Raw genomic sequence first — 288,358 nt, forward strand, 5'->3', positions numbered from 1 at the left:
AGAATCTGTGAAGGATCAGAGCCATTTCTTCTTTAAATGTTTGATAGAATTCACAGGGAAGTCATCTTGTCTCATCTAGGTAAGATTTTGTGATTGAAACTCCGTTCTTAAACACTCCACACATTGTTGCAGGCCTTGCTTACTTTCCAGAATTCTGAAAAAAGTTAATTTGTATTACTTTTTTTTAGTGTTCTAATTGCTTTCATGAAGGAGGGGATTTTTGGAGGTACTTCACAATTCCCAAAGACAGTACTGATAAAGTTGGTGTAAAAGAAAATGCACATTCTAGATCAGCGATTGCACGTCAGGTGCCAGGACATCGTGTCAATGTTTCTCCAGGTACGGACCTGGAATAAGCACTGGGATTGAAACGGTTTTATCTGACAACCTGTGTTCACGATCCAAGACCCACTCACCAGCCACTCAGGCTAAAGAGGCAGGTGAGGAGGGGGCGGAAGGAGCCCCCCCTGCACCTCTCATGTCTGAGCAGGGCCCCATCTCTGCAGCCCCCCAGGACACAGGAGCACTCTGGCTTTACTCTGGTGAGCAGTGGGGGTCCAGGGACCTCTGTGGTCCTGCCTGGGGGATTCTCCTCTCTGCACCTGGGGGAGGAAGATGGGGGCTCTGGCTGCTGCTGGTGTGTCTGTCACAGTTACATTTTCAGGCACTGAGAGCTTAAGTTCTCAGTACCTGAATTCTGCTCAAAAACAGCTGACATGTATTTGAAAGCATTTTCTATGGTAAAACTTTTTCAATTTTTCATGCCATCATAGGAGCGTCTCCTTAATCCCCGTCTTCTGTTGTGGAGGCCCCCTGGTCCTGTGAAGCTCGTGGAAGGCAAGAAGGAGGGGGTGCTCTGTGCAGCCCCGGCGGGGGTAGAGCGAGTCAGCCTCGCAAATGCAGCACAGACCTGTGGGGCTTCATGACCATGGCCTGTACCCAGTGACAGTGTGCACTGCTCATGAGGGCTCCAAATGTCCATCAGCCCCTACACTTGGGGAGAAGCAACACTTCAAACCAAGTTTTCACAAAATATTACAGGAAACACAATATTTTTCAAAGAAAGGAAAATGAAGATTGTGGGAATGCTTCAATACAATGTGGGCACAGTTAGATGAATAACTAGCTTTCTCCAGCTGATTTCATAAAAGCTCCCTGGGGCCTTCTCAACCTCTGTCTTGCTTGTTTTAACTTGGGGCAGTGCCAATTGCCAGCTACAGAGACACTGTGTTACCCCAGGAACAGTTTACCGATGAACCAGATGGTCACAAGACCAAGTCACCTGAGATTCTGAGACAGAAATAACAAAACATCAACTTCAATAACTACCTACTCAGGACTTTTTAACTTCTGCATGGTTCTAAAGGAAAACCCATATGAGGGCATGAAAAATTGAAACAGTTCACCAGCCTTCCGCACTTCTCCCCGAGGTGGACAGACAGGGTGGTGGCCAGAGGATGGAGACCAGGCTTCCCCACCTCTCCCTGAGGTGGACAGACAGGGTGATGGCCAGAGGACGGAGGCCAGGCTTCCCCACTTCTCCCCGAGGTGGACACACAGGGTGGTGGCCAGAGGACGGAGGCCAGGCTTCCCCACCTGTCCTCGAGGTGGACACACAGGGTAGGTACCCAGAGGACAGGTCTTTTCCGAGCTGGCTTTATGGGACCTTAACAGGGGCCCCGTGTGATGATTCGTTGATCAGAGATTTGAAATTAAGTGCGGGATAGAGGGTAGTGGGTGAACCTCCTACCCGCTGTTCTCCTGGTTTGCACACTAAGAAGGCATAGACCTTGCACCCTGGTTTTGGAAATTCTAAGAAATGGACCTCCACATCCTGGAACTGAGGCCAGAATCATGGATTTCGAGATTTTCCTGGTGGTCCTAGTAAGCACAGGATTGCAGCTGAAAGTCCAACACGCGCAGGGCATTGTGACAGCCAGCAACGCACGCTGGGGTCGCAGCCCGAAGCAGATCCAACCTCTGAAAAGGAGGCACGACACAGCCAGAGGCGCTTCAAACACTTGGGAGTGGAGCTGCCTGCGGTCCTGTGCCAGGACAGCAAGGAAAGTCATGAGAGCCCCGGGGAGCGACAAGTGAACACGCAGCAAAAGACAGGAGCGTTTTATCGCTACAAAGAAAACCCACATAATCACCCAAGAGTTTAGGGAAATAAATTTACTATTATGTATCATTCAGGTATTGCAGCTGCAAATAAAAATACATCTCATTATTAAGAATGTGTCGTTCTACTGCTCTTCAACCTTAGTTTGAAAAAGAGAAAGCAGAAACCTTTGTGAAGTCAGCATGAGTCAGGGCACAGCTGAGAGGCTGGAACCATCAGTACTGGTCTCGGTGACATTAGAAGAAAACAGAGCAGAGAGCGTGCGCGGTTAACTCCGGAGTGTTGCTCCACGTGGATTTTCAGTTTCACAGCTGAAGACTGGCAGTTAGTACTAGACATTTCCATATTCATCACGAACATTTGAATAGGAAAAACTAAACAAAAGCAATGCAAACAAACCAAAAAATAAAAATCTCAACAGAGGAGTAACACTTTGCATTGGCCAGCAGACAGCAAGGCAGACAGGCTGTTGATTTTTGGCCCCTTGGCTATGGCTCACAAAAAGACCTAAAAATTCAACAGACACAGTCAAGAGGAAGCTTGGTTCTGTGGAAACCAATAGCAATGACTATAGGCAGCCTGTGTGTGTAGACCAAGTGAAGCTGCAGGTCCTACTGTGACAGAGAACTCAGAACTTGAGCAAGTTTCCCTTCCAAAACTCACAGTCGCTAAGCAGGTTAAACGTCCACGTAAAATCACATCAGGGCATGGGAAACTAACCCAGATTATAAAGCTGTCTAACTCACGGTCATGTGAAGGGCATGAAGGAGGGTAAAGGACAATGTCTCGGGACGAGGCCCCAGGCCCTCCGAGGGGGCGTCTGTGCAGCCTGACTGCCTTGAAGCCTGTTGCATTTGCAAAGGTCATTTCTGGCCATGGAGAGCCCTGGTGAAGCGCCGAGTCACTGCAGTGAAGTGTTGCCCCTCGTTCCCGCTCAGACGAAGTGCCCCTTCTGGGTCCCCCGCGCTGTGTTCTGCACGCTGAGCTCGCGTCGGAGCACTGCCTCGCTGGTGCCGTGGCTCTCTGGTGGCGCCTCTTTGGGTGTGTACAAGTTCTTCTGCTGATACAGGCGGACAGCAACGGCGGCCAGACAGAGCAGGAAGAACATCACAACGGCAATCACACCTGAGGCAGCAAAAGGGAACCCTGGAGTCAGGATGTGCACGCTGGCACCGTGCCCAGCACGCACAAGGCTGACTGCACTGCCCAGAGCCAAAGCAAAATCACTGTGCATTCACCAAGCCTATGCTTTATTGTAAACTGGAAACATCACAATTTCAGGGATTCTAGGTCAGGTAGAATCCTAACATTTAGTTGACTTTTCAGTTCTAGCAATCTGCTGGGTGTAGCGTTGTTTTATGCATTTACTCTGTGAGTCTTAAGAGAGTAATTGGAAGCTTCCAGAAGAAAACACACGTTTGTCTCCCAGGTCCCATGCACTGCGTGCTCACAAGCAGAGACTCACATAGCTTTTAGAGTACAGGATGCACCACATCATGCCTTCAGGACTGCTTTTCAATAACCTGGGCAGGGCATAGTGAGTCACAGCAATATGTGATTGAACCTGTTCACACGTGAGTCAGTCTGCACAGATGTGGACATCCTCGAATGGTTCCTGCTGCTAAGTTTACTGTAGGAATATATGAACTATGGGAGTTTATGGGATCTAAGTTATTTGAAATTGTCTGATTAAAACCAATGCCACACCTGTAATTCCAGCACTTTGGGAGGCCGAGGCAGGCGGATCATGAGGTCAGCAGTTCGAGACCAGCCTGGCCAACATGGTGAAACCCTGTCTCTACTAAAAATATAAAATTAGCTGGCCGTGGTGGCACCTGCCTGTAATCCCAGTTACTCCAGAGGCTGAGGCAGGAGAATCGCTTGAACCCAGGAGGCGGAGGTTGCAGTGAGCCAAGATCCCGCTACTGCACTTCAGCCTGGGTGACAGAGCGAGACTCCGTCCCACAACAAAGAAACAAATAAACAAAACCCAATGCCTGTGGGTCTCAATCTTGCAGCACAGTCACCTCCAATCACTGCGGAGTCTCCCCTCGTCTCGCCAGCTATGGGTTCGCCCTCATCCACCGGACCAGGATATTCTGCAGGGGAAAAGCAGGGTGGGCAATGGTGAGACATTCTCGGGAACCTGGAATTTGTGTCGTTTCAACTTTAAAATTGTCAGCCACAGTGAGACTGGATATCATCCGTCAATTTTAAAATATGTGGGCAAGACAGTGGAAGGCTGAAGTTTCAGGAGCCGCCGGCGTCTCCCCGGGCCTCCGGCCTCTCACCTGAGCCCCCCGCCCGGGGCTCCTGTCTGGGCCCGCGGTGCCCACCTGCTCGAGCGTGCGTGCGTTCCCGCGCCGCGTCCTCCCCGGCTCCACAGCTCGACCTGGCCACGGGGCCCCGCACCGAGGCGCGCCCGGAGCGCCCTGGAAGCAGCGCAGCCTTCAGCGGGGCCACGCGCTGGAACTGCAGCGCCGAGAGGCAGCCGGAGAAGCCCCGCGCGCCGGCCCGTGCAGTCTCCGCGTCCACGTGGTCGCCGGGCTCTGCGGGACAGAGGGAGAGGTTAGCAGGCGCGTGTGCGTGGGGGTGCGTGCGTGGGCCTTGGGTACCCGGGTGCAAAACAAGGGTGCCTGGACAGCGGCTGAACACCAGAGCAATAGCTTCAGCCTTTACCCTCTCCCAAAAAATAATTATCAGTTGATCACCAAATAAACTGAATACCAACAATAGCAAGGAAATAAAGCAATCTGTGAAAAAATTCCTAAATTTTAGATTTATAATTATGCTGCTAAAAATAAAATCATACTGTGTACAAAAATGATGGATTATACTGTTAAATTTACATCACATTAAAAATTACATTAGTGCGTATTTATTGGCCGGGTTCATGAACTAACACTAACATTATGGTTTGTGTTTTTGAACCTTAACTATTTTAGAATTTAACTAGAATTTAGTGACGTTCAGCCAACAGTCCCTCAGCCTTCTGGGTGCGGATCAGAGCACACAGTGGACCTGCGTTTACTCACAACACCCATTTCCCAGCCAGGTATCCGGGTATCCTCAGCCACTGAGGCTGAACTACGGAGAAGTAAGAGTGTGTGCCAACAGGGACCAAAAGGTCCCCTCCTCATGCGTGTCCCCCCTCCTCATCTTCCCTTGTTCATTTCTGCTCCAGTTTGGCTTTAATTGATCAGAGCAATTTCTCCAACATTTGCTTCTGGGGGGTGGTGGGGTTTCAGTCGTTGGCTGAGGACCCAAACTTGATGCCCTGAGGAGCATCACGCCATCTTCCTTTGTCATCACAGCATCTTCATCATCACGCCACCTTCCATCATCATCATGCCACCTTCTGTCCTCATTTCGCCACCTTCCTTCACAATAATGCCATTCCCTCCACTGTTGTGGAGATGTCTTGTGTCAGTCTGATGTTTTATCTTCATAATGTTTTGTTTCTGCATGACAATCCGTATGGCTTCCTCTATGTGGAGTTTACACATTTATCAGCTGTGCTCAGGCATTTCCATGAATGCCACCTGGGACTCCTGGATCCCCTGTACCCCGTACACATTGAGGTCTCAGTCAGCCCTGGTGCTGTCACAACACACAGACCAGGTGACTTAAACAACATACATTCATTTCTTACAGATCTGGAGGCTGGAAGTCTGAGAATGAGATGTGGGCAGATTCGGTGTCTGGCAAGGGCTCCCTTCCTGGAGTGTGGACGGCAGCCTTCCTCTTGTATCCTCAGATGCCCAAGAACAGAGGAGGAAGAAGGGAGAACTCCTCTGTCTTCCTGAAAGGGCACTAATGCCAATCAGGAAACCTAATCACCTCCTCAAGGTCTCACCTCCAAACATCATCCCTATTTATCGCTTCACCTTGAAAGTTCCCCTCATTTCAGAAGAGTTGATTTATTAGAACTCATGTTTGTTCCTTCACAGAATTAACAGAGTCCTAATGGCACAGAATTCTTCAGCCTCAGGAGAAGCTGCAGGACCCAACCAGGGTGTGGTGCTTTATGAGCATCCCTATTTGAGGCATGTATTCCTGGAAAGAAGAATACATGCCTGTATTCCTGGAAGAGTTTAGGTTTAAAGGAAGCTCACTCTGTGACCATTGTACAGAATGAGAGAAGACAACCAGAACAGGCACCAGTGACTGAGACCCTCCCAAGTGGTGACACAAACATGCATTTCAGTCGGACCATGACCCTGGGCTAGTCTGTTCTCACACTGCTAATAAAGACATACCTGAGACTGGGTGATTTATAAAGGAGAGAGGTCTAATGGACTCACAGTTCCACATGGCTGAGGAGGCCTCACCATCATGGCAGAAGGTAAGGGAGGAGCAAAGGCAGGTCTTACATGGCAGCAGGTAAGAGAGAGTGTGCAGGGGAACTGCCCTTTATAAACCCATCAGATCTCATGAGATTTATTCATTGTCATGAGAACAGCATGAGAAAACCCACCCCCATGATTCAACTACTTCCCACTGGGTCCCTCTCATGGGGATCATGGGAGCTACTATTCAAGATGAGATTTGGATGGGAACATAGCCAAACCATGTCAGCTGTGCCGTGTGAGGAGCTGGACAAGCCACATCTTCATGCACCTGCAGCCACAGCCCCACCATGCCCAGCCTGCACTGCAGGCTCTGGGAGGGAGGGCAGGGGTCCTTGGCAGGGATACTGGCTGTGAAATCCACATGGGAGATGCTCACAAGGGCCAGCCTAGGGAAGAAATGGAGCTCGAACCACGGCTCCCAGGAAGGAGTGCCGGCCTCCAACCTCCATGTAGAACACATCCCTGAAAATGACTGACTCTTTTCTCAGCAGACCTCAGCAGGCTTAGGTGAGGAGGCACTTCATGCACCCCTCTAACCCGGGACATAAGGCTGGAGTTTTATTGGGCTTACAAAATGGTTTGGAGGTTTATTAGGCTTATGGTAGAACACATCTTAAAATAAAACTATCAAAACATGAGAAGTGTCATTAGAACTTGGTCAAAATCCATGCCCTAGCTGTATGGTAAATGAATTTTATTTAAAATTTCATGAAATCCAATTGCCTCAAGCTATAAAATTTACAGCTCAACTTTAACTTCAAGCTTACATTTTCAAGTCTGAATAATACACCAGTGAATATAAAACTCTTGCATAAAAATATCAATACATTCAAAGTCAGTCTAATGTTCTTTACTCATTTAATTGGAGGGAATACAGGTATATATAAAATTAATTTTATACTTGCATTTTCATTCATTCGTTACACTCACATGTGGTTCATTTTCTTTGTCTGTTACACAACATATTGCCCATTACTTCGCAGAGGTGTTTTGTCCATCACTTTGACATGAAATTTGAATCTAAGTTGTATTTCTTAAGAAATCCTCCTGTGAACTTTTAAAATAAGGTGCAATGCTGCTTACCTTTGTGAAGCTGTGTATGTGTTTTATCTTACTGCTTAGACTGTGGCGTCTGTGAGGTCAGGGATTTGTTCATGTTTAAGCCACACCATTCATCATTTACTGAACTGAGAAGCACTTAATCAATATGTGTGTCTCAATGAATGATCAGCCAACTTCCTGGAGAAAGTCTCTTCTCAAATTCCCAGAACACCTCTAGTCAGTGAAAAGGCAGCCTGGCCTGTGGGTGCAGAGCTAGGACACACCTGTGACTCCCAGGTGTGGGGCAGAGGGAAGAGCTTGGCAGAGGACAAAATTGGGCTATGTCTGCTGGGCTTGGCTTCCTTTCTGGGGAGGCCGCCCTCCCGTTCCTCCTGGAGGTGCCCCCACTGCAGGATCTAAGGCGTCCAGTGGCCCCATAGCTGGAGTGTCCAGGGAGCAGGGGAGGCTGAGACAATACTATGGCTTTTGATTTTTTAGGACTTTTCAAAAATTTTCTGTGCCATAATTTCAAAGATGGAATAAAATAGATGCCATTATTAGAGATAAAATGAAAATCATATAAGATGAAACAACATAGCCAGAGTTGTAAATGGGGCCCTGCTTCTCACTGCACAAAGGACTGTGAGTGATAAATATCTCCCCACCAGCTACACACCTGGGATGCCCTGACATGTCCCCGCCCAGACCTTGGCCCCGTTCCACACCTGCTTTAGCTCTCGGTGACTGAAAGGCCTCTCAGTTCTGACCTCCAGAGGTGGCTCTGCCCATGGCCGGGCTGCTGCTGGTGAGGGCAGGGCCCTGGGCTCCGTGTCCATCCCACTGGGGGGTCCTGGGTTCCATATGCACCACATCAGGGGGTCCTGGGCTCCGTGTCCACCACATTGGGGGGGCCTGGGCTCCGTGTTCATTGCATTGGGGGTCCCTGGGCTCCATGTTCATCACATCCGGGGTCCCTGGGCTCTGTGTCCACTGCATTGGGGGGCCCTGGGTTTTGTGTCCTCTGCATCAGGGGGTCCTGGGCTCCGTGTCCACTGCATTGGGGGGGCCCTGGGCTTTGTGTTCATCACATCAGGGGGGCCCCAGGCTCCATGTCCATCACATTGGGGGTCCCTGGGCTCTGCGTCTGTCACATCGGGGGTGGTCCTGAGCTCTGTGTCCACTGCATCGGGAGGTCGTGGGCAGGTTCTCACTCACTCTGCTGCACGCATGGGTCAAGGGCATCATCCTTGCCTGGATGACTAAGCAGACCCTGACTGGACTCTGCAGCTCCCATCCCACTGCAGCGGCCAGGGCAGCCTCACAATGAAAGTCCTTGACCTTCAATGGCCCCACATTTAACAGGAATAAAGTCCGTGTCCCTATAGTGGTCTTAATGCCCGTAAGGCCTGCGTGATCTGCATCCCGCGTCACTCCCTCCAGCCCCACTGGTCGGTCTCCTGCTCCTAAGTCCTTGGGTCACACGCCCAGGCTTGGGGAGCTCACCTCTCACCCCCTCGCGACACCACATGGTCGGCCCTGGGGACAGTGCTCCACGCTCACTTCTGTGTGACATGATCCTGCCCCCGGACAGGAGCTCCTCGAGGGTCCTTGCCTGCTCGTCCACTGACATGGCCTCACCACCCAGGACACTGGCAGGTATTGGCTGATCAATCGAATTAGTTGAGCTGTCAATATGGAATACAACCCCCCCTGTTTTGTTTGTGCTGCTGTTGCCATTTTCTCAAGGGAGGGTTGGGCCACTGCGTGTCCAAGTGCGGCTTAAGAATAAAACTTGTAATCACAGGACAGGATTCAGTGTGCAATCCGTGCATGTGTTACTAAATTATCAGGGGCCGGAGTTTTAATCAAACTCTAAGGCATGTTCTCAAAGCAGATTCAACACTTTAAATCAACTTTGGTATTCCATGTTTTTCCTGAAAGCAACTAATCACTGTAGCAGTCATCGGAGCTGTGTGTGTGTGTGTGTGTGACATCACAAGACCCACTTTGAATATTCAATTAGGCAACATAGAAGCAATGCCTTTCACATACTTTTCCTCTACCCAACAAAGCAACCTGGTGGAGCGTGGCAGGTCATGACTGTCCCCAACCGAAGAATGGGAATGTCTCGCTTCAATGCCCCACGTGGTGTTTGAAAATATACGGGCATTAATAGAGTTGGAAACCTCGTTACCATGCTTTTCAGAGATTGTATCGGCTGCCCAAGTGTCTCCTCATACACTTGGGATTTTCAGCTTATGTCTGAGGAAGAATATGAATGAATAAGAATATAGGTACAAATAACTGAAAAGATTAAAACATCATTGTCTTAGACAAAATGTATCACACTAGTGCCAACATAAGACCAGAAGTATGAAACAAGCCTCAAAACTATCCTCCGCAGAGTGATACGTAAGTATCCATGATGTTTATAGCTCATTAATTTTTTAAAAAAGCAAACTTTAAGACGATGTGCCGGCCTTTTCACTGTGCGGCGTGGAAACGGGAAGGGAGCTGTGGCGTGTGACCCGCCGTGGCCCCGCCTCCCTGTCCTGCACTACGCCCACGTCACTGGCAGTGTGATGAGACTCAGGTCATTGAGAAATGCCTGCACTTGCCAGCAAAGCCCAGTGGGGCCTGCGCCACTGGCCTGAACTTCAGGGCAGCAAACACGTGGTTTCTAAATTTCTCCTCTCAAATGTCATCCAGGCAGGGTTTCTGAATCTGCACTGTTTGATCTGTGACCTGTGAACTGCATGCCTGCCTTGATCACTGTTTTTCTTTGGTGTATGAGAAAATCACTGCAGCCCCTTGTGCTTGGCTGCCAGAGAGAGAAGCGTGGAGCTCCTCACCCGTCGCCTTGGAAGCATTTCTCCTGCAGCCCCTCACGACTGTGTGCGCACGAAGACACAAGTACAATCTCTGCCTTGACTGACACCAGTGGTGTAACTGACATGAAACGAGGGCCCGGCCTGTGCACTGGTGACCAGCCCCATGCATTGGTGGCCAGCCCATTCATTGGTGGCCAGCCCCGTGCATTGGTGGCCGGCCCCGTGCATTGGTGACCGGCCCCTTGTATTGGTGACCAGCCCCGTGTACTGGTGACCAGCCCCGTGTATTGGTGACCAGCCCCGTGCATTGGTGGCTGGCCCCGTGCATTGGTGACCGGTCCTGTGTATTGGTGACCAGCCCGTGCATTGGTGACCAGCCCTGTGTATTGGTGACCAGCCTGTGCATTGGTGACCAGCCCTGTGACCTGGGGTTGGGGGGTGTCTACTTGCCTAAAATCCTGCCCAGCACCAGGGATTTGATGGCTTTGAATGCTGTACCCGATGACAGACTCACTTGTCTCCAAGTTTTCTGGTTCACCTGCGTGGGAGAAACAAACACCAGATGTTCTGATTCACCAGGGATAAGGCAGGAAGTGAAGGAAGAGAATAAAGAAAAACCGATGAAAAGCCTGTGGTGCCCCGTGGAGACAGAACCGCCCGGGAGCTCAGGAACCTGATGGGCACCGGCTCCACAGTTTTCATCTCGCAGACGCCCTTCCCCGCAGCCCCTTCTCTCCCATTTTCCTCACAGCCCTAGCTATTTCCATACAACGCAAACCACCAGGAATCTACAGAATCCACGAAAAGATGCAAAAGCCCAGGGTGTTGGGTTCAAGACCAGAACTTTTACAAATCTCAAAATAAAGCCAGAAATATGAAGCCAAATGATGCTTTCCATGTAGACAGAAAATATGCCAAAACTCCCTTCAAAATCCTGACAGTGCACAATTTCACTCGCTCTGCAGCAAATCAACTCTACTTTGTTAGAACAAAAATGGAATCATCATCATTTTCTGTATAAGCTGTCTCTTTAAATTATTATAACATTTGTACCCATGGATTCCCACTGGAGAATTATTTAAAAACATACACACACACACACACACACACACACACACACAAAACTTCCAGCCATGCACGGTGGCTCACGGCTGTAACCCCAGCACTTGGGGAGCCTGAGGTGGGTGGATCACGAGGTCGGGAGTTCGCTACCAGCCTGACCAACATAGCAAAACCCTGTCTCTACTAAAAATACAAAAATTAGCTGGGCATGGTGGCACACACCTGTAATCCCAGCTACAAGGGAGGCTGAGACAGGAGAATCACTTGAACCCAGGAGGCGGAGGCTGCAGTGAGCTGAGATCGCACCACTGCACTCCAGCCTGGGTGACAGAGCGAGACTCCACCTCAAAAAACAAAATGGAACAAAACAACAACGACGACAATAACAAAAACTTCTAGTAATTTACCGTGAGAAAACAGGCATTTCCCTAGTTAGTAAATTAAATAAGGAGACATATGAGTAGGCATAATTTTATACTGCAAGTGGCAGATTTCCATTGCTAAAAAATAAAAAATACCAGACACAGTTTTGACTTTTTGCCCATGACACCTGAGAATAAAACGGAAAAGGGACCAGCACTGGGCTTCATTACGAAAATCCTGCCTTAGGTGATGCCGCGAGCGGGACTTATGCCAGGAATGAGCCGTTACCTCCACAAAGACCACCGCTTCTTCTCTGCTGATGTTCACGTGGTAAAGTTTCCCATCTGCCATGTTCCTGAAATTCAAGTTAACGACATCAGGGTCTTGATGTGTGTCCAGCTTGTACCTGATCTGCAAACTCCCTACAGGGGAAAATAGAACATTTTTAAAACAATGAGATATTTTTACAGCTGCCTTTCCACACTCCAGAGAAGTTGTTACTACTCCTGTGCTTCCAGAGGAATGTTTTGCAGATGGAGTCTGTTTAGGGTTCCGCTGGGATGCACCCCTGCGTTCCCAGTCCTCGCTCTCCCCAGAAAGGCGTTGCCTCCTGGTGCCACCGGCGGCCACCGCTGCTCACATCGTGCTATTTTAAGGTCAAGGCAAAGTTGCTGTTAACAAGAACTCTCTTTCCTACAACGCTTAATTTTCTAAAAGTGAACACCTGAATTGCACACATGCTGGAGTCTAAAGCCCGTGCCACTTTTGCAAAAAGAACATGGTATTAGGGAATGCTGAAGTTGCAACTTTGTGAAACGTTGGAATCATTTTCTGTTTGTCTGTTCCCGTCTCCTTTATGTGCACATCCAAGATTCTGAAAGGTGAATAAGAGACACGCACAGCCGGCCCTGAAACATGTGTTGTTGTGAGGGTGCTGAGTTCCTGAAGGGCTGTGATGAGTCCAGCTGGTGGTGGCCACGGATTAAACGCTGGCCTAGACTCCATCCTCGTTGCCTCTTTACTGGTTAAGAAGGCTACCACTTTCCAGGTTCCTTCCAGCCTGGGGACGAAATGTTCCTACTGCGTTCAAGGTTCCAGCCATACGTCCTTTGGATGCCAGAACCCCGGGCTGCGCTTGAAACGGCAGCATGTTGGTTTGACACGCAGTAGATTTCAGTTCCAAAGTCACATCGGGAACCAGGACGTGGGGATGTGAGTACTGTGGTATGTTTTTGCCAGGAGGCAAGGTCTCTGTGGATCCACAGCTCCTGACAGCTTTACCTGCTTCAAGAGATTCAGACCTGTGTTCTGATGGCCACAGGGGAGGTACTAAAATTCTGTTAGCCAGACATTTTTGTAAGTTCCTCCAGATATTAAATCAGCACCCTGACATTCCAGTTAAGATGCTTAAAGCTGGGCCTTATTTCCCACCGTGGAAACGCAGGAGCTGGTTGACGCTTGTGATTTTGTACTTTCATTGTCGAGTGGATGGGGCCGGGCCCACCACAGGACCCTGGACAGGGCAGGACACTGCTGCTCAGGACACCTGCCTTGCCAGGCTCCCACCACCTCAATTCTTCTCCTCTTTCCTTAGAAGAAGGTGAAAATATTTTCCACATATAACCGGACACCTTATACTTCTAATGAAGACCTTCCAGGGATAATAAGAGTTCTCTTTACATGAGATATGCAAATTTATCAAAAACTTTACAGAAAGATCTTACACAATTACTGAAATGACACTGTTGCAACAATGTTTGTATAGTCCCACAAAATAAAACACATACAAGCAAAATGACATTTGGAGAACACACAATTTTTTCCTCATTTATAATTTGAGAGGCATTAAACATGTCGTCATATTACAGTTCTAATAATTTACTTTTCTGACACCAAAATGACACTCACCATTTTTGGCAAGGATGACAGAAAGGTACTCCTTGTAGAAAGAGTCCACATAAAGCAGCAGGCTCGGGGCTTGCACTGTTCGGAAGCTGAATGCGATTGTCTCTTGGGTCAACGTCGTCTCTCCCTGGAATGAGGCAGCGCGGGAGCTGGCATTCGTACTTGGGGAATGATATTCCTGAAAATTGTAAGTCACCGAGGAGCCAGTTCCAAAATATGCAGAAATCTCTGAAATAATATGCACATTTTAAGTTGTTAAAGACTAAAGGCTCATTGCAAGTATACCTATTTTTAGAACATTTGAATAAATAGAAGAGTAGAAATTGGCCTAACAAATGCTCATATATCTCGGAAATGACTATCACAGTTGACCGTTGCAGACTTCAGGACAGTCCTTATTAAGTCTCAGTGTTAAAATCACACAGGCTTATCCTTCTGGGCAATGTTACCATTTCAAGCTCAACGCGCTCCTGTTTGGTTTCAGGCGAAAGCCAGGCTTCCTGGCCATCACCTGCTGGGTCTTCAGTTTCCTTCCTTAAATCTCCCTCCATGTGAGGCTTTGCTTTGCAGGTGTCAGTCTTCTCCAGCAGTGACAAAGGAAGGAGCTCAGAGGGCCCCTTGCCCTTCAAAGACCCAGGGACAAATGTCCAGTTATTTCAGCCTGACTTACTTGACGACCCGCAATTAAAATTAGGATAATGGCAGGTAAAATAGTTCACACAGTCTCGATTTCTTGGGCATCTATGGTGCTAGTATGAGTTAGTTTTGTTGTCAGTATTGGGGAAATAACATATAGGGCCAGGGAACTAATTAGGGAAATAATTGCAAGAGCGTGGTCACGGAAAGTGAGCAGTTCTTCTATAATAGGGATGTGGCATCTTGAAGGCCTAATTGAGCAGGATAAGCAAGTAAGACATATGGGACGTAACCTATAAATTGACAAAGTTATGCAATAATTTTACTAATATCTTATTGAGAGAGTCATAGAGGTTATGGGATTGGCTTGAAACCGGTTTCTGGGGGTTCAATTCCTTCCTTTCTCCTTTGGGCTTTCACACAGGTGAGCTCTTCGAATGTGAGCTGAGGGCAATACCACGAATTTGGGAGAGGAAAGTGGTCATCTGCGCGTCCAGGCACCAGACGGCCATGCAGCTGTTCCTACGTCAGTTCATGAAAGGGTGTTTTTGGCATTAAGTGACATGACCCCAGATGCAGTGTGTGTACGTGGGGACAGGAGGGCACTGGTGGTTCCATCACTGCACTGGCTATTATCTCTCTGGCTATAGCAGGTTCCTACCTGGCAGGCAGGGTCATTGAGTGACCTCCCCCAAACCCACCCCCAGGTCACACCGGTCACTTCTTCATTGTCCACAATACAATGAAAACATTCTGACTGCACTGAACAGAGGCAGATATGGAACCATTAAAAAGTGAGATCTGTGCTCATGTGGAAGGGACAAAACACCTTTTCGTTGACTTTAGTGGGACATAATTAGTACAATAAACACACCCAAGTAGAGGAAAATAGGAAGAGATTTAGGAGATGTATCCACCCATGAAATTACTGCCACGACCAGTATCAGAACATCCCCAAGTTTCTCCTCTGTGCTCTTGGCAGTGACTCCTTCCAGAAGCCCGTGCCCAGGCCTCACAGATTTGCTTTCTGTGACTCTACACTGATTGGCATTTTCTGGATTTCTTGTAAATGGAATCACACATTGGGAGCTCCCTGTTTCTTTTTGCCTGACGTCTTTCACTGAATGTGAGGATTTTACATTGATCCGTGTTGTGGAAGAGTAGGACCTGACTGGACCAGGCACAGATCCGCTCGCCCCTTCAATCTTCCTAATGTTCACATTGCTTCCAGGTTTGGAGATGAATCAATCTGCCGTAGGCCATTGTGTGCAACTTCAGGGACCTCTACATTTTCACTTGTGTTGTATGAACACTTAAGAATCACAGCAGAATCATTGATGTTTCAGAAACTGCCCAGGAGTTCTCCAAAGTCACTAACGTTTACCCTCCTACCAAGTGTGCGCTGGAATTCCAGTTCCTCTGCATCAGTTCCTATACTTGGCAGTGTCAGTCTTCACAATTGTAGCCATTCAAGTGCTTGTGCAGTGGTATCTAAATATGGGTTTAACCTGCATTTCCCTCATGATGATGACGCTGAGCACTGCTCGGGTGCCCATTTGCATCTGGAGCTCTTCTCTGGTGGAGTTATGATTGTGAAAGTTACTCATATATTCTGGACCTAAGTCTTTCAGTAGATACCCATTATGTGAGTACTTTAATCGTTCTATCATAGTAGTTTTTTAATGAGTGAAAGTCATTAACTTTGATACAATTCAATTTTTTTGATTCATGGTTTTTTTTTGTATTCTAAGAAACTTTCCTACCTCAGGGTGACAATTATGTTCTCCTTGGTTTTCTACTAGAGTTTTTATAAATTTAGCTTTTACATTTGTGTCTACTACCCATTTCAAGTGAATATTTGTAGTGGTATGGGTTAAGGGCTACGTTATGTATATTTTTCCCATTTGGCTATCCTGTTGTTCCAGAACCATAGCTTAAAACACTCCCCTTTTCCCCTTTGAATGCCCTTAACACTTTATGAAGAATCAATTGAATATCTGTGTCTACGTCTATATCTATATCTGTATATACATGTACGTATCTTCTGTCTCTTCTTTTTAAAAAAATGCCTTGCAAAATCATGATCCCATGCATTTCCATTTAAAATTAGAATTAGCTGGACAATTAGGCTAAAATTTTGTTTGGAACACTCAGTTTATAGATCAGCTTGGGAAGAAATGATACAGTAATAACACCGAGTCTTCCAGTTCATCCACACGTTATATTCCTCATTTGCTTAGACGTTCATTTATTTTAGCAGTTTCCACTGTAGAGGACTTATACTTATTTTGTTCCATTTATCTGTAAATATACCTTTTACCATATTTTAAATAGACTTTTATTTTGAAAATTGTCCCATTGTTGTAATAGTAATAGAAATTCAATTAATTTTTGTATATTATTTTCTGTGACTTTTAGTTGTAGTAGGTTTTTGTAAATTCCTTATGACTTTCTATTTAGATGATTATATGTCCTATGACTAAAGAGAATTTTATGTTTTCTTTCCAATGTGTGGCTTTTTATTGTTTTTCTTGTCTTATTGCACTGGCTAAGACTTGCAGCATGTTGAAAAGATGTGGTGGGAATAGAGATCTTTGCTTTTTTCTCCATTTTAGGGGAAACCATTCTTTCTTTCACCAGGAAGCATTTTAGTAAAAGGATGTTAGATGTAGTTAGAAAACTTGCCTTATATTCCTAGTTGTCATACTGTACTTTGTCAAATGTGCTTTCCACTAATATTGAAATTATTATCTATTTTATAGCTTTTATTCTGTTAATATAATGACTGTCCTTATTTTTGAAAATTAAAACAGCATTGCACTTCTGATATTAATACCACTTGATTGGGGTGTTATTTTTTTCACATTATTTGATTTGCTTTGCTAACATTTTGTTAAGCATTTTCATGCCAGTATTTATGAAGAATATTTCTATGGTTTTTGTTTTGTTTTGTTTTGTTTCTTGTAGAGTTTTTATTAGATTTTAGCATCAGATCTTTAGTTGGCTTAGAAATGGTGCTGGAGCATATCCTCTCCTCCTTTCTATGCTTAAACAGCTTGTGTCAGACTGATATTGTTGTTTTCTTAAATATTCTCTAGAAATTAATAGTTAATTATCTGAACCTGAGATTTTTATGCTGAGAAGGTCTTCACTTAGAAATTTAATTATTCGTGGTTACAAGTTATTCATTCTTTGTGGGTCAGTTTCATAATTTGTGCTTTTAAAGGAATGTGCCCATTTAATCTAAGTCGTGACATTTATTGTCATGATGCTGTCCATGATATTCCATGGTTATTTTGGAGTCTGTAGCCTCTGCCTTGACATCATATCTTTTTTCCTGACATTTGCAATTTGTGTCCTCTTTCCCTTTTTCTTTTTCCTGAGTGTCTTCATAGAAATTTATCAATCTTATTTATCTCCTCCATGAACCAGCTTTAAATTATAGGGATCTCTTCCTTTGTCTGTATTCTATTTCATTTATGTCTACTCCATCTGTTTTTTCTCTTTTAATTTTTTTGGGTTTATTTTGGTTTTCTTTCTCTAAATTCCTAAATTAGAAACTTATATTATGAAGTTTGCACGTGCATACTTTTGTAAAAGAATAATTTGAAGTCATAAATTTTCCTCTAAATACTGCTGTAGATGTTAGCAGTCAAATTTTGATGTGGTGTATTTTTATTATTGGTCCATTTAACTATTTTCTAATTTCATTTATGAGCTCTTTGACGCATGGATTGTTTAGAATTAAATTATTTAATTATTGATGTGGTCACACAAGACTCCAAGGCTCTCTTCACTTTCCCTCAGAATCTTTCCTTTCTAGTCTTCAGTTGGGGGATTCTTATTGCCCTGTCTTCAAGTTCACCGATTCTTTCTTCTGTTGAGCCCACAGGAATACACAACTGGTTCTTCAATTTCAGTAATTGTATCTTTCAGCTACTACATTTCCATCTGTTTTCAAAAATGGTTTCCATTGCTCTGTTGGAGTTCCACATCAGCTTATTCATTGACGGTATATTTTCTTTATTTCTCTGAACTTCATTTTCTTGGAGTAATATATAATATCTATTCAGTGTCTTTGCTGAAACAGTGAGAAAAATGGGCCATTCAGAGTCAGTTCTCAGTAACCACATCTTCCCCATGTATGTGGAGTATAATTTCTTGATTGTCCGCATGTGTGGTGTGTATTACTGAAAGCTGGACACTGCAGAAGCCTCGCTGCAAATGCCCTTCTTTCTTGCCCTTGCTGCCTCTGCATCTTTGCCCTGCTGTTGGGCTGGTGGGTGGTTCACATGCCCGGATACCGCTGTGAGTTTGTTTCCCCCTGGGTTGCCCTCCGCTGATCCCTGCTGTCCTGGCGGCCTCTGAAGGTCTTCCTGAGGCTGTGGAGCTTGGGGATCAGGCGATGATTTGGGCAGAGATTGCATTAACACTGGGGGCTCGTTCATTCTGCTGTTCCTTTGCTTCTAGTGACCTGCCTTTCCCAATGTGTACCTGCTCTGCTGCCCTTGGCTCTGCGGGGAGGCTTGTGCCACCAGCCCCTGTGCTGACATCATCTGAGGGTTTTTGTTGGAACAACTGGATTTCTCCTGTGTCTTGAAATGGTGAGAGATGACTTGGTTTGTCAACACAGAGTTTTCTTGAAGTATAACATATAATTGTGTTCTCACTATTTCTAGGCAGTTAATTCTTTTGAAAATCAACAGCTGATCCAATTTGGCATCCAAGCTTATACTCCAAAGCCCAATGAATGATGCTGCACAGAGATTCCTGAGTGAAAGCGCTGGGCTTGTTTCATGGTGTTTTCTGTGCGTGCCCACGGGTGCATGAAATGCATCAGAACATTCCCAGAATCATGCACATCTTACAACAGGCTCCTTCTATCTTGGCAAAGCATGGCTTGTAACTTCTTAGGTGAGGGAGGCTGAAAAATGTCCTATCACTTTGACTGTGTCACAAGATTATCAACAAATCCCAGAGCAAGAGGTTTAAGTGATTCTGTTACACTTGTTTTGATATTTAATGGAAAATGTATTTATTATACTTGTCAAATATATTTTTGGAAAGCATTCTTCTTGTGACACTGGAAGGTATTACCTTAAATAATAATGTCATCTGAGTAGGTTTGAAACAGTCAAGGGCCATGTGGGGCAGATTTTTAATAACTCGTGATCTGAAAACATAAAATACACAGATAGTATTTCAATAAGACCATGGGATCAATACTGAATTTTACAGTAGAGTCACATTTCCTTCTAATTAACAAAAAGATTGGCTGTAAAACAGTGATTTACCACAGGAATTTAGGAATTGAGATTATTTTATGAAGTAGCTACACAGAAAATGTGTATTAAATCTTAAATGTCCACACTTCCCACACACTGCTATTGGCCCCGGTCCCCACTGGCACTCACCACTAGAGCAGAAGGGCCCCGTGTATGCAGACAGTTCACAGTCACAGGAGAAGCCCTGGTGCCTCTCACGGCACTGCCCTCCATGGAGACACAAGTGTCCGTAGGTGCTGCAGTGCCCAGGGCACCCAGGCTCCACACCAGGCGTGACCTTGGCCCTTCCCTCCAGGTCCAGGGTCCTCCCGTTCACCTGCAGTGCCCGAATGCAGCCCAGGAAGCCTCTCTGCCTCGCGGCTGTGCCACCTGAAACAGAGGCACAGAGCACAGCCAGTGACCTCGCCCGGGGGCTTCATGGGATGTGTAAGCTTCGCAACTTTCAAAGGCTTTAGGAACAAACATAACTTTAGAAACATAAATTTGGGGAATCTCCAGGAACACTGAAAAATTATTCCTTTCTTGAGAAAAGTTGAGTTTGGTTCATTTTATTCTAAATAATTCCATCTTAATTAACCAAGGAATTATTCTTAAAGTAGTCTCATTAGAATGAAGGACAAAATTTAAGAAAACACCAATATTACAGCAATAACTGTAACGCGATGTAGTGTACATTGATACGATTAGCTGAAGTGTGAGAATTTTTTCACATCATTGAAAACAAGCTTCTGTGGATGTCTGACAAAGACAGAGTGACAAGGACTAGGTTTACTCTCCCACTTTAAAAACAACGTAAAAAGCAGCTAACCACACACAAAAAGCAATAGTTCTGGAGACGCTGCACATGAGATGCAAATGTCAAGGATCCCTGGGAGACAACGGGATAAAGATGGAAGCCACAGGCATCTGCCTGGAGGGGTTCCCAGGACAGGAGGGAGGTGGTGAGAGCCAGAGAGGCCAGCGGCACTCAGCATCTGAAAGAGGGGTGGGGAGCAGGGAGCTGGGGAGCAGAGGGGTGGGGAGCAGAGGGGTGGGGAGCAGGGAGCTGGGGAGCAGAGGGGTGGGGAGTAGAGGGGTGGGGAGCACAGGGAGCTGGGGAGAGAGGGGTGGGGAGCAGAGGGCTGGGTGGAGAAGAGTCCGGGCATCTGGAAGAGTCCACACCAGCACTGAGCTTAGCACTGGCTGACATATTCCACAAGAAAAACATCAGGGGCCAGGGACAGAGGGACTCAGAAGTTTAAAGGGAGCAGCCTTGGGATGCACAGGGCCGTCTCCACAGCCACAGCAGCGATGAGCCACAGACTTCAGAGGCGTCTGGTATAGGACAGAACGAAGTTTTCTCTCAATAGTGAGAAACATTAATACTAAACTAATTGCTCTTCAGTCACACCTAAAAAAGCTTAAGAGCAAGACCACAAAAAACCAGGCTGTTTTCAAATACCTTCATTTCATTCCAGAAGATAGCTAAAAAATTTGCAAAGAAGTACACAAATATCTAACATCCAGCAAGGTAAATTCACAAGGCCTAGTATCTGATACAGACAGACAGGTGTATAAAGAAGCAGGGTTGAAAGGCAAGTCCTGGGGAGAAAAATCAACCGATTGACACTTATCTAGAAATGGCACCCATGATGGAATTCACAGAGACGAATATTTTAAAAAGCTATTATGACTAAGCTAGAGGAATAGTTGAACATTTAGAGACGTGAAAGATATTTCAAAGCCCAAATTGAACTTCCAGAGATAAAATCTATAATTTTTGAGAAGGAAAAACCACATCAAATGAGATTAAATATTAAACATTTCAGAAGAAAAGATTAGTGAACCTGAATACTTGGCAATGCAAAGTAGCCAGAATGAATCATGGGGGCCAACAGGCTGAAAACAGTAGCAGAAAAGTAGAGAGCGTCCATCAGATCTGGGGAGATTTTAAGCAGCCTAACGGATGCTAGTGGCAGGTCTCGAAAGGGGAGAAAAATATTATGGCTGAAAATTGTCTGAATTTGATTCAAGCTGTAAACCTACAGTCTATAAAACTCTCTGAAATGCAAACACAACAAACAGAAAGGAAATAAACTAAGGCCCATCACTAAAAGTTGCTTAAAAGTTCACATACATAAAAAATAATAAAATGAGCCAGAGACCAAACATCAAAGACAAGGACCACAGGAAAAGGGAAGCCAAAGCCAGGCCACTGGGCGGTGTCTGCGGAGGACGGGAAGGAAGCCGCTGCCCGCCATAGAATTCTTCACCATAAAGGCAGCTTCCAGAAGTGGACGTGAGAGAGGTTTTTTCAGATAACAAAATCCGAAAGAACTCCTCGCCCGCACATCTGCACCAGACAAATGCCACAGCAGAAGGAAGTGTTGCCCGATGGAGAGCTGGGTCTCCACACACGGTGTGGGTAAATCAGAAAAACATTTCTGCATTATCGTTAAAATATAGTGGACTATTTGAAAATATTCACATTGTCTTTTTTTTTTTTTTTTGAGACAGAGTCTCACTCTGTCGCCCAGGCTGGAGTGCAGTGGCGCGATCTCGGCTCACTACAAGCTCTGCCTCCTGGGTTCACGCCATTCTCCCGCCTCAGCCTCCTGAGTAGCTGGGACAGGCGCCCGCCACCTCGTCTTGCTAATTTTTTGTATTTTTAGTAGAGATGGGGTTTCACTGTTTTAGCCAGGATGGTCTCTATCTCCTGACCTCATGATCCACCTGCCTTGGCCTCCCAAAGTGCTGGGATTACAGGGGTGAGTCACCACGCCGGGCCACAGTGTCTTCTAAAGCATATGTCATGTAGAATTACGATATCTGACAACAAAAGCACAAAGGCAAGGGGAGGAGATAAAAATGCACAATTCTAGGTTTCTGCTGCTGTCCATGGAGTGCTAACAGGTCACCTGAAGTTGGACTCTAATATGTTAAAGACGACTATACACCCAAAACAACCAGTAATCTCTCTCCCACACACACCTGAGCTACCACTAACAAGCCAGTGAAAGAGAGAAAATAGAATCCTATAAATTATTCCATCCAAACAAAAGCTGAAAAGGAAATAGAAAAGGAACAGATGGGACAAATGGAAGATAAATAGTAAGTTGATAGATTTAAACTGAGTCGTGTGAAAAATCTTATTAAATATAAGTATAAACACAAATGCAATTAAAAGACAGAACTAGATTGTTTAATAATACTCCACTAAATGTTGCCTAAACACTACCCACTTTAAATATAAAGAATAAAGAGGTTACAAGTAAACAAGCTGAAAAAGATACACCATGGTAGCACTAATTGAAATGAAGCTATAGTGGTTATAGTTATTTCAGAAAAAGTCCATTTCAGGCTGGGTGCAGTGGCTCATGCCTGTAATCCCAGCACTTTGAGAGACTGAGGTGGGTGGATTGCTTGAGCCCAGGAATTTGAGACCAGACTGGGCAACATGGCAAAACCCCATCTCTTCCAAAAATAGAAAAAAGCATTGGTGTGGTGGTGCATGCCTGTAGTCCCAGCTACTTGGGAGGCTGAGGCTGGAGGATCAATCCCTTGAGCCCAGGAGGTCAAGGCTGCAGTGAGAACAAGACCCCATCTCAAAGAAAAAAAAACAAAAAGAAAAGAAAAGAAAAAATCAATCTCATTTCAAATAAAGGAAATCCCTAGAAAATGTCCAAGTAGTTGGAAAATAAGCACAACACTCATAAAGAACACATGTGCCAAAGAAGAAATCAAAAGGAAAATTAAAAGTATTTTGAATTGAATGAAAATTAAAATACAATCTATGAATATTTGCAGGTTGCAACTATAGCAGTATTTAAGTGACAAGAGTTAGCAGTATAGGTCTATATTAATACAGAAGAAAGGCTTCCAATCAATTGCCTCACCTTCTAATTTAAGAAAATAGAAAAAGAAGAGCAATAAAACCTAAAGAAAACAGAAAAAAAAAATCAGAGTATTAATCAATGAACCAGAAAACATAAAAGTAGTAACCAATGAAACCAGAAGCTGGTTCTTTGGAAATACCAGTAAAATTAATAAATGTCTATCAAGACTGATAAGGTGAGAGGGAGGGAAGGAGAGAAGGAGTTGGAGAGAGTGAGCGAGTGAGCCGGCAGATTACAGGGCTCGTCAGTGGGGAAGGTGATAACACCCCAGTTTTAACCAATACCACTAAAGGAATGTGAACATTTTATGCCAATAAATTTGACAAGTTGGCAGAAATGGAAAAATTCCTTGAAAGACTCAAAACTACCAAAGTGCTATAAAGAATAAATACATAGCCAGAAAAGCTTTGTATCAATTAAAAAAATAAATTTATACTTGGAAACCTTCCCACCATTGAAACCAAGAACAGAGAGGGCGTTAGTGTTGAATTCTACCAGATATTTAAGGAAGAAATAATTCTAATTGTACACAAAATCTTCTAGAAAAAAATAAATAAGAGGGACTATCTCCCAACTTATTCTATGAGGGAGCATTACACTAATACCAAAACTAGATTGAGTATTAAAGGAAAAGAATATTACACAGACATTCCTCATGAAAACAATGCAAAAATTCTAAACAGAATTTTAGCAAATCAAATCCAACAATATATATCAAAAAAGGATAATTCAGGCTGGGTACGGTGGCTCACACCTGTAATTTGGGTGTGAGCATTTGGGGAGGTCAAGGTGGGTGGATCACCTGAGGTCAGGAGTTCGAGACCAGCCTGGCCACCATGGTGAAACCATCTCTACTGAAAATACAAAAATTAGCTTGGTGTGGTGTTACATGTCTGTAATCCCAGCTACTCGGGAGGCTGGGGCATGAGAATCGCTTGAACCTGGGAGGCGGAGGTCACAGTGAGCTGAGATGGTGCCACTGCACTTTAGCCTGGGTGACAGAGCAAGACTCTGTCTAAAAATAAATAAATAAATAAATAAAATAAAATAAAAAATAAAACAGAATATGCATCATGAGATCAAGTAGGTTTTATCTTAGTAATGAAAGTATTTTTCCTTTTTTAAATCAATAATATCTCAATATAATTCACCATATTAATAAAATCATTTAAAAGTACAGACATCTGATTACAACAATCAGTGCAGAAAAAGCCTTTGATGGAATCCAGCGTCCACTCCTGATAAAGTCTCTCAGCCAGCTAAGAATAGAAGAGAGGCTCCTTAACCTGTGGTGAGGACGTTGCCAATATTACGGCACTGGTGAGAGGCTGAGACCTGTGAGGTCAGGCAAAAATTCTGTTCTGAGCACACCTGTGCAATTTGTACTGGAGATTCAAGCCAGTGCCATAGGCAAGAAAATATGGGAACAAAGCATCTGTCCTGGAAGGAAGAAGTAAAGCTGTCTTTATTTGTACATCCCATGATTTTCTACGTAGACCATTTGCTGGAATCTACAAACAAGCTACTAGAGGCAATAAGTAGATTTAGCAAGTTTGTAATTAAAATCAAAACAGAAAAAAATCTGCTGTATTTGAAGTGTCACTTACAGTGACATTAGAATATTAAATGATCAGGAATGCATCTAATTAAAAAGGTGTAGAAATATTTTACATGTCAAACTAAAATATAGTATTGAGAAAAGAATTAAAGAACTAAAAGATACGCCATCTTCATGGAACAAATTATCAATAATGTTAAGAAGTTAATCTTCCCCCAAATTCACTCACAGATTCAACACAATTCCAATCAAAAGTCAAGTAAGGCTATTTTCTGCAGAATTTGACGAGGTGATTCCGCACTTCATGTGAGATGCCGCGGGTTCTGGGATAACGGGAACAACGTCACGAGCTTGCAGAGTGGGTGCATAGTTTCCCAGTGGGTTTGGTGCCAGCCTGGCACATGCCCCAGCCACAGGCACAGAAGGCATATGTCAGTAGACTTCCCACTGTCTGATGGTGACTTTTGGTGGAAATTTACTTTTTCTTTTGGTTGCCCATGTGGAAAAAATTTGCTGTAGTCCATTTATCCACTTTAAAAACAGAAATTTTGTGTCTTTTGATCAAGCAAAATGGAGGCATCGCATCCCTTATTTCGATTCTGCAGTGGCTTCTCATTGCCTTAAGCCGACTATTCAATGGGCCGTGGGACTCGCAGGCCTGTCTGTCCAGGGCCTTGCTCCCTTCCTGACACTGGGGCTTTTGAGGCTTTCTTCTGCTTTCCTTGGACTGTGCTCCTCCTGCCACATGAGGCTGCTGGTGCCCCGTCTGTGTCCAGCTCTATTTACAGGAGCCCAGCTGGGCTGAGGCTTCCTGGGCCCTTGGCCGGCCCTCAGCCAACCCTCCCTGGGGGTCCCAGCCTGCCCCTGGGCCTGGCCTTCCTGGTGCTGGAGCATCTGGTGCTGAGTGGCCAGGCCCAGGCACGTTTCCCCAGGTTCCTCTGCATCTGTGTCTCAGTGCTGGACACAGAGTGGCAGGTGGAAAGGGAAGTGTCCTCACGGTGTCAGGTGGAAAGGAGAGTGTCCTCACGGTGTCAGGTGGAAAGGGGAGTGTCCTCACGGTGTCAGGTGGAAAGGGAAGTGTCCTCACAGTGTCAGGTGGAAAGGAGAGTGTCCTCAGGGTGTCAGGTGGAAAGGAGAGTGTCCTCACAGCATCAGGTGGAAAGGCGGGTGTCCTCACAGTGTCAGGTGGAAAGGGAAGTGTCCTCACAGTGTCAGGTGGAAAGGAGAGTGTCCTCACGGTGTCAGGTGGAAAGGAGAGTATCCTCAGGGTGTCAGGTGGAAAGGAGAGTGTCCTCACGGTGTCAGGTGGAAAGGAGAGTGTCCTCACGGTGTCAGGTGGAAAGGAGAGTATCCTCAGGGTGTCAGGTGGAAAGGAGAGTGTCCTCACGGTGTCAGGTGGAAAGGCGAGTGTCCTCAGGGTGTCAGGTGGAAAGGAGAGTGTCCTCACGGTGTCAGGTGGAAAGGAGAGTATCCTCACAGTGTCAAGTGGAAAGGGGAGTGTCATCATGGTGTCAGGTGGAAAGGCAGGTGTCCTCATGGTGTCAGGTGGAAAGGAGAGTGTCCTCAGAGTGCTCTGCATCTCCCCAGCCTGTGGCCTGTGGCCAGGTTTAATCACCTTTGTGTCCCCAGTGCCCTGAGTGTCACCTGGACATGGTAAGAATGCAGTCACTGCAGGAAACATGGGCTGTGATCTGTCTGTACCTGGAAGCGGGTGCTCCTGGCTTCCCATGAACTCAGAAGGAGGAAGGGCGAGGCCACAGGGGGCTGGGCCAGGGCTGTGCAGGCAGCATCTGGGAGGTGACCACCCTCCGCTCTCTCCCCCGCACGGCCATGTGGCGGCTCACACCGGCTGGGAGGAGGCACAGAGCCATCCCAGTTCATGTTTCTTCCAAGTTTCTAGCTCGACAGAAGCTTGAGCACAACACGTGATACTGAGAACGCCTCTGTGAGGTCCAGGGTTGGGACCAACGAAGAAAGTGCCAAAAAGACGGGCCGTGCACAGGGTGGATGCAGGTGGCTGCCAGGCCGCTCCCGCCCAGAGCTTCAGAGAGGCCACTGGCAGAAGACAAAACCTCGCTGCTGCTCACAGGCTCAGCAGTTATGAAACAGGATTGGTGATTTAAAAACCAAATATACACAACGGTGGGTAACTTCATTCATAAATGATAACTCATTTTTATTTTATTTTTTTTACTTTTAAGAATTTAAGAGTCTCTAACCAAAGCTTTGACTTCATTTTCTCAAGATACGATACCTGGATGAACATATAAAGTTGAACTTTTTTTTTTTTTTTCGTTTTGAGATTTCTTAGTTTAAGTAAAGGTCACATTTAATTTTAAATACTATTTTGGGACATGGAGTAGTAGGTAGTAGTATCTTTTCAAACATTTGGGGAGAGAGGCATTGCCGGCTGGAGTGGGCATCAGTGCTTCAGTCAAGATTTCATCTTTCTGGCAGGCTCTTTTATGGGGGTTAACGATATGCTCCCAAGAGCTGGTTAGGAAAACATGCCCAGGGTGTCCGTGGCCCCAGGCCTAAGGGAAGGAAGCAGCTGGGACTTGACCCTCTTCCCGGAGACACCTGTCTATGGAAGCTGCCGGGATGAGCCGTGCAGCCCTGACTGGAGAAGGACGGTGGAGGTGAAAGCCCAGACCATGCGGGCCCTGCGTCTCCTCCATTTACACCCCAGCACTGCCTTGTAGGGGCAGCCCAGCCCCACAAAAGCACCTACGAGGGGAGGCGAAGGAAACCTTGAGGGGCCACTCAGCTCACGAGGTCGCGCTGTTAACCCTGGAGCGGGGGCAGGAGGGAAAACCCGGCTGGGTTGGTGGGGACCTGCGGCCACAAGAGCAAATGCCATTTAATTATGCGGCGTCCACTGCAGGGGCCTTTGAAAACAGTATGCTGAGAATAGATAGGGCTCAAGGACAGTATCTCCAACTGAACTTTTAATGAACTCCCGTAGGCGCCAAGAAGGCGGGTAGATAAGAAAGAATATAGAAACAAGGTACTGAGTAGAAGGTTACATGTGGGAAAAGAAAGTTTGTTTTACATTACATTCTTTCTGCTGACCTGAGGTTTATGGAGTATAAATAAAGTGAGGCGGAGGCTCTGAGTGCGGCCGCCATGTTCTCTGTGTGTCTTTGTCTTTGTGTGTGTTCTTTCATTCTCCACCACCCCCGGTGCGGCCCCCAACAGTCCACCACATTCAAGCCTCTCTTGTAGAGACAACGGGCATCTGACTTCTTAAAAATGACGTTGTTTTTCACATATATAATATTCTTCCTCACTGGCATTTGATGGCACAGAAGACGGCTTTCTAGAATTTGTTAACTATGGGCTTCAGTTACTGTGTCCAGCCCCAGAAACCTCTTGAATTTGTATCCTGTTAGAGACCCTGTTCCAGCCAGCACCATCTATGAGATGCTGCTCTGCTGGGCCCACATCCTTCAGCTGCTGTGGGTCTCTGCTTCCAGCCAGAAGGCGGCAGGTCCTTAGCCCACTGTGGTGCCCAGAAAGGTCTGAATCTCCTCAAACGCAGCAGTGCCACGCTATCACGGGGGCCTGGATACCTTACACAGCCCAGTGAAATTGAGAATGTAATTTAAATAAAAATAGCGCTTATCTAAATAAGACAACTAGTGGTTTTTTTGATGAAACTCTTAGAGGTAACATCTCGTGACTTCTATCCCACACGAGGGTGAAACTTCCTCCGTTTCATATTTTTATGCTACACGAGAAAACAGTTAACTTTCTATTTTTTTCAGTGTTGTCTTATGTTTTTAAAGATGTTTCTTCTGTGTAGTCTGCGAATAAATGCTATTATTACAAAATAAAGCAACAGCAACTCTGAAAACACAGCACAGTCTTCGTGACGCCTGCGTGTGTCCCAGCTACAGAGGACAGCTCAGTGCAAGCAGATAACGTTCCCGAGGAATTGGTATCTGAGGCACAAGGCACTGTGAGCTGTGACTTTCGCCCTTGCAAATAAGGACAATTTGAATTTCTCTGAGCATTGATGCTACAGACATCTCACTCTAGACCAGATTCTGCCTCCGAAGTCAGGGCTGGCCGTCAGAGGGGCTGCCGCAGTCTTCACGGCTGAAGCTGATAGCAGCTGTCTCAAATGCTGGGTGAGCCCAGGGTGAGCTGACCCCAGAAAGGTGGGCTGGGTGGCCCAGGGAGGGCCCTGGACACTCCTTTGGATGGGAAGAGAGGCAGGTGCTGCCTATACCCTGGGGAATGAGATGGGAGGCAGCCGACCAGCGGTCCTCAGAAGCCCACCTCTCAGCCATCTTGTTCTCATTATCAAGAATATAATAAAGACATTGTAAATTTCCCTGAAGATAGACAAAAGTGCAAACGAGCAATACAGTCAAGACAAGGTGGGACCTGTTTGGAAGACAGTGTTTGGTGAATCACTGAACCAGAAACCAAATTGCTCTGCTAGGTTTATCTGGAAACTGTGGCATTTTGTTTGCATTGAGGCAACCTTTTATTTTTTCTCATCAAAGTAGGTAAAATATTGAGTTACTGAAATCAAACCCAAATTTCTCTCATCTTATATAAGATTATATAATTATAATTGAGAAATAAATGACATTTTGAGAAAAGCAATCCTTTCAAAAATGTGTGTTGTGCTCACTTAATTTCCTATAAATAATACCTGCAATTTTATTTGCATTAAAGAACTGAGCCACAAACATAAGATTAAATTAAGGGATTCCATACAAATGTCTCCCAAAATGCATATACTGTGTGTGCGTGTGTGTATGTGTGCATGTGTGTGTGTGAGAGTGCTTGTGGGTGTGAGTGAGAGAGCATGTGACTGTGTGTATTTGTGAATGTGTGTGTGCCTGTGTGTCAATGTGTGTGTGCCTGTGTGTGAATGTGTGTATGTACTTCCGTGTGCACGTGCCTGTGTGTATGTGTATATACTTCCGTGTGTGTGCCTGTGTGCACGTGTGTGCCTGTGTGAATGTGTGTATATACTTCCATGTGTGCGTGTGTGTGTGCGTGTGTGTGAATGTGTGTATATACTTCCGTGTGCACGTGCCTGTGTGTATGTGTATATACTTCCATGTGTGTGCCTGTGTGCGTGTGCCTGTGTGAATGTGTGTATATACTTCCATGTGTGCGTGCGTGTGTGTGTGTGCGTGTGTGCCTGTGTGTGTGAATGTGTGTATATACTTCCATGTGTGGGCATGGTGCATGTTCGTAACTACAACCGAAGTGCCCTGGAAGCAAATCACAGAGAGGAGCCCTGTACCTGGACACAGCAAAGTGCTCCATCCCCAGAGCTCCCTGAAAATGTCTTGGGTTTGATTACGTTTGGGAATTCAGAAATTGAAAGACTTGACTCATTGGGAGGGTGTTTTAAAACATCAGGGACTGGCAGATGTGGCCAGTCTCTGCCCTCACAGGCACTGGCTGTGCAGGGGCTTCCCTGCTTGCAGCAAATCTCTCCTGAACTCAGCCCTGGGAAAGCTGTGGACAACGGGCATGGTGGAAGCAGGTGCAGCTCCTGGGACCTGACGTGGGCGGCCACAGCCCAGAGCAGACTGCACTTGAAGTTTGAGGACAGTTCCTGTCTGCTCCATTTTTCAAAGTAGAAAGGCCACTTCTATGGTTTTAATTGTGGTGCCAGGCTCAGGAGAGGAGATGTTGATGTGAGACCCAGTCTGAGATTTCACGTTAAGGCAGATGTCCATGATTCAGGAATTTACCACGAACTCACCAAATATAAAAACCAAGACAGCTGGCCGGGCGCGGTGGCTCACGCTTGTAGTCCCTGCACTTGGCCGAGGCGGGCAGATCATGAGGTCAGGAGATCGAGACCATCCTGGCTAACACGGTGAAACCCTGTCTCTACTAAAAAATACAAAAAATTAGCCGGGTGTGATGGCAGGTGCCTGTGGTCCCAGCTACTCGGGAGGCTGAGGCAGGAGAATGGCATAAACCCGAGAGGTGGAGCTTGCAGTGAGCAGAGATCGCACCACTGCACTCCAGCCCGGGCGACAGAGGGAGATTCCATTTCAAAAAAAAAAAAAAGAAAAAAAAAAAAAAACCCGAGACAGCTAAGTGGGGTTGAAAGACTTTTCCTCCTCAGAACACAGGGTCCCAGCGGCAGAGTCACCCTATGAATTTTCTGCATAGTATTGTAGAAATTGTGTTATTTTATTTATAGGTACTCATAACTTATACAACTATATATTACACACATTATTCAAATGTGGCCATACGATCTCAATTAGGGCATTCGGCATAGTACCTTGGGCATAAAAACTTCCCTAAGTATCTCTTTAATAGACTAAAATAGTTCAAAAAAGTAAAAAAAATACACAGAAAATACTAAAATTAAACGTTTGTAAAATTAACAATAAGCTTCATTTTTTTTTTTTTTTGACTAGCGAAAGCTTGTAAGAGATGATTGCTTAAGCACAGAAATGTGTGGGGATCCTAAAAGTTCAAACATCCGCCTCACTGAGATTCCAGCAAGAGTCCGTGATTATTTTTCATTGATTGGAGTTCCTGATAAATAGCTTTTTTATTCTTTTGAAAATGCGGAGGAGTAGTCATAGAGGGGGTAATCCTTCTGTCTTCTTGAAGCCAAATGAGAATAAAATCATTTGTGGACAACACAACACAAAGCCAAAACCAACCAATAAGTCAGGGCAGGAGGCCCCAAAACCAACCAGTAAACCAGGGCGGGAGACCCCAAAACCAACCCTTAAACCAGAGTAGGAGGCCCCGAAACCAACCAGTAAGCCAGGGCAGGAGCCAGGGCCCACTCCAGGCTGCAGGGCAGTCACAGCAAATGGCTGCTGAGGGTCTGGCTTGCCTGGAAATGTGAGCAAGCGACGGGGTAGGGAAGGAGCGGGGGGACCAGGAGGAAGGTGAATGGGCCGTGGCCACCTCCCTCCTGGTTTCCTTCTGGCCCCAGTATTGGGGCACCCAGGGGAGCACCTGCTGCAGCTTCCGGGCGGGCGTCCACCTTCAGGTAGACACCAGTGGTTGGTAATGGCTGCCACACCATTCACTGGGCAGGACGCAGCCGGAGCAGAGTGCCCCGGAGCCGGTCCTGGATGAGCTCAGCGCCAAGCACCCGGCCGGAAGTGGGGACGCGGCCTGGGGGATGAGCTCACCGCCAAGCACCCGGCCGGAAGTGGGGACGCGGCCCTGGGGATGAGCTCAGCGCCAAGCACCCGGCCGGAAGTGGGGACGCGGCTCGGGGGATGAGTTCACTGCGGAGCACCCGGCCGGGTGTGAGGACGCAGCCCGGGGTATAAGCTCACCACCGAGCACCCGGCCGGAAGTGGGGACCCGGTCCTGGATGAGCTCACCGCCAAGCAGCCGGCCGGAAGTGGGGACGCGGCCTGGGGGATGAGCTCACCGCCGAGCACCCGGCCGGAAGTGGCGATGCAGCCCGGGGTATAAGCTCACCACCGAGCACCCGGCCGGAAGTGGGGACGCGGCCCGGGGGATGAGCTCACCACCGAGCACCCGGCCGGAAGTGGGGACGCGGCCCTGGGGATGAGCTCACCACGGAACACCCGGCCGGGTGTGAGGACGCGGCCCTGAGTGGTGCCTCAGCTGTCACCCAACCCCGTCTGCTCTCTGCTTCCTCTCCAGCCGTCTCTACAGCACCCGCTGGACTGGGAAGCCAGCAGCGCGGCTCGCACTCACCCACGAAGAGCTGGCTGTTGAGCTGCAAGAGCCTGTGCCCATCCTCGGGGGCCTGGAGGGTGCTGGGGGGCAGCAGGTCCACCTGCAGCAATGCCTCCTTCACGTTCCTCTCGGCTCGGACCAGGTGCCACCGGTTGTCACTGAGGGGAGTGGGCGACTGCACCGTGAGCTCGCAGGGCCCGTTTCCCACGTCGAACAAAAAGGCCACTTCTGCGGGGGCTGGAAACATTCCACAGGGAAGCGGTGTCAGCGACAGCCGAGGAGGGGCCTGAGCTTGGACCATGGGGAGGGCTCCCCGGTGGCAAGGGCGTGGGGCCCTCAGGCGGGGAATCGACTTTTGAAGTCGGGTGAAAAGGCAAAGTTAACTTATGTATACGGGAAAATAAATAAGCTCAGAATGTACAGTTCAGTTTACTAAGTAAGGAACTGGAAAGGTAATGACCTATGGCAGAGAAACTCTAAACCACCTCGGTCTGTGGAGAATTTCGTCCTGAACCTCACACAGTTTGATGAGCAGGTTGGGGGCATTGGTCGTAACATGGCAGGTCTGTGCCACGAAGGGACTGGGAATTCAGGAACACCCTGTGGACGCCCTGGTGGAACCCAACGCCCTGTTTGTACCCAGCTGAATGCAGACAGGTCCTGCCCACGGGCTGCCAGCTGTGCTGCCGCGGCACATGGCCGGTCTCTTTGACCAGCGGTGAGTGGAACTCACAGACCTGAGGGCTGGAAATGAACCAGTCGGGGTGGAGCTGATGACAGGGGCAGGGGGTGCTTCACACACAAAACCGCCCAAGAGCTTACAGCAAAGTAACAAGTGCCCCGCAGAGCTTCCCAGACACTCACAACGCAACTCCAGGCTGATGAAGTCCGTGATCCCCAAGTTTTCCAGAAACACCCCAGAGGAAGCCGTCGTCTTGAAAAAGAATGACACGTCAGCGCTGAGCTCTCCATGGAAGGTGGGGAAATGCAGGTAGGAGGCCTCCGTGTGGAAAGACGCCGAGTTCCAGAAGGACCCTGACGGGAGAAGGGGGAGAAGGCAGCAAACCCATGAGGCGTGTCAAACGTTCGCTGCTGAGTGCAGCCACAGCCTAAGAAGGCAGCGTTTGTGTTCTTTGTGACGTTTTCCTGAACATGAGGTCTGCGCGCAGAGTCGGCGGTTGATGAGATCCGGGAGGTGCGGGGCCGGCACAGGAAGGAATTCACCTTCGATATAAGAAGTGTCTTCACTCTGAATGCCTTACCCAGACAAATCACTTCGATAATGTTCCACCATACTTTTATTATCAAAACATTGGTTTGTTCATCATTTGATATGTTAAGCACCTTTGTAAATTTAAGTTAAAGAAAATATCCTGCAGAAACCCCCCGAGCTGGCCACGCTCACCTTCCCACCCAGGCGTCGGAAACTTCTTCACACCCAGTCAGGGCCACCTTCACGTGGCAGGAGCCCCGGCTCTCATCCAGGCCTGGGTGGTAAATCCTCCTCCAATGAGAAGATTGATCAGCGGAACCCTCGCCTCATGCTACGACCGTGTCTCACAACACACGCTTTTCATCCAACGATCTCCACGGCTCCTCAGAAAACTGTATTGGAAAATAACCACTTTTCTTATACTGGTTTCTGTTAGTGTAATTTATTTTATTTTATTATTATTATTATTTTTTGAGACGGAGTCTTGCTCTGTCTCCCAGGTTGGGGTGCAGTGGTGCGATCTCAGCTCATGGCAAGCTCTGCCTCCCATGTTCACAACATTCTTCTGCCTCAGCCTCCCCAACAGCTGGGACTACAGGTGCCTGCCACCACGTCCAGCTAATTTTTTTGTATTTTTAGTAGAGACGGGGTTTCACCATGTTAGCCAGAATGGTCTTGATCTCCGACCCTGTGATCCGCCCACCTTGGCCTCCCGAAGTGCTGGGATTATGGGCGTGAACCACTGCGCTCGGCCTGTTAGTGTAATTTCATATCACTTATGATCAATGCAAAATAAATGGCTTAAAACATTGTAACAGTGCTCAAGTTGATAAAAGCATCTTCCTGAGTGATTAGCATGTTAATGGAAACGGAATTCCAAAGGCATGTAATACAATCCTGTCATATGTAGTAGATTTAAATGACTGTCCACTCATGGTTTTTATCTGGACTTTCATTCCCTCTATTTTATCTGGTTGTCCACAGCTGCCGTTCTGAGGCAATGCTGTGAGCTTCTCTGGATTTAGCTTGACGCTGGCTTTCGTGGAAGGCCTGTGGTACGGCGTGGTGGTGAAGTGGGACCCAGCGGCTGTGCATGACCCTGAAGGCTCAGCCAGGTACTGGCCATGCTGTCCTGGACTCCAAAGCTGCTGGTGTTGCCTCAAAAGTTCTGGGGCATCCATCGTAAGCATACATCGTTATGCGAACACCCCATTCCTCGTCACTCCCCAGACTTCATAACATCCTCACACCTAAATTACTTTTCCTGGAGAATGAGTTCATGCACGGGTGTCAGAAAAACAGCCAGATCCCATTATCCGTTCCCTCTGTTACCATGGGGAGGGAGACCCCAGTCGTCTCTGCGCTGAGCGGGTGCGGATCCACGTTCGGTCCCATGTGGAGCCGAGGATGATGCTCCGCTCATCCACCTCTCAGCTTCACCTGGAGGAACTCATATTAAGGAGTCCGTGCTCAGGTTTGCGGCAGCTCACATGCAGCCAACTGCCCCTGCTTGCTGGGTTTCCGTTGAGAATTCTGTCTGAAGATGTTTCATTTTTCTCTGGAGCATTCTCTGGTTAAATGAAGCTACAAGCACATTTCTTAACTTCTGTGTTACTGTTGTTCCTGGGCTTGGCCATAGTGAATGTGAATTAAGGTGATGCCTGGCACCCGGCTGGGATGTGAATTAAGGCGATTCCAGGCACCCGCCAGGAAACCCCACATTTGTAGTCTCAGGCGAGTCCCTGGAGATGCCTCGAGATCATCACAGTGCTTTTAGTTGAACAATTGCGGAAAAAAAAAAACGTGATTTAAGATGGCAGGAAAGACAGAAAATCAGGCCTATTCCCACCCTGGCCACTGTCAGGAGTGTCTGGGTTCCTTAAAATCCCAAAGAAGAGGAAATCATGAAAGGATGTCTCTTATTTCATTTTAGCTTTGTGAACGGGGGGCTCGTTTAGTCCAGTGGATGAGAATCTGCTCCACACGCTGCCCGTTTACACAAGGGCCACTCCAGGACTGAACCTTCGGCTCCCTGAGGGGCTGAACCTCACAGGAAGTTGGTCAGCTGGGAACCGGAAAAGCAAATGCGGCTGCCCCCACGCCGCTCCACACACACCTGGAGCCCTGGGGTCCTCTGCCCAGCACACAGGAGGGCAGGAGAGGGTGCCGAAAGCTCTCTGGGGAGTGGCTCCAGGGTGTTCCTGGCAGGAGCCATGGCCTCTTGTGCTATACAGGGCTCAGCTGGAAGCACAGTGGGCCCGAGTCACCCACCAGGAAGGGCTCGGCACAACCACACGAGCCTCCGCACAGCAGGGACTTGGTGACAGCCCTGCTCCAAGGTGTCTTCGTGTGTGTGTGTGTGTGTGTGTGTGTGTAATGCAAAGGGTTACAGAACCCAAACACAATTTCCATACCAGAGAGGGGGTGGAAGCTGCATTCACTTGTGTGTGTGTGTGTGTGTGTGTGTGTGTAACGCAAAGGGTTACAGAATCCAAACGCAATTTCCACAGCAGAGAGCGGGGTGGAAGCTGCATTCACTTGTGTGTGTGTGTGTGTGTGTGTGTGTGTGTGTAACGCAAAGGGTTACAGAATCCAAACGCAATTTCCACAGCAGAGAGCGGGGTGGAAGCTGCATTCACTTGTGTGTGTGTGTGTGTGTGTATGTGTGAGATGCAAAGGGTTACAGAATCCAAACGCAATTTCCACAGCAGAGAGCGGGGTGGAAGCTGCATTCACGTGTGTGTGTGTGTGTGTGTGTAACGCAAAGGGTTACAGAATCCAAACACAATTTCCACAGCAGAGAGCGGGGTGGAAGCTGCATTCACTTGTGTGTGTGTGTGTGTGTGTGTATGTGTGAGATGCAAAGGGTTACAGAACCCAAGTGCGAATTCCACAGCAGAGAGGGGGTGGAAGCTGCATAGTGGAGATGTGGAAATAAACTCTGCAGACACAGGGTCTAAGACGGGGCACCCAGGGACTGTGCACGTACAGTGTGGATGACGTCTGTGCATGTGTAGTGTGGATGACACACAGATGTGTTCACCTTTTACACGAAGGGTGGATGTGTTGTGCGCACATTGTACATAACTTGGTGAACCTCCACTCACAAAGTTAAAATGAAACAAGAGACTTGTCTTGAATGTTTTTCTCCGATAGACATTGCCCATTCAGGAAAATAAGTTTTATTAGCCCTATGGGATTAAGGTTTATTTCATAAATATTTTCTTTTTTAAATTTCTATTTGATCTACAAATAAACCTTCCAAATAATAAATTAATTATTTTTTAAAAGGAAGAGAAAACTTGTTAAAAGGCAGGTGGTTTTATAAAGCAAGGATGCTTACTTCCAAGATCAATGACACACACAATGTAACCATATGTTTTTTAAAACTAGGAACAGAAATTATAAAAATGCTGAGGTAGTAACTTTTTCTTTTCAAATTTGCCTTTCTGATTATTTACAAAAATGAACTGGTAAGCCTGGCTTTTTAACAAAAAGAAAACACCAGGAGTGGTTATAATTTCCCTCTTGAGGGCATAGATACTCTTGATTTTAGACTTCAATGGTTCCTCTTTTGAAATTTGTAATGCTGTTTCCTAATGTTGGGGAAAATGATAGGAATCAAATATAAAGCAAAACAAAATGAAAATCATGCCATATGCTGGATGTAATTACAGTTTTTGGTTGGTAGAACAGCTGGAAAGAGAACAAAGCTATTCACGAACATGTGCATAGAAAAGCCACCCTCGTCCGAGACACGTGCGCATGAAACTGTCAACGGGGAGGGATCATTCCTCTCTGAAGTCATCCCTGACGGCAGCGCTCAGGCCGACGGGGAGGGGTCATCACTCTCAGAAGTCATCCTGACGGCAGCGCTGAGGAGCCAGCTCAGCAGACGCACGGCCGGGTCTTCTGTGCACACCTCTGCCTCCAGGTTAGAGGGTGGCGCTTCTGACATCAGCAGCTCAACACGGACTCCGGAGGCACAGGCCTGCGTCCATCACCTGCAGCAGAGCAGCACACACCGGGCCGTTCCTTCCTCTGTTCCGCCGCTGTTCATTCTCACAGCCACCAAGACTCAGCCGGTCACAAAGGAGTGGAAAGAAGCAATTCTGGACCCAAATTTCGTCCGTGCTCCCGTGTGATTGGTGCAGGACGTGGCGTGGAGGGAGCCCCGGGCCTCTGTTCAATGTTCCTGTGGACTCCCTGGGCTGCCGCAGGCCCCTTGCTGACAGGTTCGGGGGAACCTCTGTCCTGCAGTGTGGCCCGGCGGCACCAGTGTAACTGGGCACTCTCTCCCTGCCCTGAGGCCCGCCGGGGTCCTCCTCAAAGCACCGCTGCTCAGAACTTCTGGCCCGTCCCACACGCCCACTGCCCTCTGCCCTGGAGGGCTCTGCCCTTGGTCCTTCCCTTCCCCAGACACCCACTGCCCTCTGTTGCCTCCCCCTCCAGCCTCCCGAGTCCAACACCCCTCCCCCCGCTCTGCCCATGCCCATCTTGGGCTTTGGAGCAGCTCACACCTGAGCTCTGCACACAGGTCCCAGGCTCTGCCACTCAGACCCAACCCTCAAGGCTGCTGGACTCATAAATCACATCCACTGCCCATTCAATCTTTCTGCTTTTATCTTCGGATCCAGCCCCAGTTCGATTCTTACCACCTGGCCTCTGTTGAAGCTGCTTCAGGCTCAGACTGGGTCACAGCAACCCTCAGCCAGGCCCCACATGCTTGGTTCCTGTTGAGCAGGACTCTCTTCCTCGTGTGCTGGATGCTGGACGCTCCCGTCCTCCTCAATCCAGGCCTCCTCCCGGACTTAGCCTTCTGTGGAGCTCCCCCTCGACCCTGCCCCTCCCTCCTCCCTGGTCCCTGGCACCTTCCTGTGGGTGCAGGGTGCACCTGTTCTCTTCCTCACTGTGGCCCCCAGGAGAGCGGTGCCACCATGGCCTCCCTGTTGCATCACTGGAGCCACTCACACATTGTTTCACTAAAGGACTTGGCAACGTTTCCTGTTTTCTTCAGCCACAGAGAATTCAGAATATGCCTTTCGTTCGGTTTTATAATGTGCCCCCCAACAAACCCTCCTGTGCTTCACGGATCAAATGGAGAGAGGGAGGCAGGGAGGAAAGAAGAGGAGTGGGCAGGCAGGTGACCAAAAGAGAACAGCTCCAAGCAGAGTGAAGGACTCAGAATTTCAGACAGGGATGGATTCCTGGCTCTGGGCAGGTGGCCCCGGTGCAGCCCCAAAACCCTGTTGTGAGGGCAGGGTTGATCCCCTTCGCTCAAAGTGGTTTAGGCACAGCAGTGCCCGAGGGGAGAGAATCAAGGACAACATTGTCTGAGGGGCGGCCTCCTCCGGGCTGCACGGCTGCACGCCCTGAATATTCACGCTCTCTGGGCAGCTAGGATTTCCCAGACAGCTGCTCCAGTCACGCAGAAGAAATGAAAGAGCCAATTCCAGCAGCTCAGCTATGGTTTTTCCTCCCACAGGACACTTAGAAGAAGGTTTTCCAATGCCAGGTAGCAGCAGGGCCGATGTTTACATTAAATTTAAAATGATCAGAATTCAAATGTCAAAGATTTATAATGGCTTTTCAGGTTAGATCATCAAACTGAACATGAAAATAAAGAGTATCTCTCCCACTTGTGAAAGGTTGGCGCGGCGTACACACCTCTGGGGAAGGAAGGTGCCGTGATGGAGCCAGTTCACAGAACTTATCTCCCCGAAACACTGACCAAACAAAGAGCGATTCATAAAAATGCAAAAGCACGGCGGATGACGAACAAAGCAGCTTTCAGGGACTGCCCGAAACCCCGTGTGGCTCCCGCCTGATTTCCAGGCTGACATCTGGGCCTGTTCTGATGGCCGTGGGCTGCTTCTGGTGGCCAGTTCCAGCCTGTGCGGCGCTTACCCAGCACAGGCATCCTCCTTGCCAGGACCCACAGACTAAAAACCTAACAGAGATGTGAACAGAAGAGACCCCAGTTCTCTCACGAATCATGTTGAGCTTGGAGCAGTGGAGGACTGCTCTGAGCCAGGCAATCAGAGAGAATCTAGTGAAAATCTTGGGGGAAAAGAATCTATGATCAACACAGGGCAGACTGAGGGGTCACTGAGGCGCGAGGATGGAGCCAGAGGCAGGGGCTGAGGGCGCAGAGCAGGAGAGAGCAGCCGTCAGGGAGCGCCTATGACGAGCAGGTGCATGGTGGTGCTTGCATGATCATCGATCACATCTGTTCTTCCAAACTCTACAATCCTACAACACATCAAAAATGTGTGCTAAGGTTTTAATTTAGAACAAATAATTGCTCTGTTTTTAAGTTCCAGTTAAGAACTTGGACCATAAAATCTCTGAAAAAGGTAAAAAAAAAAAAAAAAAAAAATGTGGGTGGTGAAGCCACTGAGGTGCGTCTGAAGTCACCAGATGTCTCGGAGGGAAGTGAGGTTGGGCGTGCACTGCCTCACTGTGGGGAGGTGCTCACAGAGACCGGGGACTGGTCTCCACCTGGGAAGCTCCTGCTGCAAATGCATAGTGACCACGAAAGCGGCAATTACATTTAAAAATATTGTGAGAAGATGAAATCACAGGAGCCACTGTTACAAAGGGGGGAGAGAGAGAGAGAGAGAGAGAGAGAGAGAGAGAGAGAGAGAGAGCGTGCGCTAGAGTTGCAGAAATCAAGAAGTGAAAAAGCGAAACGCACTTGGTTAGCTTGTTTCCAGCCAATGTTCTGATCCCACCATCCTGGTAGTGAGAAGCCGAATGCATGACTGATTTCAGGCCCCAGTTCCCTGACCAAGCGATGGAGACAGGAGGCTGGGTCCGTGGACAGATGACGCCCGTGGAGTCCGTGGAAGCTTCTCTTGCAGGGCGTGCTGCACATACCTGCAGGGGCGTCTCCCTCAGCCGATGCCTGGGATGTTTCCAGCTGATGGGGAGGCTTCTCAGGGCTCCCCTTGCCTCTCCCGGTAACGCCTTAGACCAACCACTGAGTAACAGCCACGCGGCATGTGCCACTTCCCTAATTTTAAAAAGGCGCACAACTCCTCGTTTTCCATCAACCCCCCCATGGAGGCGGTCTTTGCGCGGACAGGCGCTGTCAGGAAAGAGGTGTGGGCGCTACCTACCGTCTCCCTGGCACTGCAGTGGTCCCAGCTTGTAAGCTGCCTCCGAGCCCGGGCGGTCCGCGTCGGTGATGACGATCTGTGTGACCGGCAGGTGCTCGCGGTGGGAAAGCACACCCACGTCGCTCGTCCTGGGGAAGAAGACACGGCGTGATGCTGGGCAGGGCCGGGGTACCCAGCTCCACATGCAGGGACATGCCAGGCCTGGCGGGGCCGCCAACCAAATGCCAGGCCCAGTAACACCCTTGATGGGTCCTTTCGTCCACATGGGGACCACAGAGAAGGCAGGCAGCAGACTCTGAAGGTGGCCATCTGCCAGGCCGAGATTACAGCTTCAGCCGAAATGAGTGGCAGACTGCGCTTCTAAATGTCAGAGACTAATAAATACTGATAAATAAATAATAAATAATAAATGCTGTGTGGAATGCAGTGTTACGTGCCTTGTGGGCAACTAAGTGAAGGGGATTGTTAAATATTAATAAAATATAGTAGTCTATGTAATACATCAATAAAAATGACTTTCATTCAGATTTTTATTTTAATTATTATTATTTTAGAAAGCTACCTTGTGTTTGCTTTGTCCTTCTTTATTGACTTTTATAACCAAAAAAAAAAAAAAAAAAAAAAAGAAAACTGATTTGAAACCGAGTTGGAAATCCAATGCAATGCAATACTCTCTAAATTTTGATCAGTGGGATGATCTGAGAGTGAGCGCTCAGTCAATACCTGTCCCTAGAGGTTTCTTCCAACCTGAACTGCCCACTCTCTCTTCCCACAGGTGACAGGTGTGATCCTTGCCCTGGTGACCCCCAGTTCCAGGGATGTTTGCACACTCATTCCTGCTATGAATGGCTTTATAAAACTGAGTGTGTGCTGGAGATAAATGAGCATCTCTAGGAGAAACGCAGAGATGGCTGGGATGGGGCGGAGAGCCTGACCCCGGCTGCCACCCCCTCCTCTCTGGCTGGTTTCCATATTTCCCAAATAAGTGCATTGTTTACATTTTTGCTGCATCTTTGTGATTTTATGATGGACTTCACTTTCGTGTGGATTTCTGATTTATAGACCATAGAGAATCTGATTTGAACCAGAAATACCCTGAATCACAGGGAGAAATAAAGCCATTTCTACCATTGAGATGCTGCCAATTCTGCCTCCATGTAGATTTGGAAGAAAGGGCCAAGGTGCTGAATGTGTGGCTATTCCTATTGTTTTATGCAATTAAAAGTTCCTCATTTAACAGAAAAAAATGTTATCAGAGTTAACAAAATTAAGCATTTTACTTCAGATTAAGCTTAAAATTGTGGCTTAAATGTTTTATTTCAGATTAAACTTAAAATTGTGGCTTAAATGTTTCCTCTTACATTATCAATAGTATATCCGCTATATTTAGTGCATATACTGAGATACAAAGGAATAAAAGTTAAAATATAAACAGTAAGACAGTGAAGGAACTGGATCATTTGCCAAATTTAACCTCAACAATCCACTAATTTACTTAGTTAAGCTTCTACTTCTTTTTGGTAACAAAGAAGATACAACACAGGTTTTCCAAGTCTATTAAAGCTTGATTTTGGAATCCTAGAGATCAGGCACCAGGAGCACGGCTTATGGGGAGTGTGAGGGGCCAGCCTGGGACGTCTCTGGTGGTGGACAGCAGCCACATTAATCACTGTCTGACCGTCCGTCGCTGACAGCACAAACACTCAAGTCCCGGGAGGCCAGGAACACTCCCTGGAAATGCAGAGCTTGTGGTCATTCAAGGTCAAACCTTGAAGTTTTTAAGCATAACTTTGCAGAATGCATGCCTTTTATTAAGAGTTTAATGTCAGCAATGTATGTAGAGTGCTGAGAATAAGTAAATGCAGCTCAGTGGATGCATGTGTGTGGAGAAAGGTGATGAAATACTAATATGTCTTTGGTCAGCGTTGGTTTGGAAACTGTTACTGTTTGGCTGCAGGGAAGAGTGGCCTTCTACATTGTCATGTGAGTGCAAACTCCCCGCTTCATTCAGGGGATTCATGATAGATTTGCCAGGCTCACTGAAAACTGCTGGTTCACAGCTACGCCTGACTCCTCTATGTTCTCCTTGCAGATTTCATTGCAAGATAGACACAGACACAGTGAAGCTGCCACGGGTTCCCAGAGGTCTCCAGAATTCAAGAAGACAGCATTTAAACTTCCTTCATAGACACTCCTAAACTACAGAAAATGTTAAGGGATATTTTTAAACATTGGAAAGGAGGAACGTGGAGAAATGTCTGGCCAACTCTAACATTTACTAGAAGAACAGAAATGTTACCATTGTCCACAACAAAATCATTCAGAACCTTTTTTTTTTTTTTTTGAGACGGAGTCTCGCTCTGTCGCCCAGGCTGAAGTGCAGTGGCTAGATCTCAGCTCACTGCAAGCTCAGCCTCCCGGGTTTACGCCATTCTCCTGCCTCAGCCTCCCGAGTAGCTGGGACTACAGGCGCCGCCACCTCGCCCGGCTAGTTTTTTTTTTGTATTTTTTAGTAGAGACAGAGTTTCACCGGGTTAGCCAGGATGGTCTCGATCTCCTGACCTCGTGATCCGCCCGTCTCGGCCTCCCAAAGTGCTGGGATTACAGGCTTGAGCCACCGTGCCCGGCCTAGAACCATTCTTAGGATCAAATTTGAAGACAGCTCCAAGTGAATGGAGCAGTTTTTACTTTCTTATGAGAAATGTGACTTACAGAAAAATATATCATCACCAAAAACTTTCTTGATCAATTAAAATTTTACTTTATGAGAAACATCTCAGGCATTTAAATGGCTTAAATGAGAACATAAAAAACACCGGCCGGGCGCGGTGGCTCACACCTGTAATCCCAGCACTTTGGGAGGCCGAGGCCGGCGGATCACAAGGTCAGGAGATCGAGACCATGGTGAAACCCCATCTCTACTAAAAAATAGAAAAAAATTAGCCGGGCGCAGTGGCGGGCGCCTGTAGTCCCGGCTACTCGGGAGGCTGAGGCAGGAGAATGGCGTGAACCCGGGAGGCGGAGCTTGCAGTGAGCCGAGATTGCGCCACTGCACTCCAGCCTGGGTGACAGAGCGAGACTCCGTCTCAAAAAAAAAAAAAAAAAAAAAAAAAAAAAAAACCAACGTACCCATCTAACTTAATAACTAGAATATTATGATTGTAAAGGAAAAACCAAAATTACAATAATTGTGGATATTATATATGCAGAAAATACAAAAGAATTTATAAACCATAAATATTAATGAGTCTAGCAGGGCCAATGGATAAAAAAATCAATGACACGAAAACAGACTGTGTTTCCATACGCCAGCAACACTAACGCGAACATGAAGTGCAAAGCGACTCGGCTCTCAGTAGCATCCAAAACACAAACTCCCAGGAGTAAAACCAACGAAGGCACGTGAGACCTCTACACTGAGCGCTATACAAAGGTTAGTGAGGGAATATTCAAGAGACTCAGTGCTGTAAAACTGTGAATTCCCCAGATTTTTCTGAAGCGTCAACACAGCCAATGAAACTAACGTCAAGTGTCAGCCGCGGCAGTGGAAGCTGCCCCAACAGTGCTGGCGAGATGGGGAAACTCCCAAGGTGTCCTCCGAGACAGAAACAGAGAACAAAAGGCTAGAGAATAGCCCCCGGAGCCACACGGCCCGCAAAGCTGCGAGAGGAGCCCTACACGGCTGCTGTGCACACACAGACGGTGCAGCCAGTGAGTCGGGCCCAGACCCCGCCGCAGACCTCGGCAGAGACAGGGCAGCTTGGAGAGAATGCATGTGAAAGAGAAAAGGGAACCTAGAACTGATCTAAAATCACTGCCAGAGAGAAAGTCCACTTGAGGGTGAAAATACTGGAAAACGGTACATAGATCGGGGCACTGGCCACAGGAAGGGACTGGGCACACTCACGCGCTCAAGAAGGTGGCTTTGCCAAGACAAGACTCTGGGGGAGAGAGGATGGAAAGGGAAGTGCCCTTTGGAAACCATGTGGTATAATGGAAGGGATGTTAGAGAGAAACTCTAGGATCCCACCAGGAAAAGGAAATTGTGAAAAGCTAATGACGGCCACAAAACCCTTCCCCTTACACAGGACTCCATGCCAGGACCATGCTGACTGGAGCAGTGCCCGTAACCCAGGACCCAGATGTCAACCATTTTCCACAACCAGCCCTGCCCACAGAGATGCAAAGACACCGTCTTCATAAATGTAAAACAAAACAAGGTGAAAACCACCTGGATGAAAATCTCCCTGGGACGCCAGTAATGAGTGAAAAAAACACAACAGAATCTTCCAAACGGACTTAAATGTCTTTAAGCAAGCATAAGAAGGTGTGAAAAGGTACTATGAATCCGAAATTCACAAACTAAGAAGAAACATGGACCGACCATCTGGAAGAAAGAAAGCAAGGGAACAGAAATTACAAAATAAACCCAAGAAAACTACAAAACCATAGAAAATGAGGAATAATTACAACATGCCCAAGAGAGAACAGATTCAGATAAAAACGTAATAAAGGTCATTGGAAAAAAGCAAAAACGAACAACTCAAAGAAGGAAAATCAGATAAATAAAAAATCAATATGGACCAGAAAATAGTGGAAATAGAAGACAGATAAAGAAAACCCAATTTATATGTAGCTGGAGATAAAGAAAAAATGAAACAGAACTAATATTTAAAACTATAACCCAACAAGCCTTTCTGAAAGCAAAGGAAGACCTGAGCCGCACACACGGAGGAACTTCACCTGGAACAATCAACTCTGCGGTTTATCCTAGTAGAAGTGTTAGACTTAAAACACAAGGAAAGGGCCGGGCACAGTGGCTCACGCCTGTAATCCCAGAAGTTTGGGAGGCCAAGGCGGGCGGATCATGAGGTCAGGAGTTCAAGACCATCCTGGCTAACACGGTGAAACCCCATCGCTACTAAATATACAAAAAATAAGCCAGGAGTGGTGGCGGGTGCCTGTAATCCCAGCTACTTGGGAAGCTGAGGCAGGAGAACGGCGTGAACCTGGGAGGCAGAGCTTGCAGTGAGCCGAGATGGTGCCACTGCACTCCAGCCTGGGCAACAGAGTGAGACTCCATCTCAAAAAACAAACAAACAAAATAACACACAAGGAAACAATGACCAGAGTTTCAGGTCAAAAAGGTGAAACAATGTACAAGGGCCTCAGCTTTCTCCAAAATAACATACATCAAGGTAATGGTAGGAGATTATTTTCAAAAGTGTGAAGGAAACATGAACCAAGGGCTTCACATCCAGTCACCTCCCTTTGGATGCCAGGTCACAATACGAGGCGGGTGCTCCCCAGAGCTGCAGGGATTCTACACCCAGAGACATCTGGTCTGCCTTTGAAGAATCTGCTGCAGCACGAACAGCAGCCAACCGAGATAACTGGGCAACTCCAGCAGAACTAATAACCGTGAGGATGGAGGATGTTTAATTGCAGACCTAAGAGTGACATAGAGCTGGCCACGTGCATGGCTGGTGTCAGTGGGATGCCTGTGGGCGTGGTTAGTTTTATTTTTGCAGAACAGAGAGGATGCAACGGGGAGGAGGCAGGAGAGGGAGACAGGGCTGAGCAGCACTGAGGGCTCAGGAATGAAGGAAAAATTAAAACCTATGAGCCAAATAGCAATGGATTAGATGAAAGAACAGTAGAATAAACTCATCTTAAAATAAATAACTGTAAAGGTAGAAAGCAATACTCCTTAAATACTAAAATTGTTTTAAAGACCAGAGAAATATACACCATGTAAGAAAGAAACAGCAAACACAATAATTTGCATAATAACTATTCCATAGAATAATATGATGGTGTTGAACCCAGACATATGAGTTTTAATAATAAATGCTAATGGGCTCAACTCACCTTTTGAAAGTCAAAAGGTTTTAAATTTGACCCCCCAAAGAAAGACACAACAGCACACTCTATATATCAGAGACACAGAGTGATTTTGAAAGGGTGTGGTGAGAGGACAGAGGCCTGCCACCAACAGACAACAGAAAGAGCGCCCCTGGGTACCAAGCAGGGATCAGGAGTGGAGGGCAGCAAAGCCAGCAGACGTCCAAGTCCCTGGTAAGAATATAGCATTTGCTGCAACCTGCACCCATCTCGCCATCTAGAGCATCCATGGATCACTCATGACGCCCAATGTGATGTAAATGCCATGTGAATAGCTGTTATACTGTATTACTTTTTTATTTGCATTACGTTATTGTTGTATTTTGTTTTTGTTTTGTATTTTGTGAGATGGAGTTTTGCTCTTATTGCCCATGCTGCCTCGCCTGGCTAATTTTATATTTTTAGTAGAGACGAGGTTTCTCCATGTTGGTCAGGCTGGTCTCGAACTCCCGACCTCAGGTGATCTGCCCACCTTGGCCTCCCAAAGTGCTGGGATTACAGGTGTGAGCCACCATGCCAGGCCCTGTTGTATTGTTGTCTTCATTGTTTTTTTCTCTGATATTTTTCATCTACCAGTGGATGCAGAGGGTGGACTGTGAGCAGGTGGTGGTCAGGCTGTCACAGCAGTCACAGCCCATTTGCGGGGGTGACAAGGACACACTCCACTACCCTCCTGGATGCTGGAGTCACAGCCTAACGTGGAGGCAGAGCTGTGTCAATACCTTCACACAAATGGCAGACCAAGGCTCTTTAGGAAGCAAAATCAGCAGCCGCAGCAAGACCTGCCCAAGGAGAGTCTGAGCTCAGACATGCCAGCCTCACTCCCACCTGATGGTCCTTCCCTACCCACTGTGGTAGCTGAAGACAAACAGCATATACTCTTGGGAGTTCTAGGGCCCCGCCCACCAGCAGATCCTCTCCATCCGACCGCAGCCCATGCTCTCTGGAAAGCGCCACCTTCTGGCAGGAGGCCAACCAGCATGAAAATAGTGCGTTAAACAACCAAAACTAAAGACCCTCACAGAGTCCATTTCAGCTCCTGCCAACTCCACCAGCGCAGGTGCTAGTATCCATGGCTGAGAGACCTGAAAACGGTTTACACTGTCTGAGCAGACAATCCCCAGTACAAGCCTGGAGCCTGGTAGACTTGCTGGGTGGCTAGATCCAGAAAAGAGAAAACAATAGCTACAGTTGGGCTCTCAGGAAGCCACATCCATAGGAAGAGGGGGAGAGTACTACATCAAGGGAATGCCCCGTGAGTCAAAAGACTCTGAATGGCAGCCTTGAGCCCCAGATCTTCCCTCTGACATAGCCTGCCCCAATGAGAAGGAACCAGGAAAACAATTCTGATAATATGACAGAACAAGGTTCCTTAACCACCCCCAAAAATCACACTAGCTCACCAGCAATGGATCCAAACCAAGAAGAAATCCCTGATTTACCTGCAAAACAATTCAGAAGGTCAATTATTAAGGTAATCAAGGAGGCAACAGAGAAAAGTGAAGTCCAATTCAGGGAAATCAAAAAACGATACAAGAAATGAGGGGAGAAATCTTCAGTGAAATATAGCATAAATAAAAAACAGCCACAACTTCAGGAAATAAAGGATACACTTAGAGAAATGCAAAATGTCTGGAAAGTCTCAGCAGTAGACTCGAACAAGCAGAAGAAAGAACTCAGAGCTCAAAGACAAGGTTTCTAAATTAGCCCAATCAAACAAAGACGAGGAAAAAATAATTTAAAAATATGAACAAAGCCTCCAAGAAGTTTGGGATTATGTTAAATGCCCAAACCTAAGAATAATTGGCATTCTTGAGGAAGAAGACAAATCTAAAAGTTTGGAAAACATATTTGGGGGAATAATCAAGGAAAACTTCTCCAGCCTTGCTAGAGACCTAGACCTCCAGATACAAGAAGCTCAAAGAACAACTGGGAAATTAATCACAAAAAGATAATTGCCTAGGTACATTGTCATCAGGTTATCTAAAGTCAAGAAGAAGGTAAGAATCTTAAAAGCTATGGGGCAAAAGCACCAGGTAACCTATAAAGGAAAACCTATCAGATTAACAGCAGATTTCTCAGCAGAAACCCTATAAGCTAGAAGGGACTGGGGCCCTATTTTCAGTCTTCTTAGTCAAAACAACTATCAGCAAAGAATTTTGTATCCAGTGAAACTAAGCTTCATAAATGAAGGAAAGATACAGCCTTTTTCAGACAAACAAATGCTAAGAGAACTCAACACTACCAAGATGGCACTAAAAGAACTGCTAAAAGGAGCTCTAAATCCTAAAACCAACTCTAGAAACACATCAAAACAGAACCTCTTTAAAATATAAATTTCATAGGACTTATAAAACAAAAATATGATTTAAAAAATCAAGGTATACAGGCAACAAATAGCACGATGAATGGAATAGTATCTCACATCTCAATACTAATGTTGAATGTAAATTGCCTAAATACTCCACTTAAAAGGTACAGAATTGCAGAATGGTAAGAATTTGCCAATCAAGTATCTGCTGCCTTCAAGGGACTCACCTAACACATAAGGACTCACATAAACTTAAGGTAAAGAGGTGGAAAAAGACATTCCATGCAAATGGACACCAATAGCGATCAGGACTGACTGTTCTTATAAAAGACAAAACAAACTTTAAGGCAAGAGCAGTTAAAAAAGACAAAGAGGGACATTATATAATGACAAAAGGCCCTGTCCAACAGGAAAATATCACAATACTAAATATATGTCCACCTAACTCTGGAGCTTCCAAATTGATAAAACAATTACTACCAGACCTAAGAAATGGAATAGACAGCAACACTATAATAGTGGGAGACTTCCATACTCCACTGACAGCACTAGACAGGTCATCAAGACAGAGAGTCAACAAAGAAACAATGAATTTAAACTATAACTTAGACCAAATGGACTTAACAGATATTTATAGAACACTCTCCCCAACAACTGCAGAATATACATTCTATTCATCAGCACATGGAACTCTCTCCAAGATAGACCATATGATAGGCCACAAAACAAGTCTTACTACATTTAAGAAAATCAAAATATATCAAGTACTTTAGACCACAGGGGAGTAAGACTGGAAATCAACTCCAAAAGGAACCTTTGAAACCAGGCAAATACATGGAAATTAAGAAACTTGCTTCTGAATGGTCATTGAGTGAACAATGAAATCTAGATGGGAATTAAAAAATTCTTTGAACTGAATGATAATAGTGATGCAACTTATCAAAACCTCTGGGATACAGCAAAGGCGGTGCTAAGAAGAAAGGTCATAGCCTTAAATGCCTACATCAAAAGGTCTGAAAGAACACAAATAGACAATCCAAGGTTACACCTCAAGGAAATAGAGAAACAAGAACAAACCACACCCAAACCAACAGAAGAAAGGAAATAACCAAAATCAGAGCAGAATTAAATAAAATTGAAACCAAAAAAACAAAAGATAAATGAAACAAAAAGCTAGTCCTTTGAAAAGATAAATAAAATGGATAAACCATTAGCAAGATTAACCAAAAGAAGAGAGAAAATCCAAAGAAGCTCAATTAGAAAGGAAATGGAAGATATTACAACCTATACCACAGAAATACAAAAGAGCATTCAAGGCTACTATGCACATAACTAGAAAACTTGAGGAGATGGATAAATTCCTGGAAGGGTACAACCCTCCTAGCTTAAATCAGGAAGAATGAGAAACCCTGAAAAGACCAATAACAAGCAGCACGACTGAAATGGTACTAAAAAATTTACCAACAGAAAAGTCCAGGAACAGCTGAATTTTACCAGACATTCAAAGAATTGGTACCAATTCTATTGACATTATTTTACAAGAGAGAGAAAGACAGAATCCTCCCTAAATCATCCTGTGAAGCCAGTATCACTCTAATACCAAAACTAAGACACGACATGACAAAGAAAGAAAACTACAGACCAATATCCTTGATGAACATAGATGCAAAAATCCTTAACAACATACTAGCTAACCAAATCTAACAGCGTATTTAAAAGATAATCCATCATGATCAAGTGGGTTTCATACCAGAGATGCAAGGACGGTTTAAAATATGCAAGTCAATAAACGTGATACACCACATAAACAGAATCAAAAACAAAAATCACATGATCATCTCAATAGATGCAGAAAAAGCATTGGACAAAATCTATTACCCCTTTATGATTAAAACTCTTAGCAAAATCAGTGTACAAGGGACATATCTCAAGGTAATAAAAGCCATGTATGACAAACCCACAGCCAACATAATACCGAATGAGGAAAAGTTGAGAGCATTTTTTCTGAGAACTGGAACAAGACAAGGATGCCCACTTTCACCACTTCTGTTGGTACTGGATGGAAGCCCTAGCCAGAGCAATCACACAAGAGAGAAATAAAGGGCATCCAAATTGGTAAAAAAGAAGTCAAACTGTTGCTATTTGTTGATGATATGATTGTATACCTAGAAAACCCTAAAGACTCTTCCAAAAAGCTCCTAGAGCTGATAAATGAATTCAGCAGTTTTAGGATTCAACATGAATGTACACAAATCAGTAGCTCTGCTATACAACAACAGCTACCAAGCTGAAAATCAAATCAATACCTCAATCCCTTTCAAAATAGCAATAAATAAATAAATAAATAAATAAATAAATAAATAAATAAATACAATACAATACTTAGGAATACACCTAACAAGGAGGTGAAAGACCTCTACAAAGAAAACTACAAAACACTGCTGGAAGAAATCACAGATGACACAAACAAATGGAAACACATGCTATGCTCATGCATGGGTAGAATCAATATTGTGAAAATGACCATACTGCCAAAAGCAATCTACAAACTCAATGCAATTCCCATCAAAATACTACCATCATTCTTCACAAAACTAGAAAAAAAAAAGTCCTAAAATTCATATGGAACCAAAAAGGAGCAATGCAAAGCCAAAGCAATACTACACAAAAAGAACAAATCTGGAGGCATCACATTACCTGGTTTCAAACTATGCTATAATGCTATATTCACCAAAGCAGCACGGTACTGGTATAAAAATAGGCACATAGACCAATGGAACAGAATAGAGAACTAAGAATCAACCCAAATACTTATAACCAACTGATTTTTGACAAATCAAACAAAAACATAAAGTGGGGAAATGACACGCTATCCAACAAACAGTGCTGGGATAACTGGCTAGCCACATGTAGAAAATGAGACTGGATCCTCATCTCTCACCTTATACAAAAATCAACTCAAGACGGGTCAAGGACTTAAATCTAAGACCTAAAACTATAAAAATTCTAGAAGATAACATCGGAAAAACCCTTCTAGACATTGGCTTAGGCAAAGATTTCATGACCAAGAACCAAAAAGCAAATGCAATAAAAATGAAGATAAATTGCTGGGACTTAATTAAACTAAAGAGTGTCTGCGCGGTAAAAGGAACAGTCAGCAGAGTAAACAGACAACCCACAGAGTGGGAGAAAATCTCCACAATCTATACGTCTGACAAAAGATTAATATCCAGAATCTATAATGGACTCAAACAAATTAGCAAGAAAAAAAATGAACAATCCCATCAAGAAGTGGGCTAACGACACGAATAGACAATTCTCAAAAGAAGATACACAAATGGCAAACAAACATATGAAAAAATGCTTAACATCACTAATGACCAGGGAAATACAAATCAAAACCACAATGTGATACCACCTTACTCCCTTGAGAATGGCCATAATCAAAAAATCAAAAAATAACAGATGTTGGCATGGATGTGGCGAAAAGAGAACACTTCTACACTGCTGGTGGGAATGTAAACTAGTACACTCTCTATGGAAAACAGTGTGGACATTCCTTAAAGAACTAAAAGTAGAACTGCCATTTGATCCAGCAATCCCACTACTGGTATCTACGCAAAGGAAAGTAAGTCATTATTCAAAAAAGTTACTTGCACACCTATGTTTATAGCAGCACAATTCACAGCTGCAAAAATGTGGAAGCAACCCAGGTGCCCATCAATCAACAAGTGGATAAAGGAACTATGGCGTATATACATACATGATGGAATACACTCAGCCATAAGAAGGAATGAATTAATGGCATTCACGGCAACCTGCATGGGATTGGAGACTATTATGCTAAGTGAAGTAACTCAGGAGCAGAAAACCAAACATCGTATGTTTTCACGCATAAGTGGCAGCTAAGCTATGAGGACGCAAAAGCATAAGAATGATACAATGGACTTTGGGGACTTGGGGGGAAGGGTGGGAAGAGGGTGAGGGATAACAGACTACAAATTGGGCTGGGCGCGGTGGCTCACTCCTGTAGTCTCAGCACTTTCGGAGGCCAAGGCAGGTGGATCATGAGGTCAAGAGATTGCAACCACCCTGGCCAACATGGTGAAACCCCATCTCCACTAAAAATACAAAAAAAATTAGCAGGGCGTGGTGGCGTGTACCTGTAGTTCCAGCTACTTGGGAGGCTGAGGCAGAAGAATCGCTTGAACCCAGGAGACGGAGGTTTCAGTGAGCTGAGATTGCGCCACTGCACTCCAGCCTGGTGACAGAGAGAGACTCTGTCTCCAAAAAAAAAAAAAAAAAAAAAGACTACAAATCTTTACTGCTTGGGTGATGGATACACCAAAATCTCACCAATCACCACTAAAGAACTTACTCACGTAACAACAACAAAAAACTTGATAAAACTGAAAATATTAGCAACGCTTTTAAAGAAGGTCCTTTAACTTGAAAATTTCGAAGCTATTTTTTAAAAATTGCCATAAAAAGGGAAATACACATACAAATTACAGAAGTACTAAAATACTGGTAAATAAAGCAATGCATTTCAGATTATTTAATGCATTGAAATTGGTGAACAGAAGAAAACCCAAACTCTGAAATATTTTTACCAACCAGAAGTAAAGAATGAACACAAGTATATTTACTTGGCACCATAAAGACTGGTATAAGCAACACAGAGAATAAAAAAAAGCATAAAGAAAAATTTTTAAATGTAAAAATTAATAAGGTGAAGAACAGAAAAATAATACATCTAAATAGTAAATCAAAATACTTTTAAAAGAATAACATACTACAAAGACAAATATATTGTGTATCTGGACAGCCCCAGATAGTATAATCAAGAAAAAAGGCAGAAAGCACCATATACAAAATAGTAAAATGTTTAAAAAAGGGAAAATTATTAAAAGGGAAAAACCATAAAAAATAAACTACTTTTCAGACCTCTATAGGAATGAATTTATATTCTTTAATTTTTTAAATTAATTAATTAATTAATTTATTTTGAAATGGAGTTTCACTCTTGTTACCCAGGCTGGAGCACAATGGCATGATCTTGGCTCACTGCAACCTCGCCTCTCAGGTTCAAGCGATTCTCCTGCCTCAGCTTCCCGAGTAGCTGGGATTACAGGTGCGCACTACCATGCCTGGCTAATTTTGTATATATTTTGGTTTTATTAGAGACGGTTTTCACCATGTTGGTCAGGCTGGTCTTAAACTCTTGACCTCAGGTGATCTACCTGCCTTGATCTCCCAGTGTGCTGGAATTACAGGCGTGAGCCACTGCGCCTGGCCCTGAATTTATCTTGTTACTAGTGAAAAGATAATTTACTAGGAAAATTAAGTTTAATGAAATTGATTCCACTGGGTTTATGTAGTTTAGTGTATCCAATTCTGTAGAAACAAAACAGAAACGTATCGAGAAAATGTGCCACAGAAGTCCCTGGTTAAGGCGGATTCACAGAAAAAGTCTAGTAAAACTTCACAAATCTAGTAGTCCCAATATTCCAAAAAAAGAAAAATTCTTCCAGAGCACTGAAATGAAGGAAAACATCCCAATTCCATGAAGCAAGTGTGACCTTGACACCTAAATCTGATAAAGACGGGAAGAAAAGGAACGCACAGACTGGCCACCTGCGAACGTTGACACAAACCTTCTAGCTGTATTATCGGTGCATGAAGAATGTAATTCCACACAAAGAAAGACAACATGGCCAGTGATCTATTCCAGTTTCAATATTAGGAAATCATTAATATGTTTTATCGAATTAAGATATCTAAGGAAAAAAATCATTTGATTACTTGCATAAATGCTGAAAAAACCTTTGATGAACGTTAACACCCATTTCTCATAAAACGTTCTGGATGATAATTATGAACAGACACTTTCTTGACGTGATTCCGTAAATACACACGTGCACATGATCAGTGTCTTTATTGAGGCGTACATGGTATCTACATGCGTGACATTCACATGTATACCCTCTAAGTGCCTCAGCCCTAAAGACAGTGTCTCACCAAATGGGCAAGAAGAAAGAGTTCAGTGGAACCGGATATGATGAGACCATGCTTTCACATACACAAATAATCAAGGACTTAAACGTAAGACCTGAAACTATAAAAATTCTAGAAGATAACATCAGAAAAAACATTCTAGACATTGGCTTAGGCAAAGATTTCATCACCAAGAACCCAAAAGCAAATGCAATAAAAACAAAGATAAATAGCTGGGACTTAAACTAAATAATAACCAGTAAGAAGATAGAATGATAACTCAGTTTACAACATCAGAATGGGAGATACAATTGTTTAGGGCTGAATTTAACAGAAAATGCACCAAAGGAGTGTGAAAAGAATCTTCTCCAGGAAGGATGAGCTTAGAGCAGGACGCGCCTGGAACCCGTTGGGTAAAATGTAAGAAAGTGCTCAGAGGAGGATGGGGCCTGGCAGGAGGACACGGCTGAAACCTGCCTCACCTGGGACAGCTGCGGCCCTAGATGACGTCAGGACAGGAGAGAGGACACGTTATGAAGAGGGGGAGAGACCCCGACAGTCGGAATGTCGACTGAGAAACGTGCATACGAGGAACAGTGTTACTGAAACAAAATAAAACAAACAACAACAACAAAAACACCACTATCTGAACAACAATCAATAATAATTGATTCAGGCAAGATTAATTAACGGATGCTGAAATAGGTGGGCTGAATCTGAGGCATAAGAGAGTAAGAACATGGTTTCCTACATCCCTGCACAAAACACTATTGATCACAAATGTAAAAATGATCATTCATAGTGGGGAATCCGGCAGACATCACCCAAACCAACCTGTCAAATTAACATCAACAGTAATGGAGCATTATGGGAATAATTAGAGAAATGTAAATACAAATTATGGGTTACAAAATAGCACTGGATCAATATGAATTTCCTGATTTTGATTTTTTGGACTCTGGTTATGTAAGAAAACAGCTTTGCTTTTGAGAAATACAGGGCGAAATATCTGAGGTTAAAGGAGCATCATGTCTGCAACGGACTCTGCAATGATTCAGGACCCAGATACTTATGTGTGTCTATATTGAAATAGAGTGAGAGAGAGACGGAGGTTGAGAGGCAGATGGGAGGCAGAGGAGACTGAACACGCTTGGAATTACAAGATGGAATTAGAACCCTTGGAGATCTGGATCAGGGATGCTCTCTGGTGCTTTCTTCTAGAATTGTTATTCTTTTGCCTTTCATATTTGATCTGAAATCCAACTGGAATTGATCTTTATGTGCTGTGAAGTAAATATAAAAGTTTACTCCTTGCACGTGGATATCTAGTTGACCCGGCTCCATTTATTAAAAAGACCAAACTTTCCACACTCCCTGGTTCTGCCCACAGGACTGTGCACCTGTGTCTGGACGCTACTTGGTCATTTGATTGTTTCTTCGCACCGACGCCTCCACACACACCACACACCTCTGTGTCATTTTACAAATTTTTGATCTTTTATTTTGACCAGTGTCAGACTGGCAGACACACTGCGCGACAGTGGAGAATCCCCGTGCACGCCAGTCCTTCCCTCGCACGCTGTGGGTTGCTGGGTTGAGGCTGTCCCTGGTGTGCATGAGCCCTGTGGGCATCCCTGGCCGTGTCTGCCACAGTCCGTCCCTCACGCTGCCCGGGCGCGCTTGTGGCCTGGTTGCATCTACTCTGCCCTGTGGCTGACTTCAGCGTCACAGCCGAGCGATCCTTACTGGCTAACCCACGGCTCCCGTGTCAGCCCTGGGGTCTTCAGCAGATTCACCAGCTCCCTCCTTTGCTACCGATCCCGACACCCAGCAGGGTCCCAGGGAGCGTGCACCGTGGGACCCTGCATGAGGGCAGCTTCCCAGTGACCATCGGTCCCAAGGCCGCGTGGGCAGCAGCTCCCGTGCACTGAGGACTGTGGGCTGACGAGCGGCCCCTGCCCATCCCACGCAGGCTGCAGCCTCCATGGCCAGAAGCCACCTGCAGGCAGAGCTCCTGAGGTCAGTCAAAACCGGACACAGATCAGGGCCCCAGAGGCCGAATCTCACCTCTCCGGGTGGGTGGGGTCCACGTTGCCAAAACATTCACTTCGCCCTGACCTCTATGTCCAGGGAACATGGGCGGTGCAGCCCCGGGTGTCCGAGGACTGAGGCTGGCCTGTCCTCTGCAGACGGGGCTCCTGGTCTGGCAGCTTCAGCCTTGGCTCCATGAGGAGACCGCAGCCCCCGCAGGCCCCGCAGGCCCCGAAGGCCTCCCCCACAGGTTACTTCCAGACTCGCACCTTCCTGGGCACTGACCAGCAGCTGCCCACCTGCCGGCGGTTCCCGCTCGTCCTTGCCGAAGGGACACGTGTGGTGTCTAGGGAAACGTGTCCTTCCACACCTGCTTCAGGACCGGGGTCCGGCTGTGCGCACTGCCCTGCCCTTGGGGGGCGGGGTGGGGGGCACGTTCCTTCATTCCACTCCGGAGGTGCCCCTGGACCCGCAGCGCCTGCTCCTTCCTCTGCACCACGCAAGGCTGACCCCAGGCTTCTCCTCCACCAGCGGCCCCAGCAAGCCTCCCACAGGCCGGGCGTGAGCCCTGGGGAGCATCTCTGGGGTGGACATGGCTGTGGCCGACAGGGCTCTCCCTCTCCCGCACCAGGACTTGTCCAGGCCCTTGGGCCACCTTTGCGTCCATCCTGAGTCCCCAGCTCCTTCAGCAATGGGTTGCTGCTGTGCTCACCCAAATCCACGAGTTGGTGGGCCCACAAAAGCCCGGCCCGCGATGGGCAGGGGCAGGTGCCCAGGTAATTGACGCCCTGTGGCTGCCTCCAGAGTTCTTCCCACTGGCGTTCTTGTCGGGCTAGCGTGGCCTCTTCCCTGAGCTGCCGGGACAGTGCTCTGAGGGTGGCCTCACAGACGGAGCGGGTCAGCACGGCCGGGGCTAGACGCAGAGGGATTTCAAGGGCCCTTCCCTACTGATGTTGAGAATAACGTTTTGCTGAATCAAGAGCCGGTTTTAGTAAAGGCACCGCACCTATCGCACCGCTCTGATGAGGCCTCTTAATTTAATCCTCAGGATCCCCCATCTTCCACTATCATTGGTTTTGATTTTTCAGGCGCCCTATCAGTGATTTCAGGGGGAAAGGATTGAGACCACCGACTGCCATTCTTCAGGTCTGCAAGGGTGGCGGGGGTCTCCTCACTGCTCCTGGGAGATGCTGCTCTGCGTTTAGTTTCTGGGGTGGGGAGGGGCTGTTTCAGGAGCTTCCATGTGGGTCTTCTCACCGTGAGGTTTCTACTGCCCAGGTCAAGAGGCCTTGGGAGGCTCTTCTGGCAGGTGCACGCTCCTTCCAGAGATTCTCAGGGACAAGAGAAAATACGGAAAGGAACGGAGAGGGGACTAAGTCCACTCACTGCCTGGCTGCAGACGCCCACCCTCAGCGGGCCCAGGTGGTATTTCCAATCCCAGTCTCGGCATCACATGGACCCTATAAGACCCAGCGAGTGTAGGGCACTGGCTGGGGCTCTCGGCTTCCCTGGTTGGGGTGGGGGTGGCTCACACTTACTGGGCATCACAAGGGCCTTCCTGTGTCACTGGATCCTGCGTCCAAGCCTGGACGAGGGCTCAGGGCCCTCCACTGCAACCTCCAGGTCCCCAGGCTGACCCTTTCTGCCTGCAAGTCCAGCAGGACGGTCATGGGCTGCCCTTTTTCCTTATCTCCTCTGGGTCCACCAACCGTCCTGCGGCCCCTCTGACCCTGGCCTGGCCACCACCCTGGCCGGGCCCCCTGGGAGAGGGTGCGTCCACCTGGTTCCTAGGCTACAGGATTCCAGAATCTAAATTGCTCCTGCGGCATTTAGCCCTGCAGCTGCATCCCTGGCCACCAGCCTGGCCTTCCCAGCAGGCCAGGGCCGCCCTGACTGGTGCCCTCTGCCCGTCCTGGGGACCACGGTCAGGAGGTGGGTCCTTGGGAAGTCGCCCGATTCCAGCGTGTGTTCTGGTCTGGGTCTCCCATCCCTTCCCAGTCTCAGGGACTTGGCTCCAGCACGGCATTCTCCACAGTAGATCAGCACCGTTTTCTGTAAAGGGCCGGATGGTAAGAATTTCAGGCTTTCAGGCCACAGGGTCCCTGTCTTGACTCAACCCAGCCGTGGGACTGAGAGCAGCCGTGGTAAAACGTGAAGGAAGAACGTTGCTGAGTGCCAGGAGAACTTTGGAAGATCAGGCTGCAGGCAGGACTTGGTTCACAGGCCAGAGTTTGCTAACCTCTGCCTGGGGCCTTCACTGCCGCCATCTCTGACACGTGTATTTCCGCAGATCTTTCAAATTCTTTCAGAATATTCTTAAACCGATGTGGTCCAGCTTTTGTTCATGCCAGGTGAGCAAATGAAAACCTTGCAGTTACAACTGTGAGATCATTTCTGAATGAACTGATTCCTAAGCTTGTAGACATTCTGTAGCCAAATAAATCATATTGACCGAATTGTATGTTTTTTAAAGTGATTTTGGTGTTCATGGCCCATATTAAAAGTGCAATAAAAATACAGTATCTGAAGTATTTGAGCTATATGAAATATTTTTTATTGGTGATAAACATTAAAATATGAATCTAGAGATTTGAAAACATTCTCACTTTATAAATATTGTCTTGTAAGTAAAAACATAAAATCAATGGGGATTCCAATATTATCCTCAAATATAATAAGCTTTCTGATTTCACATATTGTCTACACACATGAGGCAATTCCCTTGTTTAGCCGTTTTGAAGACCATTTTTAAGCCCTTGATGCTCTGCATTTCCAGAGTCTGGGCCACACTGAGAGATGCTTTTCATGTAAACATCCGTAAGTCGGACCAGCGGCTTCATCAGATCACATGGGACGACTCCCACGGGTCCAGCAGTATTTATGCAGGACTTCTCAGAGCCTTTGCTGTGAAAGCACACACTACGCCTTTCAGAGGTGACACCAAGGACGTGTCACCCCAACACCCAGGTGATCGTGGACACTGAGGACGTGTCACCCCCAACACCTGGGTGATCGTGGACACTGAGGACGTGTCACCCCAACACCTGGGTGATCGTGGACACTGAGGACGTGTCACCCCAACACCCGGGTGATCGTGGACACTGAGGACGTGTCACCCCCAACACCTGGGTGATCGTGGACACTGAGGACGTGTCACCCCAACACCTGGGTGATCGTGGACACTGAGGACGTGTCACCCCAACACCTGGGTGATCGTGGACACTGAGGATGTGTCACCCCAACACCCGGGTGATCGTGGACACTGAGGACGTGTCACCCCCAACACCTGGGTGATCGTGGACACTGAGGACGTGTCACCCCAACACCTGGGTGATCGTGGACACTGAGGACGTGTCACCCCCAACACCTGGGTGATCGTGGACACTGAGGACGTGTCACCCCCAACACCTGGGTGATCGTGGACACTGAGGACGTGTCACCCCAACACCCGGGTGATTGTGGACCCTGAGGACGTGTCACCCCAACACCCGGGTGATCGTGGACACTGAGGACGTGTCACCCCCAACACCCGGGTGATCGTGGACACTGAGGACGTGTCACCCCAACACCTGGGTGATCGTGGACACTGAGGACGTGTCACCCCAACACCTGGGTGATCGTGGACCCTGAGGACGTGTCACCCCCAACACCTGGGTGATCGTGGACACTGAGGACGTGTCACCCCCAACACCTGGGTGATCGTGGACACTGAGGACGTGTCACCCCCAACACCCGGGTGATCGTGGACACTGAGGACGTGTCACCCCAACACCCGGGTGATCGTGGACACTGAGGACGTGTCACCCCCAACACCTGGGTGATCGTGGACACTGAGGACGTGTCACCCCAACACCCGGGTGATCGTGGACACTGAGGACGTGTCACCCCCAACACCCGGGTGATTGTGGACACTGAGGACGTGTCACCCCCAACACCTGGGTGATCGTGGACACTGAGGACGTGTCACCCCAACACCTGGGTGATCGTGGACACCGAGGACGTGTCACCCCAACACCTGGGTGATCGTGGACACTGAGGACGTGTCACCCCCAACACCCGGGTGATCGCGGACCCGTTGGTAGTTGAGAGTGTTGGAGGCCACACTTTGGAAATTGGTTTAGAAAACATGTCCCGTCCACATGAGATTACTTAAATGGACTAAATTAGGTTGAATTTAAACCTTTTAATCCTTTAATGAGGTTATTTTATTGAAGAAATAAAATGTGCACGATTTGTGATAAATTTTTCACAACGAAACAACGAAGTGTTGACGAATGAAATGATGTGATATGTGGGTTTTCTCCACAATCATTGGGACGGGGTGACGAGGTGGGCATATCTACGGCCAAAAGTTGGCCATGGGCAATGGCTTTTGAGGTTGGGCGATGGGCATGTGGGGGTTCATTAGTACTGTCGTCTCTACTTTTGCATAGATTTGACCTTGTTCATAATGAAAAGGTTAAAAATGATAAACAACAAACCAAGATAAGAAAGAAAGGAAACCAGTAATTCATTGACCGTAATTTTTAGGCTTCTGGTCACTTGTATTCATCAGCGTACACGTCTCTTAACTTGTGAGGACGCGATGGAACCTACATCTGTCCTACGCTTCAAGCAATAACAAAAGCACGTCTTACAGAGGAAATCACATGCAATTCACCATTCGTCCCGGTCGGCATCACAGTTACAGCCGTACTGAGGATCCAGGCAGTCCCTCTCTAACCCACAGGCACACTGGTGGGCGCCGGGAAAAGATCCTCCCCAGTAAGTGTGGGTCTCGTTGGCTCTTCCAGCCCACCAGCTCAGTGCCGTTCCATCTGAAACACAAATCGGAGAAAGGTGACAGCTGCCTGGCCCACTGCCCACCACCCCCAGGGACCCCTCGTCTCCCAGCTCATTAAGAAACCCACAGAGCAAAGAGAAACTCTGCTTTAAAATGGTTTTATTCTTAACACTGTAACAGAATATTGCTTCTTTAAGAATTATAACTGATTTATCTGATTACACTGTATTTCTTAACCCATCACTGGACCATGTATTTTATTAGAAAGTAATACCTAACTCCTTTCGTCACGGTAGTACATAATTTGGAACAGCAAAGTTGTGAAACTTCGTCAGGAACTGCATTAAGAAGTGAGTTGCCATCAAAATAAAAAAATGAACAAAAAATCGAAAAGTGATTTGGAAGCTAAAGTTAACCTCTGTGTGAGATCCCGAAAGGCCTGTTGCAATAGAAACAGAACGAAGGCAGCACGTTCCTCTGAGCCCTCAGTCAGCCCCATGGGTTATTACCGAGCAGCCCTGGCTGCAGGTCTGACCCCAGCATCCTGTGACTCCCAGGTGGGGTGCACCCTGCTGTGGCCGGGGGGTTGTTTGGGGCTGAGTTGCGCTTCCTGTTCTGAGAAGGCGCCTGTTCACCTGCAGAGCCGCAGAAGGGAGGGGCAAACCCTCCACCCGCCTGACACAAACACCGTGTTGGGAAACCAGCAACCCCAGTGCCCTGTCAGGGATAAACAGGAGCCTCTGCGTCCTGCCTGGGATCCCACGTCGGAGCCGGACCTCTCCGGAATGCTGCAGAATGAGAGGGACCCGGGATCCCACGTCGGAGCCGGACCTCTCCGGAATGCTGCAGAATGAGAGGGACCCGGGATCCCACGTCGGAGCCGGACCTCTCCGGAATGCTGCAGAATGAGAGGGACCCGGGATCCCACGTCGGAGCCGGACCTCTCCGGAATGCTGCAGAATGAGAGGGACCCGGGATCCCACGTTGGACCTGGACCTCTCCGGAATGCTGCAGAATGAGAGAGACCTGGGCAAGCAACGCCCGCAGCACTTAGGAGAAGACGGCCGAGAAGGGAGAGGTGGAGTCCAGCATATGCCGACCCGGGAAGAGGGCCCCACCTCAGAGAGCCGGGCAGGAGGCAGCTGCTTCCGAGGCGCTGGCCATTTTCTGTGAGTGAAACCAAGGGTCCCATGAGGACCCGGAGCACGTGCCAGTTCCCGGTGCCTTCTGACTCCACCCAACGAAGCAGCCTTGGCTCACAAGCCGTCGCCTCCCTGGCCAGCGGCTCCCAGAGGTGCTGGGATGAGTGCTGTGAGCATCACCCATGAAGACGAAAGCTCACCACTGGGAGGCAGGAGGCGTTTAAAATATTTAATAGATATTTTTGATAATAACACTTTAAAACTTTAATTACTTCGCCATTATGCTTTCAAAAATCAGAGGGAGGACACTATTGTATTCCAACTTATAACTGTATTTTTACCATCTAAATTACTCATCTAATAACACTGGAATTATAAAATGGCTATAGTGGTATCAAGGGCCTTCAGTTGCATTTGTGAGTTTTTAAGCATTCCAGAGATTTGGGGAAGGTTGAAGAAATAATTAATAGAACAAGACAGCAGAAAAGAAAATAAGAAGAGAAATAGGAACCAGTCTACTGAACCGGGAAACGCACCCCACAGGCTCCTAACCCAGTCCCGGCCGGGATCTCCCGCCCAACTTCAGGGCCTCAGCCTCACACCCAAGGCCCTCCCTGCAGGGCTGGCCCCGGCCTGTGAATGTGCATTTCTGTATTCTTCACACTCCTCCCACACCCATCACGGGGACCTGCCGGAGCCCCCACTGCCTCCTTCGCCTCGTGACCTGCACACCCCGACCTGCAGCCCCACCTGGACCCCACTTCCCAAGTCCCCTTTCTTACCGCCCTGTCTCCACGGGGACCAGCCTGTGGGCACCCTGGATGCTGGACCCCAGGGACCTCCCTTGGATGCTTTTCTGGTCCTCTGGCTGCACTGAGCCCCCCCAGGGCAGCCTTGGTGACAATTCCCTCAACACGCGAGGCCGGGGCCTGGGCCGTATCCATCCGAATCCAGGGGCACCAGGCACTGCCACCGTCACATAAAGCCCCAGGTCCTTATCTGCCTATTCAAGGACCCCCGCCCAGACCACGTCCAGTCCCTGCTCTCCCTCCTCATCTCTGCTGTTTCCTCCAGTGGCTTTGTGGGACTCCGCATCCCAGATCTGCCCCGCTCCTCCTCTTCTGGGGCTCCCCTGGGGCCTCCCCATCACCATCCAGAACCTGCTTCTGTGCCATTGTCCTTAAGAACACCCCCAGAGGCCGGGCGCGGTGGCTCAAGCCTGTAATCCCAGCACTTTGGGAGGCCGAGACGGGCGGATCACGAGGTCAGGAGATCGAGACCATCCTGGCTAACCCGGTGAAACCCCGTCTCTACTAAAAATACAAAAAATTAGCGGGGCGTGGTGGCGGGTGACTGTAGTCCCAGCTATTCGGGAGGCTGAGGCAGGAGAATGGCGTAAACCTGGGAGGCGGAGCTTGCAGTGAGCTGAGATGGTGCCACTGCACTCCAGCCTGGGCGACAGAGCGAGACTCCATCTCAAAAAAAAAAAAAAAAAAAAAAAAAAGCGCCCCCCAGACCTCCAGATCTTCCTCTGGCAGGAACGCTCCCCACTCTGGCTTCCCAAACACCTGCCTGTCCTCCTGCACTCGGCCGGGGGCACTGTGGCAATGGGGCTAACCTGCGTCCATGGTCACCTGTGAGATTTGCATTGAGCTCAGCCACACCAGGGAGCTGGGAGCTGAGCCATCTGCACGGGGACACCATGGAGGAGCCTGTGGGACTGTGGGACCACTCTGTCTCCAGGCTCCACACCTGCACGGTTGGGGGTCCAGCCTCGGGCCACATATTCAGCCCAGAGGATCCTCAAGTGTACCAGGTAGCCCCCGAGGACGCGACGGCGCACCCTACCCAGCCAGGCCAAGGCTGTCACAGGACACAGGACCCACCCCAGAGTCCCCTGTGGTCCCAGCACAGGCTTCGGGGTGGATGCCCCACATGGTGTGTGCAGCGCAAGGGCCGTTTGTGCGGAATCATGAACACTGAAACCCGAGTGCTGACCTCTCCTGTGCTCACCCCAAGTTCCAACCCTGAGGGAAAGGCCGGGCCCCCTCCCTGCACCCCTCTCTGACTCAGAGGGACCCAGCACAGCCCTCAATCCCGCAGCTCACTGTGGCCGATGTGGGACCTGGCCTCTGATATTCCCGACATGAATCCCAGGGTGGCCTGAGCCCCAGAGTGTAGGGGGTCCGGGAGGAGGGCTGGCATTTGGGGAGGGTGGCAGAAGGGCCGCATCCACAGCAAGCTGCCCCAGGCTTGGGAGACCCGGTCCCTTAGTGTGCATGAGGCCAGCAGCTGGCCCAACAGGACGGGGCTGAGAGGGCGGCCGCCTCCAGTCTCACGGGACACAACACACACACGTGTGATGTTCACAGGCCATGCTTCTGCCAAGGGCCAGGCGCCCTGTGGGGTGCTGCCCTCAATCCTGTAACTCCATCTTTTGCCAGAAAAAGCGCTGAGTGAAAATGACATGGAGCGGCAATGGCTTTATTTGAGGCCAACTTCACTCTGCTCCAGTTTCTCTAATTTGTGAAAGGATTGATTTGCAAAATCCAAGGGTGAGTGATCACGGTTATGGATCAATTACAACCTGACACACCCACACTCCAGGCTGAGGAAAAGCATGACGTGCAGCAGGGCTAAGGCTCGGTGGGGTCAGCCCGGGGTCCCTGTACACTAGGTGGAGGGGTCTGTCTGCTCAGCAAGGCTCTAGAACTTCCTAAATAGGGCAGTGCCCTGCGAAAGCAGAGCCCACAGAGAGACACGTCTGTCCTTACAGAGGAAATATGGGATTGTTTGGAAAACCCGGGGGGACCAGCAAGGTCTCAGGATGGTGAAGACCTGGGGCATGAGGAGCGGATGGGGGCTGAAGAAAGTCGGCACCTCAGTAAAATGTTCTAAAGGGAGAAAACAGGGGCATGAGGAGCAGATGGGGGCCAAGGAAAGTCACTACCACTGTAAAATATTCTAAAGGGAGAAAACACAGCATCCATCAGGAACGTCTCTGCCCGCCATGGTGTTCTGTGAGCTGCTCCTGGATCAAGCTCTTCCTGAAACCCTGGACTGCGACACCCACACCTCCCAGGCTCAGGTCAGGAAGGGCTGGGAGGGGCTGCCTACCTCGAGGGTCCTGCAGCCGAGACCTCCGACAGTGGAGCTCCAGCTCCTGTTGGCAGTGCCTGGCGCGGTCTACGCTGGCCAGCAGCTGCTCTGCACTGGCCGTGTATTGGAACACTGCCCGGTGCGGGTTCTCCAGGCTCGCACCCTTGACCCTGGTTAAGGCCGAGCCGTTGTGCTGCACCACTGTCCACGGAACATCTCCAGGGTGAGAGCAGGAGAGAGAGAGGAGAAGGAGTGTCACTAGCAGCACACACAGACCCTGGGTGCCCACTGGTCCTGAGACGTCGGAGTCCAAGAATCAAATTAATAGGATTCTAGAACATTAGGTCCTGGGAAGGGGTGGCCTCTTGTTACGATTTGTGTTACTCAGTATCCAAGGGGATCCAGCCACGAACATGCGTGCTTCTAGGTATTTAGCCAGATGGAATGTTATAGGCGAAAAAGAGAAGTAGAAGAAATGGTCATTAACATTTTGTAATGATCTAAAATTATGCAAACCACACCTTCTCTACTCCTAAAATGTGCTTTTCACTGCTGCACAAGAGCCCTGTGGGCACCCCTGGTACCTCTGCAGCCCTGATCCTCTGGGTGTTCCCTTCCTTCCTCACTAGGCACCACTCAGGAGGCCACTGGCCCAGAAGGATCGGCTCCATGGCTTAGGCCCGGAAGGGCAGGATGAGGCTGGTCCCTCCTGTGCCTTGGCCCTGGCCCAGCTTCCCTGGTGTTAAGAATGAAACCTGCCCTGCACGCCGAACGCTGTGCGGGAGGAGGCAGGTGGCCGCTCCAGCCCCACCCTGCGTGTGCAGTCCAGACGCCTGGCACCACCCGAGACTGGAGGTTATGCAGTATGTTCTCATCGGGACTTGTCAAATTAGAGCCCGTGACACCGCCATTGGACTTGGATTTGTGCCTGCCCCTCTGTTACCTTCTCCTTGCAGAAGCCCCTCCTGCGTGTCCTGGCGAGTGCAACCTGGACCAGGGGAGTGAGACGCAGCCACAGACCGCTGCCAGCTGCATTCCAGACCACTCTACCCTGAGGCTGGACCCCTAGCCCTGGACCCTCTACTGGTCCCAGTGTGACTGACAGGTGAGGCCTCAGAGCCCAGGAGAGCAGCGAGGGTGAGGCCAGCAGCCAGAAGGGTCCCTGGAGAACCACGGCCTGGAGTCTGCAGAGAAATACGCATGGGCCATGAAGGCTGTGACTTAAGGGGGCGCTGCCCACACAACCCAGCCAGCAAGTGGCTGGCCTGTTTTCCCCGCCTGGGACTCCCAGACGCACCTCCTTTCCCGTCCTCTCCTCTACCTGAAGCCCCAGTGTTTCATCTGGCAGAAAGGTGGGGTCCCAGTGACCCCAAGAGGGGCCGGGTGACATTTTGATCATGGGTTCCGCGCCTGTGGCTCGACGGCAGGAGTCGTCACGGGGCTCACTCTGTCCTCAGTGATAGGGTTCCCTCAAGGCAGAAAATCGCCCACCCGCTTTGGAGGCAAAAGTGTTCTTGGCCGAGTAGAGGCATGAGTTGCAAACAGGGCGGGGCTCTGCCTGCACGACCCTGGACACAGTGCTCCTTTAGGGGATGTGGCCACTGGAGAAGCCAAATTACAGCACAGCCAGGGGTGCTTTGCGTTGCCAGCCTAAGTGTGGCTCCCAAAATTCATGTGCTGACATGTGAACATGTGGAAATCTGAGGTTCTAACCCCATGACCTCGAATGTGGCCTTATGAGGAGCAGGGTGGCTGCAGATTAGACAAGGCAAGGCCATAGTGGAGCAGGGCCAGCCTGATCCAACCCCACTGTCCTTGTGAAAGCGGAGATTTGAACACACACACACACACACACGAAACAACACCGTGGAAAGATGCAGGCAGAGATGGGGGTCTGGGGGCCCCTAACAGCCATGAAACACCAAACACTGGGAGAAACCCTGGGAGCAAGGGAGAGACCTGAACAGAGGCCCCTCAGAGCCTCGGTGAACGGGGAGAGGCCTGAACAGAGGTCCCTCAGAGCCCCAGTGAACGGGAGGGTGGCCTGAACAGAGGCCCCCTCAGGGCCTTGGTGAATGGGCAGAGGCCTGAACAGAGGTCCCCCAGAGCCTCGGTGAACACGGGGAGGCCTGAACAGAGGCCCCCTCAGGGCCTTGGTGAACGGGGAGAGGCCTGAACAGAGGCCCCCTCAGGGCCTCGTGCCCCGACCCTCCGAAGCCTTGGTCCTAGATGTCCAGCCCCCGGACTGCACGAGAATGCGCTCCGGTTTCTGCAGCTGACCAGTCCCACTGCTTTCTTCCAGATCCCAAGCCGGCTGCCATTCTAGAGTCGGACAAAATGGAGCTGGAGGGGCCTCTGGCGTCGCCCACCAAGTCTCCCCGTCCCAGTGCCAGCCTGACCAGGGGCCACCTGCCTGTTGCCGCCACCCCATCCTCAGGCTGCTCCGTACCCTGGCCTGGCTTGCTGTCTCTCCAGCGCACCTGCCCGACTTCCTGCAGACGCTGGGCTACAGGCAAAAGCTGTCAGACTTTATGGGGGGTACTGAGGGGAAGAAAGTGAAAAACTTCCTTAGGACTTTTTAACCTATTCGAGTCATCATAGGAAATCTACCCATAAATGAATATTTTAAGGGAAATTAAGTTCCTTACAGGCCATATTAGTCTGCTTGGGCAGCCCTAGCAAAGTACCAGACCAGGGGGCTTGGAACAGAAATCTCCCCCAGTTCTGTAGGCCACGGGTACAAACTCAGGGTGCCAGCCGGGCCGCGCTCCCTCTGCAGACGCTGGTGACGCCCCTTCCTTGCCTCTTCTGGCTTCTGGGGGTGCCAGAAACCCGTGGCTTTGTTTGAGTAGCGGCCACATCACTCTGGCTTCTGCTGGTCTTCACACAACCATGTTCCCTCTGGGCAGGTCCGGGTCTCCAAACTTCTCTTTCCTCCTAAGGACACTGGTCACTGCGTCTGGGGCCCACCCTAATTCTGTACAACCTCATCTGCACTGATTAAGTCTGCAAAGACCCTCTATCCAAATAAAGTCCCATGCAGATTCCAGGTTGGCATGAATCTGGGGGGCGTTGTTCAGCCTTGTGCGTGGGAGACACTGAGATCCGGGTGGACACCTGCACCTGCTTTACTTTTTGTTGTTTCTATGGTTCTGAACACTGACCCAAAGCTTGGCAGAGTGGAGAATTTGCAGAGGTAAACGTCCCCCTGCCAGGGGCGGCAGGCGGGTTGCCTGCTCTGTCGCAGGGCAGTGAGGAAGATACTTCAGGGTGGAGGCGTCTGAGCTGGACCAAGGGACTCAGATAGGCATTGAGGGGAGGGGAGGCACAGTCGCCGGCTGGGACAGGGCACACGGACATGGACATCATTACAGAAACAGACCCCACAGTGCTCGGGATCCAGGGTCGGGCTCTGCTCAGGCTCACAAGAGCTCAAATGTGAAGGCATCTCTGCTCAGGCTCAGCTAAAGTGCAAATACTCTTCCGACTGCACATCCACTCATCCAATCAGATAAGTCAGGAAACGTTTTGTTTTGAAATTTGATAGGCCAGGTTTTACTATTAAATATTTCACAAAAAAGAGCACTTGCACAGAAATAATATAATTATGGATTTTTGCTTTTGAACTATCTGTTCAAGTTTTATAACTATGACTTTTATTGAATAATGACTTACCTAATATACCTTCTAACCGGGTAAATTTCTACTAGGTGAGCTGCAAGTGTGAGTTCAAGCTGTCACGCTTAAATCAAACATTTTAACTCACCTGTCATGTTACAAAATGCCTGGAATGGCTTCAGGGGTCCGCTGCCATCTGGGTCGATGTTGTAGAATCCTGAGGCGTGGCCGAGGTGCTTGTAGGCCTCACAGGAGGGCTCGTAGAGAGCTGGGGGTCATCCAATCATTCGCCATACATGAAATAAAATGTAACAGAACTCTCAACATTTCAAATTAGGAGATGAAGGAGGTTCCAAGTCCTGCCTTATGGTAAATATCCACCCTCCAGGGGAAAATGTGAACATGTATTAAAATACAAAACTATTTTTAACATAATGTGTGCTAATATACTTAACTGTAAAGAAGAGGAGTGTTGCAACTATTTTTATAACACTTGTAAATCCCTAAAGTCAAATAAAATTACCCAGTCCAGTGGAAAGTTCTGTTCACTGTTACTTTAAGTGACAAGGAAACAGGTCGAGAGCTGGGCTCAGGCGCACTCACAGGTGGGAGCGGCGTCTTTACTGTCACAGGTGACGGGATTCCATTTGGCTGGGCCCCCTCCTGCCGCCTCATTTTTGAGAGTGGCCTCCCCGCCTCACCTCTGAGAGCCGACTCCCCGCCTTGCCTCTGAAAGCGCCCTCCTCGCCTTGCTTCCTAGAGCCGCCTCCCCGCCTCACCTCCGAGAGCCGCATCCCCGCCTCACTTCCTGGAGTGTCCTCCCCGCCTCACCTCCGAGCACGGCCTCCCCGCCTCACCTCTGTGAGCATCCTCCTCGCCTTGCTTCCTAGATCCGCGTCCCCGCCTCAACTCCCACATCCACCTCCCCGCCTCACCTCCCAGAGCAGCCTCCCCACCTCACCTCTGAGAGTTGACTCCCCGCGTCACCTCCGGGAGCGTCCTCCCTGACTCACCTCCCAGAGCAGCCTCCCCGCCTTGCCTCTGAGAGCGTCCTCCTGGCCTTGCTTCCTAGAGCCGCCTCCCCGCCTCAACTCCGAGACCCACCTCCCCGCCTCACCTCCCGGAGCCACCTCCCCGCCAGCCACTGGGGATTGGCTTCCCCTTCACCTCTCTTTGCTCTCCTTGGAAGAGCCACAGTGAAGTCGGCTCAGTGTGAGCTCGCTTGTGGGTCACAGTTAAGAACCACTCTCTTATCTTCTGGTGGTTTTCTCAGAGTGCTTGGAATCACAGTTGCTGATAACCATTAAGAAAAGTGGATGCCCCAAAGCATATTGATGGGGGCACCTGCTCTGTGGGTGATGCTACTGGGCATGACAGAGGATGACTGCGAAGAGAGGATGGTCCTTGTGCCAGCGCCTCCGCCCCGGCCAGGCAGTGAGGCTTGGGTTCCCAGGTCTGACCTCCAGCATCAAGTGAGGGGAGCTGGTCCCAGGGGCTCCCCGTGCAGGGCCCTCTGGTAGGTGTGCAGGGTGAGGGCAGGTGCAACGGGCCCCCACCATCGCCTCCCCTCCCTCCCCTGCGCTGAAGCTGCTGTGTGGACCCGCAGAGGGAAGTTGCTTATGGAGGTGACGGGTGTGGACCCCGGGGAGAGAAGCCGCTTACAGCGATGGCACGTGGCGCCCGTGTACCCGGTGCTGCCGCAGTCACAGTGGAAGGCCGTCCAGGTCTGGGAGCAGGTGCCCTCGTGCTCGCAGTAGTTGGGTAAACACCTGAAAGAAGGACAGAGATGGTCGTGTTCACACTTGGTCACTGTGAAATGTGGGTCCTGTGGCAGGGCGAGTCCAGCTGTGGGCACAGAGTTCAAATGGCCGGGGATGTGGAGGGATGTCCTTAAGAACTTTTCTCCCAACCCTGAACCCCAAGCCAATAAATCTGTCAGGCTCAACCGACTGCCCTGTGTTTGGCTTTGAGGCAGCGGGACTTGCAATTCTTCCCTTGATGTTGGAGAACTTTGTTTTTTATGTCACAATAACACAACATTGACCTTACATGTGGCCAGGAATGACAATTTCTTATGGAAAATAACAGTGGTATTTTATCATATTGAAATGTTCTGTGACATTAATTCCTAGAAGGAAGACTGGAAGGGGAGGGGAGAGACTGAGAGGAGAGGAGGGAAGGGAGGGAGGACAGGGGCCGAAGGGACAGTCAGGTACACTTCCGTCTACACATGGCGCTGGCCCGGGACCCACGGATCCTTCATTGTAGGCCTGGATGCCATTGTTATGATTCTTTTTCCATTTAGAATTTAGAATAAAAGCCAGCTACCACCAGAGTTTTATGTGCATTTTGTTTTCCCAAGAAAATTGAATAAATCTGGAAATGGAAAACCCAACGGCCATCTAAGCATGATGTGTATTTTGCCATAGGCCTCATTAACGTTAAGATTGGGACACTTAAAATTTCACTTACAGGACTTTTGTAATTTTAGTAGATTATGGTAAAACTAATTTTCTTGAATATAAAAAAGTAAATATTTTATTATTTTTATTATTCAAATAACCCAGAAAAGTACAAAAAAGAAGGTAAAAGTCATTTGAAATCCTAGTATATAAAATAACCACTATAGTTATACATGTGTTGATGCTTATATTTAAGTATATACAATATAAATGTACATGGCAATTTTGCAACCTATCAATGATTCATTAGTAAGCATGAGTATTTCCGTGTCGACAAATTTATATTAGCAATTTTGATAGTTCAAAGAAATCTATTAACATAGTTATCATCATGGATTTAAAACATTACATATTTGAATTTAATAGAAACCAAGGGTGATAAAGAGAATTGATGAACAATTAAAATCAATAGCAAAGACACTAACACTAGTGATTGATCGGATACACAAATGACGAACTGTGTGTTTTTCTAGATGTAAAAGAGATTTGAGCCTGTGAGGAGCTAAGTTCCTTGTGTCGAAACTGAAGCCTGAGTCTCTGTCTGCCAGCAAATGTGCTGTTTCCTCACTCATCTGTGTTTCCCAATCCACTGGCTCAATCCCTTGTTCGTATTTTAGGGTTGGAATGAGACTGCACTGTTGTAAAATAAAAGGAGGAGGCTGGGCGTGGTGGCTCAAGCCTGTAATCCCAGCACTTTGGGAGGCCGAGACGGGTGGATCACGAGGTCAGGAGATCGATACCATCCTGGCTAACACGGTGACACCCCGTCTCTACTAAAAATACAAAAAACTAGCCGGGCGAGGTGGCGGCGCCTGTGGTCCCAGCTACTCGGGAGGCTGAGGCAGGAGAATGGCGGGAACCCGGGAGGCGGAGCTTGCAGTGAGCTGAGATCCGGCCACTGCACTCCAGCCCGGGCTACAGAGCAAGACTCCGTCTCAAAAATAATAATAATAATAAATAAATAAATAAAAGGAGGAAGAGTTAGCTCAAGACCGTCCCCCTGGTGCGCCTGGACCTGGATAAATCGCTGCCCTGTGGCCTCCACCCCACCCAACGCCCTCCAGGTCTCCACCCCAAGTCCTTCCAGCCCCTAAAGCACTTCCTGAGACGTCCCCATCATGATTTTCATCTTGTGTGAACTTCTCCAGATAAACAAGCCACCCCTCAGAAGGCGAGGTTGTGTGACGCGCACCAATTCCCTCCCGTCTCTTTGTCTTCATTTCCATTACAAGAACTGGAGTGGGGATTCCCGGAAGCCAGTGGGTGTCCTCTGCCTGCTCACGCCTCCCCTCCGGAGTCCAGGGATGGGGAAGGGGCAGCAGCATCTTCCCAGCCCCCAGCCTGGCAGCACTTTCTTTCCTCCCACCTGAGCCCCTGGGCCCGCGGCTGGGAAGGAGGTTCCAGACTGCACCCATTGTTTCTGGAAACAGGAAGGAAGGACGCGCAGCCGGTGCTGGTGGGCGTGAGTGTGCATATGTGATGTGTCAGCGCCTGTCACACTGCGTGTTCTGCCTGTGTTTGTGTGTGTGTGTGTGGAGACTCCTCCCTCAGTGTGCAAGATCTGGACTATAGTGATTGATGAGTTTATTATGACTTAAAACATGGATTCTGCACACACAGAGCGGGGCCTTCCCTTTCTGAATTAGTGAGGTGCCGGTGCCGTTTCACAGGACGTGGTGTTCCCATCAAGTCCTGTCCTGGCAGGAACAGTTGTGGGGGGTTTTTCCCCAGTTCTGAGGGGCAACGAGGGGCCGGACCGATGCATCGTCACTGGGCAGAGGCACCTGGGGCCTGCAACTCTCCTAACACAGAGAAATGAATACTTACGGGGACTTTAATCTGGAGAAGAAAGTGTTCAGAAATCAAGGTTTTCAAATACTTGAACTGCGAATGTGTGCCAGAGGGCGCAGAGGCGGTCAGCTCAGCCAGACGTAGACAGAGGTAAATGGTGCTCAGCTCAGCCAGACGTAGACAGAGGTAAACAGGTAGACACACAGAATGGAGTCACCAGCGATGGGCAAGGCGAGGTGACAGGGACAGGGTTTACCTGCCACTCGACACAAGCACACACAGGGGACATTGCACATGCGTGGTCACTTGTTTTCCAGACACTGGTCATCAGGCAGGGGGGCCGTCATTCCTACGAGATGGGCACCTGGCAGGCGTGCCCTCTGCTCATCCCAGGCCCCTCTGGAGTCTTCAGACTGTGAGGAAGGAAGGCAGTGGGGTCCTCGGGAAGCCTGGAGACCCCGAGTTAAGGAAGGCAGGAAGGGCAGCTCTGACAGCCAGGGAGAGCTCCACAGATCCAGAAGGGCCCCCAGAATATTCAGTGCTGGTCACCGAGTGCAGAGGGGAATCCGCCTGGGGCCAGGGAAAGGACCCCCAGGATCAGCAGGAGCAGCAGCCTGGCTGGCACCAGGCAGGGCACCGGCTTTCACAGGAAGGAGGGCAGCCCGGCCACACAGAGCGTGGACTCAGAGCATCCGGCCTCAGCCCTGGAGAAGAGCGACCCTGAGACCAAGTGCTGCTCAGACTCACAGATCTCACAATCGAAACAGAAGAGACGTGGCTGTGTCCGGTAACAAAGCTTAAGAACACTGACAAGATGCTTGTCATGTCAAACAGCACCAAGTAAGGCGAACCCCAGAGCGTGGGCCCTGCACCGAGCGTGCACAGGCGGGCAAAGGAAAATGAATCAACCAAACCAGCCCCAAATGTAGATGCTGCTCTCATAGACAGGGAATTTGTTCTCGTATGTTCGGAAATTAAGTGGAGACATGGAAGTTATTAAAAAGCACCAACTAGAGATGATATTACAAGTCTAACATGAAAACAACACTGAGTGGCTTTAAGATTAGACATTGCCATAAAGATGAGTGAACACAGAAAAATAAAAAGAAATCATCTGAAGGAGACAGGAAAGATAATTTTAAAAGCAAAAACAAAGCATTTGTGGGCTGTAGGACAACTCCAGGTGGTCAGTTCTACATGTCATTAAGTTCCTAAAGACGGGAAAGAGGGAAGAAGAAAAAAATAGAATAAATAATGACAGAAAATTCCCCAAATTTGAAAAAATTAGAAACACACAGATCCAAGAATCCTAATGTCCCACAAGCACAACATATAAATAAAGCTACCCTAAGGTACCTCATAATCAGATGGCTTAAAATCAGTAAGAAAGCCAGAGATCTTACATGTGTCTATAGAAAATGGCACATTTTGTCCAGCGGAACTCAGGCAAGGCTAACGGAAGATTACCTGTGGGCGGCTGCCATTAAAATGAGGAGGGAAACCCTCTTAGGACTTTATGCCCGGTGAGAATATATTTCAAAACCAAAGGTGTAGGAAAGATGTCACCAGGCACAAAAATGCTGAATGAATTCATTCTCAACAGCCCCGAAAAGTGAATGTTGGAAGAAGTTCTGGAGAGGGATGGAAACGGACGCCAGACGGTCACATTCATCTACACAACGCACCCGGGGGCAGCGGGGGCACTGACGTGTGTGCGAGTGTGTGTTGTTATGTAAAATGTTTTATAAAAGACTTGACTGTTTAAGCAAAAGCAAAAACGTGTGAGGATTGACAATGTAAGCGAAATAAAACATAGCAATGATGCACGCAGGCCAGGGAGGAGTGAGAACACAGGTCTGTGGTTCTACAGCTGCGCTGGAAGTGCCATAATCTCCTTAAATTATCTGCAGATTCAACAAAATCCTAAGCAGACTCTCAGAAGAATCTTCTAAAGGAATTTACAAGCTACTTCTAAACTTCATATAAAAGCGGAAAGGCCTAAAGTAACCAAAGTGATTTTGAAAAAACAAAGAGTAAAACAACCTGATTTCAAATATTATTGTTCAGAAATTATAATTTCTAAAATGTGGTATTAGCATAAAGTTGGAAAAATAAAGGAGCTCAATGCAGAGCCCAGCTATGGACCCAGATGTGTTTATGGACAAATGGATTTCATGAAGGTGCACAGGCGGTGAAATGGGGAGAGGACAGGCTTTTCATCCAGTGGCGCTGGATATTTGCATGCAAAGCAGAACAAAATGAAACAAACCAAACTCTGCATAGCTTGCTCCATCTATAAAATAATCCAAAATTAATCACAGACCTAAATGAAATCTAAACCACAAATCTCTAGAATTAGACATACAGAAAATCTTTGTGACCTCACGTTAGTCAAAGATGTCTTAAGAATAATCCATAAAAGAATAAAAAAAACTTGGACTTCATCAAAATTAAGAACTTGTGCTCTTCAAGAGATACTTTGTTAAGAGAATAAAAGAACAAAAGGAAGACTGGAAGAAAACATTTGCAAAGCATGTAAAGAGCTTCTATCCAGAATATCACAACGGACTCTCAACACTCACTAAGAAAACAAGGGATCCAACTCAAACAAATGTGCGCAAGGTTTGAGTAGACATTTCTCTAGAGCAGGTGCTCAGATGGCAGGTGAGCCCATGAGAAGGCCATTCACGCCATTCGTCACCAGGTACACACAGGTGGAAACGAGGGTGACAGACCGCCGCACACCTGCTGAGTGGCTGAAATTGAAGATGGACCGGACCACGTGCTGGCAAGCATGCAGGAAAACTGGAATTCTCACACACTGCTGGTGGGAACGTGAGAGTCGCAGTCGCTTTAGAAAAGTGTAGCAGCTTCTCAAAAAACATTCAGCAGCCTCTCCATAGTTTTCAGCTATTTCCTTACCGATGTTTACCCAAGGTCAATGGAGCCATTTCTACAGAAAGGCTTGTCCTGGAATGCCCACAGCTGCTTTGTGTGCAATAAGGCCGAAGCGGGCAGATCACCTGAGGCCGGGAGTTCGAGACCAGCCTGACCACCATGGAGAAACCCCAACTCTACTAAAAATACAAAATTATCCAGGTGTGGTGGCATGTGCCCATAATCCCAGCTACTTGGGAGGCTGAGGTAGGAAAATTGCTTGAACCTGGGAGGTGGAGGTTGTGGTGAGCTGAGATCATGGCCTTGCACCCCAGCCTGGGCAACAAGAGCAAAACTCTAACTTGAAGAAGAAAAAAAAAAAAAGGAAGAAAAATTGGAAACAATCAAAATGTTTATCAATGTGGAAACGGAGAGACAGACGGTGTCCTCACGCACAACAGCAGGGCTGTGTGGCTAATGTGTGGGCTTCCTTCATTATCTCCCAGAGCACACAAGGATAAGACATGCTTTTAAATGTTAAAGACAAAACCTATCGAGACAGAACCCGGTCCAGGGTTACTACCATACATAACTGTATCTGTCGTGCAAAACGCTACTTCTGCTTTGTATCACTTCCTTAAATCTCAACCTGAAGTTGGATTTTAAAAACTAAATTCACATCCATGATCTTTGTCTAAGTTCATAAATATTCGAGTATTTTATATGTGGTACTATAATGACAAATTTGTCCATGCGATGTTTAAAATCTACTTTACTTAAATGAGTTTCACATCAAACTGGATTAAACAGATTCCGTATGAAGAACTGTCATCGTGTTCGGATATTTTCACACACAGAGGTGGGTGCGTGAATTGCCAAGTTACTAAAAGAGCTTCCCATGAGCTGAATGTCGGTGGGCACAGTGAAGCCCCAGCACTGCCTGCGGGTCAAGACACAGGGAGTCCCCCCGGCCCTGCCAGGCCTGTTCACTGCGAGGCCCTCCCACCGCCAGGGAGCAAGATGGGGAAGCCTCGTCCTCAGCAGGTCTGTGCCCCGGAACGGCGGGGCCGTGACTGACATGTGAGGCCACAGTTTTTACACCCAAACACCACTAAATCAAAACCTCGAAGTTCAGGTTTACTGGCTAAAGTCTTCCTACACAAATTTTTATCAGAGAATTTTCCACTTAAAATCAGTGTAATGTGTACATATGGGGAACTGGCTCTGAGTTTAAAAAGTGGCGGGAAGTCATTTAAGTGGTGGGAATTGTGTTTTCTTTATTGTTGAAGATGATTTGTAAATGGTAATACATTTGGTGAAACACAGCACTGGGTTCCTATGATTTTTTAAACTAGGACTAGGAGATTCGATACACCTGAAGAGAGATTTAAAAGTATTTGAAAGCTTTTTCTGACTGAATTCCTTGCCCAGGTGAAAAAGGAGGGTTTTTGAACTGCAATGTTTATTCAAAAACATATTACCACTTACAACAGGAAGGGCATGGGCCCAGCTGTCCTGTCTGCCCACGTGATTCCGGTTCAGAGCCTGATCGTTTCTGCCACACTTCAGCTTTCCCAACACTTCCCCGGGTTTTGCCCTCCAGAGGCTCCTCTTCAAGGACCCACGGATGCCTGCGGCGCCTTCCACAGTATCCAAGAGCCGTGCCTTCCACCCAGCACTGTCACCTGAAACAAGCTACTGTGTGCAATTGTTGACACTGTCTTCCTGACTTTTCACGGGAAACAGCCCTCTCGCTTCCTGTGATGCAGGCTGGGGAGAAAAATCGTTTCCCTTGTGGACGTCCATTCTGAACCCTTCCAGTGGGGGAGAGAAACCGTTTCCCCTGTGGACGGCCACTCCGAGCCCTTCCAGGTGGGAGAGAAACTGTTTCCCCTGTGGACGGCCACTCTGAGCCCTTCCAGGTGGGGTAGAGACCATTTCCCCTGTGGACGTCCACTCCGAGCCCTTCCAGGTGGGGGAGAGACCGTTTCCCCTGTGGACGGCCACTCTGAGCCCCTGCAGGTGGGCTGCCCTCACACTCTGAGCCCTTCGCTGCCCTCACCTGTCCAGGATGCCGCAGGTGTCAATCAGAAGGTCGCTGAAGTTCCCCACAGCGCCCTGCTGCACCGAGATCAGATCCACCTCCTGGCCGTCGATGGAGATGAGCCGCAGACACCCCTGGAATCCGCCCAGTGGTCCCAGCGATCGGCTGCAGTCAGAGCCAGAGCCGTGAGCGGGGCACCCTGAGTTTCAGAGGCACAGGAGGCAAGAGGAAGAGGGTAATGGGTGGACACAGTGTCGGGGTGTGGGCGGCCGCGTACACTCCCCCTGACACCAGGCTGCTTTCCATCTGCGGGCGGGGCTGCCTGCTCATCGGGAAGAGGGAGGATGAAAGGTCAGCAGAGCATAAAATAACCCTGGAGGCAAGAATGTAAGAAGATGAGAAACCCTGTGAATTTAAAATTCACCCTGAACTCAATGCTCTTTCTTAAAGTATACTAGAAGTTTAACTCCTTTTACCATGACAGATCTTAAGGGAAAAACCTAAATGCACATGGATTTACAATTAGAAACGAAATAACAGGTCTTATCATTGTACATACAAACAGCTAAAATGTTAGAGTCTGGAGAATATCAGGCCAGAAGGTGACTGGGCACCCGCACTGAGGCGGGTGTGCCAGCCACACACCACAGCAGCCTCGCCCGTCAGCTCAGGTGTCCCAAAGACTTGCTTCAGCAGAAAAAGAAAAACTTACACGTGTTTTTATAACAACCATTTTTGTTTTGGGTGAGTTGGTCAAACATATAATCAAAAATTAAATTTCAACATGACATCTTAATACCGTCAAAAAGTAACAGTCATGCAATAGCAGATACATCATCCAAACGTGTGGTGAAAGAAGGAAGCGTGCATTTGATTCTCCGAGTTAGGCCAGCATCGTTTTCCAACCACAGCCCTGGACCCCAGGAAGCAGCTCCCGAACCTCACCTCTGCCTGGCCGCCTGGGACCCGTGTCCAGCTTCCTGAGGTCTGTCCTACCCCCTCCCTCCCTGCCCCCAACCCTGCCAAGGAGAAGGAGCCGCCGCCAGAGGGAAGCCTGCAGCCACAGGCCAGGAAGAGGGGCTCAGCAAGGCGGCCGCTGGGGTCCCTGCGTGAGGAGCACACGACACCCCAAGTGGGTCAGGGGGTTTCCTAATCAACACCAAATGCAGAGAGGCCCGGTCCCATGCATCTCAGCACTCATGTGGTTTCATGCCTGTGACGGTTACTACTGAGTGTCCCCTTGGTTGGACTGAAGGATGTGAAGTACTGATGGGTGCGTCTGTGAGGGTGCTGCTGAAGGAGACCCACGTTCGAGTCAGTGGCTGGGGAAGGCAGATCCACCCTTAGGCTTGTGGGCACCACTTAATCAGCTGCCAGCAACTATAAAGCAGGCAGGAAAACATGAAAGAGATACGGCCTAACCTCCCTGCCCACATCTTTCTCCCGTGCTGGACTCTTCCTGTTCTCGAGCATCGGACTCCAGGTTCTTCAGCCTTGGCACTAGGACGGGCTCTCCTTGCTCCGCAGCCTGCAGACGGCCTACTGTGGGACCTTGTGATCGTGTGAGTTCATGCTTCATAAACCCCCTTTCGATAGTTCTGTTCCGTTCCTCTAGAGAACCCTGATCCAATGCCAAACATTCTTGAGAGAATCTTGTTTTCAGACCTTGGCTCTTCTACCTCACAAAATAATGACTCATTAACCTCTAGCACCAGAGCATGATTTTCCCCCTAATTACAGATAAAAAGTACTCGATAATTGTTTTAAATTTAGAAAAGCTTCCACTTATTTAAACATGAGAAAGTACTATACCATATTCCTAGGTAAAACGTAGGTTTATGATCATTAGATGCTCTCTGCTTAACTGAAATAGTCATTTTGGTAAGCATGGAGTTCACCCACCAAATGTAAGGGTTTTTTTTTTTAAGAACTCCCTTGTGGCCCTCTGTTAATTGTCAGTTGTAAATGTCTAAGAACTGAGGATAAGGGAGTAAGAATCACACTGCATCTTAATTCTTGCCCCAGTCATACTGGTTTTCCATGAAAATTACACGCTAAGTTTTCCTCTATGTTTCAATAACAGTCGTAACTATTCAACACTTTCTCTCCCAATAATTTACATTCGTATGACAGATGAGCTCATGCATGCCTCGCCTCTCTCCAGTCATTGTAAAGCACATTACTCTGCTTTATATCAGCCTCATGGAAATTTGAGATTTGAAATTAAAAATGAGGTCACAGGAACCTGGGTAGACTCTGAGGCCTTCCCTTGGTCATTTTCTCACTTTAGGGGTGAAACCCGAAGTTCAAGTGGTTCGGCGTCCACCGAAGCTTGGGCATAATAGATTTGGCTTCTCTCTGTGGACAGAGTCTATTTTACTTTTTCATGATGGGTTGAGCTCCCTTATCAAAAATGCCTGGGGCCCAAAATGCTTCAGATTTGGGATATTTTCAGATTTTGGAATATTTGCATTAAACTTACCAGATGAGCACCTCAAACCTGAAAATCCAAGATGTAAAATTCCCCCATGCTGGCCGGGTGCGGTGGCTCCGCCTGTAATCCCAGCACTTTGGGAGGCCAAGGTGGGTGGATCGCTTGAGGCCAGGAGTTCGAAACCAGCCTGACCAACGTGGCGTAACCTGTCACTACTAAAAATACAAAAATCAGCCAGGCATGGTGGCGGGTCCCTGTAATCCCAGCTATTCAGACACTGAGGCAGGAGAATCACTTGAACCTGGAAGGTGGAGGTTGCAGTGAGCTGAGATTATGCCACTGCCCTCCAGCCTGGGTGACAGAGTGAGGCTCTGTCTAAAAAAAAAATGCTCCCATGAGCATTTCTTTCGAGCATGATGTTGGCACTCAAAACGCTTTGAGTTTTGCAGCATTTTGAATTTTGGGGTTTTGGATGTGGGGTGCTCCATCTGCCTTTAACCGACCAGGGCTGGAAGGACAGTCACACCGTACAAACCTGGAGTAACCTTCAGATTCCAGAACAGTAATGGCGCTGAGCTTCTCCCTTTTTCTTAAAACATATTCTCTCACTCTTTCCGAACAAACTCAGTTCTGAAACTTTGAACAAAAGTGGCGATGGCGGTCACAGGGAATGGCCGTGTGGCTTCACGGAGAAATGCGTGTGCAGCTGGCTGACGGCTCCACCAAGAGGGAGCAAGGAGAGCCAAGAAGGGGTCGGGTCCACCCGCCCTCCGCAGACACGAGAGCCCCCAGCACCGAGATGTGCGGCAGAGGCGTCCGGCCTGGAGCCCACTGCGGAAACACCGAGATGTGACGATTCCTGGGGAAAGCCTAATCCTGGCTCCTCAGGGAGGCCGCAGGTTCTGCAGCTCCGAGGGGGTGAGCCGACCTGTGACCTGGTGTCTGCACCAGGAATTCTGACCCGGGACACTCAGAGAGCTCAGAGGGCAGCCCACAGACCAGGTGCCACCTGCCCAACACCAGCACAGCGTGAAGCCGATGGCTCTGGCACCCACCAGGGTCTACGGGGATTTGCCATCTGCATCCTCTGCTCAGGGTCTGATGGAATAAACATGGAAAGTTGCCCCAGAATGCAGTGGAGCTGCCTGAAGCTCAATTCACGAGGAAAGGAAGGGAAGGTGACCAGTAAGCCAGTGACGGCCCCATGTGCGCGTGACAGGGTGGCACTGCTGTGTTCCTACCTGGACCGCCTGCGGCCTAAGGAGCCCGACTGAGTAGCTGGAGGCCAGCGCGGACCGCCGACGTGTGGCAGTCACACTCAGGGCCGGCCACACATGCCTCCCGCCGCAGCATTACTGACCGCCGTCCTGACTCGAGGGCAGTGCTGGAGCTCTCGGTCAGGGCTGTGCTGCAGGAGAGGCAAGGGGAAGGACCCCAGGAGGGTCTCCAAATGTGGCGTACGTGGTATGAAAAGACTCAGGCAGCAAGCCCTGAAAACACAACCTGGCAAACGAGATCCTGGTGGTGAGGGGCTCTCAGCTGTTAAATGTAAATTACACTCAGTAGAGCTGCTTGGGAAAAAAGTGAAGTTCTTTATATTTGCTGAACTGCTGGAGAATTAGCCACACATGATACAGCAACAGTAACAAAAACAATCCCAGCCACCACGCGCAAGGCGGGGAAGAGGAACACGAGGAGCCTGCGCATTCTCAGCCCCTTCACTCACCTCCAAAGTGGTAGGCATCGCCCGGGTGGACCCCCACAGGTACCGTGCTGTGGACGGTGGAGGCCACGTCATCGTCCACCATCACGCTCAGGTGGCCCCACGTGGACGTCACTGAGACAGAATGCCATTGCCCATCATTTAATCCAACACCTGTGGAAACCAAACCAGGTAAGACACAGCCATAAACCACAAACCTTGTAATTAGCTAGTTTGCTTATTTAATTAATTAATTAATTTAGAAACAGAGTCTCATGATCTCAGCTCACTGCATCCTCCACCTCCTGGGTTCAAGCGATTTCACCTGCCTCAGCCTCCCAAGTAGCTGGGATTATAGGCGCCCACCACCATGCCTTACTAATTTTTGTATTTTTAGTAGATATGGTGTTTCACCATGTTGACCAGACTGGTCTCAAAATCCTGACCTCAAGTGATTTGCCTGCTTCAGCCTCCCAAAGTGCTGGGACCACAGGCATGAGCCACCATGCCCAGTGTAAGTACTTTTAAAAAGTGACACAAATCAGTGATTACAACAAGCACAGAAACCCGAACAAGGAGAGTGGAGGGAGCTCAGCCCATTCTCTTCCCCCGAAGGGCACATTCTGCCTCGTCCCTAATGTGTGACATGCCCCTCACCTGGCCCAGGACACCTTCCTGCTCCCACTCATGCAATTTGACTTTTGGGGAGGCACACAGAAATATCAAACTCTCCTCAACTTCAGCATACATTTTAAAAAACCTTATGTGATTTTTCTCCTATTTCACAAACTTCAGGTAAGGACCCCGAATCTCCGTAGTAGCTACTGTGGTAGCTGAACCACCATGCGGCTGCGCTCTGTAAGGCAGAAGGTCAGTCCATGTGGCTCGTCTCTCCTCACACGTCTGAAACGGCCACAAATCCCTCGCCTGGACAGAAAGGGACTGATGCCTCCAGACCACTCATGTCAGCGCACAGCTCCGCTGGGAGGCTGTTAATACTGAACCTCAGCCAGGAGCACGGCTATCAGGGATGCGTGGGGTCCCTGGAAGGTGGGGCTGCACCAGGGGTCAGGGAGGTGGAGGAGGCTGAGGAGGCTTGGGGCTGGGGGTCCTCAGTGCCTGACCTGGGGGACCTGGCTCTGGCGTTGCTGGTTCTGGGCAAGATAGGCTTTCTCGTGTTTTCCACCCTCCCTGTCCTATGCTGACATGGCAGGGGCTGCAGCGAAGGTGCACGGCTGGGTGGGCTGGGTCGGCGGAGGAGGGCACAGCTCCACGGGAAGCCGGGACTCCTTAGGGTCACCAGATTCCCAGCCTGTCAGACGAGGCCAGACATCTGGGTTTCATTGCTGAATATCTTGATTTTAAAATGTTGGCTGTTGTTTTAAAATATTATTAAAAAAGAGAAAAAGCTCTGTCCAACAAACACATAGCTGAGGGCAGCCGCTGCCCAGGACTGGCAGTGTTGGGAGCCCTGAAGGCAGAGGCAGAGCCAACCAGAAAAGGCATCCGTTAGGCATTTACTCATTCAGTACAATCTCAGTCGTGAATCGCTCTTCAATTACGGGTTATTCCTTAGGATCCCATCGCCTTTCAAATGACTTTCAGTTTGATATTCACACGGGGAGTAAAGATTGAAAAGCAATTATGGGCTATTCCTCAGGGTACCATTGCCTTTCAAATGACTTTCAGTTTGATATTCACACGGGGAGTAAAGATTGAAAAGCATTTTATGGCATGCATAATTATATGTGACCCCTAATTGGTTGAAATAATATTTTTAAACAGTTTAGCATAAAAATTTTGCAAAGTTGGAAATTATGTTGAAAACTTTACCTTCTAATTCAAAACTTTGTGCAAAATTAGAACTCAATCCAGCTCCATGCTCAACACAATTTAACTATGATTCCATGTAACAATCTTAATGCATATCAGATTACCAGTTTAAATCTCTAATAACTAAGAAAAAAAACCTTATTTAATAGAAAATTGAATTTATTATAATAATTCATAAGTATGTTATTCTAGTTAAAAAGTCGCTCTATATAGTTCTTATAGCTGTGCTTAAAATAACACCTGAATTATCAAATGCTGATTGTGTGAGCCATAGGTTAAAAAATTTTGCTGGGCGCAGTGGCTCAAGCCTGTAATCCCAGCACATTGGGAAGCCAAGGCAGGCAGATCATGAGATCAGGAGATCGAGACCATCCTGCTGGTCAACAGGGTGAAACCCTGCATCTACTAAAAATAAAACATTAGCTGGGCATGGTGGCAGGTGCCTGTAGTCCCAGATACTTGGGAAACTGAGGCAGGAGAATTGCTTGAACCCAGGAGGTGGAAGTTGCAGTGAGCCAAGTTCACGCCATTGCACTCCAGCCTGGGTGACACAGTGAGACTCTGTCTCAAAAAAAGAAAAAAAAAATGTGTATATTGTGAGAAAACTGTCAAATCATCTATGGTTTAATCAGATATGCTTCAAATATAACATTTGCTTGCTTTGCTAAATCTAGCAATAAACAAGAACTTTTTTAAAAAAGAAAACTAAAAGGTGGAAATTGGTAGGAAAAATTCTGGTTAAATTGTCCAAACTTTGATTTATCAGATGAATGGGTTCTGAAAATGCATGCACAGCATGGGAATGACAGTGAATCATGACCGTCCCTTGTTGGGTCTGGCTGGGGACTGCCCTTTGTCCCTCCTCACGTGAGCCTCTCCATGGAGGGCTCACAACACAGCAGCCAGCTTCACCCAACAGAGCGAGAGCAACTCCCCAGTCAGAAGCTCTGGCTCCGCATCTTAACCTCCTAAGTGACAGCTATCACTCTGCCACCTTCTATCTATCAGACAAGCCACCAAATCCAACTCACCCTCTGCACAGAGCCGACTGGTGGCAGCAACCCCAGGGGATGGGGTCCCTAGGGCCACCTGGGTGCCCACCAGAGACTCATAATAAACTCCTTCTGCAGGAGAGTAACGTTATTATAAATATTGAAAAATCTATTATAATCTTATTCCCAGCAGTTTTTCAAATATTTACACCAATAGACTAGTTAAAAATGAGACTGGCTTCGTGGTGCTTATTAAAGTAGCATCGCACTGATGCAGGTTCTTTCAGACGTTTAAAATTAAGCCATGCTTGAAATCTCTGCCAAGGACATCAGATCCATCACCATGAGCCATGTGATCATGACACACTTACTATAAATTAACATTTTTCTGATGATAATCTCGAAAGTTTGCTCACTGCTAAGATAGTGAATCTGATTTCTTTCTTTCTCACAAACCTAACTCATGTCAATTTATCTCATTATTAACATTAAGCAGGTGATCAAAGGACGGTGCTTAAAAATATCAAAGGGACTAGTAATTTTGGAGCCTCCACTTATTTTTCTGTGATGCAGGGAGTAGAAACAGAAGTAAGTTTTAGAGCTATCTATAGAAGCGTGCATGCCTGCTTTTCTCCCCATTTCGCTTCCAAATCTCTTTCTTGCTCAGTTTCTGGCGATGTCCTATTTTGTTGCTTTGGACACAGACGATGAGACAAGAGAGAGTGGACCCAGCGTTCCTTAAACATTCATGTCTGATGATTCCATGGAAGGCCTGGGCGTTATTCTAAACCAGCAAATGTGTGACCCTGATCCCTCATCAAAGATTGCAGCGGCAACATGCAGAAGCAGTGCAGCCCTGCTAAAAGCTGTGCCCCAGCGTGGACTACGCGGGCCACAGCCTGTCAGCGATGGCACACCTGACCGTGCCAAGGGTACCGTGGAACTCAACCTCAGGGGCAGCACCCAGCAGCCAGCGCTCCCTCCATCCTGTGGAAAGGTGTTTATCGAGAGGATGTACGTGAAGGAAAACGTGTTACTGTGTACAGATCACCTCCCTGACACCTGCCTCGCCTCCCCAGTGTAGACACTCCATCCCAAGTGTAGACCCTCCAGGCCCCAGCACCTGCGGGAGGAGGCAGAGCTGGCCTGGGCACTCCCTCCGGGAAGGGCATGGGGAAAGGTCCCTCTCTTGGCCCCGGCCTTCACGCATCCCCTCTCCTTCATCTCAGTCATGGCAGCTCTCTGCGTAATGGAGGCATCTCTTCCCGCAAATGTGCAGACACCAGGGAGACCGCAGCCCTGGGCGCAGCTCTCAGATGCGACGCCGCCTGCAAACCCAAACGGGTTGGGCTCCAGGATCCCACTTCCCGGGAGCGGGCACCCTTTCTCCGGAACCCTGGTGCTTCCCGTGGTGTAGACAGCGGGCGCCTGTGTTCCGGGGAAGCGGGGCTCCCGGGGATCCCTAAAATCCGCGCTCCCTGCAGAGCTGGGCCCGGACCCCGAGTTACCTGTGCGGCCGCCGCTCTGCGCCTGTCCCGGGGATGCGCGCGGACCCACGTGGAGCCTCCCGTCCTGGAGCGCGAGGAAGAAGCCCCCGGAGCCCAGGCGGGTCCCCCAGCACAGCAGCAGCCCGGCGCGGTTCCACGTGCGAAACTGGAAGCTGACGGAGGCCCCGTCCGCCCCGGGGGAGCCGGGCAGCGCCAAGTGGCTCTGCGCGCTCAGAAACGTGGCGGGCACGGTCTGGGGGTGCGCACAGGCAAAGGCGACGGTTCCCTGGGAGGGGGAGATGGAGGGGGGCGCTGAGGGTCCTCCCGGTCAGGCGATCCCTCCTGGCCCCACCAGGCTTAGCCTGTTCCCATCTGGATGCCCCGCGTCCCCTACTCCACGGTGCCCACGGACCCCACATTTGCACCCAGCAGACCCCAGGACCCAGCCGAGCCCACAGCCCCGCTCCCAGCCTCTGCTGCCCTGGGTCCGGCCCACCCTCTTCCCGGAGACGCAGACGTGGTAAAAACGTGTTTTCCACTGGGCGTGGGGAGCTCGCGTCCTGCGTGCCGGGGTGAGCGGCCCAGGGTCCCAGGGCGGAGCCACAGACGGACCCGGATTTCGGGGCAGGCCTCAGTGGCCGACTCCTGCCCCGGGGCTCAGCCCACGGTGAAAAAAAGATAAATTTCAGGAGTGGACCCCATTAACGAGCCCGGAAGACTGGGGTTTTAACCAGGATACCAGGTTAAGGGATCCGGGTCAGGACAGCACTGAGGCTGCAAATGTGCCCTGAGGCTGGTCCTGGGTCCAGCCGGCCTCCCTGGGTGCAAATGCACCCACCCGTTCCCTGTCAGTCAACGAAACCGTTGCACTGGCGTGTTAGCGACATGAAAGCACAGCATGTTAGTTTCATGCTCATGTTCAAACTTCCATGGCAGAAGCGTTATTCCAAATGTCTCGAAAACACCAAGATATTTAACCCCAGGGAACCAGGGGCTCCGGTATGTGCCATGGTCCTGAAGCAAAGCTGCTTGCAGGGAATTATGCGCCAAAAGACTGGCCTCTGGGGAGGGATGATGCTTCCACGGAAGGAAATCATGCACTGAGGCTTAATTTTATATTTTAATCAAAAACAGGTCTCTTCATCTCATGCCGGAAACAGCATGAGTTGTGCTCACGCTGGTCTGCTTGTGCTCGCGGCTGCTCGGAGGAGGCTGTTAAAGTCACGAGCCTCACCTTAGACAAGGACACGGTTGGGAGTTGGAGGCACCGACTTCCTCGGGGGACTCTTACCATGACGAGGATCTGTGGTCCCTGCTGCTTGGCCAAACCAATGACATCCTCTCCATTAAAATTAATGTTTTCTAGGCATCCACGAAAGTTTTTCCTTGGAAACACCATTGGCTTTCCTGGCGCTAAAATCCCTCCAAAGCTGATCTTAGAAAGAAACATAACATCAGTAATATTCTTTAGTGATTTTCTGACAATTTGCTTAAAACATTTATGATTCATAAATGGGGCAGGCTTGGTCTAGATGGGTTAATTTTGTGTACTTCTATAAAATTATTCTGTTAATTTTGAATGACTCTAAGACATAGATTCTAAAACATCTTACATGAGCTGATGTCAACTGGCGCCAGAGCCTCTGCGGCTGTCATTTGGGGAAAAGGTAATTTAGCATCAAATGGAGCCCTTGGGAGGGGATGGGGCTGTTTGTACCGGAGCTGGACAGCAGGTGGAGGGTGGCCGGGACTCAGGGCCCTGAGGACAACGGCCCACCCTGCCAAAGGGAAACATTGCCAAACTCTTCCGGTTCTCTTAGAAAGTGATTTCCCAGTTACAGGGCTCATGATAGTGGTGAGGCTCACGCCCATGCTGCAAATGCTCCTGCGAGGGGACGGGGACGGCATCTGCAGCCCTGAACATCATGAAGGGCCCATCCACTGTGCTGCTCCTCCGGGGCCTAGATGGAGTTTGAGCTGCCAGGTCTGTGCAAAGGATGAGGAAGCCGCACCTCAGGGTCCAGGTCCGCATGGCACAGCTCCGCTGGTGCCCCGATGGGTCTCGAGTGCCTGTCCACCGTGAGGTTCAGGCCCTGGCCAGAGCACTCCAGCCGCACTGTGTGCCAGTGCCCATCATCCAGCAGGCTGCCCAGCGCCAGGCCACCCTGGCCAGGTGGTGAGGGTTGCGTGGCGTTGCCTGGGCAGAAGGAAGGAGATGCTGTCAGGTCCCGTCCAGAAGGGGAGGTCAGCACCCTGGCCCTGGGAGTGGCTGCATCTGACCTGGGCATGAGGTCCTCCCACCCTGGCAACCCCATCCTTGACCCTCTCTTTTCACCACCTTTCACGAGTCTGTCACAGACTCATTTTCCTGGAAAACCGTTGTCTGTGTTGTGGACTCTCCTTACTGCCGTGGCCGCCTTGTCCTCTGTAGCATGGGACAGTGGTGGTCAGTCAGGGATCATTGTCCCCAGGGCACATCGGGCCATTCTGGAGACATTTCTGATGGTCATGGCTTTGGGGCGCTCCTGGCGTTGGGAGCAGAGGGGGCAGAGAGCAGGACACTGTCCACCCCCCGCCAGTGCACAGGAGGGCCCTGCCCAGAGCATCATCTGGCCCGAAACGTCTGCTGTGCTGGGGCTGGGAAACTGTGGGATGGAGCTACAGAGTGGCATTGAAGGACGTGAGAGCCCAGTGATCCCCTCCCGTACAGCGGCCCCACCTGCACCATTTCCATGAGCCGACAGAGGCCCTTGCATCCATAATGACTGCTTAAAGATTACATGCAAAAATATTTCGACATAAATTATGTCTAAGTAATCAGATTATTGAAGTCCTTGACTGATAATTTTACCTGAATTTATGAATAAAATGAGTTTTCCTTTCACTAACTCCAGGGTGATGCAATTTCCATTCCGTCCGTCCCTGTGGAATAGAATCCCCTCACTCTGCAGAGTTTTAAATTTCAAAGAAATGACGTCTGTTCCTGGACTCCTGGTATTTTGAATAAATCGGTAAAGCAGGGAACTTTCTCCGTCAAAATCAATCACTTCTGATCCTGCAGAAGAGATAAAAGTTGTGCTAAGTGTTAGCATGCTGCCATTAACACTCTTAAACACACAGAGTCTGTAGGCACACGCAGGCACACACACACAGGCACACAGGCAGGCACACACACACAAAACCATGCACATACAGGCACACACACATGCACATGTATATATAAAATCACACACAGGCAGGCACACACACAGGCACATGTACAAACTAAAATTAAACGTAACAAAACTATGCACACACACAGACACGTAGACATGTGCACAGAAAACCACTCATATGCACAGGCACACAGACATGCACATGTATACACAAAACCACACACACAGGCACACAGACACACATACAGGCACACAGACATGCACATGTATACACAAAACCACGCACACAGGCATGCAGACACACAGGCACACAGACATGCGCATGTATACACAAAACCATGCACACACAGGCACACAGACACATATAGACACACAGACATGCACATGTATACAAAAAAGCCACACACACAGGCACATATATACACAAAACCACACACAGGCACACAGACATACACACACAAAACCATGTACACACAGGCACACACAAACACACAAAATGTGCAGCACACACACACAAATGCACTCACAAGCACACACACACAGGCACATGAGCACACAGGCACACATACAGGCAGAGCCTGTATGTCCACACAAAATACACGTGCCCACAAAGAACGCATTTCCAGTCCAGCCATCAGACGAGGCATCTTTCCTTCCAGCAGGTGTTGATGCACCTAAAGATACATTTTTTTCAAAGTCCGCCCTTGGGAATCTTTGTGCCGCTGCGTGAACGTCTGCGGCCTCAATCGTGGATGCCCCTCACCCTGGCCAGTGTCGACCACACGGAAACTCTTGGTGCAGCAGCCTTGAAAAGTTTTCATTTTCTGGCGACTGGTGACATTCAAACGTCTCAGGGTAACGAGAGTGCTGCTCCTGGCAGATCTGACTTCTCCTAATTCTCTGGTCCATCCTCCCTGGAAGGGCTGTGTTTTCCCTCTGTAATGGATCCTCACCTGGTGACACCCCCTCACCCCGGACTCATCGCAGGAGACCCAGGCACACGTTAGGGGCCCTCCACGGAAGGGCGCGTCCTCCTCCCACCGAGGCTGGGGGTGACCACATGAGCTCTGTAAAGGGCCCTGTCCTTATGGGCAAGGGCTGCTGGGCGTCCTGCGGTTTCCTGGCCCAGGCGCTGCCACGGTTCTCCACCCGGACAGCATCTCACATGCTCTCGCTCCAGGCCACATCACTCATTCCTCTGTGGAAAACGTCAGGGCATCGCTGACACCAAGGGAGCAGCTGCTGTGTCGCAGGAAGGAGCTGCAGTCCCTTCCGTGGTGCACAGCTGGGGAAGGGGAAGGAAGGAACGCCTCCTTGGGAAGTGGCCGTGCGTCCTGTGGGGTCACAGGGAAGCCTCGGAATTCTCAGAACAGGGTGGTGTTTGCAAAGGGACCATTTGTGAAGTCCTGTGGTTGGGAGCCTGGCAGGGTTTGGCTCTGTCTCCACCCAAACCTCAGAATGTTACTGAACTGTTATTGAGTGTTGTTGAAGTGATATCCCCTGTTGGAGGTGGGGCCTGGTGGGAGGTGACTGGATCCTGGCGCGGGTCCCTCATGATGATTTAACACCATCCCCTCCGTGGGGTCCTCGGGATAGTGAGTGAGCTCTCCCGAGATCCTGTTGTTTAAAAGTGCACAGCGCCTCCCCCGCCCCTTGCTCCTGCTTTTGCCATGTGAGACGACTGTTTACCATTCGCCGTCCACCATGAGTAAAAGCTCCCCGAGGCCTCCCCAGAAGCAGATGCCGCCATGCTTCCCGTACAGCCTGCGGAACGTGAGCCCATTAAACCTCTTTTCCTTATACATTACCCAGACTTGGATCGTTCTTTACAGCAATGCAAGAACAGACTAACACAGATCCCCAAGCAATGGGGCAGTGGGCAGGACCGGGAGGGAGAGTGGCCGCCAGGGGACCCCGCGGGGCCATCCCGAGTGGCCCGGCTGCAGTCACAAGGTGACTTCTTAGGCAAGGAGCCCAGAGCACAAAGGGCTCAGCCGCCCTCTCCATGACCTCACTCCCTCCGAGGGCTCCCCACACTCCAAACCCAACCTGCAGGAGGGTCTCTGATGCACACAGGGACCCGCAGAGCCTGCTACAGCCAGAGACACTGACACACACCCATGCACAAGCGCACAGACACAGAAACAAGCATGAACGCACAGGCACACACAGAGACGCACAGGCACACACAGAGACACACAGGCACACACATCACACACAAGCACACAGGCACACACAGAGACACACAGGCACACACATCACACACAGGCACACACATCACACACAAGCACACACAGAGACACACAGGCACACACATCACACACAAGCACACACAGAGACACACAGGCACACACATCACACACAAGCGCACAGACACAGAAACAAGCATGTACGCACAGGCACACACATCACACACAAACGCACAGACACAGAAACAAGCATGCATGCACAGGCACACACAGAGACGCACAGGCACACACATCACACACAGGCACACACATCACACACAAACGCACACACATCACACACAGGCACACACATCACACACAAGCGCACACACATCACACACAAACGCACAGACACAGAAACAAGCATGCACGCACAGGCACACACATCACACACAAACGCACAGACACAGAAACAAGCATGTACGCACAGGCACACACATCACACACAGGCACACACATCACGCACAAACACACAGACACAGAAACAAGCATGTACGCACAGGCACACACATCACACACAAACGCACAGACACAGAAACAAGCATGCACGCACAGGCACACACATCACACACAAACGCACAGACACAGAAACAAGCATGTACGCACAGGCACACACAGAGACACACAGACACACACAGAGATGCACAGGCACACACAGAGATGCACAGGCACACACATCACACACATGCACACAAATGCACACACACAAATGCACAGACACATCACAAACATAAACACATGCACACACACAAGCACACATACACAGGGATGCGTGCACACACACACACACACACACAAATGTTGGGAGAGAAGCTGAGGCAGGGCTTCCATGTCTGCTAGACGCGCTGGCTCCTTGCTTCCAGCACTCCCATGATCTCTCCTTCACTTGATACACTGTTTCCTTTTAACCCCCACATCCTCACTAGCTGTTCTTTGAGCACCAACAAACAGCGTGGGCTCCCAGAGCTCGGGTGCAGCCTCCGCACTGGCCATGGCCCCCGGTACCACTTTCTGGAACTGTCTTTTTCTTATTCCTTTGACTCCACCGGACTTCATCGCCCTCGGGACCCGGCGTTGGGTCTGATCACCACGAAGCACAAACACACACACACACACACACACACACACACACACACACACACACACGGGAGAGCTTGTAAGTTACATGTGGATTTTTCAGGAAGGGGTTTTCTAAAACCTGAAAGCCTCTCAGGGGGTCCTCAGGGTACCGTGATTGGGAACTCATCTCAGGCCTCTGGTTGGAAGGTCCCCACTGCCCACGGTGGGGTGACAGCAAATCGCCCACCTCCCTCCTGTGTGAAGCCCACGCCTGTCACCAGCTGTACCTAGAGCCGTGCCCACACCTCAGTCACCGGCTTCCTCTATGTAAAGCTGGTGCTCCCCACTGTTGAGTGGCTGTGATAACACCAGCAGCAGCCTGGCCCCCACCTGTGGCTGCTACAGAAATGCACCTTTCCCAGGCTCCAGGGAAGGTGGCTGCGGCTGTGTCTCCCAGCTCCTGTGTGCCCTGGATGTGGAAGTCCTTCCACGGGTGGGTGCACACAGATCCACACGGTTCACACCACGGAGGACCCTGTTAACTGCCAGCATTTTCCTTTTCAGGGTGGGTTCCTCTCCCTCCCACACTGTTTTATGTCCTCTCGAGGTTTCCCTAATGGAAACCGACAGCAGTGGACCCCGGGCCCACAGCAGGCAGCAGGCAGGTCCGCCATGGCTCCGGGTCTGTTTTTCTCGTCCTTACGAAGTGCACCTTCTCATTTTAAACAGCTTTGCTGCAGTGTTGATTGTAGACTCATGATCAGAGCTGGAGAACCCGTGCTCCCTCCGCGGCAGGTGGCGTTTCACCAGATGCGCCTCACGCCTGAAAGCTGCTGTTGCTGGGTCCACCCGAGCCTGCCCGCCCTTCCTCGTTTGGCGTCTGACCTGGAGCAGGTCTCGGGGGCTGCCTCGGGCCCAGGCAAGCCCTCTCCTGGGCCACACCTCTGCTCTCTCCACCTCCCCGAGGAGGCACTCACCTGCACATCCACTTGTCCATCAGGAGATTCACAAGCGCCTGCCGCATGGCCCTGGGTGGTTTCAGTTACCATGGGGATTGATCAGGTTGCCACGGGGACACAGCCAGTTGCCAGGGGAGCATGTAGAATGACACCTGGCCTGGAGGGGCTTGCGGGGGACCCGCGTGCTAATGGAGGAGTCGGTGGGTAACGGAGGGTGCGGTGAGGGAAGACAGCAGAGAGGCACCTGCCGAAGCACCCCTGTGTAAGGAGTTCGAAGGTGGGACGTGTCCCCGCTAAACTGGTGACTGGTGGGCGAAGGGTCAGCGCTGGGCACAGGGAGCCTCAGGACGGCTGACGCTCCATTCTGTGGTCGGGGGATGCTTGTGATGTTGTGAAAACTTAGGCAGCTGCACATATTTACGCTGTGCGCACATTTCCGCATGTACCTCAGAAAACTTATTCCCAGAGAGTAATGACTGAAGGTTGGGTTGGGGACTGTGCAGGCATCGGTGGGCGGCTTGGGCGGGGGGCCTGACGCTACTGCAGACGACTCAGGGAACCTGGGCCCCAAGGAGCTAAAGAGACGATGAGGAACAGAAATCCCGGAGTTTTCAGGATGTCAGATAAGAGAAGAAACAGCTTGCTGAAAGGCAGAAGCGCCCTTCTCTCGTAAGAAAACAAAACTGGCTGAGATGGGTTGGAACCCAGTGGTCAGCTGAGTCCAAACGGAGAGAACTTGCCGACATCACAGCCTGAATTTCCAACGCAGGTTTCGTGGTTTCCCCCCAAGTCTGCACGTGTGACCCACCAGGTAGCGTAAAGAGATCACGGCACCTGCCCCGGGACAGTCCAGACTCCGCTTCCTTCCACCCATCACCCGCCCATCAGAGTCCACCCCCTGAGGTTCCTCTAGTGAAAATGCTGCCTGGAAGCCACGTGTGTGGGAGCCTGTGTGTACTGGGGCCTGTGTTAAGGATGTGTGTGGAGATTACTGCACAGAGCAGCCCGGGCCTGAAGGGGCTTCCTTTACCTGGTGGAGCTTATCCTGGCAGAACCATCTGCACCCAGCGGGCAACACACCTCCCTGCTGGCCCAAGCTCCTGCTGGGTCCCCTGACGCCCTGGGCAGCCTCCACCTGCAGCCGGGTCTTTGGCCTGCACATCCAGTTCAGGGAGAATTCTGCTGGGTCAGTGTCCAGAGAACCCTGGGCCCTGAGATCCGACCCACTGGGCTGCCTCAGTGGGTCTCCTGTGAGGTGGGCTTAGCCAGAATCCCCCACCCTGAGGTCTCTGCTTCGCCATTTTCCATCCCGACCTTGATTCCTGACCTTGACCTTGCCCGTGTGTGGGCTGCACCCCCTGCTGCTTCCTCTGCTACACCCGGTGGGAGCCCGTCTCTTCTCCATTGTAACCGCCCTGCAGGATGTCTCTTCACCTTCCCAGCAAGGTCTTCCCCGTTGTAATTGTCCTGCAGGACGTCTCTTCCCCTTCCCAGCAAGGTCTTCCCTGTCGTAATCGCCCTGCAGGACGTCTGCTCGCCTTCCCAGCAAGGTCTTCCCCGTTGTAATTGTCCTGCAGGACGTCTCTTCGCCTTCCCAGCGAGGTGCAGGACACAGGCTTCTTCAACACCAGGAATCCAAAGCGTGTACGAGGAAGCCTGGGGTGTGATGCGGAAGGGGCATGGGAGACCCACAGAGCCCTCAGGAGAAACCGCAGAGGTGAGACCCAGGGGATGTCCCCCTGCCCGCTGGGCCTCCAGGCCCCGAGATGCCGCTGGGTTTATCCCAGTGCTAAGGATGGGTCTGGAAACAGCAGCGTGCGCAGGACCGAGGCTGGGGGAGCTGGACAGGACCCAGGCTGGGGGAGCTGTTTCCTCCACATCTTGCCGGGCGAGGATGAGCATGGAAACCTGGGGGGCGGGGAGCAGCACGAGGCGTTCTCCCCAGCTCAGGACAGCATACGGAGGACGGGGCCTGCAGTGGAGTTGGAGGGTGAAGTGGGAAGAGCTGGTCTCCTCTCCAGCTGTGGCAAGGCCTGGCATTTCCACCTCCCGGAGCCGTCCCGGGGCCACTTGCAGAGTCCTGCTGGGGCACTGTCTTCCGAACTCCTTTTTGCCAACCCCCGTGTTGCCGGCAGCGCAGTTGATGAATTTAGGGGTTTTCTGATCCTAGGCCCTGAGGGTGCCGTCTGCTCATGCAGCCAGGGAGTCACGGGCTGAGAGCGAGCGGCCCAAGGCCCCTCCTCCCCAGTGGGCGCTCTGCCCGGGAACAAGGAGCATGAAGGTGCTGATAGGGCAGGGAAGCCACAGCCATGTGTTCCCAGATCCAAGAGACCCTGCATGTGGGGGTCTCAGCTGGAGGGAGCGCCTGGTGGACTCAGAGGTGTCCAGGGGTGTGTGGAGGTGGTCAGAGGAGGAAAAAATGGCTCAATGTCCCTGAGTCAGCGGCCAGGCCAGGAAGGACGTCTGAGCCCGCTGAGGGGGGCCGGGCAACATCAGCACTGCCGGCCCTTCTCGGGGCGTCTGTCCTGACAGTCCCAGTGAGGCTCAGCTCCGGGAACCCCCACGTCAGATTCTCCTGGGACAGGACAGTCTGTTCTGTTGCTTTTCACAGCTGCAAGCACCCCTTGGGCCCTGAGAAGCAGCTTCTCGTCCCTCCACTGAGCCACTGGGTCCCCCCTGCCGTTTCTCACTCTGGTTTGCACAGTCCCAGCTCTGCTCCTTCCTTGTGAAGAAAACACTGTGCACTCATCTTCCACATCAACCCAGAACATTCTCTTCCCATCACCAGCTCCCGACAGACGTGGATGTGGTGAGTGAGTGATAGCACAGCCGCCACCGGTCGCAGGCAGGCCACCCCCGGACCTCAGCACCCAACCAGATAGGCCACCCCTGGACCTCAGCACCTGGCCGTGCCACCCTCAGACGTCAGCACCCGGTCAGAGAGGCCACCCCAGGGCCTCAGCACCCAGCCAGGCCACCCCCAGACCTCAGCACCCGGTCAGAGAGGCCACCCCAGGGCCTCAGCACCCAGCCAGGCCACCCCCAGACTTCAGCATCCGGGCAGAGAGGCCACCCCAGGGCCTCAGCACCCAGCCAGGCCACCCCCAGACCTCAGCACCCGGGCAGAGAGGCCACCCCAGGGCCTCAGCACCCAGCCAGGCCACCCCCAGACCTCAGCACCCGGTCAGAGAGGCCACCCCAGGGCCTCAGCACCCAGCCAGGCCACCCCCAGACCTCAGCACCCGGTCAGAGAGGCCACCCCAGGGCCTCAGCACCCAGCCAGGCCACCCCCAGACCTCAGCACCCGGTCAGAGAGGCCACCCCAGGGCCTCAGCACCCAGCCAGGCCACCCCCAGACCTCAGCACCCGGGCAGAGAGGCCACCCCAGGGCCTCAGCACCCAGCCAGGCCACCCCCAGACCTCAGCACCCGGTCAGAGAGGCCACCCCAGGGCCTCAGCACCCAGCCAGGCCACCCCCAGACCTCAGCACCCGGGCAGAGAGGCCACCCCAGGGCCTCAGCACCCAGCCAGGCCACCCCCAGACCTCAGCACCCGGGCAGAGAGGCCACCCCAGGGCCTCAGCACCCAGCCAGGCCACCCCCAGACCTCAGCACCCGGTCAGAGAGGCCACCCCAGGGCCTCAGCACCCAGCCAGGCCACCCCCAGACCTCAGCACCCGGTCAGAGAGGCCACCCCAGGGCCTCAGCACCCAGCCAGGCCACCCCCAGACCTCAGCACCCGGTCAGAGAGGCCACCCCAGGGCCTCAGCACCCAGCCAGGCCACCCCCAGACCTCAGCACCCAGTCAGAGAGGCCACCCCAGGGCCTCAGCACCCAGCCAGGCCACCCCCAGACCTCAGCACCCGGGCAGAGAGGCCACCCCAGGGCCTCAGCACCCAGCCAGGCCACCCCCAGACCTCAGCACCCGGGCAGAGAGGCCACCCCAGGGCCTCAGCACCCAGCCAGGCCACCCCCGGACCTCAGCACCCGGGCAGAGAGGCCATGAGGGGTTGTGGCATGACTGGATGCAGAGAGAGACAAAGAGAAAGAGAGAGACAGAGAGACAAAGAAACAGCGAGAAAGAGAGAGAGACAGAGAGAAAGAGAAAGACAGAGACAGAGAGAGAGAGAGAGAAACAGAGAGACGGAGAGAACCGCAGGCAGCAGGCTGTGGGCTGTGAGCAGACTCGCAGGGGCCGGTCCTGTGCCCCGTGCCCCGGGGCCAAGCACTCACTGTGGGCACATCCGTAGGCCTCCACGCGCATCCCAATCCTGCTGTCTGGGTTCCAGGCCACGGGCAGGAAGCGCAGGTGCCGGGCCTCCAGGGGCGGCCGCAGCCTGTGCTGTACCACGCTGTCCGCATTCGAGTTTCCCAGAAAGCCCTGCAAGAGAGGGGGCTCAGTGGCCGGGGTCTGCCCCTCCAAGGAGAATAGGCTGCAGGCAGGACCCTCCCTCCCCGGGGTCTCTGCCCCTCTCCTCTCTTCAATCTCCCGTCCCCAGCTCACCCACTCCCCAGGCAAAGCAGCTCTCAGATCACTCGGACTGAGACGGTGCTGCAGCCACAGGCCTCCGGGTTCCTACGTTGAAATTTAACCCCCAGACAATGGTTTTGGAGGTGGAGCCTTTCAGAGGTGTTGGGGTCTCAGGGCAGAGCCCATGATGGGATGGGTGTCCTTGTGGACGAGCCCAGGGAGAGGTAACCACCAGGGGTCTCAGGGCGGAGCCCATGATGGGATGGGTGTCTTTGTGGAAGAGACCAGGGGAGAGGTAACCACCAGGAAGTGGCCTGGACGTCCACCCTGACACCAGGTTTGCCATGCCCTGACCCCGGGCTGCTGGCCTCCGCACTGAAAAGCGAGTCTCAGTCCTTGATGAGCTGCCGCACCTGTGCTGTTTTGTTGCAGCGGCTTGAACAAGGGACCAGGGCAAACCCCATCAGGAGGCAGGAGATGGGAACTCCCTCCAGCTGTCCTGGGGCTGTGGCAGTGACAGGGGACGGCCTCCAGCCCTGACCCACAGGGTCTCACAGGTCTAGGCCCCAGCGGGTGCCAGGCTAGGCCTCAGCTCAGCAAAGCCTCTGCCTCTGCCCCCGTTTCCCTCCTGGTCACGCTGTTCTGAGGCCTGCGAGCCGGCCAGGCGGGTTCACTTTCTGAGCGGGAGATGCTGTCTGGCTGCCCCACTCCCCACAGAGAGGCTCCGGTCCCAAGGCCTTCCCTGGTACGAGGCCACTCTAAATGTTCTCAGCACCATCCCAGCGCCCTGACCAGGGCGTTTCTGTGAGGCTTGTCTTTGGAAAACAACGCGTGAGCTTCATGCCTAATCTCCAGGTCACAGAGTTTCACCGTAAAACACACGCTGAGGACGCGCAGGACGAGAACCGCAACGGTGAGACCCCCGGAGTCCCAGTCAGAGGAGCGTGCGCCGGGGCGGGGCGGGGTGTGGGGACCACAGTGGTTCCAGCCTCTCCCTCCCGTTCCTGCAGCCTTGGCTTAGGGCACAGAGGGTGGGGTAGGCGGGAAGGCCACGCACTGACTCGGGAGGCAGCCTGGGCATCGGGTTTCCCAGAACAAGACAGACTCCTCAAGGATCCCCTTTTACAAGTCTCTATCAACGCTGAAAATACTTAGCACAATGCGTTATGATATCAGGATGTGAGGACATCCCCGGACACCAATATCAAACGCCATTCACGAAGTCAGAGTCAAGGGCACCTTGGGAGGGGTTATCTGCAGCGCCGTGAGTGAGGAGGACGCGTGTAAATTCGGGTTACTATTAAAACACAGAGGCAGCGCTGTGAGTGAGGAGGACGCGTGTAAATTCGGGTTACTATTAAAACACAGAGGCAGCGCTGTGAGTGAGGAGGACGCGTGTAAATTCGGGTTACTATTAAAACACAGAGGCAGCGCCGTGAGTGAGGAGGACGCGTGTAAATTCGGGTTACTATTAAAACACAGAGGCAGCGCTGTGAGTGAGGAGGACGCGTGTAAATTCGGGTTACTATTAAAACACAGAGGCAGCGCCGTGAGTGAGGAGGACGCGTGTAAATTCGGGTTACTATTAAAACACAGAGGCAGCGCCGTGAGTGAGGAGGACGTGTGTAAATTCGGGTTACTATTAAAACACAGAGGCAGCGCCGTGAGTGAGGAGGACGCGTGTAAATTCGGGTTACTATTAAAACACAGAGGCAGCGCCGTGAGTGAGGAGGACGCGTGTAAATTCGGGTTACTATTAAAACACAGAGGCAGCGCCGTGAGTGAGGAGGACGCGTGTAAATTCGGGTTACTATTAAAACACAGAGGCAGCGCCGTGAGTGAGGAGGACGCGTGTAAATTCGGGTTACTATTAAAACACAGAGGCAGCGCCGTGAGTGAGGAGGACGTGTGGACGCAGCTGAAAGTTCTCTGAGCCTGTGAGTCGGCGAGCGGTGAGAAGGGTCTGACAAACGGTAAAATGCTCAGCTTCACAACTTCACAATAACAACAGAAAACAAATATAAAGAGCAAGAAGACCCCATGTTTCCTGATCAATCTGAGACAGCTCAACAGGCTCCTAAGCCTGGGTGAGGGGTGGGGCGGACACCCTGGGAGGGGGGTGAGGGCTGTCCCTGCGGAATCTACTGGCCCCGGCAGCCGGGAGGCCGGGATGCTCAGGAAGCCGAATGAGCTCCCACAGCCTCCAGTCCTCGTGGCATACTTTGGATCACATGTGAAATGGAATTTTTTCTGAAATATTTGTAAATTGAGGTCTGTGTGCGTGTGTGTGCAAGGGTGTTTGCGTGTGTGTCTGTGTCTACGAGTGTGTGCTTGTGTGTACGTGTGTGTGCATGTGTTTGCGTGTGTGTGCATGTGTGTTTGCATGGGTGTCGGGGGTGCATGTGTGTACGTGTGTGCATTTGTGTGTGTGTTTGCGTGTGTGTGTGTGTGTGTGTGTGCATGGGACCTCTCCATCATGTAGGCGTTTCTGTCTTCCATGGACAGGGGTTCTAAACTCCAACATGGATCAGAATCGCTCTGTGGGGATTTCTACGTGGAGACTCTGGACTCATCACTGCAGGACGGTGGAGGTGGCAGCCGCGGGCTGGGAAGGCCCAGCTTGGGGATGGTCGTCCAGCCAGAGCCCTCACTCCGGCCCCTGCAGGCTAAGGTGGGTTGGTGTAAAGCTGCAACCGACTTTCAGCTTTAAAAATAACCGTATCATTACAGTGTAAATAATTCACTTAAATTTAAAAAAACAGTTCAGTGAAAAAAGTAAAGATTTAAATTTTGCTGATGTCCATCAAAAGCAGGAAAACACTTCTGTGAGAACTCTCCATCGGCGTCCCTGGGTTTTCTGTTTTGAGGGTATTTTTTCCCATGAGGATCACACTGATGAAAGAGGCGCGTTTCACCGGGGTCACTCTGACAGGCACCTTTCACCAGGGTCACAGGCGCCTTTCACCAGGGTCACTCTGACAGGCGCCTTTCACCGGGGTCACTCTGAGAGGCGCCTTTCACTGGGGTCACTCTGAGAGGCGCCTTTCGACTCTTAGTTTAATTGTTACTTAATAACACGAAGCAAAATACAGTCATGTAACTTCCACGCAAAAAGCTCCATTTAGCATTAAAATTCCAAGCAACGGCGGCATTCTCAGCATCATGCCAATCATCCTGACAGCTGTCAGTGCTGGAGTCCGGCCTCGGAGGTGCACGAGGGACCCGGGTTTACACCTGAATCACTGCCTGGTCTGGGAGAGCATCCGCGCCTCCAGTTCCGTGAGCACAGAGCATCCTGGAGTGCTCCAATCCCTGTTTCGAAAGTCAATTGAGTATTGAATAGTTTTCCCAGGTGGAAATTTAAATTTGCATTTTAGAAAGAGAATCAAAACTGACAAAACGTTCCAAGTGTCCTGATATTGTTCTTACCCTGCAAATAATACGTTTAAGTGCCTTGGATGAAGGATTCCATCAGCCCCTCTGGACCTTTTAAATCCAGCCAGAAGCCCTCACTTTGGGCCTGTAAGCTCTGTTCTTGGTATTCAGTCAACGGCACCACACGGTGACATGATCCTGATGTGCTCTCCCATGCTGGGGGTGGAGAGAGGCCCCAGAGCCTGAGTTAAGCTTCCTTCTACCTGGAGCCTGAGCAAAAACTCCACATCCAAGCCTCCATCACGTGTCAAAGGAAGTCACAACTTAAGCCCAACAGCAGCCCTGCTTAAGCCTCCAACATTAGAGACCCCGAGTTCCACGCGCTGCAGAACAGGAAGGCAGCAGTGAAATGAGCCCTTTATTGGATGTGCCCCACCTTCCGATTCTGTACATTTTGATCACATAATCACAGTTCACTGCACTGAGGTCAAGGAAGGAGGATCTTCTATTCTGTAATAATTGGATCAATGAGCATGACTTCCTGTCTATCGTCTTCTACTCCAGTGAGAAGGTGCCCTGAGTTAGCAGGTCACTGCCCTGCCTAACGGAGTAACCCTGGGGACTGGTGTCTGAGCCTAGGAGTCCTCATCAAACAGGACCATGGACAGAGAGCAAGAGCTCACCGTGGGAGCACGGTACATGCCAAGAGGTGTCACCACTATCGTGCAGCCCCCAAGGCGAGGACTGTCCGGCCACACCTGTGAACGGAGACTTAAGACTGACCTCGCAGGATGATTTGCTAATGAGCCTTTTGGTCCCAAGCACCTGTGAGATTCCTCACTGCCAGCCTCGGTTTTGTGTCTGTAAACAGGCCTGGAGATGCCTCCGTCTCGCGGCCACCAGGGCGGTGCCCACTGTGAGGCCTCAGGTGAGCGGCCACTCCAAGGCTGCTGTGTGGCTACTGTCACCGTTCCTGCCGCTGAACTCACTGAGCCAGACTCGGGGTTCATATCCAATACGTCCCTTTCAAGAGAGAAGATATAAATAGCAGCTCCTATAATCAAAAACGTATCATTCAATGCTTATGATATCAAATGCAAATTTTATTTAAAACTACTAGCAATTTTGAACCCTAATGACAAGAGATATTAAGGAAATCAGCCTAGGCTGTTGACCTCCCATTCAGAAAGCAGGGCTCTATTTGGTGGGATTAGAGGCCAAAAGGGAAAAAGGGCTCTCGAGCTGCCCATTCCATCGTTAGTTCAATGGAAGCAAAATACGCTAATTAGTATTTTTATTTGCTTGTTTGAGAAAAGATTTTGTATTTCATTTCCCTAAAAGGAAAACTTAAGGTTTCTAAATTTGGGGGGAAAAAATTTAAACCTTTGTGTTGACTACACCAAACAATGCACAGATGGTGTAGCTTTCACCTGTGAGCCCAGAGTCGCTGGTCTTTGGCTCTGTCACACCCTCTCTTTGTACACAGGTGTGCACATCCATGCATTCACACACACACACACGTGTGTGTATGCACATGGCACAGATGCACACACATTCATACCACCTATGCACGCACAGACATGCACACATGTGGCTGGTAGTTGTGGGGCCATTTGAATAAAGCTGTAGACTTCACCATCCTTCATCCTAAACTCACTGCACATCTCCTAAAAACAGACCTTCTCCAAAGTGACTAGAATATCATTGTTGACACCAAGCCAATAATATATAGGATATAGCCCATATTTAAATTTCTCCCCAAATACAGGACAGAGCCCATCTTGTGTTTTTGGCTCATGGTTTTGATGTTTTGAAGTGTCTAAGTCGGGGGACCCATAGCCCCTGGCATGTTCTGGGTTTGTCTGAGGGTCCCTCATGGCCAGGGTTGGCCACACGTTTTTGGCAAGAACACGACATGAATGGGCTTATGGGTCTTTTATCGTGGCTCATGAGGCACAGACTCAGACACACCACTTCTGTTGACATTAATTCTGATCATGTGGGGAAGGAAGTGACTTTTCTCTTTGCAAGTAACTAATAAGGGCGGTCTGATTCTCTGAGAGCCTGCGAACATCTTGCTCAGGAAGCAGCGCATGCAACGGTCTCAGCGCCAGCTGGGATCCTCACCTGGGTCAATGACTGCACTGGGTCTAGAGGACGGCAGTTCTCTATCGTTAACGTTTTTACAGCCAGGGACCTCAATGTCCTCCCGTCAGACCGCCCTCCCTCCTCCTCCCTCTGACTGTAAGATGCTGATGGTTTAATGTTCCCATGGGATCCATTGTGGTTGTTACCGTTTCCTGTGTTCGAACGGCTCCACATCTGCACACGAGAATCCCTTAGGCGAGTACTTTCAAGCACCAAAGTGCTTTCTTGTCTGGTGTCATCAGAAGGTGCTCCCAGCTCAGCCTGCGCATTACCTGTCCCTGCTCAGAATCAGTCACTTTTCTAAGGAGCCCTTAAAATACACATTCCAAATACACATTCTGACACTGTCATCTGCTTTAATATTTCATGAGAAGTAGCATACAAATGTGTCATTTCATAAATTTTGTTTCTGTTAAAAGAATATTTAATGTATTTATATTTGTTTTAAATATATTCGGGTCTTATATTCATATAAATGCAACTTATTTGAATTTTAAGAAATTGCATTCTGAAAGTTATATATAACTGTAGCTATTTCCTTAAGCTCTCAGACAGAACAGTTGCTCTTATAGATAAATAAATGGAATCAAGTATGTTCTGAAGAACCTGGTGACCTAGATTTTGGAACTTATTAGTGTGATGGTCTTATCTCTTCACCAAATAACGATTGTCTAGAAAAAAAACAATACGTAGAGTCTGGTGTACCCTATATTCAAACCTTGCTTTGAATCTTCCAAAGCGGGACCGGATTCTCATGAGTAAGACAATTATGAATGAGTGGACAGCCACAAAGATTTATCCTTGCTTTATTTTCTCAAGTGTGAAGATGTGTTTTCTCTAATAAATGGAAATAACTTTTCTCTTTAAACATACAGTGCCTTCAGCCATCCTTCAGAAGTTCAAACCCTGATACAGCAATGCAACTGAAGAGTGAGGCAGAATTGCAGGGTTGAAGCTCAGCTCTGAGATGTGTAATTAAGAGGTGGTGTGATTCCTGCTCTCTTAACAGATGGGGACTGAGGGTTTGTGTTGCGGCAAAGCTGGATGAAGGGTTTACCTGAAGGGGTTGTAAGGATCGATGGGTTTGGTGCTAACGATCGGAGCCTACTCACACCTGACACTTTACAGTTTTTACTTACTGGAGACATAGGAAAATCTCAGTTCTGTCCTCAGACATCAGATCAATCTGCCATAATATCTACAGTTAGCCAATAGCTTTACCATCTCCACAATCACTCTTAAAATTCAACAATCAAAACCAATTATTCCTGAATAAATGATCTGTTTCAGTAAGTCATGGTCTTTGGTGATGTATAAGAGTGACCTAAAGTAGGGTTTTCCATCTGCTTATTTGCTATAACTAGTTTTAAAATAATATCTTCAGGAATTAATGCCCAATATTAAAGATTAGTCAAATCCTTATTTCCCTTTGTTTGTCAATCCTGCTACTAAAATCTAAACAACCAAGCATAATATCCTAACTCAGGATATCTAAATAATCTTACATTTTCTACACAATTAAATTGAAAATGGGAACAAATAAAAACCAATTATATTGTCCCTGGGCTGTTCAGATGGTCTCTGGAATTCTGTAACCTGTGCCTTCTGATTGGGGTCCAGATAGATCATCACAGCCCAAAATGACCTGTCAATGAGAAGCTTATTGATAACAATTTCCTTTCAGAAACTTTCACGTTTGCCATTTTTGTTTAGAATTAAAGAGTTAAACTCCACTTATTTCTGAAGCACGTATGTCTTCAGAGAGCGTTTGATTTAAATACATGAGGGATGCTTGGTTAGAATGATGAATCCCATTAAAGAATGTTTTTGTTTGTTTTTGATAAACATGCGTTAAGTTTCTAGATGTGAATACTGATCAGTTGCACTTGTGATCTCATTTTTATACTCAAAGAAAATGTTGTAGAAAGCGTGTACCAAGCCACAGGCGTGGGTTCCCACGGGAACATCATTGGTGATGATTTTAGAGGGATTCTCCTCTCACTTACGCAGCTCACTCTGTTTAACACTGTGCTGGTTGGAGAGCAGGATGCCATGTGGACCTAGAAGCTCACTGGAGTCAGGCATCCCCTCTGGCCTTGGTGTCTTCCCGGGCTGCCCTGGCCAGCCTGGTCTGAGCTCTGCCTAGTGTTTTGTTCAGAGTTTCAGCAAAGCCGATGGCACCTAAAACCCAGTCACAAGAGGATGGGGAGCCAGCAAAGGTGCAGGTGGGGGTGAGGAAACCAAGTGGGTGCTGCCAGCACCCAGGGAGAGGGTGACCCAGGAGCCGAGGGCGTGGCTCATGCAGAGCCCCATGCTGGAGTGATGACTGGGGGATGCACAAGCCTGGCCCAGGGGAAGACAGCGTAGGCGAAACCAGAGGAAGAGAACTGTGGGTGAAACCTGCTCCCTGACTCTGCACCTTCCCCCTTCCAGCACCCTCCACGCACTCAGGGGCCTGGCCCGGCTGAAACCACCAGCAAGAGCATCACTGCACAATTTGGGAGGGGTGGGGGTGCAGAAAACGGCTCTGGGGGAATCTGCAAAGGCCCCTGTGGGCCCCACTGTGGTTGCCTGGACCACGGTGCTGGGTATGGGGTCTGCAGAGGCCCCTGTGGATTCCTGGACCACAGTGCTGGGTATGGGGTCTGCAGAGGCCCCTGTGGGCCCCACTGTGGTTGCCTGGACCACGGTGCTGGGTATGGGGTCTGCAGAGGCCCCACTGTGGTTGCCTGGACCATGGTGCTGGGTATGGGGTCTGCAGAGGCCCCTGTGGGCCCCACTGTGGTTGCCTGGACCACAGTGCTGAGGATGGGGTCTGCAGAGGCCCCTGTGGGCCCCACTGTGGTTGCCTGGACCACAGTGCTGGGTATGGGGTCTGCAGAGGCCCCACTGTGGTTGCCTGGACCATGGTTCTGGGTACGGGGTCTGCAGAGGCCCCTGTGGATTCCTGGACCACGGTGCTGGGTACGGGGTCTGCAGAGGCCCCTGTGGGCTCCCTGACCACAGTACTGGACACAGCTTGTGTCCTCCAAGGGCTGTAAGAGTCCATGCAACGTGTTAAGTACACTGGCTTGTGCACGTCAGCAAGATTGCTGTTATCTGGTTAAAATAACTTGATATTTATAAATCTGTTGTATGAAGACACTAATTAGTTCAAGCATTAGAAACATAATTACCTTAGTGCCAGCGCTCCGTGGAAAACTGGGAAGCAACTAAAATGCCGCCACTCTAGATGCCTGAACACAAGTCACTACTCGTGTGATCACGTTTATCACGTAATCATGTGACATCATCACACGAACAACATCAGCACCAGCGTGTACATCAGCTGGCTTCCTTTTCCTGGTTTGGGGATGCAAGGAGTTTGGAAGTCGCCACTGTGTCCTAACAACAAGTAAAAAGCTGAACAAACTGAAAAATCAGCAACCCTTTGTAGATCTGGTGAAGAAGTGAAGTCACAGTGCAAACCACCGCCTCCTAAACAGGTGGGCACAGAGAATTGCCACTTTCCAGAGCAGTGACCCACAGGGCCTGGCACCAGGGCAGGGGCTGGAGCTGGGATTCACACACACCCTGCTGCACACTTGGTGTGGGCCAGTCTGTGCATTAAAGCTTCAGGGGACCCTGTCTCAGTGAGTCCAAAACTTGTGTGAGTTTTAATTCCGAGAGCTGCACCAGATTCTTACAGTGAATAGTAGAGAAAAAACCCTCATGCTTCTGGCAGGGGAGGGAAGAGGGAATCTGCTGCTCGTAGACTGGCCTCTCAAGAAACTTTAGAATAAGTTTCCTACAGAGAAGAAAAATAACACAGGTCAAAAACTTGGCTCTGCCAGAGCCTGGGGTTCTCCTTAGCAAGGCCTGCCCTCCAGAGACAACAGGTAACAGAGTGTAAACCACAGGGTCCCATCAGGACCCAACAGCCCCCCACCCATCCCGTACCACCCAAGGGGGAACACAGAACTGACCTGCCCCGGGGCACAGGCTCTGGAAGGCTGAGGCTGATCCAGCTTCCCCTCCCCATATCTCAGCAGCCCATGCCACTAAAAGCTGCTTTGCAGCCATTTCTATTACTTATTATATCATGTGGGCTATAAACACAGCATTACAAGGCACACCGCAAAGCAAAAGGCAGTTTAAAGAAACAGTTCAAACATCGTGACCAGACTCAGATACCACAGGGATGCTTTAATTCTCAGACCAGAAATTTAAAACACCTGTGACTAATCTGCTACGGGCTCTCATGGATAAATTAACATCACAAAAAACCATGGACAATGTAAGCAGACAGGTGGAAATCCGAATAAACAGCCAAAAAGATCAGGAGCTGTCAGTCAGCAGCAAGCACCGTGACAGGAGCTGTCAATCAAAGCACCGTGACAGGAGCTGTCAGTCAACCACAAGCACCATGATAGGAGCTGTCAATCAAAGCACCATGATAGGAGCTGTCAATCAAAGCACCATGACAGGAGCTGTCAGTCAACCAAAGCACCTTGAGAGGAGCCGTCAGCACAAGCACCATGACAGGAGCTGTCAATCAAAGCACGATGACAGGAGTAAAGGGCTTGGTCAGCCTTGTGAGTGGACACCGCTGGAACCTCAAAGCTCAAGGTTGCAAAAAAACTGAAACAGAAAGAGACAAAGGCTGAACAAAAAACCAGTAAAATATCCAGAACTATGTGAAAACTAGAGGAGAATAAACAGGGAAAGGAACAGAAAAAATATTTGAAACAATGATGACTGAAAAGTTTTCCCAAATTAATGTCGGGCACCAAACCACAAATTCAGGCATCCAGACCTATCATTTTCAAGCTAAAGAAAATCAAAGATAAAGAAAAAGTTCTGAATGAAGCCAGAAGAAAAAGAAACACCTGACTGCCAGAGGAGCAAAGATAAGAACAGCGCCTGACGTGTCCCCAGAAACCACACAACAAAATGAGAGTGGAACATTGAAAGAGACTGTTAAGAGAAGAAAACCACCAACCTAGAATTCTGTTCTCTGTGAAATTATCTTTCAAAAATGAAGGAGAAATAAACATTTTCTCAGACAAACCAAAGTTGAGGGAATCTGCTGCCCGTAGACTGGCCTCTCAAGAAACTTTAGAATAAGTTTCCTACAGAGAATGAAAATAATACAGGTCAAAAACTGGGATCCACATAACAAAACAAAGAGCATCAAAGAAGCAATCAGTGAAGGTAAAATAAAAACATTTTTATCATTCTTATTTGTCCTAATGGTACAGTTTGTTTAGAACAATAGAAAAGTGTATTTTCTAAAGCATGCATATATACATATACATGTGTATATTATATAATATAGGTATGCTTACCTGTCCCACATACAAGTGAATGGACTGGAGCAATGATATCATGGATGGGGAGGAATTAGGATTCCTTCACTACTATAAGTTACTGCCAATACTGGTGATGTGGCATACTGTTATCTGAAAGTGGACTTGGATTAGCTGTAAACGTATATTGCAGAACCTGGGGCAACTATTAATTTTATCTTTAAAGAAGTATAACTGAGGCCAGGCATAGTGACTCATACCTGTACTTCCAGCATTTTGGGGAAGCACAGGTGGGAGGATCACTTGAGGCCAGGAGTTCCAGACCAGCTTGGGCAACATAGCAAAACTCTGTCTCTACAAGAAATGTTTTAAAAAATGTAGCCAGGTGTGGTGGTATGCACCTGCAGTTCCAGCTACTCAGAAGGCCGAGGATTCTCCCAGAGAGATGCCCATCCTGGAGGTGTTTTTCCCAAGCCCCGGGACCTGACCTCCCCATCAAAGCTCTAGGGGTGTGACCTTCCACCTCAGTGGGGCTGGACGAGAGCTCTGACTCGAAGAAGATTATTCTCAAGCCTAAAGGTTTGGACGTCTTGGGCAGCCACTTTTCTTGCCGCTCTCTCCCTTCCAGAGCGGGAACATCCGTCCCGTGCCTGTCCCACTTCTGTACTTCGGAAGCACGTGAACTGTTTGACTTCACAGTTTCACAGCTGGAGAGCAGTTTCCCTCAGAATGAGTTGCACCTTGAGTCTCACTCATGCCTGATTTAGGTGATCGGTAGAGGAGACTCTGGACCTTCGATGCTGAATTGATGGTGGAATGAGTTAAGACTTTGGGACTGTTTGGAAGGGAAGAATGTGCTTGGAATGTGAGTAGGACTTGAACTGGGCGGGGGAGGACAGAGGCAGAATGCTGTGTGTTAAATGTTTGTGTCCCCCCAGATTTCACAGGTTTCACAGGTTGACGTTTACCTTGGGGGGTGATGATATTAGAAAGCGGGGCCTTTGGGAGGTTGTTGGGTTGTGAAGGCAGAGCCCTTGTGAATGAGGTCAGTGCCCTTGTAAAAGAGGCCCCAGAGAGCTCTCTCTCCCCTTCTGCCTCGTGAGGACATGGTGGGAAGACGCCATCCAGGTACCAGCAAGTCCTCTCCAGGCAGCGATTCTGCCGGCCCCCTGGTCTCGCACTTCCAGCCTCCAGAACTGTGGGAAGGGAGTGTCTGTGGCTTAGTCTGCACCCTCAGCCACGTTTCATTACAGTGGCCCAAGGGGACGGACATGGCCACTAAACCACGTCACTGTCACGTGGTCCTGCTAACAAACGTCCCTCGGTCCAAATGTGAGCTGATGAAGATGATGCCTGGAATTCCTCTCCCAGATCAGGGCACTGCAGTGCTGCTTTCCGGGGCCCCAGACTTGGCCCAGACCTTCCCCCCCCAGACCCTCCTCAGTCACAGGGAGGTACATTTAGGAAGACACAGCAGAACCCTCCACACCAAACCCAAGCAAGCTCCCAGCACAACCACGTTTATCCTCAAAGGCAGACAAGGGGCATTGCAGTTGCTCAGGAAGGTTCATATTTTCCTTTGATCCTGATATTTCTCAGATGTTCTCCCAAATGCAGTGGAAATATAAGAAAACCCATCAAAAGAGTGGACCGAGGCTGGCGGTGGGAGGCTGAGGCTGGAACTGCTTTCCCCTCCTCACAGGCCCTGTAAAGGGCGGTGGACGCAGTGGGGGTCATTCCCAGCCTGCCTCCGTGCCGTCTGTGCTCCCCAGCCCTGATACCTGCCTCGTCCCCTCCAGGGTACATGGACAGTGAGAATCATTGTTAACTTTGAGTCAAAAATGCAAACGTTAAAATTAATACGCAGATGGCAGGTGCCATAAGAGCTTGGAGTGCTCCAAATTCTCAGTCTCTGGGGCTGAGGGAGACTTGGTTCTTTCTGTTGAAAACATCCGCAGTTTTGGCCGGGCGTGGTGGCTCACGCCTGTAATCCCAGCACTTTGGGAGGCCGAGGTGGGCGGATCACAAGGTCAGGAGATCGAGACTACAGTGAAACCCCGTCTCTACTAAAAATACAAAAAATTAGCCGGGCGCTGTGGCGGGCGCCTGTAGTCCCAGCTACTCGGGAGGCTGAGGCAGGAGAATGGCGTGAACCCGGGAGGCGGAGCTTGCAGTGAGCCAAGATCGCGCCACTGCACTCCAGCCTGGGTGACAGAGCGAGACTCTGTCTCAAAAAAAAAAAAAAACATCCGCAGTTTTATAAAACTGAACAGCCTGTGATGAACAGCATTGAACACATTCCACCAGCCGCATCCTGATTGAAATTTCCACCCTCATCGTGATGATACTGGTTCACACTTCGATCTAAAAATAAAATGGAAGGTCCGGAAAGGAAAATAAGCATAAGAAGCAGCTTGTGTGTGAGCACAGGGCTGTGTCAGTGCCGTTCCAGAGGCACAGCTGGGAGGGTTGGGCACGGAAACGCCTCCTGTCTGAGAGACGGTGATGACACCCAGCGCCACACTGGATTACTGTAGAGCAGACGCAGAGGCACTGTGCTAACTATTTCCCTGCTGGGAGATGACCACAGCACTGATGGCATAAATAGCCCAGAGAAGGGTCTCCGCACAGTCTTCCTACATCACTGATTTTTTGGAAATCAGAAGACTTGAGGTTTTGTGCCAGTTGATCACCAATAAATTTGATCTTTGTCGAGTAAATTAAATGTATCTGTCCCAGTCTTCCGCACCTGACCTAACGTAAATGACATGAATGAATGAATTATGCTGCAGGAACGAATGGATTACGCTGCACGAATCATAAGATCTTTGGCAGCGTTCACAGCACGCGAATGAGGTGAGGCCAGCAGTGTCAGCAACATGGCCGCACCTGCTTCATCAACAATGTAGAGCAACAAAGACATTCTTTAATTTGAGTTCAAAAATCACGTTTGTAACTACCGTCTAGCAGCTTGGTTCCAGTCGCTTCTGCAGCATGACGTGTCCCGTCACAACAATCTCATCCTGTAGACCCTGTCTGGGACCTGGTGGGAGCGGAACAAACCGTGTGCGTTTTTGCTGAAGGCCTTTCAGGCAGCAGCTTGGTTGGGCAGTAGCAGCGATGGCGCCCCATAGTGGCCGAAGTTGATCCCCGTGGGGCACCGTCACTCACGCTCAGTCTGCAATTCAGCTCAGTCGCCTTCCACGTGGCTTCACCCTCTCTTCCATGGAGGGAATTAACTGCACGTGGGAGAGGCTCAGGCAAGCGTCTGCCCAAAAACTAAAAGCAAGGGAACATGGTCCCGAATCTGCTGTGATCTTCATTTCCTTGTGTATCAGTTCCTGTTGTTCGGAGAGTAGAAATGTAAACAAGATTACGAAACCATCACTGAAGACCTCCGTGAAGGCGTGGCAGGGCTTGGACGGACTTCTCAAAGACACAGATTGAACCAGACAAAACTCATAAGCAACCATCCAGGGCTCTGGAAACCAACCAAGGTACTCAACACACTGAGAGGCACTTAGGAAAAGCTGTGGAGCCTTAGCAAGAACGGTGACGTCTATGGCACTCCTCACGGAGAGGCCTCACCCCCGGCTCATCCATGTTTCCATAAACGCTTGGGGTTGGCCCTGAAACGCACGGGCTTCCGGCCAAGAGCTACCTTCACCTGGTGAAGGGAAGACCCCGTGCCCAGCAGTGTCGTCAGCACAGCGGGGACCTGCGAGGCAAATGGGAGGGCTGGGGCCCAGGGCTAGGGTGTGGTCTGTAAGGCGACCAGCTCGCTGCCCAGACATTTCACAGAAAGTGCTGGAGGAGGAGACAGCAAAGAGTCCTAGTGAGCCCCACTCTCCTCACCTGCTGGAAAGCCTGGGCTCGGTGGAGGTGCCTGTGTTGCTTCTGCATCCACACTGACCATGGGACCAGGCACATGTGCAGCAGGATCCACCAGAGCCCAGCAGCAGGGAGCCCTGGGCAGAGTGAAAACCCCAGCGCCCAGCAGGGAGCCCTGGGCAGAGTGAAAACCCCAACACCCACCTCCATATCATGGGGAAGCAAATTCCACAGACTTAGCACACACAGGTAACTAAACAGACAGAAACAGCATAACAACCACCCCTCAGCAGAAAGGAAAATTAGAATCCAGGGTTGCATAATCTACTGTGTCAGAATGTTTAAGGCCTGTGAAGGAGCAAGAAAGCACGAGCTCAGGTCCAGGTGGCCACGGACTATCTTCATGGGGACCCAGATGCTGGGCTTGGTTGATAAATACTTCAATACAACGATTATAAGTTATTTATAAATAAAGGAGAATGTTACAAAGAATTAATGGAAAGTGTAGTAACAACGGCTCAACGAATGGAGACATTCAACAGAGAAAGAGACACTTTGACAATGGAGTCAGACTCTTTATCACAATTTGCCTCTGAAGTTTGACTGGAAGCTTCCCAGATCTGGGCAGAGGGGATGAGAGTGGCGTGGGGTTCATGTCTGATGTTGCTGGCTCTTAAGCCCATCCCTCCCTCTTCCCCCTGCCCTGTCTGGGCAAGATGAGAAGAAATTCCAGGTGCTCTCTCTCTTCCGGTGCTGGTGGGAGGCTCAAAACCTGCAAGCCTGGCCCATGTGTGGAATACTCCCTGCCTCCCGTAAAGCCCCTGATCAGCTTCCTTTTCCTCGCCTCTTAAGGCACTTTTGGACTCACTTGAGAAGCCTGTCAGGACCTCCCCAGAAAGCCTCCTCGTGTGAGCAATGAACAAGGTGGTGCACCTTGACAGGCAGGCAGGATCATCAGCTCAACACTGACACCGGATTCGGGCAGGGCCCATCTGTTCTAAAGGGCATCAACATCAGAATGTGAGGTAAGGGTGTACAGAGCAGTAATCACAGTCACCACACCTATGTGCTGCTGGGCTCACAGCATATGCAGATGCCATACTGATGGTGGTAGGAGCACAGAGGTGGGTTGGGGCTCGATGCACTGGAGCATGCTCATGTTTCACCAGAGATAGGTGAGCACTGACCTGAATTAGAATAAGACAAGGTAAGACTCACAGTGTAGCCAATAAAGTAACCTCTAGGAAAGTAAGTCAAAGTAAACAATGACAACAAGGCAAGGGAATGAGCTAGTTGCCCTGAAAATTCCTGTGGTAATTTTTAAATGAATTACAATTTTAAAATTCCTATGGTAGAGCAGTGGCCTGTGGTAATAAATGCAGCTGTGCTAACACACAGCCACACCCACTTGTCTACACAATGCGTTTATGCTGCTTTTAGGTTACATACAACTGCAGATTTCAAAAGCAGTAACAGAGACTGTATGACCCATAAGCCTAAAACAGGCATCATTTGTCACTGTAAGTAAAAAAAATTCTGACCCTTGACTTAACTCCAGAAAAGCAGTAAGAAAAAAGGAACAGAGGAAAATTTAAAAATGTAAAACTTAGAAACAACAACTAGCAAATCATTTACCCATATCAATAATTACACTTGAATCAACCAAATACTGCTCCAACCAACAGGCAGAGGTTTTCAAAATAGATTAGAATAATTCAACATATATTGTCTATAAGAAAAAATACATTAGTTGCAAAGAAATAATAGATTGAAAATAAAATGATGGAACAAATTATTCCATGCAAGCAGGAAGCATCAGGACAATACTGTCAGGTTATCTGAACAGATATTGTTAGCACGGATGCCCAATGGAAGCAGGCTGGGCTGCACAGTCTTTCTAAGTGCAAATGAGGTGTTCTCTAGGGTGCCTCATGGACTAGGATGTAACGTGTGCAGAATTTTTTAAAACAAAACCATGAAGTATGTTCTCTGACCATCATACAGTTAAATTAGAAGTAAACAATTTAAAAGAACATTTTGGAAGTCACAAAGTATTTGAAAATTAAACATTCTTTTTAAAAACACAGGTTAATTAAGAAATCACAAACAAAACTAAAATGTACTTTGAGTTCAATGAAAACAAAACTCAACATATTTAAATTTACACGATTATAGTTAAAACATTTCTTAGAGGAAAATTTTTAGCTTAAATGCCTTTAATAGATAATGAGAAAAACCTTGCATCAATACCGTAAGCTTCTACCTTAAAAAAAAAAAAAAGATAAATAAAAGCAAACTAAACCAAAAACCATCAGAAGGATAAAAATAATAAGTGACAGAAATTTAAAAAACATAAAACAGGAAAAAAATTAAACAAAACATGCTTCTTTAAAAATATCAACAAAATGAACAAACCCAGAGCTGAACCCATCAAGAAAAAAATGAGAACACACAAAATGCCAAAACCAAGAATGAAACAAGGGCATCGTGACTGACCCTGTGGGATTAAAAAAATGACAGCGGAATACTAGGATTCCCATTACACTAACAGATTAGACAACTTAGATGAAATAGACAAATTTCTGGAAAGACACACATTATGAAAACCGACTGAAGAAAAAAATATAAAGTCTAAATAGAACTGTACCAAGTGACAAAATCGGATGAATAATTAAAAATATTTTAATAAGAATAACTCTCTGATCCAAATGGCTTCAATGGTGAATTCTGTCAAATGTTAAGAAATGAGTAACGCCAATCCTTCTCAAACTCTAATCCTTTTAGAAAGTGCAGTTGGAGGAAACGTTTCTCCGTGCATTCTGTGAGGCCAGTGTGACCATGGAGAGAACCACAGAATAAACCAGTTATGAACACAGATGCAGCAACAGCTAACAAAATATTACTACATCAAACCCAGGTACGTATGAAAACATGTACCACAGCCCAGTGGGATTCGCCCCAGGAATGCAAGGCTGGTCTAGAATGAAAATTAATTGGTGTAACAGACACTTTTTTTTTTTTGAGACAAGAGTCTTGCTCTGTCACCAGGCTGGAGTGCAGTGGTATGATCTCGGCTCCTGACAACCTCCACCTCCCGGGCTCAAGCAATTCTCCTGCCTCTGCCTCCTGAGTGGCTGGGATTACAGGCGAGTGCCACCATGCCCAGCTAATTTTTGTGTTTTTAGTAGAGACGGGTTTCACCATATTGGCCAGGCTGGTCTCAAACTGTTGACCTCAGGTGATCTGCCTGCCTTGGCCTCCCAAAATGCTGGGATTACAGGCGTGAGCCACCACACTCGGCTGTAACACACCATTTTAAAGGACAGTAATACCCATGTGTTCATGTTGACGGATGGATAAAGAGAATCTAAAAACCTGACAACCATTAATGATAATTGTCCCAACAATCTCACAATTGGAAGGTCCTCCTCCACCTGATAAGGTGCCCAGGGACACCTACCCCAACCCCCTTGTCACCAGCGAGAGGCCTTTTCCAGTAGCACGGTAAGTTTCATGTTATCTGGAGTTTCTGCAGAAGAAATCGAGCCTTAGAGTCATGGTCTCACAATCCCACCCAGGCTGTGAGGCACAGAGCAGGTTCACCATCTGGACCCCAAGGGGCTCTCAGGCCCAGCAGGGCACACCTCTGGAGAGGTGCCACGGGGCTGGGTGGGAGTGAGGCTCCTGCTCCATTCCAGAGCTACTGACGAAGCCACTCCCAGGGAAGCCGGGACCTGCCCTTATCCTGCCCAGCGCCATGGGTGCCGGCTTATTCACAGTGAAATTTGGAAACAGAATTGTGCCGTGAGTAAGCTTGGACTAGGGCACAAAGAGCCAACCCTGGAGTGTGGAGTCTCCTAAACTCTGTAACTTGGAAATAATTTCAATTTCTAGGACTAAGGCCAAATGATGATGATGACAGGACAGAATTAAAGGCGCATGGGACGGATGTCAGCAAATGTTGCTAAGATGAGGCCAGCTCTCAAACATGGCTGAGGCACTATGTGCTAGGAAATAGTTTTTTTCAGTGAAAACACATATTTTCAATTATAGTGGAAGTCAGGTGATATGAAATAGTCTCTTTATTAATATATTTTAGAAATACATTAATTGCATTGACAAGATTCATTGAGAACTTAGCCAACTGTATTAATTATAGAGGAAAAATCTAATTTCAATGTTTTTATGTTATGCAACATAAATTTAAAAATTTTTTAAAACATGTCTTAAGCAGTTCTGTACTGTGAATCTGAGGATGCTTCGGGGAGTTTATTCTCATCCTAGCACTGTTGAGATGCTTCACATGGCCCCACTGGCTCGTTCAGAAGTGCAGAGGGCAGCTATGCGGCGGCGTCTGTGAGAGACTTTCTCCTGTGTCAGAGCTGGATCCAACATCTGTAGTGACCTTCCCCAGCTCCAGCACAAACACGCACTTGGGAAAATAGTAGCGTCAGTGTGTGTCTGAACAGCCATGATCCTTCGACTTCACATCCGGGTTCTGCCCTCTGACTGTTCCCACCCGTCACAGACCCATGATCCTGCGACTTCACATCCGGGTTCTGCCCTCTGACTGTTCCCCCCCGTCACAGACCCATGATCCTGCGACTTCACACCCGGGTTCCACTGTCTGACTGTTCCCACCTGTAACGTCCGGGTTCTTCCATCTGAGTGCTCCCACACGTCACTGACCCAGGATCCGGCGACTTCACATCCGGGTTCCACCGTCTGACTGTTCCTACCCATCCCATGCGGGTTCCGCCGTCTGACTGTTCCTACCCGTCAGGGACCCAGGATCCTGCGGCTTCACAGCCGGGTTCCGTGGACTGATTGCTCCCATCCGTCACCGACAAGGCAGGGTTGTCATGAAACGTGGGCTCCCTGGTTGATGTGGCCACATCCAGCCTGCAATGTAGATTCTGCCGTGGAAAAATCAGCAGGATGTGGCCCCAGGTCTTTCAGGCCCCGTGTGTTCCTCCGTCCGGCCACTTCCTGCAGGCCATTCTGCCGGCACCCACGGAGCCTCCGTTCACTCCCAGGGCACGCTGGGCAGGATGGAGCCGTTGCAGGAACTCTGAGAAGGTGGGAAGAATGAATTAAAGCGGATCTTCTTGGAGAACTGCTCTTCCTCCGCCTGCGGGAGGGCACAGGCCTCTGTGGGGTGCCTCGGTCCACTCTCTGCCACCTTTATTAGTCTCTAGACAGCCGTGTTAAATATCGACATCCGTTGCTGATTTAGGAGAAATCTCCCCTCAAAGCATATTCCAACAAAAACCTTTAAAGAACGCTTTGAATTTACTGCTCAGACTAAGAAACACACCAAAATCATGAATATTCATGTCATCCCACTGGCTGCATTCAGCGTCTGCGCCAGGCCTTAACCTGAACAGGGATGCTGAGAATATCTTTCTCTCTGTAACTCGCCAACTGCGGCCGTGTTTTACCTCAGCTCCCTCAGCGAATCCCAGCAAGGCTTGGAATGGGAGCAAATGCACACGGGAATTCTCCAAGGAGATGTGCAGTGGGGACGACGGACCTCATCCTGCGTGGCTGATCTTCTGCGGGGATGATGGACCTCGTCCTGCCTGGCTGCTGGGGAGGGCGCTGAAAGCAACAGGAGCTGGCAGAATGTTTCCGATGACATCATGAAGATGGTATTTTTTTTCTTTTTTCTTTTTTTTGGAGACGGAGTCTCACTCTGTCACCCAGGCTGGAGTGCAGTGGCACGATCTCGGCTCACTACAACCTCCACCTCCCGGGTTCAAGCAATTCTCCTGCCTCAGCCTCCTGAGTAGCTGGGATTACAGGCACCTGCCACCACGCCTGGCTAATTTTTTGGGGGTTTCACCATGTTGGTCAGGCTGGTCTCGAACTCCCAACCTCAGGTGATCGGCCTGCCTTGGCCTCCCACAGGAAGACAGTATTTTTAACGCATTTGTAAAAGCGATGGGTGGAAACACTGCTGACGTATTTGTCTGCACTTCAGTGGGTCAGTCAGTCCTTACTTAACAGTCAGCTTGCAATGCCCCCAGGAGGCCTTGTTAACTCCATATTGAGATTGACAAGGTTGCCCCAGGTCCCTTTGACGCAGGTTTATCACGCGATGCGGCCAGGTGGTGCTGCCCGTGTCCTGTGGCATCCAACGTTCTTTAGTGAGGACCCTGTCCCAACCGCGGTCCGGGCGAGAGGAGCCAAGCCTGCCTCCTTCAACCCCGTGCGGTCCTGTGGGGACTCTGGCATGAGAAAGTTATCCTGTGTCTGCTCCGTGCAAAATAAGGCCCATTGCCCAATGTGGCGCTTGAGTGAGCACTTGAGATGTGCCTGGGCAGCCCTGGAATTGAACTTTTAACTTGATTAGTTTTAATTGATTTGAATTTAAATAGCCATACATGGCTAGCAGCTGCCACAATGGTCAGTGTAGGTTTGGAAGCCCCACAGCCCGCGAGAACAGTATCTTGGTGGCAACATCATCCGCGATTTCTGGGTCCTCACGGGGACAGGTGGTGCCTAGGTGTCTGGCACTTGGGACAGCCTAGAGCTGTCTTCCCAGCAGGTGTCGGGGTTCACAGTTCACAGTACATGGTTCATACTCTGTCGGGGGTCACTTGACCCTAAGTGACGTCACAGCTGTACCCCACCATTATGGAGTATCCGAGGACAAATGGCTAAAATGTTAACTCCAGGTCAAATTTATCCATCGAGAAAGAAAAAGTGTTTTGTTAATCTTTTACACATACAGCTTATTTGTGAGAACCAGATAATTTATTTTAAAAAATATAAAGTATATCTCATGTTAAAGAATTCAAATAAATCTTTATATCTGATGATTTGGGGAAATACAATTTTCACTTGACAGTAAGTTTGTTTATAAAGAATAATTCTTTTATTGAAATAAGTAACTGTAATTTTGTCATACTGTTCATGAATAATTGCTACCTTTATACAGTTATAGTTCAGCATATTGTTTTTAAAAGAGCTACATTAGTAACCTTTCAACATAGCTATACAATATACTCAGGGTACAACATGGTCAACAGTGTGTGCGTGCTGACTTCCGATAACTCAAGAACTGCTCATCCATAGTGACACAAACCACTAATGGTCCTTCATGGAGACCCAGATAGCAAGGAAGACAGAGCTGAGCCACTCAGCCTTCGGTCAGCATTGAGTGAAATCCGATGCAAAACGACTGGCTTATTTCGAACAGTTTAGCAAGATTCTCATTAAGGGAGTGCCATAGATCTTAAGCAACATCAGTATTTGTTTGTTTATACATAAGAACATGTCTTTTACACTGTTGGTGGAAGTGTAAATTAGTTCAACGATTGTGGAAGACAGTGCGACAATTCCTCAAAGATCTAGTAGCAGAAATACCATTTGATCTAGCAATCCCATTACTGGGTATATGCCCAAATAAATATAAATCATTCTGTTATAAAGATACACACATACGTATGTTCATTGCAGCACTATTCACAATAGCAAAGGCATGGAATCAACCCAAATGCCCATCTATGATAGACTGGATAAAGAAAATGTGGCACATATACACCATGGAATACTGTGTAGCCATAAAAAGGAGTGAGATTATGTCCTTTGCAGGGACATGGATGGAGCTAGAAGCCATTATCCTCAGCAAACTAATGCAGGAACAGAAAACTAAACACCATATGTCCTCACTTATAAGTGGGAGCTGAACAATGAGAATACATGGACACAGGGAGGGGAACAACACACACCGGGGCCTGTCCAGGCGGTGGGGAGGGAGGGAGAGCGAGCATCGGGACAGATAGCTAATGGATGCTGGGCTTAATATCTGGGTGATAGGATGATCTGTACAGCAAACCACCATGGCATAGGCTTACCCATGTAACAAACCCGCACATCCTGCACATGTACCCCAGAACTTAGAAACAAAACAAAACCTGTCACTGAAAAAAAAAAAAAAAGAGCACGTGTCCAAATGAATGTTTTCCATAATTCACCATTGAGACATGTTCTGAAGGCAGCTTGCTCTGCATTTTTCAGCTCTTTGGGATCCACAGGCCATGCACAATCCCTTGCGATCTGGGAGAACCTGAGTGTGGCTGGGGAAACGTGTGGCTGGGGATCCTGAGTGTGGCCGGGGGATCCTGAGTGTGGCCGGGGGATCCTGAGTGTGGCCGGGGGAACCTGCGTGTGGCCGGGGGATCCTGAGTGTGGCCGGGGGATCCTGAGTGTGGCCGGGGGATACCTGAGTGTGGCTGGGGAAACCTGCGTGTGGCTGGGGGATCCTGAGTGTGGCTGGGGGATCCTGAGTGTGGCTGGGCGATCCTGAGTGTGGCTGGGGTATTCCTGAGTGTGGCTGGGGGATCCTGAGTGTGGCTGGGCGATCCTGAGTGTGGCTGGGCGATCCTGAGTGTGGCTGGGGGATTCCTGAGTGTGGCTGGGGGATACCTGAGTGTGGCTGGGGGATCCTGAGTGTGGCTGGGGAAACCTGAGTGTGGCTGGGCGATCCTGAGTGTGGCTGGGCGATCCTGAGTGTGGCTGGGGGATACCTGAGTGTGGCTGGGGGATCCTGAGTGTGGCTGGGCGATCCTGAGTGTGGCTGGGGGATCCCTGAGTGTGGCTGGGGGATCCCGAGTGTGGCTGGGGGATCCCGAGTGTGGCTGGGGATACCTGAGTGTGGCTGGGGGATCCTGAGTGTGGCTGGGGGATCCTGAGTGTGGCTAAGGGATCTTGAGTGTGGCTGGGGGATCCCGAGTGTGGTTGGGGGATCCCGAGTGTGGCTGGGGGATCCCGAGTGTGGCTGGGGATACCTGAGTGTGGCTGGGGATACCTGAGTGTGGCTGGGGGATCCTGAGTATGGCTGGGTGCTGTCTTTGGTCTTGGGGACCTCACAGTGGCCAGCCAACTTCTAGTCTTTGATGCAGAGTCTCCAACTCTAAACCTCCAACGTTGCCTTTATTAGACACACTGGATAGTCAGAGCCTTCTTATGAATCTTCATTTATTTATTTACTTACTTAAAACATTCATTGCATGATTCTCGTTGAAATGCTGCAGGTGAGCCGGCACTACCCTCTGGGGTTCAGGTGCTGTTCCATCATGGAATGTACACCTGAATCTGTGGCAGACAATTTTTAGGAGCCTCATCTGCCCAGCCCTGGTGGTTTTTGCCTGTTAGCCCTGATACCCTAGTCTTACTTCCTCGGGCACCTGGCAGGGTGGCTGCATTTGCCACAGGTCAACTCTGAGGGTGGCAGGCCTCAGAGCCACGGTGGCAGCCCCGTGTGCTAGTCTCACATTGTGACATTTTCCAAACGACGACGTTCCCTTCACCATTTTGCTTCTGCAGCCAAGACCAAAGAGCCCTTTCACTCACCCTCAGTGATGAGCCAGCGAGGAATTTCAACCGCAGACACTGTTGTTGATGCCTGGCCACACGCTGGCGGGGGCACACCCTGGAAGGGGCTGGAGAGCCATCACGCATGGACAGTGACGAACATCGTTAAATTCAGGACCTGAGAAAGTCACCATTCTAATTGAGAAGCTTGCCTGGTTGGTTTATTTCCTAGCCAGAGAGAGTATCAATAAGATGTGATCTATTTAACTTATGTAGGTGCTTTTTCACCTGAGATTTGCAGGAAGCCACACTTTCTGTTTAAGCCACGCCTCATTCTCACTGGGTATGGGCTTTAAATATTAAATTAACTGGTAAGTGCTATGGATAATGATCCAAGAATAGTTAGGGCTAGCAGATCCACAGAAATCTTAGAAGAGTTCTTCCAATTAAAAGGTTTGATTTCTAAGTATAAAGAAATACTTGTAGAGGAAAAGCTGGGCCTGGCTCAGCATTGGTGCCATGTTCATTCTCCTCGATAGGACGGGAACCTCCTCTGTGGATGTGAGACACGCAGGCTGCTTCCCAAGGCTGTGGCTCCCACCTGACCCCTTCATGCAGGGCATGAGAACAACCATGTCCTGAGACAAGGCCTCTGTGAACCTGGGCACCACCAGCTGACAGGCACCTGCTCACTGCTAATCAAAAACAGTGGCATTGGCCGGGTGTGGTGGCTCAAGCCTGTAATCCCAGCACTTTGGGAGGCCGAGACGGGCGGATCACGAGGTCAGGAGATCGAGACCATCCTGGCTAACACGGTGAAACCGCGTCTCTACTAAAAAATACAAAAAACTAGCTGGGCGAGGTGGCGGGCGCCTGTAGTCCCAGCTACTCGGGAGGCTGAGGCAGGAGAATGGCGTAAACCCAGGAGGCGGAGCTTGCAGTGAGCTGAGATCCAGCCACTGCACTCCAGCCTGGGCGACAGAATGAGACTCTGTCTCAAAAAAAAAGAAACAAAAAACAGTGGCATCCTGAGCCCTGGCCAGCCTCACATCTTTGACGCGGAGCATGGAGCTTCTGCGAGCGTGGTTTAAGCGCTTGACTTACAGCACACATCACATGGCACTTAAAAGTATTGGGATTGTGTGTTTATCAGAATTCATTTATTTAATCACCAGGTATTGCTTTTTGAGTCATTATTTATGTGATTAAATGTTGACATATTTAGAGAAACATAAACTTGGTTAAACTCTGAGCAGAAAAGGCAGTGAAGCAGAGGCCAGGGGACACACGAGGGGTCCAAGTTGCGAGAGGGAAAATCTCAGAGAGATCAAGGGAGAGCAGCAGACAGGAAGATGCCTCGGGATGGGTTCAGCAGAAAGTCCAGCTTAAAGTCCAGCTTCAAGGGTTGCCCGTCATGCTCAGGGAAGGCCACGATGTGAGTGGTGGGGCCACCCCTGTGGCCCCAGACACCCTCCCCTGCTAAGACAGACGCCCCTGCCCCAGGCCTGGCAGAAGCAGCCCATGCCACGGGCAGTTCCTGCCTTAACCTTTATTCAGATGAACATGCGTGCTGCTCTCTCAGGTTCTGATTACGAGACTTTGAGAATTTTGTATTATAGAAGAATGTTACCATTAATTGCGCTTAATAAAATGTGTGAAAAATTGATGAAGCATGTTGAGATATTAATACCTATTAATAGGTTCTATTGCATTGCGCCACACTTGGTGTAACTAATACTTACACAACCCCCGTGGGTGACGGCACACCGGAAATGCGGATCATTGATAAACAAAATGTTTTTAAAGCTGCTGTTTAGCCATAGCTTTAGAAAACATTTTCTAGACAATAACTTATAAACCTAGACTACATAAAAGTACATTAAATTACTTAAAAATACCTAGAGGACAAGACATCATTGTTTATCAAAATATTTATTGCATTAACAACTGTTCTCCAAACCTAAGTTTCAGAGCTCCTGGATCGTTTTCCATTTCTTTGGGGGAACCTGTTCATTTGGAACTGGGGAGAGCAACACACGACCCATAAATAGCCACACGCACAACCTATAAACAGCCGCACGTGTGACCCGTAAACAGCCGCACAGCAACCACGTGGCCGGTAATGACCCTCCCAGGATCAGCGCAGGCCCCACACGCCGGACAAGAGAGAAGCACTGATTCCAAGCTCTTGCTATTGTTTATGCGAAAATGCCTATTTGTTTACAAGTGGTGGAAACTTTTGCATTTGAAGAAAATGTTAATCAGTCAGGGTCTAACCAAATACATTTGAAAATATCTGTGAAAATCAAATATCTACTCTTCAACAAATGTGTCTCCGAAGCCATGCTGGGCTTTTTCTTGAAAAAATAAAGATGCCTCGAGTCAGCAATTCTATTAAACAAAAATAACTACAGCCCTTTCATTTCACTCTAAATTCAAAACAAAATCTTGCAGCGCAGGCAAATGGGAGGAAACAGGAAATAAGCCTCCGCTCCCTGGGGAAAGGGACCTGGGAAGGCGGAGCTCAGCCGCTTCCCTCCGTTCCCTCTGGGCCTGCGGTGCAGTGACCGGCCTGGCGTGAGGGAGGCCTGGTCTTCGGGGCCCTGCCTGCCTGTCCGTCTCCTCCTGGGCTTCCAATTGGCCAAATCGCTCCTGTTCGGTAAAGACAGTCACACATTTGGGGTTTTTTCCTTCTCTCTTTAAAATCTTCAATCCAAAGTCAGCAAAATACCTGTTGAGCATCCGGTTGGTGTTGGGGGACGGCAGCCTCTCAGGGGTCCAGCACAGGCTTCCCCGAAAGCCCTCCCGAGGTGGAGAAGGGACACCTCGCGCTGCAGGAGGGGGTCCTGGCCTCTCCCCGAGAGCGTCCCATGCTGTGTCGTGGGGAGAGGGGTGGGCAAGGCCTGCAGCCCCAAGCACACAGATTCTTGGCTGCTTTGTCTGGCTTTTTCTTTCTTTCCAAACTTTTTCTTTATTCTAACCCAATTCTTGCTGGTTTTTCACTTCTCGGGGTTCTGAGCATTTGAGCTGAGAGGGAGAGAGGCCTCCGTGTGTGGAGGGCGTGTCCATGGGGGTGGCAGGAGCTCTGTAGGTGCCTTGGCTCCAGACCCAGCCCTCGTCCCACAGGATGTGTCATCTGCTTCTGTGGAGGGCGGCCGCCTCTGCCGATGCTGAAGTGAGGACCTAACACGGCCAGCGCAGGTCTCCAGAGTCATGTCCGCCCTCACCTGTCTGAGATCCTGGGGTTTATGCCTGTGCCAGGGGCCGGTGGGGCAGTAGCAGCCTGCAGGAGCTTCTAGGTCACTGGGATGTGGAAACTGAAGACAGAGCCAGTCCACCTGCTCCAGGGTTCGTCCCACAGGCCCTGCATCCCGCTGGGAAAGAGCCAGTCCACCTGCACCAGGGTTTGTCCCACGGCCATACGTGTCCCACTGGGAAAGCAGCCAGGATGCCCCTGGGGAAGCTGGGAGCTTGGCCTGTGCATGGGCTCAGGGTAGGTGGGGCCTTGGCATGGGCAGGGGTCTCAGGGTTGACCGAGAGCTATGTCCACACCACACCTTAGTCATGAGACTCATATCCATGAACTTGCATTGAAACCACTCGCTGAGGGCATTGCAGTTCCCTCCCGCCAGGGAATGCGATGGTGTGGACACGCGGTGCCTCCCTTGTGGTGTGACATGCACCATCCGCTGCTCCTCCCAGGCCTCTGCAGAGGGGTCAGCCCTGTCCCAGCAGGACCCAGAATGTCCACAGCCCAGGGCACCTGGGACCGCCTCCTCACCAGGAAACCCGGGCGGGACAGAAAGAATGGCGGGCAGTGGTGGAAGCACAGCCCCGCAGCCCCGAAGCCGCTCCGGAGAGATCTGTGGGGCACGTGGATTATTTCTGCTCCGAGTCAATTGTTTTCTGCAAACACCCTGACGGTCGCTGTGAGATATGGCGCTGAAGAATAACACAGGGCAGGAAATGTCAGGAAGCCAATTTGCCGGTTCCCCCTCAGGAAAAATAACAAACAAAACCAAATCCAAAGCCGCACCCCACACAGCTCTCTCCCCACTCTGCAGAAACGGGTCTTCAGAGCCAGACAGGAGCACGAGGGGACAATCAACTTTCCCATCGAGAAACGTCCATAGAAATCGGCTAATTATCTTTCAAAAACTGATTTTCTTTCCATTTGGCAAGATGAAAACATCTTTAATGGTCTCTGGGCATGGATAAGAGAGAAGCCACTAAGTGTGTGCAAAGCAGTCTCAGCGGCTGCCTCTCCAGAAACAGGAGCTTTGCTGCAGGCCTGGAGCGGCTGATGGAGAACAAGCATGTGTCCTCCCGGTGCCAAGCCGTGCTTGGTGCCCCGGTGTGCGGTTGGGCCTGGCTTGACTTGCACCTGACATTTTTTAAAGCAAAAATCAGAATCGTTTTTCAATCCTAGGTGTTAGAAGCAAACCGCGTGTGTGTGTCTGTACCTTACAGGCCACACAGATTCCCAGACTTGTCAGGTGCAGACCCAGGTCGCCTGGATCTGCAACCCCCAGCGGCATCACCGTCACCCAATGCTGGTTCCTGGGGAACCCGCCCCGGGACGCTCTTCTTAACTTACGCATTTGTCTGAGACACGTTTCAAACAGAGCAAGGCCCCAAACTGTCAGAAAAGACGATTTTAGTGTAAGTATCCCACAGACCCCTTGCTCTTGAGCTGCTTGAAGAAACCCTGGCTTATCTCTGGGATGATTCCTTCTCCCGGCTTCAGTGGGCGTTTCTGTGTCTTCCCACAGACTCTTGGAAGAATCATAGGTGCTGTGGTAAGCGGTGGAGACTGTGCGTTCCTGGGTGGCTCAGCCCGAGGTCGCCTCCTCGGATGCCTGTGGCCACCGCTCGGGGCTTCCAAGTCCTCATCTTCCCTCCGCAGCTGGTGCCTCTGGAAGGGTGGGACGATCACAGACTGAGGGATGAGGCCAGGGAACCACATCCTCCTCCTCTGTGCCAGGGCAGGCAGGGTCCAGCTCATGTCCACAGAGGGGATGAGACCTGGGGCTCAGGGCGGAGGCACCTGCTCCCAGGACCCAGGGGCACAGACAGAGGCAGGAGAGGGCAGGTCTGGGACTGCCTAGAGGTATCTGGGATTCCCCTGCTAAGGCAGCTGTGGCCATATCAGGAGGGTGAAGCCACCTGTTCACCCTGGGTGTCCCCATGACTCCGCACGTACACATCGGTTTGCCCTGACCCCATATCAGGACTCGCTGGACACAGCCTGGAACGCATGGCACGCCCCACTCTGTTCCACACAGCCAATCACTGAGCAACATCCAGGCCTACACAGAGGGCGAGGCTCCAGGTGTGCCGCTGTCAGGAGCCCAGCTCTAGGGCACTCACCGTCACCAACACATTCCCATCTCAGAGATTATTCACTTAAGCCACAGAAATGTCGGGGAGGGAGAAAGACAGGAGAAAGCCAGACCATCACCCTGCAGCCCCGAGCAACCAGCAGCGTCTCCTCCAGCCCCCTGCCGTTGTTTCTTTGGCCACAGCTATACTAATACATCATTTTCTATCTATAAGTTAATACCAATGGCTGCTGTGTAATCTTCATTACAGAGAAATAGCAGTTGGAGAATGTGTGAGATGACTCACTCAGAATTCTGAGAGGGAGAGAAGAAGAGAGACAGGAAGATAGAGAGACAGAGAGAGAGAGTGAAACAGAGACAGAGACAAACAGAGTGACACAGAGAGAGATAGAGAGAGACAGGGGGAGACAGAAACCCACAGAGAGACAGAGACACACACAGAGAAAGAGACAGAGGCAAAGACACAGGGGCAGAGGGAGGGACCCACCCCAGCAGAACACAGGCCATTTTGTGCACGAGGCTGACCTCCAGTGCCACCTGCTCTCTTTCATGATTCAGGTGGAATTCTCCTGCTGGCAGAGGCCATACCTGCTTCTGTAGCTTTCAAGAAACTGTAGGGTTTGTGTCCTTTCCAGGGCAGAGTCAACTAAAATCTTTCCTGTGATGCCCTCCTTCCAGTTTGTTTTCTGGTTGCATTTGGAAGACATCTGAGAACATTTAAGTTGTAAATGATTCAATAATCCTATTGAGTTTTGTTCTGAGTACATACTGGCATATAATTCTTGGAGGCAAAAAAGAAAAGTGTCTATTAAATAAAACACTGTTTTTATTCTAAAACTGATGTTTGCTTTAATGAATTTGCTGTCTGTTCTTTTCGAATATATTTTCCCACAATGTCATAGACGGGTGTATTCATCACAGAAGAACTTGCACCATGGGGAAAACCTAACTTGAATTTTAAGTAATCAGTGAATCCCGAATAACTCACATCTCAAATTCATAATAGGTGACTTTTAAATGAGGGCTCTGACAGGCTCTTCATGGGAACGGCACAGCTCCCATTTTTATTGCAGAAACTACAGATTCCCCCGAAGCACAGCCTCTCGGGTTCATTCAGGAAAGCAAGAGGAAGCCACATTTCCAGCAGCCCCGGAGACACAAACCAGGTGTGCGGTGGCGGTAAGCCACGGTTCCCCCACGGACTGAGTTCTGGCAATTCCTCAGCAGACTGAATTCTGGCCGGTGACACCTGGACAGGGTCGGCCACGTCCCGGGGCAGGTGGGGCTGTGGGGGGCATCCCAGGCTGGACAGGGTCAGCCACTTCCTGGGGCAGGTGGGGCTGTGGGGGGGCATCCCAGGTGCAACAGGAATTTCCTTTCTAGCAGCTAGAAGTCGCCCCAGGGAAACACTGCAAAGGAGCTGCTTGCTCCATCCATTGTGTTCCTGGCGCCTGCAGGGGCAGTGGCATCCCTTCACCCTCGCCAGCCCCTGCCTTTGTAGGGGAAGAGAAGAGCCACAGTGGGAGGCTTTAGAGCTGAACGCAGAGGTGGGCAGGGAGAAGGGAAATAGGTGTGAGGGCATAGCCCGCCCGTGGTCGGGTGGGGTCCCCACGGGCAGGTCGGGGGCATCTGGCTGATGTGCTCTCATAGCTGCAGCTTTTCCCTTTGCTGAGGGTGAAGACACAGGGACGTCCACGTGAGCCGGCCAGCCATGCCCATCCTGGGCCTTCCCTCCAGAAGCAACTCACCAGATAACTAACTAGCTACCGGTTAGATACCTAGAGGACTGGTTTTCCAGCAGTGGGGGACACACCACTGAAGGCTCAGGTGACTCGGAGTGAGACAGGAGGTTGGAAGGACGGGTTTCCCAAGACAAAGGTGCCAGACCTCTCTGGTATAACAGGGTGGGGACTGAAGGTGGCCAAACCCACCAGAACCAAGACAGCAGCAGAAGTGACCCTGGGTACCTTGGCTGCCTGTTATACCTGATTATAATGCAGTCGCGGCCGAGGACATCCACCAGCACCAGCACAGCTGACAGATACCCGGCAACCTCGAGAAGTCACCCTGCATGGTCTAGAAGGGGAGGGACCCTCGGTGAGGGGAAGACTGTGCCCCTTTCCCAGAACACCCGTGAAGGCTGCACCCCTTTCCCAGAACACCCGTGAAGGCTGCACCCCTTTCCCAGGACACTTGTGAAGACTGAGCCCCCCGTTCCTGGAATAATCGTGGAGGCTGCACCCCTTTCCTAGAATATCCATGAAGGCTGCACCCCTTTCCCGGGACACCCAGAAATCACCCAGCCCCTGTTTAGCATGTGATCAAGAAATGAGCATAAACAGCTACCAGCAGGCCTCATGGCTCCGCCTATGTGCAGCCTCACAAACTCATTTCTATTCTGACCTGTCGCTGGCTCTTGAATTCTGGCCTGTGATAAGTTGTGTCTAAAGCAAATGCTTATGGAAAGCAAAGTCCTAGTGAACATGTGTGACTCACTGTACAGGCGGATAACCGAAGAACTGTGTGGATGATGTCAGTATCGTGTGTAAGTCACAGGCGGACAACCGAATAACTGTGTGGAAGATGTCGGAATCGTGTGTGACTCCCTGTAAAGGCAGATAACCGAATAACTATAACTGTGTGGAAGATGTTGGTATCGTGTGTGACTGACGATAATGGCAGATAACTGAATAACTATAACTGTGTGGAAGATGTGGGTATCATGTGTGACTCACTGTACAGGTGGATAACCAAAGAACTGTGTGGATGATGTCAGTATTGTGTGTAAGTCACTGTACAGGTGGACAACCGAAGAACCGTGTGGAAGATGTCGGCATCGTGTGTGACGCACTGAACAGGCAGACAACCGAAGAACCATGTGGAAGATGTCGGCATCGTGTGTGACGCACTGAACAGGCAGACAACCGAAGAACCATGTGGAAGATGTCGGCATCGTGTGTGACGCACTGTATAGGCGGATCACAGAAGAACTGTGTGGAACATGTCGGTATCGTGTGTGATGCACTGTATAGGCAGATCACGGAAGAACCGTGTGGAAGATGTCGGTATCATGTGTGATGCACTGTATAGGCGGATCACAGAAGAACTATGTGGAGGATGTCGGTATCGTGTGTGACTCACTGTAAAGGTGGATAACGGAATAACTACAACTGTGTAGAAGATGTCGGTATCATGTGTGACTCACTGTACAGGCGGATAACCAAATAACTGTGTGGAAGATGTCGGTAACGTGTGTGACTCACTGTACAGGCGGATAACCGAATAACTGTGTGGAAGATGTCGGTATCGTGTGTGACTCACTGTACAGGTGGATAACCAAATAACTGTGTGGATGATGTCGGTATCGTGTGTGACTCACTGTACAGGTGGATAACTGAGTAACTGTGTGGAAGATGTCGGTAACGTGTGTGACTCACTGTACAGGCGGATAACTGAATAACTGTGTGGAAGATGTCGGTATCGTGTGTGACTCACTGTACAGGTGGATAACCGAATAACTGTGAAAGATGTCGGTATCATGTGTGACTCACTGTAAAGGCAGAAGTCGGTATCATGTGTGACTCACTGTACAGGCGGATAAACGAATAACTGTGTGGAAGATGTCGGTATCATGTGTGACTCACTGTAAAGGCGGAAGTCGGTATCATGTGTGACTCACTGTACAGGTGGATAAACGAATAACTATGTGGAAGATGTCGGTATCATGTGTGACTCACTGTAAAGGCGCATATCCGAATAACTGTGTGGAAGATGTCGGTATCATGTGTGACTCACTGTAGAGGTGGATAACCGAATAACTGTGTGGAAGATGTTGGTATCATGTGTGACTCACTTTAAAGGCGGATAATGGAATAACTATAACTGTGTGGAAGATGTCAGTATCGTATGTCACTCATGGTAAAGACAGATAACCAAATAACTATAACTGTGTGAAAGATGTCAGTATCATGTGTGACTCACTGTAAAGGCAGATAACTGAATAACTGTGTGGAAGTTGTCAGTATCATGTGTGACTCATTGTAAAGGCAGAAGTCGGTATCGTGTGTGACTCACTGTACAGGCGGATAACTGAATAACTGTGTGGAAGATGTCAGTATTGTGTGTGACTCACTGTAAGGCGGATAACCGAATAACTGTGTGGAAGATGTCGGTATTTTGTGTGACTCACTGTAAAGGTGGATAACCGCATAACTCTGTGGAAGATGTTGGTACTGTGTGTGACTCACCGTACAGGTGGATAACCGAATAACGGTGTGGACAATGTTGGCAGGCATCGTGTGTGACTCACTGTAAACGCGGATAACTGAGTAATTGTGTTGAACATGTCAGTATCGTGTGTGACTTACTATAAAGGCAGATAACCGAATAACTCTGTGGAAGATGTCAGTATCCTGTGTGATTCACTGTAAAGGTAGATAACCGAATAATTGTGTGGATGATGTCGGGATTGTGTGTGACTTACTATAAAGGCGGATAACTGAATGATTGTGTTCAAGATGTTGGTATTGTGTGTATCTCACTGTAAACGCGGATAACTGAATAATCATGTGGAAGTTATAAGTATCAGCCCTGTCTTATTTTAAATGAGGATCATAGTATAACATTAACACTAGTAATTATCAGCTAGAGATTTTGCTTCTGTGAAAGTAAAAATATCTATGATTAAAAGAAAATTGAAAAGAGAAGACATTTAGATTAGAAAGTAAAATGGTAATTATAGCTCAGCTGATATTATATATGGAGAAATTATTCCAGCATAACTTGTCAATATCCTTTTAAAATATAAATAAAGCAGAACAACAAAAGGCGGAACAGAACCGAACACATCAGAACTGAACATGCAGGTTCATCGAAAGACGGTGTCAGCCACTAAGAAGCCACTCATGGAACAGGAAAAAACCCAGGCAAATAGAACTGAACTCGCTGGTACATCAAAAGATAGTGTCAGCCACTGAGAGTCCACTCACCGAACAGGAGAAAACCCAGGCAAATAGAACCAAACACACGGGTGCATCAAAAGATGGTGTCAGCAACCAACACGCCACTCATGGAACAGGAGAAAACCCAGGCAAATAGAACCAAACACGCAGGTGCATCAAAAGACGGTGTCAGCAGGCCGGGTATGGTGGCTCACGCTTGTAATCCCAGCACTTTGGGAGGCCAAGGCAGGTGGATCATGAGGTCAGGAGATAGAGACCATCCTGGCTAAGACAGTGAAATCCCGTCTCTACTAATTAATGCAAAAAATTAGCTGGGCGTGGTGGCGGGTGCCTGTAGTCCCAGTTACTTGAGAGGCTGAGACAGGAGAATGGCATGAACCTGAGAGGCGGAGCTTGCAGTGAGCTGAGATGGCGTCACTGCACTCCAGCCTGGGTGACACAGCAAGACTCTGTCTCAAAAAAAAAAAAAACAAAAAACAAAAAACTGAAAAGAAAAGAAAGATGGTGTCAGCAACCAAGAGGCCACTCATGGAATGGGAGAAAACCCAGGCAAATAGAATTGAATACACAGGTGCATCAAAAGACGGTGTCAGCAACCAAGACACCACTCATGGAACAGGAGAAAACCTGGCAAATAACACAGATGACAGAGGGTGAATATCCAACATACAGAATGAGCTCCCACAGTTAAACAACAGCAGTAAAAATGATCTGATTTTAACAGTTGACAAGGGACCTGAATAGACATTTCTCCAAAGAAGACATGCGGAAGCTCCACCAGCAAGTGGGACACTTGGCATCACTCACTGTCCAGAGACGCAGCTCAGAGCCACAGTGAGACAACACCTCACCCCCAACAGTGCTGCTGCTACTAAACAACACACGCCACACCAGTGTCGGTACAGCAGAGCGGCGGTGAGAACTCTCCTGCGTGGCTGGGGAATGTGAAATGATGCAGCCACTATGGAAAACAGTAGGGCGTTTCCTCAAAAGATGAAAACATGGTTCTACCACATAATCCAACAATGCTGCTTCTGGATATGTATGCAAAAGAATTGAAAGCAGCTTGCAAAGAGATGCTTGTACACCCATGTTCACAGCAGTATTATTCATAATAGTGAAAACATAGGAACAACCAAGAGTCCCTCAATGGGTGAACGGACAAACAAAATGTGGTCTATCCATACAACAGAGTGATTTACTCTTCAAAAGGACATTCTGACACATATACGATGTGGTGAAACCTGAGGGTGTGGTGCTAAGTGGAAGAAGCTAATCATAAAAGACAAATACTGTCTGATTCCACTTCTGTGACGTCCCTAGAGTCGTCAAAGTCACAGAGATGGTGAGTGGGATGGAGGTGCCGCGGGTGGAGGGGTTGGATAGGGAGTGAATGTTTAATGGGGACAGTCGTGGTTTGGGAAGATGAGAAAGTCCTGGAGATGGATGGTGTCCACGTTTGCACAATATGACACTTAGGTCACTGAATTACACACTTGAAAACGAATAAAATGGTAATTTTTTTGTTATCTATATTGTGCCACAATTTTTAAAAGCCAAACAATACATGGCATCTGCTTATAATTACAGGGGCCTCGCAGGAATACTGGACAGATGAGGACGACGATGACAGTGCAGTCACACCCTTTGCAGTTGGTGCATCCCTCTCAGTGTGGCCTGGGCTTGGTCCTGATGCTGTTTCCCCTGAGGAGTCAGCAGGAAGAGGGATGCCGAGAGCACAGCTGGAACAGGAAGGTGAGAATTCCCACAGTGTCTCCAGCTCCCCTTTATTCTTTTTAAATTGTGCCAAAACCCAATCTTAATATAATTAGTGCTGACGTGCATCCCGCAGTGGTGGCCTGTCTTTGAAGTTACTACGCGATTTGTAACTAGAGTCATAGCTGGTCTGGCATCTGTTCCCAGGACGGGGGTGGCTGACCCCTCATTCATGTCCCCTCCCTCTGCTTTAGCCAGGGTGGTCCCAGTCCTGGCTTATCCCAGGGCCAACCCAGCCCACGTCCTCCATTCATGGAGGACACAGAGCTGGGGTCCGGGAGGTCCATGCAGGGGACGTGGTTGACCCGTTAGAGCCGCTCCTGGGCTCTCTGGCTCATCTGTGCTGGTCACCGGAGCTGCGCCGAGAACCTCTGTTTTCCCTTCTTGTCAGGGTGTTCCCGAAGAGGAAATGCAGAGCTGCCCAAGTGTGGCAAGGAGCTCGCAGCCTCCTCCAGTCCCTGTTGCCTTCAGCTGGTGTTTTAAGTGAAGGCTGATGCCCTGCCCTGGCCACAGCCCCTCACATGAGCTCCCCTTAACATCCACTCACAAACATCCACCACCCGAACCCTCGGTTCTGTGGTGGCCGCTGTTTGTAAACAACGGCCACCAGTGTCTCCTTTACTGGGGCCTCACTCCAGCCACAAAACCGAACATTTTAAACCACTCTCCGAGCTCAGCAAGGTTAAACTAATGTGTCTGAGATACTTCAGTAATTACGTAATGAAAGATATGTAGAAAATCGCATGTCTTGTTAAAAGTCACAAGCTAGGCAAACAAAAACATTTTGCCCCAAAGAAGCACAGGTGTGTGACAGTTTAGGGACCAGAGACACAAGGTCATTGAATCTCAAGGCAGTCTCTGCCCAAAAACCTACTGAATGTGGCCGTGGGACAGAGGACAGAGTCCACAGATGGTTGTCCACAGGGAGATGGGTCCATCCGTGTCTTTCAGAAGTTTAGGCCAAAGAATTTGGGGTCAGGCTGTGCTCACTGGGTTCATGTGAAGCGATGTGGCCCCAACACCACCCTCCACATGACTGTGCGAAACACAGGCTAGTTACACGTGATCCTGCCCATGGTTTTAGTAGAAACCCCAGGTTTTCTTCCAGTTTCCCACTATGCCATAGAACTGTTTTACATACTCACTAAATTGTGCATGTTTTGTGCATCTGAAAATGCAGGAAACCTTGGCCAGGAAATCCTGGAGCTGCTTTTTCTCTACCAGAGCCAAACCCTCCAGGGCTCCCTGGGGACATCCCTGCAAGCCAGGCCCCAGGAGCCAGTGCTGCCAGGAGGGGACCTACCGAGACGCTGTCCTCCCGTCAGGAACCTACTGAGATGCTCTTGTCCCACCAGGGACCTACCAAGACACTGTCCTCCTGCCAGGGACCTACTGAGACACTGTCCTCCCACCAGGACCCACTGAGACACTGTCCTCCCACCAGGGACCTACGGAGATGCTGTCCTCCCACCAGGACCCACCAAGACGCTGTCCTCCCACCAGGACCTACAGAGATGCTGTCCTCCCACCACGACCCACCGAGACGCTGTCCTCCCACTGGGGACCTACTGAGACACTGTCCTCCCACCAGGACCCATCGAGACGCTGTCCTCCCACTGCAGACCCACCGAGACACTGTCCTCCCACCAGGACCCATCGAGATGCTGTCCTCCCACTGCGGACCCACCGAGACACTGTCCTCCCACCACGATCCCCCGAGACGCTGTCCTCCCACCAGGACCCACTGAAACACTGTCCTCTCACCAGGACCCACCGAGACACTGTCCTCCCACCAGGACCCATCGAGACGCTGTCCTCCCACTGCGGACCCACCGAGACACTGTCCTCCCACCAGGACCCATCGAGACGCTGTCCTCCCACTGCGGACCCACCGAGACACTGTCCTCCCACCAGGACCCATCGAGATGCTGTCCTCCCACTGGGGACCCACCAAGACACTGTCCTCCCACCGGGGACCTACTGAGATGCTGTCATCCCACCAGGACCTACAGAGATGCTGTCCTCCCACCAGGACCCATCGAGACACTGTCCTCCCACCAGGACCCATCGAGATGCTGTCCTCCCACTGGGGACCCACCGAGACACTGTCCTCCCACCAGGACCCATCGAGATGCTGTCCTCCCACTGGGGACCCACCAAGACACTGTCCTCCCACCAGGACCTACTGAGATGCTGTCCTCCCGCCGGTACTGCTTCCAGTTGCTGCCGCTGTCGCTGAACATCAGGATGTAGCTGGTCACCCAGTCGGAGCTCCCGTACCCGCCCTGCGTCGCCACCGCTGTGACCTCCACCCTCTCTCCAAGGTCGATCTGCAGCCATTGGTTCTTATTTGATACGAGTGGGGTCCAGCCCCCAGCTCCTGTTTGTGGAGAAAGACACAGGAAGAAAACGGGAAAGAGGAGAAACTATTAAAATCCATCTTAACTGGGTGAACCCTCGGTACAAACACACCCCTATGCTGCTTTTAAGAAAATTCCTTTTCTGAAACCTAGAAAAAAACGACCTCATGGTTATACGTCTCATATTAAAGGACAGAACCTGAATTATTTGTGTCCTAGGTTGGGTGGCCTCCTCCTACCGAAGTCCAGATGCCCACTGAGGGGTCTGGGTGCTCAGTGTGAAGTCCTCCCAGGCCTGGCCGACTCGCTGGCTGCTGCTAGGCCTTTAGACATCACAACTGGATACAGGGTGCCGTGAACGGAGGATGGCACAGGACATCTGCCTCAGACACCCCTGCCCGAGCTGCGACCAGCACTGGAGATGCAGAGACCTTAAGACCCGGCCCAGCCTCCAGCAGCTCCCAGGCTCGGGAAGCCCCGCCTCCAGCAGCTCCCAGGCTCGGGAAGCCCCACCTCCAGCAGCTCCCAGGCTCGGGAAGCCCCACCTCCAGCAGCTCCCAGGCTCGGGAAGCTGGCATTTAAGGCAGGAGGAGGAGCTCGGGGGTGCAGGCTGCCTGTGAGTCCCTGCAAGGCCCGATGAGGAAAGGAGGTTGAGGAATGCCCCTGGGAGGGGCAAGCATCCCACGTCCCCGGAGGACAGAGAGTCACTGAGAATGAAGGAGGCTGAGCCACAGACCTGCACAGATGCCCTTGAGAGGTGGAGCCGGGGCCAGCGTCACTGAGGCCCACAGGGCAGGGAGCAAGCCCAGGAGGCAGAGCCCACCCATTCACAGCCAGACCCCAGGGCGGAGGCCTGACTGACAGTCCAGTCTCCCAAACACAGAGTTCCTGGGGGAGGAGAAGGGGAGCAAAGGAAAACAGGATGACGTTGGGACTGCAAGGCAGAAGCGGACCCCACAGCTGAGGTGCAGACCCTCCCGCTGAGAACAGCAGCACAGAAGCCCCCGGCACTGCAGGACTGGAGGAGCTGGGCGCCAGCAGGCCAGAGCCTTCTATGCCACCCGCCGTCACCAAAGAGAGGGAGAAAGACAATTCACACAGAGCTGTGGCGGGAAACCAGGGGCGAATGTTCACCAAAGCCAAAGGAAGAAAACTCCCCAAAAACAGCCACGAGGCAGAGAAACGTGTAAGTCAACACCCCTGAGAAATTAGAGACCCTCAAGCCAGCCTTGGGAGATCTGAAAAGCCACCTTGAATCAGAAATGTAAAAATGTAAGATATGGGCGAAAAACAGAGTAATAAAAATAATTGATTTAACGCAGGAAATAAATGGAAGAAAAAGACAAAGTTATCTTAGAAATAAAGAACACGTACCACACACAATAATACTACTTCCGTATGAGTTATAAGAACTCTTTGCGTAATGAAGGAGCACCTCATAGAACAGCTTGACTCCAACCCGAGCCCCACCAGCAGCCGGCAGGGACGTGGAACAGAAATGCTCATTCCTGCTGGGGGGAATGCAAATGGCCCAGCTGCTGTGGAAGGTGGTGTGGGGGCTTCCTACAAAACTGTGGTACGTCAGACACTGCAGAGAATCCAGCACTGGAAAGAGCTGGACCACGAGCCACGCACACTGTGGAGGGCTTCAGCGCACAGTCGTAGTGAAAGCAGCCCCTGTGAAAAGACCCCAACCTATGGTTCCAACTGCAGGACCTTTGGGAAAAGGCAAAACTCTGAAGACAGGGAAAGAGATCCACGGTTCGAGGCTGTGGGAAGGGAGGGGTGAACCGCTGGAACACAGAGAATCTTAGGTGGCACTGTGGTAGGGGGCACACCTCTGCGTGGCACACGTCATTACACATTTTCAAAACCTCTGGAATGTGCACCAAGTGTTAACACTGACGTAAACCATGGACATTAATTAACGATAATTTATCAGTATTGGTTCATCAACTATGGCAAATGCACCACACTAATGCACGGTGTCAGTAACAGCACCATGTGTGCCTCAGAGGGGGTCATACGTCTATGTGGGAGCTCTCTGCACCACACCAATGCAAGGTATTAATAACAGGACCATGTGTGCCTCAGAGGGGGTCGTATGTCTATGTGGGAGCTCTCTGTATTTTCTGCTCAGTTTTACTGTAAACCTAAAAGTGCTCTTAAAATAATACATTTAAAGGTGCCTGAGGAAAATAGACTCAAATTTCAAATGGAAATGTGATAGGGGACATCAAAGAAAGGCAGAAAAACTACCAAGAGAATGTAAATGACAAAACAGTGTGTCAGGGAAAGTGGTGGTGACAGGAGGCAGGAAGAGGAGGACTCGGGCCCACATCATCAGATGCCTGAGAAGAATGAAGCGTGTACAGAGGCAAGAAGAGGAGGACTCAGGCCCACATCATTGGATGCCTGAGAAGAATGAAGCGTGTGTGGAGGCAGGAAGAGAAGGACTTGGGCCCACATCATCGGATGCCTGAGAAGAATGAAGCGTGTGTGGAGGCAGGAAGAGAAGGACTTGGGCCCACATCATCGGATGCCTGAGAGGAACGAAACGTGTACAGGAACTAATGTTTAAAAGTAAAATCTATGAAAAGCTTTTCAGAAATAGAGGCCCCATCAGACAGTACCACAAACCTCTAAAATTATGGAAGTGTGGTTCATAAACAGAAATTCCAGAAATAGACCCAAATACGGTGAGAATTTAGTCCATGACAGAGGGGAGTCTCTAAGCTCCGGGACGAAGATGGTCATTTTCTTAACGGATCCTGGGACTACTGGGCAGCTGTTTGGAAAAGGACAGAATTAAGTTTCTATCTCACATTGTACATAAGAATTAACTCCCAATGGACCAGGGATCTCCATGTTTAAACATGAAACCACATAACTACTGGAAGAAAACAATGCGTAAATACCTTAACGTTGGTTCAGAGGAAGTTTGACTATGACTCAAAATCCAGAGGTAACAAAGGAAAAAGACTGATAAATTTGATAAACCACTTTAAACGCATGACCAAAACAACAAGTCAGGGGCAACTAACAGAGAAAATACTTGTCACGTACATTGCACATTCTGTCGTGTGGAAGGGTGGGTTGAATGAACAGGTGAATTCACACGACAGGGCGCTGTGTGGTTTGAGGAAGGAGGAGGGTCCCTGTGAGGAGAAGCAGATGGGTTTCCAGGGTGGCCTATCCAGTGAGAGTGGAGAAGCCCTAAGAACATCTGTCTCCAGTGCTCCCACACGAGAGAAGGAAGGGGAACAGGATCACACACAGCTGCTGCCTGATCACTCATTGAACCAGAAGCCTTAGAAACCGGTTCCTGCACAGTGGGGGTACCAGGGAGTGGGAAGGGGTGTCAGGACGGGGAGAGGCTGAGCATTTTTGCTGAGTCTCTTTTCTGATAGCTCTGATTTGAAGAACAATCATGATGTTCCCCATCCCTCCATCTGCTCCAGAAACGAGTGACTGTGACCTACCAGGACCTTAGCTGGGGGGTAAGCTGGGATGGACGATGGTCACAGACAAATGAGTCTCACACACTGCAGAGGGAAAGATCCTGGAGGGCAGGGAGATGCAACCGACCCAGGCACCCCGGAAACAGCCTTGACTGGGCGCAGACACTGCAATCTAGTGAGTAAAGGTACTTATTGTAGCATGTGGGTTTGCAATTCTGAAACTAGAATCAAACAATATGTAAAAATAAACAAGGAGAGACATCTTTTCACTCCTGAAGACAATGAACAACTCAGGCTAAAATAAACCCTGTGTTGTTGGATTGGAATCAATGAGACCTGGGGTCCTTGGAGAACTGACGGGTGCCAGGGCTGAGGCAGGGAAAATCCAGGACCAGCTTGGAGTATCTTGTGTTCCGGGAACCAGCGACGTGCCCCCAGAGAGGGTGTGTGTTTGTCAAAAGAGCACAACGAAGAGCCTGTCCAGCCTGAAGGAGCTTCCAAGGGCCAGCGTGGGACAACTGAGGCAACAATATTTTTTAAAATGTATTTTGTGCCATAGCATATAAATACTCATGAGTCCATACTGATATAAGTAAATAATCAAATAAATGCATGTGCAGAGTGGAAGGGCCAGCTCCTTCTCACTGGAGAAGCCCACCGGTGATTCAACAGAGAGCCACGGTTAAACTCCAGTAATGAAGGGGCGGGGAGGTCCCCCGATGGATGTGGAAGCTGCTGGGTGGAAGATGGAGAGAAGCAGCATTCGCATCTCCGAGAAGAGCAGCTCCCCAAGATGCTCATCACCATCGAAGGATCCCGGCCCATGTCCCCACTGACAGACGACCCCACCTCAGGACGCCGCGACTGGACACTTGGGAGGCGCAGCTGGGCTCCTGAGGGGCTCCCGCCAAAATTCCACAGCCTCACCCCAGTCAGGAGAAAACACGGAGCAAATGAAACCCAGGCCGATTCTGCAAAACAGCTGAACCGCTGCACAGCAAGAAGCGTGTAAGTCACAAAAGACAAGGGGAGCCGGTGAATTCTGGAGGATGGGAGGAGACGAGGGGGAATATGGAATGAATCACGTGGGATCCGGGACGGACTCAGGGAGGCGCTGGCGGGAAAAACCGGAAGTGGCTGCGTAGGGGCCGCCCTTGCTCTGCGCAGTCGCACCAGCGCCGGCGCCCAACCCGGCAGCGCCAGACGCCAGCCAGTCAGCGAGGGGCGCGCGAGCCCGCGCTCTGCGGCCGTCCTGTGAGTCTCTCGTCAGTGTAAAATAAAACGTTTGGAGAGCGTGGGATGAAAAGGGAGAAAGCTGTAAGGACTCTGCACTGTGCATTTTAGGAAGGGGGCCCCATCGCCACCATCGAAGGCAGCAGAGTGAAGAAAAGCAAAACGGACGCTGGGCCAGGAGAGGAGGCCGTGATGCCCACGGCGACGCCCTGCTGCCCACGGCGATGCCCTAGCTGCCCACAGCGATGCTCTGCTGCCCACGGCAACGTCCTGCTGCCCACGGTGATGCCCTGCTGCCCACGGCGACGCCCTGCTGCCCACAGCGCCACAGCCAAGGCATTTGTGTGTGGGAGACACAGCATCACCCTCCCGAGTGTCCTGTATAATAAGATTTTATAACTGACCTTTGAGACTTACTGCACAGCAGGACTTTTTAAGCTGGGTGGTGCCCGAGTAAAGTCTGTGGCTCACCAGCTCGGCCTCAGCAGCTTTTGCAAGTTGCTTTTGTTTTGTCCCCACTGCCCAGCTGCCCTAAAATTCAGAGACGCCCCTGCTTACAGATGAGCTCTCACCACGTGAGGGTCACCTTCTAGAGTGTGTGAAGTCCCACGTAGTGATGAAAACATCATCCTCCCATCATGACTTGAATAATGAATCGTACAACGATGAGGGTCAGATGAGACCTCATCTGCAGAGATGAGACCGCTGCTGAGTCTCTTTTTCCATAGCTCTGACGTGAAGAACTGTAGTGATGCTCCCCATCCCTCCATCTGCTCCAGAGTGAGCGAAAGGAATGGCTACTCCAAGGGCTCCTAGTAAGGAGTGAGCTCACAGAGGGCCTGCTGAGTTTTGCATTAAAAATATCCCTATAACCAGGCATGGTGGCATGGCCCTGTGGTCCCAGCCACCCAGGAGCCTGAGGCGGGAGGCTCACTTGTGCCCAGAAGTTCAAGTCCAGCCTAGGCAGCATAACAAGATGCTGTCTCTAAAACAATAAAAAATAAATAAAAATAAAAATCCCTAAAAGGCCACAGGTGCAGCAGCTCTTTCCTTTCTTGCCTGCCATTTTCAGTCTGTGAGGGGCTGAAGTTGCTAACGCCATGTCATGTGCTTTTCAATGACTAAAAGAGTGGACACCTCCATTGTGTGCAGAGCGATCTTCTAGAAATTTCTGTGTACACCATCTTAACTCCTCGGCATTTCTAGAATGACTCCTCAAAAAGTTAAACACAGAATCACCATATGGGCCAGCAACTTTACTCCTCAGTATATGCTCAAGGGAGCTGAACACAGGTTCCTGAACAAATGTCTCCGCACAAATGTCACAGAAACACTACCCACAACAGCCAGGACATGGAAGCAACCTCAGTGTCCACCCCCAAAGGACAGAGAAGCAGGTGGGGGTCTGTTCCTACAACTCAGCGGTGTCCGGCGCACTGAGGGATGAAGTGCTAACCCGGGTCCCCCACGGATGAACCTGGAACACAGGACACAAAGGGAAAGGCGCCGGGCACAGAAGCTCTTATGCTGGGTGACTCTTCTTATATGAAGTATCCAGAACAGTTAAATCCAGAAACAGAAAGAGTGGTGGGTGCAGGGGTGGGAGTGGGTGGGAAGAGCCTGCTGCAGGGTGCAAGATTTCCTTCTAGGGTGAGAAACATGTTGTGGAACTGGACAGAGGTGGCAGTTTGCATAGCACGGAGGGTGCTAAATGCTACTCAGTCTTGTAACTTAAAATGGTCAATTTTATGTTGTGTGCATATAAAAGTATCTAGAGGACAACTTATCATCCCTCATTTACAGATGAGATGATGGATTCAGAGATGGAGCAAATTTGACCAATTTCCTGCAGTTAGTGGTTGTGTTGTTTGAAAATTTCGAGCATATTATTTTAAAAGCTAGACTTTGTTCACTTAGCCAACTTCGTAATTATATAATGATACTCCTGCCACTCCTAGTGGTGCCTTCTATTCCAAATGTGTATGTAAATACTTCATCAATTATGCCTGCTATCTGGCTGTAAGTGGTGTGGCCAGATGTCTTTATAAAGTGAGTTCCTGTCTGGTTTCTGCTCTGTGTCCGCCTCAGTAGGGAAACGCTCCCAGCAGGAGGGGCTCTGACATTGCCAGGGGCTCACGGGGGACCTTCAGGATGCTGAGCACAAAGTTCCCTGGGAAGTGGGTGTCGGAAGGTGAAGCTGCAGACCCAGCCTCCTTGGAAATGATGATAGATAGATGATGGACAAATGATAGATAGATAGATAGATAGATAGATAGATAGATAGATAGATAGATAGATTGACTGAGGGACAGACTGATAGACACATAGATACATAGACAGCCAGATACTGGCCTACCTGGTCACCTTTCTGAGAGCCCAGTGACGTGCGTCATTTGAAACCAATGCCAGCACTAATGAGCTTGGGGATAAGGGAGGAGCCAAGTTGGGTCCCCCAAGGTGCACCCAGTGTCCCCCAAGACACCACAAGACCTCTGGGTCTCCTCCCCACAGTGGCTGTCCTGCAGGCAGGTGCATGCTGCTGGTCTTAGCCACACGCACTGAGCCCACCCCCCAACCCAGCCCACAACAGAGGAAGAGCCACCCACAGGAGATCCAGGCTGCTACGGCTCCTCTCAGTGCTTATGTTTTCAATCCAACGTGTGTTTTCTGATTTGTACAACATTGCAACAGAATTTCACTAATGATTTGCATTAGGAATGAAGCATGAATGACCCGCAGAGCCCCAGGGAGTTCAGGATGGGACAAAAACAGTTATAAGAGAACCTGGGCAAGGGTGTTTATGTGCCATGAAGTCTGGGGTAAGCAGCTCACACTGAGAAAATCACATTTGTTCATGCAGAAGACGAAAGACCAACACCCCTCCCCAAGTAACAGATGGACAGAAGGCAGGTCCCTGCACCCTCCCTCAGAGTCTGGGTCCCCTGCCCTTTCTCTTGGTGATTTGGAGGGACACCTGCCATTTCCCTCTGGCCCACTCGGGATGGTGGTGGCAGGACCCCTCCCCCCTCCCAGGATGAGCCAGTCGTGGCTTCCCTGTGGCAGCATTTCCCTGGGAAAGGGACCTGAGCCACTCTAAGGAGACTGGCTCCATTGGGCAAGCACATTCTTTGCCAGGTATGTGTGTGGTGAGTGTTTTCTCCAAGTCCATGGCTTCACTTTTCCCTTTGCCAATGGTGGCTATCAAAGAGAAGAAGGTCTATTTCATTAAGTCTGCCCTGCTTTGAGTGTGAGTCCCAGAGTTCATGTGAGGGAAACTTAATTCCAAATGCAACAGCGTTGGGAGGTGGGGCCTTTGCAGGGTGAATCTGAGCTCTCATGAATGGATTCCTGCTGCTATCACAGGAGTGAGGTAGTTATCACAGGAGCAGGTTAGTTATCCTGAGAGTGGGTTAGTTATTCTGAGAGTGGGTTAGTTATCCTAAGAGTGGGTTAGTTATCACAGGAGCAGGTTAGTTATCAGGGGAGTAGGTTCGTTATCATGGGAGTGGGTTAGCTATCCTGAGACTGGGTTAGTTATCCTGAGAGTGGGTTAGTTATCATGGGAGTGGGTTAGTTAGCCTGAGAGTGGATTAATTATCACAGGAGTAGGTTAGTTACCCTGAGAGTAGGTTAGTTATCATGGGAGTGGGTTAGTTATCATGGGAGTGGGCCAGTTATCCTTAAAATGGGTTAGTTATCATGGGGGCAGGTTAGTTATCCTGAGAGTGGGTTAGTTATCATGGGAGTGAGGAGCCTGGTCCCTTCCTTCTTGCTCTCTTGCCTGTCCACCTTCCTTCATGGGATGTGGCAGCAAGAAGACCCTCGTCAGATGCTGTCCTTCAACCTTGGATTTCCCAGCCTCCAGAACCATAAGAAATAAATCCCTGTTTTGGGCCGGGCACAGTGGCTCACGCCTATAATCCCAGCACTTTGTGAGGCTGAGGTGGACGGATCACAAGGTCAGGAGTTCGAGACCAACCTGAGCAACATGGTGAAACCCCGTCTCTACTAAAAACACAAAAATTAGCCAGGTGTGGTGGTGCACGCCTGTAGTCCCAGCTACTCAGGAGGCTGAGGCAGGAGAATCACTTGAACCTGGGAGGCAGAGGTTGCAGTGAGCTGAGATCACACCACTGCACTCCAGCCTGGGCAACAGAGTGAGACTCTGTCTCAAGAAAAAAAATAAATAAATAAAAGGAAATACATAAATCCCTGTTCTTTACACATTAGCCAGTCTCAGGTATTCTGTTATAGCAACACAAAATGGACTAAGATAAGGTCCAAGTTATTATTTCTGTTTTATGTCTTATACTCTTATGTCCCATTTAATAAATCATTGTCTAACCAAAGTTCATAAGGACATTCTTCTACATTTTCTTCTAGAAGTTAAATACCTTTAGGGGTTCTGTTTTATTTAGGATTTTATCCAGAAGATATAAAGGACTATTACAACTCAAAAATAAAATTATCACTTAAATTAATGGGCAAGCGCTATGACTGGACAATTTATGAAAGAAGATGTAAGAATAGCCAATAATTTTATGAAACAAATCTTGACACCTTTAGTCATCTGAGAAGTACAAATTAAACTAAAAATGGAATACCACCACATACTAGAATATGGGAATTTAAAAGACTGATGGCATGGGTATTGTGAGAACCTAGAGCAACCAAAATGCTCACACACTGCTGGTGAGAATACAAAAGGCACAGCCACTCGGGAAACTGTTCTGAAAGGTCAAACACCCACCTACTTACTATACGACCCAGTCATTTAGTGCTTGGCATTCACCCACGAGAAATGAAAATATTTCCGCAGAAAAACTGTAAGTGGATGTCTGCAGAAGCCTTATTTGTAGGAGCAAAACACTGGGAATAACCCAGTATCTGTGGACGGATGGATGAATTTACTGTGGTTTATTTCAGGTTGAGATGCAATGGAGAGGCCTGAACTCCTGACACCCAGAGCGCCTCGAGGAAGCTCACATGCCCAGGTCTCACGCACGCCCCAGCCGAGCCTCTGATAACTGTTGAGGGACCTACTTCTCTGAATTCACCAGCCAGTCCCACCTGGCTCTGGGCATATGATCACGGCATGGGGCTACCTGGGGGCATGACCTGTGAAGGGCGGTTCACTGCAGTGAGGCCCATTCATCAGCAGGGCACAGATGGCAGAGCTAACATCGAGGGACTGCGGGCTCCGGGTGAGTGACTATGGAGAGGCCAGGATGCCCGGGCATGGCCCTGAGGGAGGGCAGGGTTAGGAGAGGGAGGCCTTGTTTGTTTTGTGCAGAGGGAGTTGAGATACTTGCTGTGAAGTAATGCACAGTAGCTTCTATCCTGAATTTAGGAAGAGAAGCCAGGCCTAGAAATGTGGAATCCCAAAGACTTGGACATGGAGACGTTGGTGGAATGACCCAGTGGATGACGCCAATGAGAAACACAGGGGAGGGCCCAGACATCCCTCAAGGCCAGAGCTGACGCTGGGGCCAAGTGGGGGCAGGGTGGGCAACTCCACCTGGCTCAGGGAACTGGCAGCTGGTGACATGCTGAAATTAGTCGCTTCGTACCCTTCTTGGACCAGGATTGAACCAGGAGACCCCTATGCCGGCCCCTGGTATGACAGGACAGGGTGGCAGGTGCCGTCATTGCCCAGGTCAAACGAAGGGTCTGAGGCTGAGGGGCTGGAGACGTTTGTCCAGGTCCACACCAGTCACAGGTGCTGGAACCAGAGTGCAAACACCATTACTCTGAGACAGAGCATCTTCCTACTCTCTCTGGAAGGAAGGTGGCCCCTCCAAGGAATCCCGACCCATGGATTCCCAGTAACCACAGCAGTGCCTGGAAGGAAAGAACACCACCTCCCTGTCCAAGCAATGATGAAGGGACAGACACAAAAGGTGAGATGTGTTTCCAGAGGTGATTACCTGCCCACAAAGAGCAGAGGGTGTGCAGGACACGGGACGAGGCAGTGACGATGCCCAGGAGGAGCTCCCCACAAGGCCAAGGGCCCAGAAGTGCACCGCGAGGGCCGGCCACACAGGCGGGTCAGCTGCCAGTAGTTGAGTTACTAACATGCACATGGAAAGGGATTTTAGGAACAGCCAACTACAGGAAGGCGGTGTCCAGTGGAGGAGAAAGGTGGGCGTGGTGGAGGCCCTGGGAGGGGAGGCCCTTTCGCCGCCATCAGCTGCCCTCTCCACAGGTTTCCCTCTCCCACGAAGACGGCCCCAGCAGAGCTCATGGGTGATTAGGAAGGAGGCAGGAGGGCCTGGGGTCTCCTTCCTGAAGTTCTGCATTTGGGCATTAAGGCTGGAGACAGGAGCTGGAGAGGAGAGGCTGGCAGGGCATTCAGACTCCACCTGAATCCATTCTCAATATAAAAAATTCTCAATAAAGAACAGCAGAGAAATTCTTCAGCCTTGTATCAGGCATCTATGGAAAACCTACGAGTATAACCACACTCAACAGTGGAAGACTGGCTGCACCCTCATGCTCAGGAACAAGGTCAGGATACCTGTGCTTACCAAGTCTACTACCTATCACGACAGATATTCTAGCCACAGCATATGGAAAGAAAAAGAAACAAAAGAAATCCATATCAGAAAGGGAGAAGCAAAATGGTCTTTATTCACAACAACATGATCAGATATGTGGACAATGTTGTAGAATCTAAAAACTGGATTGAACAAATATGTAGTTTTAGCAAGCTTTCAGAATACACTGTCAGAATGCAAAAGTAAAATTGTATGTATTTTATTAGCAAGGAATGTTATAAAATAAAATTTAGAAATCCATTTACAAAAACATGACAAAATAAAATACACTTAAGAGTTAAATCTGACAAAAACTGTGCAAAGTGTGCATAGCAAATACTAAAATGCACATCTATTAAAGAAGACCCAACTCAGTCAAGACATGTTCTGTCTCCAGGGATTTGAAAAGCCCACATGGCCAAGATGTCAGCTCTCCCCACATCGACCTCTCCATTCAATGCAATCCCAGTCAAACTCTCAGAAGCCATTTTTTTTGTAGAAATTGACAAACATTGTAAAGTTCATAGTGAAGCTCAAAGGACCAGGAATAGTGAAACTACCTGATAGAGAAGAAGACATACACCTGGCTGCACCCCCTGACAACTATGTCCTATGAAGCTGAAGCACACTGAATAGCCTAGCACTGGGCGAAGACAGGGACGTGGACCTTTGGGGCAGGAGGCCAGAGGTCGGCTAGTCGTATGTGGCCAACTGCCTTTCCAGTATCCAACATCCATTCTTAATTAAACACACACACAAACACACACACACTCTTTTTGCGAAGACAGTTGAGCGAAAAAATAAGTATTTTCTAAAAACTATGCTAAAAAAATTAGATATTAGAAAAAGGACTTTGTTCCGTACCACACACTGTGTAATTTCTTTCTTCAAGATGAATCATGAGAAGTTAAATATAGAAAACATATGGCAGAAGACACAGGAGAAAACTGTTGCAACTTTGAGTTGTAAGAAGTATTTTATCTATGCTACCACAGAGGATAATTTCTTTATAAAATGATACATTCATTTTCATCAAAACAGGAACTTGCTCTGCAAAAGACATAAAAAGGTGAGCAACACGCTGAGCGAAAATATCTTTATCTGCAACTCACATATCTGAATATACAGAGAACTCCCAGCACTCAATAATTCCAAAGCAAAAAACCCAACAACCCAGTGTGGTGAAAACACCGTAAGTGTTGCACAAACTCTTTTCCAAAAAAGATAAATACAGGCAGAATGAGCCATGAAATAGTTCCTGACAGCTTTATACAACAGGGGACTACAAAAGAGAATTAAAACCAGATGCCCCAGTAGGTCTACTGGAATGTCTAAGATGACTAATCAAACCAGGGGTAAGATGATATCAGCCACTTAAAACTCTCATACGCTGCTGGTGGAAATGTAAAAAAACCTCATAAAATGCTTCAGCAGTTTCTTAAAATATTTACCATTAACCCACTGAATTACCCAGCAAGGCCATTTCCAAGTATCTACCCAAGAGACACGAAAGCATAAGTGCGCACGAGACCTGTGGAGCGGTGCTCAGAGCAGCTTCATTCCTAACATCCCACACTGAAAACCACACCAACGCTCCTCAGCTGGAGAAGAGACACACAAGCCGCAACGTATTCATACAAGAGACATGAAAGCATACGTGTGCACGAGACCTGTGGAGCGGTGCTCAGAGGAGCTTTATTCCTAACATCCCACACTGAAAACCACACCAACGCTCTTCAGCTGGAGAAGAGATACACAGATCGTGATGTAGTCATACAAGAGAGCAGTGCTCAGAAAATAGGAACAAGTAACCCCAAAAAGTGCAGAAATATCAAGATCATTGGGTTGAGTGACAGAACCCATATTCAAAAGAGGACCTAACAGAAGATTCCAGAATGTTCAACAGCAGGAGCAGCCGTGCTAAGGAGGAGGAGGCCAGGGCAGTGACTGTCCTGAGTTGGGGGCCATGCATGGGGGCAGCATGCACAGGGTGGGGCCACTTTCTAGGGGGAGGAGTGTACTGAATTGCCTTATTGGTGAGGTCATCACAGGAGCACATGCATTTGTGAAGTTAAAGGTGTTAATTTAAACAATATTAGGAAACTAAGTAGGTGAACATTTCACTCTTGGGTACATAGATATTTACAGCTAGAGTCCTCTGTCCTCTTCCTTAAAGAGTGTTTTCAAACCATTCATAATCTTTAATTAGTAGGGGAGAGAGAGAGAGATAAAGAGATTGAGAAGGAGAGGAGAGGAGAGAAGAGAAGAGAGAGATTCTTGCAACTAAGGTAGTAGGCCCGACTTGACCCTGGAAGGGGGCTTGAACCCTGGACCAGATTGAGGACTAGCTAAAGCAGGGAAGAGACAAAAGTCTCCCTTAGACACACCCTCCAGAGCCATGTCACTTTACAATTGCCATGGCAACACCTGCCATGCCCCTTTACATGGCAACAACCCAAAGACCCAGAAGTTACCACTTCTTTTCTAGAAAGTTCTGCATAAACTGCTCCTTCATTTGCAGGTAATTAAAAGTGGGTATAAATAGGAGTGCAGAGATGCCTCTGAGCTGCTGCTCTGGGTGCACTGCCCATGGGGTAGCCCTGCTCCATGAGGAGCAAGCAGGACCTCTGCTGCTGCTGTGCACGGCCACCGCCTGCCACCACGGGCCACCCTGGAATTCTTTCCTGGGCAAAGCAAAGAACGTTTCTGAGCTAAGCTCCAATTTTGAGGCTTGCCTTCCCTGCCTCACAACCATAACATGTCAAAGCATCAGAATGTGGAGACAGAGTGACAGTGAAAGACAAGAACCATAGAACATTTTAAACCTGTTAATGTTGTATTTCAAAATCTCAAAAATCTTTGTTCTTCAAAGTTCAACAATGTGATTATTTCTACAATACTAAATGCATTTCGGATTTACAGGAAGACCACTTTTAGTAAGAACTGAAGTGTTAAATACCCAGGCGATGGTCATCTTAGCTGTTGGTACAATGGTTCCTTTTACTTTTACTCTGGGAGTATCTGAAGGGATCTCAGATTTCAGGATAAGAATGGCTCTATGTGGCTGGAGGAAAAGAGAAACCCCCAGGTAGCTGGTTCTTTTTCCCTGGTGTTTAAAATTCCATCACATTTATAGTAGCCTGGTGTTTATCTAGATTGGAAGAGAAAAAATCACTACAGAAACTGTTTTTTCCTAATGTTGCAAAATAACTGTCATATGAGGATCAAAGCTGAGCTAAACCTGCTGGTGAAGCAGGTCCTGGGTGTGAGTGACCACTTGCCGCACACACGCGCTGTCTCTAGAGAACACGGAGTGGCCCAAACTCGAACCCGCCAGGGACTCAGCACACAGGAGCCCCCATGTAGTTAGTCAGTAGGGAGGCTACTGCAGAGGAAAACGGTTCTCAATCCTCATGCAAACACCTGACTCAGCTGTGACCACGTGCGTTCACCCCACAAGCCCGACATCAATTTGCTTGTGATGTTGTTTGGTTCTGTGTCCCTGGGAGGAGGTGACGGGATCGTGGAAGTGGATTTTTCATGGACGGTTTAGCATCGTGCCCTTGATGCAGCGCTCTTGGTAGTGAGTTCTCGCGAGACTTGGTTTTTACAAGCGTGCGGCTCGCGCTCTCTGGCCCCGTCACTGCCTGTCCCCTTCACCTTCCGCCATGATTGGGAGTTTCCTGAGGCCGCCCCAGAAGCAGAAGTGGCTATGTTTCCTCTACAGCCTGCAGAACGGTGAGGCAATTAAACCTCTTTTCTTTATAAATTAGCCAGTCTTGCTTCAAGCGTTCAGAAACTAGCCACTGCTGGAACTACTGATGGGCTGTGGGGATGGTTGAGAAGCCATACCTGATTTCACTTGTGAGATAAACACTCGGATTTCCTGAAGCGGTTTTTTATGCATTGTTACTGAAAGTGCAAGTAACCCCTTTGTTCTGGGCACTACAAATGGTTCTATTTTAACAACCTTATGATTGATATTAATTTTTAAAGTTTTACTTGATGTGCCAAATAAACTGCAAAAATATTTTATAAAATTTGAATTGTCGATTCATGTTAATACTAGGCTTCGGTGACTCTGACTGTGAACGTTGAGGTCAAACTGTTGGCCACATCAGCATCTCACATTCCCACAGGCAGTGGAGGAGAGCTCCGTTCCTCACACCTCCCTGACGCTTCCTATTTCTGTCTCTCAGATGATGGCCGTTTTAGGGGGTGTGAAATGGCGTCTTGTGGTTTTGATTCTCATATCCCCAGTAACTATCGATGTTGATAATTTTTCAGTGTGCTTATTGGCCACTTGTAAATCATTTTTGGAGAAATGCGGTATTTTGACTAGTATAGAATTATTTATATTTTATTGTTGTCAGAGTTTTTAAAATATTCAAGTTACAATTATCTTAGATATATGATTTGCAAATATTTTCTCCCATTCTGTAAGTTTTCCTTTCACTTTTTTAATGTCCTTTGAAACAAAAAGTTTGTTATTTTTAAATAAATATAACGTCTTTTCTTTCTTTCTTTCTTTTTTTTTTTTGAGACGGAGTCTTGCTCTGTCGCCCAGGCTGGAGCGCAGTGGCCGGATCTCAGCTCACTGCAAGCTCCGCCTCCCGGGTTCACGCCATTCTCCTGCCTCAGCCTCCCGAGTAGCTGGGACCACAGGCGCCCGCCACCTCGCCCGGCTAGATTTTTGTATTTTTTAGTAGAGACGGGGTTTTACTGTGTTAGCCAGGATGGTCTCGATCTCCTGACCTTGTGATCCACCCGTCTCCGCCTCCCAAAGTGCTGGGATTACAGAGATGACTGGAGCTTTGGAGTCAGCTTTGGAACCAGCAAATGGGAGTCCTTGCAATGGCCCATTTGGGTGTTTGAGGGGTTCGTGTCCCTCAAATTCGTGTGTTGAGATCTTAACCCCTAACGTGGTGGTGCCAGGAGGTGGGATCTATGGAGGTGATGAGCTCAGGAGGGCAGAGCCCTAGGGGTGGGATTAATGCCCTTTGAAAAGTGACACAGAGAGCTCCCTGCCCGCCTCTCCTCCTGGTGGGAATACGAGAAGAGGAGTCTGCAGCCTGGAAGGTCCTTGCCAGAGTCTGACCGTGTGGACACGCTGATCTCAGAGTTCCCACCTCCAGAATTGAGAGAAATAAGTTTCTGTCATTGATAAGCCACCAAGTCTATGGTACTCTGTTATAGAAACCTAAACTAAGACAGTCCCCTGAATTTGTTCTTTCTCAGTGTTGCTTTGTATTTTATTGAGGGTCATTTGCACTTTGAAATAAACTTTAGGATCCGCTTGTTAATTTGTGAAAAAAAAGGTCATTGGAATTTTGAAAGGGATTTCATTTCCTGTGGATTCATTTGGAGAAATAGCACCATTTTAAAAAATGTCTTCTAATAAATGAATGATCTGTCTTTCCATTTATTTTTTCTTTAGTTCTTCTTAACAATGTTTTGTGTTTTTCAGTATATAAAAGTTGTGCCTCTTTTATAAAATGTATTCCAAGAGATTTTATGCTTTGTGAGCATAAAATAAAAAAAATTTCTTAATTTTATTTTGAATTTTTATCTCTGAAGTACAGAAATCCAATTGATTTTTATGTTTTGCTCTTGTAACCTGAAAACTTGCGGAACTTGTATATTAGCTATAGTAGCTTTGTGTGTGTTTGTGAATCCTGAAGACTGTCTGCATACAAGATCATGTCATCTACAAATAGAGAAAATATTACTTCTTCCTTTGTAATATTGATGCCTTCTTCCTAATGTTCTTGTCCAGTTTTCCCGGTGAGAACCTGTAGTACAGTGGTACCCAACCGTTTTGGCACCAGGGACCGGTTTTGTAAAAGACAATTTTTCCATGAACTGGGGGTGGAAGGAGTGGTTTTGGGATGGTTCAAGCACATTACATTTGTTGTGCACTTTATTGTTATTATATATTGTAATATATAATGAAAAAATTATACAACTCACCATAATGTGGACTCAGTAGGAGCCCTGAACTTGTTTTCCTGCAACTAGAGGGTCCCATCTGGGGGTGATAGGAGACAGTGACAGATCATCAGGCATTAGATTCTCATAAGGAATGCACCACCTAGATCTCTCGCATGCATAGTTCACGATAGGGTTCCCACTCCTATGAGAATCTAATCCAGTCGCTGATCTGACAGGAGGTGGAGCTCGGGCAGTAATGGGAGCACTGAGGAGCAGCTATAAATACAGATGAAGCTTCACTCACTCACCAGCTGCTCAACTCCTGCTGTGTGCCCTGAGTCCCAACAGGCCATGGACCAGAACAGGGGTTGGGGACAGACTGCTGCTCTAGTACAATATCAAATAAAATTGGCGAGAGCAGGCAATCTTGTCTTGTGGTTGCTCTAAGGGGGAAGCTTCTGTCTTTCACCATTAAGTGTGATGTTAGCTGTTGGTTTTTGTAGATATCGTTAAAAAGTTATTGAAGTTTGAATCTATTTCTAGTTGGTTCATTGTCTATCATGAAAGAATGTGGGATTCTGTTAAATGCTTTTTGTGCATCTATTGATATTATGCATTTGTCATTTATTCTGTTAATGCATTACATTGATTTACTTCTGGATAGTAAACAAATCTTGCATTTCTGAGATAAGCCCTACTTAGTCATGGTGTGTAATTCCTTATGCATACTGCTGGATTCAGTGTTCTGATATTTAATCGAGAGTTTTTGCATCCATATTCTTAAGAGATATTCGTTTGTAGTTTTCCTGTGAGGTCTTTGTATGACTTTGGTATTTCAGTAATATTGGCCTCATGCAATGCGTGGAGGAGCGTCCCTTCTTCTCTGTTATTTGGTAACAGTTTTGAAAGATTCGTGTGAGTTCATCTTTATATGTTTGGTAAATGTAGGCATGAAGCAGTCAGGTCCTGAGTTTTAGTTTGTGGGAATTTCATAATTACTATTTTAATCTCTTTTTTGTGATATGTTCAGATTTCCTTTTTTTCTTGAGTCACCTGTAGGTTTGTCAGTTTTTAAAACATTTTTGAATAACCGTTTGGTGTTTTATTTCCTTCTCTTTATATTATTTTCTAGTCTCTATATCATGAATTTAGACACAACCCTATGATTTCATTCTTTTGTCTCTTTGGGTTAGTTCTTCTTTTTCTAGGTTCCTAGAGTGTTAGAGCATTGACTTAATATCCTTCTTATGTTTTAGACATATGCATTTAGAGCTATAAATTTCCCTCTTAGTAATGCTTTGACTACATTCAATAATTACATTCAATTTTTGTATGTTGTGATTTTTTCTTCATCTCAAAATTAGAAAACTAATTTACTTCCTCATTTTTTGTTGTTTAATTGATACATAGTGATTAATTCCCTGTATGTCCTTCTGCTGATGATGCCTAGTGATTCCACTGTAGTCACAGAAGACACTTGTGTGCGTTCATTACTTTTAACTTTAGTCAGGTTTCTTACATGTCAGTGTGTGATCTTCCTGGAGAATGTTTCATGTGCAGTTAAGAGTGTGTGTTCTGTCGTTGAAATGTGGAGTGTTCTAGAATGACCACTTAGATACAGCTGGTTGATGGCACAGGTCAGTTCTGTGTCCTTGATGATTTTCTGTGTGGTTGTTCTAACAACTGTTGGGAGAGGGGCCTCAAGTTCTAAGACTTACACTTTGAGATTCCTCTATTTGTCCCTTCACCTCTATTAGTTTCTGCTTCACATCTGTGCAGGACTGGTATTTGGTGCACAATTAGCATACACAATTAGTATTGGTATATATTGTTTTGAGGTTAACATTTTAAACATCACTGTATAAAGTTCCTTTCTGTATTTGGTAATTTTACCTGCTCTTAAGTCTACTTTTTTTGATATCAGTATAGCAACTCCTGCTTTCTTTTGATTAATGTTTGCATGACATTTCTTTTCCCATCCTTTTTCTTTCAACCTGTATATGTCATGATATTTGAAGTAAGCATTTTGTAAATTGCATAAAATTGGGCCATGTTTTAAAATCTATTTTTCAAATATCTGTTTCTTAATTAGTGTGCTAGTCTCCTTACATTTTATGTCATTATTGTTATGCTAGAGATTAAGTACAGCATTTTGTTTTTTTGTTTTCTGGTTCTTTTATTTTTTTTGCTCTGCTTTTCATTTCCTTGTTTTTTTCTACATTCTATGGCAAGAAGCAATTTTTAACATTGTCTTTTGGCTTATTTTTGTATATTTGTGTTTTTCTTTCATCTTTTTATAGTGATTGCTCTAGATATTACAATCTATATACATATAAATTATATATAATAATACAGTATAGAATATATAAAATCACAGTCTAGCGACATCATCACATGACCAGTTTGATTATAATGTAGAAACCTTATCTCCTTCTCAGTTCTATATTGCCTTCCCAATATATAACAGAGCTGTCTTAGATATCATCCCAACAGATATTTAGAACCACATCAGAACCACTTTAACCATCAATGAGTATTTATTCATTTGTTTTAAGTTCATGTCAGATAATGTGCTAACGTCACAAGGTTGGAGGGTGACACATCTCACACGTGTGCATGAGTGTCCAGTCGTCATGCTTATGAGCTAAAAATGATCGTATTTTTTTGCTGCTGTATTTTTCTTCCTTCAGGATCATATTAGTTATCTAAGCTTCATAACAAAGCACCAAACTGGATGGCTCAAAACAGGAGAAGTGCATTGTCTCTTAGATGTAGAAGCCAGAAGTCCAAAGGCAAGGTGCCAGGAAGATACATCTTCCCTGAAGCCCATAGGCGAGAATTCCTCCTGGCCCCCGCCTGACTTTTGGTGTTGGGTATCGATCCCTGGCATGCCTTGATGATGCCAATCTTAGCTTCTGTTGTCACCTGGTGTCCTCCCTGTCTGTCAGTTTCCAAATCACTTTCTTCTAACCATAGCAGCAATTATATGGGATTTAACACCCACTCTACTCAGTATGACCTTATTTCATCTGTGAAGACCCTATTTCCAAATAAGATCACATTCACACATAGGAGGAGCTAGGGCTTTGTATCTGTCCATTCTCCGACTGCTATAAAGAAATACCTGGGACTGGATAATTTATAAAGAAAAGAGGTTTAATTGCCTCTTGGTTCCACAGGCTATACAGGAAGCATGGCTGGGAGACCTTGGGAAACTTACAATCGTGGCAGAGGTGAAAGGAAAGCAAGCATGTCTTCACATGGCCAACAGGAGAGAGAGCATGAAGGAGGAGGTGCCACACATGTCTAGACACCCAGATCTCCTGAGAGCTCACTCACTATCGTGAGAAAAGCAAAAGGAAAGTCCCCCCGGGACCCAATCACCTCCATCTTGGGAAGGTGTCATCCTCCTCCAACATTGGGGATTAGAATTCGACATGAGATTTGGGGGGATGCACAGAGCCAAACCATATCAGACTGAAGCGTAGCTTCCTGAGGGGACATAATTCAGTCTGTAACAGTGATGTGCCAATAGCCCTTCTCATTCCCTTTTTGTTTAGAGAACTTCTGGTAGTAGGTTTGCTGGTGGCAAAGCCTCTTTGCTTTTCTTCTTCTGAGAATGTCACCCTGGGTTGACAGTTCGTTTCTTTCAGCACTAAAAATGTTGTGCCACTTTGTTCTGATCTGTGCAGCTTCCAATGACAAATCCACTCCCATGTCAATTATTGTTCCTCTGTGAGGAAGGTGTCATTTCTCTCTTGCTCCATTCAATCATGGCTTTTGTCTGTCATGAGTTTTGATGCATTTTACTATGATGTGTCTTGTAGGAAGTTCTTTGGTCTAATCCTGTTGTGGGCGTTCACTTGGGTGTTAGAATCTGTGGATTTATGTCTTTGGGAACATGTGTAAAGTTTTCAGCCACAAAGTTTTCAGCTACTTTGCAACCCCACCCTTTTCCTCTGCTCCTTTCAGGAATCTGATGCCACAAGGGTTAGATTTCCTTATTACAGCCCCACCGATCCCTGAGTCTCTGGTTATAGATTTCTTATTACATCCCCCCAAGATCCCTGAGTCTCTTATTATAGATTTTCTGATTATGTTCCCCACAGATCCCTGAGTCTCTGGTTTTTGTTTTTGTCATCATTGTCATCCTATTTTCTGTCTCTTGTTCAGACTGATAAACTTCTATTTCTATTGTTCTATCTTCCAGTTCACTGATTCTTTCTTCTTCCTGTCCATTCTGCCGTTGAAACCACTAATGAAGTTTGTGTGTGTGTGTGTGTGTTTGGTTTGGTTTGGGATTTGTTTGTTTTTAATTTCAGCTATTTTATTTTTTGTTTCTATAATTTTATTTGGTCATTATTTTATATCTTCCATTTCTTTACTGAACTGTTTTTATTTTTATTTGTTTCAAACATGTTTTAAATTGTTTATGGAAGAACTTTAAGATGGCTGCCCTGAGGTCTTTGTCAGATAATTCTTACAGTGCTGCCACTTCAGTATTGGCATTACTGATTGCCATGTTTTACTCAGCTTTACATCCCTGGTTCTAGGTATTACAAGTAATTTATTATGAATATCCTTCTTATTTAAACCTCATTTAAACCGCTTATGTAACTGCCTTCCTGGGACCCTAGAGGGAAAGGCATGTGCAGCTGATGCCGCCAGGTGGAAGGGGATCCCCATGGTCCCTGCTCAGCCTCCCATGGCCCTGGGAGAGGCCACCCTGCATTCCTAGTGCGATGGGAGGGGGGTCTTTCTCTTGTTGCACATGAGCGCAGAGGGTCTCACGGTGCAGACCGCACTGTCATTCCAGCAACCACCTGTGCATTCCAAGGCCTGATTTTCCGCCCCCAAATTATCTCGCTTTTAGTAGTTCATGGGGACTGCCTGATTGACTACATCCTGTGTGGTAAAAGACCGACACACATTTTATTTAAAGAGATATATTAAAATTCAAGCTATACCTAAACTCCACACACAGAAGCAGTGACTAAAGGATGGGAGTCAGCTGTGCCGCTGTGGCACTGCTGGAGTTATCACTGACACTGGCTGACTGTTACATTCTTCTTTAGCTATGAAGTCTCTCACGGGCCACTGAATTCCCTCTACCAAGGAAACTGAGCAAGTCTCTTTGCTGAGAGCCTGGTGGCTTCGAAGCCCACCAGAGCAGCATTCTGGGTGAGAGAGGACCTCAGAGCCTCTCTCCTCTCCCCTGGGGACAGTGAAGTGCCCTGCACTGTGGCCGCCTGCCCTCTGTGACCCGGGCACAGCCACCCTCACATCCTGAACCCCTGCCCCGCCCTGGAGACACAGACACAGGAGCGGTCCACGGCTGTACCCCTCATCCTAGGTTTCGCTCTCTGCAGTTTCAGCCACCTGAGGTCAACAGCAACTTCAGGAATAATGTTTCACCACTTTAAATCGCACCCTGCTCTAAGAAGCCTGGTGAAGTTGGCCTCAATGTGAATCACCCCCTCATTCAGTGTGTTCAGTCGTCTGGGTGACCATTAGTCATGGACACTGCCTGCTGCTGAGGCCAGACCACCAACACCGTCACAGCGTGTGGACCTGGGACTACCACAGAGGGAAGTGTCACATGGTCCACGGCTGCAGAGAGTGTGAAGACCTGGGGCAGGACAGAGGGAAAGGTGCCACGTGGCCCACAGCTGTAGAGTGTGTGAGGACCCGGGGCAGGACAGAGGGAAAGGTGCCACGTGGCCCACAGCTGCAGAGAGTGTGAGGACCCGGGCCCCTGCAGAAGGAAAGGTGCCACATGACCCATGGCTGCAGAGGGCATAGGGACCGGGGACCACCACAGAGGGAAACGTGTCGTGTGGCCCATGGCTCAGCATGTGTGGTCGCTCACCTCTCTCATGAGGTGGGCATGTGAGCATCTCAAGAAGGGGCCTGCCATACAATGAGATATTTTCAGAGAGAGAGAGACCACGTTCACGTAACTTGTATTACAATATTTTGTAATAGTTCTATGTTATTATTAGTTTTGTTGTTAGTCTGTTATTCTGCCCACTTTGTATTTAAACTTGATGGTAGATCTGTGCATACAAGCAGCAGCGTGTTCTATGTTGGTGCCACCCGAGATTCCAGGCACCCCCTGGGGTCTTGGAGTGGATTCCGTCCACAGGGAAGATGCTGTGCTTGGAGCATTGCTGGCTTTCTGCCCGTTCCTTCTCTCACTGTGAGGTCCCAGCATGGCTGTGGAAACCTAATGTTTTTATGTGCTCCTGATGCTGAGTAATTTATGTTTTATTGGTGTCCTCGTTCATGCCCAGATCACTCGTGCAGCCATCATTCACAGCCCAATCCCAACCCAATGAGAAATGCGAAAACACCAGAATGCCCTGCGGTCTGTGATAACTCACTCTCAATCTGCAATTCTTTCTTGAGGGCTGCAGGCTATCAAGAGGGAGAAAAATAGAATAAAGCCCAATCAAAAACAATGAATTAACAAGTAAGAGATAATTAAAATGGGCTGGTTTAAACTTAATTAACATGCAAATAAAATTCATTGAAGTTGATATCTTGCTTCATTATGAGCTCTGGGAGAATAGAGACTTAAAATGATTTCTGTTGTGGCGGACCCTGATCCTCGAGCCACTCAGGCTGACAACCTCACCCTGCCAGCGATGAGCCCAGACGTATATCTGTTCCTAAATTTACACAGAAGCGCAGAGGATAAGTTTAGTGATTTCAATATGTTATCCCCTTTCACTGCATAAGCTGTGAAAACTTTGAGAGTAATTGATTGAAGTATAGACTTTTCTAGTTTATTTCCAGAAAAAATATTGTGTGTCTTCTAAATGAGTACAATGATTAGGACTCAAATAAGAATGAACAATGAATTTTCCTAAACTGTTTCTCCTTTTGTTGTGTTTCAGTGGCACAAAAATATCCCTTTTCTTTGCTGTGACAGTGTGGATAAGCCAATTGGCCATGGAATGTGGCTGTAATCGCATCTCTCTTTGTGTTCAGGGATAAAGCTAATCCACTTAGAGACAGATATTAGAAATTCAGATGTAATCGGGCTCAAATAATATCATTTGAAGAAAAAGACAGACTGCCAAATGAAGTATACATGGAATAGCTCCTTTGAGTGCGTTCTGAACAGAGAATGGCACCAGGTCGGCCCTGTGGCTGTGATCCTGTGGGGCAGGCTCAGGTGTGAAGGTGAGGTGGGCTGAGGTGTGAATGTAGGCCAGGTTCAGGTGTGAAGGCAGCAGGAGCTCAGGTGTGAAGGTGGGGCAGGCTCAGGTGTGAAGGCGGGGCGGGCTCAGGTGTGAAGGCGGGGCGGGCTCAGGTGTGAAGCTGGGGCGGGCTCAGGTGTGAAGGCGGGGCGGGCTCAGGTGTGAAGGCGGGGCGGGCTCAGGTGTGAAGGCGGGGCTGCCAGGGCTGCCAGAGGGAGTAGTGGGGAAGCAACAGCAAGGGTGTGGGGGATGGGGGAGGGTTGGGGAGCACTGCTGCAGGGCAAGGGGTCCTGCAGGGCAAGGGCTCATACCAGAGCTCAGCCTCCCTGGATGCTGTCATTTAAGGGGCCCAGTCCTGTGCGGGCAGCACCCCAGGAAGAAATGTCAGATGGGGCCCATGATGAGCTGAGGCTGGGACACCTGTGAGTGGAGGGGAAGTAGAGCCCCTGGAGAGCAGGAGTCCACGGAGGCCCCTGCTGGGGTCCCAGCCTGAGTCTACCCATTAAGGTCCTGGCCCAAGTCTACCTGCTGGGGTCCCGGCCCAAGTCCAGGGAGGCCCCTGCTGATGTCCTGGCCCAAGTCCAGGGAGGCCCTTGCTGGGGTCCCAGCCCGAGTCCAGGGAGGCCCCTACTGGGGTCCCAGCCCGAGTTTACTTGCTGGGGTCCTGACCTGAGCCTAGGGAGGCCCCTGCTACTGTGTCAGCCCAAGTTCTGGGAGGCCCCTGTTTCTGCTTAGAATCTTTTGTGCAGGGGAAGCCGTGGGATCCCTGACCGCTTGTCCCACGAGGCAGTCACAGTGGGAGGCCAACCCCAGTGCACAGCCATGACCCGCGGCGAGATACTTCCCACAGGAACCCAGGACTCCCGTTCCTACCTGGTATCCAACACAAATGCCAGAGACCTCTGTGTTCACACAGCTCATGCCACCTCTTCACCAAAGACCCCTTATATAGTGAAATAATTTTTAAATTGCAATTTAAAATACAAAATGACAAGGTGTCATCACATGTGTGCAGATCTGTGCAGTAATCAGCACTTTGGAAACATCATCATTTATCTACCAGTCTGTCTATATTAAAATGTAAAATATCAAAACATTGCATACAAATTATGTATTTTTGTGTCACCCAATGTTCACTGTAGTAAATGTGGTCCAGTGTTGAGCACCAGCTCCACACAGATGAGAAGGAAACAGGAGAGTGAGCGTGGAATGTGGCCCTAGAGTCCTCCCCACATGGCCTGAGGTTCCTCCCCACACAGCCCTGGGGTCGTCCCCATGTGGCCTAAGGGTCCTGGGGTTCCCCCTACATGGCCTGAGGGTCCTCCCCATGCAGCCCTAGGGTCCTTCCCCATGCGGCCTGAGATTCCTCCCAACACGGCAGTGGGGTCCTCCCCACACGGCCTTAAGATCCTGGGTCCTCCCCACTTGGCCCAGGTTGCACAGGCACCCCCCATGTGAGCAGCACTGGGCCGGCTGGATCTCCCTGGAATCTGTGCATACATGTTCTCTCCTGCCCTGCATTGCAAGAATTGCAGCACTCTCGTCCCTGTCTCTGTAAGCTTTATACCCCTTCCTTTCCCAGAGCAACTTGGGGCTCAGTTTTGTGCATTTATCTTTAAGCAGGGGCACACACCGCTCAGCACACTCCCAGAGAAGAAGCCTCGACTATGGAAATAAAACGAGCCCAGAGGGCCATAAACGCAGTTTCACATTTGCACTCTCGACAGAGAGAAGGGATTAATTTTGCTTTGCTTTTAATTGGCAAGCATTTTTTAAGACCACTCTTCTAGCTCTCAGTGGGGGGCAGAGCACTAGCCCACAGAAGATGCCACATCTGCCCCCAGAAGCTAGGTTGGGGCTATCTTGTGTGGCAACAAGGCATGAAAGCTGCCAGTCATCTGACCAGGACACTATCCTGGTATCCGGGGGGAGCGGGGAGCAGTGTCATCTGACCAGGACGCTATCCTGGTATCCAGGAGGTGGGGGGCAGCATCATCTGACCAGGACACTATTCTGGTATGCAGGGGCAGGGGGCAGTGTCGTCTGACCAGGACGCTATCCTGGTATCCAGGGGTGGGGGCAGCGTCGTCCGACCAGGACGCTATCCTGGTATCCAGGGGGAGTGGGGAGAAGTGTCATCTGACCCGGATGCCATCCTGGTATCCAGGGGGAAGGAGGTAGTATCATCTGATCCAGACACATTTAAATGGGAAAGAAGAAGATAGAAGAACCAGGGCTAGAGGGATGGATGGAGAGAAAATTCCGTGGCCATTGCTGGTTTGAAGCTGGGGAAGGGACCATAAGCCAAGGAACAGGTGCCTCCAGGCATGGGAAGGAGGAAACAGATGCTTCCGGGTGCCTCCAGAAGGACCCAGCCCTGCCCACACCTTGACCTTAGTGCCGTGAGCCCCACTGCAGACTTTGACCCCCAGAACTGCAAGGGAATGAATCTCAGTTGTTTTAAACCCTCAGAGTTTCGTGGAATTGGCCACAGCTGTGATGGAAATGACACGGCTTCCAGTTCTGTTCGACTTGAAGAAGAATAACTCAATGCGGCTTGTGTACCCAAAAAATGGAATGGTTGTGATAGAAAATACATTTTCCAAGATAAATAGAACCTGGTATATCTATTTCCTGTGCACATTTTCATATGGAACTGGGTATACTCAATGCTTAGGCACATGCCACCCATGCCCTGTCCTGCCCAGTCCCCTCCACAGACCAGTACAGAGAGAAACCCGCACTGCCAATCTTGATCTATGGATAGAACATTTACACGCTATGCATTTCTAACAGAAACATACCTGCAAACCTGTTTGAATAATACTCAGAATTTTATTTTCTGTGCATTAATTTACTTATGACCCCTTAGCAAAAGCGATGCTGATTCTTGAAACTGTATGAGCTCCACCATGGATCAATAAGAGATGGGAAGTGGACCTACCGTCTCTCCGGTTCAGTCTGGCAAAGCTGGGACTGTGGCTGCTGGACAGCTCGGAGGAGCTGCTGAAGGACGACGAGGGTAGGGTGGACACGAGGGGCTCCTCACAGTGATCTGCGGGGAAACACCACGTCAGGTCAGCACTTCGTTATGGCACAGGCTCATGCATGACATCCTCACACATGACACGCACACATGACATGCTCACGACATGCTCACACACGACATGCTCACGACATGCTCACACATGACATGCTCACACATGACACGCACACATGACATGCTCACACATGACACGCTCATACATGATGCACTCATATGACACACTGTAGCACACATGCATACCGGACACGCTCACACATGACATGCTCACACATGGTAACATGACACACACATGCCACGCTCATATATGACATTCTAGCACACGCTCACATGTAACACGCTTATCAACCCCATAGATGACATGGGCCTTCATGGGGAAGATGAGCTGGGGTTGGAAAGGGAGGCCTGCCCCCCGGTGCTCCCACTGAGCCATGGAGGAGTTAGGTTGTAGATGACAGAAGAAAGGAAAGGAAGGTTCAAGACACGGAAGGGTGATGGAAACGTCCATCACTTAAAGAAGAACTAACAATAAAGTCAAATTATTAGAAACAAAAAGATTTCATGAAGAAGTGGGCTCGATAATGAACATTCCAATATTGACCACATCCCTAGACCCCTAAACGGTTAAAAATATAATTTAAAATAATCACGTACAGCCACAGTGAAAACGTAGAGTCTACGAGAACACGGCTCTCAGGACGCCGTAGTCCCCCCGTTACCCGAGGTTTCTCCTTCCCAGGTTTGTTACCTGTGGTCAAAATTGCCCCGCAAACAGCTCAGTACAGTACAGTGAGAGATTCTGAGAAAAAGGGAGACCACGTTCACTTAAATTTTACTACAGTATGTAGTTAAAATTGTTCTGTTTTATTATCTGTTTGTAATCTCTCGTTGCCGTCAGTGTGTGTGCAAGAAAAGTTGGAGCCTCGTGGGGGCTGGTGCTAGTCACCGCCTCAGGCACCCACTGGGTACCTTGCCAGCCTTCCTCCACTGATGGGGGAGGCTACTGTATTCAAGACAAAGCAGACAAAATTATAAAGCTTTACTGGGGGACACTACTTAGGCCCTAAATGGCAGAGACTGGTGCTGTGTTCATGAACCCTGCAATCATGTTGTTCATGTGTGAACTTGGCCTGCTGCTGGGCCCTGGTAGAAACTGCACATGTAACCATGGGCCCTGAGCTGCCACATGAGCTGGGTTTATCTTACGCCCCAATGCCATAGAGTCCGGCATGCACAGCTGCTCTCGTCACCAAATGGATGTGGCGTGTACGTGGTTCTGGTGTAAGCCCTGAAGGCACGAGTGAGGAAGTAACATCCCTGGTCCCCACTCCTGCCACGCGGCTGTCTCTCTCCTGTACCTGTGGCCTCATGGAGAATTCCCTAGATAAGTTGACAGAAGACAAGTAGACTCGGGCCAGTTTTCCAGAAGGTTCTATGCCATGTGCAGGCATCACCCAGAAGTGGGGGATGGCAGCACCGCAGCCCCTGCCCAAGACATCCCTGAGGGCAGTGGGGAGGCGAAATCCCCCCAGTGGTCAGAACTTCAGGCAGTGGTCCTGGACTCAGCACCGTGGACGCCACCCACCAAGGTGACTGGTTACCGCCACCACCAAGTGCCATCACCTGGCAGCAGAGGCCAGCACAGACCCCCAAGGTGGCACCATTCCCCTGGGGTCGGCCAGCTGCCTGGAGCAGGTGGTCACATCCAAGGCTTCCATCAGGGAGCAGTAGCTCCCTGGGGAGCTTTTCTGTCCTGACTGGAACAGACACTCTGGGGCATGGATTTGCCTTCCCTGTGTGCCACACTGTGGCCAAAACTGCCATCCCTGACTCAGAAAGCCCCACCCCACCATGGGGTCCACACGGCATTGCTTCTGACCAAGGACCTCACTGCACAGCCAAAGAAGGGCAGCCATGGGCCCTGGCTCCTGGAATTCCACCCTGAAGCTGTGGGGTCGGTGGGACAGGGGGCAGCCTTCGGTAGTCCAGGTACCGTGCCTGCTCGGTGGTGATGCCGGCAGGGCTGGGGTGAGGCTCTCCAGAGGCGTCATCGGCTCCAAATGAGGCTCCAGTACATGGAGCTGTTTTCCCTGAACCAGGGCTTGCTGGACCAGGAAGAACCAGCAGGTGTTTTGGGATTTTCATACAGTAACTTCTGTTCGAAGTTAGTTATAGTGCACAGGAATACATGCTATCGTGTTATTTCCGGAGAGTTAAGAGTGCACAGGAATACGTCCTATCGTTTTATTTCTGGAGAGTTAGAGTGCACAGAAATACATCCTATCGTGTTATTTCCGGAGAGTTGCAGTGCACAGGAATACATGCTATCGTGTTATTTCCGGAGAGTTAAGAGTGCACAGGAATACATGCTATCGTGTTATTTCCGGAGAGTTAGAGTGCACAGGAATACGTCCTATTGTTTTATTTCTGGAGAGTTAGAGTGCACAGGCATACGTCCTATCATGTTATTTCCATAGAGTTGCAAGCAGACTTTTCAAACTGACTTACAAAATCATCCAGCTTTCCAGTTCCGCACACTTACTGCTTAATATGAAAGGAGATAAGACAGACTGAGATGTCACTTTGCTGGCCATAAATAAATATTAAATACAGTGTCAGGTAACATGATTTTCAGTATTGCTGTTACACAGAATATCAAATAGAAAATCCTTAAAAATAGTACAGGATGGGGAGTGAACGAATGATGTGAAGAGAAGTGGGAGCAGTTGAGAGTGGGCGACTGGCCTCCTGTGTGTGGGCACGTTCGTGTCCAGGTGTGAGCGGATGCTGGGAGGTGGGGGCGCGGCCGAGGCCCGGACGGTGCAGTGAGCATCGCACTCCCAGGCACAGCCGGACACTCTTCCCACCAGTTTATCAGGCAGCAGCATCTGCCACCATTGCACTGTCTAAATAGAAAGAATGAGGAGAGAACCTGCAGCCTCAACTAACCAAACTCTTCCACCTGGGGATGCCGCAGTGGGGCCGACTCTACATCACGCCCACGTGCTCTTCATCTAAATGCTCTCACGGGTCTGTCTCTGCCCTGCTCAGGTGACGTTGGTTCCGAACAGCTGCCAAGGCTGGACAGACCCCACTGTGGCCACCCTGTCCCGCTGAGCCCTCAGGGCCCTCGTCTGTGTGAGCAGCACGGACACAATTCCTGTGGCTCCACCGCTTCCTGCCTCCTAGGACCCTCCCAGATCCTGTCTGTTCAGTGGAACCCCCACGCCGTGTTCATGCTGCTCCTCTCCCCCATCAGCAGAACTTCACCCCTGGCAGGATGGCAGACGCCCGTCTCGTAAGCCACTGTGCGTGGTGACCTCTCACTCGGCATGGCTGTGGCAACGGTGGGCGTGCATAGCAGACACCCAGCCCAGAGTGCAGGGCACTCGTCGCCCCAGCATCCCTACCCCAAGGTGCTGACAGAGCCGTCTCTCCTGTGATCTCAGCAGACCATTCTCACAGGCAATGCTCATGCTCCCCGCAGGTCCCAGGGGCCGGCCCCAGGGCCACAGCTGACACTTCATAGATCAATAGTACAGCCCTCCGACGGCTTCCCAGGCCTCTGCGGGAGCCTCTCATCTCTGTTCTCACTCCTGCTCCCTGGGATCGCCTCTCTGACACTACAATCTCATCAGCACAAGGCTCCAAAACCAGTTTTTCAGTCATTGAAAATAAGTTTCCATTTTTGGTGCCATTTAATTGTACATATGTATGTGTGCATGCGTGTCTTGTGATGTGCACATATGCACATGTGATATGTATGTGTGGACATGCGTGTGAGCATGGCACATAGGTGTGTGCTTGTGTGTGCATGTCTGTACGTGTGTGTGAGCCTGGCACATACGTGTGTGCATGTGCTTGTGTGTGTGTGCATGTAGGTGTGCCTGCACATATGTACATATCTACAGTGGACCCACAGTGAACCCCGGCACCACATATTTGCTTCGTACAGATCTAGAATCAGCTCATTTTACCAACCACAGCTTTCTTCCATGAGGCAAAGGCAACAGAATCTAATCAGAGAAAAGAATTATCAAATAAGTCAATTATTGAATTAGGGCAGGTAAAATGTTTTTAAAATGGCTTTTAAAAGATTCCAACTTCAGAATTTCCAGGTGATGATCTTAAAACATCACTTAGGTTCTAGTTTTGGGGAAAAACTTTTCCCTTCAGAATGATCTCTATTTTTTATTGAGTCCATAAAAACGAAATTCAACTTGGGGAAAACTACCACATAAAAATAAAAACGTGATGTTTTCCGAGTTTCTCAAGAAAATTAAACCAAAAGTTAGTATTTAAATAGGCCAAATAAGATTTTTAAGTGGAAGCTCTCTGAACATAGATTGTTCCACTGCTGACCTGTTCAATCTGGAGTGCACCTTGGTCAGAAGACCTGTGCAAAACACACAGATTACACACAAAAGTAAATTCGAGAATGTGTTTTCTAGACTGACAAAAACGAACATTTCATTACAAAATTTTTTTCTTCTTAAATTTCTACCTGTGTGTATGATGTGGTGTGTGTGTGTGTTGTTTTTTTTTTTGTGGTGTGTGTGTATAGAATGTGTGTGGTATGGTGTGTGTACTGTGTCTCTGTGTATATGTGTGTATGTGTGTGTGGTGTGTGTATAAATGTATGTGGTATGGTGTGTGTGTGCTGTATATATGTGGGTATATATGTGGGTGTGTCTGTATATGTGTGTTGTGTGCATGTCTATGTACGTGTGTATGTGGTGTGTACATAAGCGTGTGGTATGTGTGGTGCCTGTGTGTATTGTGTGTGTATAAATGTGTGTGGTATGGTGCATGTGTGTGGTGTGTGTCTGTGTGTATTGTGTGTTTTGTGTATAAATGTCCAATCCAATGTGGTGTGCAGTATTTCTGTGTAGTGTGTGTGTGTTTAATGTGAGTCACCACTCGGCCTATGGGAATAAAAAAATCATAGCTCTTCTTGGCTCTAAATATTCCATGGAACAAGTTAAACTGGAATAAAAAAAACCTAAAGACATTTGTTGGGAGTGAGATGCACGACGTCCTAACGTAAATTCCAGAACTGAACACATAGCACGATGTGGAGGAACGGAAACCCCTGTGGTGCTGGCCGGAGAGTTCAGTGGGCAGCCACTGGGCGCTCCTGGGCTGTAACTGGTCGAACTAATCCCCTTCTCCTCTAACAAGCCCGCTCCTGGACCTGAACTCCACAGAAACAAAACCTAAGTCCACCAAAGACAAAGAATGCCCAATGCAGCGCTATTCACGATGCCTCTGAAATGGAACCCCCAAAGGCTCGCCCAGATTAGAATCTGGAAACAAGCTTTGGTGTCATTACCGATGGGATTCCATGTCGAAGTTTTGATGCCTCTATTAAAATGGCACAGGTGAGCCTCAGCCACACTGTTGGGCACAGTCAGGCCTGACAGCAAACCCTGTGATTCCCCACACGTACAGCCCCAAATAGGAAAGCCATCTTTTTGGTGACAGAAACCAGAATTGTTGTCCCCGAAGACTCCAGGGGTGCACTTGGCTGCAGGAGACACTCTCAGCTTTGAGTGGACAGGGCCACACACAGTCCTGTCTGTCAAATTTCCTCAGCTCACCCAAAAGCAAAGACGTGCTGCAGATGAGGCAAGAGGCTGGGCCTGGGTGTCCCGCCACTGGCCCTGACATGGAGGGGACAGTGCCTCCGTGTCTGAGGGACTCGGGGTGCCCCGCCACTGGCCCTGACGTGGAGGGGACAGTGCCTCTGTGTCTGAGGGACTCGGGGTGCCCCGCCACTGGCCCTGACGTGGAGGGGACAGTGCCTCCGTCTCTGAGGGACTCGGGGTGCCCCGCCACTGGCCCTGACGTGGAGGGGACAGTGCCTCCGTCTCTGAGGGACTCGGGGTCCCTGAAACCAATCATCAGTATCAGCAGTCCAGATGTTTGGAGATTTTAGAGGAAAAAGACGATGTGCTTAAAAACAGCCCATCAAGACAGAGAGCCAACCAGCTGTACAGGCATTTGCTCAATCCACAAATAGTTTAAGAGCCTGTTGTTTTTCCTTTTATGGAATTGATGAAGATGGTTCAAATCTGGTTCAAACACCAATGATCAATTGCTGACTCGAGCCAAGTTGAGTCTGGAAAATGTCGCCTTGGGTCCACAAAGACCCCCTGAGACCAGGGGCACAGGTGGAATTCACGTTCGAGGGTCTCAGGATCCCACTCTCCGACTGTTGGGAGCTCAGGGGCCAGGCGGACCAGGCAGCCCCACGCGGCCGGCTGCATCTAGCTTCTGCAACAGTGCATTCGCCATATTTAGAGACAAAAGACACAATGTACCTCAAATAGATCTAGATGTTTTTGTAAATAATATTCAAATGCATTTTAAAAATTAAATGAGCAGAATAGCATATTTAAAATACTGAAATCTAAACATCACTTGCCCATCAAGGGCTGGTCAGTGAACCACCTCCCAGTGACCAGCTGGTGGTTCTGGGCTGTAAATATGTAACTCAGACATAAAATACTATTCAATAAAAAGTGTTCTTTCTCTTTTCTTTGTCAGGAAGCATCTGGATTCAATTTATGGAAAGGCAAGTCCATGTATTTATAGCTTTGCTGAGGAGGCGCATGAGTCCTGGCCTTGTGGGCTGTTCCTTGTCACTGGAGATGCCCAGGGGCACGTTTTACACCCGGCCGCTCCGTCTGCAGTGATACCTGGAGGAAGCAGGAGCACTGTGTGTGGGTGCTCAGGTCTCTCAAGGGGCACGTTTTACACTCGGCCGTTCTGTCTGGAGGAAGCAGCTGCACTGTGTGTGGGTGCTCGAATCTCTCGAGGCACATTTTACACCTGGCTGTTCCGTCTGGAGGAAGCAGGTGCATTGTGCGGGTACTTGAGTCTCTCATGGGGCACATTTTACACTTGGCACTCCATCTGGAGTGGTACCTGGAGGAAGCAGGTGGACTGCTGGTGCTCGAGTCTCTCAAGGGGCACATTTTACACCTGGCCGCTCTGTCTGGAGGAAGCAGGTGCACTGTGTGGGTGTTCGCATCTCTCAAGGGGCACATTTTACACCCATCTGCTCCGTCTGGAGTGGTACCTGGAAGAAGCAGGAGCACTGCGCAGGTGCTCGAGTCTCTCAAGGCCGCTTGGCCATGCAGCGGCACACACTGGGGGACCTGGGCACAGGATGGGGGGCTCAGATTTTCTGGTTGAATTCTCCACCCACTCTGGGACAAGGTCGGTGAGTCTGTGATGCTCGCCGTTGGCTGCCACACATCCCTCGTCACTGAGAAGAACAGGTGGAAAATGACATGCGTGGTCTATCCAAAGACCACATCTGGGAGCACCTCGCGAACCATCAGGCAGTAATTCCATTTTAACTTCCAACCCCTAGAACTCGGCAGGCAGTGGGCAGGTGCTGGGTGAGGCGTGCATAGCGTGTCATGTTAGTTAGCTGTGATCTTTCACTCTCTGAGACCCTGATGTCTACACAGCAAGGACACACTTTAACCTTGACTCCCATTGGGCACACATCTTAAACACCTAGGAATTCAACAGTTTTCTGAGGGGAAAGTATTTAGCCCCCACTGTCCAGCCAGGTGCAGCAGTGAGTGGGGGAGGCCTTAATAATTCTGGTTAACGGAAGAAAAGTCTGAACATCCACGATGCCAGGATGTGTTGCACAGGAAGCGTTATTTGGAAGGAATTCACACATTGAGTGAGATCACAGAATTTTCAAATTTGCACGCTCTGCACGGCAGGAACATTAAAAAGACACAGCTGGACCAGCAGTTTGCAAACATTAACTTCAAACACAAGAAGGGTTTGAAATTAGTTATTTAAAGTGGGGCTGTGGGTCCAGAGCTGGCTTCACAGACAGGGCCCAGGCCCCCCAGGTGGCCCCGAGGACCCACATGGGACAGAGGAGCCAGAGGCCCAGCCTCAGGACACTCCACGTAGGGGGCTGCTGACCCCCAGCACCTCCGAGACAGCCCAGGGAGTGTTTCCAGCTCAGTGAAGCGGAGGCTGTAGTCACACACACCATCACACACGGGGTCTGACCTGGAGCAGGGGCCTCAGGCAGTCGGGGCAAACACCGACTCCAAAGACAGTGTGGTGGAGCCACAGGCAGCAGCAGACACCCTGGAGGGAAGGAGGGGCTCAGACAGGAGCAGGGCTTCAGAGAGGCCCATGAGAGGATGGGTGCTGCTGACTCCCATACTCAGACACTCTCGCATGCATGCACACCCACAGATGCGCTCTCACACACAAGTGCTCACACACAGACGCACGGCCATGTTCACATGCATGCACACCCACAGGTGTGCTCTCACACGAGTGCTCACACTCACGCACACGGCCATGTGCACGTGCATGCACACATCCACACAGTCACACACAGGACACCCTCACACATGTCCACACAATAACACATTCACCTGCAGTTACATACAGGTGCACACACTCATGCCCAGTTACAAAATATCATGTGCACTCACACGTGCACACTCATGGCTACCCATGGACACACAAACACACGCTCACACTCCTGTCCCTGTGTCATGACTGGCAGCCCTGCAGCAGTGGTATCCTATGAAGGGCAGGGTGTGACCCAGGGAACCAGGGGCGTCGGGTGGAAGGACAGAAGGAGCCAGTAATCTGCAAAACCAACGATCCAGGAAACAGTCTTGGAAACTCAATGACCGCTGCATGTCATCATTTGAATCTTGCCTTAAACATAGAGCTTTAAAACATTATATGTGTCCCAAAATGAATTAATGTGCTAAAATATAAACTGGAGGAATGTCTTGATGATACAGATATTTACAGTCTTAATGTCAAGAGTCACTGCCCAACATTTGGCAAGCTTTGCTTCAGTTACCAGAATGATAACAGAACTGATGGAACTGCAAAGAAAATATGCAATTGACGGCTGTTTCTGATGAATTTTTGTTCAAGAGACGTAGCATATACTCCTTGTCACATTCACATGATCTAAATTTGTGCATAATAATACACAACATAATGTATATGGAGCAATATTAAAAATAAATACAATTTTCAAACCATTACACTAACTTTGATAATGTAATCAGTTTATAGTATACTGAGTTATAGGAAAAATAAGAATAGGACTTTATGACATATTTGTTCTATATCCCAAGTAACACAAAATAGCACTCATTTAACAAAATACCTATCCCCATTGCATCCCTAATTTAAAATTCACAACAAAAAGCGACATGTGTGGGTACAGCAATGTCACAGTGGGGCCATGGGTGATCCTGGTCAGTATGGCGTGGGCCACAGCCTCTCCGTGGCCACCCCTCTCCCTGGGCACTGTTCGGGGATGGGCGAGCTGGTGGACAGTGGAGGCTCAACCACAGGGGCCTTGCGCATCATGGGGCAGGGATGGGGGAGGCTGAGCTCAAGGGATTGGCTGGGTGTCAGCTAGAAACAGAAGAGTTCCTCACCCTCCATCCAGACAAGAGCTCAGGGGATGATCCCTCACCCTCCATGCAGACAAGAGCTCAGGGAAGGGCCGGGCATCGGCTAGAAACAGAAGAATCCCTCACCCCCCATCCAGACAGCTGCAGGTGCCCACCTAGAGGTCCAGGACTTTGTGCAGAGCCCCCTGGAGGACTTGTGAAAATGCAATGGCTGGGCCCACCCCAGAGTTTCGGATTTAGCAGCCTGGGGAAGAATCAAGGCTATGCATTTCCAACAAGGTCCTGGGTGAGGCTGGCACTGTGCTCTGGGGCTGCACCATGAGGACCACCGAGGAGCTCATCTGGAGAAACCCTGGGCACCCAGGAGCAGCCAGGGAGGGCAGAGCTCAGGTCTGAGCACGGGGAACCGAGGGGATCCCAGGACCCCATTCTGCTGCTCAGAAAGCCACTGCCAGAAACATCCCGGAGTTGGAGTCTTCTTGGGGAAACATATGAGATCCAAGGAAGCTTCTCTAGACCCAGAGATGCCAGCTCAGCACCTGGGTAAATGAAACGAAGCAGTTCACAAAAACCCACGGTGCCACTGTTGACCAGGATGAGGAAGGGAATGTGAAATGGGGACCAGTGACAAAGGAGAGTGACTTTCTCATCAGACACCATAAGCCCAATGGACACTGACTACAGCTGAATAATCCTGTGACCACGATCGGACACTGACCACAGTGAATAACTGCGGGGCAGCCATTGGACACCGACTACAGCCGAATAATCATGGGACCACCATTGGACACTGACCACAGTGAATAATCACAGGACAGCCATTGGACACCAACTACAGTAAATAATCATGGAGCCACCATCAGACACAGACCACAGTGAATAATCACAGGGATAATCCCAGGGCCACCATCAGACACCAATTATGGTGAATAATCACGGGGTCACTAGAGCCAGAGCCAAGGGCAGGGTCTCCAGGGAGGCAGCAGAAGACGGTAGCTTTTCATCCCAGGCTTGCTATTATGATTTGATTTTAAATTATATGTGTGGGGGTGTGTGTGTTTACAGACATACATACATATACAAATGCATCTATATTTGTATTTACATATCTATATGTACCCAATTTTGATTTAAAATTTAAAAAATAAAATTAAACAATATCAGAGTGGGATGTGCCGAACACATTATGCCTACTTATAAAAACAGGCAGCTAAGAGTTTCCACAGTGGGCTACTCTAGCTGCAGATGCTCCTCCATTTTGGGTATAGAGACCTGCAAAAGATGAAGTGACTCCCATTCTAACAACGAGATAAATTGTGACTTTTCTGGAGCTTTTCAGTGAGCTGAGGTCACAAGACAACCAAGTAAACTGGGTTCCAAAGATTCTTCAGGTCCTTGGAGCAGAGGTGTACCACGTGGTTGGCCCCACCTTTGGTGGAGAACAGGAAAAAATGGTGTCTGCCCTCAGGGAAGGTGGGAGGAAAGTGGCTATAATTAATTTTGAAGGCCGGCTGTGGGCTTCTGAGGCAATTTGGAATAACTGAGGCTTCAGACTTAGCAGCCCTTTGGCAGATCCCAGCTCTTTCTCCAGGCCTCACTGGGTGCTCATGAGAAAGATGGGGTACGGAGAAGGAGGCTGGAGAGAGCTCCCCTCAGAGGCACAGGTGCCCAAGGTGCCCAGTTACCACTGAGGACAAGCCCAGGCCAGCCTGTCTCTTAGACAAAATAAAGACCATGGCCCACAGGGCTCAGGCCCAGATCTACACCTGGGGAAGGGGAGAAAGCAAAAGCCATGAGCCTGCGGGATGGGGAGGAAGTATTTCTGGGCTCAGGATTCTGCTCAGATGGAAGCAGAGGTCTGCGATTAGTGGCAGGAGGCAGAAGATCTTGGCTGAACGAGGCACAGGCGGCATTTTGCTGGGGGAGGCTGGACAGAACACAGTGCACACTGCTGAGGCCCAACGCACACGACACGCTGGATGCCATGCCTGCACCCGGAGAACTGAGAACACCGCTGCTCCAACCCAGGCCAGGCACTGAGTAGCAGGCAAGAGTGTTCTGCTGTGAAGGAAGGTGCCACCTCAGTGACACAAGTCACACAGAGCTTCCAGAAGCCAAAGATGAGGCAGGAACACTGAGAAAAATCCTCCAGCCCTCCAGATACTACACTGAGCCCGAGGCAACCACAGCACCCAATGGAGGAATTTTAAGTCCGTGGTGCACAGAAGGTGACCACAGCAACAAGAAACCCAAACCTGGCTCAACTAGTGACCAAAGTAACTCAACAGCACTTAGGAAAAGGAAGAGGCATGCTATCTCAGGAACGAAATACTAGTTATCTGTCGCTTAGGTTTTTTGTTTGTTTGTTTTGAATGTGGTACCTATTATTCAATCAAAAAGTTCAAGACAGAGAAGATCGAAAAATATAACCTATTGTCAAGAGGTAAAACAGTCAACAGAACCAGACATAGGGAAGTCCACGATGTTTCATCTCTTGACTGGAAGTTCAAATGACTATAGTTCATGTGTTAAGGGAACTAGAAGAAAAGGTGAAAAATGATTTTTAAAAAGCAGGTGAGGGGATTTCAGCAGAGAGATGAAATCTAAAACAGGCAAAGGAAAATGCTGGGAATAAAAAACCTGATATCAGAGATAAAGAAGTATGTTGACAGACTTATAAGCTGGTTGAACCTAGCAGAGGAAAATCAGTATACTTGAAGACAAATCATTTGAAATTGTGTAAACTGAAACACAATGTGGAAAAAAGAAAAGAGTGTTCAAGAGCTCAGATAATATCAAACACTCCAATATATGTGTAATTAGTGAATAAGAGGAAAATGAGAGAAACACGAGGAAAGAGGATGTATTTGAATAGACAATGGCCAAGAATTTTCCACTTTCAATGAAAGGGAACAAAGTACAGATTCAAATATCTCAGCTAAAGCCAAGCAGTGTAAATAAAACACAAAATCATATTTATAGCAGATGTATCATAACCACACCACTGAAGAACAAAGGTAAAGCGAAAATCTTGAAGACAACCAGAGGGGGAAAAGATGCCTGTGTACCAAGGGAAAAGATAAGAATTAGAGCAGAGTTATCCTCATGACTGTACAATCAGGAAACAATAAAGCAACCCCATTAAATGCTGAAAGAAAAACGGTGCCAACCCAGAATCATGCACCAGCAATAGTAGCTTTTAAAGTATTATTTCAAGGTGAGGTAAAGATCAGAAGAAGCTGAATAATTCATTGCAGGTAGGCCTTCACTACAAGACATTTTAAAGGAAGTTACTCAGGCAAAAGGAGTGTGACATTAGTGGAAAGTTTGGACCTAGACAAAAGACTTAAAAAGTTCTGGAAATGGTAAAAACAGGGGTCATTATAAAATACATAATTTTTTAAGTTACTTTAAAATGTAATTGTCTGCCTGAAGCAAAGATGGTAATGATGTATCGTGTGGTTAATAAATGTGTAGCAGTAGAATGTATGGCAAAAACAGCACAAAGGAAGGAAAGATGGAAGTTGTTTACCTTTGAACCATACACAGGTTGGTATAATATTATGTTCATTCAGACTTGAATAGGTTAAGTATGTATACGTTAAGTCTTACAGCAGACAGTAACAATTTTTTAAGGGCTACTGTTAATAAGCCTATCATGGAAGTAAGATCTGACATAAAAATTACTCCACAAATTCAGAAGAAAATAATCGTCTAGGATAGCTTCAGGATTGCAAAAGAGAAATGTGATTTCAAGGATTCCTTTCCTGTGACCACACCAGCTTGCCTGTGTCTGTATCCAAACCAAGCTGAGTCACAATCTCCTGTCATCCTCCTGCCAGGTCATCTTACTGGGGGATGGCTCTGTGGCCGCAGGAACATGGTCCTCTCTGCACCGCACAGCCTGCTGACCTAGACCAGTTTCTGATTCAAGCCTGTGTTCAATGTAGAGGATCTGCATGGCCACTTAATGTCACCTGAGCACTCAATTTTCTCCCCTGGATTTGTGGACAAGGATCTAATTTTCACTGTTAGATTACTGTGGAGATTGTCAATCACATTTTAGAGCACTGCGGAAATAATAGTGAACTGGTTAAATTATTTTAAAAATACTAAAACCCACAATAATTAAGAAATAGGACAAAAGAGCTGAAGCAGAGTCTGAGTGAAGGAATCACTTCAGGACATCAGCAGCCAATACCTAAGAAGGCAACTTTTTAAACAGAAATAAGCGGGATGTCTGCCGTGCCTTTCTGCACCTCGCACAGCTTTTCTATGGACCTGGAGATAAAGTTACAGCGTTTCCCTAGCACGTGTGCGATCCTTGAAGCCAAGGCGATTTTGCCTGTGAAACTTCAGTGTTGGGCCCTTTAAAATCCTCAGGAGGACTCTGATGTAGTAAGAGTGTCTTCGAGGTTTATGACACATTCATATTTTATAACACAATTAGAAAAATTTCCCCTGTGATGTCAGTTACTCTCTGAGGTAACAATACTATCAAATTACTTCAGAGATGTGGTTTCTGTTTTCAGGTTTTTAACATCAAACCTAAATTACACAAGAAATACCTTTTTCATCCTTCAGAAATACAGTTTTGATAATTTGGACACTCTCAGAGTATAAAGTGAGTTGAAGAAAATAACTAAAATGCCCCTTAGCCAGGGACCCCCGGCGCAAGACCAGGACGAGGCCACTTTAGGAAGTGCCCCTTCGCGTCAGCAGGTGAGCGAGTTGGAGGCTCTGTGCTCCCCTGGGTGTCTCCACACACCTGCCCCGGCCTTTGCTTTTTCCCTCAGGGTCTTCCCTGGGATGGTTCCCGGGAGCCTTTGTCCATGAGGAGATGGCATGTCTTCCTGGATAACCTTGTACCAGGAGGGAGTAACACTCATTTATGCTGAACAAGGATGTTTTCCAGAGAGCACTCACAAAATCCAGCCTTCTGATTTTTTTTTTTTTTGAAACAGAAATCAGCAATCAGAATTTGAAAAGGAAGTGGCAGCTTACAGCTGTGAGACAGCACAGGGCATGGAGTTCCAGGGGCGGAGCCCAGCGGGACGTGGGATGGACACGGCCTGAGTTTGTCTGTGGTGGACCAGCGAGGCTTCCAGCAGACCTACCCCTGGCAACAGAGGAGACTGCCTGTAAGTCATTCCCCAGGCCAATAGTTAGGGGTCCACACCTGCAGACAGGGGATGGGAGGGACATCAGGCTGCACCAGGGTCTCAGGGAAGGACCCAGCTGACCCCACCAGAGCACGTGGTGCAGGCCGGCCTTTTGGAGGCATCGGGAGTCCAGGGGAGGGGTCAGCCCTCTGTGCCCCTCACTGTCTAGCAACCGCCGTGGGCTCCCCTGGAAGGAGCACTAGTGAGGCCAGGTGATGCTCTTTAGCCAAGCGAATTCCTGGAGACAGAAGGCCGCAGAGGCTGCTGGCAGAAGCTGGGGGGTGGCCGCCCATCACGATGGTGACGGGGACAGCAAGTCACAAATTCACTACAGGTGCTTCTGCAGCAGCAGTCCTCAAAGCATGGCTCCCTGGAACCCCCGAGGTTCCCCAAGGCCCTTCAAGGGGACACATGAAGTCAAAGCTATTTTTATAATAATTCTAAGACATTGTTTGCCCTTTCACTCTCTTTTTCTAACAGATATATGATAGAGTTTTCCAGAAGCTACGTGGAACATCTGTACCCGTGAACCAGGCGTTGGAGAGACCGGCACAAAGAAGTAAGGCTCCTCACTATTTGTTCTTTTGTTTTGGAAAATGAAGCTTTCTGAAGAAAATATGTTTTATGTCAGCCTGTAATGGGTTTGTAGTGTTATTTTAAAATCAATTAATATATGTTTAAAAACATTCTCAGTATTCATGTCTAATATAAATATCAATAGATACAACCCCCCAAGTCAGACATTTTTGGGGGTCTTCAAATGTCAAGAGTCAAGAAATCTGGAGGCCACGAGGCTCAAGAGCTGCCGTGTGGAGGGCGTTGCGGCTGGCAGTCCCGTGCGTCCACAAAATCAAACACACACATTGGACAAACACCAAGGTACCTTCTACAAAATAATCCTTTCACTTGATGTTGAATCAAAATCATACACCATTCCTATTACAAAAGCAGAAACTCAGATGATATTCAAAGGTGTGTGTACCCAGGGGAGCAGGGAAATTGGAGGACGTTTAAATACCTGAGGGGTGGCAGGGTGCGGTGGCTCACGCCTGTAATCCCAGCACTTTGGGCGGCTGAGGCGGGTGGATCACGAGGTCAGGAGATCGAGACCATCCTGGCTAACACGGTGAAACCCCGTCTCCACTAAAAATGCAAAAAATTAGCCGGGCGTGGCGGCGGGCACCTCTGGTCCCAGCTACTTGGGAGGCTGAGGCAGGAGAATGGTGTGAACCCGGGAGGCGGAGCTTGCAGTGAGCCGAGATTGCACCACTGCACTCCAGCCTGGGTGACAGAGCGAGACTCCGTCTCAATAAAACACAAAAAACAGAAAACAAACAAACAAACAAAAACCTGAGAGGCCGGGCCTCATGGTTTTCATTCATCCATTTATATAACCTACACAATGACAGCTATTTACATGTTTCATACGATTTTCACCAGGATTGGCTGATAATTGCAGACAGAAAGTCACCTGAGGAGGCTGCTTGAAATAATTTCTTCGTCTTCCATGAAGGTGGCAAGTTGAAATACTATTTTCCTCAGAAATCAACAGAAGGTTTACAATCCTACCATGCATGTATCTTGCATTTTTCTTTATAAATATGAACCTACATCCACAAGTTTTAAGAATGATTTGAGGCTGGGTGCGGTGGCTCACACCTATAATCCCAGCACTTTGGGAGGCTGAGGTGGGTGGATCACGAGGTCAGGAGATCAAGACCATCCTGGCTAACATGGATGTTTTCTGATTGCTGATTTCTGCTTCAAAAAAAAAAAAATCAGAAGGCTGGATTTTGTGAGTGCTCTCTGGAAAACATCCTTGTTCAGCGGCTTTTCCTCACCAAGGCACCCTCACGGGGGGCACCGCAGGCAACGTCAGTGGCAATGGCAGCAAGAAGGTGGCATGGAGGACAGCAAGGGCCAGAGGGCCAAAAGCAAGGAGCAGGCCAAGGCTAGGGAGCCCAACGCAGCCGCTCCAACATCTCAGGCTGGTGGAGCTCTGACGACAATCTGGACGGTGAGGCCAGCACCTTCCGCAGCAGCGGCCCAGCTCTGGGCTGATGACACCAGGCCGCCAGGCAGAACGCAGGCAGCCACGCTACTTCATGCACGTCTACACCACCATCAGTGGGCACATGCTCAAAGCCAGCAGGAACACCACCACCGGGCTGACGGCCCCACCACCCCTGCCTGCACCCCCAGCCTTGGGGTGGGCACTGATACCAATGACGTCATACGGGGCTCCTGGTCCACTCTGACCCTCAGCCACGCCCACAAGGTCGGCCAGAAGACCTCGGCCACCTTGGATAAGAGCCTGCTCAAGTCCAAATCCTGCCACCTGGGTCTGGCCCACCATCACCTGCAGGTGCCCCCCAGTGGCGAGTGGAGCACCACGCTGCTGTCCCCATGTGAGACGGATGCCACGGCCGAGGGCCCCAACCAGTGCCAGCACACGTGCAGCGGCAGCTACATCAAGGCCATGGGTGACCAGGACAGCGACAGGTCCGGCCGCCGCCCCAAGCCCTCCCCCAAGACCGCGGCGCAGGCCGGAGCTATCTGAGGGCCACGCAGCAGTCACTGGGAGAGCAGAGAAGCAGGCCGGAGCTATCTGAGGGCCACAGCAGTCACTGGGAGAGCAGAGAAGCAGGCCGGAGCTATCTGAGGGCCACGCAGCAGTCACTGGGAGAGCAGAGAAGCAGGCCGGAGCTATCTGAGGGCCACGCAGCAGTCACTGGGAGAGCAGAGAAGCAGGCCGGAGCTATCTGAGGGCCACACAGCAGTCACTGGGAGAGTGGAGCAACCCCCGCAGGAGTCTGGACCGCCTGGGTTCAGTGGCCATGCTGCTGCCCTCCAAGTGTCCGAGATGGGAAGAGGACTACACGCCCATCAGCGACAGCCTCGACGACTCCAGCTGCATCAGCCGGATTTTTGGACAGACCTCCCTGATCCCCCAGTTGTCTGAGCAGCAGGTACAGGAGGCAGAGCTGAGTGACCAGTATGAGGCGGGCTGCAGCGAAGCGGAGTCCACAGCCTCGGAGATGCTTGACTTGCCAGTGCCCAGCTACTTCCGCTCCCGCAGCCACAGCGGCATGTGTGCCATCCAGGCAGGAGGAGGACAGTGTCTCCCTCTCGTCCCTCTCCCCACCGCCCAGTACCGGCGCCTCAGCAATAGTCACAAGCTTCCAAGTTCATCATGCCTAGTGGTATATAAGAAGACCTCGCCACTGGTCCCTCCACGCACCACTTCAAAACCGTTCATCTCACAGTCCAGAGCAGTACTGAGTCTGCCCAGGACACCTACCTGGATAGCCAGGACCAAAAAGCAAGGTGACTAGCCAGTCGGGCCTGAGCAACTCATCGGACAGCCTGGATAGCAGTACCCAGGGCGGAGTCACCCCAGCCCCTGAGGCCCCAAAGCCACCCCCAAAACATGCAGCTCTGAAAAGTGAACAAGGGACGCTGACCAGCTCTGAGTCCCCCGCACCGAGGCCGCCCCCAAAAGGAAACTGTCATCAATAGGAAGACAAGTTGACTGCATTCAGCCAGTGCCAAAAGTGGAGCCCAGTCCCGCTCCCATCGGGGTTCAGGTAGAGGACGACTGGCAAAGCAGCGTCGCCTCTCATGGGATGTCCTCCCGGTGGGACAGGGACTCAGATACCCAGGATGTCAATGACTCGAGCTGTAAGTCATCTGAGAGGAGCCTCCTGGACTGCACCCCTCCATCAGCACTGATGCCGGTCCCTGGCAGGGCCCCAAGATTGCCCAGATCAAGTGCAACCTTTCCTATGGAGACAACAGCAACCCTGCCCTCGAGGCGTCCTCGCTGCCCCAACCTGACCCCTGGCTCGAGACCTCCTCCAGCTCCCCAGCGGAGCCGGCACAGCCAGGGCCTGCCGCCAAGACAGCTACTGGTTCCTAAAGCTACTGCAGGCAGAAACGGAGCAGCTGGAAGGCTGGTGCTGCCAGATGGACAAGGAGACCGAAGAGAACAACCTGTCTGAAGAAGTCTCAGGAAAAGTCCTCAGTGTTGTAGGCAATGCCCAGCTACTGATGTCCCAGAAATTCCAGCAGTTCCGGGGCCTCTGTGAGCAAAACTTGAACCCTGATGCTAACCCACGCCCCACAGCCCAGGACCTGGCAGGGTTCTGGGACCTGCTACAGCTGTCCATCGAGGACATCCGCATGAAATTTGATGAACTCTACCACCTCAAGGCCAACAGCTGGCAGCTGGTGGTGACCCCCAAGAAGAGGAAGGAAGAGAAGAAACCACCCACTCCGGTTCCAAAGAAGCAGCTAAATCCAAGCCGGCCGTGAGCCGTGACAAGGCCTCGGACGCCAGCGACAAGCAGCACCAGGAGGCCCGCAAGAGACTCCCGGCGGCCAAGCGGGCAGCTTCTGTGCGTCAGAACTCAGCCGAGAGCATGGACAGCATCGCGATGTATGTCCCGGAGGCCCAGACCAGGCTCTGAGACGCAGGAGGAAAGAAAACCATTTTAAATCATTAAAAAACGCGAAAACTAAGTGTGAACGGAAAATAAATAAATAAATAAAATGATATTTACATAGATCGCCTGGGACTTTGAGGTATTCTGCTATGAACACCAAGCCTGCCCTTCTCTGGGGATGGCCTCTGTCTGCCCTGAAGTTTTTCTCTCTACAGTTCTGATTTTTTCTTGCTCTGTCTGGAAACTGGTGTGACATTTGGGAGAGATTCTCGGCTCCGTCTTCTCACTCACTGAGGATCAGTGTGATAGTAATCCTGCTTCCGCAGCAGTGAGGGGTTCCTTCATTTTCCCGATATCCTGCTGTTTATTTTAAGTAAAACTTCCTCCCCCTCAACCTAAGTATCAGGCCCGCGTCCTCCAAAGGCCCTTTGTCAGCTGTGACTTTTTCCTCCTGGGATCTTTACTGCTCTGATGGTTGACCTTCTCTTTCAGGGTTGACTTTCTTGAACCTGGGGCTCCGGTGTCTTTCGGGATGGTGGTAGATGCTGGTTGGAACTGGCTCCTGCAGGTCTCTGACGGGTTTCCAAGCTCTTGCTGGGGGGCCACGGCAGCCTTCCAGGTGCAGGGCCGCACACCCCTGGTGTCTGTGGTCCAGGGCAGGACCCTGCCTTTCCAGGGACCCTGTGCTGATCACACCCAGTCTGGCCCCTCAGGATCATGGGCTTCCTGGTCCCCACACCCTAGGGGGATGCACAGCTGGCATCCTCCCAGGCCACGGCTGGCTCAGCTGGTTCCCCCAGGGCTGCTCCCATCCTTGCCCTCTGCCCCTTCTAGGTTTGTCATCGTTTCCTCCCGAGAGGTTTGGATGCTTCTTTAATCCAAGGCTGAAGAGTTTCTATTTGCAGACTCTGTTTACATCCCGGTACCACCACAGCGCCCCTTCTTCTTTTCTGATATGATTCTCAACCTGTTTGTTACCTAAGGACGTCTATTGTTGGAAAGGCCATGTCATGCCACCTGACAGCGGAGGGCACAGGGTGACTCTCTGGGCTGTGTCCTCCATCATGTATTGGGTCTATTTCCTGTCTGACTTGTAAGGACCCCTGGGAGATGGTCAGAGGACAGGTTCAATAGTTGCCCTTACTGGGGAAAAGTCACATCCTCAGAGATGATGCCGAAGGTGTCCTGGGGGCTCCCTGCCAGTGCATGGGGGCAGGTGCCGAGCCAAAGGGATGGGACAGCACAGGACGCCCCGCAAACAACAAAACCACAGTGTGTGGCTGGCGACTCCGTGTGCTGATGCCCTTGGGTCACCACCACAGAGCTCGGGTGGGGTGCGGTGGCCGCACGGCCGTGCAGTGGGGATGGCGCCTCTTGGGCAGCCACAACTGCTGTGGCGTGAACGACCCACCCACCACACAAACCCCAGAGCAAGGCTGCGTCCCATAGACTTTCATCGGGATGCTGAGGTCTGAATTTCACCTAATTTTCACTTGTCACAAAATACCATTCTTCTTTTTCAACCATTGAAAAATGGGGAAAAACGAACCCCCCCCCAAAATTCTTAGCTTGTGGACCAGAAAAAAAGAGGAAATGAGCTGAATGTGGCCCCTTCTAGAGGTGTTAAGAAGCAAGAGGTCATGACCTTGAAACAGTAAAATGCGTATCACAACTGTCTACTCCACATTATAAATAACAGTGTTTTTATGGGCTGTAAAATACACAGGCTTTGAAACAAAACCAGAGTGGCTCCCTGCCTTGTGCTCTGCCTCTCTGCACACCACACACATGCAGGTGCTCGACACACGCACGCAGGGGCACACAAGGGCTCCCCGCACACACAGGTGCTCACAGGTGCTCCACACACATAGGTGCTCCACACACACAAGTGCTCCACACACACAGGTGCTCCACACATGCAGGTGCTCCCCACACAGGTGCTCACAGGTGCTCCACACACATAGGTGCTCCACACACACAAGTGCTCCACACACACAGGTGCTCCACACATGCAGGTGCTCCCCACACAGGTGCTCACAGGTGCTCCACACACGTAGGTGCTCCCCACACAGGTGCTCACAGGTGCCCCCCCACACACACAGGTGTTCCACACACACGCAGGTGCTCACAGGTGCTCCACACACATAGGTGCTCCACACACACAGGTGCTCCACACAGGTGCTCCACACACACAGGTGCTCCACACACATAGGTGCTCCACACACACAGGTGCTCCACACAGGTGCTCCACACACACAGGTGCTCCACACACACAGGTGCTCTGCACACGCACAGGTGCACCGAAGTCCAGCAGGGAGGCCTGGGGTGTTCACCGCCCAGCATATTCACCGTCTGACCCGGAGGCGTCGATGCACACCCAGGAGTCTCCCTGCGCCCTCCCAGTCCCCCTCTTCGCGGACCTTTGCCTCCTGTGCAGATTTTCCCAGCACAGCAACGCGGCTCCACCGTGGCAGAAACAGTGCAAGGCCTCGGTCGGTGTCCCAGACACGCTGCTGCCGTTCCCGAGATTTCCCCTTAAATCACCCAAATTCCAGAACCCCAGGCCGCGGACGCGCACAGCCCACGAGGAAAGGGCCTCCCGCGCAGGCCCAGGCTTTGCGTTTCGGGCTCGGGAGGTCGCGTCTGACCGTCTTCTCCTTACCTTTGCCTGGGAAACGACATCATTCGATGTACACGTTTATTACCGTGGAAATAAACACAGACTCCGCCTCTCTGCCGAGTTCCCGCCGGGCTGGCGCCGCTGGAAGACGCAGGGAAGGTTCGAGGACGGAGGCGGTTGGGATTTTCCACGGAGGAAGCTGCAGCTTTAACCTCCCGCAGGAGAAGGACGCGGAGCCGGAGCCGGAGCCGGAGCCGCCCCGGGGGAGCGGGGGTCGCAGGGGGTCGGGAGCCGGGGAGACCTTTCCCGTCTCATCTTCCCGCCGCCCCTTCCCGCTCCGTGATTGGAGGCCCCGGTTCCGACCGCGCAGCTCCCGGGCGGGGCGTCTGTGCTGCGCCCCGGGGAACGCGGCGTCTGGGTTCGCGCCCCGGCCCTGGGCCTCCGTGAGAAACGCGGGGTCTGCGGGCTCCCAGCGCAGGCGGCCTCCGTCCCTCCCTCCCTCCCTCCCTCCCTCCCTCCAAAGGCCTCCCCATGGGCGGCCCCCAGGCCCGGGGTCCACTCACTGCCGCACCCACAGCTGGACCCCCGCCCCGGCCACCTGCGTCCTGCAGACGGCTCCGAACGGGCGCCGCAGACTCGTTCGCCTTCATGGATTTGTCCTTCTGAAAGGTCGCGGTTGATGATAATGTGTAAAAGTTTTCAAGGACGTGACTAAGGGTCCACAGGCCGCGAGCGTCTGCCCCGGGGGCCGACAGGCCTGGAGGCGGGTTTATACCACGTGGAGAAGGAGGAGGGGGTCGCACAGGGTTCCCAGCCCACACGCCAGCCGCAGCCCCGGGACAGATGGAGACCTTGTAAAACCCCAGGAGAAAGGTCAGCTTCCCGTGAGGGTCTTGATCCAGAAAGGGTCTTGATTTAGGCCTGGGCGTCCCTGAGCTTCGAGCGGCAAGAGGAGGGGATCAATGCACTGAAGGAATTCACTCAGGGACCCAGGACTCAGGAGTGTGTGAAGATGCGTGAGTGTGCAGGACATGAGTGTGTAGGATGTGAGTGTGCAGGAGGTGAGTGTGTAAGATGTGAGTGTGTAGGATGTGACTGTGTAGGAGGTGAGTAGGATGTGAGTGTGTAGGTGAGTGTGTAGGATGTGAGTGTAGGAGGTGTGTAGGTGTGTAGGAGCTAAGTGCAGGATGTGAGTGTGCAGGAGGTGAGTGTGTAGGAGGTGAGTGTAGGATGTGTGTGTAGGATGTGAGTGAGCAGGAGGTGAGTGTGCAGGACATGAGTGTGTAGGAGGTGAGTGTGTAGGAGGTGTGTAAGGTGTGTGTAAGATGTGAGTGTGCAGGATGTGAGTGTGTAGGTGTGTAAGGTGTGTGTAAGATGTGAGTGTGTAGGAGGTGAGTGAGTAGGATGTGAGTGTGCAGGATGTGTATGTAGGATGTGAGTGTGTAGGATGTGAATGTGTAGGTGAGTGTGTAGGATGTGTGTGTGTAGGAGGCGAGTGTGTAGGAGCTGAGTGTGTAGGATGTGTGAGTGTAGGAGGTGTGTAGGTGAGTGTGTAGGAGGTAAGTGCAGGAGGTGAGTGTGCAGGAGATGAGTGTGTAGGATGTGTGAGTGTGTAGATGAGTGTGTATGATGTATGAGTGAGCCAGATGTGAGTGTGTAGGAGATGAGTGTGCAGGATGTGTGAGTGTGTAGGTGAGTGTGCAGGAGGTGTGTAGGATGTGAGTGTGTAGATGAGTGTGCAGGATGTGTGAGTGTGTAGGTGAGTGTGTAGGTGAGTGTGCAGGAGGTGAGTGTGTAGGATGTGTGTGCAGGAGGTGAGTGTGTAGGATGTGTGTGCAGGAGGTGTGTAGGATGTGAGTGTGTAGGAGGGGAGTGTGCAGGATGTGAGTGTGTAGGTGAGTGTGTATGATGTATGAGTGAGCCGGATGTGAGTGTGCAGGAGGTGAGTGTGCAGGAAGCCTGGGTGAGCAGGATTGTGAGTGTGTGAAAAGAGCCGAGTACACAGTGGTAGAATAAATACTTGGTGCTAATTCTAACACTGCCTCCTCCAAACTGCATCTCAAAAGGTCTAGAATGTGCCACCCACGAAATGTCTCCACACGGATTGTTTTCAGCTGAAGGTTTCCAAGAAACAGCAGACGTAGGGCGGGTCCTCTGCTCGCCCCTTTGTGCCTGAGCAGTGACACTTTTCCTAGGAGAAAGGTGCCCTCTATCCAGGAAGAAGGACATGCTTATGGCCAGGTTTGTCGACACAAACAGACCTTAACAAACACCCTTCACCACATTCCGTCGGTGTTCTGCAGAGATTTCCCGGCCACTTTCCCACCGTTTTCCGCCCCTGGAGCCACGCCCCTCCGAATATAGTCACTGCTCACTCTTGATCACTCCGTGTTAAAATGGTCTCTAAGCCCCAAGCCTGGCTGCTTCTGAGTGATCTTCACGTCCTTTATGAAGCCTCCCGTGCCCTATAAAACATTCACAGCAAATAAAATGTGTGTGCTGTTTGCCTATTGATGTCTTTTGCCAGCTTAATTGCAGGTCCTGCTAAACCTGAGAGGGTGGGGGAAGTTTCTCCTCCCCCACAGACGGCACAGACTGTGGATAAGGTTTTCCTGATTTTCCCATCAGCGCCTGCTTCTGCCTCCCTGCACACTCACACCCAAACACACCCCACAGTCACCACGGCTGCCATCACCTTCTCGTCCACTTTGCTGTAAAATCACTGCCCCTTCTTCTGCTTACCTGCTTCCTTGAAAGTCAGTCGATACCAAGGAGGTTACCTCTGAGCACTTCAGGGAGCGCCTGATTTAAGAGATCTCTAAAGGTGTAAATTGTGTTTTGGACCAAATCACTATATATTTGACAAAGAATCATGCCACGGCTTGCTCACACTCTCACCACCTGTTTAAGGGTGAAACATTGTAAGTTTGTAGAGAGAGGACAATGGGGCAACTGTGAAGACGCAGCATTGAGTGATCTGTTCACAGCCAAGCCATTGAGAGGGGTCTGTCCTGAGGCGCACACTGATGCAAAGGCTAGTTATCAACCCTTTTGCTCTAACACTTGTCTAAAAAGAAAATGAAATTTATAAAACCCTTCTCAATGGGATAGAACAAGAAGATAAGTCACGTAAGAAAATTACGAGTGATGTATTTTATAAAAACGACATAATACATGTAATTGTAGAAGGGAAACCAATTTAAATAATGGGCCTGCTTTGATCTCTTCAAATCCTCCCTTAAGCCCCGTTTTTAACGCTGTCGTTTCTGGAAATCCCGTCTGTGGGGTCCATGACATCACGCTGTAATGACTGCTGCCAAGTAGTTACATGTGTTTATAAATACATGTAATAAATGTAAATTATATACACACTCACATACTTTTTTTTTTTTTTTTTTTGCTTTGGGATTTAAAACCTCAGAGGTGGCTTTCAACCCACTCTATTGAATAGTTTTGGTGTTTAAATAATTGTTACATAGTTACTGACAAAGACTATTTAAAATGCCAAGTGTTTCCAGCTTCTGCCACTTCTCAGATTATGATGCTGAAAGTGCCCGTTAATGGGAACACGAAGAGGGCTGCTTCCTGTGGTTTTATCACTTTCCTGTTTTATTACTCCCAGTCTTATTTTCTCACGGACAATAAAAGAATACCATTGTGGAACCCGCCCCGCACTGGCGTGTTGTCCGCTGAGAAAGTGCCTTCACTGCAGGCCTCCCGGGCTGTGTGGAGCTGCGGTAAGCTTGCATACACACTCCTTACTCTTACAAAACACAGGTGCTTACCTACCGGAGGGAAAGAGCAAGAAATTACCTGCTCTAGAAATGAAGCCAGAGAAACTGTATCCTTATTATCTAAAATCATATCACACTTTGCCACATGCCTCCTGGGAGGGGGTGTGTGTGTATGTACCTGTGTCTGTGTGTAAACACACACGCTACAATTCTAAATGTTGGTCAACCAGAATGACCCAGAACCATTGACACTTCAATGCTTTTTCCCCACAAAAAAAGCATTCAGTCAAATGAGGATATTCTCAGTCACTATAAAGAACGTTGGGTCCTGACATCAGAGCTATTAAACGACCCATAACAGAGATGAGAGAACAGGGCTGGTGTGGTGGCACACGCCTATGCTCTCGGCTACCCAGGAGGCTAAGGCAGTAGGATCACTTGAGCCTGGGAGGTCGAGGCTGCAGTGAGCTATGATGATGCCACTGTATTCCAGCCTGGGGAACAGAGCAAGAATTCATTTAAAACAAGCAAACAGGCCAGGTGTGGTGGCTCACGCCTGTAATCCCAGCACTTTGGGAGGCCAAGGCGGGCGGATCATCTGAGGTCAGGAGTTCGAGACCAGCCTGACCCATGTGGTGAAACGCTGCCTCTACTAAAAACACAAAACTCAGCCAGGAGTGGTGGTAGGTGCCTGTAATCCCAGCTGCTCGGGAGGCTAAGGCAGGAGGATTGCTTGAGACCGGGAGGTCAAGCCTTCAGTGAGCTATGATCCTGCCACTGCACTCCAGCCTGGGGGTCAGAGCAAGAACTCATTTAAAAACAAACCAAACTAAGCGGGAGAACAGGCCAACAGTCAATCCTATTTTTCTTCTGTAACGCAGTTTATTTGAACCTAGACTTGTAGGAAAACTACTTGTCTCATATTTCTCAAGAGTTGATGAAACATATTTTTAATCATTTCATATTCAACTTACATTCTTTTGTTTGTTTTTGTTTTGAGATGGCGTCTCACTCTGTCACCCAGTCTGGAGTGCAGAGGCCTGATCTCAGCTCACTACAACCTCCACCTCCTGGGTTCAAGCAATTCTCCTGCCTCACCCTCCTGAGTAGCTGGGATTACAGGCACCTGCTGCCACGCCCATCTAACTTTTGTATTTTTAGTAGAGATGGGGTTTCACCATGTTGGTCAGGCTGGTCTTGAACTCCTGACCTCAGGTGATCCACCCGCCTTGGCCTCCCGAAGTGCTGGGATTACAGGCGGGTAAGCCACCGTGCCTGGCCTACATTCTTGATCTTAAAGGAAAAGTAGTGAATTTAAGCTCCTTCGATTATTTGAAATTTCTCTCCTTGGTCTCCACTTACTATATGACCTATTTTAATGTTCTTTCTGATTTCAGAATAAATGTTATTGTTTCGTAAGTGCTGTTATACCTGGTTAGCAAGCACAGACTTCCTAAGCCCTAAATTTCCTGTATTCATGGAATATGAGGAAAGTGGAATCTGTTGATCAGAATTTGTTGCAACTTAAAATGACAAACTCTAACTTTGGTATTTTTTACCAAAGATAATTTAAAGATGATGGATATTACTCTTAACTGTCTTTTTATTAATTAGATAGCTGTTAAATTAAAGAGTAACTTTAAAAGTTAGCAATTGAAATGTTCACCGACACAATAGTCTGTACTTTGTGACTATTTTCCCCCAATCCTAGTTAATTCACTAAACACCTATTCTATTAACATGCACTCAACAACATATCCTCTACCCATATATTCAGAAGAAAAAGCCAAATTCACCTAGTGTACAAAGGTAATAAGGAAAAATAACAAGCAATCAAAATATGGAGATATTTATAATAAAGCCATCAACTGGATAAATGAGACAATTAAAACATTCATCCAGCAGTTCTAAAATACAGATGTGGAGGTTGCTTCTGGAAGCCGGAGAGCTTGTGCCATTCTTTTAGACACGCATGGAAGCCTGCTCTTCCTCTAACAGGAGGGAAGATGCAGGGCACGTAAGAAGCCCTGGGGTCTCCTAGAATCTCGAAACTGCCCTGTGTGATACAAGTTCATGGCACTTCCAAACAGCAGCAGAAAATAATCCCAGGATAATAGTGGCCGCCCACACACAGGTACCTTCACACACACTCCCCCAAAACTATAAGCCAAACAAGATTGCAAATAAAATTCCGCACACCCCTGCCTGTGGCATGCGGTGGACGGGGTGGCATTGGTGGGTGGAGAGGAGAGGGGAGAGGAGAGAAAAGATTGCTTCTGGGGAGGGAGGTGGGGGGGAAAAGAAAGCAGCTCCTGGAGACCAGGTCACAAGGAAAGAGGAAATGAAACAACTGGGAAAGCACAGGCTCATTGTGGCAGCCCCTCCTTCCACCCACTCACTGCAACCCACGCCGCCCACTGAGAATTTAAACACCATCCCACCAACTGAGGGGGCATCCTGGGACAGGACCCCACCCACAGAATGCCTAGGTATAAAACAAATCAAAAGAACACATTCAGATAACTCTGAGACAAAATATAAAACGAGAATGAAACCATTTCAGCTGCTGAACACCAAACGAAGGCCAAGCACAAAGCCTTGGAAAGTTATAGACAGTATCCCAGACAGAATTAAATATCCTCAAACAAAAATGTGTAGATACAAAGAGAAGTCTAGAATCAGAAATGTATTTATAAAAAATAATATAAGTGGACCATATAAAAGAAATTGAGGGAGCATTGATGTAATTCAGAAAAAATTAATATATATATATATATATATGTGTGTGTTCCATCAATTAAGAGAAATTTACAGGGTGCTCAGAGAGAGTTTATGCAAATGAATATTTAATGAAGGACATGGAAGAACTTCAGGAATACATGCTAGAAAATGAAAATAAGATTTTGAAAAACTAGTCAGAGAAAAGGGTTTATAATGAAAGGTAAGTAAAACAGTTCCAGGCCAGGCGCGGTGGCTCACGCCTGTAATCCCAGCACTCTGGGAGGCAGAGGCAGGTGGATCACAAGGTCAGGAGATCGAGACCATCCTGGCTAACATGGTGAAACCCCGTCTCTACTAAAAAAATACAGAGAAAAAAAAAATTAGCCGGGCTTGGCAGTGTGCACCTGTAGTCCCAGCTACTCAGGAGGCTGAGGCAGGAGAATGGCGTGAACCCAGGAGGTGGAGCTTGCAGTGAGCCAAGATCACGCTACTGCATTCCAGCCTGGGTGACAGAGCGAGACTCTGTCTCAAAGAAAAAAGAAAGTTCCACATATATTTATGAGTTCTAAAATATAAAATAAAATTAGAAAGTAATATTTAACATTTTAATCCAGACAACCTTCCTAGAAATAAGAGAAAACCTAAAATTTCATTTTGAAAGGAACCACCATGTGCCTGAGGATATTGACCCAGAACATTCAGATTCAAGAAACACTCACTAAAACTATTAGGATTTAAATATGAAATAAAAAATGATGATCCCTAGATTAAAATGGCCACATTACTAGCAAAGTGAGTAAAAAATCTGAGACACTTCTCATGAGCCACACATTATGCAGAGACAGCAATAGATCAGCCCACCCAGGACACACATGGAGAGAAAGTGTAAGACAGGGATTTTATACCCTGCTAAATTGCCCTCCCAGCATCAATGCTGTAGAAAAGCAGATTTCAGTGTTTATGGCTTCTGGGGACCCAGAGCACAAATACTTCCTCAGGAATTCACTCTAGAGCAATTCTCTGTATGGAGACCCGAAGACTCCATCAGAGGTCCAAAATGCCAGGCCATTTATATAAATATATTAAGATTATATTTGTCTATTTGTCTTAATTCTCCCTGAGTGTACCATGAGTTTACAGAGGATTCATGACATAGCCAAAATTATCTAAAACATCTGTCAAAACTGCACGTTTTCCCAATCAATTACTTATTTGCATGAGGTCAGCTTTGCTTCATATACATCCATTGAAAGAACATCAGAAGTTAAATGCAAGAAATGTGAGGATTCAGGTGTCTTCCATTAAGCTAGGCATTAAAATTTGCAAACACAAACCCATATTATTATTACTATTGTCTGTGATTTAAAAATAAAGTTAACGTTAATAAACATATTATTCTATTAACATGTAATTTGCATGCAGTTGCTTTCAACAAATGTTTTTAATTAAACATTTTTAAATTTTTCAATTTAAAATTTAAAAATGTTTAATTTCTACTATGGTAACTATGTTTATATGTTTAATTTCTACTATGGTAACTATGGACAGATCTAACCTACATAAGTAAAAGCTAATTGTGATGCTCAATAAAACATGAATAAGGGCAAAGTCACTCTGAGCCAAGAATCTGAGGGACACTCCACAGGTGAGCAGGTTTCATCTAACCCAGAGATGACGGACATTACCCTCCACAGGTGAACGGGCTTCATCTAACCTGGGATGATGGGGGGGTCACACTCCACAGGTGAGGGGGGCTTTGTCTAACCTAGAGATGACCAGGTCACTCTCCCCAGGTGAGCAGGCTTCATCTAACCAAGAGATGACTGAGGTCATGCTCCACAGATGAGGTGTCATTATATAACCCAGGGGGTGACCGGGATCACGTTGACACAAGGACTGCCCTCCCCATTTAATGTATTTAGCTGTAGATTTGAGATTAAACCACAGGTGGAGTTGTGGATGGAAGAACAGTATATAATTATTGGATGTCCTGAGAAAGTAGAACGAATACAAGAAAAATATGGGCATAGAACAAGATAGAAAAGCAGGAGAAGATCATTGATTATTACTGTGATACAAAGTTGATCCCAATATCATATAAAACACACAAACCCAACTGTAAATGCCAATAAGAGCATCACATAAGCTACAAATGCAAAGATAACCAGTAGAGCAAAAAGGTAAACCTCCCAAAGAAGGTTTTAAAAAGAAATTTAAAAAGAAATTCAGAAAGAAATAAAAAGAAGCAAACATGGCAAACCTCAGAGAACAGGGACACGGTGACTGTAGAATCCCAGTGCAGAATTCTAAGCTCAATCAGGGCGTGTGGGTGCTTAGCACGCTCACTGAAAGGAAGAGTGGAGGGAGGCTTCGAAATTGTCTCCTGAAGGAAGACGTCTCCATCTGCTGTGAATACAACAGACACAGCTCAGGCAGCATGACTCACCATGACCCAGACGGGCTGCAGCAGCCTCGCGACAAAAGCGAGGACATAGAGAGCGCCTGAGCAGCCCTGACACAGGACAGGGTAGAATTCACGGCTTCAGATGCAGACCCAGAAAAGACCATTCTACAACCACAAAGCAACAATTCACAACAATGGAATAGTGATAAATACCTTTGAGTAGATAACACAGCCGCCACCCACACACAGCAGAAACTAGAGTGATGCAGAGAAACAGAAGTACTAATTGCAGATCTTAAAACAGTCCTCTGAGAACAAGAGGCAATTAAGTAAAATATACAGGATGATACAGCCTAATCAGTAAAGAAAATCTTATAGACATAACTAAAAACCTATATCCAGATAATAAGAATTATTCTCTTAAGAAGATATGCAGCCTCCACAAAACACTGGTCATATAATTAATCAAAAAAAGTTAGTAATTCTCACAAAACAGGAATATTATGAATATCAATATCTGATCACAATGTAATAAACAACAAATTAAAAGTGAAACAAAATGATCCTTTCAGATGGAAAACATTGAATCTTCCATTAAATAATTTTTATATAAAAGGGGAAACAGTAACAAAATACAAGAATTCATATAAATTAGTGATAATGAACACACTACATTTCAGATTGATTCTTGGTGGTACAGTTAAAATAACCAGATGAAATTTTATACTGTTAAAAATATACATCAATATAAATAAAAGAATGAAAATATAATGAATCAAACTGTCCACTTAAATAGCCAAAGAACCACTGTTTAAACCAAAATAAAGCCAGGTGCAGTGGCTCACACCTGTAATCCCAGCACTTTAAGAGGCTGAGCAAGGGGGCAGAGCACAAGGTCAGGAGTTCGAAACCAGCCTGGCCAACATGGTGAAACCCCATCTCTACTAAAAATACAAAAATTAGCTGAGCATGGTGGTGGGTGCCTGTAATCCCAGCTACTTGGGAGGCTGAGGCAAGAGAACTGCTTGAACCTGGGAGGCAGAGGTTGCTGTGAGCCGAGATCATGCCATTGCACTCCAGCCTGGGTGACAGAGTGAAAGTCTATCTAAAAAAATAAAAGTAAATAAAAAGCAAAAAAACAAAACAAAACGAAACAAAAACAAGAAAAAATAATATAGGCAAAAGCTAAAGTTAATAAAGTAGAAACAGGAAAACAGTGAATCAAATTAATACAATATAGGTTCTTTGAAAAAAATTAACATAACATACAAACCATCAGACAAATAATGAAGAAAAAATAAGATAGCACCAAAACCCCAAATTGAAAATAAGAAATAAAAATTGCACCAACATGGCACATGTATACATATGTAACAGACTTGCATGTTGTGCACATGTACCCTAGAACTTAAAGTATAATTTAAAAAAAAATTGCAGGCCGGGCACGTTGGCTCACACCTGTAATCCCAGCACTTTGGGAGGCTGAGGCAGGCAGATCACGAGCTCAGGAGATCGAGACCATCCTGGCTAACACGGTGAAACTCCGTCTCTACTAAAAAAAATATGAAACATTAGCCGGGCATGGTGGCGGGCGCCTGTAGTCCCAGCTACTTGGGAGGCTGAGGCAGGAGAATGGTGTGAACCCAGGAGCAGATCTTGCAGCAAGCTGAGATCGCGCCACCACACTCCAGCCTGGGCGACAGAGTGAGACTTCATCTCAAAAAAAAGAAAGAAAGAAAGAAAGAAATCTTGCAACAGATAGACGTTAAAGATACAAAGCTAATTTGTACATCATTATGCAAATACATCTGAAAAGCAGATAGAATTTCTAGTAAAATATAGTTCGGCAAAATTAGAGAGAGCTTAAATCAATTTATGTTTAAAAAAAAAAAAAGAAAAAGAAAGTAAGGTTACCACAGAACAAACCCATGCACAGAACGGTAAAAAGCACCAGGTCCAGAGGGTTGTATGGGTCATTCTTCCAAACTCCGAGAGGCAGAATAATCCTGATGCCACACAGATTATTCCAGACACCGAAAATGGAGAAAAAAGTGCAATTCACTCTGTGTTGGAGGAATTATTTGATATAATTAGACATGAGAAAACCAACAGAGTCAGCATGAAAAACTAATGAAGAAGTAAAATATTTTTCTTTTCAGATGAATCATATACTTGGAAAACTTCACAGCATTAATGACCAAAAATAGCTCAAGAATCCAGCAATGTAACAGTATAGAAAACAGTATAGAAATCCAGTAATGTAACAATATAAAAGGATCTTTCATATACACAGAAAAAAGATTAGTTAGAAGACATAATGAAAAAGAAAACTCAATTTACCACAGCAAAAAAGTACATAGGAATAAACTTAATAAGTTGTAAAAGCTACAGAATTAAAGTAGAAACACCGCTGAAAGACAGAAGCATACACTTGGAAACAAGAAAAGACATTTTTGTTCAAGATTTCAAGAATTTATTTATCCATAAGTTAATTTAGAATTTTAAAGTAATCTAGTTCAAATCCCAACAAGCTTCTTCCTCTTTCTGAAGCTAGAAAAGTTGACTAAAATACTTTGGAAAAATCAACACACAAGCATAATGGAGAAATTATATAAATATGTATATATATATATATATATATATATTTTCCAGGAAATATCCCATGAAAATATTAAAATGTAAAGTTCTTCAAAGTGGACAAGTAGAAAGAGTGGTTAGACAGAAGCAGATGTGAGTATACCCAGAAAAATCCATTTTAGTGTAGAGATGATTCTCACATCACTGAGGCAGAGTGCTTTTAGTAAATTACGCTGTGGTTCCTTGGTTGCCATTTGGAAAAATTTTCAAGTTACATTTTTCTTCACACCACACACAGGAATAAATTCTAAATGGATCAGAGATAAAGATGTAGAAAATAATGTCTCACTCAGATGCCAGGACGGGGGCCCCTAAGTTTGATGAAATTTCAAAAGCTGTAGATTAGCTTCTACCCCTCCAAAAAAGTGGGAACCGTGTAAACAATATCAAGAAAGAGATAACAAGAGAAAATATTTGCAAGTTATGTCATAAAGAGCTGATAGCTCTGATAAAGAGGGGTTTTTAAAACTGAAGTAAAACAACAGAACCTTACAAAAATGTAAGTGAAATTACTGGACAATTCATTTATAGATAGCACTTAAATATATGAAAATATGCACAACTTTACTGATAATAAGAGAAATGTGAATCAAAACCACATTAAGATCCTATTTCCAGCCATCAGGTTGGGGAGCAATGGGCCTCTCAGACATCGCTGGGGAGTGTCTGGTAAATGGGAGCAAAATGGTAACCTCCAGGGGAGAGGAACTGATCAATACCCATCAATGTACCCACCCTTCGACCCAGTAATCTCATGCTGGGGAATTGGCCCTGAATGCATCCCACCACCAAGTTAAAAACGTGTAGGCAGAACGTTATTTGTGGCCTTTTTATTTTAATCCCCAAATATTGGAAACTATGTATGTATACATATAAGAAATTGGTACAGTGATAAAACAGGTGCTGTGCAGTCGTTCTAAGGAATGAAGGGAATTTTAATGAACTGATGGAGAGTAACTCCTGGGATATACTAAGTGAAAAAACAAAGGAACATACATAGCATTTTGTGTAGAAAATGAGAAATTTAAAAATAACACATATAGTTGCTAATATTTGCAAAAGCACAGAAAGTATAAATTAGAAACTAATGAAGGTGGGTGAAAAACAAATCAACCCCAAAGTGGAATCAAACAGCAACAAGCATACTTGAACATATGTCAAACAAGCAACACAGCCACCCTGCAGGGGTGGGAAAACCCAAGCAATGTGTGGCTGCAGCATCCTGTCCTTCAGTTAAAGGAGGACGAATGGAGCTACAGACAGGTCTTGAATTCTTGTAGCTTTAATGCATCCATGCTGGGAGACAAGATTCTCACTGTGGAAGATGGAAGAAGCATAACAGAAACTTAAAAAGAAATCATGGGCAGAGCACAGTGGTTCACACCTGTAATCCCAGCCCTTTGGGAGGCCAAAGCAGGAGGATCACATGAGGCCAGGAGACTGAGACCAGCCTGGGCGAAATAGTGAGACCCCGTCTCCACAAAAAAAAATTAAAAAATTAGCTGGGAGTGGTGGCCTGTGCCTGTTAAGGGGGGCCGAGGGGGGGGCGGAAGCATGAGCATTGGAAGGCAAAATACGACCCTGTGGGGCGGGACAGGAACTGAGGTCAGGGTACCTGGCATTTGTGAAGTTGGCCATGATGGGTCCAGATCAACAACACCCCAGCCACCAAGAAGCAGCTCCCAGCACCAAGTCTGTGTCGAAATTCCATTTCCCCTGGAAGGACCTGGGATTCCTGGGAGAAATGGTTGTTCTGGAGCTGGGCGGGGATGCACTGAGATAATGAGGACACAAGGCAGAAGCCACAGCAGGGGCTCCACTGGCCGAGTCCAGGACAAGCCAGGTTTCAGCATCAACAGGAAAGGGAAGGACTTCAGCCCAGGGAATTCCCATTGAAAACAGGAACCAAGGAGAGCCCACTGCAGGCAGATGGGTGCTTACTTCAGGGAGTAGGATCACTGTCGCACCCCCAGGAGTAACTGCAGAGTGAATGGGTGAGAGATGAAGCCAGCATTTTGCAGCCCTATGGTAAACAGAGTCAGCTGACTGGTACTGATGAGTCTAAAGGGAGGGACATTTGGTCTAGGTGTTGTTAGAGGGCTGTGCTTCATGCCAGAGCTGAGATCAAACCCCAGAAATCTGTGATTTCTGGAAGAGAAACAGGTGTGACTCCTCAGAGCTGTCAGAAAGGGTACGTTCTGCTATCAGTGGATCAAAAACAAGGTTTTCTAGGCAAAAGGCATCGGTTTTCCCCAGCAGCACAGAGCAAAGATGTCCATGCCATATTGGCTTGGCTGTAAGGAATCTATGCTCTGGGAAACCTTTTTTTTTTTGTAGAAGGAGAAGTAAACAGAAGATCCTAGTGGAAATTACATAACATGACAATATGAAATTTCTTCTGTATCCCCGAGGCTCAGACAGAAGTTCTCAGCCTCCAGGACAGTTGTGCACCAAGGCAACTACCCAGGAGGTAAAAACGCCACCCACAGCCGGAGCAGGAGCCTGTGGACACAGCAGGGAAGGCCAGAAACCCAGCACTGCTGCTGTATGCTCGACAACCGAAGCACTAACCCTAACCCTAACCCTATCCCTAACCCTAACCATAATGCTAACCCTAACCCTAAGCCCTAACCCTAACCCTAATCCTAAGCCCTAACCCTAACACTTACCCTGATCCTAAGCCCTAACCCTAACACTTACCCTGATCCTAAGCCCTAACCCTAACACTAACTCTAACCCTAACCCTAACCCAGACACCCAACGCTGCTGCTGTGGGCTCGACAACTGAAGCACTAACCCTAACGCTAACCCTATCCCTAACCCTAATGCTAACCCTAACCCTAAGCCCTAACCCTAACACTTACCCTAATCCTAAGCCCTAACCCTAACACTAACCCTAACCCTAACCCTAACCCAGACACCCAACGCTGCTGCTGTGTGCTGGACAACTGAAGCACTAACCCTAACCCTAACCCTAAGCCCTAACCCTAACACTTACCCTAATCCTAAGCCCTAACCCTAACACTAACCCTACCCAGACACCCAACGCTGCTGCTGTGTGCTCGACAACTGAAGCACTAACCCTAACGCTAACCCTATCCCTAACCCTAATGCTAACCCTAACCCTAAGCCCTAACCCTAACACTTACCCTAACCCTAAGCCCTAACCCTATCCCTAACCCAGAGAAGAGGTTCATTTAACACAGTCATCCCTGGAGACAGGAAGGGAGCATGGCATGCCCTGAAGGACAAGGAACAGTCCTCCCAGGTCAGGACCCTCTCACTGGGAGTCTCTCTTGTGTCATGAGACCCTCAGTGCTCAAGGAAAAGTGCCCCAGGTTTGGGGCAGCCCCACCGACCCCAGGCAGCCAGGGGGTGCAGAGGGTGCTGGGCGGCGAGAGGAAGGGAGCATGGGGCTGTGCGGTAGCCGTGCCTCTCCTGCTCTCTGGGACTGTGTCAATCCGCCAAGTCAGTGTCTTGTCTGGAGGAATCATGTGAGTAGTTCAAACTACTTTTCAAAAGGAAACAACGCGTGTCACCTGAGACCACATGCATGTGGTGTCTTATTCATGCACTGAATTTCATCTTTGTGGAAACAGAATTTTCATTTCTCAAGTCTGCACCAGTATTTCTGCCACTTACAGAATCCTGTCCAATTAGATGAACAAGCAATGACCACAAGCACATCTCTCGTTTCTAAAAATGGACTTTGTTCCTCTGAAGTCATCAGATTCCATGGAATTCATGAAGCACTGTAACTTCCACCCTACAGAGGAAGGCACTTTGGAAGCAACCACCAGCCCCTCGGTGTCCACCGAAGCTGTGTTCATCCCCAACACCCACAGCTCCCTGGAGGGGCAGGTCTGACAGGCGTGGAGCCTCCTGGAGGCCTGCGAGTGACCTCTAGTGCCCGCCGGGAGGTTATCGTAAGCCGCCCCTTGGCAAGTTACTTACCCATCGCTTCTGAGAGTCATACTTTTTTCCTTTCTTTCTACAGAAAGTGCCAATGTCACTGCAGGGCTCAGGCACTTCTGCCATGTGCGTTAATGTCTCCTTTCCCTAAATCATGAGTTCTCATAACACAGCTGAACTTGCATCTGGAGGACAGTGCAGTGCCTGCCAACAGGAACCAAGTTCCGGGTTCTGGGAGCTGCCACCCTGAGGGCACTCGGGCCCTCCTGCCCAGGTGTGCGGCTCCTGGGGCAGAGGCCCCTGGGAAGCCCTCTCCAGCCCCCAAGGTAGGCAGTGCCACCCACAGCAACCACCCCCAGGGGGCTGCCTGCATCCCCAGTGCCTGGGCTCTCCCCTCGCAAACTCCTAGAGGGGCTCACCGCCTGGCTTGGCACATGTGCCCACCGCCTGCTCTCATGCCTGAGCCCTCAAAGGTACTTGGCAGGGAGTCTGTGGCAGGGTCTGCCAGGGAAAGAGAAAAAGTGTGATTCGAGGAGGAGGAGAGAAGGCGCTCTGTCCCACAGGGTGTTGGTTGGGAAGAGGAAGTTTTTTGGCAGGTGTTTCTAGCCAAGCATGACTCCTAAAACACTTTTCTGATGCGGTGAGGTGAATTGTGTTCTGCTGAATTACATTGGGTAACATCCTTGGGTTAGATCCACAGTGCTGGTCTAGAAATAAAGACTCTAATCCCTCTGAACTGACAAAAACAGAAACGGGAGACTGAGTGAACTAGAAGGAAATAAGATGTCACCGCACAATTCAAAGGATGATAATTCCGTGACCCTTTCAATGACTGGCTATTTGCGGGAGAGCAAAAGTGGGGGGTTTTCCTTTAAGTGAAATACTTCTTGTAAAGACGAAGCCTTGGGAAGCCTTTCTCAGGGACGCCTAAGCGATGCTGCCTCTGAGGCTGGAGCGCCGCACCTGCCGGAGCCGGCAGCGTATCCAAAGCACCCAGGTGTCTCCCTAATGCTGACGGTGTAGCCTGATCCCCCGCAAGCCTGAGAACGGCCAACGTCAAAGGCAGCGGTTCGGAGCCTGCCTTCACTTGCCCCTCCGACCCGTTCCTCTGAAACCAGGTCTCCAAAAGGAACCGCCCTGCCCGAGTCCGGTTTTACCACAACTCGCGCTTTCCCAAGGAATATTCAGCACCAGCCGAGGGCACCACGCTGCTCTTGGGCTGAGCCGGGAAACAGCGCTGCGGAGGCGACGCCGACCTCAGCTGGTCCCACTTGGGGCTGCACTTAGCAGGTTCCCGTTCGTTTTATTTTCAAGAAGATTCATTTTCAGAAACACGTCCTGTGATCCCAGCTCTAAACACCAACAACAGAATAAAACCGCACGGCTCAAAGTTCCGGGGCGCCCTTGCAAGTTTTAGATCCTTTGCGGTACTTACCTGGGCTTCCTGCCAGGGCTGCGCCCCAGCTCCGCGCGGATAACACAAGGAGCGTCTGGAGGAAGGTTCCCGGGACCGGCCCCATGGTCCCTCCAGGCTCCCGGGCTCCAGCCGGTGCTGCTCCGTGTGTCGGAGCCTGCGCTGCTCCTGCCTCCTCTCCGGAGCTTCTCCTTCTCCCTCAGCTGCCCCCCGTCTCCTTCTCTCTCCCCCAGCAGGCTCCAAGCACCAGGCCAGCCCTGCCTCTCCCTAGCGGGCGCCCCCTCCTGACTCCCCCGCAGGGCAGAGCGTCCCTGGCCCGCGTCCCTCCTGCCTGGACCCGCGGACAGGTGCGGCTGAGCAGAGCCAGGGCGCTGTGGCCGGCACCAGGCAGACTCGCCGCACCGCGCAGCTCCCTCCTCCGGCTCCTTCACCAGCAAACCTCAGACCTTCTCCCCACAGCTGCGCTCGGGAGGGACAGGCGCAGCTCCTCCCCTCGCGGGCTTCCCTCTCTCTGCTGCTTGTCCCTGGCGGAGGGAGCCGGGAAGGGGCCAGACCGGCCACCGCAGGGTCCCTCCTGCCGGGGACATTCCCGTAGAACTGTGTCCTATGTCAGCTCAGAACGAGGCGGAGCAGGGAAAACGCAGGTCTCATTTGTGTAACAGGCTTCTGGGAAGCGAGTTTGTCCTTTTCTGTTTCAATAAAAGGCATTGTTTTAGCGGCAACCTCTTTCCCAGGTAAGTTTCTGTCACCTGGCAAGAGGCACGACCTGCTGGTTTGTCAAAATCCTGCCTGATGTTCCCAGAGGGTGTTTCTGTTTCTTGTTTCCACGCTGGGAAGTGAGATTATGGCAACTAAATGTATCAAATGACTTTAACTTGGTAGATTTCAAATTTTAAAATGAAGGCTGGCTGTGGCAAAGGAGGCTGACGCCCTCAGATCCCACAACCACCCCGCAGAAGGGTGGAGTCGAAGGGGAGTGATCCCAAAGAAAAGGCTGAAGACCCTGCACAGGGGCAGAGGCAGGGTGGAGGGTCGGGGTCTCTGAGGAAAGCTTCCTCCAGGACAGGCGCCCTACGGAACAGCATGTCAGACACTCTTTGTTAAAGACGATCAGAACAGAGTGGCTGGTGTCTTACAGAATAAACACATCAGGAGCGTGTGCACCACAGAGAGCTTCGGGACAAACCGGCTCCTTCACACAACAGGTGGGGAGGCTGGACCTGGGGGTCCTGAGGCTGAGGCTATCCCGTGCCAGGGGGCACAGGTGCCTGACCCCCCGAGGCAGCAGCAGGGCCAGTGAAAGGGCCTCTGTTTCCATGAATAACAGCCAAAGAGTCCTCATTCCATGGAAACTCTACGCTGGATTCTTCACATGGAAGGGATTCAGAGGAAAACTTAAAAGGGACCAACACACCCATGACCATGAAAGGCACCCGGGAGCACTGGACCCAGAAGCACTTTTGGGACAGAGGATTACTTTTCCCGAGGACCACCCAAGAGGGGACATTGCCTATTGGAGAGGATGAGGCTGATCCTGAAGGGCGGGGGGCTTTCAGAGGGGATCTCCCATGGGAGGACCCCCACGGCCTCTGACAGCAGCAGGGCCAGGGCCAGTCCCAGGGGCTGGAGGCAAGGCTGCAGCCCCTCCCTCCACGGTGCTTTCCAGAGAATCATCCCCCACTGCAGCGATGCCCCAGCTTCCATCTGAGAAGTGCAGAGGATGATACCTGCTCCCAGGCCTGGCCAGGTGCAGCTGGAGGAGGCATCCTGAGAGCCTGGCAGGAGCCCACCCCTCAGAGACAATGTGCTGGGTACACAGAACACTGCCTGTGGCCCCCACAGCAGCTCCACATCCCTGCACCAGGCCCTCCTCAAGGGCGTCCCAGGGCCGAGCCGTCCATGCTCAGGAAGTGCCAGGCCCAGGAGGTGCACAGGACCCCCCATGGTGAGGGAGCGAGGGGCCCGTGACCCCCACAGCCCCATGGTGGTGGGTTGACCAAAAGCGCCCTCTCCACGGTGTCCCGTCTGCTGTCAGGAGACATCGGAGACCTGTACTGTACCTCTGGCATTCTGAAAGTCCTGTCTCCCTGAATGACCAGTCTCGGTGCGTCTGTGTGAGGGTGTTCATGTTTCTAATTGCTACTGACTGCAAACTGGAAATGAAATTAGACATTACTCATCAAAAAGTGGCAGGAAACACATATTTCCAGTAAGGGTTGGGTGTAAAACTTGCCTGGAAAGCTGGGAAAGCCCAGCACTGGTCCCACCCCAACCGTGCAGGTGCAGCGAGCGTGGACTCGGGGGCTGCCGCCTGTCTTCCGGGAAAGAGCCCGCTGGCCAGCCCAGGCATCACAACTCACCCCTTTTGGGTTTTTATTAAACAATATGTTCCCCTTTATTTCAGCATTTTATGCTTAGAATTTGGAATGTATTTAATGTTTACCTCCAAACCGCAAATGGCTGTGTCATGACATTCTCTGACAACTGAGACAATTGTCGGTGAAATATCAGGGTAGCTGCAGGAAGATTTGAGTTATTTCTGATCCCACAGGCAAGGAACCCTGGAGAACAAGGTCAAGAGATACTCCAGGTTGACCTCTCTGCCCAGAGCTGACCTGCAGCACTGTGGCCTCCTCACACACTCTTGTCAGCTGTCAGAGTCTGGGCTTTACCAACCAAGGACTGAAATCAACCTGGTAGGGAAACGACTGACTTCCCAAATGCCCTTTTTAGCAGTCGGCCTGCCTGAATGCACCACGGCTCTGATCCACATCACCCCAAGTGACAGCACACCCGGGCGAGGTCCTCCAGGACGGCAGGGCCTCAGAGCACACCCGGGCGAGGTCCTCCAGGACGGCAGGGCCTCAGAGCACACCCGGGCGAGGTCCTCCAGGACGGCAGGGCCTCAGAGCACACCCGGGCGAGGTCCTCCAGGACGGCAGGGCCTCAGAGCACACCCGGGCGAGGTCCTCCAGGACGGCAGGGCCTCAGAGCACACCCGGGCGAGGTCCTCCAGGACGGCAGGGCCTCAGAGCACACCCGGGCGAGGTCCTCCAGGACGGCAGGGCCTCAGAGCACACCCGGGCGAGGTCCTCCAGGACGGCAGGGCCTCAGAGCACACCCGGGCGAGGTCCTCCAGGACGGCAGGGCCTCAGGCTTCCTGACACACGAGCAGGAACATGCCAGGCCGTGGCACCCGCATCCACACACACCCTTTGCACTCGCTGACTCTGACCTCAGAACTCAGGGAGGCTGCAAAGTGGGGATCTCGGAGTCGGCCAGTGCAGTGAAAATCTCCACAGAAATATCCCTGAGAAGGGGTCACCCCACATGCCCTCTGGGTACCTGGCGATGGGGGGCTCATGGACAATGTTCCCTGTGGACCCCAGCCAGGGGGTCTCACAGACAACGTGCCTTGTGAATCTCGTCCAGGGGGCACTCACAAATAACGTACCTGAGGGAGAGCAAAAGAGAAACCCAGCTCCATACACTCCCAAGCAAACTGAAGACTGGCAGGTTCATGGAGACCGACCACATGAGTTTTTGGAAAGGATGTTTTCCTGATACCATGAAGGATATCTGACAAAGAAAAATGACCTCATCAGCGGCTCTGAACTGCGGCTCCTTGCCCCCTGGGACACCACCTGCAGACACTTTGAATGATCACACCATGGGGTGCTGGGACCTGTGTCCCTCCTGCAGACATTTTCAATGATAACACAGGGGGTGCTGGGACCTGTGTCCCACCTGCAGACACTTTCAGTGATCACACCAGGGGGGTGCTGGGACCTGTGTCCCACCTGCAGACATTTTCAATGATAACACAGGGGGTGCTGGGACCTGTGTCCCACCTGCAGACACTTTCAGTGATCACACCAGGGGGTGCTGGGACCTGTGTCCCACCTGCAGACATTTTCAATAACACAGGGGATGCTGGGACCTGTGTCTTGCCTGCAGACACGTTCAATGATCACACTGGGGGGTGCTGGGACTTGTGTCCCGCCTGCAGACACGTTCAATGGTCACACTGGGGGGTGCTGCCCATAGGGAGGCTACGGTTCCATGCACATGTAGACGAACAGCACGCATGACTCTCAGCCGTCAGCCTTGGCTGAGCCAAGAGCGATACCTCACCTTACTTCCGAAAGATTTCGGAAGATCCAGAAATGCTTTCGAGGGTGTGGAATCCGACCTGGATCTTGGCTGACATAGGGGCTGGGGAGAGGAAGGAGGGTTTCTAAGCAGGGCTGCATGCCAAGTAGCCCCCCTACACCCTGTGTAGCCCCTGGGCCATCCCTGAGGGCTGTGTTATCAGTGGCTTTCACCTCTTTACTAAAAACAAACATTTTATGAGAGACGATGCCGTGCTCACGTTGGACGTCCTGTGAAGTGCATTTCTCTTTGGTTTGAATGCACAAAATGTTTCCCCAGTGTGTTTTGGGGTGGGCTTGAGGCCCTGCCGCTGGGGCTTCCTGGAGCATCCTGACCTAGCCTGGGCCCAGCCATGTTCATGCCTAAGGCAGGAAACAAAGTTAGAGAGGTTAGCAGGGAAGAATTAAATCAGCTCTACACGACCCAGCCAGATTCGAAATTCCACAAGCCCTAGGCTCTGGCCACGGAGTCCCCTTCCCTATCCAGCCTTGGCAAGAGGGGCACGCTACTGGTGTGTGGCTCTGTGGCTTCCTTGGATTTGCTCTGGTGATGGCATTAAATAAGGAACAGTCTTTTCCAAATCCTTCAAATAAGTCATGGCTATCGAGTTTAGAGAACGTACATGGGGACCCTGAATTGCTTTGGAATTTCTCTTGGGATATTTTACGATTAAATAAATAAACAATTTAGTTTAATTGAATCCCATTTGTCTATTTTCACTTTTGTTACCATTGCTTTTGGTGTTTTTGTCATGAAGTCCTTGCTCATGCCTATGTCCTGAATGGTATTGCCTAGGTTTTCTTCTAGGGTTTTTATGGTTTTAGGTCTAACATTTAAGTCTTTAATCAATCTTGAATTAATTTTTGTTAATTCAAAATATAATAATTGTATAAGGTATAAGGAAGGGATCGAGTTTCAGCTTTTTACATAAGGCTAGCCAGTTTTCCTAGTACCATTTATTAAATAGGGAATCCTTTACCCATTTCTTGTTTTTGTCAGGTTTGTCAAAGATCAGATGGTTGTAGAGGTGTGGTGTTGTTTATGAGGGGTCTGTTCTGTTCCATTGGTCTATATTTCTGTTTTGGTACCAGTACCATGCTGTTTTGGTTACTGTAGCCTTGTAGTATTGTTTGAAGTCAGGTAGCATGATGCCCCCAGCTTTGTTCTTTTTGCTTAGGATTGCCTTGGCAATGCGGGTTCTTTTTTGGTTCCATATGAACTTTAAAGTAGTTCTTTCCAATTCTGTGAAGAAAGTCATTGGTAGCTTGATGTAGATGGCATTGAATCCATAAATTACCTTGGGCAGTATGGCCATTTTCATGATATTGATTCTTCCTATCCATGAGCATGGAATGTTCTTCCATTTATTTGTGTCCTCCTTTATTTCATTGATCAGTGGTTTGTAGTTATCAGCAAAAGAAACTACCATCAGAGTGAATAGTCAACCTACAGAATGGGAGAAAATTTTTGCAATCTGCCCATCTGACAAAGGGCTAATATCCAGAATCTACAAAGAACTTAAACAAATTTACAAGAAAAAATCAAACAGCCCCATCAAAAAGTGGGCAAAGGATATGAACAGACACTTCTCAAAAGAAGACATTTATGCAGCCAACAGACACATGAAAAAATGCTCGTCATCGCTGGTCGTCAGAGAAATGCAAATCAAAACCACAATGAGATACCATCTCACACCAGTTAGAATGGCGATCATTAAAAAGTCAGGAAACAACAGGTGCTGGAGAGGATATGGAGAAATAGGAACACTTTTACACTGTTGGTGGGAGTGTAAAGTAGTTCAACCATTGTGGAAGACAGTGTGGTGATTCCTCAAGGATCTAGAACTAGAAATACCATTTGACCCAGCCATCCCATTACTGGCTATATACCCAAAGGATTATAAATCATGCTGCTATAAAGACACATGCACACATATGTTTATTGCAGCACTATTCACAATAGCAAAGACTTGGAACCAACCTGAATGTCCATCAATGATAGACTGGATTAAGAAAATGTGGCACATATACACCATGGAATGCTATGCAACCATAAAAAAGGATGAGTTCATGTCCTTTGCAAGGACATGGATGAAGCCGGAAACCATCATTCTGAGTAAACTATCACAAGGACAGAAAACAAAACACTGCATGTTCTCAACCATAGGTGGGAATTGAACAATGAGAACACCTGGGCACAGGGTGGGGAACAACACACACTGGGGCCTGTTGTGGGGTGGAAGGAGGGGGGAGGGATAGCATTAGGAGAAATTACCCAATGTAAATGATGATTTAACGGGTGCAGCAAACCAACATGGCACATGTATACCTGTGTAACAAACATGCACGTTGTGCACATGTATGCTAGAACTTAAAGTATAATAAAAAATAGAAACGGGGACAAAAAGAAACAATTTAGTATTTAGTTTCCTCTTAACAATTTGAATCATGGTTCACTTTCAGATCTGAGATGTGTGATTTGTTTATGAACTTTTCCTGTTTCTTCCCCCATCTTTGCTTCATTTATATTTCTTCACTTCCTCTTTTTTTATTGGCTCTTGCACATGAACCACACTAACTGCTTTCTCCCCCGGACGGTAAGTGAATGAACACATCACCCCTGTCTACCCCAGATGGTGAGTGAACATGTCACCCCTGTCTCTCCCAGACGGTGAGTGAGTGAACACGTCACCCTTGTCACCCCGGATGGTGAGTGAACATATCGCCCTTGTCTACCCCGGACGGTGAGTGAACATGTCACCCCGTCTCCCCCGGACGGTGAGTGAACACGTCACCCCTGTCTTCCCTGGAAGGTGAATGAGTGAACACGTCACCCTTGTGGACCACAGGTCCCCTGGCTCCCTGGATAAGTCTGGGTCCTGAGGTGCTGGCCGCACTCTCTGGAGGCTGTGGGCTGCCGTCCATGTGCCAGACACCACTGGGAGGAAATCATCTCAACAGCCTTTCACATTTTCCTGTATTTTTTTCTGCCAGTTTCTTTAACGTCAGGAAGATTCTTGATGCTTGTTACTATCCTTAGAACATCGTTTTCAGTGGCTGTGATCTTTTCCAAACTTTTCCAGCCAACGCCATCACGAGGACTGTGTGCCTGTGAGTGACAGCCGTGGGCTCCCAGGGCAGGTCTGAGGCCAGCGCCAGCGAGCCTGGGGTGCTGCTCTCATTGTTCTGAGCTTTGTTTAGGACAATCACACTTTTAACTGGTCCGGCCTTTCATAAAACAATCGCGTGTAATTCACGTGCCCCCCGCACACCCCAGTGTAGATTTGGCTTCTTTGAAGCAAGGAGTGTCCTGGGGATGGCTGACGAGGAAGATGCTGCACCCACCCCCTTAAGACGCTCCTCCAAGGTGAGCTGAGACTGGCAAGGAGAGACTGTGGGCTTGGTCTTGTCATCAGTGTATTCTCTAACGCGACCCCAAGTTATCTAGAAACACGAATGGGTAATTAGAGTAGCATTCCAGGAAATATTGCAGAGCAGCATGTGATGTTTGGCCTGTCTTGGTTTCTCTTTGATATGGAAAATATTTAATATCCCTCAAAAATCCCTTCTTAAGCCCCTACCCCCTGCTAAATGGGATGGGGGATGCACGGGGATGGGTATGAAAAATCAACCCTGCTGGGTGCCGGTTGTGAAGCAGATGCACAACAATCCCGCCAAAATCATTGCAGGGAAATGTGGAGGGAGGATGGCCGGAGGGCGCCACTGAGGAGGGGGGGACCACGGGTGGGGGAGCGCCACTGAGGAGGGGGAACCGCGGGAGGGCGCCGCTGAGGAGGGGGGGACCGCGGGTGGGGGAGCGCCACTGAGGAGGGGGAACCGCGGGAGGGCACCGCTGAGGAGGGGGGAGCCGCGGGAGGGCGCCGCTGAGGAGGGGGAGGCCGAGGGAGGGCGCCGCTGAGGAGGGGGAACCGCGGGAGGGCACCGCTGAGGAGGGGGGAGCCGCGGGAGGGCGCCGCTGAGGAGGGGGAGGCCGAGGGAGGGCGCCGCTGAGGAGGGGAACCGCGGGGGGGCGCCGCTGAGGAGGGGGAACCGCGGGAGGGCGCCGCTGAGGAGGGGGGGAACCGCGGGAGGGCGCCGCTGAGGAGGGGGAACCGCTGGTGGGGGAGCGCCGCTGAGGAGGGGGAACCGCGGGGGGGGCGCCGCTGAGGAGAGGGAGGCCGCGGGAGGGCGCCGCTGAGGAGGGGAACCGCGGGGGGGCGCCGCTGAGGAGGGGGAACCGCGGGTGGGGGAGCGCCGCTGAGGAGGGGGAACCGCAGGAAGGTGCCGCTGAGGAGGGGGGGGGACCGCGGGGGGGCGCCGCTGAGGAGAGGGAGGCCGCGGGAGGGCGCCGCTGAGGAGGGGAACCGCGGGGGGGCGCCGCTGAGGAGAGGGAGGCCGCGGGAGGGCGCCGCTGAGGAGGGGAACCGCGGGGGGGCGCCGCTGAGGAGGGGGAACCGCAGGAGGGTGCCGCTGAGGGGGGGGGGGGACCGCGGGGGGGCGCCGCTGAGGAGGGGAACCGCGGGTGGGGGAGCGCCGCTGAGGAGGGGGAACCGCAGGAGGGTGCCGCTGAGGAGGGGGGGGGACCGCGGGGGGGGCGCCGCTGAGGAGGGGGGAGCCGCGGGAGGGCGCCGCTGAGGAGGGGGGGGACCGCGGGGGGGCGCCGCTGAGGAGGGGGGAGCCGCGGGAGGGCGCCGCTGAGGGGGGGGGCCGCGGGGGGGCGCCGCTGAGGAGGGGGGGACCACGGGGGGGCGCCGCTGAGGGGGGGCCAGCGGGAGGGCGCCGCTGAAGGGGGGAACCCCAGGGGGGCGCCGCTGAGGTGGGGGGGCCGCGGGAGGGCGCCGCTGAGGAGCGAGGGACCGCGGGAGGGCACCGCTGAGGAGGGAACACGAGGGGGGGGGGGGCGCCGCTGAGGAGGGAGCTGTGACGTCGAGAGGCCGGGTGAAGGGCCACCAAGCCAACCTGGGGGGGGGGGCACAGGAGCCGGCGGCCCCCAGTGAGACGGAGATGGAGGGAGGGAGAGGAGAGGAAGCGGGGCGGGGGGTGGGGTGGCTACACATACGCCGTGTGTTCCTGGACTTGAGAGAACAACAAGGAATTATTTGCTGCTCGTATCTGAGGCCCCGGGATCAGCCCTGCAGAAATCATCACGCTGTCAGCCTTTTTCTCTGCAGTCCACTCAGTCCTGGCCTGGCACGTCCACCCGACTTACAAGGCGGCGAAATTCTGCCTCGCTTGCCCTCCCCAAGCACCTGAGGGGCCCCACGGTGTGACCTGGGGCCCGGGATGGTTTGGCCCCCCCGTCCATCCTTGGCTCCATCCGTCCCCCAGCCCCACTCCTACCCGAAGGTGGCCGTGGGTTTCGCAAATGCAGGTTGGAGGCTGGGGGAGGGGGGGCACCTTCCCTCAGAAGCACCCCCTCCCGTTTGACCCTCGGGACCATCTCCTGCCTTCCTCTAAAGGGCTGGGTCTCCCCAGGGCTGCCTCTCAGGCCATTTCTGGAGGAGTTCCTTATGGAGCCTAAGGCTGGTTTCCCCGAGTGAAAATTCAAGAAGAAAGCCTTTGAAGATAGCTCAATAAAATGCTCCGATGCAATTTTATGTTTCGAATAAACTATACTAAAATGCCAGCGTCTGGTGGAATCTAAGAAGTGAAGGTTCAGTGTGACTTTTCAGAGGCATTAAAGCTGTGGGCCTCGCTGGCCGTGGACACCTACAGCGTGCGAGTCAGGTGTGCAAGCTCAGCCGCTTCCCCGTCACACACAGCCGGCTCCACGCGCAGAGCTGGCTCCAGAGCGACCTCTGCTGGTGAATGAACCGAAGGTCCTGAGGGGTGTTGAATTAATAAACGGAAGTTAATTGCATTGCCAGGTCTGAGAGGATGAAGCATCCCTCAGCCAAGGGAACTATCCATAAAGGGTCCCAGGTGGAAGATTTAAGATGATTTAAAGCACGAGAGGCCTCTACCCACCGTCTATAGGACCAGAGGGAAACCCTGTGTTTCTTTCTCTCTTTGCTGATGCCTGAGGCTCTAATGTTTCCTCTCTGTCCCGTGGAACATATTTAACTTTCAAAATGATACTAAAAATTAAGAGAATAAAAAGACAAGTCACAGACTGGGAGATAATATTTGCAAAAATATATATCTGTTAATGGACTGGTATCCAAACTACACAAAACTCTTAAAACTCAACAATAAGGAAACACAAAACTCAATTTAAAAAATGAGAAAAAGATCCAAATAGACATTGCACCAAAGAGACAAATAGCAAATAAGCATATGAAAATGTGTTCAGCATCATTCACCATGAAGGAAATTCAAATCAAATCAATGAGAAGCCACTTCATACCAGTGGTGTGGCCCAAATCCAAAACACTGACCCCACCAAATGCATCAGATGTGCTTTGGGACACTCGCCGCTAACTCTCCATGGAGTAGCAGGAATGCTGGTGGGCGTGCAAAATGGTGCAGCCACTTTGGAAGTTAGTTTGGCAGTTTCTTTCAAAACTAAACATGCTCCTACCATAGCATCAAGTGCTCAAACTCCTTCGCATTCACCCAAAGAGTTGAAAACTTATGTCCCACAAAAACCTGCACACAGATGTTCCCAGCAACTTTCTTCACAATTATCAAAATCTAGAAGTGGCCAGGATGCCCTTTTGTAGCTGAGTGGATAAGTAAACTGTGGTCCATACAGATAATAAAATATTACTCAGCACTAAAAGGAGTGCTCAAGCCCTGAAAAAACAAAGAGAAAACTTAAATTCATGTTACTAAGTGAAAGAAGCTCCTCTGAAAGGCTGCATCTTTTATGCTTCCAACCATAGAACATACTAGAAAAGGCAAATCTATGCAGACATAAAGAAAATCAGTGGTTTCCAGGGGTCAGTAGGACGAATGAATGGTTGGAGCATGGAGGGGTTTTAGGGCAGTGGCACTATTTTGTCTGATACTATTGTAAATCAAAAATAAAACCCCTGGCCAGGCGCAGTGGCTCATACCTGAAATCCCAGCACTTTGGGAGGCCAAGGCAGGTGGATCACCCCAGTCAGGAGGTTCGAGACCAGCCTGACCAACATGGTGAAATCCTATCTCTACTAAAAATACCAAATTAGCCTGGTGTGGTGGTGGGCACCTGTAATACCAGTTACTTGGGAAGCTGAGGCAGGAGGATCACTTGAACCCAGAAGGCAGAGGTTGCAGTGAGCCAAGAGTGTGCTACTGCACTCAAGCCTGGGCAACAGAATGACACTTCATCTCAAAAAATATAAAGAAATAAATAAATATCCCAAGCTCCCCCACCCCCACAATTGTGACTGAACAGACTCCTCTTGGCCAAAGGAACCCCAGAGAAACCTTTAAAACTGAGTTCCCAGTCATGATGGGAAGGAGAACTTGCCTTGTCACACCCCCTCCCCTTTGCAGTTTAGACACAGCAACTGCCTAGCATGAATGTTGAGATAGAGACCAAAGGCTGGCAGAACCAACTGTGGCAATAAGATGCCAAATTATCAACAGGACCTGAGGCCACACCAGGGAGGGGTTAAGTCATGCACACTGCACTAAAAGCAGAAACAAGGTTCCTCCCAGCTTTGGCAACAAACACAGCATCAGCCTCATAGGCCCTTGTTAACTTTGTTCTATTTATGTCTGAGTGTATTCATTTAACTTAGGAAATCATCTGCCCATGCCTCTTTGGAAGCAAGTCATAGTGAGTAAATATCTGCATCCAATGCGCCAGTCACTGCCGGAGCCTCCGAGGTGTGTAAGCACGGGACGTGGGCTCCATGGAGCTGGGCTGTCTCTGGAGTGGATGGGGTTGGGTGTGGACTTGATGAGTTCATTTTGCTTATGACTAGAAGGGACAAGCACAGCTCTGATTCCTCAATTCTGAGCATGAGCTGACCTTGCATCGCACCTCTGGTTCCACGTCTCATTTTCCAGGTGTTTAGAATAGACTGGGTGTCCCATTGGAGCTCACACCCTCCAAGCATCACGGGGAGTGTGGAGACAGGTCCACTGTGGAGACGCAGGTGCTTGCAACCCTAGTTCACTACAGATGTCCCTCCCAGCGCCTCCATGGGAGCTCCTCTTCTCTGTGGTGGAGCAGAAAACCCCCAGGAAGCCGGGGTTAGGCTCAGGGATAAATGGAGAGGAGCGTGGGGTTGTGTGCATGCACCTCCTGTATTTTAGGCAGCACAGTGACAAGCAGCACTGTCCCCTTAGAAGGGAGGATGGTGGACGGAGGTGCAGGGTAGGCCTGGCCTGGAGTGGCTTAAGGGTCAACAGGGCACCAGGCAGGGCCTGTGGGAGCCCAGGTGGGAGCAGAGGGAGGGTCAGGGAGGGGACAGGGAGGCCAGACCTGAGGAGCTGCTTCATTTCCGGTTGTGTAAATTTTCATGGTGTCCCCCGGTGTTCTACGGCATCCACAGGTTGTACACTTTGAATAACGACACGAAAGGGACAAAAATCAAGAGACAGGAGCTTTTACGTGAAGTTTGAGGACAACCAAGAGCAGATGTAGAAATAAATGACATCTTGAGTAGACCGAGATGGAGAGATAGTCGTAGACACAGGCAGACAGGCGCATGCAAACCTTACACGTCTATGTATTTTTCTCGAAAAGCAGAATTGTTTTCTCAGTTTAACAGAGGAAAAATAATTCCCTGGTATTTTATTTTTACGATTTATTTTTGTTCTATCTCTTTATACTTTATGCTCTCCCTCTGTTAATAAAATCATATCTCTCAGACATGTGTCCTGTGTCTCTGGACAGAGTTTTGCTGTCTCCTCCCAACCCCCGACTCTGTTCTTTGTGCTGAATTTAGCCGGTGAGGTCCGACTGCAGGGGTCGGACAGTGACCTTGGGGGGGAGTTCTGGGGCCAGCTGCGTTTCTGTCCTGACTCCATGGAGTCAGGGTGTTGGGGGTGCCCACTCCACATCATCTCACAATGTAGTTCACGCAAAATCTGAATGTAGATGTGTGACAGAAAGCTTGCGTCCAGATAGAAAGCAAGAACGTCTGAGTTTTATTTTTCCATCACAACGCCCTATAGACACAGTGCATGCCAAGGCCAGGCTTGTGAGCTCTTTATAAGGCAGGTGCCCTGGCTCTTGGTGCTGGTGAAAGGGGGACATGGGAGTGTCCTGGTTCTGCAGAAGGCACCCCTCCCGGCCACCCTCCTGCCCACTCTGCTTGTCCCAGGGGAGATGGGAGTGTTCTGGTCCTACAGAGGGCACCCCTCCCACTCACCCTCCTGCCCACTCTGCTTGTCTCAGGTTGGACATCTGTTATGCTCCACTCTGAGGTTTTGCTTATTTTGCTCTGAAAAACATCATAATACCCAAAAGAGGCATGTAAGTGGTAAACTCTTCAAAATTTAAGGAATTACCTTGTAAATTTAACACAATGATCTTATATTTTAAAATCACTCACTATCCTTTGGGGAAATAATTTTATAATTTGTTAAAATTCCACGTGGAAATAGAAAATAAGACAAGTTTTTAAATTTTTATTCTTTATAGAAATGCTAGCCCATCAGACCACACTTGACATAAAATTCCACGCCGAGGGATATGTGCAACACGTGCACATGTACACACGTGTACATACACGTACGCATACACACATGCACATCCACATCCACGCAAAAGCAGCCTCATAAACAAATGTCATCAGTTCCTTTTCTACAAAAAGTTTCCTCACATCAGAGTCAATGCCTCTACCAACCCAATCTTCATTTCAAATCAACAATAAAAAATTCCTTTTTTTTTTTTCAACGTATAAACCTCTGTTGGAAACCTTAAAGAATCTGATGTCACATTAAACTTTTTTTTTTTTTTTTTTTTTTTTTTTGAGACGGAGTCTCGCTCTGTCGCCCAGGCTGGGGTGCAGTGGCCGGATCTCAGCTCACTGCAAGCTCCGCCTCCCGGGTTTACGCCATTCTCCTGCCTCAGCCTCCCAAGTAGGTAGCTGGGACTACAGGCGCCCGCCGCCTCGCCCGGCTAGTTTTTTGCACTTTTTAGTAGAAACGGGGTTTCACCGTGTTAGCCAGGATGGTCTCGATCTCCTGACCTCGTGATCCGCCCGTCTCGGCCTCCCAAAGTGCTGGGATTACAGGCGTGAGCCACCGCGCCCGGCCACATTAAACCTTTACACAATCCTTTTCAGCTCATGCACGGAGGTGGCAAAGCCCCAGCCTCCCAGGCACAGCAGCAGGCGAAGGGGCCCTTCCCAGTGGAAGCAGGTGGGACTGTGCGCTTGGGACACGGATGGCACGTTGTACTGAGTGGGTGTCTCTTCCTGACATCCTTCAAAGAACGGACAAGAAACTCCTGGAAAGTAAATAATGCTGCATTTCTATGCGAGAGATAAAAGAATGTGGAACAAGTTGATCCATTTTACATTGTTATTTGTTTTACCAGATCTTAACTTTAATTTAAAATCAGTTCACAGCATGTTGGAACGTGTAGGGCTCAATAAAAAAGGAGCGATTACACAAATGGTGTTTTAAGTGCAGACGTTCTACTTAAAGACTTAGGAGAACAAACGGCCAGACTCTGAATAGCGACTGATGAGAGGCCATGTGGGAAGTGCGTGCACTGTCAGAACAGAAGATTTTCTTCAGATCCAACTTTGTATTAAGTTTTTAGTAATAAAATGCTTCAACTTTATTATTAAGTGACATTGTGCTGTAGACTCTTTTCTCCAAAGTAATGTATTTAAGGAAGTTAAAATCAAATAACACTGAAAGTCTTATACGGAAAAGCCCGATGTTTCGGCCGGACGCCACTCATCCCTGTGTGTCCGTGAGCAGGCACCCTCACCTCTCCGCACCTTGTGAAATGGGGAAGGGTGGGGATCCCGTGAAAACTCTCAGGTCTGCCAAGTGTCACTGGAGCCCACTGACCGTCGCAGTGAGTGCCTCCACTCCTCTCCCCAGGACCCACCTCCAAACTGCTAGTGCTGAGTCTTTTTCTTAGCAGCTGTATTGAGAAATAATTCACATATCATACAATTCACCCATCTAAAGTGTACAACACAACACAGTATTTTTTGCTACGATTTCAGTCTTTTAATGGAATGTTAATTTCTATCACTTTTGCAAATGAGAAAATTATTTTACAAAGTTTCTTCAGATTGTATTTGAATATATAAACCTCCACGACCAAAGTAAGGGCACTCTTAACTGGGAGTTATCAGCGGCCTCTCAGGGAGCTGCCCTGTGTCTGCACGCTTGCCGCGTGGCTGTGAGCCTCTTGGGTGTGGAGCAGATTTCGTTTGAGTGGAGAGAGCCTCTCCGCCTCCCCACTTTGTCTTCCTCACTGGCTGTGGGAAGTCAGCCCTTGCACACTGAGCTGGGTCCATGTGCTCTTAATGAAAGAGAGGTCCTAGGAATTCTCCAGAAAGCAATCAGCAGAAGCTGTCCCCAGGGTCACACTGCAGCAGCGACCACTCTTTAGGATAAAAGAATTATTTCTCAACAATTCTTCAACTAGAAATAAAATACAATAAATGGCTTTCTTACTTTTTAAATTAAAGAACTGTTAAAGATGCTTCATTCATGTTACAGGGTAGAGTATTAAAAGTTGGATGCACTTTATAAAAACCAATTACTTGCCAACTGTTTAAAAAACAGATTTAATTTCATTGTACGCCTTCAGGATCATTTAAATTTTATCCACAGCCTGTTCGAATAAGTAGCATTTAATTAAATAGAAACAATTATACAAACAGGATTCTAATCTAAAAAGTGCTAAATTGCCATATGGTAGCACGGGCACATGGCTGTGCACTACCAATGTCCTCGCATCCTTGGATACAAGAAATTCTAGTTTCAGGTGACGAGTGTTTTTAAAAAAACAAGTCTACACTTTAAAAACTTGAAAAAACTGTCACTTGATATTTGAAGATGAGCATTTTATGTAAATTTAGCCACACATTGCATTTGCAAACCTGTCTGATAGTGGCTCCTTGCACATTATTAAACCCATGGCCACGTGTGCTGAGATTCCCGGGGCCTTTGGTTCCGGGGCTGACACGAGGTGTCATGGCTGGAAGCTACGCCAGGCCCTGAGGCTGCTGTACTGGCGTCCCGGAGTGGGGCCAGCGCCCGTGACTCGGTGCCCCCCTCCCTGGAGTGAAGCCTGCAGAGCTGCATGGAGCAGAAGCCTGGGTGACAGTGAAGTGCACGGTTAGATCCGAAACTTATGCAATGTTTTTCTTTTGAAACCTAGAAACAGGCCTGGTTTTCTATAGAAGCAAAATGATTTAAAAACAAATGATCTACACAAGTCTCTACAATCTGAGGTTGGATGCCCCTTGGTTTTTTTCCCAGACCCTGGAATTCCTCCAAGGGTGGAGGACGGAGCTCTGTCCAGTTTCCCAGGGCTGGGGGCGCCTCCCTGCCCTGCGCTCCAGCACCCACGGACACCCCTGCCCGGCTGGAAAATTCTGTGACGTTGCTCGGATCCTCTCCAGAGAATCCTGCCTGGCCTCCCTCCGTGCATTTAAGGCAGATCCGAACCCGGGGCACAGGGAACGCACCTCCCCCGCCTGCAGGTGCCAGGGGCGTCCAGGTTTCCGTGGGCACCAGGAGGGGACGCAGCCATTTGAAATCCTGGGGTTCAGGGTTGGAACCAGCGCTGGGCGCCCCTAAACTGCACCTCTCAGGCCATGGGCTTGTATGTCGTCGCGATGGGCGCACTGAGCTAGGAATTAACCAGGGGGCTTCGCTCCAGCTCCACGTGCAGCGGGCTGGGTGGCGTCTCCCCGGGCTGGGTGGCGTCTCCCCGGGCCGGGCGCTTCCAGGGGCCTCCGGGCCTTGCCAAAGTCGGGTTCGCAGCGCTCGCGGGGCTTCCACCCGCTTCCCACCCCGCAGGGGCCTGGCCGGGGTCCTGACGAACCCTGAACACAACAGCTCCCAGCGTCGGTCTCCCCCCTGCGCGGAGGTTACAGGCGAACGCTGAGAGCCTCTGCTCGCTTTCTTGGCTTGTGGCTCGCGCGTGGCTGGGCGCGTCTGTGGCTGAGGACCCGACGTCCACTTGTGTCCGGAATTGGTGGGTTCTTGGTCTCACTGACTTCAAGAATGAAGCTGCGGACCCTCGCGGTGAGTGTTACAGTGTAGAAATACATTTTGTGCAAATACGGACAAGAAAGATGGAGACCTTACTAATAGCAGAAAAACAAATGTTTAGACAAAAATGTTAGCGATGAGGAGGTACCTACACTTCTTCATGAAGCATGTCTCCAGGGACAATGCCCCAAAATACATGAAGAAAAACTGATGTAACCGAAAGGGAAAAAGAAAAATCCAAAATCATAGTTGAAGATTTTAACATGCTTGAGAAATAAACTACACACAAAAAATTTCAGTAGGGATACAGAGTTATCAACCACTTTCATTTAATTGACATATATAAAGCACTCCACCTAAAAGCTGCAAAAGACTCATTTTGCCAAATGCACAAAGAACACCTGTCTCACTAGGTCACATGCTCTGCTGCAAAATAAATGTCTACAAATTCCAGAATATGGAAATGTTAGGGGTACTCTCTGCCCACTATGGCAATATGTCAGAAATCACACAATACAATATCTAACAAAGTTGCTTTATTAAGAAAAAAAAATACTTCTAAACAATAGGTCAACTAAGAAACCACAACGGTGTATTTGAAAATAAAAATAACACAACATATGAAAAATGTAGGAAGCATTAAAGCATCACTTAGAATTACATATCATGATGCCTTTAAATCAGAAAAGCAGAAGGAACAAAGTCAGTCCTCCACACCAAGGTCACCAGACTTTAATTATTAGGTAACAAGTATTTTAGTCTTTGAGGTCCATATACTATCTTTTTCACATATTCTTGTTTATTAAAAAAAAGTAAAACTGAAAAAGCAAACAAAAAACCAAAACAACAACAACACAAAAGCACAATTGGCTTGTGGGTTACACAAAAGCAGGTGAGGGCAAGCCTTGGTCTGTGAGTCACGGTTTGCCTGCTCCTGACTTGAACACACACCTTGGGAAGCTAAAATAGGAAGAGCAAAGCAAATCCGAACCTGTAGACGGGAGCTAACAAATTTCAAAGAGAACTAAAAGAAACAAAAAACAGTTAATAGAGGATATGAATCAGTGGATTTTGTAAAGATTATTTAAATTGATTAACCCCTAGTTAAATGAAAAAAAGTAAAAAATGAGGCACAAATTAATGTTACCAAGAAGGAAAGCAGAAAGCCTACCAAGTAATACCCAAAAGAATATCAGTTATTTTGAACCAGAGAGAATAAGTGGAATTTATTGTAAATGCAAGGTTTGAATGCAAGGTTGGTTTTACACTTGAAGATCAACATGATTCACTTGGTGTATTTTGAGGCTTTGTTATGCATTGTGTGCATATGTATGCAGTGCCTTTCTGAGGTATTGTTTCTCTTATGATATCAAATGTTCATCATTCTCTTTTGTAATACTCTTGGTCTTAAATCCCATTTTATTTGACATAAAACAAATGCCCCAGCCATTTTGAGCTTGCTTGCATGCCGTGTCTTTTTCTATTTATTTACTTTCAATCTATCTGTTTTTATATTTAAAGTGTGTCTTCTGTAGGTAGCATTTTCCTTTTTACATAGGAATAAAAATACATAAAACACATAAGAATAACTTTTACATAAGGCATATGTCTTAGTCCATTTGTATTGCTTTAAAGGAACAGCTGAGGTTAGATAATTTGTAAAGAGAAGAGATTTATTTGCTTCACAGTTTTGCAAGCTATACAGGAAGCACAGCGTTGCCATATGCTTCTGGTGAGGACCTCAGGCTGCTTACACTCACGGTGGGAAGGGAAGGGGGCTGGTGTGTGTAGGAATCACATGGTGAGAGAGGAAGCAAGAGAGAGTGGGCAGCTGTCAGGCTGTTTTTACCAAGCAGCTTTCATGGACACATGTAGAGGAGAACTCACAGCTCCTCCCGCACCAGAGAGGCACTCTCTTAAGGCTCCATCTCCAACACTGAGGATCAAGTTTCAAATTTCAGCATGAGGTTTGGAGGGGGCAAACATCCAAACCACAGCAGCATGCAAGAGCTCTACACTGAAAACGGAATAGTGCCTTGGAGAGAAATTACAGATGACATGAATACATGAAAAGCCAAACCACAAACTTGGAGAAAGTATTTGCCACACATATATCAGGAAAAAAGCATTGCATACAAAATATGTAAAGAACCCATGTACAACTCAATTACTAAACTAATAACCCAATTAAACAATAACCCAACTAATAAATAACCCAATTAAAAGTGGACAAAATATTTTAACAAGTACTGCTCAGATTTATAAATGGCAAATAAATGCATTAAAAGGTGCCTAACATGATTAGTTATGGGAAAAATGCAAATTAAAACCATAATAAGATACCAGTATAATCGTACATCCATTCGATGGGCTGAAATTAAAGTGATTAACCATACTAATATTTTTCAAAGTGTAAAACAACTGGAATTCTGATGGCAATGTAAAATATTAACACCATTTTGCAAAACAATTTGGTAGTTTCTTTAAAAAAATTAAAACATACATCTAACATATAATTTACTCATTCCATTTCTAAGCATTGACCTAAAAGAAACAAAAGCATATACCCTCACGGGCTGTGTGTGAATAGTAATAGCAGCTTCATTTGTAGGAGCCAAAAACTGGAAAATACACACATTTCTATTGTATGAATGAATAATCAAATTTCAGCATTTACGTACAATAAAATGCTTTTCAGCCATAGGGAGAAATGAAATATGGACAGGAAATAGATGACTTTTAAAATCATTATACTGAGTAAAAAAGTCACACATAGAAAGGTGAACACTGTATGATTCCACAAAGTGCAAGCTCACCTGCAAGATATAACCAGAGCAGTCATTGCCTCAGAATGAGAGCAAAGGAATGGAGAAAATACCAAGGAACATAATGAAAAATAGCAAAAATATTATAATTTGAATGATAATGTTATAATGAAAATAATAAAAAAAGTTTTGTATCTTAATTGTTGTGATATATATGTCAAACAGATAAATTTGTATACTTTAACATGTACAATTTGTTGTTCTTCAATTATATGTCAATAAAATGGAACTTAAGTAAACAATGCAATAAATTACTTAAAATATCAAAAGAAGGATTTGACAGCAGATCTGACAATGGTGAAGAGAGAATTACTAAAATGGAAAGAAATTATCCAGACTAAAATATGGAAAGATGAAAGTATGGAAAACACAGAGAAGAATAAAAAGACGTTAGGAATAAAGTGAAAAGGTTAATCATCCATGTGATCTGAGCCCCAGTGGAAGAGGAGACAAATAGGGGCATACACACTATTTAATAAGAAAATGGCAGAAAATTTAGTAAAACCAAAGAAAGATACACATAATGCAGCAGATTAAATAGTGCGACATAGAATAAAAATAAACAAAACACGACACCCAAGCACATCACAGTCAAACTGCAGCAAACTTAATACAAGACAGAAATGTCCAGCTGGCTGGAAAAAAGGAAGCACGTGTTTATTCTGCATCTGAAGGCGTGGCCCAGGGCTGACAGCGGATTTCTCCGCTGAATGGAAGCCAGAAGTACAGGTGCAGGTCTCCAAAGCCTTGTAATGAAACAATGGTTACTGAGAACCTCCAGTTTCCCTGTCAAATGTCCCACATTAATATAATATCCTTAAAAATAAGGGATCATAAGGACTTTTTTCTCACAAATAGAATGTGTAAGCATCAGTTTCAAAATAAGCAAATACAAAGGAAATGTCTTTTTTTTTTTTTAATTTATTTATTATTATTAAACTTCAAGTTGTAGGGTACATGTGCACAACGTGCAGGTTTGCTACATATGTATACTTGTGCCATGTTGGTGTGCTGCACCCATCAACTCGTCATTTACATCAGGTATAACTCCCAATGCAATCCCTCCCCCCTCCCCCCTCCCCATGATAGGCCCCGGTGTGTGATGTTCCCCTTCCCGAGTCCAAGTGATCTCATTGTTCAGTTCCCACCTACGAGTGAGAACATGCGGTGTTTGGTTTTCTGTTCTTGTGATAGTTTGCTAAGAATGATGGTTTCCAGCTGCATCCATGTCCCTACAAAGGACACAAACTCATCCTTTTTTATGGCTGCATAGTATTCCATGGTGTATATGTGCCACATTTTCTTAATCCAATCTGTCACTGATGGACATTTGGGTTGATTCCAAGTCTTTGCTATTGTGAATAGTGCTGCAATAAACATACGTGTGCATGTGTCCTTATAGCAGCATAATTTATAATCCTTTGGGTATATACCCAGTAATGGGATGGCTGGGTCATATGGTACATCTAGTTCTAGATCCTTGAGGAATCGCCATACTGTTTTCCATAATGGTTGAACTAGTTTACAATCCCACCAACAGTGTAAAAGTGTTCCTATTTCTCCACATCCTCTCCAGCACCTGTTGTTTCCTGACTTTTGAATGATCGCCATTCTAACTGGTGTGAGATGGTATCTCATTGTGGTTTTGATTTGCATTTCTCTGATGGCCAGTGATGATGAGCATTTTTTCATGTGTCTGTTGGCTGTATGAATGTCTTCTTTTGAGAAATGTCTGTTCATATCCTTTGCCCACTTTTGGATGGGGTTGTTTGTTTTTTTCTTGTAAATTTGTTTGAGTTCTTTGTAGGTTCTGGATATTAGCCCTTTGTCAGATGAGTAGATTGCAAAAATTTTCTCCCATTCTGTAGGTTGCCTGCTCACTCTGATGGTAGTTTCTTTTGCTGTGCAGAAGCTCTTTAGTTTGATGAGATCCCATTTGTCAATTTTGGCTTTTGCTGCCGTTGCTTTTGGTGTTTTAGACATGAAGTCTTTGCCCATGCCTATGTCCTGAATGGTACTACCTAGGTTTTCCTCTAGGATTTTTATGGTATTAGGTCTAACATTTAAGTCTCTAATCCATCTTGAATTAATTTTCGTATAAGGAGTAAGGAAAGGATCCAGTTTCAGCTTTCTACTTATGGCTAGCCAGTTTTCCCAGCACCATTTATTAAATAGGGAATCCTTTCCCCATTTCTTGTTTCTCTCAGGTTTGTCAAAGATCAGATGGCTGTAGATGTGTGGTATTATTTCTGAGGACTCTGTTCTGTTCCATTGGTCTATATCTCTGTTTTGGTACCAGTACCATGCTGTTTTGGTTACTGTAGCCTTGTAGTATAGTTTGAAGTCAGGTAGCGTGATGCCTCCAGCTTTGTTCTTTTGACTTAGGATTGTCTTGGAGATGCGGGCTCTTTTTTGGTTCCATATGAACTTTAAAGCAGTTTTTTCCAATTCTGTGAAGAAGCTCATTGGTAGCTTGATGGGGATGGCATTGAATCTATAAATTACCTTGGGCAGTATGGCCATTTTCACGATATTGATTCTTCCTATCCATGAGCATGGTATGTTCTTCCATTTGTTTGTGTCCTAAAGGAAATGTCTTTAAAGGGGAAAGGAATGGTATGAAATCACAGAGGTACAGGAGGGGATGAAAAGCAAAGGAAAAAGTGAAAATGTAGGTAAAACTAAGCCAACAGTGATCCTATACGACAGAAGTAAGGTCACCTGGTGTTGCCTGTGCAGTGATGAGGACACAGGATCACAAACAGTCACCAAAGCCTGAGGCAGGTCAGTGAGACCAGAGTGGCTTAATGTTTCTGCCTATCTGGGAATTGTTTCCATCTTAGAGATAAATATATCAAGGATGAATAAGTATTTACTATATTAATAACCCAAACATAGCTAACTAATAGGGTGGTATAAAATAATTTTAAAATATTCAAAGGTAGACAAGAAAGGAGAATGAAGAGACACATGACAGAAAAAAACCTGGGAGAATTATTAACACGGCAAACACAAAATCATGTAAATAAGTAGCCTCTTTAAATGTATACAGCCTTAACTCTGCATTTAAGAGAAAATCTCAGTCTGGATTAGAGAAATGGAAATACAAAGAAATTACAAGATCAAAATGTGTGATCTAAGCATACAGTTCAAGATGTTGGAAAGAGAAAATTGAAAAAGTAAGCGGGAGGAGATAATAAATGATAGAGCACGGGAGAGATGGGCTTTGAGACTGCACACACGGGCACTGGTGCTTGCCTCTTCAGGGAGAGCCTGGTTTGGCCAGGAGATGATCATTCATCCAGCATGGCGTCTGAGAGCACAGGCTGGAGTTCACCAGGACCCTGGCAGGAAGGGTCAGAGGCACAGAAGAAGAGAAAAGCCAGGCCAGGATCTCTATGAGCCGAGAGAGACTCTTCATTCTAGGGGAAAGGTGAGAGACCCCCACCAGTCCACACTCCCACCACAGACTCCAGTAACTGTAGCCAGGGAGAGCCCCTCAGTCCTCACTTAGGGAGATGCCCTGAAACCCTACAACAGTGGCCACTCCAGAGAGGAAGCTCACGCAGGGTCCCACACACACACACAGAACCTAAGCAACTGCGGAACCATGCGGTTTGGAAAGTCCAGACCCACCACACTTCATCCTGCCCTGTGGCCCAACAGCACCTGCATCTTCACATCGCTAGAACCTCACTGACATACCCCTGCATCCACCCAGAGGCCTGCAGGTTTTCAGCACCAGCCGGACCCAGCCATGCAGCCAGGTCCCCAGCTCTACCTGCACAGGGTCCTACGCCCTGGGGAACGGACATCCAGCACACCTACTGTCCCCTGGGATAAAGGGAGCAGAAGCCTGTGCTCCCCTGAGCCTGGGAGCTGCCTGCCTGGGGCTGCTGGTTCTGACAGCAACACTGGCCCCCAGGGCCATTGTACGGGGCCGGCTCCCCACGCCCACTGCCACTGCCAGTACCATCGCCACCAGAGCTTACTCCCCAGGAGATTATCTTTTTAATGTGCTCTTGGACATGAATAGATATTTCTCAGAAGAAGACACACAAATGGCCACAGGTACATTAAAAAATGTTCAACATCACTAATCATCAGAGAAATGCAAATCCAGACCACAATATCATCATACCCTAGTTAGAATAGCTACAATCAAAAAGTCAAAAAACAATAGATTCTGGCAAGGATGAAGAGATAAAGGAACTCTTACACACTGTTGGTGAGAGTATAAATTAGTACAGCCATTAGGGAAACCAGCATGGAGGTTTCTTTTTTTAAAAAAAATTTATAAGTTGCAGGGAACATGCTTGGGATGTGCAGGTTTGTTACATAGTACAGCTGTGCCACGGTTTGCTGCACCTATCAATCCATCACCTAGATATTAAGTCCAGCAGGCATTAGCTCTTTTTCCTAATGTTGCTCCCCACCCCCTGCCCTCCCCCAGCAGGCCCCAGTGTGTGTTGTTCTCTTCCCTGTGTCCATGCATTCTCTTGTTTAGCTCCCACTTATAAGTGAGAATGTGCGGTGTTTGGTTTTCTGTTCCTGAGTTAGTTTGATGAGGATAATGGCTTCCAGCTTCATCCTTGTCCTTGCAAAGGATATGATCTTTTTCCTTTTTTATGGCCCCATAGTATTCCAGTATTCCACAATAGCAAAGACACGGATAAAGAAAATGTGATACACATTTCAATATCCAGTCTAACACTGATGAGCATTTGGGTGAATTCCATGTCTTTTCTATTGTCAATAGTGCTGCAATGAACATATACATGCATGTGTCTTTATAATAGAATATATTCCTTTGGGTATATACCCAGTAATGGGATTGCTGGGTCAAATGGTATTTCTCGTTCTAAATCGTTGAGGAATCACCACACGGCCTTCCACAATGGTTGAACTAATTTATATCCCCACCAACAGTGTAAAAGCATTCCTGTTCTCCACTACCTCACCAGCATCTGTTGTTTCTTGACCCTTTAAAACTGCCATTCTGATTGGAATGAGATGGTATCTTATTGTGGTTTTGAGTTGCATTTATCTAATGGTCAGTGATGTTGAGCCCTTTTTTATAAGTTTGTTGGCTACATGTATGTCTTCTTTTGAGAAATGTCTGTTCCACTTTTTAATGAGGTTGTTTGGTTTTTTTGTTGTAAATTTGCTTAAGTTCCTTGTAGATTCTGGATATTAGACCTTTGACAGATGGATAGATTGCAAAACTTTTCTCCCAATTTGTAGGTTGTCTGTTCTCTCTGATGATAGTTTATTTTGCTATGCAGAAGTTCTTTAGTTTAATTAGATCCAATTTGTCAATTTTTGCTTTTGTTGCAATTGCTTTTGGTGATTTTATCATAAAATCTTTGCCAATGTCTATGTCCTGAATGAATTGCCTAGATTTTCTCCTAAGGTTTTGATAGTTTTGGGTTTTACATTTTAGTCTTTAATCCATCTCGAGTTATTTTTGTATAAGGTGTAAGGAAGGGGTCCAGTTTCAATTTTCTGTACATGGACATGGCTAGTCAATTCTCCCAGCACCATTTATTAAAGAGGGATTCCTGTCCCCATTGCTTGTTTTTGCCAGATTTGTCAAATGTCAGATGATTGTAGATGTGCGGTTTTATTCTGAGTTATCTATTCTGTTATGTTGGTCTATGTGCCTGTTTTTGTACCAGTACCATGCTATTTTGGTCATTGTCGCCTTGTAGTATAGCTGTTGGGTAGTGTGATGCTTCCAGCTTTATTCTTTTTGCTTAGGAATGTCCTGCCTATAGGAGCTCTTTTTTGGTTCTGTATGAATTTTAAAATAGTTTTTTTTTTTTCTAATTCTGTGAAGAATGTCAATGGTAGTTTAATGGAAATAGCATTGAATCTATAAATTTCTTTGGGCAGTATGGCCATTTTCATGATATTGATTCTTCCTATTCATGAGCATGGAATGTTTTTCCATCTGTTTGTGTTCTCTCTGATTTCCTCAAGCAGTGGTTTGTAGTTTTCCTTGAAAACTTTACTTCCCTTGTTAGCTGTATTCCTAGGATTTTATTTTCTTCATGGCTATTGTGGATGGGAGTTCATTCATGATTTGGCTCTTTGCTTGTCTTTTGGTGTATAGGAATGCTTGCAATTTCTGCACATCAGTTTTTTTATTCTGAGACTTTGCTGAAGTTGCTTATCAATTTGAGAAGCTTTGGGGCAGATGTGATGGGGTTTTCTAGACATAGGATTATGTCATCTGCAAACAAAGACAATTTGACTTTCGTTCTTCCTGTTTGAATACCCTTTAATTCTCTCTCTTGCATGATTGCCCTGACCAGAACTTCCAATACTACGACGAATAGGAGTGATGAGAGAGGGCATCCTTGTCTTGTGCCAGTTTTCAAGGGGAATACTTCCAGCTTTTGCCCATTCAGTATGATATTGGCTGTAGGTTTGTCATATATGGCTTTTATTATTTTGAGGTATGTCCCTTCAATATCTGGTTTATTGAGAGTTTTAAACATAAAGCAATGTTTAATTTTATTGAAGGCCTTTTCTCTATCTATTGAGATAATCATGTGGTTTTGTCTTTAGTTCTGTTTATGTGATGAATCACATTTATTGATTTGGGTATGTTGAAACAGCCTTGCATCCCAGGTATGAAGCTGACTTGATTGTGGTGGTTAAGCTTTTTGATGTGCTGCTGGATTTGGTTTGCCAGTATTTTATTGAGGCTTTTTGCATCGATGTTCATCAGGGATATTGGCCTGAAGTTTTCTTTTTGGTTGTATCTATGCCAGGTTTTGGTATCAGGATGATGCTGGACTCATTAAATGAGTTAGGGAGGAGTCCTTCCTTTTCACTTGTTTGGGATAGTTTCAGAAGAAATGGTAGCAGCTCTTCTTTGTACCTCTGGTAGAATTCAGCTGTAAATCCATCTGGTCTTGGGTTTCCTTTGTTTGGTAGGCTATTTGTTACTGCCTCAATTTCAGAACTTGTTATTGGAGAATTGTATGAATCCCTCTCCAAGAAGCAAAACCTTTCCTCATTTTCTTTGAACTTAGGTGGCCCCTGTTAGTAGGCATGAGGCAGCCAGCGTTGGTGTCTCACAGCAGTAAGCACAGAGCCATGCCACCCTGAACTGATGCTGCGTCCTTCCCATCCGCCGGGATTCTTCCGAGTCTGCAGTCTCAGGTTGATTGCCGTCTTCGCCCACAAGACAGGGAAGTCTTAAAATGGATGGTCATCCTGATGACGTTGGCTCCAAGCCCTTGTGGCCTGTTGGCCTAGAGTCACTCGACCTTCTGTCCAAGCAACACCAACACAGACTGGGGACCCTTCAGGGGGCTTCTGGGGTCCTAGATCCAGAGCATAGGCACAGAGAGTGGATGGGGCAGGGCTGTCCACGCAGCTCACCTTAAACTCCGTTCTTCCCACAACCTTGTGCTAAGCAGGGCTGGGAACACAGCAATGGAAAAGGCTCTGCCCTCCAGCATCTTCTGGGCTTGTGAAAAGGGGTTTACCAGGGGACAGAGGCACAGCAAGGTCAGAGGTGGGGTGCTTCCAAGATGCAGTGGGGCAGCCATGTCAGGCCCAAGACACGCTCTCCACACCCACAGCTGCGTGGACACATGAGGTGGCCGTCGCTCAGGGAAGTGTGGACCTTCAGGTAGTACCCAGGTCTTCCGCAGTAAACTAAAAACTGTTTGTAGCCCCAACTCTACAAGCATCAAGCCCCCTCCCGACTTTCACTCCTGCTGGCTGATCTTGTCTCTATTTCAGCAACCAGCTCCCCTGCCTGGTGTTCCCATTCGGAATTCTCAGCCTCACCTGCTGGGTGTTCCCATTCGGAATTCTCAGCCTCCCGTGACCAGCATTCGTGTTTGGAATTCTCAGCCTGATTTCCACCTCCCGACCCTTTGCCTTCATTTCTTGCTTCCCAGTGCTGACCACAGGTCTCCTCCACATTATTTTATAAATGTTGGGATAACGGTGCACACGTCTTTTTTCCCCGTATCCACCTGGCGGATGCTTCTCCTGGTGAACTGCTGCCTGAGTCTTTGTTCTCTCACGTCCCGGTCCCAGACCCCTCAGCTCTGACCTTCAGTGGCCTCTGCTCCCTCCTCTGAAGTTGTGCAGAGTCCCTCCCCTGGCAGCGCTTGCTGCAGAGTGTACTGGCCAGCCCTCCCACTGGCACAGACCTTGGCTTATCCCTGCCTGGCCAGCCCTCCCACTGGCACAGACCTTGGCTTCTCCCTGCCTGCCAGCATCCCTCAGCGTCCTCCCAGGCTTTGACGCTGCCAGGGCCTGGCCATGTCCTGTCGGGGGCCAGATCCTCATCCCTTAACGCCAGCGTCAGCCGCGTCTCATAGGGAGCTGCAGCGTGAGGAGGTCTTCAGTTGCACAATTTTAATAAAGTAGTCCAGCTGTTACCCTTAATCAGTAGGCTCATGACTTATGGTGTCTGTCGTTTACTAATTCTTCCAGGATCTCTCACAGGCCCACGTCTGGTGATGGGATGTGGGAAGCTGGCTCGCCCCATGCTGGTTAACCCGTCGGGTCTCCGCCACACCAGGGACTCGACGGGCTCTCAGAAGGTCACAGAGCTTGGGCTCTGGGGAAGGGATAGAATGGAAATAGAGTCGTGCACCACCTACCGACGCCTGGGTCAGGAGCAGATCACGTCCACGACAGTGGTCTCGGGACTAGAGTGGAGCTGAACAATCCCTGTCACCCAGGACTTGCAGCCGCGCTCACCTTGTTTCACAACGTTCCCTTTTCTGTGTTTAGACACACACCGTGCTGTTGTGTTACAGTCGCCTGCAGCATTCGGCACAGTCACGCGCTGTCTAGGTGTGTGGCCTGGGAGCCCAGGTGTGCGGCAGGCTCTGCCAGGCGGGTGTGTGGGATCCCGGGTGTGCGGCAGGCTCTGCCAGGCGGGTGTGTGGGAGCCTGGGTATGCGGCAGGCTCTGCCAGGCGGGTGTGTGGGAGCCCAGGTGTATGGCAGGCTCTGCCAGGCGTGTGTGTGGGAGCGTAGGTGTGCGGCAGGCTCTGCCAGGCGGGTGTGTGGGAGCCCGGGTGTGCGGCAGGCTCTGCCAGGTGGGTGTGTGGGAGCCTGGGTATGCGGCAGGCTCTGCCCTGCAGGTGTGTGGGAGCCTGGGTGTGCGGCAGGCTCTGCCAGGCAGGTGTCCTGTGATGTTCACGCAGGGATGGGATTGCCTAACAAGGCGTTTCCCAGCACGAACTGCCATCTGGTTTCCAGGCTGCATCACTGTTTCTCACTCACCCACATGTGCTGAAGGGAGAGGTACAGGAGCTTGCACAGCAAACAGTTTAATTTAAAAACTATATCAGCTAAAAGCTTCGTGTTTCATGACGTACATGGCCATAAGATGCCTGATGTCTGCCCTACTTGGCAGCCTGCCTGCAGACTACTCTGGAGTCCTGAGTGAGTCTGTGCCCCGTGGCCCTTTATCCACACACACAGTGGCTGCTTCGGGCTGTGGGCCTCGGGATTCAGCTGTGCAGGTGCCCTCGCCAGCCTCCCGACAACCTGAGGGAGAAAGCGCCCAGACTGGAAGGACTGGAAATTAGGCTGTCAGTGTGGAGGATAACAGAATATCAGTGAGCAGAGCAGGTCACTGTGACCCCGGGAGGGCCAACTTCCCATCATCTGGATCTGTTAGCGCTCTCCAGCCCGAAATAGCACCCTCAGGACTCACTTTATGCTCCCTCTCCTCTAACAGCCTGTTTTATTTATTGTAAATGAGGCCATAGAACCTCTAGCAAGTAGGAGCGAAAAACCATATGCCTGTGCCGTATTTCAGTTGCAGGAGACGACCAGTTGGATTTCTGCCTGTAGAGTATCAACTATCCCCCATTAGAGCTTGTCCTGCAAATAAGAGTTTATCACCAGGGTATGAATTAACTGGTGTCTTTTTCAGCAGATGATGTGAAGGGTCCACAAAATATCAAAATAGGCTCCATCTCACCAAGAGGCAATGGACACAGAAGCCACTTAATGCAGCCTTTTATCTGAAATGCTGCCAGCGCCTGGTCTCCGTGACGACCAGCGAATCCTGGTGCTGTGTGATACCGACACCATCCGGTCTCATTCCTGGGTGTCATGTATCCCATGTGCCTTGAAATCCCAACATGGTAATATGTCCGTGTCCATATCGAAATCTAAATCCATACCTTCCTGTGTCTGTATCTCATCTAAATCTGGGCTCACACCCATCTACCCGGAAGGCGTAAACACTGACTCAGGGAACTTTGCACGATGGCGTCTCTCAAATGGAACTTTAAGGCAGTGAGTTCGGGTCTAAGTTACGGCCCCATTACTTGGGCCATGTGTAATCTGTTGAAGCATAATTTTAAAATAAAATATTGCAAATATCAGAACATCCTTATGAAGCTGCCTTCTGTGGGAACTTTGTCAAGCTGGGCATAACCCGAAGTTCTGCTTTCTGAGATGTGATCGGAAAATACCTTCCCTGTGTTTCCACTCAGAACCCCAGGGTGGAATGCCAGAAAAATAGGCCGTTTCCATTGTTGGAGTAAGATAACCTAGAGGTCCTCACATGTTTTTGACAAAATCACCATCCTAAGACAAAATGTGTAAGGTAAAAACAAGACTATTACTAGAATATTAAGCTTTGAGCAATTGCATAGAGACAGATGCATCTCTTCCTACCCAAACAAGAGGAATAGCAGAATCTGGGCCTGGGAAAGGACGCCTGTGTCCACGATTCCTACCAGGGAAAAGCCAGCATGACAAGTGTGGGCTCAGAGGAACCTACTCGGAGGCCGAGCCCGGGTGTTTTCCTAAGGGATGCATCGTGCTGTGTTTGCAGTCGTGTGCCCTGAAACAAACGTGCTTCCCACTGCATGGTGGGTGCTGGACCATCTTTCCATTTGGTTCCCCCATTAATGTTTTTTTAAAATTGAGCTTTGTTGAGGTATAATTGGTATACCAAAAAGTTGCACACGTTTAATATATACATGTTGATGAGTGTGGACCTGTGCATACACCCCTGCTACCATCTCCACAACCAAGGCACTGAACACCCACCACCTCCACAATTCTCCTGTGTTCCTTTGTGTTTTGCTTTGTTTCATTTTGTCTGGTTTTGTCTGGTTTTGGTAAGAAAGCTAGCATGAGGTCTATCCTCTTAACACGTGTTAAGACTCACAGCACATGAGTCCACCGACGTGCCCCGCACTGCCGTTACTGTAAACACCATGTAGTGCCGCAGGTCCCAGGTCTCACTCATCATGTGTGACTTCAGCTTCGTACCCACTGAAGCTGGAGCCAGGTGACCACTGGTTGTCAAGGCCACCCGACGTCATGGCAGGCGAGTCCCATTGGGCATCGTGTCCTCGGTGTGGCTGGCCCTGCCTGCCTTTGTCACTTGCTACAGATACACAGGTGGGTCCTTGTGATGGACGTGTGACCAGGTAGGATTCTACACAGTGCATCATCCTTAGTCTCCACTGAAATTTCCAGGATTCCAGGCCATCCACAGGCTACATTTTAACTTTTTATATGATTTGAAGCAGCAAACCAATTCTGAAAACACATTTGAGCCTCTATCCACACATTAACCACAATCATGGGCCAAAATCAGCACGCACATCCGACACGTGGCATCTGGATTTACATAAGCCTGAACAGTAACCTAAAAAATTGTACTTACTGCTTTTTCTTCTTTCATTGGAAGGAATTCCAAGCTTGGAGAAAATATGCAAGCAATGTAGAAAGACCTCCCCCATCCCCAGATTCTTCTGTGTTTCTCTTCTCTCATTTGCTGTATCAGCAAGGAAGTGAGGAGAGGGGGTTTGATATTAGTCAGTACCTAAGCACTCTTCACGTAGGTTGCACATGCTGCGACCCTTTACCCGGAATGCTTCAGTCCGTCAGGACGGGGCGCTGGCCCATGGAGCCACAGTGGGCAGCGTCTGCACGGTGCCTCCGTCTGCTCTGGCACCGCGTGTCCCTCAGTCCGTTTCTTTAATGACATTTCCATTTTTGCAGCATAAAACTCCCTTCCAGTTTTTTGCATAATGCTGCCCCTCCACTTCTTTCCAGATGTTTCCTTGTGGTTGGATTTGGGCTGTGCTTCCCGGGAATGAGCTGAGAAGGGCCTCCTGTCCTGGCTGGGCCGCGGCTGGGACCTTGGGTGTGACCGCTGGCCTTGTCTCCTGCTCTCTGCCTGCACGATGGGCGTCTTCCCTCCACGCCAGAGACACCTGCGGGTGGACAGCGGCCTCCGGGGCCATGAGTACGGGGCTGTTCCCCTGGACATGCCGCTTGATAGCATTTCTTCGTTATCTTGAAACCAGGAGAGTGTGTTCCCTGTTCCAAAGTTAAATTTAAAAAGGGGTAATGGGAAGGATGTCCACTCACTCCCCTTTTGCTTTAATAAAACCGTTCTTAAATGGCCTGGGTCACCTTTGTCACCCTATAGAACCCTGCAGAGGACTCTGACTCCAGACTCCTCCTGGCCTCTGCAGCTGGGGAGGGAGGGGCTGGGACGCCCTGCCCTGGGCAGGGGCTGTTTCAGGAGGTAAAGGGGCCGGGGTCCGGTGGGAACCCAGGAGCCTCTGCAGAGGGTGAGCCTGGGATGTCTGCTCCACTCCCCAGCACTGGGAGGCCCCTGCCCTCAGGAGGCCTTGCTGGGCTCTGCCCTCCCAGAGGCCTGAGCAGGATGGGAGCCTTGGGAGAAGGGAGAAGTGGGGCCCCCAACCCCCATCCGTCACTCAACCGGGACAGGAAGGTGGGTGCCCAGAAGGAGCTGATGAACTTTTTCACCCTCCTCAGAGGAACAAGGGGGGCTCCCCAACCAGGTGTCTGAGGGAAATCCCCATGCAGATGTCTTGGGGTGCTCCCCACAGGGGTATCTGAGGGGACTCCCATGCAGGGTCTGGGGGTGACCTGCCCACTCCATCTCAGTACTGGGACCAGCATTCCGATGGGTGCTCCAGGTCTGGGGAATCCACTCCCAGGCTCACCCCGAAGTTCACCCAGAGCCTCCTGGGTCTGGGGAGAGCCTGGCTCAGCGCTGTGAGAGGGTCTCCCAGCAGGAAGTCCAGGTCCTCACCAGTGTTACTTAGGTAAGGAAAAGGCTGGAAAATACCTGAGATGGTAAAAGTCAGCTAAGCCTGTGCACCTGTACTCATGTTCTGTGATGTTGTAGTGAATTAGAGCTTCTCCCTGAATTCCTCGGGAACAGTTTTCCTGCAAGTTTGTGTTTTCTAATTCTTACAGATTTCTAAGGACTGTTTATAAGAACTATTGAGCCTGATTTTTTAATAGGAAGCCATATGTCTTCTACAAGACTATTGATTGTGAAGATGAATTTCTATTAATTGACACTGCTCATAACTTACTAGCTATGCTGCTGATCAAGTCCTAATTAACCCACTTTACATAAAGGAATGATGCAGATTTTATTAAAGTTACTGATGTAGTTATTAATAAAGCTGCACTCCTCCTATAAGTGTATTCGTAAGAAAAATTAACACAACAGTTTAAGTTTTAAACATTCAAGAGCTGCAATTCTACTGTGCTTGCTCTTTGAAATTCTGCTTTAGTTCCTAAGTTCAGTTCTTTGCCCCAAGACCCACAGCGACCACTTTGGTGAAGGGAACATGAAGAGCTGAACCAAATTTACCCAAAAACCCAGAGTTTAACGCAGTGCGCTTGACCTCTCACCACAGGGGAGTCCACCTGCTGATCGGATTCAGGGGCTCTGCCAAACTCAGGGTGTGTCCCCAAGGCCTGGCACAGCTCCCATGACTGCCCGGGGGTCCCATGGCCACACTGAGAAGCAGGTGATGTGGCTTCCACTCTGCCCATTGCGGAGCCCAGGCCCGTGGCCGTGCTCACCACGAGGGCAGCAGAGGTGAGGTCCTGAGTGCCTGGGAGGGAGAGGAAAGAGGCTTCATCAGATGCCCAGTTTCTGCTGCCCTGCTTCCTGAAGATGACCAAGTGCTCACTCCCCAGAAACCTCTCCCTGATCCTCTTTTGGGCCTACTGCCCAGCACCCCATCCTCTTCCACTAGGAAAATGCTGTACTGGAGAGACAGGCCCTTCTCCCCGATTGTCTGGTGACTTGTGGACTTGTGACTTGTGGACCCCCTCTCTGGACGCCAGGCAGCCACTCACAGCTCAATGTCACCAAAGCCAGGTCTCACCTGATAAAATGCCACCTCCACTGTCTGGAGGCCAAGCATTTGTGTGCCACAGACTTCCAGAGTTCAGGTCCCAGCTGGAGGATGCTTGAAAGAGAACGTTCCTGTCATCAAAGACCAGGGAATACTTTTTTCCTTTTTCTTTTCCTTTAAGTGAAAGCAAGTTTATTAAGAAAGTAAAGGAAAAACAATGGTTACTCCACAGGCAGAGCAGCCCCGAGAGAAATTATGACAATTTCTTGATTTTATGCTAAACAAGGGGTAGATTATTCATGAGTTTCCTGGGAAAGGAGTGGGCAATTCCCAGAGTTGAGGGTTCCTCCCCTTTTTAGGCCACATAGAGTAACTTCCTTGTGTTGTTGTGGCATTTGTAAACTGTCATGGGGCTGGTGGCCCTGTCTACAGACCTCAGGCCACCTGCTAGCCCTGCGGCCTCCGGGCTCAGGGGAAGCCCAGCTGTGAGTTGGGGGCTTATCCAGCCCTCGATGGGAGGGTGGGGGCAACTCCCTTCCCGGTCCCTACAACCAGGCAGGAACGGAGAGAACTCCTCGTTGTCTTCTTCCTATTCGTTCAAGAAACAAGACGCACCATGAGATGTGAGGCTCCTGCTCTAAAATATTTTTAGCCACAAAATATGAAAGATTAACAAAAAAACGAGAGAGAGAGAGAAAGAAAGGAAGGGAGAGAGGAAGGCAGGGAGAGGGCTCCAGGTGTCCACACCCTTCTGGGGCAGGTGTACATCCTCACATTATTGCAGCTGGCAAAGCTGTAGCTCACCTAGCCCAAAACCTGCAAATTTGCACCTGAGAAAAGTGAAGCTTAAGGACACTAGGCAACCTGTGTGTAGACCTTCAGCAACATTCAAAGCTGGGTGGCTGCTTGCAGGAAGGAAACGGGATCCGGGTGTGAAGAGCACTTTAAACTGGGTGGGACGCGTGGACATGACACAGGGCCAGCTGGAAGGAGCCTCACAGGCCACATAAAAAAGTAAAAAAGGCCTACGGGTCAACACTGGCACTGTTCTCTTTAATGAAAGACGCCCCTGCCTCCATCCCTGCATGTTGTGTGAGGGTGTGTCTAGTGGAAGAATTAATATTAATAAGCATAAAAGAATGCTAGAAATAGTAAAATCCATTTCCATATGGCCATAGTAATATAGATTCAGATAAGAGTTATCTATGGATGCAACATCATTGGGTAAAAGATGATTGGTGAATGACATATTTACATAGCATTGAAATGTCATCCCAGAGATGATATTATATGTATCAATGCTTATTAATTTTAGAGCTAAGAAGTATTTTTAAATGAATAAACCTGGTGGACACCACTTTAAACAAAAGTTCAGCATCAGCATCCCCGCCGAGGGAACAATCCGACATCCTGCTGCCATTTAGGGCACTGAGAAGGACCCAATACCACTTTTGTAACAATCCTGCCCCAGAAATTATTTATGCTGAATCTCATGAGAAGAACACACTCAATCCAAATTCAAGAGAATTCAGCAAAATAACTCTCCTGGAGGTTTTTTGTTTTGTTTGTTTGTTTTGAGACAGGATCTCACTCTGTCATCCAGGTTGGAGTGCAGGGGCACAATCCCAGCTCATTGCAGCCTCTGCCTCCCAGGCTCAGGTGATCCTCTCACCTCAGCCTCCTGAGTAGCTGGTACTACAGGCAGGCACCACCATGCCCAGCTAATTTTTTAAAAAAATACTTGTAGAGATGAGATATCACTATTTGTCCCCATCCAAAGCTCACCTTGAACTGAATTAATCCCCACATGTCAAGGGTGGGGCCATGTGGAGATAATTGAATCATAAGGGAGGTTTCTCCCAGACTGTTTTCGTGATAGTGAGTAAGTCTCATGAGATCTGATGGTTTTATAAATGAGAGTTTTCCTGCACAAACTCTCTTGCCTGCTGCCATGTAAGATGCAATTTGCTCCTCCTTGCCTTCTGCCAGCATTGTGAGGCCTCTCCATCCATGCGGAAATGTGAGTCAATTAAACCTCTTTCCTTTAGAAATTGCCCAGTCTCAAGTATGTCTTTATTAGAAGCATGAGAACAGACTAATACAGTTACCCAGGTTGGTCTCTGGGCTGAAGTGATCCTCCTGCCTCAGCCTCCCAAAGTGCTGGGATTACAGGCATGAGGCACTGGGCCTGGCCCTATTCTGGAGTACTCAAAATGCCAATATTGTGAAAGATGGAGGAAGGTGAGCTCAGAGTCAGGAGCCTGAACACAACTTGAAGTCTAGGAAGGAGCCCGTGGAGAAGAAGATGTGATCGGAAAACTAGGCTGCATAGGAGATTGTGCTTGTTACCAGGAGACAGGCACTGAATCACCTAGGGCGGATGTGCAGGAGAATGTGCTTATTACCGGGAGTTAGATGATGAATTATCTAGAGCGGATTGTCTCGATGTCTGCCAACAATGCTCCAGTTATTTAGCTAAAATCTTCCAAAATGTGTGTGTGGGAAAATGTTAACAATTTGTGGGTTTGGTGAGAGTGAAGGGTGTTCCGCGTTCAATCTGTAGAACTTTCTGAAGGCTGAGTTTTTTCTTTTGGCCATGATGGTATAGTGACTAGTACCCTGTAATGTGAAATTTTTCTTAAAGTAGCTTGAGAACAAGTTTATTAATTCAAACAAAGAGGGAAAAAGGAAGAACCGCATGTCTTCATATGAGATATTTTGACAGAAGGATATTTGTGTTGAAAATATGGAGCTTGAGATGGGATCATGGCTGTATACGCCGGTGGCGTGACTCCCAAAAGACTGTGACTACACACTTCACTTCTAGGTTACTCAGGAAGACGGAGTTTAAGGAGCAAGAGGCCTGCTGAGAGGACTGTCAGGCCGACCTGTGACAGATGCAGGCTCAGCTGGCATTTACAGCTGGCATTTACAGCCACATCTTTCCCCACAGACTTGAAGTTAGTGTTTCAGATACAACCTCATTTTTGTGCTTTCAAAACAAAAGCAAAAAATTTCCATGTACAAGTTTAAATATTTTATTGGTTTAAAGGAGACCTCATTTCCTGAAGACAACATATGCTGTTTCTCTATTCAGAAATCCAGACCATAAATTAATCCATACTGATGAGGAAACAGACAACAATTATTAGGTAATAATTACAAATTACATTAATTGGTAATGGCCAATAATTACTGCCAATATTATTCCAGCTCTCTTCAAAACAAGACACTCATTCTCAGAAATAATTACTGCTCCTAACAATTCCACAAATGAATACGACTCACATTAATCCAGGAAGAAATACTATGTCCATCTCAGGAAGGAGCGCCACGTCCGTCTCAGGAAGGAATACCACGTCTGCCACTATGTCTGTCTCAGGAAGGAATACTATGTCCATCTCAGGAAGGAGCACCAACGTCCATCTCAGGAAGGAACACCGCATCTATCTCAGGAAGGAATACCACGTCCGTCTCAGGAAGGAACACTACGTCTGCCACTATGTCTGCCTCAGGAAGGAATACTATGTCCATCGCAGGAAGGAGCACCAACGTCCATCTCAGGAAGGAACACCGCATCTATCTCAGGAAGGAACACCACGTCCGTCTCAGGAAGGAACACCACGTCCGTCTCAGGAAGGAATACCACGTCTGCCACTATGTCTGCCTCAGGAAGGAATACTATGTCCATCGCAGGAAGGAGCACCAACGTGGTTAATCCCAGGCACGAGCACTTCTGCCAGTCTTTCAGTCATCTCAGGCATGAGTTCTAATCTTGTTAATGTCAGTAGTGAACACTACCACTGTTATGCTTGAGAATGGGTGCGAACAGCATTGATCTCAGAAATGGGCATTACTGAGATACTTTTGTTTTCTAAGAAAATTAAGTCTAAAAAGGGATTTTTATGGGGTTGTATATATACTTCTCTAGAAAGAAGTAACATAAAGGTGCTTCCACCAAATAACTTTTCAAGGGAAAGTCAACTGACCTGCATATTAACTATAATAGATGAAATTAACAAATGTAACCGCACTGCCTGAAGTAGACGTCCCTTCTCCTCAGCTGGGCAGATAGGAGATCTCTCCAAACATGTTAAAAGCCACTAGTTCTTCTATGTTTATCAGAAGGGATGTTCTATTTCACTTCCTGAACTTTTCCCTAACATCTTTGATTGCTTGACATTTAAAGAACACATCACTGGACAGACTTTTTTCCAGTATTAGAATCTCTTTTTACTTGTTATTGCCTGTTTTTTTTTTTTTTTTCCTTCCTGTTACAAGATCGATTAAAAATAGACCTTCACACTCAAGAGTCTGGAAGTAACTCTTGGAGACAAATCCTCACACTTCCTCTTCTCCCTTTCATTCTCCCTGAATGTTCCATGTGGATTCAAAACAGCCATGGTGATACCGTTCCCTGGTTTCCTTTCTTCTTACCCTCATGTTCAGAGCCATGAGTCATTTGATAATATGCCTCATTATGCCCTCAGCATTTAAAGATGAATATTTCCATTTCAAACTTCCTTCTTTCATGAAAATATTTGCTTCCTGAACATAACTGATGAAAGTTACAAGAGGTTGTTAGTAGAATGCAATCAAAGGAACACAAAGTGAAATAGAAGAATATTTTGTCCAAAGTAGATTAAGATCATGTGAAAAATCAAAGGGAATAAAAAATGAGTGAGCTTTGTTTTCCAGCTGGGAAAGGCCTTGGCCGGGGGTAACATCCGTGGGATGAGGAGGTTGCAGGGCCCTGGGCAACCGCGCCCCATGGGCATTTCCTGAATTCTCTGCCCGTTCTCTGGGCTACTGCGCCCCATGGGCATTTCCTGAATTCTCTGCCCGTTCTCTGGGCTACTGCACCCCATGGGCATTTCCTGAATTCTCTGCCCGTTCTCTGGGCTACTGCGCCCCATGGGCATTTCCTGAATTCTCTGCCCGTTCTCTGGGCTACTGCACCCCATGGGCATTTCCTGAATTCTCTGCCCGTTCTTGGTCTTCCAGTAGACAGCTGGGTTCACCTGCAGCCTGGGTATCGGTGAGGAATCTGGTGCCTCGAGGCAGGAGCGCCAGGAAGCAGCTGAGATGGGAGAACGCTTTCCTCCCGCACTAGTGAGCTGGGTCCTCAGGTGCTTGGTGTCATGGAGGCCAAAGCAGTGGCCTTCCTTCCTCAATCATCACTGCCCTCTGACAGGCTCAGCCAAGAAGTGGGCAAAGCCCTAAGTGGGACGTGGTTTCATGCATTGCTAACAACCCGGAAGGATCATGATTTTTTAATCCATGTTTCATAGACGAGGGACTCGGGAAGGCGTCATTACCTGGTGGTCGGTTAGCTTTTGCTGGGTGGCAAACCAGCCTAGACCTCGAGATTTAAAGCCCCTGTTTGCTTACCTCCTGCTTCTGCGGTTGGACAGCTTGACCTGGGGCAGCCGGGACTCTTCTCCGGTCTTTGCTGGGCTTCCTCCTGTCTGTGGCGTGTGGGACAGGAAGGAAGAGGTACATTGTAAAGCTAGAGAGACAGCTGGGTAAGCAGAGACACATTTAAAACGTTATTAAATGCTTGATTTTCAATATAATTTGAAAACTGAAATTGAACTAATGGGAAAAAATATTCTAAAAAATGAGTTCTGGTCAAAATTATTTACATTAATAAATGTTTTCCTGAAAAATCTTATATAGTTAATAAAAATGCAGAATGCTAAGAAACTAGTTGTTTCCTTCAACATTGTTGACATTTTGAAAGCACCTTTTGATGCTTTTCTATAACAGATGAGGAAATAAAAAGTAACGCCCACATAACCTCTATTTCACTGCCTAATTTGTATAGGCGGCACTTTCATTTTTAGATTTCAAAATACGTGACATTTACGCTTTTATGCTGCAGGGATTATTCATATGGTTTAGGCTTAGTGTATCTTAAATTACCTCAAAATAATGGTGCACAGTTTACCTCCAGTTCTTTTACATGATGTCACCATTTCTTAGTTATTATTTCGTTTTTTATATTGTTTTATTTTTATTCAAGTAACTTTAATAATAATTTTTGGGTTTATATACTGATGATGGAAAACCCAAATGCTGCCAAAGTATTTATAAAGAGGTTTATTCTGAGTGACTGTGGCCTGGGGAACAGTCTCAAGAGGTCCTGGGCGTATGCCTGCGGCCATCGGGTGACAGTTTGGTTATTTCAGGGGGCAGGAATTGCAGGTGAAATCATAATCAATACATCGGCTTACCCCAAAGAGGCAGAACATCTCAAAGGAGGGCCTTCCAGGAGACAGGTGGCTTGTAGGGATTCTCGAGCTGGCAGTTGATTGAAAGGGTTAAGCTGCTGTCTAAAGACAAAGTCAGGAGAGAGGGATGCTGGAGTTGAGATGGGGGGTCTGCAACTGTCACAGGACCCTGCTCCGCACTCAGGCTGGAAAGTCGACCACATGGTGCCAGCTTAACACAGAAACTCCTTTAACAAGACGTTATGGTCCCAGGCCTCTTAGATAGAAGTTTGGGCAAGAGAAAAAACAAAAATAAAAAATATAAAAATAAAAAACAAAGCAACAGAGTTTAGTCCTCGATACCTTGAGCTCGATTCCTTTATAATTTAGAAAAATCGGTGGAATAAGATTCTTCTGTGTCAGTCTCCCGAGATCTCTGCCTAAAATGCCTTTGTTTCTTCTGTCACGAGACGCTGTAGGGAGTTTTAGTCCTGCCTGGATTTCCTCTGTGCATGTTCAGTTTTAAATTTATTTTATAATCATTTTTCTGTTTAATTTAGCAATTTCACTGGGACATTCTTAGGCTGAATGTTTTGTGTCACTTATTTCCTGGGAAATAATTTAGGCCACAAAGGTATTTATTTAATTGAGTCTTTAAATATTATATTCTGTTCAAGTTTTTTCTTACCTTTTCAGAAACATCAGCGATCTTTTCTCAAATCACTCTGTTCTTTCGGGTGTGGAATTTGCCTTTGAAGCTTCTGTTCCCTGCTCCTGTCTCCTTTGCGGTTCTGCAGTCCCATCTTTAAACGCATATGGCTCCTTCTGGAGAATCTTTTGGGGAGGCCACCCTTGCTTGCTTTATTTCTTTGAGACCAGGGCCAGCTGTTGGCTGAAGACCCCCCGTCTTGCTGGGGCCGTCCCTTGCAGATGTGGTCATGGGCCTGCATCTCACAGCCCGTCCCTCCATGGGGGTGGGTGGTCATGCAGAGAGCCCCGCAGGCAGGTGTTGGCAGTCCTCACGGAATAATGTTTTATTCTCTGCTAGAGTTTAGGGTGACATTTGGGGATCTGGGGGTGGTGGTGTTCATTTGACCAGCTCAGAGTTTCTGTTTGGGTTTGATTTATTGTAAGCCTCTCCCCAAATCTGCTGCTCCCCTTGTCTCCAGGTCTCTGTCCCCCATGCACAAGGTTTGTTAGTCATTCTTCAGGGCAAACCACCCATAGGATGCAGCCACTTCTTTAGTTCATTGAAGACAGAGATTTTCCTCCATTCTTTTTCTATCTTTTGTTCAGTAAGACAGACTGATTACAATTCTTGCTGTGAATAAAGTAATACTAACAACAACCACAACAAAAATCAGGTAAACTCACAGCTGTCACAGCAAGGTGCTCCTAGGCAGGCCTTCCACCTTCCTCCAGACCACAGGGACGCTCCCTGCACTGCCTGTTGGCCACACCGCCTGGGTGGTGCATTGCAGACACCCCAGGCTGGGGGAGGACAGGCCAGGTGGCGTGCACAGGTGAGAGGGAGCCTGGATTCTGCTGGGGGGCTGCTGGGCATTCAGACGTGTCCAAGGGAGACTGGGGAGCAGGTACACACTGACATCTTTCATTCTGGGAACTTATTTTCTATCAAAGTGTGTTTTAATTTCTACTCTACCCTTTATGCCAGAGACAGGCAATTATGAATAGAGAGAGAAGATTCTGTTTTTGTGGATAAGCGAGTCTATAAATGAAGCCTGCTGGTGCATATTTATATTGTTTCTGCTACTCAGCTGGTGAAAGGCTCATCTATCTTAAAGTCATTTCAACAAAGGTGGTTTCAAGCCTTAGATCCGTTTAAATTAATTTTTGGGGATGGTTTGCAAAGGAGGTTTTGAAATGAAAACAAAGACCTATCTAAAGGATCTATTTCCATTGTCAAAAACTTAAATGAATATACATTTATATAGTCTTAGCTGCCTTTCTTGGACCAAGATGCAAATCTATGTCTTTAATCCTTTCCATATCTTAGGACAAGTTGGCGTGTCTATAGTTATAGAACTTTGCAATTTATTTTATACCCTTAGTCATTGAATGTTACTAGAGAATATCATCAACTTGACCATTTTACCCCTTTATAAGCTCCAAACTCTCAACAAAGGCAATGACAGCAAATAAAATAAAGCCAAATAAACTTTGCAAACTTGAATATAGTGTTTACATTTTTCTCCCTTTGCTTGCAGTGGTCTGATTTTCTTAGCAATCCACCATAAAGTGGCTCTCTGTAAGATGATAGCCCTATCCCAGTGATCTGGCTGGTGGAGGTGCCTTCAGGCCCATGTGCGGGTCACATGAGGCTTCCTTGATCCCCTAACCCTTGGCTTCTCCAAGACCAGGAGAGTGGACACAGCAGATGGAAAGGGCTCTCCAGAAACCTTACTCTTTGGAGACTCCAGGCCGTTCTTGATGGGGTCAGCAATTCCTGGGCCAACGGGAGAAGGACGATAGGTCATAATTGTTGATTTCATTCCTTGTAACAACGTACCCTTGAAAATGCTTAATGAAGTCTTGGGATTGACCCACCCCACGTCAGTACCTGAGATCTCCGAGATTTAGTTTAGGCAAACTCAGATATGTTTGGCTGTCACCATTCTAGAGGGGATTTTTGAAACTCTCAAGTAGTCAGATAATTCTAGACTACACAAGAACACTGGGTTGCATGCCGGGCCTCAGAGGTCCCTCTCGCTAACTCCTGTTGGTTTCTTCACGTGCACTGAAACTGCCAGCGTTCCTGTGGGTTATTTCCATCTGGAGCGCTGTGTGGTTGAGCTAGTGAGCAATCCTATAAATTGTACGAATCCCTCAAATACAAACCCTGCATAATCCTTCACAAAAACAAGTTGGCCTGAGCCTGCCCTTCCTGGGGCCAAGAATACATCTCTCTTTTCCCACACTGGGAGGGACTCAGGGCACAGCAAACGCCGCTGGCACTGAGGATCTCAGGGGTGAGTAAACGCTGCTGGCATTGAGGATCTCAGGGGTGAATATGTGACTTCCTAAAACCCAGCAGTACAGGATCAGTGCTGCCTAATCTTCCTCAACCTAGGGCCTGATGTGATCCGACTTCTGGGGAGACCAGCTGCGCTTAGGAGGTGGTTAGGAGAAGTGGGAAGCAATCTTGCAGGAGCCTGGAATTTGAGGTGAAAATGAGAGGAAGATGAAGAGGACAATGGGACTCTGTCACCACAGGCCTTGGGAGCCAGGGAAGTCCCAGGGCTGCTAGAAACATGGGAGAAGGTGAGTTAATCACTGCCACCAGGTTGTGAGAGGTTTTACTTTGTGTTCATTTTATACTCAAAGGCTGTTGAAAAATCAAAACTGAAAAAGAAATTAAGGGGATTTTTCTCTCCAACGTATTTTCTCTTTTCTGTTCCTCCTTGGTTACCGTCTGCAAAACTGAAAGTGACTTCTAGCTTGAATAGGCAGGACTGTCCCGACGCTGTGGTGAAGAGTGAGATAGGGTCTGTGTTCTGCTGGCAGACAGATGGACCGGCGATTAACAAAGGACTGTCCCGTTGCAGACGCGGAAAGGAGCCGAGAGGGTAGCTCACAATCTTCTACTTTAGTTTTTTCATTTGTTTCTTATGGAAGTAAAAATTGCAATGAATTGCACAATTTGATGTACATTTGATGAGTTTTGAAAAATGTATCCACCCATTTAACCACCCCTCCCACGAAGACAGAACAGTTTTATTCTCCTAAAATGGGTACTGTGCTTTCTCCCTGCCAAAAGGAAACAACACACAGCCCTCAGTCTTAACTCTTCTTCTCATTTGTATCACCACACATTCATTCTGCCTGTGTTGGTGCTTCCTGCAGATGAAATTGAATCCAATTTAGTCTGTTCTCTTGTGTCTCACATAGTGTTTCTGTAAGTAACCCATGCCATTGCACCTGTCGCTGATTCATTCCTTATTTTCTGGGTGGTGTTTTCGGTATTGCACAGTTATACTGTGATGTGTGTGTCCCACAGGCTAAGAATGCATTTTACATTTTAAAACGTTGGAAAAATCAGAATAATACTATTTTATGACACAATAAAAGTGTATGAAATTTAAATTTTAGTGCCTGTAAGTAAAGTTTATTTGAACACAGCCACGCCCATTCGTGTGCGGGCGCTGCTGGTGCAGGATGGCAGCCACGGTGGAGGGCAGCGGCGTGGGAGACCACACCATCTGCAGGCCGGAAATAGGAACCCTCCGGCCCTTTGCAGAAGTTTGTTGACTGACCCCCGGCTTGGCTAATTAATTTAAACATTTATTCCTTCCTAATATAATCACTTAAATGTATAAATTTCCCCATGAGCCCCACATTAGCTGCATCCCACACATTTCGGCATGCTGTCATGCGTCACCAGCTTGAAATATTCTCGAGTTTCCCTTTGGATTTGCACTTTGACCCAGGAGTCTTGTGTGCGGTGTTTTCTAATATGGAGGAGTTTTCTATATATTTTATTAACTTTTACACTGACTTATTTATAATCAGAGAGCATAAATGCATCATTTAAACCTTTTGAAATTTACTGAGACTTGCTGCCCAGCTTGTGGTCTATTTGGGGACCATTCCGTTTTTACTTTACTGGGATGCGTATCCTACAGGTTTTGCACTAAGATGCTCTGAGTATTTCAGTTAAGCCTCGGCGCTCTGTCTTATCTCTCAGTGCTTTGTCCCCTTGCAGATGCTTCTGTCCATCAAGTACTGAGACTTAGCTGTTAAGGTTTCCATTGCGAGTGTGACTCTTTCCGTTTCTCCCTTTAGTTTTGGCAGTTTTTGCATCATACCTGTTGAAGCTCCATGAGTAGGTGCACACCCGTAAGATTTGTGAGTTTTCGTGGTACTGACCAGTCACTATCACTAAGCACTTATTTTGATCTCTGATAACACCAGTACTCCCTCACAGTGATGTCTGTCCAGTCTGAGGCTGATGCCACGCCCGCCCTCTCAAGCCCACGGTCTGCAAGGTGCCTCATCGCCATCCTTTCATTCAAGCTGTGTATTTAAAATTGCCATCATGTAGTTGAGTCTCCATCTTCCATTTAGCCTTAAAGAAAACTTTTTACTAAAAAATTTAAGTCATTTACTTTATTATTAATTAATTACTTTTTTTGAGGCAGGGTCTCTCTCTGTCACCCAGACCGGAGCACAGTGGCAGGATCATAGCTCACTGCAGCCTCCAACTCCTGGGCTCAAGTGACCCTCCAGCCTCAGCCTCCTGAGTAGCTGGGACGATAGGCACCTGTCACCACACCCAGACAGTTAAAAAATGTCTTTATAGATGAGGTCTCCCTATGTTGCCCAGGATCTATTCACTTTAAATAAATGACTGATGTTGTATGACCAGTTTGCTGTGTGTTTTGTATTTGACACATTTAACTTTGGTCCACATTTTCCCCAACCATCTGCAGTTATTTCTTTCAGAGTTCTGTTGTAGCTCCTCTGTATTTCATTATCTATAACCTTTTAAATGTGTTTGCTCAAGGAATTACATCTATCCTGAACTTATCACAGTCTACTTAGAGTGATTAATGTAAAATTAAAAATTTGACAATTGTAATAAAATTCAGTGTAAAATTAAGACGTTTGCCATTCAAAATTCTCTTTACTCTTCTATTTTCTGTGCTCAATCATCTGTTTTACATATGTGTATGTGATAAATCTCATACATCTTTCACATTAAACAATAATTTGTCTTTTAAGGAAATTAAAAGAAAGTTTATTTATGTTTATTCCTGTATTTACTATTTTTAGCGTTCCTCTTTCTCATTTGTAAATCCCAGTTTCCACCAGGGCTTATTTCCCTAGACCTTCATTTACAATGTATGCAGAATTTTGCTGCAGACAGAATTCTTGGTTCTCAGCGTTTTATTGTTATTTTTCTTTCAGCATTAAAAATGCACTCCCTTGCCATCTGCCCGCAATGTTTCTGGAGTCTGCTATCATTCCACAGCCTTTTTACTTGACTGTGATGTTGTTTTCCCCCAGATGCTTTTTTATTTTTCCTTTATATTTGATCTTCATTTCTTTGACTATAATGTGCAGGTATGGTTTTCTTTTTATTAAACTCACATGGTTTTGCTGAGTTTCTAGGATCTGTAAGTTAATATTTTCACCAAAAGTGAAAAAAAATTCAAACATTATTTTAAAAATATTTTTATTTGCTCCAATTTTTCTCCTTTTCTGGAACTCCAAGTATGTGCACATCAGATCACATGATGTTGTCCTAAAGTTCTATACTGATACTCTTTTCAAGATTTTTCTATGTTTTATCCTGTTCTTCAGATTGGATAACTTCTTTTGATCTGTTTCAATGCACTGCCACTTTCACTTGCCACCTTGCATTGTTTTTTGAGTCTATGAATGATTTCTGTCACCTCCCTCAGAAGAGTGATGATTTTAGTCTAGCAGGTGTTTGAGTGGCGGCTGCTCACTGTCGACTTCATGCGGGGGATGATTCGGCTTTGCCCTAACTTTGGTTGGAATTGTTTGCTCTACCCAGGGCTTCAGCCAAAGCCTGAATTAATCCAGTGTTTATTAGTCATGGAAAGGAAGGAGCAAACTCATGCTCTCCACCAGGAAATATCAGCCTCCCCGAAACCCCGTGAACCGGGATGGGAATGCCGCAGTGGGTCCTTCACTGATGAGGTCAGCAGAGGCCTCTGTGTGAGCGCAGGCCATGGGGGTGACGGCTCTGCATTGAATTACATCCCCCTGAAAATTCATATGCTGAAGTCCTGACCCCAGCCCCTCAGAATGTGACCTAACGGGGAAATAAGTTTCCTGCAGGGGTGCTTAGTGGAGAGGAGGCCGCCAGTCTAATGCAGTACGACCGGTGTCCTCACAGAAAGGAGAGTGTGCGCCGGTGATGCACACGAGGACAGCCCCGCGTGACAGTGAAGGGAGATCAGGGCGAGGCTGTTCGTGCCAAGGACACTGAAGCCGCTGGTGAGACGAGCAGCTCGGGAGAGGCAGGAGCAGATCCTCCTTCCCAGCCTCCCCGTGAAACCATCCCGCTGACACCTCAGTCTCTGACTTCCAGCCTCTAGAACTTGTGAGACGCCAAGTTCCCGTTGTTGAACAACAGCCCAGCACTGATACAGCTGAAGAGAGGACGGAGGTTGGGTGATGCCTGTGGACCGGGTGCCCATGTGGAGAGCACCGTGGCAATACCAGAACCGAAAACCTTCAAATGCACTTATCCTTCGACGCAGACCCAGACATTGTGCTTCCAGATGGTGTTGCACAGAGGCCCCTCCACGCAAACCATGCTGGGACAGACAGAGGCTCCTCCGTGCAAACTGTGCTGGGACAGACAGAGGCTCCTCCGTGCAAACTGTGCTGGGACAGACAGAGGCTCCTCCACGCAAACCATGCTGGGACAGACAGAGGCTCCTCCGTGCAAACTGTGCTGGGACAGACAGAGGCTCCTCCGTGCAAACCGTGCTGGGACAGAAATGCGCGACCCGGCCAGCTGACCGGCATGGCCTCTGCTGCTCGGCGGCCTGCAGGCAGAGGTCACCTTCCATGCTGACCCGAAACACAAAATCATTGCCGTATTTATCAGAAGCCAGTTGCTGGACACACTGTCACACTCTAACCTCAGCCCAGCCTTTATCCCACAAAAATGGAGCGACCTCCAGCCAGAGCAACGTGAATGCTCAATACCTCTTCCTAAATGCGTATGTATTCAGGGACCCATTCTCTGGAGAGCCTTCAGAGAAGTCTTTATAGCCGTTATTTGCAGAGATTAGAAACTACTTGAAACTGTTGTTTCCCTTCCCCCGCTCCAATCCTAAAACATAACGTCCAACTCATTTAAATAGCAGGCACCTTGTTGTCTGCTTGTCATGAATGACTTCCTAAAAATTCATTTTTAAGTAGGCCTGAGTCCCCTCTATTTCTACAGAAGTTTGTACTCGTTAAACTCAAAAGCAAGTTGCGTTTACCTAAAGGAGAAAAAAGAAGCAGCCAGATGATGCACTGTTCAAATGAGTGGTTTTTAACCCACATAACTCCTTTTTAACCCCTCAATTCTAAGCGTCATGACAAAGAGCTGATTTGCAAACGATGCTTCTGACGGGGGCGTGGGGTTGGGGTTGGAAATCTCCACTAGGAGCCAGTTTCTGTGCTGGGAGGTTTTCCTTCCTTCCTCAGGGCTTCTCCTCTGCTTCCCTTCCTCCAGCTGTTATCTCCTCCCGTTAAGAGGGTTTTGGTTAAAACTGCAACTGCAAAGACACAGCCCTATACCAAGGCCATTGGGTATAGCTTTTGCTGTTTCATAAGCGTTTCTCAGATGTGAGGACCAGCGAGAGAAGATGCTAATTGATGGCATTTGCAGTCATGTCTAGGAAATACGTCTCTACCAACTGCAGACAGAGTACTTTGAGGGAGGGCTGCTCTAAGGACGGAATTGTAACGCAGCTCAGGGGGGATCGGAGCTATTTTGCATTTACCTGTGGAGATCAGGCCCTCCGCGCACAGTAAATCTTCTCAGAGAACCCCCTCCAAAGTCAGAGACTCTCCAGATGCCCCTTTAAGGATTCATCGGGCCCTAAATCACACGCTGACCCGGATTTACTGCATATCGGCTTCACCTACACGGGGTGCTACATGTCGGTTCATGGACAGGTCGGAAATTTAGGGAGCAGAGGGCGGCCAAGGGGCTGCCTCCCGACGCCTGCAGCTGCTGGAGACCGACCGCGGCTCTGACAGGTGCAGAGGAGTTACGGTCTGCGCACCGGGCCGGCATCATTCTCCCCAGATGGGGCTGCAGCTCGGTTAGGAGGCCGTGCCCCTGCCCCCGCCTCTCGTGCTAAAATATGTCGGGAGCATTTTGTTGTTGTCGTGATGATTTACACGATGCAGAAACCAACGGCGTCTGTCACAGCCTCTGCTCTCCGGACAGACGCCGCGGTCACTTCAGCGCCTCCCTCGCGGGGCGAGCGCGTCCCCCACCCTGGGGAGTGAAGTCCCCGAAGGGCGTAGGGAAGAGCCGGTATCAGGGTCTGGCCCTCCACCAAGAGGGTGCGACGGTCACCTGCCGCCCACGTCACCATCCGCCACAGCTGCGTCTGGGACCGATCCCAGCCCATCCCGAGAGCCTGAACCGCTTCACAGAAGGACCAGGGTCTGGGGTTCGCTGTGAATGAACGAAAGTTCATTCAGAACGAAAGACGTTTTCTGAGGCCCACGGTTGGCTGTCGAGGAGCTTGTAGACCAAGCATTAGTTTCTGACGCTCCAGCTCTGGATCGGGGTGGGAAATGGAGATGGAGTTGAGACCCGCAGCAGGAGGGAGGCATGTCCAACACAGGCCTCAGAGCGCGTCCAGCGTGCCTGTCACCCGGGAACAGGCCTCAGAGCGAGTCCAGCCTGCCTGTCACCCGGGAATAGGCCTCAGAGCACGTCCAGCCTGCCTGTCACCCGGGAACAGGCCTCAGAGCACGTCCAGCGTGCCTGGCACACAGGACAATTGCTGTGTGAGAGGATGCAGTTTAGCAATGACACTCTGTCCCACCTCACAGTTCACAGAGCACTGCCATGTGCCTTTGAACCCTTCAGGCAGTCCTCAGAGGTGGGGTTCTAGGTCCCAGGGAACAGGAAGGAAGCTCCAAGGTGGCTCAGCATGACTGCACAAGGAAGACCTTGTTCCTCACCTGTGTGACGGCCACGGTCTCTCCTGCAGCTCCACCTTTACTAACAGCTTTAAATATCCTTTAAACCCCTCCCATGCCTTCTCCTTATTGACATGTGATATGAATCCTTAGACCTGGAGGCCCTTCTGAGCAGATCTGAGTGGGGAAATGCCAGCCTGTGCTTCCGTGAAACTCAGCAGGTTCCACCTGAGGCACGTGGAGAGGTGACTGGATGTTGGTTAATTCAGGAAGTCACAGCTGTCTGCATGATTGTGGACAATGCTGGAGTTCGATCACTGAATCTCCAAACTTGACAGGAGGACAAACAGCATCACCTATGTCTTTAATGTGTGAAACCAACCCAAGGAGGGTACAAAAGGCAGGGAAGACGCAGGCCTTTCCGAGGACACGTCCTGGCTGCAGAATACATTTTATGTAAGATGAAAGTAAGGAAGGAGACCACTACCACTCCTGCTGCCCTTCTCCCCCCACCTTGCCTAGTTCACAAGACAGGAGGAAAGAGAGAAAGAAGCAAACGTAAGATAAATAGCCAGACAACCCTGGTACCACCACTCGGCCCTAGGAGTTAAAACAAGTAATAATAACAAAATCAGCCCCTGACATAAACTACTTGTGTTATCTGTAAATTCCAGACACTGTATGAAAAAAAGCATTGTAAAACTTTTTGTTCTGTTAGCTGATGATGTAGCCCCCAGTCACGTTTCCCACGCTTGCTCCATTTATCACGACCCTTTCACTAGACCCCTTAAAGTTGTAAGCCTTTAAAAAGGCCAAGTATTTCTTTTTCGGGGAGTTCGGCTCTTAAGACGCGAGTCTGCCGACGCTTCCAGCCGAATAAAAAACCTCTTCCTTCTTTAATCCGGTGTCTGAGGAGTTTTGTCTGCGGCTAGTCCTGCTACAAAAGGAAACATTTCAGGAAGAGAAAGGAGCCGTGGACATGAAAGACTAGGAGGAGGTGGTCATAAAACCACTAAAACATACGTTTCTTAAATGCTGTTTGTAACTTAATGTTTCTGAGATGAAAGAAAGAAATCTGGAACTAAAATTTCTGGATTATTCCAGGGGGTTAAAAAATGTGGCTTAGGGGTGTGGGGAAGAGAAGGATTTGACAGTTATCAAATCTCATTTTTGAAAAATATATTTGGTTACACGTGAGTTTTGGACATTTAGAGAAAACAGTGGAAGGAAAGGCACAGAAATAATAAATTCCAAATCTCAGGAGAAACAGAAAAATATGGAGCAGCAACGAGGAGAAGCCAAGCCCTCCATCAGGCCCACACGGTGGAGAAAGTGAGGTGAGAAGAACAATCAATCAAACAAATACGGCAAGAGCTTCCCGTGTAAGAACCAGACACGCAGGAGACTAGCCTCAGAGGCACGAGGAACGCAGCCGTGAAATACAGAGTTAACTTCTTTTCAAAGAGATATGAAAAAGACACACTTTCACCAGGAAATGACAGACGGGATGAATATCTAAATATCCGGAGTTTCAGTAAGTGGACAGGCATCCCTGGAGGAAAAGGGATGAAACCATCTCAGTGCAGGACGCCAAGGAAAGTAAATGTCAGTGTCTAATTAACGTGTAGGAAGAGCTTCGCTCGCACTCGTAAATTCATGAACACATGATAAAAGAGACAGCTTTTCATTTCATAGAACAACTTCATTTTATAGTAAATCTTGACAAATGCACAGGGAACCAATGTTCTCGTCCTTTGCTGATGGATTATGATCTGGGCTGTTTTGGAGGACAGTTGGCCGTGTCCATCGAAATTGGAAGTGGTCGTTTTCTTTATACACACAAACACATGCAGCCCCTTAACTCCCACGTTGGGGGTAGGGGCCAGGATTACACACTGTCCGTGGGCAGAACATCAGAGAAGTCAGTCTGCCCAAGCTCTGAAACGCAGACAGTGCCAAGGTAAAGGAGAGGCAGCACACACCACCTCTCACGGAGTGACCACCAAGCATATTTCATATCCAGGAAAGGATCCTGTCGTTTATTACATATGGTCATGAATCATTCAATATATTTTGCAAAAAGTTAATTTAAAAACTTGGGAAAAGTAAATAGCAACAGGTTAGTGGTGGTGATTTTTGATTGGGAAGTGACAGACTCCTCCCCGCCCCACTCGCCTGGGAAATACCTGCCGCGTCTGCTGCAGCTCGGGTATGGGGCAGGACCACGTGTCCTCGGAGATCCGAACATCCTCTGCCCACAGGGATTGGGTCAGGAGTGGGAACGTCACCCAGGTGACACTACCATGCCCGAGAGAAGACGGGCAAAGGCTTCACGTCATACGCAAAAGCAGAACGGTATTAAAGGACACTGCTCAGTGGGTGACCTGGCCGAATAACTCAGCCATCTCTCATCAAATCGAAGAGCTTTCAGGGAAGGTGCTGGGATCTGTTAGCTCTGATGTGCAGCAAAGAGACCAACTGTGGCTTGGATGGATGTGCAGAGGTCTGAAGAGTCAACTGGATGATGGAAAAATGAAAGAAAATCATGGGAAAAGGTGAAACTTGAAAACTTCCTAGTAGTAACCTCAATCTGATCCCCAGTCCCTGGTGTTGGAGCTGAACTTGCAACGCAGAGGAAGTCACAGGATGTGTGGCTCGGCCTGACTGAGCTCTGGGGGACCCTTGGATATGCTGGGGACGCACCACGGCCTTGGACTACTGCACCTCAGACAGGCCCTGGTCCTCAGCCCAGCCACTCGGTGACCGCTCTCGCGAGTGACCAGGTCGGCAATCCCAGGAAGAGACCGAAGGCCCCAGGGAGGCTGCAGATGGCCCCGTGACACTCCTGCTCGTAAACCCAACTGCAGCCCCGTGGAGTTTGTGTGCTTTACGGAATTTAAAATAAAGGAACTGAACATATTAAATCATCTGCCATGTTGGACTTGTTATTAAAATATGAATATTTTAAATTTTTATTTAATATTCAATTTGAAATTTTTTAATTATTGATTTACTAGATATAAAAGAGAAATTAGGAGTTCATAAAAATAAATTTAGAAAATACATTATATTTAATTTTTGAAAATTCAGGCAATTAAACACATAACTGCCAATCTAATAAGAATACTATTTATTTCGTGTATTGTCAATGATTTGAGAAAATAATATATATTTATATATTTAGTTTTTAAAGTCTTAGGAAATTTAAGTGACTAAAATGGCAAAAGAGGTTGTCTTTAAGGGAATTTAATCATTGAGTTTTTTATTTAATTCTGTGCTATTCAAAGAAGAACTTTGTTCTGTATTTAAGCAAAATGTTAGATAGATGAGTCAGGCTAAAAATATAAGAAAAAGTCGACTTCCAATCACAGTGTTTATTAGTCAGGTTGGGTGGTAATGTAAACATATGTATTGACAGGAGTTTTCTGGACATGAAAACATTTACTGGGCTTTAAAATCTCTGGTGACAGCCAGGAGATCCCCACAGGGTCACCAGGGAGGACAGGAGGCCACGTGCCGGCCATAGGACCTGGGCCATCCTCAGAGCCCTGTAGGATCACCAGGGAGTGCCACGGGGAGGACAGGAGGCCACGTGGGAGCCACAGGACCCGGGCCATTCTCAGAACCCTGCAGTCAGCTCTCCCGCCACTCCAAAGGGGACAGAGTGACTGTGTCCAGGAAGGGGTCCCCAGCACCTGCCTCTCCACACAGCAGACATCCATCCAGGGATGGGAGGTTGCATCCACACCTGCACTCCTTCCCTGTGTGGACATGGTGAGGACACTATGGTCTATGGACAGAGGCGGGTGGGAACAGGGGGAGCTCTGTGGACATAGGCTGGTGGGAGCAGGGGGAGGTCTGTGGACAGAGGTGGGGCACATTCTGCAAATGTCCAAGGCAGAGATGCCCCCAGTGTCAGGCAGGGTCCTCCTGAAGGTGGCCGCACTTGCACCTCCTCAGCTGGAGTCACGAGACATGAACTGTGGCCTCTGGCTGCTGAAGGGGCTTCTCCCAGCCGACCCGTGGTGGCAGTTGGGGCAGCAGAGTCTTAGGTTTCCCTTGGGGCCAGTAGTGTGTCAAAGCCCCTTCTCACTCTCTGTGGCCTCACAGCCTCATTCCCGATTCACTTAGATTCTGCTGGTGTCTTCCGCACCCAGCCTGGCTCCCAGGAGCAGGTCAGCTTCCCCCGCCTGCAGCCCCGCGCCTACGCACAACCTCCACTGAGCCCACCTAGAGCTTTCCTGCCCCGGGGCCTGAGGAGCAGATGCTGGGGAGGCACCTGCCACCTGGGGAAGTTGTTGGATCTGTAGGAAAGGTCACCCTGGTTTTCCTTAGCAAAGAGCCTGGCTGCATTGTGCCCCCGCTTTAGGGATCGGTGGAGGGTGAACTTCAAAGTGATGATTTGCAGGTCCTGGCAGAAAAAATTTCTGAGCAGTGAAGTGCTCAAGAAGTGGTGTGGCTGCTTCTAACAGCCGATAATTTAAAACTGCAGAGCAGCCATGGACTCCCTCTCGCCAGGGGAGGCCCACGCCACCCCGGACCGAGTGACTCCAGATCCTGCCCTGAGCCACCTCATTCCTCAGCCGGCATGAGCATTCGGGGTGTGAGCTGCTCCGGAAACATCCCCAGGCCCCTGTGTGGCTGTCAAAGGGGCCTTTGGAAGGTCTGAACTTCCTGTCCTTAGACACTGGGATTAGCTGAAGAATCACAGGGAGATGATTGAGATTTATAGGATCAGGTTCAAGAGAAAAACAATACACATTTACATGTTAATAATTAGCTTCCCCCAAGCACTTCACTGGTCATGGTGTTTGTGCCTTTCCGCTGGGACGGTGTGTGTGTGTGTGTGTGTGTGTGTGTGTGCAGGTACCTGGAAATGAGGTGAGTCTGTAACCCCTCTGGGTGCTGGGTGGGTGGAAGCTGGGCCATGGAGTGAGTGGGGGGCCGTCACATCAGCGAGAAACTGCGTTTGCACTGTTCCCTGGTCCATACTCCCACAGGACATACTGGAGGGGGTACACTTCAGGGCGGGAAACTGTACATTGACTTTAGGAGCCCTCCCCCCACAATGCGGGAGGGTGGAGGCCCTTTTCCCTTTGAGCCGGTGTGGCTGCTTCTTTAAAGCGGCTTCATCACACAGAGCATGTGGGAGGGACACAGCTTTCTTTACAACCAAAGATGCTTTTATGATTAGGAGCCCTGCTTTCTGAAAGCTTGTTTTTGTTTTCGTTTTTTTTTTTTTAGAGGTGATTAGTTGGGAATAACAACCAAATTGCAATAAAAGCCGGTTATGTGCCTTCACAGCTTTAATACGCCGCAGGGCTTGCTCTGCTCACACTCACAAAACAGTGGTGTCAGCACGGCTGCGACCCAGCCCTGGAGACGATTCACAGAACATCTGGGAAACGTGCCTCACTACAGCGACAGCCAGCACGGAGACTGATGAAAGGCCCTCCCCTGAATACCATCAGAAGAAATGCTGTGCCCTGCGTAGCCAGGGAAGCCTCAGGGAAAAATGCAGGGCATGAGGGGGGATTTCAAAGGCAGCTGGAGGCAGGGTAGGCGCAGGGCCGACACCCGCTCCCAGCCGCTGCCTGTGCACGCGTGTCTGTGTGCACATGCGTGTGTGTTTGTAAATGCCACGCATGGGGCTCTGGGGTGGTATCCAGGTTGGGGGATCAGCAGAAAACAGAGTGAAAACCCCCAGGAAGCCAGCAGGACTCTGGAGCTGCCCCGGCCGCTGAAGGGGCACATCTGTGGCCACGTCTGAAGATATTTCGGAAGGTTGGAAGGGAAGCCCATCGCCTACACTGTGCGTGCTGAGTAGAGCTTAACTCAAGTCGTCAGGTCTGGGGCGTTCGCATGTTGACAGAAGCCTCCTGTATTTATTTATTTTCCTCTTAAATTATGTTTCATTTGAAAACGGGCGTTTCTGCGGAAGGCACCGTGCACCGTCCAGCAGGAGGCCGGCCCTTCAGGACTCAGAGGCAGAAGCGTCTGGGGAGGGAGCACCTGCGTCCAAGAGGTCACCGATTACGACCTTGAGCCCTTGGGGGACGGGTTCCCTGCGCAGGCCCCGGGCTCCCCGGGCAGACTGAACACGCAGCTGTCTCAGTCTCAGGCCTGTGGGAACAGGAGATGCCAGCGAGGCCTCCCGGGCCTGCTCCGAGCTCCCCGAGGTTTGCAGCTGGAACCGCGCTCCGCCCCCGCCTCCAGGAAGTCCTCACCTGGAGCAGAGGCCGCGTGGCCTGGACTGGGGCGGCGACCTGGGCACCTTGTTCTACCTGGAGGCTGACTGGAAACCGGGGAGGCCTCCTGCCCGCGTCCCTCTGCGGCTGAGCCCCGGTCCGCCCCGCGCGGGTCTCCGAGGCCCCGTCCCCCTTTGGAGGGGGTGAGACCCCTGAGCGGGAACCGAGCTCCCGTTGCCCACGCTGCTGCCCGCGCTCCACGACCCCCTGAAGGCCCCGAGGACACCGGGCCGGGGGCGCAGAACGCGGAGCGGGCGGGTTTTCACCGCGCGGGCGGCTCGGGTGTCCCGGACTGAGCGCACCCGGCGTTGGATGCGCCCTTCCCGGGGTCTGCAGCGCAGGCGACGGGTTCCCCGTGGTTTGCAGCAGGGCGGCCCCACGGAGTTGGGAAGGGGGAGGTGGTGAAGGGACCGGGAGCTCGGGCGGCCGCGCAGGACGCGATCGTGTGAGGATCCCGCAGGCACCCGTGCGCGCCCCTCGCTTTGGTCCCGGACACCTGCGGGTGGGCGGGGCAGGTGCAGGGCGCGGGGAGGCTGCTGTCCATCACTTTCCTGTTCTAATGTGGTTATGCTGGGACCCTATTGTTCAGGCTCTGGGTGTCCAAAGCCCATGTGTGACCCGCGATTCGACTCACACGTGGGAAGGAGGGAGCGAGGTGCCCCCACTCGCCCCCGGGTTCTTCTTGCGTGGGGCCGCCTATCCCTGAGGGCTGGTCCTGGAGAGAGAGTGGACAGAGTCTTCCCTGGGCGCCCCCCAGGACTCAGGCCTTGGAACCCAGAAATCAGGAGCTGGTGTGCTTCCACTGAGGAGCAGAGGAGTGGGGTGCGTCCGAGGGGGGTCCGTGTTCTGGAACCTTGTTCTGGGCACTTCTGCTGCTGTCTTCCGGTGGGGTATGTGCTCAGGATACAGAGATTAATGATGGCACAGAGGTGCCCATGCACACCACGTGCAAAGCCTTTCTCCGGCGGTCCTTGCCCAGGGAACAGGAAGCACACCTCAGGCCTCAGCTGGGGCCTCTCACCTGCACGGGCTCACCTGCCCATCTTTCCCGTAGGACGGCGAGTCAGGGCTAACTCTACTCACTGCTTGACTGTGGGGCCATCAGAATGGAAGAGCCACGAAGAGAAGGAAATACACCTGGAGCTGAATTCAATTTAATAAATGTTTAAACTATTGCTAAAATCCAAACATAAATTTAAAGGTGCAGAAGTTGTGAAAGCTAAGTCATTCTACACTCATGAGAAGACCACAAGAAATTAGATATAAAGACAGGATTTTCCCTGGGCTGGCGATTATTCATTAAAAAAAAATTAAAGTTGCAAAGCAAATATTTCACTTTTCATGGTTTGGTAAAACCTAACTGAAAATCTATGTAAATGACTTTACTTCCTAAAGATGCAAAACTTTTAACTTTTCATTTTACCAAGTTTTTACTGTCTAAAATGAGTTTTTCTTCTGATTTGGTAATAAAGATTACCCTTTTAACATTCTCAAATGGAACTATAAATACTGAATATTGATAGCCCATTTTCTATTGCTCTCATTAAACACCAGTGAATGTAATTGCAAACTAATCTAGCTATTTAATTTCTAGAGAAATTACCAGTTTCAAGAGTTTTGCATTCAGCTTGTAGCACTCATGAAGAACTCATATTGGAATGTTTTCTAAAATCTAATTCTCATGCAGAAATTAAAGCTCCTACCACATAAGACGTTGGAAGTGGCTGCGGCCATCCCCACCAACCCCAAGAACTGTGCATTTTTATGGAATTTCTATTATGAGCAAAGACCTTTTGGAAAAACACTCCAAATAGCTGCTCCTTGGAGTTTTCGGTGAGTCTGGGGCAACAAGGCGTGGACTCATAGAAGTAAAGAGAAGGTTTGAGCTGAGAGTCCAGTTTCATTTTGTTTTCTTTTACACCTGCTAAGTACATCCCACACCTGCCTGAAGAACTTGGATACCTGAATGTGTATAGTTAGAGCTTGGGAATTGGCCATTTGCTTTGACCAAATGGTAAAGTTAGATTTATCAGAAACTCTACCTCTTAATCATATTTTCCCTAGTCACTGTGGGAAAACAACAACAACAACAACAGCAAAAAGATTTTTTTAAAACCCCACAATTGTACAAAAGCAGCATTGGTAAAATAAGGCAATTACTTTGTAAAGCAGTAAGATTTTAGCCTTCATAAGAATGGCAAATTGCAAGGACATTATTTTTAAATTACCTTTCAAATCACAGGTTAATTTCCAAATTGGGTATAAAATTATGTAGAATAACATGAACAAACATAAAATGAATTTACATTTTATTTTGGTTGTTTACACAAGGAACATTCTGAAATTTTACAGAGCATTGAAAATAACAAGATAGTTTTCTGAATTCAACATAACATCCCAACCTGATTTCCTATCACTGCAAACTAATTTTACTCTGCCACGATGGCCATCAGGGTTATAGTCATCTTCTCTAATGACCTTAGAGATCAGGGTGCGTTCCTGGGCGTGAAAGGATTTGATGGTGGTCACCCCAGCTCCACCTGCTGCTGCGTCCTGTGATCAGACACACCCATCTCCCAAGGCCCAGCTCCAGGGACTTCCTCTCCTTGGTTTTCCATTGCACTTCACGTGTATTTTACCTGGGCTTTTTCAGGGAAACCAGCTTTGAGCGCCTTCAGAAAGCTCCTCACCTTCCCCAGACATGGCTGCCCCCAGCCCTCAGTCCCGGGCCCACCCTACGCTCTAGTTCACTGTAGTGCCCTGTCGCCAGGAGGAGACGCCTGCAGGCTGGGGACATTGCGTCAGGATTCCCCTCGATGTGTCCCCTAGTGTCTCAGCATCTTGAACAGCTCAGCAGCTCAGGGGTCCCTGTGGGATGGCACGGACTTTCCCCACCAGACTGCAAAGCTCTTGAAATCAGGGCGCTCCCTGCCAGGCCTGTAAAGTCACAGGTTACTTAGCAGTGTTTAGACGCCACGCAGTCAGTTTTCATTAAGAGATCGGCACCACAGCGTTTCACATTTTGACTCTAACTGAGTCTCCTTTCATATACATTGGGAAACCGGGACTCAGGAAGGTGAACTAACTTCCCCTCATTGCTGAGGGTGTGAGTGTCAGCCAGGCTAAGACACCACGTGGCCTTGACTGTTTATGATGGTCTCTTTGGACCTCAGCATTCTGCACTAATTTTGGGGAAGCTAAATAATTTGTCCATCAACCCCAAATTTTTCAACGAATTGGAGTCTTCCAAATCTGCCTCATTTTTTTCTTATCTAATTTTGCAGCAATGCATATAAAAAGGCTAAATAAATTAGATAACACTTTAAAAATTAGACTGTTTAATAAGCTATTGCAACCACAGAGATTAATTTGTCCATTAAAGGGTACAGAATCTGCTATAATGTACATTTTTAAAGAATGTCAAAAGTACATTTACAAAGCTTGCACATAACTTGTGGCACTTTTCCTATATATATAATATTTGGACAAAGCATGGAAACTTAGACCTGGGAAGCATGTTGCTGAACAGGTCCATGCTCACGGAATGAGCCTCCTGTATGTGACAAATTGGATAGAACGGATTTGAACACCATAGCCCACCCCTGGTGTCAGAAAGCAAAGGTCTTATGTGGCGTGCAGCCTTACAGCGTGTGGGGAAATGTGATCGGTGTGGCACACACTTGATTTTCACACATCCACTAGGAACACAGTAATGAAGGGCTAGTTCTTGCCCACAGCAGGACTGTGGGGAAAATCGGTGGAAGGTTGAAACGTGCATGAAATCCCCAGTCTCACAGCTCCATTTTACCTCCAGTGGCCATACCTGCAGATTTAGACACAGGCTTTAGTCAGCTTCCTTTTATACCCTCTGGTTAACAAAGTAAAAGAGACTCACAAAGCAGCCACTTACCGATGAATCGCGGAGATGTGTGCGCGTAGCTGAAGCTGTTGGAGGGACTCGGATGGCTGGGCATGTCTGCTCCAGGTGGCCTCTCCACTCTGCCTTGGCCTCACGGTGTGCTGGGTGTGCGCTTCTCCCCACCCCTGCGTGTGGCTGGGGACACTGGGGACACGCAGAGGTCTCAGGGCTGCAGGGCACAGAGGCTCACTCCTGCCTTGTGTTTCCAGGTGTCCAAATTGGAAGAGCTTGCTGCTTGCTCTTTCATTTTTTTCTTTTCTTCTTCTCCTTCTTCTTCCACACAGGTCATTCAGTTTATAGTAGAAAAGCTGGGCAAAATTCAAACACAAAAACTGAAACCATCTGATCGTCTTGAGAGCTGTTTCTGTTCAGAGCTGGAGAGGAGGCAGCAGGACCGGCAGCTGGGCCCACGCTCACCCAGGGCATCGGCTGATGCTGAGGTGTGGGGAGGAGCGTCCTTATGGATCTGGGAGTGTGAGGAGGCATCAGAGTCTCAAGGTGTTCCGGAGACCCTGTCATGCTACATCCTAAAGCAACGGTTCTAAAATTAAGCCATTTCCCACAAGAGTTAAGTCACCTGGTTAACCCCGTGTGAACTCCTTTTTGGTTAGGTGACTCTTCTGGGGAAGCACTTGCCCATGAGTCGAAGTAAACTCGCCTGGGGGAGGAGGACACTTTCCTGGAACCTCACATTTTCCTGGCAAGTTTCACCCACGATGTCCTGCACTCAATCAAAAATAACCAGGTGTACAGGGAAAAAATGGCCAAAAATCAAGACAATTAAAGGGCAACAGGAATAGGTCTACAGCAGACATAATTACACTTGCAAGACACAAGGAGACACTGGTTTTAAAATAATTGCAGTTGATTTGTTTAAGGAATTCAATACCTTTATGGAGAATGTTATCCAAAAATAGAAATGATGAAAAGCAGTTACGTGGAGATTCTAGAATGAAACACATTGACTGGAAATCGGAACAGGATGGATGGAGTGTGAAGCAAATGATGTGCATCTGGAGACAGATGATTAGTGAACAGGAGGATGAAGCAGAAGGAACTGAAGCATGAGAGACAGAACGTGCACTGGGAAGGTGGGAGCTTCCAGACACGGGGACTTCGGGGAAGATCCGGGTACGCATAACTGGAGCCAGAGAGACGAGAGAGAAAAACGGGTGCTCAGGTGAACAGGTTCACTGAAAATGACCTTAAACTGGTGAGAACCACTCAGCCAGGGTGAATTCAGAGAAAAGCACATTAGCTACGTGGGAGCACAGCTGGCAAGAGACAAAGGAAAAATCTCCAAAGCAGCAGAGCTTGGAGGAGGCAGTTCTGCAAAGAGCAGAGACAGAGCTGGCCCTGACGCTCACTGTGTGGACTGTGACACAGAAGATAATGAGCATTCAAAGCACTAAAGCAACAACTACCAACCCTAACTACAACATCCGGGTGAAACGGAGGCATTGTTAGGAAAGCAGCCACTAGGAGCACAGGTCACCAACGGGACCAGAGCAGAAGGAAGAAAGTGACTCAGATCACCAGGGGACCTCAACAGAAGAAAGACAGTGATCCAGGGCACCAACGGGACCAGAGCAGAAGAAAGACGGTGACCCAGGCCACCAATGGGACCTCAACAGAAAAAAGACAGTGTCCCAGGCCACCAATGGGATCACAGCAGAAGAAAGTGCCCCAGGTCACCAATGGGCCAATGGGACCACAGTAGAAGAAAGACAGTGACCCAGGTCACCAACGAGACCACAGCAGAAGAAGGACAGTGCCCCAGATGATAGCTCAGCACTGCTGGGAAAACAAAGACGGAAAGAAAAGGAAGTATACAGGTGAATCTAAATAAACACTGAGAGTGGAAGCAAGAGAGGGAATGCTTTGATGGTTTGAAATAATGTAATTAAAATACACACCAATAATAACACAAGAGTGAAAGGCAGGGGGCGCGTAAGTTCCATGCATTGTCTAGGAAGTGGTCAACAGAAAACAACAAAGACTGTTAGTCAAAGAAGCTGCTATAACTGCCAGCGTGAGCTGTGAAAGAATGTCCACTAACAAGCTAACAGGGTGGGGAATGGAATCATTAAAGATTTAGTCAACATAAAAGAAGGCAACAAAGAGATAAAAGGAGCACAGAACAGGGAGAACAAATAGAAAGCAGATGTTGATATAGCACCATGAGTCCCACCTGTCCATAACTTAATGGCATGATGGAGCAAGTCCTCCAACTAAAAGGTGAATGTGTCTTACTCTGAATAAAAATAAAACAAATGTATGCACTTAAGACATTCATAAACATTGAAAGGATATTATATATATTGCATAAATAATGTTAAAAATAAAGCAAGGGTAGTACAATAATTTCAGTCAAGACAATTAGGAAAAAGTATTTGATGCAAAGATACTGCATAGTGATGAAGGCGTCATTCCACCAACAAGACACAATGATCCTAAGTTTGTGCACATGGGCTCTAAAGATATAAAACAAATAGAGTGGTAGTTTACAAAAAGAAGGAAAAAAAGTAATTGATTATAGTTAAATAATTTTAAAGTATAGCATTGATGAAACAGTTGAAAACATGATGAACAAACCTTAACTTAGTGATAATGAATATCCTGTATATAAAACTTCTGTGATGCTGCCAAAGTAATACTGATAGAGAAACACATAGCCTTGATTTCATACACAGTTGTCCTTGGGTATCCATGGGGAATTGAGGACCTCACTCAAATACTAAAATATGTGGATGTTCAAGTCCCTTATATAAAATGGTGTAGCATTTGCATATGACCAATTCACATTCCCCTATACTTTAAAGCATCTCTAGGTTGCTTATACTACCTAATACAATATAAATGCTATGTCAATAGTTGTTATACTGCATTGTTTAGGAAATAATTTTAAAAAACCTGTCTGTACAAGTTCAATAAAGTCCGAATTAAAAATATATATTTTTTTCACTCTGCAGTTGGCTGACTACACAGACATGAAACCTGTAGATATGGAGGGGCAACTGTATTTGAAAATAAGAAAGACTGAAATTTTATGACTTACGTAGCTATCCTAAGATATTTTTAAATATCAATACTTAAACGGAAAAAAAGAAACAGAAAGAAGGAACTAAGAAATTAATGGTTAGAAGTTAGAAAGCTAAAAGTTAGTTCTTTTAAAAGAAAAATAAAATTAGTAAATACCTATTAGAACTGGTCAGAGAGAGAGAGAATATAATTAAGCAAAATCCAGATGAGCAATGGGTCTTCACTACAGATCTTACACACATAAAAAGGGATGATAGTGGGGTATTAATAAAAGTTCATGCCAAGGAATTTCAATGATTAAATGGAACATATGACAAAGGGTTTCAGTGATTAAATGGAACATATGACAAGGGGTTTCAATGATTAAATGGGGTATGTAGAATGGCACATTTCTTTTAGAAGATCTTCCAAAACTGACTCAAGGAGAAACAGAAAATCAGGCTGGGGATAGTGGCTCAAACCTGTAATCTCAGCACTTTAGGAGGCTGAGGCCAAAAGATCACTTGAGGCCAAGAGTTTGACACCAGCCTGGGCAACATAGCAAGACTCCTCATCTCTACAAAAAGGAAAAATAAATATAATAAATAAAAATTTAAAAGAAAACCAGAATATTTTCATGTTTGTTAAATAGATGGAACCCATAATGTAAAACTGTCTTGCAAAGAAAATTAAAATTATTTTGTAGTTCAGAATTCTTTATCTGGAACCATCACTGGAGACTTCCTATAAACTTTGAAATCTTCCAATGAGCGGTCCTTCCCTGGACATCTCTTCTGGGCCATGATGTCCCTGGAGTCCCCGGGTGTGGCTGGGCCCTTGCTGGGACTACAGCACGGCCACCTTGTCCCTCCAGCCGGCTTGTTTCCTGTGCCACCCTCACAGGGCTGACCCTAGGAACTTGCTGCCCACTGCTCACTGATGGGGGCTGGCCTCCGTTGGGAAAGCAGCCACAACGGCTCATCTTGCATGGACTTACGAGAGAGATTCTCTGGAAACAACCAAGGAGCATTGTCTGTATCTGTGCTGCTAGAGAAAATACTCCAATCTTATAAAATATGACGCTGAGCTTTTCTAAAACACTAGTTTACTTTCTCAATTGCCGTTGCCAAGGGGATCTTGGAATGTCCAGAAGAGGTCACTTGTGATCTAAACAGACAAGCAGATGAGCAGCCTAAATGGAGGGTTGGCTGTGAACTTGGTTAGAGAGTAGATAAGTGACCCGATCCGGACGGACGAGTGATCCTGAAGAGGGGTCACACACTTCGAAAGAGGCATCCGAGGCTGAACCACAGACATGCCTTGGAAAGACAGATACTTAAAGAGGGAAGTTCCTGCAACTGGAGGACAAAATGGAAACTGGAATATTGATTTTTCTTACCCTCCAAGGAGAAAATCAGCAAAAGGAAGAAGAAACAATGTTTGAAGAAGTAATTACTGAGAATTTTCCAGAATGTATTTTGGATATAAATTATCAGATTAATTTCTGAGCAAAGTAAATGAAAATAAGACCAAGATTAAAAGAGCAATAAAACTACAGAACATCAAAGAAAGGAATACAACTGAAAGCTACCAGGGATAATCTAATTTAGCTGCAGATAAAACAATTTAATTACATGGAAAATAGAATTTTTCACAGCAATATAAAAAGGGCAAAAGAAAATTGTATGTTTTCAAAGTTCTAGGGGAAAAATGCCATTCAGCTGGCACAACTGTATTAGTTCATTTGCATTGCTCTGAAGGAATACCTGATGCTGGGTGATTTATAAAGACATTTATTGGCTCACGGTGCTGCAGGCTGTGTAAGAAGCATGGCGCCAGCATCAGCCTCTGGTTGGGACCTCAGGAAGCTTCCACTCATGGCGGAAGGAAGAGGCGGAGCAAACAGGAGATAGCAAACGTGGGAGAGGGGAGGGAGGTGTCAGGCTCCTTTAAGACAACCAGCTCTCGCGTGAACTAACGGAGCAGGAACTCACGCGATACTGCAGGGACAACGCCAAGCCACCCCGCTCCGGGATGACCCGAACGGCTCCCACACTGGTGATCACATTTCAACCTGAGATTTAGACGGGAACATCCAAAACACCTCAGGGCTGCAGCTACCTTTGGTGTTATTTAAGGTGTAGTTTAGTAGACATTTTCTCACACTTGCCTTCTGCAGAATTTTGCCACACAGAGACCATCAATTAAAAAGCTGCTGAATTAAATGGAAAAACTCAAATTCAGGAAGAAGTGAGAAGTGGTGAAGGGAGAAAAATTGGAAAAATATTTCTATATCTTTTAACAGGAGCTGATTGTGGAACCTATCTCCACAATACCTTCATAAAAATGACAAAGGAACAGCGGTCGTTTGAGTCATTTGTGGAGGCACTGAAACCACACGGGGATAAGACATTCAGCCATGACCTTGCGTGAGACCAGGCGGGTCAGACCGCCGCGGCGCCCGCGCGGAGGGTGGAGACGGAGCTCTGGGCTCTCAGTGAAGGCCAGGTGCAGACTTAGGCTTTGGGTAACTATTTAATTAAGAGATTGGCATCGTATCTTCCCCAAATGCGGACAGGGAAAAAAATTAATGACAATGTGCATTTGACAGACAAACTAAAAATATAATGATCTGGGGAGTTTTAAAATCAGTGCAGAAAATGCTCTATAAACAAACGCTGAGCCAGAGAAGTTGGCAGCTGTGGCGATGGCAGCTGAGGCAGGGGTGCGGCGTCCTCATGGGTGGGGTCAGGGGCGTGGCTTCCCCGTGGGTGGGGGCAGGGGCGTGGCTTCCCCGTGGGTAGGGGTCAGGGGCGCAGGGTCACCATGGGTGGGGGGCAGGGCTGTGATTTCCCTGTAGGTGGGGGTCAGGGGCACGGGTTCACCGTGAGTGGTGATCAGGGGCGTGGCTTCCCCGTGGGTGGGGGGCAGGGGTGCGGGGTCACCATGAGTGGGAGGCAGCGGCGTAGCGTCCCCGTGGGTGGTGATCAGTGGTGCGGCCTCCCCGTGGGTGGTGATCAGTGGTGCGGCCTCCCCGTGGGTGAGGGGTCCAGGGCAGAGGACGCAGCCAGGCCTGCCTGGAGGGTGGAGGGGTTGCGATGTCAGCCCACCTGACACGCAGATGACGCCAATTTACAGACTCTCAGGGCAAAATGAACAGAATGAAAAATCCTCCATCATAGTGTAAAATTTTACCAGCTTTCTTAGGAACCTATAATTTCTGAAGAAGAAAATTTGCCAAATGTATAGAATTGTTCATTATTAAGCTTGATCTAAAAACCACATACAAACTCCTATACACATGAATGAGAAAATGCACATTTTTTGTAGGCATACATTGAATATTGGCAAAAATTAAGTAAGTACTTAGGCAAAAATATAAATGACAATCAACAAAATAAACTACATTTACATTTGAGGAATGAAAAGAGAGCCAAAACTTCGTCGTAATTTGAAAATAAAATGCAAACTCATGAGCAAAAGAAAAAAATAATAATGGAAATTATAATTATTTGAATAAAATATGTGTGAAAATCTTATGTAATATAAGCTCCATCCAAAGAAGAATTTAGCGAGAAATATAAAGCCTTGACTCCATATAATAGAAAATTACAAAAAGCATTTTCCAGCTTACATACTCAATTAGCAAATGTAAACAGAACAATAGTTAACCCAAAGGTAGTTAAAGGAATAACAAAGTAAAGATAAAATTAATGCAATTAAAAACAAAGCCCCCAAAACAGAACACCACTAAACCAATAACTTTATTTGAAGAGCTTAGTAAGGTAATCCCCCGCGAGAAATATCAATTCAAACCATAGAGATGATGCGTAGAACCAGGAGAATAATGCCAGGAGGAATAGAACAAAGTGTAGTAATCGAGATGGAAAACCCTGTGGAGTCAGTTATGAAAGATTTCATGTGAGTCAACTGGGTAGAGTCAATTGGGTGCACAGACAGAACCAACAATTCACCCAGTTTCCGTCTGCCCAAGTCCAGCAGGGCCTGTCCAGGAGCAAGCGTCACTGTGGGCAGTCAGCGGTGGGAGGAGCTCACAGCTGTGGGCAGGGGAGACAGAGCTCCAGGAAGCCTGTGAGAAGCTCAGGGTGTAGGGAGCCAGGAGGTTGACCCAGCCCCCTAGGGAGAGACACCCTGTGAATCGCTCCTCACCCCCGTCCAGCCACCTGAGGCAGAGACCCTGTTCACCCTCACTCCTCACTCCCAGTGGTGGTGCATGGTGAGTATCTGGGCAATAGGTAAAGGAATTAATAAAAATGAATGGAGGCCCTGTTCACCCTCACTCCTCACTCCCAGTGGTGGTGCATGGTGAGTATCTGGGCAATAGGTAAAGGAATTAATAAAAATGAATGGAGGCCCTGTTCACCCTCACTCCTCACTCCCAGTGGTGGTGCACAGTGAGTATCAGGACAATACGTAAAGGAATTAATAAAAATGAATGGAGGCCCTGTTCACCCTCACTCCTCACCCCCAGTGGTGGTGCACGGTGAGTATCTGGGCAATATGTAAAGGAATTAATAAAAATGAATGAAGGCCCTGTTTACCACCACTCCTCACACCCAGTGGTGGTGCACAATGAGTATCAGGGCAATAGGTAAAGGAATTAATAAAAATGAATGGTGAGTATTCTTCCATCCCTAGCACCTACATCCCTCCCATGGCACACATAGTGTGGGTGCTTTAAAGAGTTACCAAATCAATGAGAAATCTTTACCCAGCCTGAGATAGTCTAGGTATCTGCTTAAAAATCAGAGGTGGGATTGAGATAAAGTTAAATTAATATTTGCAATGTGTGATTGCGAATCACTGTACTAGCAGAAAATTTACCAACTGTACCTGCGGAAAAGAACAGCGCAGTTGTGATTGCTTTAGATTAAATTCACTTTATCAATGAAGCATGAATACAAATGAAGAATCTGGGTCTTCATATTTCAGGCTGTGCCTCACATGTTATTTATTGATTGAGGTTGGGAGGGGGCCCAGGCCCGGTCCCATTTCAGAGATCTCACTTCACTTCAGGAATAATTATGTACCTGGTTTCCTGTCATTTCTGTAAACGTTAAGTTTGTACAGATGTTAGTTGGATTTCCAATTTTTGTTTTTACAGAAACTGTCTGGGTAAACATTTTTTTCTGAATATGTACTTGTTTCTTATTTAATTATATTGGTGTTGATTAGATTCTTTTGCCTGTGACATTTTAAGTTGTGAATCATTTTAAATTGAACAGATGTTTATTAAAGAAAACAAGTTAGAGTCTTAAGAGCAAGCCATAACAAGAATGTCAATTTAGCTCCAGTAGTAAATATATTCAGATAACTATTGATTTGAAAATTTACTTGTTTATTGTCTTAACCTATCAGGACTCAGCCCATTCAAAAGTTGAATATTTTGATAGAAATAGGTAAGACGCTCTGACAATGCATTCATCACACACCCAAAATCACATGGAATTGTAAACAGATGATTTATTTTGGTGAAAAATACAGACAAGACCTCGGCTGGGCGTTCCTGGTATGGAGGGTGTGAAGGGTTGGGGGCCTGAGCTGGCCAGTTTTGTCCATACCTCTGTTTCTCCTGTTGAAGATGGGGCCGGCCCCTGTGGTGCCCAGTTAATTTTTGTTATAATAGTTAACTAGTGAAGAAACTCCATAACCTCTCATAAAGCATTTATCAGATCTATTCATAGAAGTTAGAATTGCAAAAATGTTCACATAAGAGAATTTTACATGTATAATATTTGTATGAAAAATACAATGAGCTTATAGCATTTCTCTGGGCAAAACCTGGCACTAGGAGTTGAAGTGTCCGTATACAAACATGAAGGCGTAAGAAACAATGTGTGTGCACCAAATAGTTCCTGTTGCTCTTGAAAATAAGAGTGAAGAGAGTTAAACACATGGAACCCACTGCAGGCCAGGGAGTGGCCCGCACAGCCGGCCCCAGTGAGCTCAGGGGCGCTCAGGGCTGTGGGTGCAGAGAGTAAGACATCCCAGGTTCACTCAACTGACACTGTTTTGTAGGGGGATATTTCTTGACATCATCCCATTTTAGTATCTTTTAATTAAATCAACATTGTCACAGATTCTGTAGCCTTAATTAGAGTGAGCAGAAGATTTAGGAAAGATACTAAGAGCTTAAATTTATCAGTTAAACCCTAGAGTTTAAATATGGTTCTAAATGCAAATTAAGGAAAATAAAGTCTGGTCATTTTATAATTACAAAACTTAAAGCAAAGTTCACTGGTCCCTGTCTTCCCATGCAGACCCTGGGAGAGACCTCCATGCAGGCATGGGCCATTTCAGTCCTCCTAGTTAGCCATGGTTTGGTGTGTGGTAAATACAAACGACGCTTCCATTTATTCTAGAAATAATTATTTTCACAGTTAAATTTAAAGGATCTAATTAAAATGTGCCTGATTACAATTTAATTTTGATGCCTATTATTATTTTAAAATGTAGCTTCACATAAAGGCTTCGGTGCATTTAGTGCAGAAACGTCTGCGTTTCTGGAGCCGGAGCGCCTGTCCTAGGGAAGTTCGCTGTGCTTTGTCCCTGGAGGTCTTGAAGGGTTCTGCCAAGACAGAGTTGGTTTTGTGTCTCACAACAAGACTGTTTTAAGATTTTGGTTGTTTCTTTCTTTCGGGGGAATAGACTTAATAAATATTTGTTAACTTATCTGTTGACCCAAATGTGTATTTCTAAATTGCCTACTCAGAGAAACTTTCTTATAGACTGGGCTCATTTAAACTTATGATAGAGATGGTTAATCACAGGAGTGATTCCAGAACGGTCAAGCAGTGGTGGTGCTATGAATATGTAGGTGGATGGAGAACACCCATCTTCTCTATTAAGTTAGAAACATACGCAGAGTCAAGTGACTGTCTGAACTTAGAGCACATCCGTCTCTCCTGTGCTGACCTTTGTTTCTCAGAGGCCGCTGACACGCAGTAGGTTCTGGCTGGCACTTGACTGCTGGTCCTTAAAAGTGTGTGCTGGAGGCTGGATTCAGTGACTCAGCCTGTAATCCCAGCACTTTGGGATGCCGAGGCGGGTGGATCACCTGAGGTCGGGAGTTCAAAACCAGCCTGGCCAACATGCCGAAACCCTGTCTTTATTGAAAATACAAAAATTAGCAGGGTGTGGTGGTGCGCACCTGTAGTTCTAGCTACTTGGGAGGCTGAGGCAGGAGAATCGTTTGAACCTGGGAGGTGGAGGTTGCAGTGAGTCAAGACTGTGCCATTTGCACTCCAGCCTGGCTACAAGAGTGAAACTATGCCTCAAAAACAAAAAACAAACAAAAGTGCACTGGGATAAGACAGCAGTGCTCACCCTCCTTTAAACTATATCACAAAGATTGGATATGATTTGTTGACAAAATCGTATTTTTATTAGTTATTTTAAAAACACGTATTCATTTAAAATATTTCCTTAAAAGCTGGTGTAATTTTACCCAAATCTTGGCGCGTCTTGAATGGACCAGTGCGTCTCAGCAGCCGCAGCTTTCCCGAGCTCCAACGGGATGGCCCAGGACACCGTCCTCAGAGAGTTCGAGGCTGGGAGAAGGTCTGCAAAGCAAAAATCCATCACATTAATGTCTGACTTTTCCCAAAACTGGGTAGAAATGTAAAGATGGCCTGAGCCCCCGCAGCTTCCATCGCCCCCCACATCCCAGCTACCATTCCACCCAGTAGTCAGGTCCATCTTGGGTGTCTGCCATGAAGCTTTCACCGGGGCTTCCCGGTGCCTGAACGTCCTCTGCCTGAATGTGAGTCTCCGCAGAGCTTTGCTTCCGCCCCTCATGCCACCCACAGGAAACCCACTGGCACCGGAATGCTCTGTGCAGCCAGCATGGACTTCTCAAGCCAAGGCTGAAGCCTTCCAGCACTGACTACCTTAGTAACCTCATTGTCATATCTGTGCCTAACATAAAACACGTTTTGCTTCAAGAAAGTGTTTCAGGTGATCAGAAATTATTTTTAAATAATGCTTTAAAAATTGCCTAATGGTATTTAATTGGTTGTAATACTTGTTAACCTGGCACCTACTGATTTCATTGCTAGGAAATTACCCTAGGAAAATAATTTTACATTAAGATCAAATGTTATAATTAGAAAACTCCTGGTCTCCATGGGAAGGATGTGTTTTAGTGAACAGTGATTTACCACCGTGGTGAGACGCTGGACGTCCGAAGCAGATGGACCATGGACTACACCGGCTGGGAGGGCATCCAGAATCAATAGCTGAGAGATTGCCGGGAACTCTGAAATATTTGTTAAATAACAAATTGTTTAATAATTTATGGATTATGATAAAATTAAGAATTATATCAAAAAGTATTTTAAATTGCATGGAAATGGAAACACAACATTGCAAATTTGTGTGATGCCTGTATGTCAATATTAGGAGGGAACTTTATAATACCAATTAGCTACATTAGAAAATAAGATTTTAAATCACTGATTATAGCTTTAAATTAAAAGAAAAAAATCTAAAAAGTAAAGTCAGCCATAAACTCCACATATGCAGATGAAAGGTAATAAAAATCCAAGTGTAAATAAAGAAAACAGAAGGCAGAAGACAGAGAACATCAGTGGCACCAAGTCCGGTTCTTGGAGAAGGAGAGCACGTTTCGTAAATGTCCAGCCAGGCTGATGAAAGGATGAGGATAAGACACGTTTAATAAAACCAGGAAAGTGAGGCAGGCATCACCAGAAAGTCTACAGATATTAACAAGGTAAGAAGGTGTTGTGAAAAATACATGCCAGTAAATTAGACAACTGAGACTAAATGAAAAAATTCCTCAAAAAACACTGAATACCAGAGTCCTCTCGGAAAAAAAAAAAACGAAACAAAAAACTCAGATACTTTGATTAACTGGATATTTATTAAAGAGATTTAATTTTAGATGAAAGCTGCCTTTTTTTTTTTTTTTTTTTTTTTTTTAAGACGGTGTCTCGCTCTGTTGCCCAGGCTGGAGTGCAGTGGTGCGATCTCGGCTCACTGCAAGCTCCGCCTCCCGGGTTCACGCCATTCTCCTGCCTCAGCCTCCCAAGTAGCTGGGACTACAGGCGCCTGCCACCATGCCTGGCTAATTTTGTGTATTTTTAGTAGACACGGGGTTTCACTATGTTAGCCAGGATGGTCTTATCTCCTGACCTCGTGATCCACCCACCTCAGCCTCCCAAAGTGGTGGGATTACAGGTGTGAGCCACCGTGCCTGGCCCCACCTTCTTCTAATAAAAACTTCAGGTCAAGGTGGCTTCACGGTTGAATTTTACCAAACTTTATAAAATAAACAATCAAATTCTATAAAAATCTTCCAGATAATTGAAAAGAATTGTCCCACACTCATCTCTAAGGCGTTACAATGATCCCAAAGACATCGCAAGAGAAGAAATTACAAATCAGTATCCCTCATGAACAAAGATGAAATATGTTCCCTGGAACACTTTAGTCAATGAAATTCAACACTGTGTAAGAGGGTTTGCGTGTTATTACTAGATTGGCTTTATCTCAGGAATGCAAGGTTGTTTCAATGTTTGACAATTAATAAAATCCAGCATATTAAATTAAACATGAAAAGGTAGGTGATCATCTCAGTGGTTAGAGAAAACGCATTTGACAAAACTCAGCATCTATTCTCAATCAAGATTCTTAGCACACTAATAAAATAAGAGAAATACTTGAATTTTATGAAGGATGCCTGCAGAAACCTACAGCTAATATCCTTGAGGGTGAATGATGGAATTTCTTTCCTCCTGACACGAGAGATGGTAGAGAAAATACTGTGTGTGTTTATGCAAAATTAGGATTCTCTGGGCAAATTTTGTTAAAAGAGGGGACCTGAGCTAAAAGGCAAGTGTTAGGAATTGTAGCAAATATTCTGCCTGGTTAGATTTTGAGGAACCATCGTGGTGGAGGGAGGTTCTTTTTGTGTTCACATTTCAAAAGGGGTAAAACCTGGGACCATGGAGGCAGAATCAGTGAACTTAGGAACTTTTGTTAAATCCATTCCATGAATCCCTTGGAAATCCAAGCAAATCATTGTTACCAATAGCAGTAATAAAAACTCTGCCCAGAGTTCTGTACAGCATTAGAGCAGCAAAGCAGCGTCCCTTGGTTCCACAGGGAATGAAGTGGGATCTCCAGGCTGTTCTCCAGACCGGCCTGTTATTCAGGTAACAGGTGAACAATTTCCCAATGCAGTTAGGGGTGTGGCTTCCCTGAGCTCTTTCTGCAGAGGCAATGAGAGGATGAGGTTTCCTCACAGGAGGTGAGCAGGTGTCCTGCCTGCAGCACAGGACGCCCCTGTCCATCGGAACACACGTAGCTGAGGCACCCCTCTGGAAGGCGGGTCCACGGTCATGCTCAGCTGGGATGGGGAACACGGGAGGGGACACGTGTCAGGCAACCTCCCCTTTCTTCAGAGCCACGGCCCACACACAGGTGGAGCAGAAGAAGCATCGGCGCTTCCACAACACAAAGGTCCGACCAGCAGAGCGGGTCCTGGAGCACAGGAGGCGGGGGGAGCGGTCTGCAGAGACTCTGCTGCGATGTCTCCCAATGACCATCGCTCCTGGAGGGGATTAAATCGAGCATGGAGGGGCTGCGAGGCGGCCACACAGCTGCCATCCTGGCTGCCGACCCAGTTACTGTCCTCTACAGTTGCGACTTACTCTCTAAACTTTCTTTAGTGTTTTTGCTGTATTTTTGTTGTAAATCATCCAAATTCGTGAAGCTGTCTCTGTTCTTTTACAATTATCAATAGTTTAAAAAATGATTCTTTCTTTTTAAACGTCTTCCCACTTCACGTTATGTCACTTTTAAAGAAGGACAGGGACTTTGAAAAACATTCGTCAAAACAGAAAGGAAGAAAAGCTATTTAATTTCTCATCGATAAGGGTAAAACTATTTCAAAGTCATTCCAGGAAAAAAAAAAAAAAAAAAAAAAGGAAAGGAAAGAAAAGAAAATCAAGTCTGGGGTAAGAATGGTGATTCATAATGCATGTTTAAATTTGAGATGGCATTGCTGACATTAAAGCAAGAAACCCTGTATTAAACCGCCGCCTGAGTTACTCACAGCCAGTGACTGTTAAAGGCACTTCCCCATCCGTTAATCCTGGCTCTCACAATATCTTCAAAACACAGCAGGAGTCCGAGGAGCTTTGTCATTTCCATGGTGTGAGGATTCCACAGGTGCCTGCTCAGCTCTCACAGACTCAGGCACAGGATATGTGGTCTTCTCATGCCCTCCCCACACCTGTGTACTGCCCAGGGGAGGCACCCACGCCTGCAGGTCCCCATGCGGCAAGGCGCCCAGAGGGCAGGTCCCCACATGATAAGGCACCCAGAGAGCAGATCCCCACACGGCTAGGCGCCCAGAGTGTGGGTCCCCACGTGGCCAGGCACCCAGAGTGCTGGTCCCCCACGCGGCAAGGTGCCAGAGTTCAGGTCCCCACATAGAGGTACCCAGAGGGCAGGTCCCCACATAGCAAGGCAACCAGGCCTGCAGGTCCCCACGTGGCAAGGCACCCAGTGCTGGTCCCCATGTGGAAAGGTGCCCAGAGTTCAGGTCCCCACATGATGAGACTCCCAGAGTGCAGGTCCCCACGTGGCAAGGCACCCAGAGTTGAAGTCCCCACACGGCGAGGCACCCAGAGTGCTGGTCCCCACACGGCAAGCCCACAAGCACCCTCCACTCCGCCCTCTCCTGCCAGCAAAGAAGACTCTTTGAACCTTGCAGAGTGGCTGTTGCTAAATATCCCTGAGTGTATGGCATTTACACTGAAGTCCTGCCCACAGTCAAAGCCGTTCTACTTGCTTCAGCTCCTGGGGGTTGTGGTCCTGGCTCCCTGCTCAGGCCCCTTCTTTCTTAATCCAAGGCAGAGGAACCATTTCTGCCCCATGCCACAGTCTTACCTTGTTCTCAGAAGCTTTATGATTCATCCGATTTGATGCTTGCAAATGGGATTCTTGGAGATAAAAGCACCACCGTGACCTGTACCACGTGCGTCTCCTCTTGCCCCCAGCCCCAATCCAAGCCCCTGTGGTGGTCAGGACCTTCTTCAGCTGCGAGCTGAGTGCTGAGAGGGGCGTGATGGTGGAGGTGGGAGCCAGTTGGCTCGGGATGCTGAGGGCGTGTCTTTCCTCTGGGTCTCTGGAGCTGGTGATGGGCAGGGCTGGGGGGACTGAGCCGAGCTGGGGTCGGGATGGGGAAACAGCATTTGATCCTAGGGAGCCCCAGCTGCCCCAGCTGCTTGCTGCCGCCTGGACACCACCCTCCAGGACGGGCTGGGACCTTCCGGGGAGCACTTGAGCTCTGACTTCAGAGACTGGGGCCGCTGGTGACAGTGATCAGTGAATATGCATCCAGTACAAACTTAATTTAACTGGGGGATACATTTGAGCAATCCAGGAGAGGGGTGATGGGAACCTGGAAGTGGGGCTGGGTGCCTGGTGCTGCCCAAGTGTCCCACTGTGAGAGGGCCAGGGACTGGCGGGCAGTGGGGGCAGCCTCAGGCCGGCACTGGGGACCTCCTGCCACACAGTGTCAGGAAGGTGAATCTGAAGGCAGCTTGGGAACTATTCGGTCTGAGGTGCAGCGGGCACATGGCTCCAGACAGACCCTGCACACCCATCTCAGGCATCGAGACCACTCAGGCCTCGTCCGCCCGGCAGCCCTGTGACGAATGGTCACTGAGGAGTGAAGAGAGGGCTTCGCTGGGGGAGGGACAGCAGAGAGAACAGGGCACCCCCGGCATCCACAGTGTGGGTGCTGCTGAGACCTGGGGGGGCTGGGGGCAGCCACAGGAGTCCACAGGCATCCGGGCCATCCTGGGAGGGGGTGGGTGGGGAGAAGCCCCGTGTGGGACCTCGGATCAGTACCCCCACTTCAGGGAGACGGGCATGACCCCAACTTCCAGGGACTGCCCCACCTGCTTGGGTCCCACCATAGATGCCAGACTCAGTTGTCCCAGACGTGGGCTCTTTGTTTGGAAGCAAACCTGGCTTTACCCCCACTTAAAAGAAAATGTTACATCACGAAGAAAGGGGATTTCTCCTCACTGTATTTAAAAGGTATTTTGGATAAGTTTATCTTACCTCCTGTTTTTCTGTCAAAAACAACCTCATTTTCCATCCAAGGGGACTTAGTGGGCACAGATGAGGAGGGTGACCTGCAGCCCTCATCACCTTGAGTCAGAAGTCTGGCACAGGGGAGTATTAGCTGGAAGTCCCATGAATAGATCTGTGGGGAACGTGTCATAGAAACACCAGTCCGGCTGCCTGTTGTGTGGTGAGATTTAATTCAGTCGGAGATCACGGGCTGGGTGTGGGCGCACAGGAGGAAGGGGGCGCATCTGCATTGTTTTCACAATAAGGTCGTGCCATGAGTCATTCTGAATCCTTGCAATCTGAGTTCTCCTGTCAGCCTTGGACTGACTTTCCTGAGATCTTTAAGCTGTGAAAGGAAAATCTCTGGGCCCCAAAATCACCGAGCTAAAGGGAAAAGCCATGCTGGGAACTGCTTGGGGCAAACCTGCCTCCCAATGCATTCAGTCACCACTCTGCTCTGCTCACTGAGACAGATGTTTATCTGATCTCCTCCTCTGAAAAGACGAATCAGAAACTCAAAAGAATGCAAGGTTGGGGTGTCCCTCGCCTGCCGGTGACATGGACGCCTCCTCCCTGCCTCAAGTTGTCCTGCCTTTCTGGACAGAACCAACGTACTTCTTATACATACTGATTGATGTCTCATGTCTCTCTAAACCTTGTAAAACCAAGCTGTGCTCGGACCACCTGAGACCATGTCACGGGCGGGAGTCCTCAACTTCTGCAAAATAAACTTTCTAAATGAACCCCGAATATCTGAAATGGGCTCAGCAAGCCCCACCCACAGGGTGGAACCCACCTGCCCTTTCAATCTCCTGACTGTGGTGCCTCTAAGTCATCTTGAGTCCATCTCCACTTGAAACCAGCTGTCCGGTGAGCGGAGCTGAGCATGAGACTCGGGCAGCCAGGTGGGCGTGGAGCCCGAAGTGTCTCCATGGGAGCTCAGCTGTGGCCAACCCCCCTGGGACAGCCAGGTGGGCATGGAGGCCTCGGTGTCTCTGTCGGAGTCCAGCTGTGGCCGACCCTCCTAGGCACGGTTAATTGCTCTGGATAACGTGCTTGTCAAGCTCAGCCAAAGCCAGTTGATAAAAGAAACGGTGCCAGGTGTGGACAGCACCATAAGAAACCCAGGACTGGGCTGCTGTTTTGAAGGAGGCTGGCAGCTAGAGAGATCTGCAGGGGAGCTCATGGCATCTGCATCGTGGAGGAGAGATGGACGGTGGTCCGTGGTCCCAGAGACAAAAATCTGTCACCTGAAGTTGTGGATTTGGACAACATTTCCAGGCAAAACATTAAAAGAGTGAACTGGTTGCTCTGAAAAGGACAAATGGGATGAGATGACACAGAAGGAGAGAAGTTGCAAGTTAAGAAGGAAATGGTTTTCACCTCCAGCCTGTGCAGCTGTTGAACAACTATCAGATGGAGACCTGGCCTCAGGCTTAGACCCGTCCCAGACCACAGCTGATGCTCTCTGTCCTTCCTGGAGCCAGACGCAGGCTGAGGCCTTGTGAAGGCCCCCAGGCCCGGGGGGAAGTATGTGTCTGGAAAGGGTTGTGGATCTGGCTTTTGGCCTGTGGGCTGGACTGGAACCAAAGACACAGACGACTGATGCCCCTGATGTCTCTGGGAGGCCTGTACTGGTAAAAAGCGTTCACCTGATTTAAAAGTGACTAGGAGGGAATTTCCACACACCCCAGCTGAGTGCTTCCTGAGTCCTCTGGCCCAGGAATGAGGAAGGCTTTCGGAAATTTCCACACACCCCAGCTCAGTGCTTCCTGAGTCCTCGGGTCCGGGAATGAGGAGCTCTGGGAGGGGCTGGGTGTGTTCTAGGAGCGAGGGTGCTGGGGGTCAGTGCGCCCTGGAGTGTAGAATCCTGGGTTGGAAACCCCCACCTGTCTCTTGCCTCCAACGTTACTTTGGAGAAGTTCACGCCTTTCACGTGGGTACTGGGGGTTATCTCTGTGCCCAGAGCTTTAACTTTTTATCTGCAGTTTGTATGGATATTTTTTCATTCAATATAGTAAAACTATTGTTTTAATTTCTTCATTTTTGAATTTCGGAATTTTGAAATTCTTCAGTTTTGAATTTTTTCAAAAAGTTTTCTATGGATTTCTATTTCTATCCCAAGCCTTCCATTGAATAGTTTACTTATGTATTATATTTAATTTCCCAGATCTCCTTTTATTTTTCAAATTTTCCTTTTAGAAACCTTTTCTTATTTCACAGAAACAAGATATTTTGTTATCTCTTTAAAGATGTTAACTATAATTTGTATAAAATTTCCTCCTGCTACCTGGGTTGGGGGTTGCCTGTTTTCAATCTTTGTGAGTCTTTTTTCCTGCGCTCTGTCTTGTTCTGCGTGGCTCCCTCCCATGGCTGATGGCCTCTGGCTGTGTTCCGATGTTAGAGAATAATTCACAGAGTTTCCAGTGCGCCTGCATTTGGGTTTGTGTGACCCAGGTTGGAGACCCCCTCAGATGGTGGAGTCCCAGGGCATTTTGTCCCAGGTGGGGCTGGGCTGCTGGGGCTGCAGCCTCAGGGGCTTCCTGGTGAGTGGGCAGCATGACCCAGGCCTCTCCTCAGTGAGTTCCAGGGCGAGCCTCAGTCGCTTCCCAGGAGCAGATGTCCTGGCTGCTCGAGCTCAGGCCACGGGGGAAGGAAGGATCCAGTTTCAAACCCTCAGGAAGCCTTGAGGCCAGCAGCACACATCCACCTGGCTGCCTGGGCCCCCCTGCAACCTCGGCGACCTTGGGCCCTACAGGCTGGGAGGCCTTGAGTCTTGTCTCCCTGTGTCCTGGGGTTACAGGCGTTACAGACTCTGCCTCCCAGGGCCTTCCACCACCCTCGATGGGCTAGGCCATGTCCTGCCCTCTCTGGTCCTGGCTAAGCCGTGTCCCATCCCCTCTGGTCCTGGCTGGACCATGTCCTGCCCTCTCTCATCCTGGCTGGGCTGTGTCCCGCCCTCTCTGGTCCAGGCTGGGCCGTGTCCTGTCCCCTCTGGTCCTGGCTGGGCCATGTCCCTCCCTCTCTGGTCCAGACTGGGCCATGTCCCGTCCCCTCTGGTCCAGGCTGGGCCGTGTCCCATCCCCTCTGGTCCTAGCTGGGCTGTTTCCCTTTCCCTCTGGTCCTGGCTGGGCCATGTCCCATCCCCTCTGGTCCTGGCTGGGCCGTGTCCCTCCCTCTCTCATCCTGGCTGGGCCATGTCCTGTCCCCTCTGGTCCTCTAGGAGCTCAGCTTGTTTCTGCTCTGAACTCACTGCGTGGGAGGAGGGCGGAGGCTGGAGTTCAAGCTGCCTTAACCAGCGGGTGGAACTCTCACATGCAGCCGTTTTGGTTATGCCTACTTACTGTGTAATTTTCCCTTTCTTCATTTTACTGGACAGATCGTGTTTTTTATTGTATTTTTTGTTTCCCTGCCATGGTGTATGAAGTTATGATTTTTATCACGAGGGTGCTATTGTCAGGCCTGCCCAGGCCTCTTGCTGTCTATTTGCTTAGAATAAAGACTCAGAAGCGACAGACTTGACTAAGACACACATTTTACTTTTTATTTCATATTATCACCTCATATGAGAAAAGGTCATAACAATCGATAGTCTCACAATTTGAGAAATATACTACGTTTTCAACAAATCCTGTATTCATTAACACAGGTTGTGGTAATGGACGAACTCCTGAGTTTCAGTGCCTCAGCTCAGTGACAAGGGGTTTCTTCCCCATGGCCAGGGGTCCCAGGTGGCTTCCTCCTGGTGGTGACTATGGACCCCAATTCTTCTCCTGTGGCTCTGCCCCCACCCCGGAGCAGGTGCAGGAAGGACAGCCGGGCAGGCGTCCACCCCTAGAGGCCATCTCTAAGGGCACAGGCTCCCACTCACAGGTGGGATCAGGCCCGGGGTACGCCTGGCTGGCTGCAGTGCCACTTCCTCCACAGCCCCACGGTGGCCCCTCTCCACACACCCTCCCCTCAAACCAGGATCCCACAGGCACCCCCAGTGAGGCAGCCATCACCCCACAGTCCTGAGAGGCCACCGTGGAGCTGTGTGCCTGGGCTGGGTGCCCTCCGTGGATCTGACACAGTCCCACTTCTTTCTCCTCTTGTCCCGGCCGGGCCTGCCCTCACCTCCCCGCCCGGGTCCGGGTCTGCATCCGTCTACACCGCGGTCCTGCCTTCAAACAAGGCCCACAGTGAGCTGGCTTAGAGCATCCATCTGGAGATGGCCCCGGCAGGTCTGATAACTCCTGGCCTCAAAACTTCCCCTTTCTCGGTGGTTTTTCTGTCGCTCTTTCTGCCTGAGCATCTGTTAGGTTCCCCATCACCATGTGAATGTGTCTTTTTCCCCTCAGTTCTGTCAGTTTCCTGGAAGTATTTTGAGGTCGTGGTACTGGGTGCTGTGCGGACGCAGAGGAAACACCTTCCTATTGAATTCCCGTTCTTGGTGTCGGGAACCAGCCCCCTCCATCTCCAGTTGTCCATTTGCCTTCGACTCTGTTTGGACGGATTAACAGTAGACTCTGCATCACTGCAGCTAGGATTTGCATGGAGTACCTGTTTCTCTCCCTCTTCCTTTCAATTTCCTGTGCTTCATATTTACAGTGTGTCTCCTGTAAGCCCCATATAGGTGAGTTTCGTGTTTAGTTCTTTTACCGAGCTTTGTCTTATTTTTACCTCTGATCACTTGATTGTATCATCCAAAACCCCGATATCTAGTAATTCTTCTGAAGTTATAAACAAATGTGAACGAAGGAGTCGAGAGTCCCAGACTGTAGCACAAAACTGCACTGCGATTACCAGGATGCTCCTTCGAGGCGTTGGGACATAAAAGAATTGTCGTTATAAAATTGTCAACTTGCAGAAGTGCCCCTGAGCTTGCATCAGTGACTAAAAACTTAGCAGCTGGCGTTGACAGCAGAATACCACCATTGCTCACGCTGGAGATTCAGAGCTGTGAAATAAAATTAAATGTTTTCTTTCCATCTATAGATTTATAAAAAGTCAAAGCACAGCTGGTGTGAATATTAATACAAAAAGCACAACCCATGTTAAATTGCAATTTTATTTAAAACCTAACAATTGAGTCAAGCAAATTTCAGATGAATAAAAAAGGGCAGGTACAGCAGCAACTGTCTGCCGCTGTCGTCTGCAGCTGCTACTGTTGGCAACTACAGAGAATAATCGGGCCCAGAGGTCTTCATGTCCACCTACCCGGGCAGCCGCGCTTGAGGTCAAAGTGCATCCTCATCTTGGTCCTCTAGGGCGTGAAATTCTAGAATGTTCCCCCAATCACCGCCAGATACTCTGCGTCTTCCCTGGTGTTTGCTTGGCAATTGGCAGCTACTGACTGATAGAGATCTCACTTTCACTTACGAATAAAAACTGCTTCCATACACTTTTCCACCTCATTATGATTGTAGTGGGAGTGCAGACAAAAATAACTTCATCATTTCACAAAATGTAAAGATGAACACTGCAATCATTCAGAAATAAAAGTAAGAGAAGCGCAATTCTCATGGGCACATGTAGCAAAGATAGTGTGGTGAATTAAAAATATATATTTACGTGGCATGAACAAGGTTAAACAGCTGAAACAATTTTTTTTTTTTTTTGCAATTGCAGAGTGATTTTCAGTTAACAGAATGACTGCTCTTTTTGTTGTTATTTATTTCTTGCTTTATCAAAGTCAAGGGAGATGAGCAGGCCCTCCCACCATGAGGAACCTGTGGCCTGCCCTGAGCTCCCGGCACCTCTGCAGCAGTTCACAGCCAGGCTCCACTGGGCAAGCTGGGCCGTGGCACTGCCGCTCGCAAAGGGAGCTTCCTGGAGACACGTGTGGTCCTTGCCGGCCATCGCGTGGCCAAGGTGGATACTGAAAATAGAACTTGCCCTTGCTCTCCAGTTTTCTTTAAAGGGCTGAGCTGTAGACAGGAGAGTGAGCTGCTCCAGCAGCTGGAAAGATGGAAACTGCCGCGCTCCTCCCTCCACCATCAGTCCCATCTCCCCGCCAGGGCCCACCCTGCTCTCTTCAGCCCGCAGCAGCCGTCCCCACAGGCCTTGATCCCATCGGGCTGGTGGCCTCCTTCTCATGGGATCTGTCCCAACCAGATCCTTCCACACGTCCCAACCTGGCAGGGGAGGCCAGGATGTTTTCCTTTGATTTTTGGTTGTTACACAGAAATGAAGAAAAAGGCCAGGATGGGCCATTTCAGGTTAGAATCTTTGATGTTGATTTTACTTCTCCACTGGGGGTTGCGGGCCTCGTTTCTCTGTTGTCTGGGCCTGACCTGCTTTCCTCGTGCCCCCAGGTGTGTCTTCTGCATGTCTCATGAGATCTGCTGCCTTCCTGAACCTTCGACCCCAGATAAAAACCTGTTAGATCAGAAGTGAGCCCTGCCACGGAAGTACTCACCCCGCAACAGTGTCTTTCATCAGTTGGCAAATTCACCAAAACTCTGAAGAAGTAAACAGCCTTTTCTGTGAAGTGTCACTTCCATTTTTAATGGAAACATACCCAGCCTGATTCTCCACGGCCACCTCAATGTGCTCTCAGAGCCTTGTCCCAAAGTTTGGCTCTGCCCTATGTGACAGTCGTGTGCTGCATCACACCTGACCTTGGGTATCCAAGATTGTAACCCACTCCATTACTCACAGAACCGACGGAACCCTCTCTGAGTTGTTTTCCCCACAAACAATACGATGTTTCCTGAAGCGTCTCTGTTGCCTCCTGGGGCTCTGGGGAGGAGCACATTATGAAATCCATTTCAATTTATCCCTTTTCCTTTGTCCAGACCCTTAGATCCAGGGGTCATATGTTTCCAGCTTAAATATGAGGAAATTCTCATGGCAGTTTGGCAAATTTGCATATCCCTGATAAACAAACCAGAAAATTAGAAAGAAAATGTTATAAATAAAATATTACCAAATCATTCCAGTGCTGTCTCCCTCCACTTTTGTGTGTGTGTAAATGAAGCCATCAGGGCAGTAATGGAAGGATGGCTAGAGCCTCAGCAGTGCAGTCACCGTAGGGCTCTCAGGGTAAAGTCACAAGATCTGCTCCATAATGGACGAGAAACCTCCAATAAAACAAATATAATAACCTACCAACTAGAGGACGTTTTGTTTAAGTATAATGAAAATAAAGAGAAATAATCATTTGGGTCCCTCTGATCATTGTTATAGATGACTGACTTGGCTATTGAGAGCCACAAAATCGTCTTTTAGAACTAAATGGGGAATCACAAACTCCCTTGGGTCCTCTGGGAGGTACATCTGACGAGTTTGACAAGGGGTGCAGTTGCATGATGAGCGAAGAAAAGGCTCTGGTGAAGGACAGGGCATTTTGGCTGATGTTGGTGCTGGTGTTTGGTGGGTTCTGATCACAGTGACACGTGCCGTCAACACCATCCTTCCATCTATGCTCAGAGGAACCTGACCCAGTGCATCACCTGTGGTGTCTGAGGCTCACACGCCACGTGCTTGTGGTTTAGAACTGCCAGACAGATCTTCATCTGTCCTGCGAAGGTGTCGTCCCTCGTGCAATTGCCTGCTTTATCTCCCACTGTGCAGTCCTAAGCAGCATCGGGTTTACGTTTACATACAAACCTCAAGGAGTGCAGCTGGTGCTCTAGTCTCCAAGGAGGCATCCCCTCTGCAGTCCAGGCATCTGTTTTCTGAGCCAACCAGAGCAGGCTGCACACTGGGAGTGAGCTTTTGCTTTGCAACAACCTTCTTTGCTTACTCACAGTTTGGACTGGCTCTCAAATTCTTCTGTGCACAAAAGTCAAGAGCCTGACCTGCCCCACCCATTGACAGCAGTGCCAGCCCCCATGTCCTCCCGCCACTGGACTCAGGCCCCTGGGTCCTAGGAGATGCCTCAGAGGGACCACATCCCAGGAGGGCTCTGGTGCTCTCAAGCATGAGTCCACGGGAGACCTCGTGGGCAGGCTTTGTGGATGAAGGCAGTTGGGGTGGGGAGCTCCGGGTGTCCATGGCAGTGCCTCGCTGCCCTGATTCCTCCAAAGCGATGTGAGCCAGGCTGACGGCTCAGCCCCTGGCAGGGCTGTCCCCAGACTTGGCCTCAGTGGGGGGCTGACCACAGGTCATTGCTTCCAATATGGTATGGATCTGTGTCCCCACCCAAATCTTATGTTGAACTGTAATCTCCAATTTTGGAGGTGGGGACTGAGGGGAGGTGATTGGATTTTGGGGCCGGTTCTCATGGTTTAGCACCATGCCTATTAGTTCTGTCGTCACAATAGTGAGCTTTCGTGAGGTCT

General features: G+C 48.4%; 1 protein-coding gene and 2 pseudogenes across 1 annotated transcript; 1 reads left to right on the forward strand and 2 right to left on the reverse strand.

The window, feature by feature from the left end:
• Positions 1 to 2,170: 2,170 nt before the first annotated feature.
• On the reverse strand, positions 2,171 to 204,383 carry LOC103218261 (contactin-associated protein-like 4). Its single transcript, XM_073020237.1, has 24 exons — positions 203,729 to 204,383; positions 165,123 to 165,233; positions 137,639 to 137,832; positions 99,173 to 99,320; positions 90,391 to 90,594; positions 89,552 to 89,736; positions 88,831 to 88,974; positions 87,561 to 87,825; positions 83,252 to 83,401; positions 79,110 to 79,290; positions 71,580 to 71,686; positions 70,066 to 70,185; positions 66,318 to 66,515; positions 61,936 to 62,092; positions 41,033 to 41,160; positions 33,563 to 33,733; positions 32,717 to 32,935; positions 19,727 to 19,966; positions 13,680 to 13,904; positions 12,060 to 12,193; positions 10,797 to 10,884; positions 4,459 to 4,671; positions 4,150 to 4,221; positions 2,171 to 3,247 (listed from the first exon to the last, which is right to left on the reverse strand). Exons 1-24 carry the CDS (start codon positions 203,811 to 203,813, stop codon positions 3,057 to 3,059), a joined length of 3,930 nt encoding a protein of 1,309 aa, XP_072876338.1. The 5' UTR covers positions 203,814 to 204,383; the 3' UTR covers positions 2,171 to 3,056.
• LOC119625567 (small nucleolar RNA U13) lies at positions 157,533 to 157,628 on the reverse strand (annotated as a pseudogene).
• On the forward strand, positions 182,868 to 184,289 carry LOC140712699 (disks large-associated protein 4 pseudogene; annotated as a pseudogene).
• Positions 204,384 to 288,358: the final 83,975 nt, after the last annotated feature.

This window comes from Chlorocebus sabaeus, chromosome 10 (assembly GCF_047675955.1).
Source record: "Chlorocebus sabaeus isolate Y175 chromosome 10, mChlSab1.0.hap1, whole genome shotgun sequence".
Classification (NCBI taxonomy): Eukaryota; Metazoa; Chordata; class Mammalia; order Primates; family Cercopithecidae; genus Chlorocebus; species Chlorocebus sabaeus.

Bases quoted from the DNA above. Each gene is read 5' to 3' on its own strand.
- LOC103218261 (XM_073020237.1), bottom strand. From the start codon at position 203,813: ATGGGGCCGGTCCCGGGAACCTTCCTCCAGACGCTCCTTGTGTTATCC. The intron at 90,595-99,172 runs GTGAGTGCTTGG...TCTCTTCTGCAG, and splicing joins GGCCTACGGATGTGCCCACA to GATCAGAAGTGATTGATTTT. The intron at 88,975-89,551 runs GTGCGGCTTCCT...TTTCTTTCTAAG, and splicing joins ATGCGGACCTGGACCCTGAG to ATCAGCTTTGGAGGGATTTT.